This window comes from Lagopus muta, chromosome 2, assembly GCF_023343835.1.
Source record: "Lagopus muta isolate bLagMut1 chromosome 2, bLagMut1 primary, whole genome shotgun sequence".
Taxonomy (NCBI): Eukaryota; Metazoa; Chordata; class Aves; order Galliformes; family Phasianidae; genus Lagopus; species Lagopus muta.
This window is the reverse complement of record NC_064434.1, coordinates 22,200,007-22,448,792: the sequence shown is the minus strand read 5'-3', so window position 1 is coordinate 22,448,792 and position 248,786 is coordinate 22,200,007. Positions and strand designations below refer to the sequence as shown.

Below are 248,786 nucleotides of genomic sequence, written 5' to 3'. Positions count from 1 at the left end.
CATTGTATTGTTAGCTATGGAGCCACTGCTTATTTTTCTCTTACAGTTAAGCTTAATATAGAGATAATCTGTGATGAACGGAGTGTTGTAAGAGGACCACGGTGCACTGGTCCAGTTGTTGCTTTTTGGTGGATCAACTGTGATAAAAAGGTTTGTTAGTATTTCCACATTTTGGCTGCAAAGGTCCAAGAAAAAACTGCAGTCACCTCTGTGACAGGGAACTTCCACAACCTTCAACAGTGTTTTGAGGGGTGGCTGTGCCGAGAGCTCTCTGACTCCATGAGCAGTCAGATCCTCTCTGTTAAGAGGAATTTTCCATTATTTCAACAGCTTTTTATCTGGACCAACTACAACTGAGTCAATGAAAAAAAGAGACATTTCTGAAGTGAGCCTTCACTGTTGCCACAGCACAGATACACATATAAAACTAAAGCATCAAAAGAAAACAAGTTCAGATGCCTGGAGGCATCTCAGCTTGACTTTATCTGTCCTGAAAACCATTTCATTGTGCGCTCAGTCTTTGTCATCACACACTTGCACCTTACACTGTGGAGGTTCTCTGAGCTGCCCGGGTCCTGTGGGGTTAGGACTTTCTCTTCTCATGCTCTTTGTTTACAAAAGCCATTGCCATCTAATATTAGGAACTCAGCATCCCTGCCAGTTCCTAGGCTCAATTTAAAAATGTTTGTTTTGAATCTGGTCTTTCATTACTGCTCATCTAGATTTGTACACATGTAAGTCAGGCATAAAATGCTCTCATGAAGGCACACTGTGTTTTGGAAAGATACAAAGTTGGGCTGAAAGAGCTGAGGCTGTTCAGGCCTTTCAGTGTCTAAAGGGGGGCTATAAGAAAGAAGGGGATAGACTTTTTAGCAGAGTCTGTTGTGACAGGACAAGGGAAAATGATTTTCATCCGAAAGAGGGAAGATTTGGACTGGATATAAGGAAGAAGTTTTTTACAATAGGGGTGGTGAGGCACTAGAACAGCTTGCCCAGAGAGGTAGTGGAAGCTCCATCCTTGGAGATACTCAAGGTTAGGCTGGACAGGGCTGTGAGCAACCTAAAAGAGCTGTAGGTGTCTGTGTTCATTGCAGGGGAGTTGGACTAGATGATCTTTAAGGGTCCTTCCCAACTCAAATGATTGATTCTGTGATTCGAACATTTTTTTCCGGGCCACGCAAAGGAAATGGTCCATGTCTCTGGGGTGAGCTGTTCTACCAGTCTGAACTTCCTGAACTCTATGTGGCAGCCATTCCCTGTGGCTGCATCTTGCAAATATTTGTCCATCATGTGATCCGCGGTCCCTGAGCAAGTAATTTCTTATCACCCTTTGTAGCACTAACTTCAAATCTCTTCACATCAAGGAGGCAACAGGCAGCAAATGAAAGGCAATTATTTAAATGAAGACCTCAGCCGTGAAGTCAAACTTCTCCTTTTTCCGCCTCCCCGGAGGCGCTCGCTCCCGGAGGCGAGGACCCGCCAGCAGGGGGCGCCGCAGTGCAGTGCAGGCGGCGCGGGAGGGGCGCGGAGGCGCCGTGCGGTGCAGCCCTCAGGGAGCGGCCCGCGGAGCCGGGTCTCGCCGCGGCGTTCCCGCCTCGCCCTGAGGGCTTCCAATCAGACCGGCGTCTCCGTGAGGCAGCCGAAGTCGTGCGTAAAAATAAGCCGAAGGGTCGCGTTCTGCCTCAGTGTTTAAATTACCCAGCGCTGAACACACACGTACTTCAAGTAAAACGAATAAATCTTGCCATCGCTCGTGAGGCTGTAGAACGACGGATCCCTGCATAAACAAACAGCCCGCAATGCCCTCACAGGCTCTGCGGACTGAGACGCACCGCAAATGGCCTCCTTGAGCATCCCGGGTTGCAACGAGAACATGAAGAGAATGTTGACCCTTTCCTTGAGCACAATTAATCGGAGAGCTGCTGTTAGCAGCTCTGTTTTGCTCAGCTCTCCCCATATACATTATTTTCTGAGCTGCGATCTAGCGCTATTCCCTGGGGCCCTCCAAGAAAGGAAGTGGAGAATGTTCTTTTCAAAAGCATGAAGTGGGAAAATGTTTAGAACTATTTATAGCCGCACTTAGGCTGTGGAAATCCCAGACATTTACAAACTATTTATAGCTCTTCTTGGGTTTAAAGGGTGAAGCCAGAAATCTGATTGAAGAAGTCGCATATGCTTTTTACCCACTGGTTGTATCAAATGGTGGTTTGGACGCTGGGTCAGAACTGGGTGAGGCTTATGGAAACCAAGAGCAACTGAAGTTGAGATACATAATCGTAGAATCACAGAATGGGGTTGGAGAAGACCTTAAAGCCTACCCAGTTCCAATCCCCTGCCTTGGACAGGGCTGCCACTCACTAGGTCAGGCTGCTCAACGTGGCCTTGAACACCTCCAGGGGTAGGATGCTCACAGTGTCCTGCACTGTCCCCAAATCTTAATTCACAGCTGTGAATTAATTCAGTGCCACCCACCCTTAGCAGGGGACAGTCACACTTGGTAGTGTTTGCTGTGAAATTTTCTCTTTCAGGGAGTTGTCTTCTAAAGGGTTTTACTAAACATTTCAACAGCTATAGTGAAAAAATTGCCCTATGGCATTATTATTGCTACTTTACAAACTGGATCACTATTTTTCCTCTAAGCCAAAATGTCCTGCAGTGAAAGCTTAATGCTGAGATCTTTGCATGTGTCTTTAACCTTGTACTGTTTGCAATTTGCCACGTTTTTAGGATCAGCAAATTGCTGCTGCATTAATGGCATGACCATTCTGCCAAACAAGTAGGTGACAAACTCTTAATTTTAATTTTTATTTTTTTCCCCCTTGCTAGTGCTGTCTCTGATCTTTCCAGCCCCTGGGACAAGCATATTTGCTTTGGGTGTCTATACTGCCTTAGTCTGTGCCTACAATATCTGCAAATAAAAACATGTGTGGATACATGCAGGTACAAACTGCCTGCATGTTATTGTTTTATCTTACCCTCATTACCCTAACTTGGCAGCATTTCTGTAAGGACCCACAGTGGGGTGGACAAAGAGGTTTCCTGGGGCAAAAAATGACTTTTGAAGGAAGGCATCCTTTTTTTATCCAGCCCTCCTTCAGATATAACAGGCTTCGCAATTATGTTGTAATTACATGCAGAATAACCTCCCCAGATCAGAATTGGGCTTTCACCGTAGAAAGAAGAAAACTGTAATGCCTTGATTGGATGTACCATGCTGTTACTGCATGTCAGAGTTTGGCCAAAGTTGGTTTGGCACCGTTAAAGCCCAAATTGAGCATGATTCGAGTTTAGGATCTAACGTATCACAACTGGCATTTTGATTACTTCATAAATCATCTTATTAACACTGCCATCATTACCTTAGTGATTAAGCAACCTCCTGCAGCAAGAAAACACAGGACTAAGAGGCTGCAGACAAATCTATGATTTAATAGGCAGACCTACCAGATGGTTTCTTTTATTGGCAGTAATGCAGCCATTTACAGCCTTATTAGCAGCCATATGCATATTTCTTAAGCATTACCTAAGACAGTGCTGGGTGTTCTTAAAAGGGTTTTTCAGATTTATTTCTCCTGCTGCAATGTTCTCCTCTTTTCCAGTCCTCAAATTCATCAGGAACTGAGCTGATTTCTTTTCTCGATAAAATAGAAAAAAGTGTACGTCAGTGTAGTTAAAAACAGTAGTGAAAATAAGTCCAGACCACCAGTCTGTTTTTCAGGATCAGCCCACTGGCAGAGCCTGTGCTGAGCCAGCTCAGATGTTGGCCTGAACGTTTATTAAAAGGACCACAGGCAATGGCCAAAGAGGAAGCACTCTGAGCCTCTCTGGTGCAGCAGAAATTAAATGTGAAGAGAGAAAAATCACTTCACTTGTTTCTTTTGGAAGCTGACAATAATAATGGGATGGAGTACATTACTAAAGAGGCAGCTATCAGAACTTGCTTCAAAAGAGGACTTCTAATGTGGGTATTACTTGGCGCCCATATCGATATTCTGCAGTTTATTAAGTCCGCAAATATAGCTGTATTCAGTACCTCATTGTAGAAGTTATCTCAGCATCAAAACCACAGCAAAGCAGTGTTTTACGTCACTGACTACCAGTAATAGCAATGCAGAAGCAGAGGTGTTGAGTTTAAATGTCAGCCATGACCTGAAGCTCTTGGCATTTTCCCACACTCAATTTGTACCATCCAGTTTTCCTGGGAGACCCCTGTACTTGAGACTGTACATTCATACAACCATTTTTTCTCTGTGCTAAAAGTTTGAAGTCTGCATTTAGATGGTGGCTTAGGAATGCTTATGCTTTTTTTACTACAAAGTAAAGTGGCGAGCATCATTGTGAATCACTGGTTTTACAGAATCCAGCAGCTAAGATAACAGTTGGGGAAAAGATAAGGCGACTGATGTGAGCAAATTACATTTACTATGACAGCGCAGAGCACTGACCTGCAAAAGGCAGAGATTTCTTACCTCGATAAGTGAAGCTAATTCTGCCAAGAAGTCATCAAATTGAAATCAAGTGTGGCTTCGCTTGTTTCCCAAAGACATTTGAAACACTGCTTTTGATTAATTGCCTTGAATCCTAGTATTATTTCAGTCATAAGGGGCAGCATCAGTCAATAGCTATCATTAGCTACTAAGATAATGGCTTAGAAAGCCATCAGAAAGAACAACAAAGTACAACTACAAGTACTGAATGATTCCTAGCCATTACTGGGAAGGTTCATGCGTAAATAACTAAGAAACAATGTGGATGGAAATACTATTCTTTCCAGTGCTGGTTCATTCAGTCTGATTTCTTGATTTTGAGCACTGAATCAATGAGTGTGTAGCAGTAGAAACTCAGCTGTAAGGAACACAATTCCAGTGAACAACAGCAAAATGAAGAAGCCCCCTGTAGTGATTTCACAGCCAGATACTTGTTAGCTGTACTGCAGGGTTGCACTTTACCCAGCCCACTGCTGCTCTGCAGCTGGCAGCTCTATGCAGCGAGAGCAGTGTGCTGTGTTCAGCTCTCCCCAGGACAGCTGTAGCTGCAGCAGCAGTGTGGACTGTTTCCAATGGTTTGCAACTGTTCTGAAAATCCTCAGTAAGAAAGCTTTGCTGGGCACTGTATGCCACAAAGAATGGCTGATGGCATCCGTGCAAAGAGGGAGTAAGAAGACCTGACTGCTTTCTGGAGGTTATATACACATTTCATAGTCTCTGGTCCATGAAGAGTGCTGCCCTTATGGGAAGACATGGTTTCTTAACAGTGTAGGATGAGTTCCAGAAAAGAGAAAGCACCTCTTATTTGATGCAGAAATGATGGAACTGCAAATGTAACATTGCCCAGACTGTTTCGATGCTGACTTCCACCTCCAGGATTAGTGAGATGATGGTTAGGTAAAGCACTATTTGTAAGATTCAGCCTACATTATCTCAGGGTGACAGTTACAGAGGAAACCACCACAGACAGCTGTCACAGGATTCCTCAGACTGTGCTGTAGCCACCCGTGCAGCATACATCTTGTCTGCTGACCTGACTAGATGCGGTGGTTCATCGTCAGGAAGGATGTTGCATTTCTGCAACGTTGTAGATCATCAGAGTCATTACTTCCAACTAGTTTGCAAGGTGTGTGATATCTCATGTAACTGCTACCTGGCTTATCTTTACAAAAAGACCAGCACGCCCCTGGAATCAGTCCCATCAAATCTGAGACATCCACTGTGCCATTCAGCAGACTTGTTCAGCCTCCAACAATTCTTACCTCAAGAGCTTCCTGAGGCAGGTTGTTTCAATTTGAATGTGTCCTGCTCCTTTTAAATCCGTGCAGAGTTTTTTAGCATTCATTAAATTCCAGTATAATAGACCAATTATATGCTGAGTGAAGAACAACATCTTCCTCTCAGCATTCTCTTTTCCAGTTAAGAGAATCCCTATCTATGTAATCATTTCTCATACAGAGATCACTTTGTCGGTTTAATTTTGGTGCCCCTTTCAAAGACTTTTGAAAACATATTGCATCCTTTTTGATAGAGATAAAACTACATGCATGCTTGCTTGGAAGTGCAAAGGAAGATGCTACTATTCTAGCAGACAACTTTTGGATTACTGGTACTTTAAAGATCTAACTTAAGCATGAGAGAAAGCTTTCAGAGAAACACCGCTCTTCATTGGTGGTGTAATTTCCTGAAAAACTTCAAGATAATCTCTTGGAGAAGTCTCACTGGATATTCAGACAACCTTTATGAGGAATATTCCAGCTTCTGCTGACTTCTTGCTCATCTAGACTTTTATCTTAGATTCTCTCAATTGCATGTCCGGTATGAGTAACGTTCATAAGGACATAAAGAACTGGAGACATGGGCCCAAAGCCCTTGTTAACCTGGGCAGATTCAAGCTCATATCTCTCATCAGATTTTTCTGTCTTCCAGATTTGTCTGTGGCTCATCACTGCTGTTGTAGATATACAAAAGTTTTCTGGGACAAAAAAGAGGAAATCTGATTCTATAGCTCAGTGGCTCTGATATTATTTAGGGGAGCACTGTTTAGAGACTGTAGGTTTCAGTCTCTCATATGATGTTTTTTCTTATATATAGTAGACAAAATGCCACTGCTTGTATCAGAATATTAAAAAAAAACAAATTACAAACATAGGAGCAGGGAGAGGGGAAGAAGGAAGAGAAGGTGTTGAAGGAGAAAAGGCCAAATAATGTAGGGGAAAAGTGAATCTGAATTTGGATCATTCTGTAACTCCAGATTCTTTGACTTGTATCTTCATGCCCTCTAGTAGCTTTTATTTAGGTCATCCAAATATGTTCAACATCCCTGCTGCTATAAAGGACATTCTTCTCTTCGTCAAGTAGAATACTGAACGTAGCTGGGAATAAAATAACAGAGTTGATTCCCAGACTAGAGAACTCTGCTTTTAGTGTCAATTTTTGATTCAAGCCTGTGTTGCCTGGGCAATGTCAGGGAAAATATAAATTCCCTTCTGTAGGAGGAAATGCTCTGCTTTCAAACTTCTAAAACGCTTATCTTTGTGTACGGCCTGAAATACGATGAAGTATGCATCCAAAAAAGTGTATTCCCAAGTCAGCATTTCAAGTGGGTGTGAATTTCAAGTTATTCAGAAATATTCAGTCATTAGTGGAGGGAGGAGGAGCACCAGATTTCTTTAAGTGCATGTTATTAGTGGCAGAATGGTCAGTCAGGCTCTTCACAGAGGTCAAGTATCTGCAAGCTTTTAACACAGTTTCCAAGTGTCTTGATTTTCACTTGAATTGGCCTGTTTGGCTATAATCAGAGTAGGTCCATATTTATAGATTTCTTAAACTGAAACCTTTAACTGAAAACCCTGAGTTCCCTCAACATATAAACAATACAGTGCAGAATTCTGGATGTTGCTTTGGTTAGCCGTGTTGATGGAATTACACCTACTGCACAGAACATTTAGTCATGCCATCTTCCATGCTGCGTAGATACAGTTCACCTCGACCTTTGGCTCCTCTCTGAATCCCAAGGACTATTGAACTCCCGTACTGAGCTCTGGTTCTGGAGTGGGTGAGCTGGCATGAGCAGAAAATCTAGACAGTGCTCTTTCCTTTACCTCTCCCCACCCCTGTAACCAAGTCAACAACTAATAATTAGTGACGGAAAAAACAGCCTTACCTAAGTCTAAAAAAGCCTGAAAATTAATAATAAGGTTTAAGCATATTATATATTGTTATATGGTCGATGTCTACACAGCATTTCTGAAATAATGTTTCAGTATTTGCTGTTTGTTGAAAGTAGGCAAAGGGCTTTGCAAACTGTGTGTCCTGTGTCCTACCTCGAGACAGTAAGAATCTCCTCTATCATGATTCTTCTTCCATCTTCATGGCAAAGTAAAGTCTGATGGTCCCAGCCACTTGTCCACTCCCAGACAAACCAGTTAGGTTGAGAGCTTCATCTGGGAATGTGTAAAGGAGGCAGATGAACCAGAGGGATGGAATAGAATAATAACATCTGAATGCTTCACATAGAGTTCTTAGCCTGTTAGAAGCTCAGGGTACAGCTTTTTACCTGGCCAGCCATAATCTTGTGTTTGCAGTGTACTACCTGAAGTAAAGAGACAGTGCACTTTGAAGCAAGACACGGAGAGGATGAAGGACTGCAGAATGTATTCCTATGGTAACAAGAAAAAGGAAACAGAAGTATGAAAGTAGTTATTAATACACAGAAGATTCAGTGCTCAAGAATGGTAAATTCTAGTGAATCAAAAATGGGAATCAAAAAATAGATGTCAGAGCTGGGAGGAAGTGTGGGACTAACGGGGTGGAATTTGGAAAAGACAGCAAGGTTTTTTGATGAACTAGAATGAAACAAGCAGAGTCTGAAATAGGGAAGACAGCACAGAACAGAGAACAGCACAAATTATATGTGGAACAGGAGTTTGGTAGCTGAGAGCTGATACTGCAGGTGCTGTTTGAGGGAAAGATAACAGCGGGTAAGATGAAAACTAATTCTGGGCCTGGCCAGAGTTCTGACAGAGAAGAAAGGATAAAACCTTGTTTCCATTAAAATGCAGGAGCCTGGCTGAGGAAAACTTTTATGCTTTGGATAAGAGCATCAAGTCAAACAGAATGTACTTTATGAACTTGACTGACACAACGCTATGGAATCTGTAGGCACTATGTATGAAATAGTTCTTTTGGAACAACGTGGAAGTGGAAAAGATGAAGCCCAGTCACTCTATAATGCAAAAGCTCTGCCTAGAGGTGAGCTCTGTTGTTCCATTTTGATAAGGCTATTTCTTCTTCGTTCACTCTGTGCTCTATTCTGCATTATTTTGATTTTTGTGTTTAAATATCCTGCATTGTTACTTACATGTGAGGTCATCTTTGTAACAACTCTCAGTGAAAAGCTATCTGCTGCAACTTTGAAAGCATATATCTTTAATTATCCACGGTTTTGAGAAAGCACAGTCGTAAAAGACACCCATGTATGGCAGAAAGTATCTCCTTACTGACAAGTTTCCAAGTTTCAGCTCCAGTTGCTGGGGCTGATATTAAAAGATCATGTCACAGCGACAGTATTTTGAAACCAGCTCCCTCTGCACACTCCTCCCCAAAGACCTAGGTTTTTTTCTCTCTGATAAGCCATAGCTGTGTAACTCCATTAAATGTGCCATGAAAAAGAAACAAACTCCAACCTTGTCTGGACCAGCAGTACCAACATCTGCACCAACATCTGCAGCAACACCTGTAACTGCAGAATTCCTATAGATTGGAAAACAGCATGGAAAGCACTCTGGTCATTGATAAATCTCCTTGGGAAATGACCTCCAAGGGACAGCTCTGTCTCTGGTGGTAGATTAGGTGCTTTAGGAACAGAAGCTACAAGGCAAACAAGATGGGCTGGGATGGAAGAAGTCGTGTGAAGGTTCAGGTCTCGTAAGCTAGGAGGGCTCCCAGCCACTGAGGGTCCCTCTGAGAGACGTTGATTTGTTCAGCTCAAAGAAACCTGCAGTCCTACCTTACCTTATATCTGGCAGCTGCCCATCAATACCTCAGCTCTGCACAGGAGCCTGAGCTGCTCTGTGGTGCCTGGAGGTTTGTTCCATACCTGTGTCAGCAGAGGAGAAACATTGCTTTGCTAACTCAGAGCAAAAGCAGGCACCAGTGCTGAGAAGCCCAGCAGCAGCTGTTATCTATTAGCACTGACAGTTTGAAACCATCGTGCCCTGAGCTGCTGCTCCATGCTGCAGTGGGGGCGATGCTCTTCCACAGTCCTCCATTTGGTCGTGTCATGCAAAGAGCTGATTCTGAAAAACAGCAATAAAAGGAGATTGGGAATAACAATCTAATGCACTAGAACTGCAGTCATTTGGCTTTCTCTTATTAGATCTGTCATTAAAGAAGTCAGACCGCTGGCACAGACACAGTTTTCATGCTTTCCAATTTCCAGTCAGAGTGAATACATATATATATTTTTTTTCCTTGGGGCTGTGAGTTGCTCTTGAGGAAAAAAATGGTTTAATCAGTTTTCTAGATATTGGTTCTTGGATACATTTATCTTATGCTCTACAAATGACAGAAATACAGTTTCAGGAACTCTAAAGCTTCTAAGTTGATTAGACACTACACCAATAATAGTAGTAATAGTAATAACAATAAATGATTAAAAATCAGTAAAAAAAACATTAAAAAAAGTTTAAAAAAAAGGGAAAAAAAGAGGAATGCATATGCTAGGACTAAATGTACTGTTAACACTTTCCTACATAATGCATTTGTGCCTAAGCTATCTTTTATACAGATCAATTAATAGAACAGAAGCTTCTTCTGGTGGAACTGCAAACTGAAATTCAAGTGATGGAATAATTTTTGCTGGCTATTATTACTGAAGAAGTAACAACCCCAAAAAAGCTGCCCATGGATGGATCAGGAAATCTTCCAGAAGCATAAAAGTAGCTCAGCAAGGTGTATTTTAATGACCAACACCAGATGGTTCATAAGCCAGGATCGCTGTGAATGTACCGTTTTTACTCACTCGATGTATGCATCCTAAATGCAGTTGCAATCTAAAACTGATTACAAAAACAGAGAAAGGAGAAAAACTCAGCCAACGTAAATCTCAGGAAGGAATAATACTTATTTTGGCTTTTTCTGTTTATTTTTGGTTTGAACAGATTCCTCATCAAAATAAGCTAACTAAGATGATTCTTTAATCGTGGCAATGTGATTGGGTTGGAGACGTTGCATAGGCCGGGTGTGGGAGCCCTGAGAAGCACAGATAGCAGCTAAGCCATTCTCACAAGTGAGTGGCAAAGACGCTCATGCAGGGTAAAAAAAAAAGGCTGAGGTTGAGAAAACCTTTCCCTCACAGAAAAGCCTGACTGAAAACAAAAAAGCAGCTTGCTTCTAAGGCAAGCCTGATAGAGTTCAGTGCTGCAGTGTGCAGCAGGGCTGAGCTGTGGCAGAACATCAGTGAAGTACAGCGCTTTGGGAAGATCTTAAAGCCAATCAGCTCAGAACTATCTGTGAATCCATTCCATGCTGATGGGTTTTGTGCCTTTTTTTTTTTTTTTTTTTTTTTTTTTTCTGGCTTATTGTTGTACTTATTGAGCTTGGTATCAAGTGCAAGTTTATTTTGGTTGGCTGATTTCTTCTGGCAAACGAAACATTGGGCAAGTTTTCATCATTCTCCCTCTGGAGTTTGCTGACGTAAGGAACAGTCAGCACTGGCCTCTTCTGCTGAGGTCTGGAGTAGAAGTGCGTCTCCCTTTCGGAGCTGAGGTGTTCAAGAATCCACATTGAGGTAAATAGATCAGAAGCTGCTCGTGTGAAAGGCTCCGGGCTATAGAAAATGAACGCTTAAACTGAGACAGGGGAGGTTTAGGTTAGATATTAGGAGGAAGATTTTCACACAGAGGTGGTGATGCACTGGAACAGGTTGCCCAAGGAGGCTGTGGATGCCCCATCCCTGGAGGCATTCAAGGCCACGCTGGATGTGGCTCTGGGCAGCCTGGTCTGGTGGTTGGCAGCTGTGCCCATGGAAGGGGGGTTGAAACTAGATGATCATTGTGGTCCTTTTCAACCTAGGCCATTCTATGAGCCTATAATTCATTTTGCTGCTTGTACAACACGCTTGTCTTTGAAATTCTAATCACTCCTACATTTGTTATGTCCTATAACCAACCGACAGACAATATGGCTGCACAGCTCTTCTCTCACCAACCACGAGACCAAAATTAGGCATTTAATTTCCTGCTGGCTACATTTGCCTAAACAGACATTGCAAGAGCAGTCAACAGACACAGGGATATCTAGCAAATCATGTAATGTAAGTGGAAATTATCTCAACTGATAGATTGAAACATTTTAGTTAAAACAAAAGTATATTAGACTTTTTACAGTCAAGTCTGTTACACGTGTGACTAATAAAGATCAACATGTTGATCCAAGAATTTACAATTTAAATAGTTGAGATTCATCTTAAGAAGATTTATGAGAAAACCAATTTGGAATGTTACATTGTATAAATTAATAGTGACAGATTTCTATGTGTAGTACACTTAGGAAATGACTGCAAAATAAACTAGGAGGTCGTAATACTCAAAGTTAAGCAATATAATTCAAACAAATGGTTCTGTTACTTACTGGGAACCGTATGTTCACATGTCACAACTTATTTAAGTATTTCTATTTTGGTCTACAGGCCTTGGCAACAGATTTCTTAATAAAGGGGCTCATAAGGTCAAGGGTGAAGAGTGATACTGTGTTGCCAGTGCTCTGCAGTCTTTAGGTAAATAGTTTCAATTTTAAGCAGTCGGATTTGCAAAGGGACCTGATTATTAATTCTGGTATCAAACATATTTTTTTCAGAGGTAAGACGCTGTTAAGAATGTGTGTGTCAGAAAACCAAGCAAGTAAAAGACCCAAATTAATTATATTTCCCAGTTTGTATCTAAAACAAGCTCTGCATTACTTGGATATTTGAAAACAAGATCTCATCTTTTTGAATTGCAGCTGCTCGGTATTTCTGAAAATAAAGACAGTTTAATTCTCCCTAATATAATCTTAACTCGGAGTTTTCCCATTATTGTGGGAAACGTTTGTTATACGTTTATGATGTGTAAAATGGATAACGTATAACGTATTTACAGAGCATCTGTGCTAATCTGGGACTGAACAGCCTGCCACCCAGACACTGCTGAACCTCTGAAGAAAAAAACCTGGATAGCCCTCAAGTTTAAAGGAAAGGTGCATTGCAATTCCATTCCAGGTCCAAGAAGCTGCAGCAATGCAATGGAACGGCAATATTTATACATCGTACTTTGGTGGTTCCATAATATTCATTTGAAATCATTATCTTCACTGCACGTTTTCCATTGTTTGACAGTACTCTGGGGAGCATGGAGTTTGGAAGGTATGAGTTATGAGCTGCCATTAACTTACCGGATAGCACATTATTCTCTGCAATGATGATATGTTATTGTGATGGATCATGTAAATATTTAAAGAAAGTTGTGCCTTTATAGCTAAACATGCATCACAACATAATGTATATCCAAATCTTTACACCTATTGAAAACAAATATACAGATTGAAGAGAATTTTAACTGTTAGGACACTTGTATACATTTTTCAAACATCCCCGAAGTATTTAGTGATAAGTGATTTTCAATAGTGTATGCATGATGTGCTGCCTTAATTCATTTGACTCAGAATCAGTAGCTGTTCACAGTTTCAGCCTGGATGCGAGGCATTTAAAGGCACCTCACCATATTTATTGAGTTTCAATTATTTTTTGAAAATATAATTTAGAACTTTACAATGGGAGGTGTGAGTCTGCCCAAGGAGGTTGTGGATGCCCCATCCCTGGAGGAATTCAAGGCTGGATGTGGCTCTGGGCAGCCACTGTGGCGGTTGGTGACCCTGCACATAGCAGGGGGGTGAAACTAGATGATCACTGTGGTCCTTGTCAACCCAGGCCATTCTGTGATTCATAAAAACACAGCAGCATGGGACTCCAGCTGTCCAAGTGGGAGCCTATGGAATCCATTCTCTGGCAGCACAGCTCCTGCTGACTACACCAAAGCTAGCTCCAGCACACGCTCAGTGCACATACAGCACAAACAGTTACCTGCACCAACGGGATCAAATCCACTTAGGGATTGGGAAGCATCTTTCCACTTCCTCCCAGTGAGTAACGACTCACTCAGCATTTAGGTCCAAAGGTTCTTCAACAAATAAATGGAAGCATGATGACTTTTATCAAAGAACTTTATTAAAAGGAAACAAAAATCATCATTTTCAGAAATAATAAAAATATAAAAACATTTTTATAAATACGAAATTAGCATTCTCTTAGAAATTTTATTCACAGCTTAGTTGTTGAGGCCAAAGTGGGCTTGTTTCCTTACAGCCATATGGAAGCTCTTGAGTTAGCTCACAGCTGAAAAATGTAGTTTTCCATAGGACATACTGTATGCTGAGTGATTGAATCTAGAAGAAATAAAAAGGCAGGATTGTTTGAGATCAAGTGCACAAGAAACAGATTGTAAAGCAGTAATGTATTTCAGAGCAATTTCTGATCTAAAACAGACAGAGAAAGACGGTAAAAGTAAATGCAGTCAGATGATAATAGTGCAAACACAATTTGCTTACGTTTAACAAAGGTGCAGCATTATTTACCTATCGGCTTTTTGTTGAGGTCACCTTTGAGTGAATTTACTGGCAGTTGGTGCTCGCAGCACAAGACCACAAACGTACTGGATTGTAACACTGAGGTGTCAGAGATAGGACAAAACTTCAGATTTGGCTTGATTTATTTGATTAAGATGACAATTTGTAGGGACAGGCTGTCATTGCTTTTATTATTCTATGATTATGTTACTGAGAAAGGGGCTAAATTTCAAGGACCTGTACCTGGTAAGGTATTATATAGAAACACTTATGTTTTACAAGTTCTGCAGATTCATCGTGTCAAATCCGTCTGCGTGGGCAGAATACAGCAATTATACAAAGCACATGTCAGAATGCAACAGAAATCTGAGAAATCTGTGAAAGGCACAAAGAATTCAGTCCTTTATCTGATGTGTGAGACTCCCTGCATGCACAGGGATACACTGTTTTTCAGCTCCCCCGATGGGCTCAGCTTGGCCCATCCAGCTCCATGCAGCTCATCGGCATATGTGCCTTTTAAAGTAATTCTGCCACGGAGCTTTCCCATTTCTAGTTTGTTCTAAATGAAGCAGTCACATACAAGATAAATTTGAAAATCTTTGGATTAAATTGTTTCTTGGTAGAATTACAATGGTGTTTAGCAGGATCATCATAAAGTAGTGTTAGTTTTAACAGAAAGTCCTCACCACGGAGACAGTCTTCCTGGAGCCTACTGGTAACAGTGCTTTCACTTCCTTCTCTCCAAAACCTCTGTTTAGTAAACTCTTTACAGCCAATTTTTGAATACATATTCCTGAATGTTTTATATGTGTTGAAGTATAGCGTATATGAAGGATAGTGCAGCCTGGTCTAGCATTAAATGGGGAGGTTGGTGGCCCTGCCTGTGGAGGGGGGTTGGAGATTCATGATCCTTGAGGTCCCTTCCAGCCTGGGCCATTCTGTGATTCTGTGATTCCATCTTACCTAAAATCCATTTTTCTGATAAACATTTTATTTCCTGGTACTTCTTTCCTGGGTATTTTCCTATGCAGATTTTTGCCTGACGTAGGGCCTTACATATTTTTCCTCCTGACAGCTCTATAAGCTCCATCAGCTTTTTGCAGGGTGGCTGGCTGGTGGGAGATACAAACATCACAGGCTGGTTTGAGAATAGACTCAGCTGGTAGTTTCCTGCTGATAGGTGACGCTGCAGCCTGCAGATCTGTATTTGAGGAAACAAAGAAATCAATAAAACCCGTGTTACTCAGAATAAAAACAATCCTTGTCTTAAATTCAAGAAATAAGAATTATGGTATACGAATATGAACTTTTCTGCCGTATCAGAAACTTTTGCTTAAACTATGCAATGAGCTAAAATGACCATATATGGTACACTTGATTGATATAATTCCAAAACCAGAGCTGAGACTCCTTACTTACAGCTCAGATGAATACCTGTAAGAGTTCTTAAAGGGCTTGGCAAAAATTACCTTTCACTAGAATCTTACATTTACAATGCTGGGCACCACACAGGCATATTAAAGTATATTCTAAATAATTATTGTCTTCCACCACACATACAAACCATGGGAGCCTTTATAACACTGTGCTGCTTTACTAACATATACAATTCAGAGATTACTCTATAATCTCTTTTTCCTTTCTGTGTTCCTGTATTAACTGTATTTTATCTCAGATAAATGAAGTGACGCAAACAAAACAGAACTCAAAGCAAATCACCAGTTTCATGTAAACGCTTCTGTCTCTGCAATAGCAAAAAAGAAAGTCTTCTGTGAATGCAGTACAGCCACTGACACCATCCAATGAAAACCTCTATCTATTTGGAGTAAATTTTCTCACTTTTACCTATCAGATAGAACAATGGCTCAGCAGTTAAACGATTTCCTTTAGTGACATTGTGCAGGAAAGAAAAGCTGTGCACAGAACGAGTGTACAACCCATGGTAATCAATACAAAATCTTCATGCTAAAATAAATGAAAAATCAAGTTTGAAATACTGAAAGTGAGATTGCCATTGCCCTGCCAAATGAATGAATCTGACATTTATGAGTGTGCATCTCATGTCAATATTCTGAAAATCTACAATGATCCACAAGTAAGATGAGAACAAAAGTAAAGGTTTCAGGTCGTGTGATGCTTGGAATATTTTCATACAGATGATCAATGTGAGCATCTTACATAGCAATAAGGACACTGTGTATATATTTGGCTTACATGAGATGGCTGAATATGAAACTGCAGTCAGTGAAGAGGTGTAACTGGTAGCTGAAAGAATTACTTGTTGAGAGGATTCCTTTCTCCAGCCCTGGCACGAATGTGCTGTGAAACCACAGGCACTTGAGATTTTAATGCAGCAGTACATGTGCTTCACGGATGTGCAGCCAAATAAGAGTCTTCACGTGGTTAGCAAAGGCTTTAAAGCTGAATAGTTCCATGGAGTCTTCACTGAGCCTTAGAACAAGGTCAAGATGCATTGCTTTAGCACTTACGACCAACTATGCAGGTGAAGCATTAGAGAAGCATGAAGCCCACGCCAGCATACGAGTTTTCAGCTCACATTTCCATGCCACTGTCCTCTGTGCTGTTCTTGGACAGGTCAGTACAAGTCTTAATTCTGAGCTCTCCTCCATCAGTACAGAATCCAGATTTTCTGTTATTGTTAATTCCTTGGCTGCTCTCTTCAGAATAAAACTAAGCTGATTCTTTGCTTTCTGAATTCAGCAAGTTACAAAGACAGCAACTGCTATTGACAAACCAGGCCAAAAAAGCCCAACCCTTGAGAACAATAAAAAAAATAGCCTTTATTTTCTTCTCTTTTGTGAATTCAGATTTACGAGTGACATGGCACATAATTTTGTCTCATGGAAGTCAGAACAGCCTCTAAATAATTTTGTTGAGCTCAGCATCAAAGCAGAGTTCCATTGTTTGGAAGACCCACGCTCAGTTCAGAGTTAACTCTTGGCCAGATAAATGATACGTGGGGCAGAGAGCTCTTCATCACTCGAATAGCGAGCAGGTCTGATTGCAATTCCTGTACATATGTTGGCATGTAATACTTCACACATGTGCAGAAGATCTGATTTTGAACTTTGCATGTACCACTTATCTCCTTCTGAGCAGAAAACATCTACCTGCCGGGCATCTTGAAGTCATGAAATACAAAAGTCAGGCACTATACACTTGTAGCATATGCTATCAAGTTTGTGAGTCTGGGGCCACAATCTGTGTCTTGAAATGAGACTTCTCAGAGATGTAAAACACTTTGCAATCTCTGAGCAGTGCCCACAGGGCAGTATGTCATGACTTTGATATTACTGGGACTGCAATTACTCAATTGTGTCAATAAGGAAAAACCCATGCAGTCCTGAAATTAGCAAACTGCTTGTGGCAAGCATGGTCGTAGAATTAAAGAATGAACTATCATCTAGTGAAAAACAGCAGGCCCTGCACATCAATCTCAGAAGAGCCTCATGATGGGTACAGTGCCATCTTAGCTGGTAAGACACACAGAAGATCTCTGAAGTTGTTTATTTGGACAAACCAGCAGCAAGGGATAGAAGAAAGACAACTGCCAAGAGTCTTCAGTGTTTGTTTACGCAACGCAAATCAGATTTAATTCATGGAGACAGATGTTACACTATTTTTGTCAGTCTGGAACACTACGGTTTTAAAGCTGAAAATGGTTAGTTATGATAAGCTGTTATCTTGAAAATGCAACAGGTCTTGTTTTAGACAGAAGTCAAAATATAACTTGCAGTCCTGCTATTTCCCATACTTAATGGAGTATGATTTAAAAGGGCTAATTGTATTCCCACTTCCACAAACGTTTTCCCTGAAAGCATTTATTTGCTGCCACCACAGTGAAAGCTAACACGTATGGTAGGTCTTCACACAGGGAGGACTTCTGGATTAAATTAATAATAGATTTAAATACACAGCAAATCATCAAATCAGGAAATCCAAATTTTGCACTCCCGGTAACACTTGTCTCACCACACGCTCACAATGCGGTTACTGGACGCTAAGGAACCCTGGACGGTGAGATGCTGACACGATATAAAGATGACTTTCTTGAACTCCCACTACAGTTCCAGCTGTGTGTTACCAATCCACTTTGTAAGAGGATGAGCTAGGAACACATACAACTCTGAAATAGCTAAAGGAAGCTTTGGCATAGAACTTGACATTTATTTTTCCTCTGTCTGAATCTCCACTTTGGATGTGCTCAAGCACACTGTCTCCTCACACACATTTTCCGTCGGGGGAAATGCAGCAGCATCATGTTCAGTGCTTTTGGGCTATACTGAAAGTTTTGCTTTGCATTCTGCCCCACGAACCTGAAAGAAACACGGCAGAGGCAGAGCTGGCCATACCAGGCTGGGCTGTGGGGTTAAATGGCCCAATCAGCGCTGAATTGACTCAGCTGCCTCTGCAACATCAAAGGGTTCACAGCACTCCAGGAGTGTTCCCTGTTCTTTGAAACCATACAGATTCTGGGTAAGTTGTGGGAAAAAAAATAAATAATTCTTCAGCTGAGACCGAGTCTGGGAAAACTTTAGGCTCTCCAAAGTGATTATTTCCATAAATCGTGGGTGTATTGGTTGGTAGTTACAGTTGTGTCAGTCAGGGAGCTCTGCTGCCTGCTATATCTCACAGTGACATCAATTTTCCCTTCCAAGTAGATTTATTAGCAGAGGGTTAAAAAAAAACTAAAATATCTCTTGAAAGCATCTATTTACTCTTTTTGCAATGATCCCAAGTGTTAACTTCATTCTGTCTCACAACACAACGATGCCTGTTATATTGTACGCACTTCTCAAAAATGTACCATTAATGCATGCTTGTTGAACTTACAGTTTGAAAGGAAAAATCAATCTTGACAGAAACAAAATTCACCGAGAAAATATGATAAATAAATAGAACTCCTTGCTCTAAAAAAGAAATGCATTTCATCAGCTATCCTCCTTCCTGTGGCTGGTTTTCAATCCCCACAGACTAAAAGAGCGCGCATTAATATATGCATCACCTTTGTAACGTTGCCTAGAATTTGCTACATGGGATGCAGAACCACCAACCCCCATAAAAGTCCAAGGATGTGAGCTTTGTGTGAGGCTCAGGAAATGGCCTCACAGCCACGCAGGCATTACCTGTTTGTTAAATGAGGACCTGAATCACAGCAGCAAGAGGAGAAGAGCAGAGGAGAGCAAGAGGGGGGAAATATCTGATTGCATGCTTGCTTTTACTGTGTGAAATGCTGAAACAAATGGAGTTACATCTGATTTGTGTTTTTGCAAGACAACAATCTGTTTCTCATCCATCCAATCTCTTATTTTTCTTTTAATTTTATGTGAAAAATTTCAGCCTAAGAACAAGAATGGATGGCACAGAGTTCATCAAGTGAATCGTGTCATAACTTCAAGGTTTTAAGAAAATATTCAATTGGATGAGAGTTAAAAGAAAAACCAAACCAACATGTTCACACGTTGATTTAGGATACATATAAGAAAGGTAAAAATAATAATTGATTTTCAGCAATTATTTTTACTTCATGAGCCATGTATGTCACTCTCCTAAGCTACATCTCTGAATGGATTCCTGAATGACTGCAAGAGAAAATGCAAGAAAATGAATTTTCCTGGATGTACTTGGACATTTTTCAGCAATTAAACTGCTAATGTCCTATGAACAGCACACAATTTGTGGTGTACTTTCAGAGCACAGCACGTGGATAAATTTCCAGTCTAAAATGCCATCAGAATAACAATACTTCACAAAAGCTAAATGGAGTGTATCCTTCTGAATTATTGCAATTAGTAGAAATTGCATCTGTAGGTTAGAATCCAAAATGTGAAGTTCCAGCTTCAAAAATATGTAGAATTGTACTTGTGCATGCATTACACAATAAACCTAAGTGCTGTGGTAAATCCTTATTCTTAATTTCTGCTATTCAACAGAGATGAATAAATCTGCAATAAATAAATAAATACATACATACTGGCTAATGTGACTTACAAAAATAATAAATAGGTTTTATCAAATGCAAGCAGCAGAGGACAAAGTTGCAGACATGAAGACTGTAGATTTTATAACTTGCAGCCGAGGAGCAAGTATGATTTCATTGGAAGCTGATAAATGACACAGTCCCACAAATGGAATGATCTGACCACCGGCCACACAACTCCACAACTACTAAATGCCCTAAAAACATAAAACTGATAAAACCCCCAGCCTTTACAGCTTGATAATCTACAGGTTTAATAAAAGAGGTACTGAAATTGGTATGCCTGCTTCATACAGTTGGTAGATATTGCCAGGGAAATCTCGAGCTCAAATATCTTAGTATTCATATTATTTTGGTACAGGGAAATACGCAGCTGGGTAACGTTCATGATTCCAGTTACTGTTGTTCTGTGCCAAGCTCCTGGGAAGGACACACTCGCAGCTACCAGTCTGCTAGGAAAATTTACTCTTGCATGGTTACGTGCATTTTCAGACAGTCTGTCATTTTGTAAAACGTTCAAAGAAAAACATATGTGGAAGTCCCATGTACATGTAAAGATCAAGGGCTCACACACATCCACCAAAGCGAAGCATCAGCCTGCTTCTGATAAAGGGCAGCACGTCGCTGTGCGCACATTTCTGAAAGTCCGCTTATCCTGCAGGGAGGAATGTGCAGAATCTGCAGGACCTCACCAGGAGCGAGGAAGTTTGTGTTAACAATGCACGAGCTCTCCTGCAGGACGAAGAAGAAATGCTCTGTTTCATCTTTCCAAATATCAGGACTGTAAGAATAGAAGTCACTGTCCAAACAGCAACTGTGTTTTTCTAGGAAGAACGGGTGGCATACAGTGTCTACTTCAGAGCTGAGCATTTTAGTTTGATTTCTTTGTGGTTTATTTTAGCAGTCTGCTGCTTTTTCTTTCTTTTTTTTTTTTTTTCCCAACACAATGACAGATTTAAAATTAAAATAATATTCATTACAATCTGTAATTAAAATGTGCATTGAAATGCTGTATGAGATAAATAAGTTGGTGCTCTCCAGTATAAAAGCATGTTCAGAGCTGGAAACAACTTCATTCAGCAAGCTGCTCCACACAGAAATTGCCCTTGTAGGCTCTGAAGAATTGTGGATTTTATATCTATACTTATTGAACACTGCATGGATGCCAGACCCTGGCTGGACCAAGCCACACCATCACCTCACTACCTCAACAGCACCAATAACCTCATTCCACAAATGGGCACAAAACACATTTATTGTTGATACAGATGCTTTTCAAGCTCAACTTGCAACATTCATGCAAATCATTTACAAACACTGCATGCTTATTTTTCAACCTTTATTGAAATACCCCTTTTCCCACTGGATATCTTTTCGGTATCTTTTGGCTAAAACAGAAGATCTCTTTCTGACAAATAAGAGAACGCAGTCCTTCACACAGACAGAAGCACCCCAACACACACACGCAGCCTGACAGCGGTGCACAGCAAGCTGTTGGTGCATTCTTGCTCAGTAGAGACCCGTGCACTGTGCCCGGAGCCAGGAACAGAGGGAGAAAGTTATGAAAGATAGGGTGGAAAAATTGCTCCAGGAAAAAACCGAAACTTTCTATGTCAGCTCTTAAAAAATAAAAAGGAAAGTAAAAGAAAGATAAATGACATACTGCAAAGACCCACATTATCTGGAAACTTCTTCAAAACAGTTTCTTCCCCTCCTCTGCACAGTCCTTCGTTTAAGTGTTTCCTGGCCAAGACGAGGGTGGAGGGAAGAAAGCTCGAAACCAGACAACTTAGCTAATAGTGTTTCTTTCCACTATGTGTTGGCAGACAACCTTGCTTCTCTCGAATCCCATAGACTGATAAGAAAAGTTAATTTCACCAATTTGTTTTCTGAGAGACAGAGTCTCAGCGGGAATGCTGCATAAAAACGTTTGGCAAATAACTCTACTGTTTGGCGGACATTCAAAATTATACTGGAAGATGTTTTGAACCATTTTTTCCGGCAGAGAAAATTTTTGCAGGAAAAAAGATAACAAATTCACTTATTTTTAGTTTAATTTCCTTGTTTTCCAAAGCTAGGACTATTTTTAAATACCAGGTAATATCAACACTATCAGCTATAGATTAGTAAAAACAAATTAGGTTGAAACAATAAGTTTTTCCCCTTCTGAGGATGGCTTCAAATGAAAGAGCTGTATTTCCAACACAAATCACTTAAAAACAGCTTTGTATGATTGTAATATTTGCCCATTTTGCTGCATCTGTAACTTTTCTGAACTAAATACATTTGCACTCGGTTTCAACACAAAGAAACTCTGTGAAATTTAAGAATACTTTCATTACCAATTCGCTTGAGAAAGTGGGATTTTACTGGATCGTAAAACAGTCACAGCTTTTTTCAAAATTCTGCAAATAATTGCCAATTATAATTGGGTTCTTTTTTCCTCACTCAAACACTGTGCCACGTGTCCCTCAGAAAAGGAGTTTGCCGGCGGTGACCCCATGCCATGCACCATTGGCATACCACTAAGTGACATATACTACAGTGACAAGCCCCAGGAATCACATCAAAATTAAAGACAGAAATTCTCAGCCTCTGTGCACCATACAGTCCAGTGCTTATCTTCTCTTACAGGCAGAAAAGTTTTCCTAACAATGCAACCTAAATTGCCTTTGCTGCATTTTGAGCCCGTTACTTCTTGTCCTAATGCCAACGGACATGGAGAACAATTTATTCTCTTCCTATTTGCAACAACCTTTTAAATACTTGAAGACTGCTATCGTGTCTCCCTTCAGTCTTCTCTTCCCTAGACTAAACAAACACAGTTCTTTCAGTCTTTGCTCACAGGTCATATTTTCTAGACCTGTGATCACTTTGTTATGCTCCCCTGGATGCTCTCCACACCCTTCTTGAAGTGCCGTGCCCAAAGTTGAACACCAGGCTCCAGTGCAGGCTCCACACTGCTGAGTGCAGTGCAGGCTATACGTGTGTTTTGCATAGCGCATCCCTGCTAACACAGCCTAGTAAGCCTGCTCCTTTGATTGGGGTATGACATAGGTGACATCTGTTTCAGATCCTCTCACTTATTTGCTCATTTGGCAGCAATATTCCATTTTCAATCTCATTCTATTTTTCCTCCTGCTTTGCACATGTCCTTGCTGAACTCCATCATGCCTATTTCTGATCATTTCTTATATCTCTTTAGGTTATTTTAATCCCAATCTTATCCTTATGAACATGATTAATGCCCATGACCTCAATGATACTATTGTCTGTGCGGAATTAGGAATCAGTAGAAGTCTGTGCATGCCTGGGAACTTCAGTTGCTGTTTAAGAGGGTGGATAGTGATAGAGCAGGGAGGAATGGTCTTAAACTGAGACAGGGGAGATTTAGGGTAGATATTAGGAGGAAGATTTTCACACAGAGGGTGGTGATGCACTGGAACAGGTTGCCCAAGGAGGCTGTGGATGCCCCATCCCTGGAGGCATTCAAGGCCAGGCTGGATGTGGCTCTGGGCAACCTGGTCTGGTGGTTGGTGACCCTACACATAGCAGGGGGTTGAAACTAAATAATCATTGTGGTCCTTTTCAATCCAGGCCATTCTATGAGTCTATGATTCAATATGCAAACAATATAACAAAAAGGGATTTTCTGCACTACTTACTTGCTCTGGAAAGTCAACATGAATGACTACCTGAAGATCACCTTAACATTCAAATTGGCAAGTGGTAAAAGTTCTACTAGACTGCAATTGGAATTGTAGGGTAAATAGCAACAGTTTCATAGCAACTTGAAATTTTTCCCTCAAATACATATTTTAATTTGCAATACTGACATGAACAAAGCTCTCTCTGATAAATTGGGGATCACAACTTACAGAATCTACAGTTTTACCACTCTAGGTCATCATTAATCAGATTTTCCTGCCTGGTAATTTAGAAAAATCCTAGAAAACAAACGAAGGATAGGACAGTGGTTAATTTAATACCATAACTGACAAGTGTGCTGGTGTGGTGGTCTCATCTCTTGCATGACAAAGACCTGACTGGAGCATGCACATCACCTGTGTGGAGATCTGCAGTGAGTCATGTTGAATCTACCATTTTTCATCTGGCACTATTGGCATGACTCCAATAACTCACTGCAAATTCATACATCTCCAAGTGGAAAAGAAGTAAATTAAAAACTTCTCTTAACTCAGACAGCTGTCAAGTGAACAAATGCAGTTGGGCCAATAAACAAACGGAGAAGATCTCAGCCTCTAAATAGTTTGTTTTAGACAAGTATTGGCAACTTTAAAAAGCAGGCACTACCTGGATGGGCCTGTTTTTCCTCACAATTGACAAAGATCTATTTTTGCTGGATTTATTCTCACGAGATCTTCATCAGGAAAGATACCAACATTCCTCATGGTTCAACTCAAGCTGGAAGAGCACTTTTGAAACACAGCCCTTGGTCATTCCTATTGACTCTACCTCTGGTTCCTGTTGGGGAGCAGCTATTGAGCACAGATTGAATTCCTTTCTATTGAAACAGAATACGTGCACAAACATGTGCTTGGTTCAGGGGTCCAGACTGGACCTAGTCCAGACCCTTCAATATGGTGTGCAGGGTGCTCTCAGCACCACTCTGCACATCCGCTCTGCAGAACCATGCAGTATCTATCCCATATATATTATATGTATTTTTTATATATTAGCACCTATCGCATGAGACCAATACTTATCCTATTAATATACCATTAATTTCAGTGAAGAAACTCAAGGAATTCAGTATAATGAAATAAACAGCAAGTTTAATCACATGGGAGAGAAAAAATCTGCAATTACACAGGTTGAAATAATACATTTGAAGCTAATTGTACTTCAGTGTTCAGAACAGGTGTACTGAAACAGAAATTCCCTAAGACAGCATGTTTTCACTGCAATCAACTTGTTACTCCTTGTAGTCAAATGCTAGGTATAATTAAAATATTAGTCATGGAAGACTACTATTTGCATAAAATACACTAAAAATGATAAGCTCACTTTAACTACCTTAGACTTTTCAGATACTGAAACATTTTAGACAATCTAACTTTCTTTTTGATCAACACAGGATACTGCGCAGCATCATCTCCAAAGATTACATTTGTTTTGCTGACTTAGGGATGTGAGGCATCCTCCCTTTCGCCTTCGACAGTAAATGACACATCCAGTGCCGTCAGTAGATTTGCTGTACCTGGCAAAGTTCAGATGAATAACGCTGTGATAAACAAAAGGATTTATATTCCAATAATAACACAATCAGTGATCTTGCTGAAAGGAAAAGCCTGGCAAATGTGAAGGGTTATGCAGATGCTCCCAAAAGGCTTGTTCCCCAAACAGTTGTTTAAACCCACAATAAAATTACTCTGAACTTGAAACAAACAACAACAACAACAACCCCTCTTGTATTATCTTTCAGGTGTGAATACGTGAGCCCTTTTGCTCTCCTCAACAGACAACGGCTGAAGCAGAGTACGTTCTTCTTTCTACTCCTCAGTTTCAGCTGAATGCCACTGCAACGCTCGGCAGTAACTCAGCGTGTGCCAAACATGAATATTTTTAAGCGTCATTTGTGTTTTAAAGGCTACAGTAAGTGATGGGAACACAATCGTCTTGGGAATCTACAAATAACTTTAAAAAAGCTCATAAATCTGGCTTTCATGGTTTGCTTTTCAACAGCTTTATGAAATATATCAAAGCTTGAACAGTCAGTTCATCTTTGTTCAAATTTCTTAGGACTGACTTTTCTCAATCTTTTTCTTCATACGGTTCAATGAGACAAATAATACAGACTTGGCTTTAAAAAGACAGGCATCAGCAAATTACATATTAAATTTTTTTCTTGCTTTTTATTTATTTTTTCTTGAATTTTTTAATGCCAACAGAGAAGAACGGTACCACCTAAGTAGGGCAGCCTGAAGTATTCTCTCATTAACAGAAATATAAAATGGTTGTGTTCAGCACTCAATCTATAACAATAATAATAATCCATTACATAGCAGACATAATGAAAAAGCTGCATTTTTTTTCTTAAATTGTTTGACAAAGATGCTTGCTGATGAGCATAGCATTAACACTTAAATGTTGTGTTTAATTCTCTGTGTATAGAGTGAAACTCGTGCACTACAACAATTAGTAGTAGGGAATGGTTGGTTTTTAAAATAAAAAGCTTATACTATAACTAAAGCTATAACTGAAAGCTTAATTGAAATTACATCCATATTCAACAGAGAAAAACCCTTAAAACTGTCTGAGAACTACTGAAATAAACCCAAAGTAATGTCAAAGACATCACTTGGCATCACACAAATGGATGCAACTGCAATGGAATCCTGGCAGTTACAAAAAAAAAAAAAATTGGGCAACTCTCAGAAGCCCCTGAGAACCACAGTCAGCTCCATTACTGGGCTACAGCTTCCCTGATGAGTAGCAGTAATTGCTCCTCCATGGCAGCAATAATTGCTTGTGTGTAATACAGTCTCTTCTTCACCTAATTAAATCACAAGTTGGAAGATCCCACAGGAAGTGTGGAAAGCAAAGACAATTTACCCTCCAGCACTGAGTAAAAATGGAGCTACCAGTGCACACAACCCATTAAAAAGTGCTTAAATATTTATCTAGGTGCATTTCAGAAGGCAATTACTCAAGAAAAGAACTTCTTTGTACCAATTTCTTCATAGTTACTGAAGAAAGGACACTCTTAACATGTTCTGTTTGAAGATTCTTTTCATGAAAACGTGTTACATTTTAGCATGGCAATAAACATATGATTAACAAAGAAAGGACTTGTAAATATGTTTTGGCAGCAAGCTGTGATGGTCTTTTCTGCAGCTGAGGGATAATGACCTGTGCTGTGAACACAGAGTAATTTTTATGCTATGGAAGTTACTAGGGTATAGGCACGCTACCAAGCACTAAGATTATTTTCTTTGTACACAGAGATCTGCTTCTGTTTACTGCAGATGTAATTATTATTAATTCTTTCAGAGATGTTTTTATAACTTCCTTACTCAATTTCTTGTTGTTTTATATTTGAGGTTGCCAGCAATGACATGGTTAAAAACAGAGAATGAGCCAGACTTATTATAGTCTTGGACTTACAGTGACTTTTAAAGTAGCTGGGCAAAGTATCTAAGGTCAGACTGCTGACCCTGTTCTTTCTGAGTTCCTTTCCTATATTCTTACTGTTCTTTGTCTCAGAACAAGGCAGGACAGACAGACTACTACTTTTTAGCTTATCTAGATTTTATCTGAGGTGTTAAAGGCAAAAAGCCTTTTCAAGAGGTTTTCACTGCACAACCAAGCAGTTGTAATTCAAAGACAAAAGAATACCAAACAAGTACTGTATATAAACTGAGCAGCTGCATCCCAGTCCACAACTCCCAGTGAAAACAGAATAAGGTGGGCATAACGCATATGTAGCTTAGTCCTGTCACAAACTGCTATGATGGTAGAAGGTTCATAAACACCCTGTAAACTCTCTGAATCATGTGTCTACTTTTATTCTAAAATTGTGTTTTAGGAGTTGACATGATAGTTTTAATGCTACCCATGGATTTTTTCATGAAAACAATATTATTGATGATGGTGGCAATGGTGATGAGGAGACGGTTGGACTAGATGATCTTGTAGGTCGTTTCCAACCTTGTGATTCTGTGATTCTATGAAAGCACTAATGCACTCATCCTAATCTTTTGGACCAGTACAGAGGGATCTACAAAGATATAATTGCTCAAGTCACTGATAGAGGAAAGAAGAATTCACACTGGAGTATTCTTGGTGTTTAGAAGGAATTCAATAAAATCTTTCTCATTCAAAGAAGACCAGTGACATACAGCATTCTGAAGGAGGGAGAAAGACACATTTTCTGCATAAAACATACACAAATTCCTAAGCACCTTTTAAAGATTTTGCAGCTAAACAAAACTACATGGTATCAGCATGATCTTATCTAATGGAAGAGGAGCTTATCAGGAGTAGTCAACATAGATTTACCAATGAGAAATCATACTTGACCAACCTGGCAACCTTCTATGGTGTCATGACTGGCTGGGTAGGTGAGGGGAAAGCAGCAGAGCAGAAGCTGTTGACTTTGGCAAAGCTTTTGACACTGTCTCCCATAACAACCTTGCAGTTAAGCTTAGGAAGTGTGAGATAGATGAGTGGACAACAAGGTTGACTGAGAACCGTCTGACTGGCAAAGCTCAGAGGGTTGCAATCAGCTGCACAGAGTCTGGTTAAAGGCCTGTGACTAGTGGTGCTCCCCAGCAGTCAGTACTGCATCTGTTCTTGTTTAACATCTTCAGTCTGATCTGGATGAATGGATAGAGTGCACACTGCCCTCCCTTCCCCCTTTCTCTGCTCTGGTGAGGCCACACCTGGAGTACTGTGTCCAGTTCTGGGCTCCTCAGTTCAAGAAAGAAAAAGATCTCCTAGAAAGAGCCCAGCAGAGAGCTACAAAGATGACTGGGGCCCTGGAACATCTCCGTTATGAGGAAAGTCTGAGGGACCTGGGACTCTTCAGCCTGTAGAAGAGAAGACTGAGAGATGACCTTGTGAATGCTTATAAAAATCTAAGGGGTGGGTGTCAAGTGGGCCAGGTTCTTATTAGTGGTGCCCAGTAACAGGACAGGGGGCAAAGGGCACAAACTGGAAGTTCCATAAAAACAAGGGGAAAAACTTCTTTACTTTGAGGGTTACAGAGCCCTGGAGAATTCCGCCCAGGGGGGGTTGTGTGTGAAAACTCCTTCTCTGAAGATATTCAAAATCTACCTGGACACTTTCCTGTGCAACCTACTGTAGGGGGTTGGACTAAATGGTCTCCAGAGGTCCCTTCCAAGCCCTGTGATTCTGTGATACTGGACTTATTATAAACAAACATGGCAATTAAAATTAAAAATCCCATACTAAATTTCAAACAGTAGTTTTATCAATTATTATCTTACCGCTAATGATTACTTGTACAACTTGCTGCAAAGCTGAAATCATGTACGAGATGACAAGGAGAAAAAACAGAGTATTCTGATTTTGCATTTTTTCATTTTCATTTACATTTTACATCTCTACGTTTTTTCATAAACGAAATACATCGGGTTTCTTATGCACATTAAAGCTGAATGTATTCCCTCAGACACTCTATTTGTGTCAGTGTTATGCTCACAAAGCGTGCACATCAGAGTGACAGCTAAAAAGTCACAGAGCTTTGCACATAATCTAAAACTAAATCTGTATGTAATTTCCTTCCTTTTGTTAATTGAAGATTAAAACTAAATCAAGGGGAAGCCTTCTATGAGACTACTTCCAACAACAGATGACTCAACTAGCACCTGAGAATTTGTTGTACTTGTGTGTACTGAGGTTTTGAACTTCCTGTTTCAATAAAATACCAAACAAGTTGTGTTTCCTTTACAAATAAGCTATTACATCAAGCCCTGTTCCTATAATTTCAGTTTTTGTCTGCATTCCAACATTTTCTTTGGCAAATGTAGAAACATTCTAATTAAAGAGAAGAGAAAAACAAGCAACATTCATCATGGTAAGAATGAATGTTCAAGAGAACATCCTTACTGGTTACTTCTTTCATTCAATTTAATTTGGCTTCTGAAATACACTTAATTACAGCATGCAGTTGTGTGAGATGAAACCCAGTTAACAGGTTTTTTACTAATAGTGTGTTATCAAGGCTATCCAAGGTAATAGCCAATTCCCCTAATGCCATACAAACGTAACACCATCTATGTGAAGTGACTGAAAAACATTTTTAGAACACTAGAAAAAACTTGAAATATGCCTTTCTGTATGGCCAATCTCTCCTATCATCACAGCCTGATAGATCATTTAGCACATACTTTGAATTTTTTTTTTTCCAAAGAGAAAAAATCCTGTGTTTACCTCAGCATGATCTGTAGGATCAGAGCTATAAAAATCCTTTACAATGCTCTCTTTCCTCAATTACCAGTTTTTGCTAATGTTTAGATTACAGATCAAAGGTCTCTTTCTTGATTTGCAATTGCCACGAGAAAGACAACTTCCACAGGAAAAGTTAAAGAGCATACCTGCAAACACGACAAATTGTCTGGCTAAGTACAATATAGCCTACATAATGCAACATGCGTGTTTTCTATTCTAAATTGATTTAACCTTGGAACTGGAAGTGCTGACTCACCAAAACAGAAGTTCAAATTTTAAAAATGACATTATACCAGGAGATATATAATTAGACTCATTCCATTTTGGACAAATAAATTCACTGTTCCTAAAATGTGTTCATGTGCATCTTCATGAAGAGCACTGCCTCTTTTAGTAATAAAGCAGGTAAATTGCCAGGCAGATGCAGTAGGAGCAACAGTCACCCTGTGGAGTTGTGTGACAGACAAATCTGGAGTGCTGTAGAAAGAGCATGCCCTGTAAATGGTTGAACCCAGGAGAAGGTGATAAAGACTTCTGATAAGAGAATTAGCCCACACTACATCTCAAATATCTTCAAAGACAGCACGAGGCTAGAAATAGTCCAGTTAATCCTGAAAAAAAATCCTAAATTTGACAAATGATTTCATCAACCTCCAGAAAAGACAGAATGCTTCTCCTGCTTTGTCTGAATACAAGCCAATTAATCTTTTCCAGGTATCTCCTACGTGAGTAAGCAGCAACTTGTCCAATCCACATATCAAATAGAACAGCAGAACTACAGTGCTTTCAGAAAGCACATATTTTGTTTTATAAGCTTATGCTGAGTCACACTGAAAACTCAGTGGAATGGGACAAACAGCACTTTAGTTTATGCTGTTCTTTTATTTTTTCTTCTAAACCACAGCTGACCCAGCCATATAATTTCAAATTACAAAGTTTAGCACAAAACTTTTTTTCATCAACATACAGATGGTTGTTTACCTCCTTCATGTTGGACTAAACCCAAAATTCAAGACTACTCCTCAATAAAACATGAAGTGCTTGACCTTGCTTTGTGTTGAAACTGCAGCTCTTTTGGGCACTTGAAAATGATCTCCCATCACATAGGAATGTCTGAGGTTAGGCAAAACTATTTGGAAGACATCTAAAGTTTTTCAGATTTAACATGCTTGCAAGGTACCTCTTAAATTGACTCTTAAATGTTTATTTCCTTTGACTACAGGAAGCTGGTATTAACTAAAAATTTTACATGTTTCCCCTGGATTCTCCAAAACATTTTACTTTAAAAGGTACTAATTAACAGATACTCTTAAAACAGCCAACAAAATTCAGCCTCTTTCAGACTACCCATAAAAATCCCCTCCCTCAGGCAGGCACACTCCCCTTAAATGTCTCTTTTTACAGTAGCTTTAAAAATACTCATGCCGTGTAGCAATGCCTGGAATAAGGTCAGCCTGGAATCAGTTCCACAGGTAGAAGTCCCTTGTGTCAACTATTGCCAGTCTTCCACTCGAAATGAAGTTAATAATGCTTCAGGGGCCACAGATAAATTTGGTAGAACGGAACATGGAAAAAGTGTGACCTTCCAGACAGCTCAGAAAAAAAAAGATGGAAATAATCTTCCTTAGATCAAAAGGTTCTTGGGTCAGATGCTATCTTTTGTTTTGGATTTGTACAATGCATTGGGATCCAGAGTCCTGTTTTATGTACAGTAAAAAACAAAGAAGAAATTCTACCTTTCTAATTGTGAGGCCCTTTTTTTTTTTAAATTTATTACAGCCTCTGGGAACTTCTTCAGGCAATTATTTAGTAATAGTATTTGAAAAAATGAATTTTGATGATCTTTTAAATAGTTCTGATAAATAGGAAATAACTTCAATACACAAGACATAAATCATTGTAAGAAAAACACAACAGTAGAACTTCTTGTCTTTGGAAAAGCCTCCAAGGCCTATAACAGAATTTCATCAACATGTAATAAATCACTAAACAGTAAGAACAGAAGTATGTCTATATATACATACATGTACCCATAACCCTAGTAAATCAAAAACAATGCAAAATAAATCTTCTGAGGATAGAATTTATTTTCGCGACTATCTTATGATTAAATTTTATAGCAGATATAATTTTTTTTTCATGTGGTTGAAGCAAAGGTAAGAAAGTTAGGAATCAAAAGAATCTATTATGACTTTTATATCTTTGAAACTAAGACTAACAGGACTCGCATATATGGCCATTCATATATATTGGATTCATAAAGTATTTTCTTCATATTAGCTGGGAATTATTTTAATGTCAGTTTTTGGAGGACAGAACACATCATTTAAGATCACACTTTAGATATGTTTGTAAGAGTCTGAACAGGAGATGAAGAAGACTTTCTTTGCCATTTATTGCTGAATTTCGTTCAGAAAAAATAGCTTTTCAGGTCTGTAGGCCATGATCCCACACTGTAGAGACTGTCATGTGCTTCATTACCATAGACTTCTGAACATGAGTGGAATTGTAATCTCAGAATCACAGAATCACAGAATGGCCAGGTTGGAAGGGACCTCAAGGATCATGAATCTCCAACCCCCCTGCCACATGCAGGGCCACCAACCTCCACGTTTAATGCTAAACCAGGCTGCTCAGGGCCCCATCCAACCTGGCCTTGAACACCTCCAATGATGGGGCATCCACAACCTCTCTGGGCAGCCTGTTCCAGTACCTCACCACTCTCTGGGTAAAGAATTTCCCCCTGATGTCCGACCTAAATCTCCCCTCCCTCAACTTAAAACCATTTCCCCTCGTCCTGCACATATCTACCCTTTCAAAGAGCTGATTCCCCTCCTGTCTGTAGGCTCCCTTTAGGTACTGAAAGGCTGCAATGAGGTCACTCCATAGCCTTCTTTTCTCCAGGCTGATCAAGCCCAGCTCCCTCAGCCTGTCCTCACAGGGGAGGTGCTCCAGTCCCCTGATCATCCTAGTGGCCCTCCTCTGGACCCTCTCCAACAGCTCCCTGTCTTTTTTGTACTGCGGGCTCCACACTTGGACGCAGTGCTCCAGATGGGGCCTCCCAAGAGCAGAGTAGAGGGGGACAATCACCTCCCTGTCCCTGCTGGCCACCCCTCTTTTGATGGAGCCCAGGATACCATTTGCCCTCTGAGCCGCAAGAGCACACTGTTGGCTCATGTTAAGTTTTTCATCTATCAGGACCCCCAGGTCCTTCTCCACAGGGCTGCTCTCAAGGACTGCTACTTCCAGCCTGTATGAATGCCTGGGATTCCTCCAGCCCAAGTGCAGAACTTTGCACTTTGCCGTGTTGAACCTCATCAGGTTCACCCGGGCCCACCTTTCTAGCCTCTCGAGGTCCCTCTGTATAGCATCCCTTCCTTCAACCGTAATACATCTTTTTACTTAGGACTAAATGAAGAAACAGAGCAAGGAGTTTGTTAAAAATAAGGGAACTTTAACTAAACTACTAGGATTCTTTTTTGCTGGCACCACGGCATGACATGGTGCTTTAAGTGAGTCAGATTTATAACTACTTTTACTGCCTGGATATAGTGTACTACCATTATGATAAACAAAAACCACCAAGAGCATCTCAGCAGCTGTCTCCACTAAAACTGCTAGATGAGAGATTTTCCTTTTCAAACACAAAGACAGCTATAAATAGTCCCCTCCATGTTCCACCATACTGCGGCCTCTGCAGCACTTCTACTTAGAGCTATGATTAAATATGTTACTGTCAGTATTACAAGAGTGATTAAATGCCTCTGTGTCAGATTTCAGTGATAAGAGCACATAATTCAACACATTTTTCCTCTCATAAAACGACATTACTTGCTATACACATTTAACTGCTCTATGTAGAAGTAGTGCTTTCTAATTTCACCGTTTAAGTAAATGGAAAGTATTTTGGACTGATCATTTTGATCATTACACATAAACAATGCATATAAGCCTGATTTGTTGTTATGCAATGAAACATACATAAACAATTTCATCTACCATAACAAGTGTGGGGATCAAGTGAGACAAAGCAGGATTTCTGCAGCTTTATCTCTATAGCCCCCGTGGGGCTCCAGTGGTTTAAACAACAGAAGATTATTCATATGAAGGAGCCAAGAAGTTTTCTAGCATACATTCTCCCCCAGAAAGTTACTCTTTCACCTTGCTCTTATGAGAAAGATGGAACACTACTTCTTCTGTAACTGCCACCCTTACATCTAATATAGCTTCTATTCATGAAATGCTGAGCATAAATAAATACGCTCTTCACTGAAGGATAATATATTTAGACAGCAGAGATTGAAAACAACCATATCCTAGGCTTTAGGATAATATGCATTACTATCAGTTTACTGTAGAAAAAATATAAAAGCTAAAAGCTGATTATTATTAGTATCAAGCATTACTGCAAAGTGTACGTGACCATCCGCCAGCAAGCCTATAATGAATCATGCAGGCAAACACAATCACACTGTAACATCACCAGAAGAGAACAAATAGACAAAGGCACATAACCTTAACCAGGCTTTCGCTACCATGGAAAAAAGACCAAAATAAAACTTTTGTTTTTAAGCAATAAAACACTACTTCTCCAATCTCGATTTTCTAGAGGCGCAAGGTCATTGATCAGAAAATAACACAGAAGTAGAATATGATCAATTACAGCACAGCAGAAATCTATTCAAACTGTATCAATTGAGCAAGATAAACCTCAATTTCTTTCTGGCAGGGAACATTGGCTACAGAGAACACTGGGTTGAACTCTCCTCTTTGTAATACATCAATTCCAGCTTCCTCAGCTCAGATTTTGCTCGCTTTTCTGATGCACTGTTATCACACCTATTTCTCAAACAAGTTTATGGAAACACATCCTTGTATTTCTTCTCCTTTAAGGATCACATCATCTCACTCAGAACAAGCAAGCAAAGAAAACCTGCAGTTTTCATTTATGAAATGTATACTATGTTTATATGCAGAGAAAATCTGTATTGGAATCAGCCATCCTGTCAACACTTAGGGCCTTTGTTCAGCAAAACTTTCACATTAATCATTTTTCATTTCCACATTAGCTCAAATCAGTCAAACACAGAGAGGAAACTGGTGGCATGTACTAACACTGCAAGTAAAATAACCAGTAAGAGTTCCTGTGACCGAAGTGCAGCAGAACATCAGGATTCTATTACTGAGATCTGCAAGTTCATGGTGCCACAAGCAAGGACTGGAATATGGCCAAAAGAAATTACAGGCACTGATTTTTATCACAGAAGTTTAGGTATGTAGCCAAAACAGAGCTAGCTCTTTGTAGCACCTAGCTGATGTGTCACTAGCAAGTTGCTGCAGGACACCATCATGTGCTCACATACAGGTAGAGCAGCCAGGAAAGCCACACTGGTAGGTGGGCAGCATTCCCAAAGTGGGTTCCTGAGCAATCGTCAGATGCATAACAGGTTTCTGAACCTGCTTTATCCAATCTGTTTTTTATGAATAGGCAACATGTCTTAAAAAACATTGCTTGGATAAAATTGGCCTTTTGACTCAGAATGCCTTTGTAAACTAACATTTAAAGAACATGGTCCACAAAAAACTGATATGTCTTCCTCCTTCCAGTTCGAGCCAACTTCCCTAGTATGGAAGCAGGATGTACTTCAAGTTCTCATGTCTTCATTGGTAATAAAGGATAAAATTAGTGCCAGGCTCAACAATCTGTCTTTATTAAATAAAAATAGTAATTTGCATTCTCATCCTGAGCATATGAAAGTTCTTTTCTTTCTTGTCTATAGCAGTGAAACAAATGTATGTAGGGATTATTCTGAGTTATTCTGGATACGGTGCAGGCAGAATAACACGATATTAGACAGAGAAGCAGCATATGACTTGTGGAAGGCAATGGCCTGATAAAATGTTCCTTGAATTAGTATTTAAAGTGAGACCATGGCAGATGTAGTAACTCAACTTAATGAAAATACGAAAAATGAAGGTAAATGGTTTTCAGGATTCCTGATGATTGTGAATTGAACTGCTTGGAAAAAACTGCCTGTGCACCAGCTTGCACATTACAACATTTCTACTGACAGCCACTACAGTGAGTTTGACCAAGTGCTATTCACCTAAGCTTTCTTGTTAAACCTGTAACTACAGTAAATGTAAGTGTAGTTCATTTTGTACTCACGTAGGCAGGGCAACCAATTTTGGTTTAATCTGAAGTTTCAGAGATACTCAGTTGTCTTTGGAGTTAGCTGACAGAGGACTTACTTCTCACTAGGTACAACAAATGCCAATAAAGAGGGGCTGAATATGCACTATACGTATGAATAGACACACAGAAAAACACTCAAAACTAGAGATATATAAAATATTGTTGGCTTTTCCATCATCAATTTTAAATTTACATCTGTTTCAGTGAGAATTTCAGTGAGATTTACATTTCATGTATTGCTCTGCTTCTGTTCTCTGGTCTGGATCTCTGTTACACAATAAAGCCTGGAGTACTGAGTCCAGATCTGGAACCCTCAGTACAGGAGAGGCATGGCCCTTGCAAACTCATCCAGTTGAGGGTCACAAAAGTGATCCAAGGAATGAAACACCTCTCCTATGAGTACAGGCTGAGAGAGATGGGGCTGTTCAGCCTGGACAAGTCTGAAGTCTGGGGAGAGAAATATCTGAGACTGGGTCAAGGGAGACCTGATAGCAGCCTCTCAATATCTGAGGGAGGGCTGTAAGAAAGAAGAGGACAGACTCTTTAACAGGGTCTGTTATGACAGGACAAGGGAAAATGGTTTCAAACTAAAAGAGGGAAGATTTAGACTGGATATAATAAAGGCTTTTGCAATAAGGGTGGCAAGGCACTGGAACAGGTTGCCCAGAGAGGTGGTGGAAGCCCCGTCCCTGGAGACAGTCTAGCTCGGGTTGGACAGGGCTCTGAGCAACCTCATCTAACTGTGTCCCTGTTCATTACAGGGGGGTTGGACTACAGGACCTTTAATGGTCCTTTCCAACTCAAACAATTCTATAATTCTAAGATAAGAAAGCATTCTTCCTTTATTTCTGATCCTGAATATCTTCATTTCTGTTCATCTTTCATTCATTTCAGTAGTTTCAATCCTCCAGCTGTAATATGGCTCAATACTTATTATACCATCTACTGTCTAATTTCCTGGAAACAGATGTCTCATTCTGACATGGAAAATCCAGCAAAGATATGAGATTTATTGAATGAACTATTAATGAATTCATTAATATTGAGAAAATAATGAGTGAATCAAGTGCCATTTACTATAAAGTCTGGTTCTCATTTGGACCAGCCATGAAAACGAATATCTCAGCTAGTGGTAGAGGTGACACTCCCTGGACATAATGATGGTTGTTTAACTAGTCCAGTGAGTGCATGGGGAGAAATCTGTGTCTTTAAAAAAAACTTTTCACACAAATGGCTGAGGATTCACACATTCTGGCTTACTTTTAAAATGCAATTCTGTTTCAAATGAACAGAGTTCCTGGCCACGGTTCATGTCATTAACAGCTTTGAGAGCCTTGGGCCATCCTCTGTCTGCAGACACAAGGGTATCTGCAAATTACTGTAATGGAGACCAGACCCACACTGCCTACTTCAGCAGCTCCTGACCACGGTGCACACTACACACCTCAGGAAAAGCTTCTGACTGATACTAGAAAAGCCTTCTAAATTGGAGGCCCACAGTTTGCCCTCGAAGCAGCACCTTTTTCGCAGTCTTCAGGCTCTCTGTTTATTGAAACCTCTGTCTCACAAGCATGTGCTATTTCTGTTTATTGGATGTACAACAAACTGAAATTGTGCATCAGCAAGCTCAGGTAAGATGTGGGTGACTGCAGTTTTTCTCCACTGTACTGCAGGAGTGATGAGGTAAATATCTGAATACGAGGCAGCCGGCTTCAAACAGAACAAGATAGAGGTTTTAAAAGCCAGAAAAGAATCTATTTTAAATTAGTTAAAAGCTATCAGCAGTCTGATCCTAACTTTCTAGATTGTGATGTTGACAAGCTCTATGGAGTACATTTTTTACACCATTTACTGTAAGCATTTAAAAAAGCACTTTTTGTAAAACGAGAAAACAAAAGTAGCAACAAAGCAATACATATCTGAGAATAATCTGGTTGTAAATTTCTATTAGCCAAGAGCTTCTGTTTGGGCAAAACCAATCTTTGAAACAGTCTCACTCTCATGATTTTGGTAATAGGATTAACTGTATTCTTTTAAATTTCAGCACTACAATTAATAATATAAAATGCAATTGTTCCACTATTGCAATGAAATTTAAAACTACTGTGATTTCCAGTATTAAACCCACTGCTGGCAATAGTGCAGTAACTGTGCTTATCAGTTTGCAGGCATTAATATTAACTTGTGGCTGATGATTTTAATTTCACGACTCTGAGAAAATGCAAGAATTATTTCAAATATATTAATTACACTTTCGTCATCTGGAGAGGGACATTTTTTTTTCTATAAGCACTTTTCACATAGAGTTCCAACATAAATATTTTTCTTTCTTTCAGGCAAGTGATGGGGTTTAGTGAGAAAAATTAGAGATGAAAAAGCTTATTAGGTCACCTAATTCTTATTGCTGCCAGCACAGGATTTTCCTTTACATATTTCAATGTTTTGCCCATCTATATTAAATTACTCACACAATGGGGATTCCACTGCTTCTCACGAGAGGCTTTTCTGCAGACTAATAGATCTTTGCCTTTGAAAATATTTATTTGTACTCCCTATGAAATTAAAATAAAGCGTAAGCCATAACTCCTAAGTTTTTCCCTGCCTACTGCAGTCCTGCCTGGAATAATGCACAGCTGGCTGAAAACTCTGTCCTTTGCTAGCCGTCCTTCATCCTTACAAGGGGGTTCCAGAACAGGCACTGTTTAAACATTGCAGCTGACATGATGCTCTTAACCTGGAAAAATGTGAAGGAATGATCTCTTCAGGGTGAACAATGTAGTTAGAATCATAGAATCACAGAAAAATTAAGGTTGGACAGACCACTAAGATTATCTATTTCAACTGTCAACCCATCACCGCCATGACCACTCGCCATGTCCCTCAGTGCTGTATTTCTTGAACCTCCCCAGGGGTGGTGACTGCACCACCTCCCTGGGCAGCCTGTTCCAATTCAGATTGAACTTCTTGTTGGTCTGGTTTTTAATCACTTCATAGTCCAAGCGAATTTACTATGAAAGAAATGAGAATCAATGGAAGAAAGTTGGGATATCATAGTCTGAAAATTGTAAGAAAATGGGGACACATCTCAAAACTGAAGCAACCATCACTTCAATAAATGAAAGTGGAAATTTTAGCAAAATACAAGAAATCGGGTAATGTAAAACTCATTTCTCATCATTGTTTGTAGAAAAATGTTTTGCAAAAGCCTCTTGTCTTCCCCACACAGTCTGCAGCAATGAGGTTCTTATAATAAGCATGAGGCCAGCTCTTGTAACGTCTAGTGAACTGTATGTCATTAATTCCAACTAAGCTCAGGTGCTTACATCTGAACTTGTTATTCAAAAGTCCCCTTATAATCAGAAAAGAGAAATCCCTTTGACTGCAAGGAAGCCTTGGGTGATCTGATGTTTATATTTAATCAGAGAATCCCACCTTGACATCTTCCTCAAGAACATAATCTTCACTGATAGAAAAAGAAAATGTGCTAAGGTGACTGATAGAAGAGACATTCTAATTGTCATCTAGTAATTATTTTAAATGTAATTTAAGCACTTCTATTCTTAGAAATGAAAATTGAGTAGGAAACAGGTAAAGGAATGCAGAAATTATTAGAACAACATCAGCTGATTATTAATTTGATGTATCAGATTTAAAGCTATTTATATTTAAGAAAAATGCTATTCACTGGCTATCGCTATTGATAACATCTCCCACACTACATCTGAAGTAGTAAAAAGCATTAATGTTACCCTAAAGATGAAGGCATGCTGGTTATTTGAAGTAGAATGCGATCACGGATATGACTGAAGACACTGACTTAAGAATCAAGTGAGAAGATAAAGCTACAAGCAAAACTTTCCATGTTCATGTCTTACCTGAAGTTAGAAACTGAATGTTGAACGAATTGACAATATTTGCAAATATATGTTGGAGTTTGGGTGTAGTTAGCCTGAGTAGGGACTCACATTCAGACAATACAGACATCACCAGTGACTGCCACTGGATTTCATTTACATGTATCTCTAATGGGACAAAATTAAGATTTCTCAGAGTTCTGAATTTTCTCTGTGCAGTGAAAATACTCATTAATAATTTGGATTAAGATAAAGTGAAGTAAAAGGACTTCCTAATTAGTTTATATTGCGATAAAATAGAATACTCAAAAGAGATTTGATCTTCTGTACACATTCCACTGGAGATGGAGGATTATCTTTCCAGCACATGATTTATTTGCAGAGATAAAGTGCAGACTGTTACCCAGCCAGTGAGGTAGGTCTGTTAATACCAGCAGGAGGAGTTTCACTAGGTGGCCATAAGGAGGAAGCTGCCTAATCTCAAAGGGGACTTACTCTTGGTATCAGTGTGCAGTAGTCTTTTTTCTGTCCCATCACAAGTTCTGGTGCCTCAGTAACCAGGGCAAAAATAAAAAATAAATCAACAGCATGCTCTGAGTTCCTTCCTCTCCTTGTACAAGAGAGAGATGGATGATGAAAAGAACTCCCAGTTTGTGCTGTAGAATCAGCAAGAGGCACTGCTTATGAGAACTATTACTGGACTACATTTATTAGCATTGAAAAAAGCAAAGATTTATCTTTACGGAGTGCAAAAAAGTTTTCAGTTCCTCTATCCTCTTCATGTTACATATCCACAATACAGTTCAACAAATATGAATATATGAAAATATGCTGCAAATATTTTTCTTGCACTCTCCATAAAAAGGTTAGCATATGTACTGTATTTTTTTCTTGAGGGAAACAGATGTCAGGAACTAGGTACCTTACTGTTGCCATAAATGTCCTCTCTGTCTGTGAAAACTTTGTTTATTCCTCTTATACGGTTTCTCACTTCCTTTTCGTTCTCTCTTTGACATCAGTTTATCTTTGAATTCAGAATCTGAACTTGGATGTGCTCTCTGGAAGCATGACCTGCTGTTATTATCAATGGAGAGTGCTGCTAGCAGAGGTGGGAACCTTCCGCTAACCTGAAGGATTCTTTGCAGGGGAAAGGTTTAAATCACAAGGACTGGGGGTATTTGGAAGGCCAGATTACCATCAGCTGCATGGACACTTTTAGAGTGCCTTTCTTTAAACAAACTGCATATACATTTTTCTTTGAGACGTCGGTGAGGCAGATTTCTCATTTTCCAAAAGCCTTCTGGATTCTTTCAGAGCTTTTTCATATCAGCATTATCCAACACTCACATAGCACAACAGAAGTGAAAGCCTTGCATAAAGATTCTAGCTTTAAATGGTCCAAATACAAAAACTGTAAGTCTGCCTTCAAAGCAGCATGTAGACAACATCTGAGCAAAGAGGGTGAGAACATCTCTGTTCATCTTTTCCAGGTATAATTTCATAATGCACAGCAAATACACGTGGTGCTGCAGAAGCGCTTACTGGTTTTAAAGGGCTCACTAGGAGCACTTTCTACACATTGGCATGCAAGTTGTTTCATTCGTTTTCAAACGGGTGGCAACCTGTTTAAACAAGTGCTGTATTACACTTCCCCCAGCATGGGGGAGAGACGAGGTACAGCACTTACAGCTGTCAGAGATACTCAGCAGCCCAACTGTGAGATCCTTAACGCTAACGGAATTCCACGCTCATTTTGTACTCGTGCTGTTCGACTTCAAGATGTAATTACACTTGTTACCAGCCACAATTTGCTGTCATCACGTAACTCTGAAGAGAACTAACAAAGCCTTTAGGGCACTGTAGCCAAACAATATAAAAATGTTAAGGAGGAAGGACGTATAGCAACTATTTGTCATAATCATGGGACTCACTTCCTACTCCTCTATGTGAGTGATTCATCTTTTAAAGATTAAAATAACAGTCATTATTAAAAAATGCTCACAGTATGAAAAACTGCCATCTGTGCTATGAATAGGAACTTCTGTAGCGCTGTGAAAATCTTCTTTGATATCTGCACAGATTGTTTGTGCACAGATCACAGTTGCGCAGATACCTGCATGTTCTACGTCAGATGTTTCTTGAAATTTTGCATTTGGATTGATTAAGAAAATCAGGATGAAACTAATTAAAAAGTAAAAATTAGTAAGTATTTTGCAGCTTTGTAACGTGAAAGCAGGAATTAAAAAAACAAAAACAAAAACAAAACATATTTCCATGTTATTCTTGATGCTCAAGAGGTGATATCACAAAGTTCCAATCTAACACCAGACGTATTATAGGTATGGTGGCATCTGCAGCATCCTAAGCACAGATGTACACACAGGTCTAAATTTAAGGACAATTTCAATTTCTTTTAATGTTGATGTGATCTTAGTCAAAAAGTTCTGAGCGGATGTTACATAACAAAAGCATAATATCAAAATAAAGATTCAAGTGGAAAACATTAAACGTCAGATTATCTGAGGAAAGACATTGCAGGTGTAACCAAGGCAGCCCAAGGAAGTTGCTTGAGTGCCTGCAGAGTAAGCAGTGAAACTGATCTATTGTGCTGAAGAGATGCTGCATTTGGAGATTCCAAAAATGAAAACAAATTTGAGGCAAGAAGTCCACTTGTGTGAAGCTCTGACAGTTGTCTAATAACTATTGTGGAAATAATAATAATATTTAGTGTAATTTACTAAAAGAAGCACAACTAATATAATAAGCTTCATTAACAGCTGCATTTCAAATGTTGTTGAGGAGCCAGACAGAATATGTTATAAAATTCAATGCATTGATGACGAAGGTCAGCATAAGAATTTCAGAGACACTACTGAAAGCATAGCAACAAAAAATGGAGAGAATAAAATACCAAGTAAGAAAGGGATATCAAGATAACTTGCACGTTGTAGATTTAAAGAAAGGATGTTGGCAGCATCGGCTGCAAAAGAGAACACGTGGCTTGCAAACAAGCATTTCCAAGGGAAAAAACAAAGTCTCTACTTTTGGCCACTTTATGCTTCAACTAGTGATGTGTCATCTAGGAAAAATACTGTGTACTGAAATGATGGATTGGATGTTACAAGGCAAGATGAGAACAAGGAGACTGAGTCACTGAGACAGGGTGACAACTGAACTTTTCAGTGGTAAGACTACTGACCTTCTGTCCCTTCAGTAAAAGTACAATGTGAGAATTAGTGCACAAATGACCTCCCTTCATAAGGACAGGCACTCAGAAGAGACGTGAAGAAACACTGGAGACAGAACATAGAGATGACTGTGAGTTCACAAGATGTTACGAGGGATGTTGGGTATGAATAGAAATAAACAGCAGCTGCAGAAGTGAGTGGAATCCTGAGAGTTTGCTAAAGATGTAATGAGAGAGCAGTGCAGAAGTTCTGATGGAATAGAAAGGAAAATAGGAGAGAGGAGGAAAGATTGGTAAGATATGGCCATTAATTTTAGAAGCATTAAAGAACTGAATTATGGGTCTTGATGAAAGCAATTTGTTTTGGCTTCATGGAAAACATAATAATCTGGCACTTCTCTCTTTCAAAGAGTTTGAGATCTCAAAACAGATAAGATTTTAAGCAGACTAAAATTCTACTAGGGTTCAAGATCCTGTTCCCTGTTTTTTAAGTTATGAGTTCAAAAGTCTTATCCTTGTTGACATTTGTTCCTGAGAAATATGTTAAAATACTCCCAGCGAAAGAAAATATTTTGAAGCCAGCAAATGGAACTACCATAAACTAACATGAAAGTACCAGGAACCAAAGGTGAGGATTTAATATTAAGTGTCAAAATGTGAGGAATGTAAAAAACAGGAATATATAAAATACTTTATTGATTTATTCCAAGCTGTAGAAAATGTTTCACCTCAGACCTGATTTTGCAGGTCCACTTTTACACACTTTAGCTTTTGGCTTCATATGTAGATAAAGCATCCCTGTGAGTATGTGACACCAAAAACTACTTGTTGTTGTTGTTACTATTTTTCCCTTGTTAAAACATGAAAATTGCTGATATGAGAACTTGCTTATCTACTAAATCAACACTTCTGGTGTTTTAGGTGGCAAAGTCTACAGATATAGACTAAAGTAAACATTTTCTGATGTTTCCTCAGAAAAATCTAATACTTCCTTAGCTATCGGAGGTCTCACAAGATCTCTGCATTTGCCTGTCAAACAGAAGCTGTGCAGCTGTAAGTAAATGATAATTGGAAAGACAATGTTAGTGGTATCCAGGCATCTCTCTCCAAGCAGCTTGGTCGTGCGCTGCATGGAATAAAACCAGGATTGGCTGAGTAAGGGAATTTGCTGTTTCCCAGGAAAGGAAATTGCCTAAAGCACATCTGGCCAAACGTTCTACATGTTTAGTTTTGACAAAATATACATTTCAGCTCTTCTTATAAGGTGAGTTCTGTAGAGCGAGTATCGTCTTTCTAAAAAGGGAAAGCTCTAATTTGTACTTTAAATATACTGAGCACTTATTTGCTATTTTATGTCAAATATTATATACACTCAGCTATAACACAAGCAGGAAATCCCAGCCTAAGCATCAGTATTTCATTTTGTAGGATGAATGTATGATGAATGCAAATGCTTTGCTCCATACCCTCAGTACAGTTAAAGATGAGAACAATGAACATAATACTGAGAAGCAGCAACTGGCCCAAATTGTAGGTTTCCACTGAACCTCATACTGGCATATATAAGATTCCATGCCAAATTGTCTATGTTCCTTCCTACTTCAGTGTGGCTAAGAATGAACTGCGACACCTCGTAACTGGAAGGAGTCAGATCTCTGTCATTCAGCTTTTCTGGAACAAGCCCTGCCCTGCAGAATACTTGTTATGCCTCTGAGGCTCAGTAGAAAGGCTGCATTCAGGCATCTTCCTTCCTCCTCTCCAGTTTTCAAGGACGCAAATGTATTTAACTGGCCTTACTTTTCACACCAGATTTCCAAATTTAGCTGTTACTACTTTCTTTCCCCCTGAACTCTGCCTGGCTTCCATTCCCCGGAGAGGCAGAGAAGACCACTTCCTCCTTCACAGCTGGGAAAGCTGCTCCCGAGGGGATGGAAAGGGTGAAGGATCACAAACAAATGCTCCAAAAGATGCCCCAAATGCAGCACTCTCCCGTAGTGACGGGTTAAAGGGATGTATATTTATCCCGTTGGCAAGGTGAATGCTCACTAACGTTCCTGGGTGGTGGGAAAGAATTCTTCATTAGAGTAATATGAGTCCATCAGACCCAGATGGGGAAATAGCAAAACTCTCCCTTTCCCTTCAGTTACTGCCACCGTAGCCAGGAGTTACCAAGGAAAGGTCAGGGAAATGTGAGCAGGGTGACCCCCAGGGTGCTACTGAAGAAGGGGGTGAGAAGCATGGAGAACTGGTGGTTCCTGCTCTGCTGGTATGGGTCTGCCACCCAGCATTTGTTGCCTCCTGCACAAGGATACCTGCACTTTCTGTACCTTTTCCCTGAGCTGCAGATAGCTGCCACAGCGATTGGCCACCAATTCATTCATTCAAAACAACAACAGCAACAAAAAACAACTGTAAAAAGGTGAACTGATTCCTCCTCCCAGTATTCATACAACCACAGTTCTCCCTAGTGGAGGTCTGAGATACAGCAGTGTGGCCAGGCAGCCTCCAAGCTCTGCTTTGTTCCCCACTGTGATGCTGGTCAGGGGCCTCCCAGAGACATTGGTTTTCCTAAAGCAAAGTAGGCCCCACATCAAACCTTCAGAGTCTCTCCAGTCTCTCCTCAAAAATCCAGCAAACCTGAGCTGCAGGATCAGGCTGGTGATGTGACTGACAGTGTGACATATGGGTGATATTGAGATCCCAGAACTGCTGCTGTAATCAAGCCTCTCTGACAATTTCTCAGTATCCCTTAAATCTCATCTTTGATATGTGTACAGTCCCTTGAGTAGAAACATAATAATTAAATCATCTAACAGACTATTCTGGTCATCCTCATCCTTTCCTTTTCTATTTCATGAAGGGACTAAAGAGCCCACAAAAATATAAGCAGAACAATTAGGACCATCTTCCAGTTCTCCTCATCAAGAAGATGCTTTCAGGGCTGCAGCATGCTGATTTTCAGCACTGCTCTTGTGGGAGTCCCATATTCCGTAGTCTAGCGTTGAGAAGAACAGAAGAGGGAACAGACAATTTAAGAACAGTTATACACAAGCCAACAGGAAACTCTCTTTAACTTCAGACGAAAAAAGCATTCAAATCAAATAATGAATTTGAATGTCTGGTTAGATATTCAGAAATCCTACACAGAATCTAGTGTATAAGTCTAATCCATGTGGCATAATAGCAGGTTTCTCAATTACATTGCAATAAACTGCTATGCACGTGACAAAAAACATTCTTTCAAAACTTTCAATTACTTCAAAGAAAACAAAATATATCTGCACTGTGCAGAAAGGTACCAAAACTTCTGAGCAATGCAGGTAGCTGTCGCATTAATATGCTTTGCTATCACCACAGAACCTTGAACGGATGGGAAATATATCATTTTCACACCAAACTCTACAAATACTGGACTGTATCTCAAACCCCGAACATTTTCTTCCATGTCCTCTGCCTGAAAGGATGAAGGTTGGCAGATGAACACTGCACAGGTCACCATCCTACCAGAACTCCAACCTTTCTGGGAGTCTCCAGAATGGAATTCCAGAGACTGCCCTTTTCAGAAGTACCAAAGCATTATGTAAAGAAATCCCAACTGCTTTCGATAAGGTAAGCAAATGCAGTTAGCTGTTACAACCATTTTCGTCAACCCCTGAACACAGTTCTCATGATATAAAGAGTAAAATTACATTAATGTGCTATGTTAGACACAGCAAGCTGGCTAAGATGGTCTGCCCCAAGAGATGGTGGTGAGGCACACTGGGATCTTCCATCTACCACTGAAACTTTGGCATCTGATCCACGCTGGTTGGACGAGCATGGCATTCCCCTTATTTTAACTGTGAGAAACCTACAGCTCGTGGTCCCCAGCCAAGCAGAGCAGCGGGGTGGTTTCTCTCCAGGAATCAGCGCCCTGTAGTGCTGGTTTCTAGAAGCCAGCAAGAGGGAAAGGAAACTCCTCTGACATTTCAGTGCACACAGCTCTTTCCCAGGGGCTGGTGAGGTAGCGTTCTGCTTTTGTGGGGACATTTCTCATTGCAGAGATCATGAGAGTGTGGAGAAGAGCAAAGCTCCTTTTTACAACTCTTTTGTACAGCCAAGCTTCCACCTCCTCTCTGAGATGTCCCCTCACCTTTTCCAGGTGTTTCCCACTTGGGAGGGCAGGAGCCTCCCCTCACTGCAGGTAGTGCCTTGGTGCTGGTGGCTGTGTGAGGCTGGATTTGCAGCTCACGTCGATGTTATCGCTATGAGACACAGCCACTTCATATCGATAAAAACCAATTAAAAAGAAGGATGAGCTTAAAAACATCTAGCTCCTGAAAGCCACGCACATAAATGATACTCGGGTCAGAGATCCTCTGACATATGGAGTCTGCGTTGGGCTGAAAACTTGTAATTCACCCCCTCTTGTTTCCTGTGCAAGGACGTGCTCCCGCTTGCTGCCGGACGCTCTGGACAGTGCCGAGTTACACCATGCCTTAAGCACAAGCTAAATCACACCTTCGCTCGGGGAGTTCATAAAAACAACCCCTCAAGTTCCTTCCAGAAGCACAAACGGGCGCGCGAACCGTTTCCCATCACCGCGACCGCACTGAGGAGCGCTGCCCGCTCGGAGCAGCTCCCGGTGAGCGGCAGCGGGGCCGCCCGCGCCCAGGAAGTCCCTCGGATCCGCCGGGGTCCCGCTCCCCCCGGGGCTCTCCCCGCCGTCCCGCGTCCGCGCGTCCTCCCGGAGGCGAGGGACCCCCCCGCGGAGGGAGGGAGGGAGGGGCGGCCCCTCCGCATGTCTGCCTTCCCCTACCAACTTATCATATAAGGAACGGGGGGAGCCGAGCACCGGCGGCAGCTCGGGACGCGGCGGAGCGGGAAGAGGCGTTCAGGGGGTGGGGAGGCGGCGGAGCTCGGGCCGGCTCTCCGTGGGCACCGGGCGGGCCGCCCGCAGCGCATGGCCGCGGGGCGCTGAGCTCCGAGCTCCGGGCCGGGACCTCCGCGGGCAGGAAGATGCGGCTGAGCGTCTACTTCACGTGGGGCTGCAGCATCGTCCTCGCCGCGGGATACAACGCCTTCGGGAAGGGCGCGGAGCCGGCGGGCAAGAAACAGTACCAGGTCCAGCACGGGCCGTGCAGCTACACCTTCCTGCTGCCCGAGGCCGACAGCTGCCGGCCGCCCTACGTGCCCAACGCCGTGCAGCGCGACGCGCCGCTTGACTACGACGACTCCGTGCAGAGGCTGCAGCTGCTGGAGAACATCATGGAGAACAACACCCAGTGGCTCCTGAAGGTGGGATAACGTTTCTGTCCTACGAATCGGGCTTGCGGTATCTCCCTAGCTATGTCGTGATGGGCTTCTTCCCTTCTAACATCCCTAATTTCACACAGCATGTGCTCTGTGCTAGGTTTCTACGAGTTGTCTCGAGTCTGAGAAGTTAACTTTCCAGCTCAGCAAGGAACAGATCGCTGCAGAGTCTGCCATTATGCTGGAGTTCTGCAGGGTTTGCTGTTACATTTGTGCCTTTTGGGCAACCAGTCATGGCACGGGTGGGCAGCAAGCATGTCTGAAGGCTCTGAAATGAGAGCAGCAGCTCGGAGTGTATAATTAACCAGCACGAGCTGTTCTATCTCTGTTTAAACAATATAGAACGTGCCGTTGTCTGGGGCATGATAAAAAAAATAAACTGAAACGTGATCTCAGAATTTGTAGGCAGAAAAGAGAGTAGGTAAAGCCACAGGGATAAGTGTAGCTCCACGTGAGGAATCCAGCCTGGCTTGCCTTGAGGTTAGCCTGCTGAAGTGATGGGATTGCAAGAAAGTTCACTGGCGGATATCCTTCACATCCTGTAACATTTCCACTCAGACATGCAAATATTCAAGGAAAAACACACTCGCCCCAAGGTGTTTCAGATGCCACATAGCTTCCTTTAGTGCCACTCCATTGGAACTACAAGATTTGTTGCCCAAATGGCAACATTTGTAAAATTATACCTGAAACAGCTGGAAAACATTATACTGCATCCATTCTTAATGTGACTGGAGAGTAAACCTCACCACCATGCCACATTTCTACAGGAACTTGATTCTAGACGTGACAGCTCAATGTATCTCACTGCCACCTGGAAGAGAGTGACAGTACAGTTTAATTGCACCATAAATGTGCAATTCCATGCTTATACCCATCTGCCGAGCAGTAAACACGCCAAGGACTTAACTGAGAATTTGACACAGTAATTGCAGGACGATGCCCTACGAGTTTATTAAAGAAATGTAGTAAATGGAGAGAATTCAGAACTCTCTGTAGTAAGCAGTCCCTTTTTCATTCTAAAATCACATCATTATAACATAGTTTTGCATTGGGGTTGCCTTAACTCATTAGTTACAGCATTACAGAACTAGCATGGCAGAATCAAAGAAACCTGCTAGTGAGTGTGTGTGTTTCAGAAGCAGAAGCCTCTTCAAAGCAGAAAGTGCATTGTGTTCATCTACCTGAAAATGAGCACAAAAGCTTAAATCCAAAACGCACACACTCAAAGTGTGCCTCTAAGTCTGTCTTCATGGGCTCAGGATGCGTAAACCCATAAATTTGGGAAAGCTAGCAATGTCAGTAGCCTTATTTTTCCTTTAATGTCACAGGCAAACTTACTTCCCTCCACATATGGACTTATCTTCCTACTTATTAATTTACAACACTCGCTATTGTAATGCTAGACCGACATTACCAGATGTGCAGTGCAGATGAAAACCACACAAAGTAACACAGCCTCGTCTACCCAGCTGGTAAGCAGCTTCCCAGCATAAACAGCAAAATCACACACGGTGCTCCTCTGCTAAATGCCACTTAAGTAGGAAAACAGTATCATAAGTGACATCAGGTAAACAGAAAGCAGCCAGCAAATTCCAGCATCCTTATTTAGTAAAAACTGCGCTTTTCCTGTCACCCTCTGGGAAGTCAGCTACAAGAGGAATAGGATAAGTGCCTCCAACCAATTCTTTAGGGGATCAAAAGAGAGATTCTGTTTTACAAGGCAAAGAAGCATTTCTTTTAGTGGAGCACAGATTTCCAAGTAAGATGCTGTACAACAGACTGATTTTTTTTTTTCCTAGCTGTTCCACAGCTAAACATCCTGTAAAATCAGCACTGTTTGCCTTTTTCACTATTTTAACACCTGCTCTCTATGTCATCTGTTTTGTTCACAAAGAGACTCCAACAAAAGTTGCCTTTCCTCAGATTTGCTTTGCTGGTGACACCTGGTCTGCCAAGTGAAGATGAAAAAGCAAACAATAACCTTTAAAGTTGCTTACTGGGTTCACTTGATGTCTTAGTGCTTTTGTTTTTAAGATCGCCAATACACATTCCCAGGTTCATATTTCAAGTTACCAAAATGTAACACCAGATTTTTCAAGGCTTGTAAAAAAATATATGCTTACCTAGCTTTTCTAATGTGTTAAAAATGTAATATAAGATTAATTTTAAAATAACCTGATATTAATGCCTTAGCAATTGCATGAAAGCTGCTCTAGGCTGTACTTCAAAAATAAAAGTTAGTTTTGCTCACTGAAGAGGCAGCACCACCTGTTTTCTTTTGAAGTCAAGAAAAATACACGCCACATTTTTAGTGCGGATCAACTTTTCAAAGCTGTTCCTGAAGTTCTGCACATCCCAAAACATTTTTACACTCCTCCCTCCCCCGTCCTGCCTTTAATCCATCAACTAAAGGAAACATTATGTTTCTGAATGAACAGTAGGCTGTATGAATGGAACAGCATGGGAAGTGTGCGCTTTATCTGGTTAATGGACAAACACAATGGGAAGAAAATTTGTTATGTAGGGCCAGGTTCTTTCCTGCTCTAGTCCTGCATACAGAGCAGAAGACTTTGTTCTGCCTTTGCTACCAGTTAAATTGGCTGCTGCTTCATGAAAACCCTTCCTTTTTTTTCTGTCCATACTGCTTTAATGCCTTATGCCACCACTGTACATACCACACATATAAGTGGAATGTCTTTTCAAAAGTAGATTATGCTTAAGGGTTCAGATGACATACCAGGACAAACCACTATTCCCCCTAATCCAGTGTTTAGCACTAATCCAGTAAGCGATGCTGTAGAGCAAAGGGCAAAACCCTAGATCAACTGTGCAATAACATACCTGAAATGAACTTTCTTCTATGACCTTTCCTACTTGGGGATCAATTTATGTACTACAAGTGTAAGATTTTCAATTTGAGGGGGTAGGAGTTTGAAATACAGACATAGATGAGGTGCAAGGCTGAAAGTTTTAAGTGTAGTCACTTACACTGGGCATCATCCTTGAGAACTTCTTTATATAACATTGGGTTTTCAAACATTCCCAGAAGACGGGCGATTCCCATAAGGTCCGCAATTAAACAAATCTCTATCCAAAATAATGGCAGTTTAATCATTTGGAACATGACAGTTCTACTGAAGGGACTGTGATTTTTCAGGTATTAGGGCACAGAAATAACCTAAGGCTTACTCGAATTTACTTCTCAGTACATAAACTAGATCAGGAGGATGTTGGACTCTGTCCAAAGCAATAGCATAAAAGAAGTGGGTCATATCTTTTCTTTCCTTTTAGAAACAGTTGAAAACAATTTATGATGAAACTGATAATAGCACATGGGATGTAGGTAATTTATTTTTTAGTATATCAGCAAGTCAAAAGACTAGAAGACTCAGATCTGTGCCAGGAGTCAACATTAAACATAAAACTAGAAGTTTACCGTGAACCATCCTAGAAGGGGAATACTTTGCTGACAGAGATTCAGTCTCTTTGCGTATTCTGAACTTATCTTTGCTTTTTCTTACCCTGGAAGCTAGAAACTCTGTCATTTTGAAACATATTTCTTCTCTAGGGAAAACATATTCTGACATTTTAAGATGTATGGGAATAGATATGTATAATATTTTATGAATAAGTACCAATGAATGGTTATAATTATTGCAATACTTATACAGAAGTGCATATCTCAAATATAAAAAAGATATTCTGACATGCATCATCCAGAAACATCTGCATGCAATAGATAAGGACAAATACATGTAAAGCACTGGATTTTGAAATACGCAAGAGATGTTTCTGACTGAATCAAGGGCTGCATTCCTTTCTTAAGTGATGCATCTGTTTTTACTTACATGTGAAAAGTGCTTGTTTCTGTATATCAACTATGTATTTGCTAAGCAAAAGAATACTGGCATGACCGAAAAAGAAAATACCGTTTTAGTTTGAGAATAGTACAAGTTATCGGATGAAGTTTCCGAGCTACTTCAGATGATCTGACTGCAGTCTACTGCTGCTGCATCTCCTGTAGGTAAATCCTTGTGAAAGGATTTGAAATTATTCTTGCACGTGTTTAAAAACTGATGTAAAGACTGTTTCTGTGTCATTCCATGAGTACCAAATTGGTGAAACAGGTATGAGACTGTACAGAACCAATGAAAAGGAGCAGAGATTTTCTTGTATAGTTCTACAAGAAAAAATGGAACTTGAGAGCTCATCATGTTCAAGATGTGATTAGAAGAAAATATGGTAGACAGATGCTTGTTTTACTGAACCAGTCTCTTATTAGCATTCAAAGTAGATTCTCAAGTGCTCTGTTTGTTATCAGTATGATCACAAATTAATCACCTTTGGCCGGTCCAAATAGCAAATTGGAAGACTTCATCAGTTGTTGACAATAAGTGTGGTTTTGTTTTCTGCTCCTTCAAGTGCACATACAGGAAATAAGCCTGGAGATGCCTGAGTTGACAGGCTTAACCAATAAATACACTGCAAAACTCAACAGCACAATCTCTAGAATGTTTTAGAACCTCCTGCTGAGAGATTGAATTCCACAGTGGTATTTATTTTACAGACAGTTAACGTATTAGTGCTCCTTCTTTGTTGTTCATCATTAATTAATTCAGTAATACGCACCCCCTCTAAGTCTACTGAGAGAAACAACTGATAACTTTTTTCTTGATTTCTTCCTCACCAGAAGAAGTAAACTGTGACAAAGGGATTGCCTAGAACTGAATTTTGCCTAAAAGACACAGCTGACTATTTCCATTTCTAACTTTTAAAATGGGAATATCAGTTCCTCCTGTGACTGCATTTTATTCTCATTTTCACACTACAGCGCTTGTGTTTTTGAAAATTATACATTATACATTATTCAATTCATAAAACTTTTGACTGTAAACCAAGGTAACTCAGTAAATCTCTAATTATTTCCTATCTTTTTATATAATTTAATGTAAGAAACTCCTGTTGCACCTATTGTTAATGGGTGAAAGGCAGGAGCAGGACAGAGTAAGTTTGTCTTTCTGCACCAATATGTCCATTACAGGGACAGACACGCAAAACACTGCCAGCTGATTTAGAAGATATGCTCTCCGAGCTTAGATGAGGGTCTCCAGCAGAGAGGTGCCACTCTCTGATCCTTCTGTGGATTTTAGCAAACCCAGAATTTTGTCAGATGACTCAGACTATCTTAATTAGCTCCCTAGAGTAAGTTCAGTCTGTCTTTTGAGCCTGGAAGAAAAGCAAGAGGAATGGAAAAGCGGAAAGAAATTCCCCTTAAAGAGGCAGATTTATCAGTACAGCTGAAGAAGTTGCAAAAGCTAGCGTGCTGCACAGCTCTTATCCTGGCATGCAGCTTTGGAATAAATTTTATAAACCTCAGAATCCAGGAACATAAGTGGATGGTAGAAGCATGGAACATGCTATAGAGATGATGCAAAATATACCAGTAAACATTACACATCCCATTTGTTAAAAGAGCTCAGGAGCGACAATTGAATCAGGACTGATGGCCTTTCCTTCAAGTTTGGTGCTCCCATTCCCACATCCTGACAGAATGAAACAGAAGATGCAAGTTGCACTTCAGAGAAAAAGGGTTCTGGAGCCAGTTAGTAATAAGAGGCTTATGGATGGGAGTCTTACAAATACCAGGAAAAACTGCAGATTTTCTTAAGCACTCAGGGAAAATGGGACAAAGACTGCTCTTGAATGAAAAAAATACATGGTGCATGTACTAGTATGTGAAACAAGGATATCACACTGAGAAAATACATTGGAAGTTGAAACGCACCCAAGTAATTCTCTCACTGGTAATAACAGCTAAACCACTGAGAAAACAATTTGTCAGTGCACTATAAATATCAGTGTAACCTTCAGGAAAAAGGGAATTTCTGTGGGACCGAGCAAGAAGCTTTAGGATAAGCACGCACATTTTTACCTGCCATTTTAGTATTTGAATTTCTCAAAGTAACAAAACATAAATTACAGGTGAAAAAATAATAGGAGGATCAGATAATTCTGCAGGATTAAGTATCTGGAAAAAAACAGAGGGATAGCACTGTAATTTAATACTCAGAAATGCCTCAGAGATATGGCGCATTCCACAGTGGAACAAATTATACCAAATAACCTCACACATACCAAAAACGTGAAAGAGCACTTTACTACTGGAAATTCTGTGATCATTTCATTTCCTTTAGCAGATATATCTCTAGGAAATGGGGCAGAGGAAAAAGACTCGTGTGTTTTTTTTTCTCTACAATTCAACTACTGTTTTGTGAATCTAAAGTCTATTCGAAACTTAGGGGAAATGTTAAAGAATTCTTCAAGTTACAAAATCCAGATCCATACTTTGTGGGGAAAAAAAAATCCCACACCTGCAAACACTCAGAGTGTTGGTTTTCAAGTTGCCTAGAAAAATACAGTTCTATCCTTAAGTACCTTTTTAAAAAAAATGCTCACTAAGTTTTCCAGGCCAAATAATTACTGAAAACCATGTTAGTTTTCATCTGTTAGCACAACAGGTTAGCCCTAAAGTTAAGATGTTGGTTACAAGCTCAGGAAATGCATCCTGCTATTTGCGTGATGAAGAGGCTGGCTGTCCTCATTTCAACTTCCAGCGCGTTATGGCTTAGCCTGGAAAGAGAGAAGGGAGCTACAGGAACTTTTCATATTGTTTTTATACTGCCCATACCAATCTTAATTACTTTCTCTAATAATCTTCCAAAGGCCTATTGGGGTCATAAGAAGGTCTTGCTGGTAAAAAATGAGAAACTGACGGCATACACAACCTTCTCTCCATTAACTCCTGTTACTAAAAACATGGAAATCTAGCATCCTTCACAGAATAACGTTATTCACAGAAGCTGTAAGGAGAGAACCATTTCCATCTCTTAATGAGTGAATACTCCACAGTTCTTGGGTGCCATCAACTTTCTCTACAGTTCAGTTGTCTTCAGAGATTCCTGTTAACCCCAGTCATCTAGCATTTTAACTTCACACAAAAACAGTGCTTTTCTCAGTTTTGTATTTGCATTCAGGACTTGAGCAACAACACCTATCTAGGGTACCATCTGGGGAATAACATTTCAACTTTCTGTCATCAATTCTGGTCAGATTAAAATCAGCTTTTTGTGGTAATATTTTGTAGTAATGTGGCTGAGAGCTTAACAGAGTGTTCTGTTGAACAGCTTGCTGCATGATCTAAGTATTACAGGAGGAAATTAAAAAGCTTTGCTGGATACATCACAACTACCTCAATGTTAGCAAGTTAAATTCTTGAGAAGGCATTCTATTTTACACTTTGCAGTGCTTTTTATTAATGTAACTGTTTGAGATACTGGAACACTTATCCTACCAGGACTGGTTGAGAGAGCTGGGGCCGTTCAGCCTGGAGAAGGCTGTGAGGTGACCTGATAGAGGCCTTTCAGTATCTACAGGGGAGCTACAAGAAAGACAGGGACAGACTCTTTAGCAGGGTGTGTGGCAAGAGAACAAGGGGAAATGGCTTCAAGCACAGAGAGGGCAGATTTCGGTTGGATATAAGGAAAAAGGCTTTTACAGTGAGGGTGGTGAGGCACTAGAACAGGTTGCCCAGAGCTGTGGTTGATGCCCCATCCCTAGGGACTCCAAGGAAAGGCTGGATCAGTCCCTGAGCAACCCGATCTAGCTGTGGTGTCCCTGCTCATTGCAGTGGACAACATGACCTTTAATGGTCCCTTCCAACTCTAAGGATTCTATGATTCTACAGTTCTACTGGTAGCATTTCAAAAGTGTCCTGAAAGCATATGTGATGACTGGAATAATTTAGTATAGTTAAAACTAGTGTGTGAGAGAATGCTTTTGTGGGACAGCATAATCAATGATACAACTGGTGTCATTCAAGCTACTTCAGAGGCAATATTTTTTATGCTTTTTGAATAAATTGCCAAAACCACATGATACACGCCTAGGCAAATATTTGATCTTTAATTATCACTCCACCTAATAGGACTTTTTGATAGAGAGAAAAACTGAACTTCTTATCTTTGGATAAATTAAAACTGTCCTTGCTTAAAAATAGTAGGAAATTCTTTAAATCTCTAGTGAAAAAATAATAACCTGACTGAACAGTTTAATAAAATTAATCCAAACAACAGTCTTCAGACCTGTTCATTTTCACAATGCAAGCATTAAGGAATAATTCATCTCATGGATCAGCTTCACTGCTATGCTTTCAGGCCTGCACCTGCCATGTGTGGTCCTGGAAAGAAAAAATCCCCCTTGTTCCATTCTGTCAGGGTGTTGGAATGCGGAGACACCCAGCTGAGTGGAAAGGGTGTTTCCTGGGCAGTAACCACAGCCCTTACCCCCAGCAGCTCCCCAGCCCCCACAGGTGCTACCTGACGTCAGTGTACCAGATGGAAGCCTTTCATCCCATGACCTGATGTGTAGTCTTATCCTGAGGCATTTGAGTGAGCTGAGAGGTTCAATTTTGTTAGCTGTCACCTAAAAAGCATCTTTTTTTTTGTCTTCCTCTGAAGAACTTGTATGGATCATACTGAGATACTTTGTGTACTTCCCTCAGGTCCTTCGAACTACAACAATGTTGTGTTGTGTGTTTTTCTTTGAAACAGTTTTCCTCCCCATTTCCCATTCACAAGATGTAAACACTTGCATGATCATAGTTCAAATCAGCAGTTTCAATGTGAAATACAAGGCAGCTCTCTTAAGAGGATGTGCCACTCATTCATGAGCAGTAGCCTACTTTTACACTTCACCAGCCACCAACTGACCAACAGTTGCGCAGAAGTCAGTATGTCACAAACACTCCAGATTATATGTGAAATACATGTAACAATGGTAGAGGTGCTACCATACCTTCCTGTTGCATTAACAGAGAGCCTATCCATTTCAAACAATTAATATTCAATAAAATTCCCCGCTGAACACTTACGGAAAAAAAATTCCATAGTTTTGCTTTTTTTCAGAAAAAAGAAACCCAAACTGGTTATAAAGAGGGTAATCCAGCTATTCAAGGGCAACACCAACCTACATTTTTTTAAATACAACTTTAAATAAATTGATCCAGTAGGAAAAAGACAGCTTAAGTGAGTGAGTTAAAACAAACACAATCTTAGATTTTTTTTATCGTTTTAAGGAAATGATATTTTTTTTTTTTTAATTTAAAAAACGTCTAAGTCTCCTAGGAGGAGGTTCAAACTTTGACCTCATATTAACTGTTCCTTAACAGTTCTTTACTTATGTGTTCTTTACTTATGTCAAACTTCCATCCTGATGCCACATTTTCTGTCTCGTATAATGATTACCTGTGAAGTAACAGTAATAAAAACAACAGCAACGCAACACAAAATCAACAAGAAAGTCAACCAACTTCATGTGACTGTTACTGGAGCCTTAATGGGAATGTTTTGTGAAAAGTACCCTGACGTGATGAAATGGAGTCCAAGTAATGAGAGGGTAAACCTCAACACTAATAACCTAACCCTTAGGAGAGCTATAAACTGAAACAAGTATAAACAGTCTGACCCCTGCTGAAGACTTACCAAATACAAACAAGGACTCTGACAGCAGAGAATAGGACAAACAGTTAAACTACAGTTTACCAGCAACAGGAGAATGTTTAAATATAGTTTAGTAATATCCTTATATTTTTTTCCTGACACTTTCACGTTTATTTGATTTACTTGCAGAGGAAACTTATCCGTGTCTTGACATCTTCGTTAGGGTAAACTTGATTATTTTAAGAAGGCTCTGATGACAGCATACAAAATCCCAGGCATGTAGAAAAGTTCCCACTGATTTATTAGTGAAACTGAGATTTCATCTTATGTATCTAAATATTTGTCTTAAAAGGCAAAATATTCTTATTTTTTAAACAACTTAAAGTTACTAATGGAATAAAACAGCAAATCAAACACAGTCTCTAAGGCTTTCTTTCACATAGACTAACTAGTAAGGATACCAGCAGGAATGCAACAGTGATGATTTTAATGACGAGGAAATGCACATTTCCATTTTCTTGGCCCTCTGAAACCACTGTGGGAGTAATGCTTCCCAAGAGGCTAATCCAGTCAAGTTCTTCATTTTCCCCAGTGGGTTTCCCTCCAACTTCACCATGTTGTTTGGAGTCAATTAGACAATTCCACTTTCCAGCTCTCTTTTGTAACTCACTGTCTTTATGAATTCCTAGTTGCCTTTCACAAATCCTTGACACAAAACATTTTGCACTTATGCAGATCTGAATCCTTTTTTCTTTTTTTTTCTTCCCTTTTGTCTCTTTAAAGCAATTCATCTTCCTGACTGTCCAGTCTCAATTCCCTTTTCATTATGACTCTTGTCATTGAGGATTTTAAAATCTGGATTGTTCTGTCCTCACTGTTAAATTTATTTTCAACTCCTACACCTACACGTGTACTCCTCTGGTTAAGAGGCTGCATGTAGCATTAATGGTCTTGTACTTTTTCCACTGTTATATCTGGTTAGTCGTCCTCAGAGCAGTCTTGATCCAAGAAAATCTCCTGAAAGTACCATTAAAAGTCTCTCTCTTCAGTGGGCTATTGTAGACAGAGAGCTTCCTCTCATGTAATACCCATCCATCCTAAAGTGCATACTCCGGTTCTCACCATTTTTGGTGAGAGCTGCTCCCCTTTAGTTATAATCAATAGCAATAGAGCTGTTTGTTTAGCTAGGATCTGGCTCCTGTTTCTGGTCTTCATTGAAAGGCTCCAAGAGGCTGCTGTCTGGCTCTAGGCTTTCAAGAGCACTGACTGGAACTCTGCTCAAGAGGTGACTTTTCATCACTAATTGAGCACTCTGCAGGGCACCAGGGACAAAGAAGAAGTTTTCTTCTTGGTTCTGTTCCAATAAATGAAACTGCTTACTTTCAGATAGATAAACCCAGCTATTGAGGCAAAAATAAATTTCTTTTTATTGGGATTACATCATTTAAATTTTTTGTGTGTGTGTGTCACCCACTACATTTTGCTTCTGCAATATACTGCCTATAAGCACTGATCTTTTTTCCAAATATTTGTGTTTGACCACTCTTTACACAGTAGCTTCCTGTTTTATCTTTCAAGCATGGAATTCCTCAGAAGCTTTTGCTTTTAAGACTCTTAACTGTGCTAACAGAACAACAATGGCAAATAAATACCAAAATGTTCAGATTTTGAACTAAGCAGAGCTGAGCACCTGAGCTTCCCCTCAGGCAGAACTGTGCTACTATAGTCAGTCAAGTCCGTTTTGGTTCTGGAGTCCTGCTTCCCTGACCCAGTAACTCAGCAACATCAGGGAAGTTCTCTGACAGCTCTGGTCTGGCAAACAAGGAATTTGCAGGCTTGGGATGAAATTTTAGTAACTTTTCAGATACAGTACCATTCCCTGACCACGTAGCATATTAGCAATAGAAGCAATGGAAAGGGAGACTTTTTTGTTTCTTTGTCCTGTCTCAGAGATGCATAATGGCTTACAAAAGGAACCATGTGAGATAAAGGCTTTCTCTTTTTGGAAATGTACAGGAAAATCAGTCTGTGAATTCTTTGTAGGGAAACTGAGTTCTTCAAAACTGAAGTTAGCAGCTGATCTTGAAGTCTGGAACATTCAAAAACTGGCGTGTCTTCAGCTCAAATGAATGATTTTCTCTTACTAGCATTATCAAAGCTTCTTCAGAAAACCTTCTAAAACCTCCTTAAACTTTATTTGGCATTCAAAATACCACAAAGTCTAAAAGCTTCTCAAAGTGCTTTCAGTTTCCTCTATCTCTGCAATTAAAAAAAAAATCTAATGATTTTTCATGCTGAAAGGTGTTCTGTTTGGAAAAGGAGACACCCAGTTTTATAGCTTACAAAAGGGACTCATTGTATTCCATAGCTTCCTAACTAGTTTGATCCTTGAACTCCGAATCATTCTTCCTCCTGGTTGGAAGTGGAATGCAAGATGACTGCTTCCCTAGAAAGCAACACTGAGAATGAGCTGTGAATGCCTAGCTCTCTTTCACTTCCCCAGTAGCACAGTTTGAAGAAGAGGAATTTGTTTCATGTTTCCTCAGAAAACTGCTGTATCACACCATGAGCTCTTCTGTAAAATAAGCTGTTTTGTTGAAAGAGGAATTCTTAATAAGCTTCACTTGATATTGTAAATTGAGAGAAAAAGTAGTTTTTTATTAAGGAAACTCTGTACCAGATACAAAGCTTCTAAAACACTTGAAGCTACATAGCTGTTGCCTTTCATAAAACAAATATATCCTAAGGACTCTCTTCAGCATACCGTACAGAAAGTATTTTCTGCTGCCTGTGGCTTGATGGAATGGAAAAAAATACAAAAATAAGAAAGCATTACTTTAGGTCTGGGATAGCACCTGTGTTTACTCAAATGTGTATTTTCTAATCTAGAATCACATCTTTACACCAGTCTGGAAAGTCTTATTTCACTGACAGCACCATGCAAGTACAACATGCAGCTGAAAACTTGCATGGTTTTCTCTCAAAAGTTTGACTATTCCATTTGTGAAATTATAGTTCAGTGCTATAACTCAGTACTTAAAAATTTAGTATGGGTTGGCAGTATTTCTTAAGTGGTTAGTAAATAAGGAATCTTGTTCCTGAATTGTTGTGGCTTATTACACATAATAAGGAATATTTATACTCATTTCAGTGAATGGCAGAAGCATCACTGGCTTCATGCCTTCCTGGCTTCAGTGCTACTGAACTTCGGCAAAATGCCATTCATGACTCAGACTATTTATTTATTTCTTCTTTATTTTTAGACTAATGGGAACTTTATGAATTCCTTCCCTGATTTCTAAAAGAAATATCATTTAGCCGTGATCTTGAAAAACAGTGATTCAGAATCTTAGATTACTGCCTTAATCTGTTACTCTTAACGAGAGTGGTTAATCACCAAACAGTTGAGGTTAGGTCTGAAGACACTGTTGTTAAATTTCACTTCAAAATTATTTCTTTATCTGTACAGAAAGATTATTTAAAGATTTGTCAAGATGAATACATATTAGCAGCATTTTTTGAATTTGCAATGTTTGAGATTCTATTTACGTCTCGTACAAAATGCTTATCTAGGTGCCATAGAACATGTATGCTTCACTGGTAGTACAAAGCACATAATGTCATCCTCCAAGCGACAAACCTGAAAACAAATGTACAGCTGGGAGAGCAGCAGTGAGACATCACTTGTGCAAAGCAAGGCCAGGGTGTGGAGTCCTGAGAGCTCAACTTCAAAAAAGTTGGGCTCAGTGATCCTTATGCATCCCTTTCAACTCAGGATATTCTATGATTCTAAGTTTACAGTCGGGATAGCTTGAGATCTCAATGCCTGTTCCCTTTCCCTAGTTACTATTTTTCTTTTTCCAGGTCACGATTTTAATTGTGACTGTTGTAGTTAGTTCAAAATATGTAGTAGAAAGTATGATGATGCTGTAATACCCTTCACTGTTAGGTACAAAATACTTTCAGTCAAGAATTCGTAGTGAAAGTAATTCTTTATCGATATTTGTGCAGACAATAGAGGCACTTCATGCATTCAGTTTCATGCTATATTAATGTAATATTTATTTCTTATTCTAGTAATTATTCCCAATGAAAGTTTGAATTTTTTCCCTTTGATAGAAAATATAAATGCTTAATAAACATCTTACCCTATATAAGATATACTCTTGCATCTGATTAAGTTAATAAACTTAGTCCAGAAATGGCATTAACAGAATCATCTCTGCATATAATGTACTTTCTTTTCTAAGAGTTAGCATTTAAATCTTTCGTATTTTATTTACACAGTTTTAGTTTTATTTTTTTTTCTAATAAATCACAGCTCACTTTCAGCTAGTATTCATTTATGATGTTACTTTCACCTTCTGTCTGCTGACAGGAAAATGAGATAAGAGAAAAATCTTAGCTGGAGGTCTGGAGAGGCTGACATGCTCAATGGAGCATGTAAAAAGCTAATACCAAAGAGACATCTCAAGCATTCCCATATACATTCCCAAAAGATTTTTGTTTTCCCTCCTCTGAGAAACAGCAAATAGTCCTTAGGGACTTCCTGCTCTAGAGAAGGAAAAGAAATGTCCATTTTCCAGACACGGTCACTTTTTTCTTCTGTAGTGTACCGTTTTTCTCAAAAGTGAGAGGCTACGGAAATTGAGAACTGACTTAGAAAACTTAGAAAAATGCGTCATTTTATTTAATAAAAGCTAATTTAAAATGGCTGAAGGTCTGATCGATGGGGATTGATGCAATGCCTTTTAAAATATTTTTTCTTAAGTCTATCAAGATGAGTGTTAAAAGGCATAGTGGTTCCTCTTATTTCCCTCTCTTCCTAACTTTAAGCAGTAGCAGCACTGATGGATTTTGAAAACAAGTATGAAAGTTAGTTTAAAGAGATTAAAATTGTCTGCAAAACTGGAATTTTTATAATACATTGCAGTCACGTGCAAAAGATAAATATAAGCATAGATGAAGAACCTGGCAATATTGTGCTGCATTAATTACATATATGCACATTAAGCAGAATGTGTGGCTTCATATTGCCTCTGTGAGCTGCTATAATGAAACTGCTGTTTTACATAATTAATGATACTACTTTATTTTTAGAAAAGTACTTTACATTTTACTGTTACCTATTTTCAATACAGTCCAGAATGTCTTTCCCCAGAAAACCTTTCCAAATGCAGACTTCAACTATACTACAGATAAACAATTCATCTACTTGATATTTTATTTAATTGAAAGCAAAGTCTGTTAAAACATCTTCAAGAAAATTGCATTTTAGGTCTTTATATATGTAAATATGTGACGTGAATCAGAAATTTAAGGATACATGGATGAGCTTCTACAAAATGTCAGTTGCATATTTACAAAGTTAGAAAAAAAACAAAGGTTTCAAATTATGGGCTAGATTCTGTTTCAGATCCCTCATGAAGAAGTCAGACACAACCAGAATCCAAACTACTCTGAAACAAGGACAGGCAGCCAAGACCAAGCACAGCTGGGTTACGGATACTCATGGCATTTGGAATATGAGAAGTAGGAAAGTCTCGTCCATATTTTGAAAAAGTATTCAAAAAAGAATTGATGAGATTTATCAATGTTTTCCTTATTTTGCCTTGGCATTAGAACCGAACAAAACTTACGGTTGCTTTAAGTTTATTTTCCATCTTGCTCAGTTTTGTATATAAATGCAATATCATAGGGTACAAAATCTCCACATGATGTCTACAGGTAATCAAAGAGCTAATTTAGTGAAGATTTAAGTTGGTCTAAATTCACACGATCAGTTGTGAAAGAACGGGACATTTTTAGTAGGGATGCAACACAAATAACGAAAGCTTTTGACACCTGAATATATGTCAAACATCGTAGCCTCAATGCAAACTTAAAAAATGGTCTCCTATAATTGCTCACTGTCCCCTTATCCTCCCATTTTTTCCTTAGGTTAGTGTATGCAGGCTTAGTCAAATAGTCCAGTGACGTAAATGAGAGCCACTTCAAGGAAAAGCAAGGAATATGTGTTTGGAGTATGGAGGCTTTGGCCAGCAATCACCTCTTAGACAGAATGAACTCCATCAAATGCAGCTGAGCTTCATACATCACACATAGCGGTCGCTGGGTTTATGTGACTAAAGGTATTTTTCAGGCAAGATTTTGCTGATTTAAATACAAAGCTATTGAGGTATGACTTCAGATAAATTTTGACCTCTTTGATATTTCTAATAGCAGGTATGGTATTAGAAAGAATACATTACAAAAAAATCAAGATGATCTTCAGATTTCAGTAGACAGGTTGCGAGAAAACCTAAAAACATGCTGTATGGGAACTGCTGAGTCACAGCTTGAACCTCTGGTTGATCACCTGAGGTGACTCAGCAGTTCCCATACACATACTTTTGAAACTTTCTCAAATTTACAGATGATGTCTCTCAAATTAGTAAATTACTTGATTTAGTAAACCACATTTTATACAAGGAAAAAAGATCTTGATAGATTCTAATGAACATTATGCAAATGATCGTGCTGCTCCAGCCATCTACCTACTCCTCCCAGTGGACACAGCGCGGGGTAGAAAGCCATGATTAATACTATCAGTCTTTCTGAGAATAAATTCGATAGTTGACAGAACTGGATTATAAACATTAAAAAGAAATCACCAAACGTTATATGGAAAGACCGTTTGTGCCAGTAACAGACAAATTCCATAATGTAAAGGAAGCAGCCAGTACTATTTCTTCCATAAATATGGAGTAATGTTTAGAAAAGGAATATATACGTATAGAAAAGGAATATAGCTGTAATTTCTGCCAAGAACATAAAAATTCTATTTGTATAGACTAATCATTTGGCAGCAAAGAGCAAAACCAAGACCTCATTTATAAATTTAAATGAAAAAAAAGATTAAGTGTCTACAAAATGTACAAATAATTTACTGATTCTTTGGAAAATTATTCCGTAATGTAGACACAAACTACACAATAGCAATCAGGAAGGCTTTTCATTTAAATGAGAATTGGCAAACTCATCTCCTTTACAAACAAATATTACCTCTCCTAATAGTTCAAACACAAATTTTTGCTAACACATGCTCCACATTTTGTCTTTTCTTTCCTGACAATTTAAAGCTTATAAAAAAAATAAGACAGACAATCTTGACTATTAAAATAATTTTTTGGAATGTGCTCCAATACATCTTTTGGCAGGTTAGTGAAGTATTTTAAGCAAATTTTAAGATTTCATATGATCTGAAGTCCTGAAGCATAACAACCCCAAACTGATATCCTTAGAGAATTTTGTCTCTCTAAAAATATGTAGTCATATTTCAAACTTTAAATACATTTTTTTTATTTCCCAGCTGCTTTTCCACTTAAAGCATATTTTTAAAGACATGCTTTTTCTCCCGCTGTGCTTTCATTTTTTATATTTACTTTTTTCAAGAATACGTGCCAAAGCCTTAACAAAGCATTTAAAACGTTTCATTAAACCAAATCCACTGAAGAACTGCTGAAAAGCTAAGAATTATCACTGAAATATATATTTGTTACATAATTTTCACAAGTTTCACTTGCATGAGCAAAAAGAATTCCCTACACCAAATTAACAAGCGTCACCACACCACCAACAAATATGGATGATTTACATGGGCTCCATCCCTTGGTCACTTCACCATGTGACAACACCACATTCTCTGCAATGACTACACTTTGAATCTCAACAAACAAGCAGTTCTTTCTTTCAGATTAGGTACTGATTAATATTCCTCTCCCTCTCTCCTCTTTCTTTTTTTTTTTTTTTCTTTTTTTTTTTTTGGCAGTATTTATGGATTTTCTGAAGCAAGATACATCATTAAGAGTCATCTGTTAGGTTTTGACATTTACTACAAAGTAACCATCGTGCAATGAAGGTTAACATATATTAACTTTAAAGCCTTATACTTCACTGAATTAAGAAGAGATTAACAATTATCTTTTCATAAAGAGTCACGCAGCAAAGGAGAACTCTGGCAAATAATTCCTAGTGCACCTTCCAAATTGAAGGAAAATACTGTAGAAGACAGACATATGGTGCAAACCAAACTGCCATGCTCCTGAACTGCTGGATAGGAGCTGAAACATTTCATTCTTATCCCCTTCCTTCTTGTCAATGACCCGAGCCATTCTCTCTCATTCAGGAATTCTGACCACACTACTGCTCATAAAGGAAGCAGACTCCTTGACAGGAGCTGATAAAGAGCGCTCTACAAAGACATGTGTCACAAAGAACTGCTGTCTTTCAAAATATCTGCAATTCCTCAGTGTTAGTGGTGAAATTCAGCCACAGCTGCCTTAGCTAGAGCATATATTGCAATATTCTTCCACTCACTTGCAAGAAAATACAACGGCCTCCCATTCTGAGAGTATGCAACAAGAATATGTACTGCTCTTGCTCAGATCAGTGGGACATGATCCCCCTGGTAATTATTGTATTCGTATTGGAAGATGAAAGTAAGCACCTGCCACCAAAACAAATAAATAAAAACAGCCCCTAACAAAACCAAAAAGAAGTGTAAGTGTAAACATTTTCTATTTCAGCATTTCAACATTATATGAAGAAGAGGAATGGATTATAAATCAATAGAGATGGGTGCATACACCCATTCAGGGTCAAGAGAAGAGAATTCCATGATGTGTATATTCAGAGATGCATAAAATTAAGAAAGGAGGGAATACAAAGGAAAGAACAGAAGGGATTTATGAAGTTATGCCTTGTAGTACTTTTAGGGGAAAAAAACAATTAATTAATCCATATAACTTTGATGTTTCAAGTTGCTTTAAATTAGAATAAATGAGCCAGATAATGAACCTGGCCACCAGTTTTAAAATAAATCTCTTTTGATGTTCATATTTCATACTTTCAAGTAAGCACTGATACCATATTCCCTAAGTTGTCTATTTAATATTTTTCAGTTTGAAAACAGATTTGAAGACAAACTGCTAAGCTTTAGCTGTGAGAATGATACTTCAATGGTTTAGAATGCATCACATTCAAGATATAATATTTGGAAAAAGCAGATGGCAGTGTTTAGATACGTGGCAAATACAAAGATGTAGATCTGTGTACCTAAACAAGACAGCTTTGTAAAGATGCAAGCACACTGACAAAGGCTTTAAAATCTTGCAACCAGAACTGCCAGATGCCTAAAACTGTAATCACAGGTTTTGTGTACTGTAATCAGAACAACCTTACAGCTCTGAGCTTTAGCTAGGGAATTGCCTAAGCCTACCTTAACTTGTTTACCTTACCTTTAAGCCCAGAATTAACTCATTTTCTCGTAGGTTTTGGAAGAACTCAGTGATAACATTTCCAAAGAAGTCTTGCAATTCTGTAACCCTATTTGAAGATATGACCTTGCTCAGATTCTCATTTTGATCTCTGCCTGTAGTGAACAGGAAACCAACCTTCAAGAACAAGGTTTAATATTCACAATTACCTATTGAAATAATTTATTCCTTTTACTGAAGTGGAAAAGAATCAAAGTTCTTGATAACTCTGTTGAACTATTTATTGTTTCCTTTATTTCTACTGTGGGCTTTTTTTTTTTCCTAAATGAAAAACTATATTTTCAATACTTTTTAATATTGGAAATGCATGTTGTATTGAAGCAAATCAAATGCATTCTGATTTTGGAGATTTTCCTTCATTTTCTTTTAACAGAAGTGCATTTAGAGTAAAAGTCTTTTCCAAGATGCCCATAATGATGTTCAACTTTGCAGTTTCCGTTTCTGAAGTTAATCATGACTCAGACTGTTTAATCCCCATGTCTGCAGCCCCTTCAGAGAAGACACATTAATTGTTCTCAGTCTTTATGAAGCACCATCCAACTTTGGTGAAGAATTATATATTTTTATCTAAAAGCCTTCATATTCTTGCACATCTCCTTGGACGACGTTGCACTAAATATTGTTTTGCTTTACTATTGAAATTATCACTATAATCAACTGTAGTAAGGTTTAAAATTCTACCATGTTTGATCAAACTAGATGCATCCCTGGCAGGGAAGCTTTTGAAAATGAGGAATATCTAAGAGTAACAGGAGAATAGGGAAGAATGTGAATTGCCATAATATGATGAAAACTGAAGATCCCCTCATCAAATCATCATGCTCCAAATCAACTGACTGTATGCTGACTTCTAGCCTTCAAAAATCTTGTCATAAAAAGAACACCTAGTGTTTCCTAAAAGCTATTTTTAAAATGCTAGCTACTTAATTCTTGAAGTATAGCTGGGTGGTAAATACAGCAGCATTTTAACAGATATGGGTCAAAGCTTGTGCCAAGTCAGAAATTTCTGTTGTGCGTTCCAGATCACCAGAATTCAAAGAATGGAGTGAACAAACAAAGTGTGTTTTAAACATCTGGTCACATTAGACAAAAACAAAATAATGTTGATTTTAAACAAAGCATACATGCTAGCTATTTATTATTTACTAGCATCTTCTTTGTAGTTCAGCACGTTCTCTTGTTGTGTTGGAGCAATCTTACTTATGTGTCTTCCCTGAGGAGCAAAAGCTGCAAACTCTCAGTCTTTAGGTACTTATTTTTGTCAGTACAACAGCATCCAAAGTAAAATTTTTAGTTGTATTAAAATGCAAAGGAAAGAACTCAGTATTCACTAACTATACTATCAAAAGGGATGCCATTCAGAGGGACCTCGACAGGCTGGAGGGCTGGGCTCGGGTGAACCTGATGAGGTTCAACACGGCAAAGTGCAAGGTTTTGCATTTGGGCCGGAAGAACCCCAGGCACCTGTACAGGCTGGGAGGAGTGGTCCTTGAGAGCAGCTCGGCAGAGAAGGACCTGGGGGTCCTGATGGACGAGAGACTGAATATGAGCCAGCAGTGCGCTCTGGCAGCTCGAAAGGCAAATGGGATCCTGGGCTCCATCAGGAGAGGGGTGGCCAGCAGGGACAGGGAGGTGATTGTCCCTCTCTACTCGGCTCTTGTGAGGCCCCACCTGGAGTACTGTGTCCAGGTGTGGAGCCCTCAGTACAAGAAAGACATTGAGATTTTGGAAAGGGTCCAGAGGAGGGCGACTAAGATGATCAGGGGGCTGGAGCACCTCCCCTATGAGGACAGGCTGAGGGAGTTGGGCTTGTTCAGCCTGGAGAAGAGAAGGCTGCGGGGTGACCTCATTGCAGCCTATCAATACCTGAAGGGAACCTACACCCAGGAGGGGAGTAAACTCTTCAAAAGGGCTGACAACAGCAGGACTAGGGGAAATGGTTTTAAGTTGAAGGAGGGAAGATTTAGGTTAGATGTTAGGGGGAAGTTCTTTACTAGGAGAGTGGTTAGGCCCTGGAACGGGCTGCCCAGGGAGGTTGTGGATGCCCCGTCCTTGGACGTGTTTAAGGCCAGGTTGGACGGGGTCCTGGGCAACCTGATCTGAATGTGTATGTTTGGTGGCCCTGCTAGGCAGGGGGGTTGGAACTACATGATCCTTGGGGTCCCTTCCAACCCGGGTGATTCTGTGATTCTGTGATTCTGTGATTCTGTGAAAAGGTTTGCTTAAAGATCTAGTATTTGTATAGCTCCAAGAAATAGTCAACAAGAGCAGTATTTATTTCATAAATAATGGATACAGGAAAGCTATCAAGCTGGCTCATTTTAAGGAGAGCACAGAGAAAGGAGTTCAAAATGGAGTCCATTTCTCTCAGTTCCCCCAAACTCAAACCAATCTTCCCTATCACCTTCCCTCCTCAAAGAGCTCATGCAACGTAATGCACAGACAACAAAATCCATACCAGGACACTAGAAAGCCAAATTCATTATTCAGTCTTGTATTAAGCAATTATGGTTCACAGCAGTGTATGCAAGGATCACTTTGCAACTTGTCTACTAGTTGTATTATATTGACTTTCCCCCAGAAGCACTAAAGAATAGGTAAAAAAAAAAAAAAAGACCCTTCAGCAAACAGGATTTTTAAAATTACTGTTTTGAAATACTTCTGCTTGCTTAAAGTACTGTTAAGTTCAACTATTTTTTTAAGCTTTTTTGCATATCCCATATCTTGTCAGAAATTATTATTTTTTAATTTCTCTTGCACAGATTTACAATTCCCACATTTTGAAAGGATATTTCGTGATTTCTGCAGCAGCCACGGAAACATCCATTTTGGTGGATTTGTCTGTTAAAAATTACTCATTTTTACCAGCAAGGTTTCATTTCTTTTGTTTTTTCTTTTGAAAGACTTGACTTCAAATATAGGCATATGCATGTAGATTCAGATTTCCCAACGCTTTAAAAAAAAAACATTCACTAGATTCTGAAAATACATCACTGAAGCACTAGATATGAAACAGTTTTAACCTATAATTTGGAAAAGCTAACTAGAAGGACAGTGAAAAAGAATCTATTTCTTAGTGCTGTAACCTAACTCCTTACAAAGAGAAGTAATTTAGGCTCATAATTCTGAACGGGGTAGCAGTAGAAATATGGCATCACTGATATTTCAGGTAGAAGCCTAATTCTAGAAATTTCCTGTCAACAGTAATGATTTTTAACAGAGTTTAAAGATAAGCAACTGACTCATGAATGTATTATGAAGTATTTGCAGAGTTATCAAGAATATGATTTTAAAGCAGCATGGAAAAAAATCATACTGCTTTGGATAATCCAGGATGTATGGAAAGAAAAATTTCATGAAATGCTAACTGAAGTTTCTCCTTGCTTTCTTTGAAAGCAGCATATTCCTCTATAAAGTGACTACCAAAAAAGCCTCATTAGTTTAGTCATTGAAATAACTTTGGAATCAAGTATTTTAAACAGTTTTTGCATTCCAAAATAATAAGTATTTAAAGTATTTATGGGTTTTCCTACTGTTTCATGTCTTTATTTGAAAGTTTCTCTGATAAAAATACGCTCATCAGTGTTAAATGACATTCGACCCCTTCTCTGACATCAAGTCGTGTGATGAAAAATGCTCTTGAAAATATTTGAGTCTGGATACAGGAAGATGACTAAACTGCTAAGCTTTTGTCTTCTAAAAAATTCCCATCGCTGCCAAAGCTGGTGAAGCCACTCTGGTGGTTACAATGGTGGGAGCACTACCATAGAAGAAGTTCCCAGTGTCTGCAAGCATTCTCACCGCTGAGTTCTATCTACCTCCAGCAAATCTGTGTTCCTGCCTTTAGAAAATAGATGGCCACACATTCCTTGTCATCTTTGCCCTTCCTCTGACAGAGCTTAATGTTGGGAAGCTTTGCAGAAGTGGAAAACAGACAAGGACAAAAAAACAAATTTGTTTAGCAAGGCAGACAGCAGGCTTACTGTACTACCCACCCCCCTTCCAACATTTAAAGAATGCAACTATCTTCTTTTTTTCCTTTCCCATGTAGCTTGAGAATTACATCCAAGACAGTATGAAGAAAGAAATGGTAGAGATCCAGCAAACTGCAGTGCAGAACCAGACTGCAGTAATGATTGAAATAGGCACAAACTTACTAAATCAAACAGCTGAGCAGACCCGCAAATTAACAGATGTTGAAGCACAAGTAAGTAAAGAATTTCAACCTAAAAATGCTTCTGCTTCCCAAACGCCTGTAACCACACTTAACGCAGGTTAGTGTTACATCATGCAGTTCATCAATTAAAAGTCAATCATTATGTAAAAATGAAAGTATCCTGTGTGGATACCTGTTTGTCTGTACATGTGGAAATGCTGTGTTGTGTTTGAGCATTACCACTGCAGTTAAATTGTCTGGACTAACAGGTAATTGTTACTGGGTATTTTTGGTTATTGCCAAACTCTGGGCTTGCGACTGTGCCTAAGGAGTCTCAGCACCATTCTAACATTCTTTTCTGATACTTTGAAAATCACAATCACTCTCCAATAAAAGGTCCTTGTTTTCCCAGTGCAAGCCCCTGTACATCAGCTACTTCTTTTCCTGTATGCTAACAGCAATTAGGAAGAATATACTCATCTCTGAGAGAGATACATGTGGAGTTGGTGATGTTGTTGTCCAGGTAGCTGGAAAAAGCCCACGGCTCAGGAATCACAAAACCATAGAATGGGCTGGGTTGAAAAGGACCACAGTGATCATCAAGTTTCAACCCCCCTGCTATTTGCAGGGCTGCCAACCAGCAGACCAGGCTGCCCAGAGCCACATCCAGCCTGGCCTTGAATGCCACCAGGGATGGGGCATCCACAACCTCCTTGGGAAACCTATTCCAGGAAACTTTTGTGCAGTTGCAGAGTCAGCACTGACACGAGCAGGGAGCTGGAGGGAAATCTGTAAGAAATGCATCTTCCTTAAATTTGCTGGTGATAAAACTGATTTTTTGTGTATTTGTTCTATAACAGCAACCCATTCATGTAGCCATACTTCTTTTTTTCTTTTTTCCAAAAATGCTCTAACCTTAAACCTCATGGCATCTCTTTTCATTAAACTTGGAAAATATTTCATCTGCTCATTCACATGCCAGGAGTTGGACACAACAATCCTTGTGGGTCCCATTCAACATGGGATTTTCTATGATTATCAACACCTCTACTCATCTGAAGAAAACATAAATATTTGGTAACATGAAAGACTTCTATTATGGGAGGATTTGAAGATTGTCTAAGAAGACAATTGTTACATCCATCTTCAAAGAAAATGTTTTTTAAAATACTACAGTAGGTTCAAGCATACACTTTGGTAACAGTATGCTTTTATACTACTCTTGTATAGCTCTTCAGTTTTCACCTCTCCCCGCCAGATCTTAGCAAACAGGGTTCCCTCCCATTTTGCCTTTGTTCTATTTACTAAACTGTTTTGTTTGAATTTTCGTTTGTGTTTTAAAAAAATTCTTATCAATGAAAATGTAATTTTTTAAAGAGTGTTTTCACAGATGCTATGAATGAAGGAACAGATCATTTCCAGATCGTTCCCAGCACAATGCACTATACTGCTCTTGTTTAACAGAGTGATGAACCAACCAACCAGAGACGAATTAAGAACAAAAAATAATTAGGTAGCAGCTACTGGAAAACTATATTCAAGTAAACTTGCCTACAGTATGTTAATCTTGAAACAATTTCAAACAACAAAAAAATTGAAAGATTTATCTTTAACTGAGAAGTATTAACTACAATAAGACATTGCGTGAAATAGAATGCAAGTTTTTAATATGTTCTACTTTTTAAGATAAGGACAAATCTAATCAATGTAGGATGGTATGTATTTGTAATTTTGCTAACATGGTAGGAAAATTAAGTGTGTGTAATCCCCAGGCAAGTGACCCTAATGTGTGCACATACTATATTACGTTACTAATGCATAAAACCTAAAATCCTTACCAGGCATTTTACTATCTGTAGAGTTCATCCCGTGAATACAAATATACTATTAAACCTAACATGAGCATTTGTGAATTCTTTGATAAATGGACAGTTCATAGTTCACAGATGTGGATTCAACTTTCTAACTGTACTAGGCAGCCCAGTATTTTGCACACATTGAGAGAATGTATTTATTCACAGTAATGACTTGATGGAAATTATTCAGTTATTTTCTGCTTAGAGGAAGAAAATCATCACTGACTTTCCTTTTCTGCTTGGAATTACTGGTGGCTGGGTGAAGGTCTTAATTAACAACATAAGGAAATTAACCGAACAATTGCTCTCTCAAGGACACTTTTTTGGCAATAATTTTCAGTTACAGTTAATTGTGAAATCATGTCCTGAATGACACTTTAACATGAAGGACATGACTAATCAATTCTTCCTGCCAATGAAAGCCAAATTCTACTAAATTAAAAAAGCCGTTCTAAAACAATGAGAAAGTATTTCTAGAAAACATGCCTCAAAGTAGTGCAGTCTGGTACAAAACAGAAGCACTTTCCATGTTTCCTAATTTCTTCATTTGGAGACAAATAAACATAGGCAGTAAATAATCCATATACAAAAGGTGATATTAAAATGCAAGGAATTTGTTGACAAATGTAGCCACGTGCTAAACACTTTAAAATATAATTTGGGATTGAGGAAAATAGCTAAGGGTGAACTAATGGTTTTAGAGAACTGGGCCAAGATTTCCACTAGTGAGAGATACGCAAAGTGCTTTCTTTCTACAATAGGTGAAGAAAACAACTCTTATTATTTTTTTATTAACAACCATAATAGTTCCAGTAATGAAACAAGAGCATTATAACAGAAGGGAAGGTATAACAGTAAAACTAATGTAAACAGTAACTCTAAATCATTGGTCAGAAATGCAGCATATTACTGAAACACTATTGATAACTGGTAGTGGAACAACAGAATTATGGAAACCCATGTATTCTTCTTCATTCTAATTCTGAGAGCATTTGTGCCTAAATTTAATTTTCAGAAAATGACTTTTGCAGTATAAGTTTACACACGACTTCACAATATAAAGAAATTACAATTGGTTTAAAAGATGTATCTTGATTTTCAAATACTTTTATGTATTTTATTTAGGTACTAAACCAGACAACCAGACTTGAACTTCAGCTCTTGGAACATTCTCTTTCAACAAATAAATTAGAAAGACAGATTTCTGTTCAGACCAACGAGATAACTAAATTACAAGAAAAAAACAGGTAAGCAGCCTATCGATTTGATAAAATGCTATTCTTCATGTACTTTTAGAAGTGCTTGTGTGCTCTTACTGGTTTTTGAACTATATTTATTGTGTTGATTTTTTTTTTAAACTTCAATGTACAAATTTTAATTTTTTACTAAAATTGTGACATTTTTCAAATTTTGTTTTTAGAAATTGCAAAATGCTGATTAAATTTGTCAATTCTCATTTCTCATTTAAATACTTATTTTTATACCACTCTTCTATGCAAATGCATCAGCTTTCTGTTATGGGAGGAACATTAACTTTAGTAAATTTACTTGTTTCAGTTACAATTCTACTTTCATACAAAGTACTTGAAGAGAAAATTTGTGATTATGTTCCAGAGGGGAAAAAAAATGCATGTTTCATTAAATGACAATTGTATCACAGTTCAAGAATTGTCCTTAGAATTGAAAGCCTAATTTTGTGACAACTGAAGCTGATCTAAGAATCAGAAATGCTTTTACTAAGACAAGAGTACTGGTGGTTATCCTCACCTAGACAAGCAGATGAATTTTCAATCATGTTAACTCCCTGAGTCAGTTTACTTCTTGGCCTCAAACACCTCTGCTGTGCAAAGAGGAATGAAGAGAAAAACAGATTGTAGAAGCCCTAATTATAACCTATTTCATTAGTTTATTACCAGAGAAATACTTTTTAAAGGTTTGCCCCATGATACATGTTTTCCATGTTGTCCTGAGTGTCCATTAGACAACCTAATTAGACACTATATTGTCCATTGGGCAAATTTCACACGGCTGGCTGTGCATCTTTTAATGTTAGCTCTGTCTGCACCAGAACCGATGCAATAACTTTCCACCTAATCACCCATTCAGGCCACCTCCCACGCTGGAGACGAATAAAGAATATTTGCATTCTTCCAGGTCTTAACACTATAATACATATTATATATGTTGCATATTATAAAGGACATACATTGTCTAACAGACAGTTTAAATATATTTTTATAATTACATATTTTAATGTATTTTTATATAAATATAACAATGACTGTAATACGTGATATTTGAAAAGTTTAAAGGTTCATTTTTAACTTATTTTTGACTTTTAATAAGATAAAAACATGCAGTCCTTCACTATTATGAATACCATTCTCACAGAGATTAGACAAGACACTTTGTACTCGCAACCAACAGTTACTTTGGATCTACAATCATGTTATACTGATTCTTCATGTACTACTACAACTACTGTCCTTTTTTCAGGACTAAACAATATCTTTCATTTCCTAATGTTGAATTAAGACCCAGCTGACGCACTTCAAAAACTTATGATACAACTGTACTAGATAATATTGCTTATTTATGAACTAATCATGGTTTAGTTTGTGGTAGCAATGGTAATGAGGAGATGGTTGGACTAGATAATCTTACAGGTCGTTTCCAACCTCGTGATTCTACGATTCTATGATTCTAATTAGTTCTATAATAAATTGAAGTATACCTGCAATAGGCTTAATGCTCTTCACATCAGCTCAGAATTGTTTCCTGAGGTCCTAACTGTAATCTTTTATTTAGCTTTCTAGAAAAAAGAGTTCTTGAGATGGAAGACAAGCACACACTTCAGCTGAAGTCAATAAAAGATGAAAAAGATCAGCTTCAAGTCCTAGTAGCCAGACAGAATTCCATTATAGAAGAACTAGAAAAGCAGTTAGTTACAGCTACAGTAAACAACTCTGTTCTGCAAAAACAGCAACATGATTTGATGGAGACTGTTCATAACTTACTTACTATGATATCTACACCAAACTGTAAGTCAACACATATATCATACGAGTGACCTTCCCTAGCTTGTGTACAATAGAAACTCAGTTTAATTACCACTTTTTCATACTTCTGTTTCCCAAAAACTGTATTTTTTTTGCCTTAAATTCTGCATCTGAGTTAACTGACTTGTTTTTCTGGGGAAAAAACAACAACAACAAACATTTACAGGGTTTGTTTTCATAATCTTGCTCATCTTCTGTGATTTATATCCTTACACCTACTCAGCTCTCCAGTAGTTCAGCAAACTACAGCAACGCCATATATCATTCATCTCACCTAGCATTCATTCATCTGGCAGTGCACTTTCTCTTGACCACATACCTAGGTTAGAACGCATGATACAGGCTTGAAAGCCTTTATTCCTGGCTCACGAATACTGGTTTTGCCACCTCTCACTGTTCAATGTACATAGAATTGATCAAAGAAAGGACAATTTATAATGGCTATTAAAGGCAAAATAATGGCACTGGTGGTAGCACCTACATATGCCCCAGACTACAGAAAGAACCAGACCTGAGTAGTAAACCTCCAGGCTTAAAGCAAATCTTCTCTACTTATCTAAAAATCACTCGGCGTAACAATTTTTACAGGCAATAATCTCACTCCTTATATGCTTGGCAGTCCTGAAGGAAAGCATAGATTCCACATTTATGCAGTTTCACATCCTCCATTAAAACCACAAAAGGTTTGTGAAAGTTATGGATAAACGTTAAACATATGAACAAATTTCTTATCTTGAAATGTCTTTATCTTGAAATGTGTCTTCATGTCCAATATGGAACTCTGACAAATTTAGAAGTTAGAGATGTGCTATATAAAAGAGCCTTGCCTTTAAAGCTATCTGAGCCAGAAATCCACAAGCCACCTCTAAAAAAAGGAATTTAAAATTAAATACTAGGAAATTTCTTAAATAGTTATTACAACTTAAAAAGCAGTATTAATGGACTGCATTGCATTACTCTAGCTGGATCAGAAAAGGAAAAGGGTGTTTGAAAGTACTCATTTTAAAAAATAAAGTCCTTTAAGTCCTCACTTTAAAAAGTCCTCAGTATTATGATGTTGCAGGTTTTCTAAACAAAGTGAAATCCCAAGGTTTTTTGGTTTTTTTTTTCCTTTTTTTTTTTTTCTTTATGTGTGTGTTAATACTGGCACAATTCCCTTAAATACAATTAGCAAAGCTGTACATGTTATCTGCTGATGTTATCTGCTGTGCTACTGCACAAATAAGTAAACAAGTCAAAGTCATGTTGGCTAGGCCACCATTAAAGCCAGAGTGGAAAAAATAATGAATGTTTGCCAAAAAGACAAAATTAGCAGGGAAAGCTTCTAAGACAGTTTACAAACAATGGAGTGTGGAAAAGCAATTAAAACACTGAACGTGTTATTTTTGTATTTAAGGCAAAACATGAAAACAGGTAAATAATGAATAAGTGAGCCAAAGAGAGCAGAATATTAAACAACTATAATACATGCACATACTTATATAGCAACTAGAGCTTTGTACTAACTGGCTGTGTTTGTTAGATTAAAATGGAAAATACACAAAACCAACCTCCGAAGGGTCAAATATGAAATATCAGTCAGCAGGCTAAATGTCAGGAAATTCCAACCTTTATAGTTAATAAAGAACTGAACAAAAAGATGTTCTGTAAAACAAGAAGGCTTAGTGATATTAAAATCTTTTACACATTGTGTATCTTTTACACAAATGAATTCCAGAAGGGATGTTTCAGGACTCGGTTGGCCTGAAGTGCCAAGCTTTAGTTCGGTACTTACAAAGTTGTTTCTGCTCAGCATCAACACTTTTCTACCCGTCAAGCAACCATGCTTGTTTTGGAATAAAATGTCTTAGAAATATAATGTAAAGCATAATTAGTAACTTAATCTGTCATTTCTTTCAGAACCAGGGATATGCTTGGAACTGCAAAGCTATAAACTGACTACATAACTGACTGTTAGTAAATTTTAATTATCTCTATTGCATTTTTAGCAGCTAAGAACAACTTCATAGCTAAAGAGGAGCAAATCAGCTTCAAAGACTGTGCTGAAGCTTTCAAATCTGGACTCACAACAAGTGGAATCTACACCTTAACATTTCCTAACACTGCACAGGAAAAGAAGGTAGGATGCCTATAAATACATAGTATGTGTTGAAAAGTTATTTGATCTAGTAAACATGCTAGTTTAAGGGTTCGTTAGTAGCTACTTTAGCATTTTTTCATGTAGGCAGTCATTGATGTGGATGCGAGTATCTGAAAGGAAGATGAAAGCACTTAAGGTTATCAAATCTCCAACTCCAATACAATTGCCCTACACGCTGAATGGCACAGATAAACGACAGCCTAAAACACATGAAAGCCCTCAAATAAAATAGTCCTTTTCTTGGAAGATATTCCTGTCCCATGATCAGGACAAACCAATGTATATCACCTATTAGTATTTTACAGACATGACGACCACTGACTATACTTTAACAGCTAGTTTATTGTTGGATGTTAGAAGAACGCAGCATTCCATGAGATATCACACTGAACTAGAACTTCCTCTGCAGCTTCTCAAGCTGAAGATCACAACAACCTCAAAAAAAGAAAGTCAAAACTAGCATTTAAGGCAGCCAGGTGGGCCAACATTCTCCCGTTTCCTGTAAGTTCTTCACATGATCAGTGCCCTTCACGTAGTAAAAAGAGTTAATATCAGACTTCAGAAAAAAGGGACATGGAAGAGTTTTCAGGGGCGTGTAGTCATGTAAGCAATCTATTAGTACTGAACCCATGTGTGAGATTCAGTTTAGATCAGCACAAATAATAAAAGGTGATTAAGAAATCCCCTTGAAACTACTGCCTTAAATAAAAGATACGATAAGTGGTAGTTCATAAATAGGTGTAGTTCAATATCTTTGAATCACAGAATCACAGAATTGTAGGGGTAGGAAGGGACCTCCAGAGATCATCGAGTCCAACTCCCCTGCCAAAGCAGGTTCCCTACAGTAGGTCGCACAGGTAGGCATCCAGGCAGGTCTTGAACATCTCCAGAGAAGGAGACTCCACCACCTCCCTGGGCAGCCTGAAAAGCTGAAAGCCCAGAAAAAGGAAAAACAACACAAAGTGTAAAAAAAGAGAAGAAACATTTGGAAAAGCAAATGGTAAAACTGTAGTAGTAAATAACTGGTTAAAAAGATTTCATCTAGCCCAAGCCAGACGTTGTGATCTTTACCCTTAGAAGTTCTCAACTAAAGGAAATAAGCCATTTGTTTGGGTAAGATCCACAAAACACAAAAACTACAATTTCTGCAGATAACATCTAGTGAAATAATGGTATCTGCAAGTTTGTGTCTCTAGAAAATAGACTGCTTTTCCTTTGGAATAACCTCATCTATATTTGACGCATCTGTTTCACAAGAAAATTAGTTACGTAAGATGAAATAAAGTGTAGTATTATGCATGAAGCAAAAGGGTATTTAGATATCATAGATGTCTACAATGACAACTCTAAGTGCAAGTTACTGCATCTCTATAGGAAAAGATTGCAGTGGTCTTTCCTTGACATCTCAGTACAAGGTACATCGTTCCTTGAATCTCCTAATACGACTTGCCTCAAGAGTTCACCTTTGGTTCTAATTTTATTCTCAAGTACAAAGAGCATCAGTATTTTCTAAAAGCAGACACAAGTGCATGCCATATTGCAGAATGGTAATTTCTGTGTCAGAAACACTGTGTTTGCAAAGTCAAACTTTTAGTCAGTTTATATGATCTGAGAACTTAAAGCAACTCAGATTTCTACCAAACTGAAACCTAAAATACTGTATTCTTGAAACAGTTTCCTAGACTGTAAAGCATTGAATGCTTTACCTTTGAACATGAAGGCCAGAAACAGCAAAAAAAAAAAAAAAAAAAAAAAAACACAAAAAAAACCCCTGCAACATTTTCACAGCAGTGATTCACTAGGCTAAATAAACAGGTTCAACACAGTAATTTAATTAAATTTAACTAAGTGTTAAAAGAATTTTAATCTTATTCTGCATACTTCCAATAAAATAAAAATGACAAAAAAACTTGACTTTTTTGAAAAAAAAAAACCTAAGAAGTTCTAATCTGATAGAGACTTTTTGTTTGTTTTACTATAAAAAGAAATGCATAAGAGGAGTTGTCAAAGGGAAGAGAAGGTTTAGGGATAATCAACATGCTATACCATTTTCAACTGTTTATAGCCACTCTAACCAGGAAACAAAATGACCTTTTTCATTTGCCAAAAGTGCTGCACTGCTGTTTATGTTTTCATCCTTTCCTCTTGTAACACCTTCTGACCTCTCAACAAGCTTATAAACAACTTTTGTGTAAGCTGTGTAACTGATCTCACTCTACTAATTTGTCTCCCATCATAACATAAAACTAAAGTATTGCATATGAGCTGAGAGGAAGACAATTATTTCATTCCATTAATATTTTCAAACTTTCCTGTTCTGCATCAGGACAAAAGCTAAGTCCTTTTAAAAACACAGAGGAAAAACAGCAAGAGACTGCTGACATAAGGAAAAACAGCAGAAGCAAACCCATGAAAAGTCAATAGCTTTATGTTTACAGCAGTAACTTGAACCACTCAACCTCCTGATTATAGTTAGAACAGTTGAGCCTGGATGACTCCTTATGTTAGGCTTAACCACCACCACAACCATTACCAAATAGTGTACCAAATCTTTAAAACAGTGTCAGAGTTGTTCTCCCTTCCCACCACCACTGAGCAGGGCTTTCATTGCAGAACTCATACATTTCAAATAAGCCATTTTCTTTAAACAAAACTTCATTGCAGAAAATGATATAGGCAAGCCTGGATTTATCAGCAAAAATATTTTCGCATAATTTTTTCTAATAAGTGATCACATAGATCACTAGATTAGTTATCTCCAGAAGGAGCCCACATTCCATGGAAGTTAGAAATAAAACACACATACGACATGAGCACTAAAACGGGTGTGTGTGCAGCTTCTTTAATATGACAGTAGGTGGTGGTTTGATAAGGGTTTTTTTTTCTGAGTTTTGGAAGTCTGGTCACCTCACTTTTCAGCTTGGTAACTTGGTATTAGGATAAATTACACAATAAACCAGACATGCAGCTATTTTTTTCCACTACAATGAAAATAAGGCTGCAATTTTTATCTAGTCATATCTCTAAGAAATAAAGCAGGATACAAAATCATTGAGCATCATGACTAAAAAGCAATTTAAGAGCATCACAACTCCAAAACACTCTGAAAACAGCCAGAAGTGATGCAAAGTGATGCGAAGTGAAACATCCACAGCTGCTGTGGTATGAAAACTGTATTGGTTATTCATCCTGATAACCCAGCTGGTCTCACCATTCAGAGACTGCATCTGAAAACACTTATATCTTTGGAATAAGGACTACTTTTAGTTATATGCGTCTTACAGTATTTAAAAAAAATATAGCACTGATCCTCATCCGAAGGTGAAAAACAGTTGTCTTTAGCTCTCTCAGAATCACAGACTGGCTGGGGTCAAAAGAGACCTCAAAGATCCTCTAGTTATAACCTGTGTATTGCAGGTAGGGTTGCTAACCACTAAATCAGGCACTAGATCAGGTTGTACAGGGCTGCATCCAACCTGGCTCGAATATGTCCAGGGATGGGGCAACCATAGCCTCTCAGGGCAGCCTGTTCCAGCACCTCACCACTCTTTCAGTGAAAAAATTTCCCAACATCTAGTTTAAATCACACCTCTTTTATTCAAAATTGTTCCCCCTTTGTCCTATCACTGTCTACCTGTGTAGAAATTTGATTTATCTCCTGCTTACAAGCTCTCTTTAAGTACTGGAAGGCTGATATCAGGTCTCCCCTGAGCCTTGTCAAGGCTGAACAAGCCTAACTCCCCCAGCTTCTCTTCATAGGAAGGTTACTACGGTCCTCTGATCATTTCTGTGATCTGCTTTTGGACATGTTCCAAAAGCTCCAATCCTTCTTGAGTTGGGGGCCCCCACCTTCATGCAGTACTCCAGATGGGGCCTCACAATGGCAGAGCAGAGGGGGACAATCATCTGTCTCACCCTGCTGACCACCTCTCTTTTGATGCAGCCCAGTATGCAGTTTGCCTTCTGGGCTTCAAGCCCACACTACTGATTCATGTTAAATTTTTCATCTCCCACACTCCTAAGGTCCTAAGACCTTCTGGCAGAGCTGCTCTAAAATAGTTTTTCCCCTAGTCTGTACAATTATCTAGGAGTGCCCCAACTCAAGTGCAACACCTTGCAGTTGGTCTTGTTAAACCTCATTAGATTATCGTGTGCCCAATTTTCAGTGTGTCCAGATCCTTCTGGATGACATCCCTCCCTTCTGTTGTGCCAACTGTACCGCTCAGCTTGGTGTCATCAGCAAGCTTGCTGAGAGTACTCTCACTCCCACTTTCTGTGGAACTGATAAAGTTATGGAAGAGCACTGGTCCCAAGATGGACACCTGGGGATAGCACCCATCACTGGCCTTCACGTGGACACAGAGCCATTAACAACAACTCTCTGGCTGAGAGCATTCAACCAATTTTGTATTCACCTTAAAATCCATCTTTCTCCAATTTAGTGATAAGGATGTGGTGTGGGCTCATGTCAAAGGCCTTGCAGAAGTCCAGATAGGTTACATCATTACCTTTTTTCTACTTATGCTGTCAATTCATCACAGAAGGCCAACTTTCACAGTGCTTCAACTGCTAGAACTGCAAGTACTGAAGCAGTACACAGGATAAATCATGTTTGTCCCCTGCCAATTGGTTGTAATTTGAGATGCTAATCTCTTTATTCATTTTGGCAACTGTTTGAAGACTCCTGCTGCCTGTCTAATCTTGATATCTATTTTTACTAGTTCTATGAAATGTTACATTTCTTCCTTTAGAATATAAAACCTAGGGTAGAAGGAAAGGAGCAGAAGAGCTGTATTTTAAAAATGACAGTTAGAGAAAGCCTCCAATGTGTATCATTTTACTGAAAAATGATTTTTTTTTAGTACAAATAAATACTTCCTCTCCCTAAATCTCTCACATAGAGAGATCATTAAGAATCTATTCCACCTACTGGCTAAAACAGCATTTTATTGTTTTTATTTTAAACTAAGCAAATCTTTTCCTTAATCTTTATTGTACCAAATAGGCTATCTCCATCCTTAAAAATACTTATGAATATATAAAATTATAGAATACCAGCCAAGCCTGTAAGCAAAATGTTTCATATTATTATACTTACAGATGGTAAAAATAATATCAACTTTTTAGCTATTGCAAGGGGGCAAGTGTACAACTGTAAAGTACAACAGCAGGAAACCATGCACTGAAATCTCAAACAACAGTAATCATCTTTCACCAATTTACCTTTCACAACAGCTATTATGACTCTAAACAGCATCAATGTCAACTGTTAAATTCCCTTTTCCTATGCCATATTTTCCACCCAATAAAGAAAAGAATTTCCATTTTGAACATCTAACTGGCATCTTTTGGAAGCACTTACTGACAAATTTTTTTGTGTGTGGAAGAAATATACGATAATGTTTACATACAATTTATGCCATCATTGTTGATAAGAAGAGTCCACTCTTCTCAAATTTTCTATATTGTATTGCAGTTCCTACTAAAATTGCTTTCAACTTTTAGAAAAAAATGTTCACTACCACCGCTACCACAGTGTTTATCCCAAAGAGTACGTAGTGCTATAGAAGTCAATCATCTTGCCATCCACATACAAAATATTCACTTTAGAGCCAGTACCCGATTTAAGACATCCAGTTTGAGAATATTGCAATCTTTTTAGAACTAAAATATTTTGTTATTTTAAGTCATTATATCTTTAAAGTAATAATTGCAGATTAATTGAAATTTAGATAACATGCTCAAAGAAATTTTTCAAAGGCAATTTTTATTTTTACTATGTTCAATTTCTATGTTATTACCAAACCATTACCAGTCATTAAATACAGACATTAGTAAAAAAGTTCATATATAAGAAATTACATGCAGCAGTACAAATTAAATTTGCTGCTTTCAGTCAAATTTAATTAACATGACATACTTTAACTGCTAATTCTTGATCCAGCTCACTTTCTTCCCTTTTTTACCTTCATGAGAATTTGCACAATTCTCTGATGTTGAACAAAGGCTACATATAACCTTAAAAAACAGTACCTGCTTTGGATTTCCTATATGTTACAACTTGATGAAACAAGTTGTTAATATTAACAAGTTAATATTAGTGGCTCTGAGGCTTACTTTCCCTTCAAAAACATTTCTGGCACACCTATCAGTTCAAAGAACTAAAATCATAGAATGGTTTGAGTTGGAAGGGACCTTTTAAGATCATTTAGTTCCAATCTCCTGCTATATGCAGGGACACCTCCCACTAAACCAGGTTGCTCAAAGCCCCATCCAGTGTGCCCTTGAATGCTTACAGGAAGGGGGTATGCACAGTCTGTTCCAGAGTCTCACTGCTAGCGCTAATAAGAACACCTCTAGTGGAGGAGGATGAGAGAGACATATATAGCTTCAGTGCAACTCAGTCATGATTTTAGGGCATGTAGAGCTACACTGTGACAATGATTTTGTTTAGAAGGAATACCACCAAAAGGTTATTTTGGATATCACAAATGATTTGTATAAAAATTATGAAAACCAACACTTTCAGGTTAATACACATTACACACTTTAAAACTTGCCAGCATGAAGAACTGCATAAAGCATATACTCTCTGTTATCATTTTCACTTGAGTGCAGGAACTAACACTGTTACGTAATTAATTTGGTAGGCCTACTGTGACATGGAAAGCAATGGAGGAGGTTGGACAGTTCTTCAGAGACGTGAAGATGGCAGTGTGGATTTTCATCGGACATGGAAAGAGTACAAGATAGTAAGCAATGTTTTTGGAGGCATTAATATTGGATATTATAATCTGAAATTTGCTGATAAAGTAATACAAATAGCATCCTTAGAACATAAGCAGGTTTTGAAAGCTGTCTTTATCCTTACATGTTCATTTTTAAAGTGTCAGAGTAGTAAGTCTGCTTTGACAAACAATTTATACAAGTGTGATGTTTGTTTTTAAAGAGAAACTTCATTTTCCTTTCATCAACTCTTCTCTGATACGTCTATATTTTTAAGTTACTTATGTTGTTTCATCTGGCAACTTGCCCCAAGTCTATTAAGTAACTCTGATACATTATTTCAGATAAAGATCTTTAACCTTCACAGATCCAGTAAAATTATGAGTTAGCCCACTGAAGTTAAAAACTGATCAAGGGCTCTCTTCAAACTCAAAGGAAGAAAGTAACCCTGTTTCATGTGTTGAATTACAGGGGTTTGGTGATCCTGCTGGGGAGTACTGGCTAGGAAATGAGTTTGTTTCTCAACTAACTAATCAGAAGCGCTATGTTCTTAAAATAATCCTGAAAGACTGGGAAGGAAATGAAGCGTATACTTTGTATGACCAATTCTATCTAGCAAGTGAAGAACAAAAATACAGGTAAGCAGAAAAATTTGAACTGAATTTAAAAAAATGAACTGATGATTATTTTAAACTGTGTACATGCGTTACATGCTTGTTCTATTTTAACCTGTTCCATACAACATTAAAAAGAATATTTTATTTCAAGGGAAACAATGTATGCGTACTAGCACACACTGGGCATGAAGATCCATCCAAGTATATTCTTAACAGAGAATAATAGCAGCTATCTACAGTGATTAATGCATTTATGTATGCACATGATAACACTTAAAGCTCAGCAGTAGATAGGGTAGGGGGGATGGGCTGGTTTTCCCTGACAGGTTTTTTCTTTTTCTAAAACACAGCATAGGATAGTTTTTCAAAGAGAACTTTTAGATAAATTTAACTTCTAGATTTGCTTTTCCTCTCATCTGAATAGAATTTTGCTTCATGCAGCTAGTTAACTCCTATATTTAAAGAACTATATCCTAAATACTATTCCTGAATTACATTGTCTTTAAATGGTATGGCTTAGACTATTAGTTAGATATCTCTTTGACAGAATAAAATTAAACAATTCCTGAGTTTTTAAAGAGAATCTGAAGCCAAGTCTACTCTGTAGAATTAATGTCTATCATTGTTATTTGCATAAAAAATAAATCAAAAAGGGAAACAATTTGCCAGATTAATGTTGCAAATGGCTTTAAGAATGCAAGAGAATATAAAATCATGATTCCAAGGGATAAATAGATTTCTGGAAGGTGGTTGAGTAAAACAGACAAAAACTTGAAGGAGATTTTCTACTTCAGTCATTTGATAATAGCAGCTTTCTGAGCACAGTAATGTTACCTTATTGTTCCACAATCCACTGTCCTGATTCTCTAAAAATAATGCTCCTACACATGAAAATAAAGTTAATGCTGAATGCCCAGTCTCATTCCCTATAAAACTGTCATTTTAAAAAGCAATTTTTTTTGCACATTTTTTTTATGCTCCTATTTCGCTTCAAAATGTAAAGCTTCACATTTTTTTCCTGTTTGGTTAGAAATGAAACATTATCAAAGAATTAAACATTTTAAAATAGTATCAGTCACAATTGAAATGTATGGGGGCAGTTCATATTTCATTCTGCAGGCTCTCTGTCAAAGCAGTACATACAGTATGATTAGATGCAGGAGAAATACAGTGTACAGAATAACTGATAATTTCCTACTGCGTGGCCCAGGAAATGTTTCTTCATAAGAATCTTGCAGATTCACAAAGCTGGATAGAGAAAAATAGCTATGTTAGCTGCATTTTTCCGAGATCTCTTAACATCTAGTTGATGTAAACAAAGTCAGTCTGACACCCAAAAGAACTGAAGCTGTTACTTCAACTCAAGTCTTCTATGCAAAGCAATCTAAAACTATCGGAATTTCCATCACTCTGAATGTAAGGTCTTAATGCCTTAGCAGTACACAGCTGTCTCATCTCCAAAGCAAATGTTTTTTTCATCTGGGAACAGTTAGAATCAACAGCAGAGACTTTTTTTTTTTTTAAGTAATGCGTTAAAATACTTACGAAGACAACTTTTGTGAAATAGGTCATTGCCCTTGTCCAGTTACATTACTAAAAAACAATCACTGAAAACTAAGATGATTGTAAGTAAACAGATTCTTTGTTTTAAAATGCAACCAAACATGGAACGTATCATCGATGCAGTGGTTTAAAGAACAGATTAACATGAACTAAAAAAAAAAAGGAAGAAAGCGTTCAAAGGCAACTTTCATTACATTAAAACATTAAAACATCTGAATGCTGGAAGATCATGAGTTGGTTCATAAAATTAAAATTTCATAGAACCATAGAAGAATTGAATTCTGAACAAACTTGTTTTGAGGCCAACTACTTGATATCAGACTAGGTTGCTCAAGGCTTTATTGATATGGGCCTTCATAACCTTATAGACTGTTCCATTGCTCACCTGTCCTCAGGGTGAAAACATCTAGTCCGAATCCCTCATTTCAATTTACATCAATTGACTATAATCTCCTGTTTTTCTAAGCCATATTTTTAAAACCACTGAGATGAATAAATCTTTGCCCGCATTAGGCTTCAAATGATATTTGCAATTCAGGTCTGGGTTCATGCTTTCTGCTCAGAACATTTAGCAATACTTTTGAAACTGGCTTACAGGGATCAGTGTTTGAATATAAAGCTTTAAACTTGCCTTTAGGAAAAACAGGATATTTAACTTCGACATTTTAGAGGAAAATTGTAATGAGCAAATCTTTGGAAATTCATTTGTTCCTAATACTTTCACAAAAAGAATATAAAACGGGTTAAAACAATCTGTTAAACTACCAAAAACAATATCTATCATAAGCAGAGAATGACATACAAAATCAAGACCTATTTGGGGAGAAGCTGGTTCTCATACATATAGTAGAATAACTGTGAGAAGGGTAAGCTTTTTGATGCAGAAATGCAATCAGCAAAGAATTAATATGGGGGCAGAGGGTTCAAGTCCACTCAGTTCAACACACCCACAACTGCATAACATGGTCAGAGCTGTGTAACTGCCTCCCATGTTCAGCACCCCAATCTCTGTACACCTGTGAGAGATCGGGGTGCATAAGCAGATACAAGTAGTAGATACAAGCAGATACAGACAAGATACAATTAGATATGAGCAGATACAAGCTGAACTTGCCAGGTAAGTGAAACAAACTGTTAAATACTTGTGAAGATCCAACCTAGTGAAACCTATGGAAGTTGCGAAAATAAAGGATAATTTGGGAAGTGGAAAATGAAACATTTAGAAGATCCTAAAGCATCAGTACAAGTTTGTATGTGAAAGTCAAGGAGATGTTCCTATCTCTCGTAGCTGCAAAGTTGTAATGCTAGATTGCCATATTGTGTTAAAAGCAAAATAGAAACAAAAGTTTTTGTTAAGCTCTCAAACTTGATTAAAAAATGCAAACAATGCACTTAAAATATTAAGAAACATTAAGAAATTATATACAAAATAATTTATAATCTATCTGCTCTTGTTTACTTCTAATATGACGTGAACAAAATGTTCATTTCTACAAATGGAGGCTGTTCATCAAGGTATTATGATGACCATTTCTATTCTTGAAAAAATGCTATGATACCATTCACAACAGTGAATGCTCAACTTTAATGTAATATTTGCCTTTCTCTTCCTCACTTCTACAGGATCCACCTTAAAGGACTTACTGGGACAGCAGGGAAAATAAGTAGTATAAGCCAACCAGGAAATGATTTTAGCACAAAGGATGCAGACAATGACAAATGTATTTGCAAATGTTCACAAATGCTAACAGGAGGTAGGAATGTTTTTTTGTTTCTCAGTCTTCCTATTTTCATTGGCACTGGTATTGTCTATGAGATAAATAGTGATAATTTCAACTTAGTAAATTCTGATTATTGAAGAAGTCCAGAACTGATGGAAACACTAGTGTGGTGACTCCAAATGAAATATTCTGACAAATATTTGACAGAGGTTAAAGTAAAATGCAAAGTTAAAATCTGGGGAGAAAAAAGTAAGCAGCCTCTCAAGCTAGAGTACAAGAAAGACTGATTGTGAAACTAACAAGACCAGCTCTATAATTTGTCAATCTGGCCTTCCACATTCTGTAGTGCAAACAACTGCTTTTGTAAGTTTGACTTCTCTTCCTGTTATCTCTTAAGAAATGCTTTGTTTCCCTATAGCACAAAAAGACTTTCAGTTGATCCAAAAAGATAATTGGACTGCTGCCCTGTAAAACAGAACACGCACATTATCGCCTTCATAACAGAAGTATAAAAATATTATCTTATTAATAAAAATAAATTTTCCCTATGACCAACTAACAGGTCAGGACCATAAAGATGCAAAATAAGTTTGGGCTGCTTTTTCCTCCTTACCAAGTTTCAACACAGTTGTTTTGAACTGATCTGCACATAGAACTAAAACAACTGAATTAATCCTCTAAAAACAATTAAGAAAGGAATTAACATCTGTGAAGGACAAGAATTTACAAAAGGGCAGATGAAAAGCAAAGAAAATGCAATATCATTACAGTTTGAGTAAAGTTCTACCCTTCAATTGTCAATTAATAGCTGACATCAGTAAAGTAGATTGAATACCTTCCCTTTTCAACTTTAAACTCCTAGGAATTACATTAAGCTTTAAGAATATGTAATTAATACCTTTCCATACTGGGCTGGGGGTAAATCTTTTATATTAACACTTCAAAATCGTGAGAACGAAATGCTGGATTTGGATTTGTTTCTCATGTTGGGACAATAAAGTGTTAAAAGCTTCATGTATGCTATTTTAAAAATTATCTGTGCTGACATTTTCATTTGCTGGTATTTATCTTTGTGTTCTGGTCTTGCAGGGTGGTGGTTTGATGCATGTGGTCCTTCTAACCTCAATGGAATGTATTATCCGTTACGACAGAACAACAACAAGTTCAATGGTATTAAGTGGTACTACTGGAAAGGCTCGGGATACTCTCTCAAAGCCACGACTATGATGATTCGACCAGCAGATTTCTAAATGCTTTTGCATTCTTATGTGAATTTTGTATTGTATAGTCTTCAAAGACTTTACTTGCCAAGCATATAAACACATCTGCAACTCTCATTTTCAAGCCCAGAAAACATGCACTAGCATTCTGAAGAGATCAGCTCATTCCAATCCTTGAATTGCAATAGTCTTGATCAGTTAAAGCGCATATTATTCAACTAGACACAAAGCCTAAGGCACCAACCCGATATAACAGTGATTTGGCCAAATGACTGAATAAAAAGAATATCCAAGAAACTGTCAGACAACTGAAGGACTGTGTTTTACTGATCATTTATATTATGTATGTGTTAGTGAATAACTGGAACTGTGAAAAATATCTAAAATAGTTTTAGAAATACACATTTTGCCTCGTCACTGAACTTCAAACATTACTCTAATATAAAACTTACCTAGATCTAGAACTATTTATCTCTCTGAGTATGTTTGCTGTTTATGTACATAAAAATATATCGTTCTGTAATTAGCTTAATATAGTACTTAATACATTCTCTCCCCCATAGCCTCTTAACTTCTTACACTTGTTCAGGGATTTTTTCCAATAGTTTGTATTACTTTATTTAACAGAGGACTTTGCATTTATTCTTGGAAAATGCCATGTACAAAATCACTATTTTTTTCCAGTTTTATTGATCACTATCTTTAATTTAGAAAAATCCCTGCAAGTTATAATATAGTATGAGTTTCTTTACATTGTTCTGATGGTTGCACTTTTATATTTTCTTGTCAAGTATCCATAAAATAACTGACTAGTATTTTATAAAGGGAGACAATAACAGTAACACCAGATGCCTGATTACCTATCACAATCAGTTATCACATGGTACTATGGTCCATCTAAACATTTTGTAAAAACAATCTAAAAACTATGTGGATGTTCTTTGATGCAATTCGATTTATGCTTGTGTCTTAAGAAACAAATTAGTACATTTGAAAAAAACAGGAAAAAAATCTGAAGGTTACCTAAGAACATAATGTTGGTTGGTTTTTTTTTCCCCCTCCTCAAAATTCTCCATGAAGAAGTAGGCCCTCTGTGTATGACACAATGTGAATAAATTCATCTACTGGGTAACATTTGCTTTTTTTATTTTATTGATTACATTTCATACTGGAAGTCATTAAAACTGCTATCAGAGTACTCTACCACTTGCAACACCACCTTTCTTCTTCACCAAAAATGTATATCTCCACTACTAAGGAGTATCAGAGATAAAAAATACTCCCAATATTACCTCATGAACTGATTCTAAATAAATTTAATAAATGTAAATGAACAATCGTCATCTGAAGAGTTGTGCACAATAATCTCAATGCATCTAAGATCACGGTTCAAGTAATTTATTATTTCTCCTGGAAACTTTTAAGGATATACAGATGTCAGTCTAAAAAACACTTCACAAAATTAATTTCTTAGAAATTCATGGAAGTAAAGACCAATCTAGTAGGGGAGCTACAGCATATGACATACAAAAAGAGACGGCATTTTTCTACCTGGACCAGAGAAGGGGAAGGGGAGACCTTACTGCTGTCTACAGCTATCTGATACAGAGAAGACAGAGCCAGATCCCTTCTTGGAGGAGTACTGTAGTGGAACAGTGAACATAAATTGGAATTTGGGAAATTCTACTTAGCAGGACTTCTATTTATTTGTTTAATACCATGAGGGTGGACCAGAAAAGTCCATGAGTATCTTCATCTAATTAGATCTGCTTAGAACAGGGCATTGAACTACCTAATCTAGGATATTTTATGATTCCATAAAATTGGGATGGAAAGAACATGCTTCCTCCCTCACTGCATTTCATCAGACGACTAAAGAAAATACTCCCAATATTTGTGACAATAAACATACACACTCAGCCCAATAATCTAAAAAAAATCTTCTAACAAAATGTAGTGGAGTCTGGCACAGTACGCATGCTTAACCTGGCCAAGAAAAAAGATGCCAACTTCTGATTATTAAATGTCATTGTTTTAGTAAGAAAACAAAGGTACAAAACTATACACTGCATAGTTAGTTTCAATTTGCTGGGGAAAAACATGAAGCAAAAGGTTCCTTCTGACGACAGTTCATCAAAGATGCTGAGATAGATCTTTAGCAGATCAATTGTTTAACAAGACATTTAATTAATTTTTAAAATATAATTATAGAATGGCCAGGATTGAAAAGATCAAGGTCATCTAGTTTTAACCTGCCTGCCATGGGCAAAGTTGCCAACCATTAGACTAGAGCAGTTATTCATTAACATGAATGTAAAATTTTAGAGTAAGTAAGTTTTACAGTGATATCGTCACGTTATCTAAATGAGATTGCATTGCTTAGAAATATCAAAGTAAAGAAAGAAAAGGATATTTTAGAAAGAATACTATAGGAAGATGACTGCAACAATTTCTTTGGATTCGGTGCAAACAATCAGAATACAACAGTAATATAACCCCTTCTTTACTTCCTGCTTGTAATCAAATAAACAGTACATAGAAGTAGAATACCCTTTCATTTTCCATATTGCTTCTTAAGAAGAAATAATAAGAAAGGACGTGTAAACTCCATCCAAGCTCATATTATGATCTTATCTTTAAATATAAGGTATCTATTACAGTTGGACTCCAGAATGACTCAAGAAAGGAATGATTGGGAAGGTGATGGAAGTATGACTTTCAACACCAACTTTGTTCCTCAACAGAAGCACCCTGCAAAAAAGCAATGCATACCTCCTTCAATTTTATCTCCTCACCATCTCTCCACCCTTCTGAAGTTCTGCATTGGGAATAAAAACTGTAAACAGAATCTAGAAACTGACACCAGCTGGAATCACTTCCAAAGAATGCCGTGCAAGTTGTTACTGATAACATACTTAGGAGACAAGGCGGTCTGAGAAGAAACAGAAAACTCAAAGAAGCTTCGCCTGAAATAGTGTTGGGTTTTTTTTTTGTACAAATGCAGAAAAAAAGGAAAAGAACATGCTAATATATTCTTCACATTAAACACTGCCATTCATGTATTTGCTATATAAAAACTGAATTCTTCAGGAAAATACACAAAATTGTAATTGATGATTAATTTCTTTGGGCTTATTTCAGGAAAACTATTACAGATTCCCTACACTTTGAGAACTTAGAGCTTAAAATCATGAAATAAAGACTTCACCTTGAACACATAAGTTTACAAAAATATACAGATTTAGAAAGAACATTTAAAATAACTCCTTAGCAGTCAATACAACTATGGTAGTAATAAAATTCAACCTCAATTAAATGTTCTTTCTTCAAAGCCTGTTAGAAAACTTTGAGAAACAAGTAGCAGATAAGAAAATATTTATCTAGCTGCAACAGTGTAATAGAAAATGTGAACACTTTTTAACAAACTTACAGCAATCAACTACTAACCTGCTAGAATATTTTATATCCAAAATTAAATTAGTGTCTAATCCACTACAACATGTGCAGATACACTTAGATCTGCACAGATACACCACACTTCAACAAAAACACTTTTGCGTTAGTTTGTAACACAGTATTGTGAGAATTAAAGACAGGAAAAAAAGTTTTAGAAGCCTACAGTAATTTTACATCCTCAAAGTCATTTCCGGACTGAAAACATTGACACCATGACCTGAGACATCTCATAAGGCAATAACATTTCTCTCCAGTATCTCATTCAAGTGAAGATAGTAATCAAATAAGCCACAAATTAAAGTGCATTTGTACTTAAGAAAGAAGCAAATTGATTCAATTTTTAATTAGTGAATCAATCCTTTGTATTTTCTATGCATACCAAAGGTTTTGCAGAATTCTCTAGAAGTTAGTGGTTGTACACACTTCAAAAAGTACAAGACAATGTAGAAAATAACTCCTTACGGCATTTTTTTAACAGTTTGGGTTTTTTTTCTATATGCCATTCTCACTCACAAAACCTGTGTACAGGGCAAATCATTTCTCAGAGAAACAAAAGAATGTTAACAAGCTTAAAGGGCAATTAAACTTACAGGAGCAGCTGGGAAGTTGGAAGAAAGTTCATATGGTTCCTCCGAGATCCAGTGCCCAAATTCCAAAGAACTCAGAACCTAAAATAAATCAAATAATAAGTAGAAAATCTATAATTTCTAAAAAAGCAAACCATTTGAGTTTATTAAAGAAATTAAAACTAATAATGCAGTTACAATACATAGCTTGACATTTTTTTTATTAAAATAAAATGATTCTCTGTAAAATCAAGCAATCTCAAAGTATGAATAAATCAAATGATGAAAATACCTGTCATATTTCTATGTATAGCCACATTACACTTCAATACCTTGTAAGGATATTTATTAGAAGAGTCAACTTTTTGCATTATTATATATCACATTAGAATAAAGGTTTGAAACAGGAAGTCAAAAGGGGAGAATGTCAACATTTCCCATACGATATGAGTTATGTTCTCTTGATTCAATTGATTATTGAACATCATGGGGCCTCCCTGTTGCTTCATTTCTCCAGCCTGTCATGGTTGTTCTGAATGGGCACACTCTTAGAGTATATGAAACACTCTTCCTTGCTTTGTATTATCTGCAAGTTTGCTGAGGCTTCCCTCCATCCATCATCTAGATCATAACTGAAGATGTCCAATATCAACTCCTACTACTGACCAGGATTACGCAACATTCTTTTCAGCCTGAAAAGAAGAGAAGCTGACTTTCTCTTTGCTAACTTCCTTCGCCAGCTGTACATTATAGACTGCAAATAAAAAGGTTCCTACCATCACAGAGTACTGACTGACTGGAAAATACACAATCGTTTGCATTTGACTGAGCTCTGAAATACTGGGTGAATGTGAATGTGACCCTTAAAGATTTGTGATCCTAACTCTTTGGACAAGTTTCAGACTTCTGTTCTTAATCAGGGCCATCACAAGATGGATAACTTAAAAAATACTTAATACTTAATGAATACTTAATCTATGCAGGGACATTTTTTTATCTACCTTGGGACTCCTTCTTGCTTGTATAGAAAGTTTCTCTACTGAGATGATGAGCAAGTGAATATAGTAGTTGAACTGTGATCTCATTCTAGGTATCTTTTACCAGCTGCTTAAAATGGTTGTTTTCAATCACTGAAATAAACTTTTTTTTTTTTTTTTTTTTGTAAAAGCTTTTTTTTTACGTTGATTTTTTTTTCAGTGATTTTTAAAAATATATATATAATTTTGGGTTGCAGATTACAATTTCAAAAATCTTGCAAGGAGTATTCAGTGACTACCCTTCCATTGTTAAGAGGACTATCCTTACAGGAAAAGATAGAGGTTCCTACCATGGTTTTGCCTTGATGTCATATCAATGGTGTTTTCCTACTGATTTCTGGATAACCTAAATTCTAGAGGGCACGCTGGTGGAAAAGTTTATTTTCCTCAGTGGCTTTTTCAGAGAGAATTGATGCCACAGAGCTTCCCATATGTGTAAAAGACCTGTAAATTCTTTGAGAAATTGTTCCCAATCACACTATTCAACAACCTTACCCTTTTACAGATACTCTTATTTCCCAATACCGTTTCTGTAGTTACCATTTGGCAAGCCTTAATTACAGGTCAAAAAAAATTACAATCCACCAATGACAATCTATACATTCAACTTTAAAAATGTAACTGCTTAATACCTACTGCTCCTACAGCGACAAGTAGCATTATGTTAACAAGAAATATATAAATACCGAAAAAATAGGGTACATGGATTTTCATGAGAAGGTAAATCCATGTGCTTGGGATCATTTCCCACTTGCATAATAATTCTCCAGTCATTTCAAACAGATTAAGTCTATTTCTTACTGTTAGCACAGCCACGCATCATCAAATTGTTGCCATTATTCATCTTAGAACAAATCTGATTTCATCAATAGGTGGAATTTCTCCCATGCCTGATTCACAAATAACTGTAACTTCCCCTCTCCCCCTCCCCCTTTTTTCTTAAATTAATTCTGTTGGAATAAAATGCCATGCAAATCCACATATTATTCATTTCCAATGAAAATATAACATTTTATTTAAAAAAAATATGTGCTATGAGATGTTCCACTTGGACAAAAGTTGGCATGATACATGTTATACTTTACAGTATTACAGCTCACAAAATGAGACTTTAAGCTAAGCAGACTGATTGTTAGGTAGTAATGCAAATTTTGTTTCCCAACATATAATTAGGCTTGTGACTTTCTTGTAAAGAGCTATTTTACCCAAATTGTGGTACTACTAGAGGCAAGTTGCAAACTGAATTTAGAAAGTGATCTTAATGCTTTCAGAAACAAATTGTGTAGTTTGCAGTCTAAAGTAGTTTATGCTTGACAACTTTCAGGACATCTCATGATGGAAAAGCAGCAATGACAGAAGAACAGCAAGGTCCTACACTGCAGCAAGAGAGGACTTGCTCAAATGCAACAGCTGTATGAACATAGGAAAGAACAAAGGAAAGAATCTGCTTACTTTCAGAAGGCCTCAAGTTTGCAAGGATCCCCAGGAAGATACCTATACCTCCAAAGCCAACTCTAAAGTGAGGTCTGGGAAGGTGTGGATCCTAGTTTCACCCCTTCCGGTCAGTCAGGTGTGTTATATACACCTGAACTCCCCTGGGTTGGCCCTGCCTTCCCACCAGGTGGGAATCAACACTGGTTCAGGACATGACTTAGCATTTCCACTACACAGGGGAACCCGCAACCTCTTAAAAAACTGCTACAAAAGCTAGTCTTTGTGTGATATGGAAAAGTGTTTTACTTGTGTGGGGAGTAGAGGTGTTCAATTTTGCAGACAACCGTGGAATAAAGTGTGCATCTTCATTTATTCTCACTGTTAAACTTCACTATTACAAAAATCAAAATGATATTATGTTTACTTTCAGAAAACTCACAACCAAATATTTGAAAATGCAACAGCTGCAAAAGGTGAAAATAATTTCTATCGCCATTATAGCATCCCAAACCTAAAAATGAGTTGAGTAGATCAGCAAGTCAAGGATTTATAAAGTAATTTGAAATATAATAATGCATTATTCTATTTAGCCAAGAAAAGTACATTTATTTTAAAACATTCAGTTAAGACTGTAACATTATAAGATATAAAATTTAAGTTGCACTTATGTATACTTTTTCACAACTAATACTCATAATTTACAATGAGAATATTGAAATCTGTTAGCTTTATACTTAGAGCTGTATATACTTATTGCAAATAGACTGGTTAATCTAAGCCATTTCGTTTCATGATCAACTTGAACTGAACTAAGAGAACTGGAAATTTTAACACAATTCTTTGAGACGTGCTGCATGAAAACAATTTCTTCATAAGTAATCTCAAGTTGCAACAGATGTACCAAGCTCTATAATGTGTACATCATGTCTGTATAGTACTGAAATGATGTTTATACTATGAGTAACTGACAGAAAACAAAAATAGAGTAAACAACCCCAAAAGATTAATTATGATTAAGAAATCCCATTTCATTTTCCAGGCCAATTTTGCAGTAATAACCTCCATCAATCCTTGTAGTATTTACAGAATTTTGTTTAGAGATCAATTTTGTTTATCTCAACAGAAGAGGGATTAATGCTCGTCTTTCGTGGCTCTGGAATTGAGTACAAAGGCATCATATCTACTTTCCTAGATAAAAAAGTAAATCAGATACAGATACAGATTCATGAACAGACTCTGCAGTAAATAATTAGGTCAGCACTAACAGTAACATTCAGTTTTCAGGAACACAAAAGCAATAATTCTCCATTTTAAGTCACTGAAAGTTTGCTTCTGACTTAGAATTATAGAATCATAGATTTCTTAGAGTTGGAAGGGACCTCTGAGGGTCAACTCCTCTGCAATGAACAGGGACACCACAGCTAGGTCAGGTTGCACAGGGCGTTATCAAGCCTTGCGTTGAATGTCTCTAGGGAAGGAGCATCAACCACAACTCTAGGCAATCTGTTCCAGTACCTCAGCACCCTCATTGTAAAAGATTTTTTCATTATATCCAACCTGAGTCTACCCTCCCTTACCTTGAAGCCATTTCCCCTTGTTCTGTCACCACAGGCCCTGCTAAAGAGTTTGTCCCCTTCTTTCCTGTAGTTCCCCTTTAGATATTGAAAGGCTGCTACCAGGATCCTATCCAATCTGGCTTGGAATGCCTCCAGAAATGGGGCAGCTACAACCCTTCTAGGCAACCTGTGAGTAAAAAATTTCCTCCTAACATCTAACCTATACCTACTTCCTTCTAGTTTAAAACCATTAAGCTAGTCTCCCTTGTCCTATACCCATCAAACCATGTAAAAAGTCAGTCCTCCTTCTGCTTGTAAGCTCCCTTCAAGTAGTAAGCTCCCTGGAAGGCAACATAGTCAGAAATAAAAGTGCTCATATGTCATATGACATTTATTTAACCAGATTGTCTAACTGAACCCCTTTGCACAGATACGATGAAGCAGACAAAGATGCTACTGGTCTTTTTCAGACATAAAGGCACATTACTAGCTAACTAGAGTGAACAAACATGCAATATCCTTTATTCTAAGGGAAGTCAATCACCAAGAACTTCTGAAAACTACAAAGGATATCACAACAGCTTCTTTAAATAACTACATACATATTATGATTTTAAAGTATTCATTGAAAAAAAAGGAACAAAGAAATTAGTTATTCTACAATCCCTTACTGTAGATGAATATCTATTTCCAACAGTTATATTTTGAAGCTCTGAAAATATGAGGAAAAGTGAAAGTCTGTCATCTGTGATGTCAAATTAATTATCTTGCAGTTGATCTCTGAGGTGGTTTGATCCTGGATCAAAGCTCCCATCTAGATGCTGTTCAACTCTCTCCAACCCAAAAACAGGATGGGAGAGAGAGATAGAAGGGCAAAAGCAAGAAAAAGAAAAGAAAAGAAAAAAAAAAAAGACAAAAAACCCCCAAGTACAACCCCCATATGCAAATATGCAAATAATTAAAAATAAAATAAAATATAAACAAAAAATATGCAAATATGATGTAATCATTCCCACCAGATAATTGACACCCAGTCAGTCTTCAAGCAATGGATGCTTTAGGAAAGCTTCCTCTTTATTTTATAGCTGAGTATGACATAATATGACTATAATATAAGACTATCCCTTTGATCAGGTTGGATCAGCTATCCTGGCTGTGTCCTCTCCCAATCTACTTGTTGGTGGTAATGACAGAAAAAGAGAAGGTCTTGATGCTGTGCAAGTACTGTTAAGGAACAGCTAAAACAGTGATGTGTAATCAACATTATTTTGATCATCAGCCTAAAACATGGCAACATATGGGCTGCTATGAAAAAAGTGTATGTAACTGTATCTCAGCCAAAGCAGCACGGAAATTCACAGTTACCTTCTATTTACAGAAACAGTTACCAGTAACATGTAAAGACATGGCAGCCCAGAAAAAAATTTGAGGTTATGCGGTGATTCTTTGATGTGGATATCTGGGAATCATTTTTGTAAACTATACAGCCTCCAAATTACTCATACACAAGCTTTCCTTATTATTAAATGGTTTTCATCACGCAGGAAAATACCTAAAAATTCCTCGTCATGTTTACCAATGTTGAACACAATACACATTTAAGAACAAAACAGAATCATATTAAATCAGCATATAAAAATTTCCAACCGAATAATGTGACTTGGCTAACATTGAGTCAAAATGCTTTGTTTAGCCTTTAATCAGTCCAAAAATAATGCATGTACCATTGGATGGAGAGATTTCAAGCATTTCTAAAATAAACACTGAGGTACAATACAGGAATATTTTGGTCAGATTAAATACTGAAAGACAACATCCATAGTAACACAGAGCTTAAAAAAAAAACAAATTTTCCCAAATTCAGCTAACTCCAAGCCTGAGTATCTGAACATTGCAACATTGTGCACAGCATGGACAAAAATATGGTTGACATTCCAGCTATACAAAATAAGCATAATTTATTTTGCAGTAAAATTCAAATGTATTTCTTACCCATTCATAAGAAACAATCCAACACCCACGAGCAATTCCCAGCATAACATTCAAGGTACGACGAGGACTCCCTGTAACTACATGACTTGTTGTTTCACATACATCGTCTGAGAACATGAAGTCTCCCAGTTTATTCACCACCTGAATTACTACACTTTGTTTCCTAAAAAGAGCACAAAAACAAAAAGATACAATGTTGAGTGGATAGGTAGGATTGTGGAAGCAAACATTCACACACAAATTATCTCAGACTTTCTTACATTTGTACCTTGTCTTTTTTCACTAATCCCTTCTTATCCTTCCCTCGCTCAGACTTGACCCATTTGCTAGACAAAAATTTGTTAGCCCTTCCACAGAGTCCAAACAGACCCTTTTCTGCCAGCACACAATCATATCTACTTGCATATCAAAGCTCTTTTATACCCCATATCTATCTTGCTTGTTTAAATAGAAGCTTTTTTGAGTCAGAAATTATCTAACATACTGTTTGTGTATAATGCCTAGTACAACAGAGGCTCATTCTTGATTGTTTCTGTTGTACTTTAAAGAAAAAAAAAAAAAAAAAGTATTCCTAAGAAATGTAAACAGTTGGATGCAGCACTCTTCAAAGGATGTCATTTGGAAGTACCATATTTTCATTATTCAAATAAAATTGTAAGTTAACTTTAGAGAGAAGTCTTGCTTAATATCTTTATGTCTGAGTCAGTGTTTCAATTGTAAAAATCACTTATCTTTAAATAAATTTACCTCCACATGGACTGCCATATAGAGAATGGCCACCTAAAACTGGAATGCTAGGTTGAGTTCTCAAACATGTAGGTTACACTGAGGCACATAATACCTCATCATGAAAACAATGAGCTCTTGGTATCCCCAGAAAAAAGCCGTTGCATAGGAACAATTTAATCAGAACAATTTAACTAAAGATTGTTGTTATAAATAATACCAGAAAGCCCAGTGCCAGTGCCCTCTCTTTTCCCCCCTTTGACTTACTGAAATTGTCTATAACTTACTACATAAAATAAAACAATTTAGCTCAACCTTGAACAAAGTCACAAGTAAAACACTGAGGTTAAAAACAGGTATAATGAGAACAGTCAGAACATCTTCTGAAGCCTCTGCGGTTACTTGATTCTCACTACATTTTACTCTATCAAAAGGAGCTCAGTTATAGATCCCCAAATATCCTAGCTACTTAGAGGAACTCTAATAAAACCTCTTCAGTGGTTTTATTTTTCTAATAAAACATCTTCAGTGTAGCAATCTCTTCAAAATAAGTAAATAAATGAATAATTTAAGTAAGTAAAGGAACAGTAAAAACAAAGAGTGTCAAAAATTAACTTCACAGAAGTCAAATGGTGATAGCATACGTGGACACAGTTAAAAACTGAACCACTGACTTAACTGCCTAACTTCTGCCACTGATAAGTGTGAATTTTGGTCTTGACTATATGTTTAATATTCACTATTACAAGACTTTTAACTAGACAGTGCCTACAAGTGAAGTTTTTGCAACACTGCTACTCACAGAGGCGAACTCTGCCTAAGCTAAACGCTCAGCAGAGGCAACTCCATATAATATCTGAAGCTATAGTTCTTTCTTGTCCATATGAAATTTCTTAGGTGAGAGGAGAGAATCCTCTTCTACATTATTCAAATGTAAGGTATCTTAATCAACTGCACTGAAAACTCAGCAGCTTGTATTTCAGTCAGCTGAAAAAATTACAGCAAAATTTCACTAAATTTGTGACTCAGAAAAATAGGTAGCTACTGGCTGCGTATCAATGAGCAGCACTGAAAATATTCTCAAAACCCGATACCATGAAACCACTGAACTCATGCATCTTAAAATTTCTAATGAACTACTTCTGCAATTGTAGCTACTGGATATTAGAACTGGATTGGAGCCAGTTCAAGTCCTATTGAGGACTATTTTATGCTTTTTAGTTCTTTCAGAAGCAGTTCCTTTACCTTCACCTTCACTATAGCATGATTAATCCCTTTAACTGCGGACAGTCAGAAGCAAAATATTGATGAAAAAGTTCTGAAGAAAAGCAAATTTTTAATCAACAGACATTTTTATTTTATGAAATAGTACACTGTTTCTAGGAAAAGTCAGCATGTATCAACATAAAAGAAGTAACTTATTAACGACCTCTTTCAACAGAACAACATTTTTTCCCTAGCTGTCAAGATCTGCGGTCTCATTTAAGGTACATCACAGCCTGTTTTCCACTATCCCTATCAGGACTGTAGCTATTATCTTTCCCTCCCTCACAATGATCCTCTATGACATGATTAGCAAAATGCATTTGTAGTCTTGGCATTAATAGAAACAACTCATATTAAATACAAGAAAAATACTATTACTGTTTTACATTTCTGACATTTATAGTAGTATACTGGTGAATTGCTACCATTTACAAAGTATTTCTAAGAGGACAGCCACTAAGTACTGTTTCAGATTGCTTACTATGTAACTGTCATGACTTAATTACTTCAGCACTGAAAGAGATTTGTGGGTAGTAGAAATAAGACCTTAAGTTTTGAAAAATAATTCAAAAAACTGTAGGAAAATACAGTATAAAATACATAATTTTGTTTTTCTTGGAAGTCTATATGATGTAAAAATTTTAAGAGAATGATAAGAGCCTGCCAGAAAAATATTAACTCTTCCACAAACACACAGCTGCAGTTGCTCCTAATGTTTTGAAACAAAATGGCTGAAAAGCCTAGAACTGGTATTTCTTCAGCAGCAAAAAAGAAGATATGAATGACAATATTTTAAATTGGTGTTTCAGATCATTAAGACTTCTTGTTCTTTTGTCTTTTTAATAGAAGCAGTTATAACATATGGGGAAAAAGCCAGGTTCAGAACTCCATCCTTAGACTATTTACTACAAAAAACTCTTACAGTTCTTTGAGAAAAAAAATCAAAATTTGATTGACTTTGGTTTTATTGCTCTGAAGCCCTGCTGAGTTCACCTACAGGCCAATGGAAACATTATTCCAGTCTGCACCATAACAGCACAGATACGCACACATTCTTACAAAGTGTAGTTAGTAATGATATGCACAGGTACTTCTAGCCAGCATGACAGAATGAAGTACTTCACTGTATGGCCCAAAGACAAATTCCTTTTTGTATAGAGATGAAAAGATTATAAAAACTTAAGTTAAACTTAATGAGAAAGTAAAAATACTTTTTAATACTTAATACTTTTTAATACTTACTCAGAAGACATGCTTGTCATGACTAGTGTCCTTGTTGGCTAAAAAAATGAAGCAAACAAGAAAACATCAAAAGCCTGAAAACATTTCTACTTTGAAAAAACTTAATTGATTAACTGTACTATTAAAAGGATTGAACTACTTGATAATTACAGTATCATTCTGGGAAGAGGCAGTACTAACTGACATATATACTAGAAATATTAAACATTAAGGATGTGGAAGGAAAGAAACCCCTTCATAATGTCTGGTATCAGAGCATCCAGTAGGAGAAAGCAAAAATGGAGTTTTTCATCAGTTAAAACAAAGTGACAGATTTCAAGAGTAATACAGCTAGCACAGCACAGCACAAAAAAAAAAAAAAAAATTAGTATTTTCTGCTTTCTTCATTTCTTGATCAGATTGAGATGAAAAGGCAGCTTAACTACAACAAAGAAACCCTGTAATTTAAAATGATTTCCATTTCTTACGAAAGAAAGACAAAATCTGTCTGAGATGCTGAAGAAACAAGAGTTTGCTTATTTTAAAGAATATACATTATTTCACTCTTAAATCATGCCTAACAAATAAAAGTTGACTGAGTAATAATTAACAAGGTACATGCAAAGATTACAAAAAAGCATACAATAGCAAAACTGAGGCACCTTAGAAAGCATAGTCCCAGCAGAATTCCCTAGCTTATGTGCAAAGAGTGTCTCACACAGATTTTAAATTATTGTTTCATGAGTTAGTAGTATAGAAAACAGAAGAAGAGGTATCCTTCCATCATCAGTAATTAAAAGGCCTCCACCATGCACAAAAGTAGGACAGAATATTAATTCACCAATATCAGAGAAACATATAACTTAGCACAACGATCAGACAAACATAAAATGATCAACATGACATAATCCTGTAAGAAAAGCCTAAGAATTACCTGTAACTACATAAATATGTACAAGAATGTATATGTTTGAATTTTAGTTTTGTAGAAAAAGTAGATCAATTGACTTCTACAATAATCTCAAAACAACTCTTCCTAATCTTAAAAATCAAGACATGATTTTCAAGTTTCTTGTCTAGGTACCACTCCATAACAAATATTCATTTCCATTTCTAACCTCACTCCAATATACTAAAATCTGGCTTCCTGTAATGTACTGAGATTACATTTGATAGCACAGTTCAAAAATGACTTGAGAAAGATTCAGCAATGAATCATAGAACAGAAGGAGGAAGATATTATGATGCAACACCATCCGTCCTCTCTTATCAGTACAGAGTTGTTGTCCACTTAAGTGTTCAAGCAATTTGTCTTTACAGATGGATTCTTTGGAATTACATTTGAAGACTAATATCATAGAATCATAGAATGGCCTGGGTTGAAAAGGACCGTAAAGATCAGTTTCAACCCCCCTGCTATGTGCAGGGTCACCAACCACCAGACGAGGCGGACCAGAGCCTGGCTTTGAATGCCTCCAAGGATGGGGCATCCACAGCCTCCTTGGGCAACCTATTCCAGTGCATCACCACTCTCTGGGTGGAAAACTTCCTGTTATTCTTCTACTTCTGCACTATTGCTTCGTTCCAAAAAACATAATTCAGAAACATTACATGGTCAAGATGACTTAAAAAGATGATAAATACAATGTATAGATGCTAATATCATCCTGTAGGTGAAGTGGATAAATAACATAAATCCCATATAATATTGAGAAACTATAAATTATTGAGAAACAAATTATGCAGCCTATTCAATATTTTTTCAAACTCATGATAAAAAAACTGCTCAGACAGTATTATGTAAATGTAAAGAAATAAATGTAAAGGCTCAACAGTAAGCTCTACAGTACTTCCAAACTGAAATGTTCATTTGATACATTGATTATGAAAAGGCAAAAATAACCAATTATAGAACAGAATAAAACTTCAAATGATGAAAGGATGAAAATTTTAAATTGAAATACTTATTTGGGATAAATTTTACTCAGTATTTTTGGAATGCTGATTATTAACATACTGCTAGCCTGAAAAGCTTGAAATCACAGAATCACAGAATGGCCAGGGTTGGAAGGGACCTGAAGGATCATGAATCTCCAACCCCGTGCCACAGGTAAGGTCACCAACCTCCCCATTTAATACTACACCAGGCTGTCCAGGACTCCACTCAGTCTGGCCTTGAACGCCTCCAGGGATGGAGCACTACAAGTGGAGCTATGCTATACAGTAGTGAGGATGTACCTCATAGTGTCAAAACACATTTTGTTAGATCTACACAACTTCAAGGGATCCTGGAATCTATAATTCTAAGGGATCCTATAAAGGCACAGAGCATGGCTTTGAAGCAACATATTCTCTTTCCACTCTTTCTGGGTTGAAACCCAATCAATACTGAACACGTATGCTTCAGCATGACCATAATGTTCTCCTTTGACTTGATGTCTGGAATTAAATCCACGCAAAATAATTGCACTAGTTTCTTGGGGTCCTTGTGTAGTATTAGCTCTACAGCAAGATCCTAATGTGCCTGTTCAGAACGTGCAGAAAAATTTCTCACATGTTTAAAAAATAAACACAGTGAAAACATTATTAATCAGACTACTGATTTTGCCAAAGCTGTGTTAACAGACTTACTATATAAACCAAGGCCAGAGCAATTTGAGATCCTACAGCTGTTTCTTCAGCTTCAGAGAACAAATGTTCATTAGAAGTTCCTTAGTACCTATCTTCAGGGAAGTGAAAATACTGTACCCACACAACTTGGAAAACCTGCAGCCTGACATGACCCTGAAAACTCTGCTTTTTAACTGCAGCCTTTATGCTACATCACACAACAAACAAGATGGTATACTGAATGTTCTGGGTGATGTTTCGTCAGTGTCGTCAGCGCCATTCAAAGATTCAAGAATGCAGAAACATGCATACAGGAGGTAGAAATTGGGATAAGTTTAATTTCTTCCAAACTACTTTTTCATCTTCATTCAAAACTGCATATTTTTGCAAGTAAGGGGGGGTCATTTTCTACATTTTGTTTTATTGCTTCAATTAGACAAGCGGTTCTCTTTAATACACTTGTATGCAGTTACCAAACAGAAAACTTAGCAAAATTGTTTTAATTTTCAGTAATACATTTTTCAAGTTAATTGCTTTCTTCGCTCTCTTGCTATGCAATTTTTCTTCAATGCTACTTGCGCCTGTTTTTATTTTACATTTTTCTTTTATTGCAAAATATGTTTTGAGTTAGCATTTTCTTTTCTGATTAGCAAAAAGACATCTGGTGAGCACTGCTATGTATTCTAATGCACATTTGAAGCAGGATTATTATTAATACAACTCTGAAAAAATGGTATTAAATGAATAAGACCTTTTAAAATTTATCATTTTTTCTCTCAATCAAGAGGAGTTGCACATCTGTTTTCTAAATGAGAGCACATTTATTTCTGGATTGTGTTTTAGATCTGTAATGAAGGCTGTATTAAGACTCCTATAGAACATTTACATGCCTCAGCTTTCCTTTATATGTTTCTTAAGACTACAGTTGCATTAAATATTTCTTTTTAGAATCTGTCAACAAGATTTCTCCACATCCTATGAAATACATAACATGCATTTCAATACCTCAAAGAAAGCAGTGTTTGTTATTTTTTTCAATTCTTGAAACACAGCGTGATACATCCTGTATCTGAACCGCCCCACATCACAAAAGAGGCATCCAACCTCAAAATGTATTCCTTTCTTTTTCTAACTTTAAGCAGGTGCTTCTTGGAGCTGAAGGAAAATAAGAGAAAAGCCTTGTTTTGTACAACCTGCTTTTCAAAAACTGTCATGAGATGTTTGGGTCAAGAACATAGACCTCTGGTTTCTTCCAAGGATGGACATCAAGGAATAAATACAACTTCTGAATCGTGTATTCCTTAGACTGAATGCTCTCTTACACCTTTGACAAGTTCTGAAAGAAATGGGCTTTGAAATACTCTAATAAGATCAAATGTATACCGTGATGGGTGAAAAAAAAAAGACTTTCAACTTCAGAACTCAACAAGACGCGTAGTTTGGCCAGTATGCTAGGGACAAAGGACTTCTTTTGGAATGTGAGGGAAAGGGAAGAAGTGCATTCATATGCAAATATAATGCAAGGGAGAGTATGAGAGCATTATGACAAGCATTTTGTAGTCTTCCTAGCCTTTTACTTTTTGGCTATTGTAGCTCCATCAGATGGTTCTGAAATAGATTCAGAACTCCTATGCATTCTGTTGATCTTAACAGCTGTATTCTAGGAGTCACATTCTTCCCTCTGACAAGTACAGGAGCCAAAAAAGAGCCAGATGCAGCATGTGAATTACCAAGGATTGGGTTAATTTCACTTATTCTTTTTTTGTTTTACTAGGGAAGTTTGAAGGAGAGGATACAAAACTTTAAAGCTGTTTTTAGAAACAATCTATAAATTATGTTAATTTATTCTATTCATATAATAGTGGCTCACAGCTGAGAATAATTGGTAATTATAGTGAATTATTTCTATTTGGCAGTTTTAAACATTGAATATTCAAAGTTATAATTTACTTTCTGGTTTGCCTTACTCCAGTTATCATCAGTTCTTGATAACGACATTTTTCCAGTTTTCTCTGTCTGCAAATTGAGTTACAGTTGTAATTTCCTGACTAAAAAGCAAGACCTCTGCTTTGGTGCTAATGAGATGTGAAAAATGTACCAGCATTAACCAAATCAGAACTACTATGAGGAAGGTTAAAAAAACACAAAACAAAAACAAACACCACACAAAAAACAACACACACAATGTAAACTATAACAAGAAAAAATTAAAATGAAATTATATATCTGAGAATTACGTTTCCCTCAATGCCAAAGAACCCTAGAAATACTGTTGGCAAGATTAAGGCTGATCAACAGCTTCAGACTGATTTCACCCTAATGCTGACATACTTTACAACTAACTGATATTTTCTGTTTTCTACATGCATCTGTAATAGCTAACATGTTTTAAACAAAACAAAAAAAAAATCCACATCGTATTCATTTCTTCAACAAAGGATGGATTTCACAGCATTTTGCAGTTTCATAGGGTTATCTGGTAAAGCCAGAGATTTAGGCTTTCCAGGGACAGACAAAGGGGGAAGGCAGAGTAACAAAGATTCTCCTTCCCACACCTTTGTCTGCAACCAGAAATCTCAAAGTCAATTAGCACGAACCTTTCATGCAGCTCCTTGCCCTTAAATTTAACAAAAATACTTTGTGCCCGTCTGAACAATTTCAACAAAAATTTAAGTACAGGAGTAAATCTGTTTTGTCTGTTCAGACATTAAAGCCATTTAAGCTTTCATTACCAAATCTGATGAAGTGAATAATTTCTTCAGATATCTGAATATGTCAGACTAAAAGAACTACAAAAATCTTAAACTGGGATACTTTGGGCCCTCACTGCAAGATTAAAAACCAAGTTACAAAGACAATCTGCAACAATAGAGTAGCTTCAGAGAAAATAACGGCCTGATTTTAATCCCTCATCATTAATCTATTCCATTTTGGTCAATGGACACACATCATGGATGGATCAGAAGAGGTATCTGCACAGGCTACTTCACTGAAAAAAACCCAGTGGTTTGATGTACAATTTACTACATGCACACACTGGACAGAAGTAACCTAGGCACAAAGAGAGACAGTTCCATTGTAGTGACTCTAGAGATGGAAATATTTTAAGAATTAAACAATCATCTTGCTTAATCCAACTGTTAGATAATGAGTTTGCACTCGTTGGAATCATTGATGTGGTGAGGTTGATTTATGTTCTGAAGATTGCCAAGCATACAGCGAGGAGACTGGGATTTTTGGTGAATGTACTCATGAACAGCAGTCTGAAGTCCCCAAAAAATCAAGGCTGGATTAATTTTAGCTTTGTGTTGTGATCTAAGAATGCAAAATTCAGTAAATACTCTGCTGACAAGACTGTAACCCACTTGTTTCAGATAGTCAAGCCATCCTAAGCCATCCATCTTCAATCTATCTTCCACCATCAGATTCAAGAATGCCATAGACTTCTAAGGAAAAGTATGGAGATGGCATAGATGTACATCACAGAAATTGTGATTCTAGGATTTTCTGCTCTTTTCTGCTCTCTTTCTTGCTCATATCCACTTTTTTTTTTTTTTTTTTTTTTTTTTTGGTATGGAAGACTGCAGAACAATTTCCCAGTTACCAAATTGCAATGTTAACAATGACAATGTTAACAATGACCTATATCACTGTCTTGGTACATTTCCAGTTTTCTAAACAGCAAATTTTTAAGTGAACAGTAGCTGTAAGTGTACCTGTGGAAGCAGGAAACACTCTGAACTTGAGTTGAGAGGAAGTTGTATATCTTGAATCTTATCAAATGAGTATCTGCAAATTCCATTTGTATGAAACAATAACTAACATTTCTCATTTATATTCTGCTCTTGAATGTCAATATTACTATAAATTCTGAATGTTTGAAACAAACTAATGAACACAGTGACATTTTGGTTATAGCAACATCATAAGTTGTGTCTCGTCAGTAAAAATAAACTTTCCTTTTGGATTTCAATGTTCCATTCAGTGGCCTATTTCAGGCAGTCCAATAAAGATAATGTGACTTATAACATTAAATCCTCTTATTTTTGTGTTGTCTCACAATGCAGATTGCTCAAAATCTTATTTCCTATTTTCAATATTATGCTGCACCAAGCAGACAACTAGATTTAAACAATAATCAACTATTCAGTTGTCATCAGCTAATGTTAGTCAGGCACTTTCAGGATTACTTCATATATGACATATATGGCAGTTTGTGAACATCAAACATTCTGGGATCAAAACAGTTACACCTAAAATTACAGCGACAGATATTTGGTCCATACCATCAATGTTTCCTGAGTACCATGGAAGAACTCTTTTTTTTTTTTTTTTTGCAGATAGATTCTATGAAGTCCATACTGCCTTCTCTGACAAAATGCGATTTTAATTATCAGATACTTAATTTAAATATTATTTAATTATTTGTTTATTAATTATTTTTATTAAATTTAATATTAATGTTAATATTGTTAATTTTTTATTAAATTAATTATTATAATTTAATTATCAAGATACTTAACAATTATCCCTCAATTATGCATTTCATTTCATGAAAACTTCGAAAACTGTACCACAGTATGTAAAGGACTACTTCTATCCCTGCAACCCAGTATCATACACTGACATTTCTGGATCAGGGAAGCCACCTGCTGACATTCACAGGCATTAAATCAGAGTATATGTCTTGATTGAACGAGCGTGTCAGTCTTGGAACTGTGCTCAATGACTGATCTAAAAACAAGGAAGTTTTAGAGGAACTACATACAGACCATTTTTTAAAACGTGTTTTTTAATCTGCCTTTAGAGACTTCAATGTTAACAACACACAGAAACTCTTGTTACTGTTCGTTATCTTTTTTTTCCCTTCTTTTTAAACAAAACACTTGTTCCATTAAAGATTCCTAAAAGTATTTATTATCTTCCCCTAACATGTCTGGGATTGTCATTAAAACTGCTTTGTCTTCAGAGCTTTTCTTAGTTTACAATTTATGTAATTTCAGTAGCTATGATTAGAAGTCTTCAGTGTTAAAGAGCGAAATAAGCAAGTCTATATAAATAGTATAAATAGAAAAGGAAATTTGAATGCAATCTAAATTGTGACAAAGAAGCAGCTAAACAAAGATATTCTTGATTTTGACTTCTGTCAAAAGACAAAACAGAAGAATTTCATAATTTTTGCTTCAGAAAGGAAATATTTTCTAACTTAACTTCACTGTCACTTCATCAAACACTAGGCAAAGTGTTATAATGTTTAAGCTGCAACCATTGCAAAAATGTGATTATATTTATTAAAAATTCACATCATGTTTGGTTTGTTTTTAGGAAGCTTCCTGAAAGAAGTTTGACTGGTACCAGAGAAGCTTTGTAATTTAGTTATTTATAAAAATGTAGGTACCTAGCATAGTTCACTCCAAGACATTATCCTGTTAAAATTTCTTCAGTAAGAATTTCCTAGGGATTTCCTATACTGGCTTTATAAATTTTGTATGTACGTATGCATATAAATTATGAGTAAGAGATCTTGAACATTAATAACTGTGTAATACAGATTAACAGACAACTGCTGGAAGGAGAGAAAATAGCAAGTGCTGTTTTTCAGTGCAGTCAAGTGGTGTATTAAATGTAACACACTTTGTAAAGTTCTTCTCATGTTTCAACCAGGAAAAAAGGAACACTGTCTCAATATTAATTTGCACAAACTGCAACTGGAAACCTTTAAAATTACAATAGCACACTTATAAAAAGAAATAAAGCATTTGTTCCTGTATCACAGACATTCAAATCAAATCACCCCAGTGAAATGGATGGATATGAAAGAAGCTATCTGAAAACACTGAAATGAATTTTCTTCAGTTACTGCTTAGTGTTTGTTACCAACAAACACCTCACAAAGCAGGCTTTGCAACAAGCAAAGCAAGGAGAAACATTAAAACATCCCACTTTCTGTAAAGCCAAAGTTTTAACTCTTCTTTGAAAAAGGGTAACAACTAAAAAGTAACTTCTTATTGCTTTTTCTTCTTTTTCATTGTGTGATAGTTATGTTGGGATTAAGAAAACAAAAAACTAGTACTACAATGCGATGCTCTCGTAGTGTAAACACTCAGAAGAGGGAATGAGTGCCAATAAATGTAACAAATCTCCAAGCGTCCTTCTCACAGACAGCCTTATGGCCACTGACTGTTTATGGATACATATTTAGCAGCTTTCATAAGATTTCTGTTACAGGAAATGAAACTTTTCTGGACAGGTGTTTCAGCTTAATGAGGAAACATTCTTGAAATGTTTATCGTAGGACACAGATGAAGAGTGAAGTTGATTTATATGTTCTATATAATTCTTATTAGTTTTACAACTGATATGACTGAATGTATTTAGAAGAAGAAGGTGAACACTTTCACAGAATCACAGAATCAATTGTTTGAGTTGGAAGGGACCATTAAAGGCCATCTAGTAGAACTCCCCTGCAATGAACAGGGACATATCCACAGCTCAGTTTAAAAAATAACAAGCAATAAGACACAGGCAGGAAGTCAAATTGTAATTTTGAACAGGAGCAGATGACTGGGCCATGAAAAATAATATTCTATCTTCAAGATGCTTGAAAGGCTGAACAGTCTGGTAATGGCATCTGCTCACAACTTCAGAGTAAAAGGATTAAAAAAAAATTGATCAAACTCTTCAAAACTCCACCTACAGAACAATGAAACATCTGTCTAATTTGTTTCATGTCATTACATCCTTCAGTGCCTCAGGACTACCCATTTTTTAAACAATTCAGCGTTCATTTTAATTGTACGCCTTGCTACTATAGTACTGATGAAAAAAAACTCTATTTATTTTCCTGCTTATCAGTTTTACATTTAATTCTAACATAACTTTCAGAAGACAAAGTGAACTTAAGATCCAGTGCTGGCCCAGTCATCTCACTTTGTTTATTCCTATCCAGACTGAGCGATAAGAATATAAGAGCTTATAAGAGTATAAGAGCTTATAAGAATATAAGAAGAAATATGGAATATTCTTCAGAGACAGCCATAGTGAATGATCTACTATACATATATGAAAAAAAAATGCAGTGACATGACTGCCACCACACGTTTTCAGAAAGCTGAGTTCAGTGGCTATACAAATTGTTTTTGAGCATCTTTCACATAATATTTCAAAGAAAGTAAGGTTTAGAAATGTTTTTTTTGTTTTGTTTTGTTTTTTTTTTTTTAACATACATACATCATGCATATTCTGTTTGTAGGTAAAAAGGCACTCAGTGATTCTTCAAAAAGAACTTAACAATATGTTAAACTGACCTTTTGGAGTCTTCTGTTTTTTCTTACCATCCCTTTGTGCTTATTTTTTTGTTCATTAAAAACTTTGCAAGAACCATAAGTAACATCATACTCTGACACGCAATTTTCATCACCTAGAAAGCAAGCATAATACAAATTTAGAAACATGAAATGAAACTGCCACACTCTATAGAGCTCAGAACAATTTTTAAAAAATCTAACTTAAAAATTTGCATCAGTTCACAGAATCATAGAATTGTAGGGGTTGGAAGGGACCTCCAGAGATCATTGAGTCCAAGCCCCCTGCCAAAGCAGGTTCCCTACAGCAGGTCGCACAGGTAGGCATCCAGGCAGGTCTTGAACATCTCCAGAGAAGGAGACTCCACCACCTCCCTGGGCAGCCTGTTCCAGTGCTCCGTCACCTCACTGTAAAGAAGTCTGTGCGGAACTTCCTATGCTGCAGTTTCCAGCCGTTTCCCCTTGTCCTGTCTCCACTCACCACTGAAAACAGTCTGTCCTCGCCATTCTGCCACCCACACCTTAGATATTTATAGACCTGGATCAGGTCCCCTCTCAGTCTCCTTTTCTCAAGGCTGAACAGACCCAGTTCACTCAGCCTTTCTTCATAGGAGAGATGCTCCAGGCCCTTCACCATCTTTGTGGCCCTCCGCTGGACTCTTTCCAAGAGATCCCTGTCTTTTTTGTACTGAGGAGCCCAGTTATTTTTCCATTGTTTCAGTTATGAAAAGAAAAATGACACATGAGCACTTGACTTTATCCTTCAGTTTGTCATCTTCTAAATAAACTAATTATAAAACTAATTGTAATTTCTGATATTTTGAGTACTAACCACAAATAGAGAATGAGCAACTCAGCTTTTTGTTTAAAATTTGTTATTTCTATGAATACACAAAGAAATATTTCGGAAGCACTGGTGCTATATTTTTCTATTTCTTACTGAAACATGAGAGCTTTTAGAACACACTGTTTTTATCCAAAATATCCTGAGGGTCCAAAATGTGTTTTTAAACAACAGTTTGTAAACAAATTAAGCAAGCTGTTAGCAGGCAAGGATTGACAGCACATGCAAGCATATAGATCCTGTTATTTAGAAAAAGGCACCATCCATGAGAAGGTACTCTAATATACGACGAAAAGCAGTATTTCTCATTCCTTATTTTTTAAATTAACTAAATTTAATTTGTCGACTTTGTTTGAAAATGATAAAATTCTGGATTCATTTGAGAAATTCACTTGCTTGCAGAAGACAAAAAAGCTTTGATCTATCTTTTGATGAAGTTTTAATTTTTGAAGATTGAGGTAGGTTGTTCTTCCTAAATTTAATTCAACTGAATCCATGTTAGGACATTCATTAATTTTTCATTTAAAAGAAACACATGACATCATTTAAAGAAAGTTTAATAAATAGTGATTGAAGTGACCCAAATTCAATTCCTTGCAAATAATCTTGCCATTACTTCAATATTTCCCATATTTAAAAGTCTAACTGCCTATTCTATTCAATGGAAATAAATAGAAGGTGTTACTTTTGAAGTGACCTAGGTATTTGTTATTGGATTAAGGTCCATCATCTTCAATCATACAGCAAGATTGATAGCAAGAGGACAAAAGATCTTGCCACACAATAAAAACAAGATAAGAAAAATAAATGTCACTGTTTGGAAAATGTGAGTTTAGAAAGCTACTACTAAACATTTATTTTTAATCTTAAGTAAAAGATACTGGGCCACAAAATATGTCAGGAGACTACTGACTCCGTTGCTTCACCCCAAGCAGGAGGACTGCATAGTGAAAACTGGTTAAAAACAAGGTACCAGTCTGTTAAATTCCAATAGAATTCCCAGTCATTTAATTCACTGTAAAATGACAATACACCAGCATCTTTTTTTTTTTTTTTTTTTTTTTTTACAGCAGGAAAAGTCCATCATCTTTTTAATTATCAACTCAAGGACCCTGCATACTACATAAGTAAGGGTTATTCGTGGCCATCCAGTTCCTACTTCCCCTGCCTGTGTTTCTGCTCACTATTATTATTCTTATTATTTTTAAGAAACAGTTGCTCAGTCAAAAGTAAGATTTTCACCTTCAGTAGCTTTTCCTAGGGCATTTCTGATAAGGTTGAGAGAATTGTTTGAAGCAACTGTACTCACTATTATCCATAAATTTAATCAGCAAACTCATGGCACTGTGTGATTAGGTCTTCTAAATCCTAAAACATTGCTCAGTGGCTGGTATTAACATCTTCATAACTGAGATGTCTCTTGATTATTACAACAAATTACAACAACAGAATGGCTTTAATTTACAATTTAAGTTTCTCATCATTCATGATCATTTGAAATAGAATGTTATCTTCAAAAATCCCTTTGATATTTTGAGTTAAAAAGCAAGTAATGGTTAGATACTATGTGCTAGTTTTTGTTCAGTAAAATCATAAACTTTTATTATAAGCTTTATCTGTAGTGTTCTCCTTTATGAATACCTTAAAGTGTCACTGCAATTAAGTTACGTCACATCTACTATTCTATACTTTTATGGCAAGTGTCATCACACTTCATAAATTCAACATCAAAATAACCTTTAACTCTATTTTGAAATACTTGTCCTTCTTGTTTTAATACATTACAATTAAGTTTTTGTGAAGATAAAAAACAAGGAACCAAGCATAACTTTTCTTCATTCCTCACTGTTTTTAAAGGACAAGTAAAATGATATTAATTAATTAAATTTAATTTTAAAGATATGCACAGTATTTTAGATGAATTAAGCACCTATCTCAACATTCTAGACCTAGAACTTCAGGTAAAACACACCCATCTAAATCAAACTTGATCATTTTTGTACTAAATAACATAATGATATTTCCAATTCCTTATTTCAGTCTTAAACAACACCTACTAAACGATAACTGATCTTACTTCATGTCCTTTGGCCAACTAAGATAATCTTTTCACTATATATATCTAAATTCACTCAGTTAAGCCTTAAATATACTGTCAAGACTGGAAATAATGCTAGATCCAGTTCAACTTTAAGTGATTTTAGGATGATTAAAAAAAAAATAATAATCTTGTACTCTTTACCTAATATTATTTATTGTTACAGCTTTGACATTAAGTCATGGGAATTCATTGAATTTAAGTATTAGCATTCTAAATGGTGCAGTTCATGTGCCAACTTATCATCAACCCTACTCAAAGGTCTGTAAGCAGACGGAACTGATTTCAAGGTAAATTGATGTATAACATGGGTGTCCAACTGCCTGCCAGGGCCACATTTAAAAAAAATAAATTCGTATTAAAGCATAAAAAAGGGCAACAAAAACATAAAATTAGTGGGATGCTTGACCTTGTTTTAGTGAAACTAATAAACATGTTAACTTACTAACTTATGAAATTGTTATACACAATAAGACAAGCTGAAGCTTATTAACTAAGAAAGAAAACTTACATGTCTGCTTAATGACAAAAATTGGTATCTTCACAGGCACACACAAAGGCAGTTGTGTGCAATCACGGTGTTTTACCCACCAAGTGGCATGCGTGTCGTACGTAAGGCATGCTGGTTTTGACTCAGTTGAGTGCAGTGGTGAGTGTGACAGGCTGAGTTAACAGTGTATTGTGCCCTCCCCTTATAGCATTCTGTTGCTGCCTATGCAGTCTGTACTCAAGCTATGCACATTATATTCATGAAAAGTATTGCTAAAATCACATGATAATGGTGACAATTTACAGTCTTGTGGGGCCGCATTTCTAGCTGTCATGTGACCTGCAGGCTGGGCGTGATTTAAAACATGAATGACAAGGAAATCTGCCAATGACACAGATTGTCAACCTTTACAACAGCAACATTGTATACCCATAAGCTTAAACTCAAAGCCACCATTTTGGTCATCCTGCAACTGCTAGAAATCTAGGCATGCAAACCCAGCAGTTAAATTTCTACTTTAAAATCAAAGAGTAAAAGTAGTCTATAAAGAGAATGCTTATCAAATGTTACATCTTGTCATTAAAGACAACGGGTAGGAGTGCCACTAACTTAAAAACTGAGCAAGAAAAATGCTAGATATTTAAACGTATACAGACATTGAGTCAATCTTACAATGAGCATTTTATCACTCCTAACCATACATACATAAGGGGTAAGTAATAATATACTATTTACCCATTTTCAAACCATGTAAAACATATAAACAAAGCAATCTACTATTTATTTACTAATTAACATGGATGTGAAATAAGGAAAATAAATATTAGAAAATAAACATCAGAACGTATTAAAACCATATTTAATCAATATTCATGATTACATTTTACAGTGTCACAGTTAGAAGTTTAAAACACAATTTTAATTTTCTTCCATGAAATTTCCATTAACAGTGAAAATACAATTCAGTTTTTATTACTGATCTCTTCTATTTTCATATGAGCTTCTAACCAGAAAGGATTGAAAGGAAAAGTGTCTGGTAACTTTTGTTTGCTGAATACCCTTCCTTAATCCTCTCCTCCAAAATCTGTGAGCTTAAACAAGTTGTCCAATAAAAGTGTAACAGGCTAGAATACTGGTCTCAATTTCATCACTAGAATTCAGGATTTAGAATTAACTCTAATTGGGTTCATACATTTGTGGGTACACTTATATAATGTAAACCTGCATCTATTTTATTGTTTGTTAAATATCATATAGCAATGTACACAGATGTAAAGAACCCAAAAGAGCAAGTCAGCTCAATTCCCACTGATAAATACACAGTTACCCTGTAATATTTCCAGTGAATGGATTTCCTAAGCGTGAAACCAAAATTGTTCTGCCCTTAAAATAATAAATTTTATATAATGCATTGATGCTTCGTGAAAGTTTTTTGTTTTTGCAATAGATACATCCAACAGCAAAGTATAGGCCCTAACTGAACTTCTAACACTCTTACAAAATGGCTGTGTAGGTTGTAATGAATGCACAGGCTGTTTTTCGCAAGAAAGATGTTGAGCAGTGGAATAGAGTGGAGACTACGACATCCTGGCCAGGGTAAGAAATAAATTCCAGAAGGCTTTAGCAATACCCAGTATGATCAAACATGAATAATGTTGAGCTTTTGTGAAGGAATACACAAGGGGAGGACTGCTAAATAAATGTAAAATTAAACACGGCTTTCATAAGTAGTAAGAGAAGCAAAAGTGGAGAGCAGAGAAAGGAAGCCTGGTACAGAACAAAACAGGTATAACAGCTTCAAGGAATATTATCCTCCTGTATCCATAGAAATGTACGGAATGATCCTAAAAACAATAGATTGGAAATAGACTTCATATGGAAAAGTGGATGTATTGCTTAGACTGCAAACCTGGAGTACCTAGCCAATAGGGCAACACGAAAGTAACTACCCGTGATGGGAGGAAAAAAAAAAGTGTATAATGAGAAGTGTGTCGCTGATCAAGCGCCTGTTTTCTCCTTTGCCACAGGGGTGTACATGCCCACTATTGCAATAACGAATAAAAACGTTGTTGCTTCCCCGAGATCTTCGCCTGACGGAAAATTATCGGAACTGAGCGTTTTCACAGTATCATTCTAGAATTTTCCTGAGTCACCAAGACTTAACATTCTAGTATATATTTGCATTGGATGAATTTATGCTAAACTAAATTAAGAATGCTCAAGTATAAATAATATTCTTAAAATTGTTATTAAAAGCAAAGATCAGCTCCATATAAACAAAGCCATAACTGAAAGAGATGCTTACTTCACACATTGTTCAGCTGCCCCAGGTGAAGGAGATAGACTCAATCTTCTAGGGACCATTCCAACTCAGAGTATTATATGATTCTGTGTGCCTTCTGTCACGGAGTTGACCAGATCAATCTATGTCCGTGACAGGGGCGACAGGCCTCTGCCCTCCCCCCCCACCCCAGTCCCACAAAAAAAGGGAAGGAAGGGAGGAAAAGAGCAGCAGCAACAATCTATGGAGGAAAACTTATTTTACTATAATATCGGAATACAAGATAATAGATACAATTTAATTGAAATTGAGATGAATAAATCAGACAAGATGAGAGAGAGAGAGTTCCCGGGACCGATTCAAACCTGAAAAGCTTGGAACGGCTAGGAAAGCACCCTCCAGCACCCACTGCAAGGCAGCAAGAGAGCGCCCCCCCCACCCGGAAGGGCCAGATCCCGTGACTGCTGTAATGTACAGGGATAGGTAGCTGGGATTGGGCAGTGACACTTTAATGCCCCGTACACTACGTGATGTTTTGATGTGGAATACTGAAACCCCAAAATAAAAAACAAAAAACAGAAAAACATAGAACCATGACACCTTCAGATGTCAAAATCACTCTTCATTATAGCAAAAGTTAGAAATTGTTGGGTTTATTTCCCATTAGAGATTTTGTGCCTTTAACAGTAATTTTAAATGGTGAAATACGAATAATTTTAACAGGGAATGCTATGCTTATACTTGTAGACAGTTTACACAAGTATCATAACATTAAAAGGATGAAGAACTTGCTACCTTAAACAAGACTTGAACAGAATGACAGAATTAATTGAGTTGGAAGGGACCTTTAAAGGTTATGTAGTCCAACTCCCCTGCAATGAACAGGGACATCTACAGCTAGATCAAACTGCTTAGAGCTTGGTCCAGTCTGTCTTCAAATGTCTCCAGGGTAGAATACGTTAAAGAGTGTGTCACCTTACTTCTTATAAATTCCTTTATATATTGAAAGGCAGTGAACAAGCTTCCCAAAAGCCTTCCCCTCTCCGGGCTAAACAGACCCAGCTCTTTCAGCATGAATAGCAGCATAAAGCTTACAGAACGCCAAGCATTGTGTAAATGGAAGAAGGCAGCTCACAGTTTGGTCGCATTTCATAAGCCAATTTCCCTCTCTCCTGATGACTTTATGCTTGCAGTATATGAGAACACAAGTGTGTGTTCTTTTGGCTCCTACACACTCATTTAAGTAAAAGTCTGGACTGCAGCATATTTTTCTTTTAGTGTAATTCTCAAGCATTTTTCCACTGAGAATGACATTTTGCATTTAGTTGTACAAGTACTTCTAATGCAGTATGGTACTGTTTTGTTTTCTGTCTCTATGTATAGACTTACCAGGAGTGTGAGTATGGCAATTCATGCTGATTCTGTAGGATGGGCATACTGAGGCAGATAGTTCTCAAAATTTAATCTAGGCCTGCAATTTCAGCTTTTTCACCATCAGACATACAATTTAATGGCACGCTTTCTGTATGTTCAGCTAGTTTAAGCTACTTTATTAAAGCATAATTTGCTTTAAAAGACTTTTTTCTACCTCTCTCATAAATAGTATGTAGCTTTCAGAAACACCTATCAGTTGAGCCCATGCCTCTAAAAGATTCTTTGCAAGAAACTTCAGGAGGATTCTGGGGCTAATTTAGACCTTGTAGCTGGACTTCATTCAAATCAGATGAGAAAAAGAAGTCCTCATAAGAAGCATCAACAGTACACACATCCTTGCTATCCATAGTAACCCAGTGCAAGAACACCTTTTTAGACCCTGATGCACTCAGTTCAAAGCTAGACAGTGTTTGTAGTTGATTTATTTTTCTGTGTTCTGTAAGACTATCAATTCTGCCAAAAGGGAGCCTTCTATCAAATGAATGTGTATTTAATTCTTCACTGCTCAAAAGTGAATTAGAGAGACTGTCATTCAAAGCACTATTAACAGTAATTAACTCAGCAGTTTTTTGGGAAGGAGCAGTACGAACCAAGTCCTTGATCTGTAGAAGATAAGTTTTGTTTGCAACTGAAGCAGTCATTGTACTTCCATCCTTATGGTTTTGTTCTGAAAACTTTTCTAGATCTTTTATTTCTAAACACAAATTATCATGCAAAGTATTCTGCAAAATCTGCTTTTTACCTAAGGTTCTTCTGCTAGATTGCTTCTGGATTAAGCTCTTCTGGTCACAACCACATGAGGGAAAATTCACTGAAGCACTCATAGAAACGTGAGTATGAGTCTGAGTATCGCAGATGTTTTCTACGTCTTTTTTCTGTCTCTTTGACGTAATAGTTCCAAAAAAGTCATCACAGCTTGAGTTTAAGCAGTCTTTCTTTTTTTCTCCTGTAAAATATGAAAAGTAGCAAAATAAATGGTTGAGAAAACAGAAACAGAACAAAATTTCTAAGTGAAACACATATGAAATTATTGAAAAGAAAAAGCAAAGATATAGCCACTTAACTGACTGTTCAGTGACCAAGTCATTAAACAGAAACAAAGTATACTGATGAGAAGCTGCAATAGGTTTTACTATCATGTATTCCTATGTGTTATTTACAAACTCTATCTTAAAACAAAGCAGAGAAAATCTCTAATGTGTGAGAAAAGCAGCATGATTTTATATTGATAGAGTTAGCTGGAATCTATATAATCATTTTTGCTCATCTTGTAGTTTTCCCAGAGTTATGAAGAAATTAAATACACAATAATATCACAATCTACGTACTGTAGTAAAAGAAAACAATGTGGAAAAAGATAACATTTCAGTTATTCTAAAGAAATTATTTTGGGAGATAATAAAAAGAAACCATTCATAACTCTTCACAGTAAAATTCCTCTGAAATAGGCTTGCATCTTTGATTATTGAAAATACAGTTTTAAGAATCCAGATGTTCCATACAACTTTCTATACTCTATTTTTACAACAAATGTATGTTGAGTGCAAAGTTTCAGCAGTACTCCCTTTGTTAGTACTGCTGTAAGTTTCAGGGAAAACAGCAATCTTATTTCTTCACTAAATAATGAATTAAACATATGGTATATTTTGGTACATTCTGAATTAAGCTGCAATTGAAATGTCAACCAACGCACTCTCATAAGCCTTACAAACAAAGGGTCACCATGACTGACTATCAGAGATGGAAACTACACTGACTATCATCAGGGATATAGAGGATAGCTCCAAAAGTAAAGGCTCCTATTTATTTCCATGGGAACTACAACAGATACAAAGAGCATAAGGACACTATTTCATAGAACAAATTCTTAGCTACAACACATTATTTTTCAGCATAGTCACCACCATTAACTGTGCATTATTGCCAGCGACAAACGAGAGCCTGCGTACTCCACTCATAGTAATCTGCACTAGCAGGAGTGACCCAGTATTTCACAGCTGCTATGACAGCATCATTATTGAAACATACCACCTTGCTGTGCTCACATCCACTGTTTGGTCTCCATAACTGTTCAGCAAGCACTGATAAATGTCACTAGGTGCCACTTCCTCCACTTGGAGGAATTCAGTGACACACGTATGCTGCATACACACTTCATGTCAGACATCATTTTGTCAGACTGCCCCTCTGCTGCCATCTGTCACATGGCAACAAAATGTAATGGAGTACTAGTGAGAAGGTTCAACCTCTCACATCGTGGTCCAACATAATAAAATAGAGCGCATTACTTTCAAAGCAGCCCTTGTAATATAAAAATCTATAGTGCAGCTGTAATGCTAGAGGGGCATATTCAAGGTAAAGTGCTCAAATCGATGTTTAACCTTATCAGCACACAACCAATTTACTGAGATAAAAGAGTTCAGTGATATAGTTATGCTACTTCCAGTATCAAGTTACTACTTCTTTCTGAAATTGCATGAAGGCATATCTAGCTGTGTCAGGATACCACTGTGTATGATTTTGCCTCTGTTCTCATATAAGACAGCATGACAGATTTTCTGTATGATGTCAGTACAACATTAAAAAAAAAAAATACACTTTTCTGGTGGAGGAGAATGAAGAAGGCAGTCCAATCAAATGGTCTTCATTATGAATTCCAAAAGCTGACTTCTTACTTTTCTACTAAAATCCATCTTTATCTTTTTGTTCTGACAGTAGACATGCAATATGAAGTACACCACACATTGTGGACATTATTTCTTAATGCTGTTAAGAAACCCACAGATGTAGCTTAACAACTTTCACAATCATTCTCTGTCTTATGTCCTGTTACTACCTCAAAACACAGGCGCTAAAATCTAAAGCACTGAGTACAAGAACCTTAATATATGTCACTTTCTGAATACTTAAGCTGGAGAATGCATTAGGTTTTCAGATTTTTCATTTGAAAATTTATAAGACAGATCAGTTTTGTGAGTATTATTTTTTATTCAGTTCACTTTGTTTTCACATCACATCACTAAGCTCTTTGTTCCATACACAGAATCATGGAGTTGCTCAGGTTGGAAAAGATCTTACAGATCATCAAGTCCAACCACAACCTAATCATACTACCCTAACTCTAAATCACCCTCCGCTAAATCACGTCCCTGAGCACCACATCCAAACGGTTTTTAAACACATCCAGTGATGTGTTTTTAGCTCCCTGGGGAGCTTAATGCAGTGCTGCAAAATTCCTATATCAGTAAACTGACAGAATGCCAGAACAAGAAGGCACTAACAAGGAATAGAATTACTTGTCACACAAGAAAGTGACACAGGCAATGCAGCAGTAAGGCACAACATTTACACAGCGTGACTGCTCTTGCTCCAGTTCCTGGAATTCTTACTCCTGCATATTCTGCCAATTAGCAGAAAACTAAAATAATTCAACTTTAAATATAAGTAACAGAACAAACATAAACAGTCCTATTTTGAATGGTGATAGATTAGTATACTAAAATAAGATATACAGATCACGTATCATGTTTAAATTCTCTAACATGTAAGTAAAGTTGAGATAGTTACCTTGCAATAATGGGTCTTCTGAGTTAGTTACAGAGGTAGACAATGGGCAGTCTCCTTGTGAGCAACATAGAGGTGCTTGAAACTTTTGGGAAGCTAGGAATTTGCAAATGATAAATCAGTCAGCTCTACGTGCAGACATACAAGTTTCTACAGCATCTATTCATATCTCAAAAACAGTTCAATCTTAAGAGATGTGGGTGCTTCGACAACTAATTATAGACTGCTTAACAGTATCTCAGACTTGTTTACTCACAAAAAATTTATTATGTTTTTCAAATGAATCAAATTTCTTCTAGAAAACTCAGCACCATATTTTTCTGAAACGAAAGAATACTATTGATGAAATATTATGGGTGCTTCTAAGTCAGTTGAGATGTTTTAACCAAAGAATCTGGTAACTTCCACAGCTAGTAGAGATATCCCCATACAGCAGAAATGCTTTTCAAAACCCTTGGAAGTATTACCTTAAAAATGCAAGAAAAAACAAATACAAGCCATGCTAAAATAAATAAGATTTAATTTTTCATCAATGTATAACTGCTTCTATAATTTCCTTTCAAAATTTTATTTGGAGGCATAAAATGACAGTTTGTTTGACAGATTTCTTGAAACTTCAAATGCTACAGATTTTTCCCTACGGTGAGACAACACAAGCACTGATAAATTATTTGAAAACTGGAGTCTAGATTTAAGTCACCAAGATCTGCATTTTCAAGTCAACTGGTTTTTATTCACTTAGGTCTTTTTTTGCTACTTAAATCCCATTCTTCAGCATGTGAACAGGTGCCTTAGCATTTTGGAACTCCTTTTCAAACTGTTGGTGTGGAAGTAATAACATTACAATCTTTGTTAGCTATGGGATTCGCATTAGAATTTAATAGGAAATAAGATTTAGAATCTTGCTATAAAGTTCAACCAAGTTATAATAGCAAATTACAAATCTAAAAGTCTATTTTAGTCATTATTATTCCTTAACTGTATTATGATTAAGAAATTCCATTTTGTTAAAATTGTCTTCCTTGTCATCTTATGTCACTTTCAATACAGAAATGCAAAACTTGAGAAGGGAGTGCTGTGCAGTGACCCTCCAGCTACAGTGGTCAGAGGCACAGAATATACACAAGAGATGAGTTTTAAGAACTTACAGATTCTAGGATCAGTTCAAATCCAAATGACTTAGAAAGAAAAAATATACTTAAATTTTAGGTTCAATCATCATATTTAAGAGGCATTCAGGTCAAATCATAAAACAAAGCATCAGGTACAAAATAGGCATAGTGACAGCTCTAATTCCAGACTGTAAAAGAATGAAGCAGCACCCTTTCTGCATGCATCATTTAGATCAGTATCCCTTTGCATTTTAGTGGGATTCAAAGCTTTGAACAGTCAGCATTCATTTCACATGAGTTATGGGCTACTGTCTCGCAAAATGCTACCGACGTAATGATTAATGCTAACTGATTACAGTGGCTTTACCTTACACAATTCTATTCAGATATTTCCATTCTGAGTCTAGGTAATTAAATATTTCAAGAAAAGTACAGTAAGAGTAATTCTGAGAGACAGCAGAAAAAGTATGGCAAAAAGTGCAGCAATAAAAATGGTGGCCATTTGTGTATGCACATGAATAAATAAAGTTTAAACTTCTTACCAGTAGGAGACAGATTTTCTCTTTTCTCCTTCATCTCATTTACTCTTCTTTCCATTTCACTGCATTGATTTCTTATTTTAGAAACAGGGCTATACACAAGTGAACCATCATCTTCAAACAGTAAAACCGGTATATCAGTTTCTATGCAAAAAATATTGTACATTATTAATTACTTATAATAATTTCTAATAACAATTTGTACTACAACAGCTTCAGATTGAGTACTGCTTTGTTTAAAAAAAAAAACTCCAACAAAACACAAATTTGCAAACAATTCTGTAAAATGTAAATCAACTTTATCCATTACAGTGATGTGCACAAAAGCATAAAAAGAAAGAAACAAACAAATCCTCAAAAATTCATTCACTTTAAGGGCTTCCAAGAAATAACTAAGATATTTGAATACTAGTCCAAAGAAATTCTTACCTGCATTAATTCCTATCCTTTGTTGAGCTAATTCCTTAGCCATCTGGTCCAGTCTTCTCTGCAGTTTTCTATCATTTTCTGGAGTTTTCTCAACAAAGTCCTTTGGCTGCATACATTTGTGCTAGAAGACATGTAAAACTATCAAGTATATGGTTAAAACCTCTCCTAACTAGACTTCCTTTCTCCCTACCATTTTAACACAGTATTTAAGATCAGTGTTTAACACTGGTTTATAATCACTTCTTTAACAGTTCTACATAATTGCAAAGTTAACATTTTCCAAAACAAATTGTAATATAAAATGACAAAGGATTAATAGATATTTTTAATCAGATTTTAGTAAAAGGGAGATGAAGCTATCAACTTTTTTTTTCTTTTTTTTCTTGTTTGTAGCAAAGTTACTGCTCAAAAGTTGTGCCTTTTCCTCCTCAAAATGAGGATTTTAGTATTTGTCACAACTCAATGAAACACAAGGTACACTGCAGTTAGTTGATCTGGATTAGCAGATCATTTTGTCGTCGTTTAAATCTTCACCTCTTTATACACCAATATAAACACTCAATTATTATCTTTCAAAACCTACTCAGAGTTTACAGGAAGCTCTGAAAATCAACTGTTCAAATGCTCGAGGTCAGGCTATTAGAATTTTACTCACTTTTAGTGGTAAGCCCTCATTATTGTATACTGCAGGAAACAAAGATTCATCAACACGTACTCCAGTCTCTCGACATCTGTGTAATAAAATAGAGCTGTCATATTTAGTTTTTAAGAATGAGAACTTTTGCTGGAAAAAAAAACCAACTACTTGAGTTCAGCATTCATTAAACCCTTTCCAAGTATTCTTAGCATAACTACTGCAATGCTAAAAACCCAAACCCCAACAACTTTCCAACTACAAATCAAATAAAGGACATGACAATTTGTTGTCCTTACAGTGTTCTCTAAATTGCTGTATCGGTGCCCTAAAGCTTAAAGATAATACCCTTATACTATTCCCTCACACATTCAAAAATCACTGAATGAAGTCAATCTGGACCAAGTCACTCACCAAGTGAGTGTAAGATTTAGTCTCTTTTTTATTTTCTGGGGATTCTAGGTTTTCATTCTGCAGTAGCTAATGAGATACTTAATTGTTATTTGTCATCCTGACGGCAGTAAAGACTCAGCTACAAACTACAGTATGTCAGGAAAAATAAGAAAAGAAAGGATAATGCTCCTAGTAAACAAGATCATGAGTTTCATCTGATCCTGGCTTTCAATTCTTACCAATTAGTTTCATTTTCTGTCTTCTCTTTGTATATACAATGTTAAAATCAGCCCCTTGCAGTGAAGATATCTCTATGTTTTTTTTTATTAAAAAAAATAAAAATAAGCAAACTGATATTCCACCCCTAGATTTCTTTTTAAATAATTTTAAGTCTGAATTGAGATCAGCGGGACTCGTGCTATCTTAGAATATCATACATATCTATCATATACCTGCACACTATGCATGATGTTGAGACAAGAACTTGATTATCAGCATGGTAATGGAAGATATATTTTAGTCAGAACTGGTAAGGTTTCATTCTTGAACCATGCTTTCTGTAATAAAACTGGTTACAGAAAGGAGCCAAAACCTTTGCAGACTACTAGAATTCCTTTAGAAGACTGTGATTCTAGTGACACCTAGTGTCAAATCGCCTTAATGATCATGTTTGTAAATGCTAACACAGAGTTTAGAGTTGTCTGGAGTACCAATTAAAAATGATAATCAGCCTGCTAAACTTCTGTGGCTATTATTAAAATCTAGTTTGTGATTTTAAACCTATTTGGCTTTATTTTTTAAAGAAATGTATTCTGGATTTATGAATTTTTTGAAATTTCAGGGATCATCAAGTTTTCTTCCAGATAACATTACTTCCTGTTAAACAATGGAACCACATTTATTCAGTTTATGCTCAAGCATGCTCATGGAGCAGAAGCTTTATCTCAGGCAGATCATTGGCAAGAGCACTCATAAGAGGCAACGTTCACACAGGCCCTGACATTAATAATTTGTGCTGTTTTTTTTTTTTTTTTGATGTTTTGTTTTTTTAAAAGAAAAGCAAATACTACAGTTTTTCAAGTCAAAGGGCATGTTCCTATGAAAGGCTTATGTACTACTCAGGGGAACATAGCAGTGGAATACATGCAGAACGGTTCATAAGTAGTGGTTCAACAGCTGTCAAGTGGGAAAATACTTGGCATAAAGCAGAATAATCAGGAAATGCTGGAGTAATTGTTGATGAGTTGCTTCCTTGTCTGGTGTTTTTAGGGCTCAAATATCAAAGAGTAGAGCCTGGATTAAATACCACATAGTATCAATATCACAATACCCAAGAGCATATAAGAAAACAGTCGAACTTTCCCATTTTGCTTTGCTACATATTCATGTATAAGGATACATAAGTATAAGGATGGTCTGAGGCAACATTGTATTTGTTTGTTTGTTTTTTTGATAAAACTGCTTAATTGCTTCAGGATTTTTTAAAATCCACATAAACCTTTGCAGTCTATATTGATTCTACAAGGAGTTACAGCCTAACTACATCTTGCTAAAAACCATCTACTATTTTCTCAGTATTTGTCTCCAGTCAAATTCATGTGAATTCCCCAATTCTTCTACTAGAGAAGGAATAATAGACATTCATTCCCTGTTCAGCATCTTTACATTAACCTTTGTTTTCATATGAAAGAGGGATCTCTGACTCGCCATTCTTGCCTCTTTTCCAGGATAATTCTTGTTTCTTCAAATCACATCTTGTGAGAAAATAATCTTATACTTCCAGTCATTCTCGATGTCATTTTCTGCCATCATTCTGAACACATCCACGGCCTTCTCACTTCAGCTACCAGAAGCATCACACTCACCAGCTCTTTTTTTCATTGAAGTTTTCAATCATCTTGATGTCTACTAGGAAGGCAACACTTGTGGGCTGCAAGCAATCCAAGAGACTCCTGGAGTGCACTGAAGATAACTTCCTGGACCAGGTATAAGACAAACTGACCAGAGGGGAAGCATTACTGGAAATGGTGCTCACCAGTGCAAAGAACATCATTAAAGGGTTAAGACTGGAGGCATTCTGGGCCATAGTGACATGCCCTGGTTGAGTCTGTGATCTTGAAAGTTACAGGCCTGGCAAAGAGCAGAGTCAGAACCCTGAACCTTAGAAAAGTGAACTTCCAGCTGTTTAAAGAATTATTGGATGGAATCCCCTGAAAAGCTGTCTTTATGGACAAAAGAATGAAACAGAGCTGGCAGCTCTTTAAGGACACCATTCTGAGATCAAACGAGCTCACCATTTCCATGTTTCAGAAACCAGTCTAAGGAAGCAGGAAACCAGCATGGCTGAGCAAGGGCTCGCTGGTCAAACTGAGGGATAAGAAGGAGATGCACAGGCAGCAAAAGCAGGGATGTATGGCAGGAGAAAGATTACAGAGAAGTTTATTCACTCATCATTATTATCATTGCCCCCACCTCAATAAAGCACATCTCTATATTTTCTACATCAGATGATTTCTCCAGTTACAAGAAGACATACACCAAAACCTTGCTCTGATGCTAGGAATACTTTTAAGAATGTCAGCAAGATACTAGCTTTTTGTTTCCTATTGAACAGCTTACATTTTCCTTCTAGACACTGTCACAACTTTTCATTTGGTACTGGCATCCTGACAGAGTTAGTTTCTTGAGGCATAAAAGCTTGATCTCAAAGCTGCAGAGAGCTGTGCTGTTTTATCTTATTCAGACTGCTATTTCTCTAAGCACATGATACTTACTTTGTAAGAAAAGGCCCTTTTGCTTCACTTATATTCTAATTTCCATCATCACAGCAATTTAAGAATTGGAGTGTTTGAATATAACATATGTATATTCTTAAAAACCAGTAGTATGTTTTTAAACTTTATCAGAAATTTAAGTTAAGCTTCAACAACTTCTTAAACACAGAGGAGATGCCACGGACTACAGACAAAACGGCAGTGATGTTCAAATTTTTGGCTGTTTTGTTTTTTTTTAAATATAACTTTTTCCTTATGGTAGTCAAGAATCTTCAAGCAGTGCCATGCTGAACCTGACAAATGTCTTAAGAGACAGACTACATAGAGATCTTTTTCTTTCTTGCTACCAGATATTCTGTCTAGAGACTGAGAAACAGCACAAATACTTCCTTCATTTTTGTCCCTGATGAAATGTACTTTTTCATATGGAAATGGAATAACTCAATTCAGCGTAAATGTCTTGGCATGCATTGACAACGCATGCCATCTGAGCGCAAAGGAGTGGAACACTAAACAAATATACCATGCAGCTAATTCAACACAATCATTTTCAATAGATAACACACCATCTGTCTGTAGAAGTAACACATTTTACAATAGAAAAAATGTCATAAGAAAGTTATCATTTACTCATAGACTTAACAATGTTTCAGGTACATAAGAAAAAACAGGTTGTTTTTGTGGAATTTTGTGGAATAGGTCACATTCATTATGCTCAATAGTACTCACTTCTCCACCCAGAGTACAGAAACAATCTTTACACCGGCGTTCTGTGCTTTTCTCCATGTAGTTGAATGTCCATCTTTGAAGACTACATGAGTCACACGCTTGTTGAAAGTTTTTGAAACCTGCAGAAGTAAACAGAGAGCTCATCTTTGAGTCTGAAAAATCAGAAAATATTAATGAAACTAGATGGAGTGGTCTGTTTCTCTTGCCTGAAACACTAGCATAAGAACTTATTCTAAACAGTATGTCAAGGATAGCTTTGATCTTTTCTGTATTTGCAAAAAGCCCGAAGCAATCAAAGCCCAAGTCTGATTGTCAATGCAAAACAAGCTGGAGGGCTACAGTAGCCTTTTATTTTCATAATTTCTTTTCTCTGTGCTACCATTTCCATTTCCCTACTCTTTCTGTATCACTAATCTTACAGCATTATTGTTTAAGTGGCCAGAAACTGTTATGAAACCATCAGTACAGAAGTTAGTTGTCACTATCCAAAGAAATGCCAGTTGCATCTTTCATTTAGTAAATAATTCACAAACTTAGAATACAGGTAACATCATCTTTTAAACTAATTCTCAATAATAGCAATCACTTCTAGTTTTGAGGGAAGGCTGTTGCTACCAAAAAACAACTGTGAGAGAACACTTTAAAAACAAGGGTGAGAAATACAGAAAACTCAGGTAAGCGTAGCTAACATCACAACTGACATTTTCACCGTGATGCAAAACTGATTAAATCTTCAGTTACAAACTTGTAATAGCAACTAAATGATAGTGCTTTCAGTCCCAGATGTTCCATTTTTTTTTTTTTTTACAAACAACATTTCTAAATATAAAACTGTTCAATCAGTTGTTGTGAATATACCAAAATCATCAAGTTAATAATTCACATTTTACAGCAATATCTCCTCAACAGTCAGACATAAGGAGTTGTGTAGCTCTCTGATGTTTAGCTCAATTGCATCACTATATTTGGCTTTAATAAAACTATTCAGCTTTTCCAAACATTTCTGATAGCAAGTTGATTCACTGCTTTTCAAAAGACAACACCCATGAGATGTAAGTATCTAGGAAAAACAAGTCTTTTTCAGAAAAATTTATGACTCCCAGATACAAATGTATTGTCATTTCTAGCTACCAGGCTCATGCTTTAGCCCACATGCTAAGGAGACTTGACGTTTGATAAGGCTTTGCCACCAAATTATGGAGCATCACTACCTTAGGCCTCCCTCTCACAATGAAGCCATCAGTCAAGGTACAGTTACACGCAGAAGTCCTCTCTTTCATCTCATCTCTGACCCTGGAGGTCATTCATTGATCACTTGGCCTCAATTTGGTACATCTGAACCAACCATCAGTGGGAAACACACAAAAATTCACAATTTTCTTTCCTGACAGAATAAGCCAAGCCAGTACACTACCATATGCTCAGCCCAACAAAAGGTAAGGTAGTGTCCAGCCAGGAGTTAAATATTGAAGGGACAGGATCATTCCTTTTTGGTCCTGGTGAATAGTCTCAATAGTCTCACCTAGCTCCACAGTCTCCTATATACCTTTTATCTTATCAAGCTACTTTAAAATCAACAAAATACAACTGTGAAGCCTTATCACATTTTTCATGTGTAAAATGTAATGCCATCAGAACATAATTTAATAGACTTCACAGCACAGCCAAAAAAAAAAAACAAACAAACAAAAAAAACCAACACCAAAAGAATTTATTAGTGAAGTTATTTATTGTGAGTTGTATTTGCTTTTACAATAAAAAGAGTTGTTCTGCTGTTCTGTCATGCTACCTCAGCTAAATTCATACAAAAAGTGAGGCTTTGGGGACATTAGCCAAACTTCCTAAATTACATCTACATTTGTAGATGACATGAGATACATGAAATACATCTACATGTGCCCACTTATAAGGCACTGGGAGTTCACGTAAGTGTTATTTAGAGCATAGTGTGGGCTTCAAAAAAAATCTCCACTAAACAGTAATAATGTGCAGGAAGGCAAGATGCCTGTTTGGCTGGTTTTTAGTTTAAATTTTGCATCTACAACCCAAATATATTTTAAGTGGAAAAGTCACCAAGACATACGCAAAGACTCTTAGATGTATTTTTACAAGCACTTCCTACAAATGAACTACATTTCTTGGAGACTGAAAAGAAGAATGTCACAGTACATAGGTTAGAAAACACTGCAGTAACAACGGACCAGCAGCCTACAAGTTATAGAAAAGAAAGCAACATGTAAATGACTTAGGTTTTTGACCTTTAGATTTGGTTCGTCCCCAGTATGGAGCAAGACCAATACTTCATAGCATATTAACAGACATGAAAGTTTATGTATCCCTAAGAAGGCTTTACATGTATTTTTTATCTGCCACTAGTAAGAATCTTAAAGCATAATCATATATTCTTAAGTTTATGATTATTTTTCCTTCTCACCCTTTAAAAACTCCTACTACAAAGTAATACACAAGCAGAACAAGCTAAGTTTGTAATTAAGATTTTTCCTATTCTATTAATTTCAAAATAGTTTCCTTACTTTTGCTCCCATATCAAGAAGTTGCTGCTCAAAGGCTTTCGAGTAATTTTCTGTTCTGCTAGATGACCAAACTTCTACAAATGCACATATACCTGGAATCAGAAGAGGAAAAACAATAGATATTTAAGTGCACTGTGGTAAAACTAGTTAAATTGTCCCTCAGAAAATAATTTACTTTAATACTCCCTTCATACACACTCAATAGCAAGAATAGCTTTGAACAATATATCAGGTATTACCAATAGAAATTTTTTTGAGTATTTCTGCCCATTAAATTACTTGCAATGAACTAGTAAGATTGGCACTTATATAATCAAGATGTTATAATCACAATATAATTGTATAATCAATAGATATCAAGATGTTATAATCTCAATATAATCAAGAGAATTAGGCAAAGTAAACAACAATCACAAAAGAGAATAAGTAGAAGAGCTTACCCTTCGGCTGAGCTCACCACAAAACACCAAGAGGTGATCTCCAGAAGAGATCCTTCCCCTCTGGTAGCCAGCTCTTAAATAGGTCTAGGAGGGCTGGAGCCAGGCTCCACCCCTTCCGGCAGCACAGGTGAATTGCCTTCACCTGTGCTCCTCTGGCTGACTCATGGCTCGCCTCAGGTGATCAATCAGAGGTTCAGGCCGTGACTCAGCAGTTCCCATACAGCACTCATTAAACAATTCCTCACTTTTTAGAACACACTACAAACTCAGTAGGCAAAGCAGTATCTTTCCATGGCTGGTTTTAATCATTGCTAATCTTCAAGTAATCTTCAAGTCATAACACAAGCTGCAGAAGATGTAGAAATAAATATGGAATTACCCTTTCAGCAAATCTCAATAAAAATATGTAGAAATAACCATTCCCAACTGACTTAAAATTCCACCTTAACACATCAAATCACCTTGAAATTAAGTATCTATCACAAAAGCTAATGAATTTTCACGTCACCTGCTTTACAGAAGTTTAGATATATTGCACGTGAGCAGCTTACTTCATCAATCAGATTAAGAATCTCTCTAAGGAATAATAGTCTTGGCTCAGTAAGTCTTAAAAAAACAAAACAAAACAAACCAACAACAACAACAAAAAAAAACCACAATCCCAGATGTATTGACACAGAAGGATAAGCAAATGAAACTTTTAATAATCCCTTTGTTAGTGTGACTTCAGATGACCTATAGCTGCATTGGCCATACCAATTTCCCCTTTTGAATAGCAGATCAGGAAAATTCCAGAAAACTGGAAGAATGCCAGCTCACCAAAACCAACTTAAAGCAAACTGCAGGCCAGGTGACACTCAGAGCTCAGGAATAAAATTTAAAGCTTTGATTTAAATTTAAAAGGTTCATCCTCAGCAAAAACTGTTTAACTATCTCCTCTGATGGGGAGCGTGTATGAGGCAAAGGTTTAAATTCCTCCGTGAAGGAAAAAAAAAAAAAAAAAAAAAAAAAAAAAAAGCACCCACTGGCATTCACTGATGCTTGCTGAACATTTATAGAGACCAAACAGTGGATGTGGGCACTATGAGTGGCACGTTTCAGTAGCGGTGACAGTGGGTCACCTCCAGTGTGTGGCATGCAGATTCTTGTTCATCACTGACAAAATGTATAGCTAATGGTGGTAACTATGTTGCAGTACAATATTTTGATATTTTGTACTTAAGAACATGCTCTTTTGAATAGCGTTATTGTATCTGTTGTAGCTGTAGGTGGCATTTCTTCAGGAGTTACATACATTACCTAATGAATTGGAAGTTCATACATTGTGTCCATGTTCTTAAATGTAAAAGACAATCACATTCTAACTGCAGTACTTTCATAAAGATTAATATTTTTTTAACTGCTACAAATTAGAATCATAGAATCACTCAGGTTGGCAAAGACCTTAAAGATCATCGGGTACAACCACCACCTAACCATACTACTCTAACTCTAACAACCCTCTGCTAAATCATGTCCCTGAGCACCACATCCAAATGGTTTTTAAACGCATCCAGGGATGGTGACTCAACCACCTCCCTGGGGAGCCTATCCTAGTGCTTAAGTTTTAAATCTATAAAAGAAATAGGAAACCTAGGACACTTCCTTAGCCAAATCAGATGGAAATAAATGACTATCAGTACTCTAACTTCAGATGCTGATGGGACCATAAGCCTAACCAATTCCCTCATTTCAGCCAAGTTCATTTTAGCACTTGACCAGGACAGCTTTTTGCTGGCTGTTCTTTTGTGAAAAATATTGTGCCCACATCCAAAACAACCAAGGTTTTCTTCTCCTTCTTCTTCATCAAATGCTTTAAAACCTTCACAGCTGCAGTCTGCACCTACCAGTGAATGCCATGCTGGGAACTCAGAGAGTTCTCTTGAAAGCAGCACGAACTGGCCGTAGGACCAAAGGGATGCTTTACAGTAACTGCCCCATTTAGGAAACAACGAAGAAAACACTTTGTAGCTTTTGCATTGCAGATATAAGGGAAAGCCAGAAAGTCCAGAACTTTTTTGAGCTAGAAGGGCTTTGAAAGAGGTAGGTTAACAGGCCTGAAAGGTGGCATCTGTAGTGGGAAAGCGACAACCAACAGGGTCACCCAATGAGGGAGAAATTTCGCAAGACGCAAGGCTCGCCGAGCCAGAGCCCAAGGCGTCACGAGGACGGGGCGGCAGCAGCAGGGCAGGAAGAGACGGCCGCCGGCACCGAGAGCCGCCCGCCCGGGCACACGGACCTCGGAGCGGCCGCGAGGCAGCACGGCACTACCCGCCCCGTCCCTTTTCTTCCTGCGACTGCGGGGCGAGCCACGCCAGAGGAGGCCGCGCAGGAACGAGAAGACCGCCGCCATCCGGGCCCTCACCGCAGCCCCAGGGCCGACAGCCCCGAAGGGAAGGCCGCGTGGAGGCGCCCGCTGCAGCCCCGGAGGCTGCCCCCGCAGAGCCCGGCCGCTACCTTTCAGCACGGACTCCATCAGCGGCTCCGGTACCCGCCACCGTTCAAACTTCCTCCGCGCGGCTCCGCGGCGCCTGCGCGGTGCTGCCGGGCTCTGCCGCGCCTGCGCGGTGCCGCCGGGTCACCGCCTACGGCTGGAGCGAGGGTTGTGGCGGGAGGGGCGATGAGAAGGTGGCTGCGGGCGGAAGCGTGAGGAGAGGTGTTACAAACAGAGGGAGGTGACACACTGGCTGCCCAAGGAGGTTGTGGATGCCTCATTCCTGGAGGCATTCGAGGCTAGACTGGATGTGCTCTGTGGCAATAGAGATGCAAAATAAAGGTGCTACACTAGTACTTCCTTCAGAACCGTTCCTAAACTATGGGTAGATAAGGAAACATCTGTCTGTTTTTAATGGACTTTGAAAGCATGTAACGAAGCTGGGATGTTAGGAAAAACAAAGCAACAATGGAGCAGTTATACTAAATTTAATGAAGAGGAGCAGTATTCTCAAGTACTTATTTGATAATTCTGAATATTCCCTCTCCTTGATTGATTAAAATTGGAAGGGATCTTTAAGAAGGGATACTGTAAGGCTGTAACACAAGGACAAGACTCATTCCTCTGAAACACGGTTCATATGGTGGGCTACTTCTTAAGACTCACATTGAATCATATGAAAAATATCAAGACCAATTAAGACAGTTTGTACGTATTAAGTATAGTTTAGATTTGCTTATTATCAGTAGGTGTACTTTGGTTGACTGGTTTGTTTTGTGGGCTGATTTTCAACTACGACAAACAACATTTTGATCCTTTTTTATTTTTGTCCATTCTTAAGTTTCCAAGTGTCAACCATGAATCTCAGATAAACTGAAAAGGCTGGGGTGTGTAGCAATACCCCATAGTAGCAAATCTTGGTGAGACATCTGCATATACAGCACCTGGGTGTTTTTAAACCAGAATGTACTTGAAGAGGTCTTCGCTACAATGCTTCTTGGCTATTATAGGTGCAGAGATATGAATGAATGGTTAGAGGGGCTGCAAAATGTGCACCCTGCCTTCATGGACAAAGCTCTAGAAAGCAGTTACGCTTGTCCATTTAAACCATTATGATCTCTTCTGTCAGTGTGGGCTTCTCAGTTTATCAGTAAAGCTAACTGTTCTTGTGAGTTCTTTTTGCTGTTTGAATGTGGCTTTCTTAAATAGCATACAAAACTGTAGTGTGTCAGTTGCTGTGTACTGTTATGTTAGTACTGAACTTCTAGAACTTTACGTAATCTATACTAGAATCTTATGTATGTTGTCTCATGGCCACTTAATTGTACTCCGATAGACTAATATTTCCAGCTAATGAGCTCTGTCATTGCAGCTGCTTGTTTATTAGTTTGTAATTTCATTGCACTCCAATATGCGAGCTCATCCAATTGTTTCTATATTCCAGTCTGCATCTCTTTTAATAAAGCCTCTGTTTAAACCATCTGAAAATTTCATTAACACACACTTTAGTTCCAAGCTCATAATGAAAGTAACAATGTTAGTAGACCGAATCATAGCTGGATCTAAAACTTTAGTGGAATTAAGACTGGATCATTCAGGATCTCCTTTAGAATATTGTCTTTGGCTCTCCCTCTGGTATGAACTATTTTACCCCACACACTTTTCCAGCTTAACTTCTTGAACAACTCCATTTCTTTTTCATGTGAGGTAATAATGTACCACATATCAAACTCTACATAATACTACATATTTCAGCAGTGCAGATTCAATCTCTATTACCTTTGTCCAGAAAAAAAATTCCTTAGCAAAACCAGATATTATGGTTGTGTGATCACAGGAATCCTAAGTTTGACAATTTTTGTTTCTCTCTTCCATTGGGGGCCATTTATTGCCCCCCAAATACTTTTTCCTTTCTCTTGTCTTAGTTGAGATAAAAGTTTGGAAAATCATTCTTGACGAGTTTGCAGCAGAAAGATATCTTTTAGTACAGGAGTAGCCACCTCTGACTGGTTAGAACTGAATTTTGATGGTGCACAGTGGAATTACAGGCCAGGAAACTAACCGGAATGGTGCTAATATCGCTCAAAATTGGGGCTATACAGGTGAAAGAATACTCTGACATTTTTCAAACTGAACTGTTATCTGACACTCATGCTGGCAATAGTTTGTGCAGAACAGTTGTAGATAAGATAGAGGAGTCATGCCTCAATAGTCTCAGAAGAATTCTAGTCTCATTGCTTCTCCACAAGCAGAGTGCTTCCTGAGATTGCCAACACTGGCTTTATAATTCTATTCCACAGAATAATGAGAGCTTTTCTGTTTTATGTAGTAGTTCAGTCTAAACGGAAGGGGAATTTCTTGTCTCATATTTTCTCTGTTTATTTTAGTATATGTTTTGTAGAGTGCTAGTACGTAGTGGTAAAGCATTCAAACAAACAAACAAACAAAAATTTTAATAGCCAAAGTAACTTTGTGAACAATATTAGAAAAAGAATGTTGCATGAGCTTGTCAGATAGATGAGCATTTATCATTGGCAAAAACCTTTACTGGTAGTTCTTATTTGTCTTTGACTGTATGTGGACAAAATTATGAGGGACATTTATTTCTTGTCATAAAGGAAGGCTAATATTATGGATTATGTAGTCTCACAAAATTGTTAAATATTCTCATCATTGAGATGTCTGTTCATTTTCTAATGCTGATGTTCATGATCAAGAAAATGACGTGTTTAGTGTGAGAACTTTTTCAAGGAAAGAGAAAACAGTTATTATTTTTTCTTTCAGCTGAGGCAGAGACACTAATTTTATTTTCTCTTTCTATCCTGTAATTTAAGAAATCGCCCCTTTTAGATCCATAACAAACCTGCTGACACAGCACTAGCTTTAGTTTGAGTCTGCAAAATGCTGATAATAGGATAGAGACATACCCTTGTAAATTTTAACTCACCCAGTGAGACAATGTCTTTGACATACTGTGATCCTAAAGGCCTATCACAGAAGAAAAACACAGCACCATGCTGAAAAATAACAGTCCATCATATAACTGAGAGCATGACTTGACAACATGCTAATAAGCAGATGTCTCTGTTGTTCATGCTGTTGTGGAAAGCTTATGTATCTGCCCTCCAGACAGCTTTTACTGCCTGTGGTTCAGGCTATGATAGCAGCTGTAAAGGGGTGGAAAAGCTAGTTTATCTGACCTCAGTATAAAATTCTCTGTTGAAGGTTTATGATATTCTCAAGCAATGAAGTACTGGACTACTGACCAAAGACCCCATGCTTTTCATCCAGTTTTTGTGGAGATGCAGATGTACACTATGGAAGATAGCATTAAGGAAGTGTATCCAAAATACTTAATGATTCTATTCTTATTTGGTAAATCAGTACCAAAGATACTATTTAAAAATACTGTCCTTTTGGGTATGTTCAGGCTCATCTTGGTGATACATGTGAGAGCAATTAAAAAAATTTCCGCCTCCTGCTGTGAGCTCCACAGTTTATGTGAGTCTCAGGAAAAGTGATGGTAGGGTAAGGTTGGAGTTCAGGCTGTGAATTGAAGCAGGAAAGAAGCTGACTCAGCTCCTGAAGAAGTACATAAAGAGTATAGTAGGAGGTGTACATTTCTTATATCTTCCTGACATGAATGATCGAAGCTCATTTGAAGGCATCTAAAGTGTTTTACTTCTGGAGTGTAGAGCTTCAGGCATGTCTTGTGGATGAAGTAGACATAAAAAGACATAGACAGTTACTGTTTCTTCAGAAACAGACTAGGAACACTATTATTTGTGTAAGTATAGTTTGCCCACATCCTGTCAGCAGATCTTGTTTCCCAAGTTAAATAAGGTTTAAGTTCAAGTTCAGAAAAGTGTGACTGGCATACTTAAAAGTATGGAATAGATTCCATATGATTAAATGGGCCTGGAAATGGACTGGAAAACAGCCAAGCGAGAGAAGATACAATTTGTGCCTACAGAATGATGAGTTGCCTGGAGAGTACAACTGAAAAGAGTGGCTCTCTCTTCCCAGTAAAGAAGCAGTGGCATCAAAAGAAAGTAGTGGAAGGCAGATGCAGAACAAACAGCAGAAAGTGCTATTTTTTTTTTCTTTTTTTTTTTTTCCTGCAGAAGAGGAACTTTGAATGAAGATCTTGCAGACAGATGCTTTGAGTTCCAAAAGTGGACACAGAATTCAAATGGAAGCTGGAAGGAAGGCATATGGGGCCTACTAAATATATCACAAGTAGGATTAGTTTAGAAATCCTGAAGCCATAGATAGGTTGAGAGTCTACCTGAGAAAGGACACGGAGTGAGTAAACTCTGACACAGAACACATACTCCTATGTTTCTTAAGTTCAAATTTGTGAGAGTCTTAATGTTGTAGGAAAGGAATCCATTAAATCTTAGAATGACCCCAGTTGGGGAGGATAAGACTGTCATTTGAGAGACCTGAATGGGCCAGTGGGACCCTTGTTAAATTCAACAGGAATATATCCAAAGTCCTAAACCTGGGCAGGAACAATCTCTGGCAATAATGCAATCTGGTTTGCGGTCTCACTGTACAAGAAAAACATAAACTGAAGCAGGTTCAGTGAAAAGCCATCAAGATGGCTGGAAAACTTGTCCTGTGAGGAAAAGCTGAGGGAGCTGGGCACCAGGTTGCCCTGGAGTGTTATGGAATAACAGTTCTCAGAGGTTTCCAGGAACCGAAGAAAAATGTTTTCCTGTCAGTGTTATTTCTGACTAAACAAACTCACAAATCCCTTCCAAGAAAACTTATTCTTTAAATCTATGAATTTTCAGCTAGATCACCTCCCTGAAGGAGATCATCACATGACTTCTCAGCAACAGTGCCCATGTGAGCTGAGGTACAGGGTGACATGATTGAGAAGGGACTGAAAGACATCAGACAAAGACCAGTTTAAGACAGTGTGGAACTGCACCCCCATAACATTCCATGACATCTTTCACCTTATGCTGTAGACCAGGATGATGTTTTAAAGATGGAATGAAAACTATTTTCTACCCTTCACTCCTAACAACCTGGTCTTTTAGAGAAGAACTGAACAGAGACTGCTGTTTTCCGGAACATTATGAAGCACTTAGTTTTTAGTGTAGTATTTATGATCAGTATAAATAGAGTCAACTGGAGTTCCCATTACCTATTGCCTCTTTGTGCATTTAATAAAATGGTTAGTCTGAAAACATTTATTTTTTTTTCTTTTTCGTTCTGCTTGTTCATTTCACCCTCCTATTCAACTACATCTGAACACTGTTTAGAATAAGAGCTGCAAAATGTTTTTGCATGCCTCTAGCTATGTTCAGTTATTTTTACTTGTTATCAAAGTAAGTAGATGGAAGAAGCACAACAGAACTAAGTGTAACTCACAGTACAGTTACATATGCAAGCAGATTATAGGCTAGCAGCTACTGTTCCAGAACATATGACAAATATTAGATGAACTACCATTTACCGTCTCGATTGTTTCCATTGCTCATCACATGTCTTTAGTCATCAAAGGTCAAAGTAATCCTTATGTAATTCTAGTGAAGCCAGAAATGAATATAACCCATCTAATATTAAATGAAAGAAATTCAGAAATGGATTATAAGGAAGAAGGAAATGGTAGATGGGAGACTTGGGAGTGATAAAGATTAATTTATTTGCTTTTCAGCTTTTTGAAGTTGGATTCAAATTCCTCTCGCAGTTAAGGCACAGAGAGAATATATTTAGATCATCATAATACAACAAAACCTATCACAAAAATAAGCAAATTTGTCAGTCTATTCAGAACATATGAAGCAAGATAGAAGAGTGCTCACCCGTTAAGAGTGATCAGATGCAATGCTTGCAGAATGCTTACACGAATTTATTTATTATGACAGTGTTTTTACTCTGTTGAGCTGTAAGTACATACATAATTTCTCAGGGATTTGCAATAGGAACAGTATTATTTACACAGTAATCCATGGATGTGAAAATTTAAAACAATATATATATCTACTGGAAAACTTTAGAAATCCATGGATTGGAAAGTATTGAAAGCCACTGATAGCCAGACTGTTGTTTGGCTTTTATAAGGTAACCAAGGGTTTACAGCAAAGAGTATTTTGGATGAAGTCCAAGACTGACATTTTTTTGACTATCTAGCAACTTCATTTCCTGTATTCTTTTACATAATGTGGTTCTGATATATTGTATAACACAAAGCTAAACACTGAGAAGATTATTTTGTTCTTGCTCTGTCATGTTAATTCATATATGTTACATTACCATATGTAAAGAAATGTCAGCTGGAATAGTTAGTTTTTCTTTTGTGCAGCCCAGCACGAAATGCTAAATAACATTTCTGAATTTTGTTTTGTTTTGTTTTGTTTTCATCCAGATAAAGTTTTCACCTTGGTTTTGGTAAGTTAAAAATTGAGGTCTGAAACACAGATATTGAAGACATCTTGTCTCACATTAAAAGCTTAGGCATGAAGAGCAGATTCCAGACTTGTGATTGAACTTTTAAAAATAATTTTGGGCACCTATGTTTTGGTAATTGTACTGAACATTTTGCAGTTAAGATACAGGCCTTTAGAGAAGTCAGTATGGAAGTATAGTGTTAATTTACAGCACAACAGCTTGTCTAGTGATTGCCAAAAAGTAAATGCTCTTACCTAGAAGCAAATGAATGATTGATTATCCTTTCTCACTGACTTGAGAGATAAAGTTGTTTACAAGAGGCAAAGTATGTACAAACGATGTTGCCATGGAATGACAAATTCATTGTTTGTTCATGCTCTTTGTTATCTTCTTTTATCTTTCTAAGTTGCAGATGGTGTTAGAAAACATTGTCCATTTACTTCTGAAACAAGATATTTTGAGACATTGGGATTGAGCGACTAAAGCTGTTAATTGGTTTGGAAAAATCAGTGCTGAACATGACATTTTGAAGAAAGGCAGAATGTTGGAGCAGATAAATAGTTTATTCTCATTCTCATGTAGGACCTGCAGACAGCAGAAAAATTGTATGAGACAAAAAGCAACTGCATACATTGGTATACTTACTATACTTGCATAAAAAGTAGTATATAAAGCCTCAAATGGGGTTGTAAAAGGATTCATGCTCTAGAAAGATACTCAAAGGTGTAGAATTCATCTTCTTTGCCTTCCTGTTGGAACAAAAAGTTCTTATTGACAATGTATTGGGTTATATAAAGGATTTGAATGTCTCTTGAGGCTGAGGAAAAGATAAAGTGTTTTTACAGAGAGGAATTCTAGAAGCAGCAAAGCTCAGGAGAAACAATGGGATGAGTGAGATCTATGTCTTTTTGGTGAGGGTAACAATAAAGAAAGCCCCAGCAAGGGAAGGACTTTAGATCCAACATGTCTTTTCAGAAGCACAGGGAAAATAATAGTAGGACGATGTATTATTTCCAGAAGTTCAAAAACTCTACTCTTCATTGTAGTTCTAAGTATGATAAATATCAGGGGCATTTTTGAACTTCATGACAACAGCAAGGGTAGCATTTGGTTCCTCTTGTTTCAAATGCAAAGACCTGAAATATTTGGGTGTACAATTTCGGGGAAGTACATCCATGGTAAAATATCTTTGAAGGTGAAAAAGGCTTAAGAAATTACATCTTCCATTCACCCATGTGAATTCCACTGTTGTTTGGAGCCATTGCTTACTGGCAGTAAGTTGTTAGACATTAATGATACACTGTTGTCTGTATTCAGGTTAAAGGCACTGTCTTCTCCAAGACTTATTTTTGAGTGTTATCTTAATGATCTAGAGCAAGGTGGAAGGGTCAGAAGGAGATCTTGCAAATGAGAAGAATCTTAACTGTGCTTCACTGACAAAGACAGCATATTACCATCTACAGTCTCATTTTTTGATAGCAGTGTTAAACAAGGCCTCTGGTCTTTGCATTATTTAGTGATGATCAGTGTTTTTCCAGATTGTAAGGAAAAAAGAAGTAAAAAAATCAGGGCTTTATTCATATCTGGCTTCAGAGAGAAAAAGAAAAATCATGTCCTTATCCCAGACCTGTCTGTGATCATTACATCAGAAGCATTTCATCTGTACTATGAAGCCAGAGTATGACATATATTAAAGTGAAAGTTATGCTTGATTGTTGAAGATAAGAAACATACATAATCTGGAAGGAAAAAAGAAGCAATAATAAAGAAAAAAAATTTGGTACTAAAACAAGCATATTGAGTTTTAGAAAATTAAGTTATATCCACCACATCACAAGGAAGAGGCACACCATAAGTTGGTCTTTACATGAATCAAAGCTGAACAATGCTTCTGGTTACAGAGAGAAAACCAGAAGAATCATCAGTCTGAAATGCTTCAGGGAAAGCAGTTTCTTCATTTTTAAAAACTATTCTTATATAACTTTGCAGTCTTAACTGAGCTTCAGAAGTCTCCTAGAAACTAAGAAGGAAACACAGCTAGCAATTTTTGCAATAGTTTAGGAGTGTTGCAGTTCTACTCTGAAAGTGGGCTATCTGACCAACAGAGATAAAAACCTTATTTGCTAAATTCAGGGGTAACCAAAGTGATTCATAGATAATGACCGAAGATTTCACTGCTTCACTGCTAAATGTGAACAGGTACCAGCAAGGTGCTGCTGAAGGGAGTTAATGTAAACACTTCTACTTTTTAATGTGAGAAGCATGTAATAATGTATTTTCAATGTGTTATGAGATACATCTGCTTTATCAGTCTGATTTAATCATTCCCACTTCCTTAGGAATGTTACAAGAATTAATTAGCTAATGTTCGTTCATTACTTTTTCTCTGGGTGCCCTTATGTCCTGTTATGCTTAGCAGGAATATTTCATATCAAGTTTCATTGTTTCAAGAGGCTGTAATTTACTGTGATAAAATGGTGCAGCTCTTCTGTTTTGACCAGGAGGTCAGTCTGAATGTGAAGTAAACAGGATGGAGTAGTACATATTCTTCAAGGAGAGAGAGCTTTCCTCTCCCATGAACAGTTTTCACAATACAGAAAGAGGACGCAGAGAGAGCAAGAGGGGTTCACAAAAATGGGAGAGTAGCAGAGAAGAAATGTGGCTGAGATCGAGGTAAGATTGTTAGTAAGGGACAAGACTTTGGCAGTGACTGTTCTCTGCCATGCTTGTTCAGAAACATTAGAAAAAAATCTTCACGGGGAAAAAAAAAGATCTCACAATTATAGAGGGAATGATCAGCTGTGTAATATACTTACTAAATGGGCCAACTGCACTTACGAAGCAAAAGCACTAATTAGTGAATGTGTGACTTCTCTTTTAAGCACACAAGGAAAGAAGAAAGCCCTTTCCTCAGTAGCAGAAATGCGAAGTGTAAAATTTCATGTGTTGCCATTGCATGGCACCATCCATAATGTCCTTGCTGCTTTCTGCCTGTCAGCACCTTCGCTTCTCTACATCACCTGAGAGACATGTCTCTGCTCACTGTAGTGGCTACGTAGTGTCTAAACCAAATCTTTATTTAAACAAATACTGTAGCAGTAAGCTGAGCTAACTAAGAATTTTGAATACCACTGAAAAAATAATTAAAAATTAGTGTTACTTCCCAATAGATTAGGTCTGTCTGTCCTCCTTTGGCATAATGCTGAATGCACTTTCCTTATACACACTGTCATAACACCTCCTTTACCACTCTTTGACCTTGCTGTTGTCCTGCCTTTTCCTTCTTGAAAATAAACAAAAAAGCCCAGGAACTTCTTTTTGAACAAGGAACAGCAGCTGCAGCAACTTCAGTTCCTTTGCAGATTCCTACCCCTTGGTCCTCAGCCAGCAGCTCAATGAAGCACTGGAAGAAGAAGGTGTGGGAAAGATGTCAGCTCTATGGCATTCCTTCTCCAGGCTCAAGAATAAACAGCAGCTTGCAGCAGTCCATGTCATCTGAACAGAAAGTGAGGCACCTGTGGTATGTTTACCCATAGCTCAGGTAGAGAACTGAAGCCCTACAGACAGCTTAACACTAGGCTTTTACTTGTTCCCTGATGGTTCTTCCGGACTGACAGCTCTCCTTCCCCAAAATAAATAAAATCCAGCTGCTACAGTGTAAACTTGCTGCCCCCAGTGGACTAATTTTTACTTTTTTTTCATGTATCTGTGGTGTTTCTGAATTCTTGAGACATCTACACTGTATTCTCTTAAATTAAATAGATTAAATTAGATTAAATAGGCATACTTCCATGCTGGATTTCTCTTCTCTGTAGCTAAAGCACTGGCAGGGCTCATACTCCTTGACTTTCCCCAGTCCTGTGACCTTTTTTTTAGCTTTATAACACAATGTGGTCAGAGTGGATGGAAAAAGCAACAAGATCAGTGACAGTGAAGATAAACAACTAATTTGTGTAGTACAGACAAACGCATTGACAAAGCAATAGGAAAGCCTATCTGCAGCTTGCTAAGATTTGTGGGCTTGCACAAGAGTATCCTGTTGCTTGGGATTTCAGAAAGATTCTTGGAGGACTTGTGTGGATGCAGAAAGCACACAGAGATATGGGACACCACGGTTGGGCTGAAAAACAACCCAGTGGAGTGTTGGCTGACATTATAGATTTTCCCAAGAAGCAAAGAGTCGGGAACATTTGGGGTTTTATTTAGATAGTCTGTGTTCCTACAGAGACTGTTTGTTGTGATGTATGACTTTGCTACGTGTGGTACAGCTGTTGTCCTGGAGACTTGCCAGTGACTTTGTTTTGATATTCTGACACACTGTTCTACTTCCAGTGGGGTTGCTGACTGATGTCCATATGGAATTATTTCCTCTCTTCATTTTTCCCCTCTTTTTAACTAATTCAGCCTTACCAGGCTTTGATTTAAGAAGTACGGTGAGTGTTGGCACAGTGGTCTTAATAAAGTTCTGTAAAATGTATTGAGTGTATTTACTAAAGATGGAATTACCCTGTCTTTCGTATTTTTGTTTATTATTGCTGAGTTTGTTTATTTGTATTTTTATTTGTCTGGCTGGACAGTATAATTTCCAGGATGCAGATTATGAAAGTTCAGCAGAGTTCTAAGTTCCTGATAGAAAATGACATCCACGGTTTTAAATGAAATCTCTCTAATTCAGTGGTTCCTAGAGAAACAAACCTGAAGAAGAACATTCCTACTGATAGCATTGGTTCATGAAAATACATTTTGGTGATTTTAACTTCAAATGTTCTTTTCCAATGCTATAAAGCTTCAGCTCAATTTATATTAAACCATGACCTCATTAGGAGTCATGAAAATCTGCTCCTAGCAAGTCTTTCAAAGAATTGAATTTGTAGCATCTGTCTGTTTCCTGGGGTACCAACTTTCATGAAATGAGATATGTAACTGGTTAAGGCAAGCTTCTAGCTTGAATGGCTTGGAGCATTGTGTCTCAAGCTTAATTCAACCAATAATACTTACAGGCTCTACTTTAATAAGAAAACATACAGTGATGGGCTTTGTGCTTTTCCTTGTTTTCCCATCGCAACTTCATCATTAAGTCCATAGGTTTATGAATATTTCTCCACATTGGTTTTCTTGCATTCTGTTGTCTCTGAGAAAAAGTCAATGCATAGCTGATTTTATTCATTCCAGTCCAATGATCGAGCCTGTTTAATTTGAAACTTGGATTATTTTATTTTATTTTATTTTATTTTATTTTATTTTATTTTATTTTAGCAGCCAAGGGCAAAGAAATATGCCTGCAAAGAGATAGTTTTTATTCTGTGTGTTACAGCCTTTTTGAATTTCTTAAATTAATGTCCAGTATATAATGTAGGTCTCCAGGTGCCTTCTGATATGCAGCCTTAGGAAGTCTTTCAGAATGAAGATAATTTTCACTTGGGAAACTGTAAAAATGATGCAATGACCTTCTTTGTTCTCCTGCCAGATTCTTTTATAGGCAGAGCTATATAGTTCTGTCTTAGTTTCAGCTGAGATGGAATTGTTTTCTTCAGAGTGTATGGAATGATGCTATGCTTTGGTTCTAGAGGAAAAAACAATGTTGATTACACACCAGTGTTTATAGTTGCTGCTATGCAGGACTGTACAGAGCCAGGCCAGGAAACTGGGAGGGGATGGAATTAGGACAGCTGACTTAAACTGCCCAAAGGGATATAACATATGATATGGAATACCATTACGCAGAGGAGTTTTGAAGGGGGGTAGGAGTTCGTTACTCTCTCTTCTGCTGCTCAGAAGGCTAGCTAGGCATCGGTAAAGGGATGGTGAGGAATTGCATGTGCATCACTTGTTATATACATTTATATGTATAAATTTGTCATAATTATTATCCCTTTCCTTTTCTTTATCTGAGTAAATAGTTTTATCTCAACCCATAAACTCTACTTTGTTGTTTGTTTTTCGTTTTTTCAATTCTCTCCCTCACCCCACTTGGCAGTTGAGGAATGAGTGAATGACTGTGTGGTGCTAAGCCATCTGTTGGGTTAAACTACAACAGTCATTTTGGTGCCCAGTGTGGGGCTTGTAACAGGGATTGGAGTGACCACACGAGTTGTTATGAGGATCACGGCACCTGCAGGGCCCATCAGAAGGGCTAGAGTAATTGCAGTGTCTGTCAAAAAGGTCAGAGCAACTGCAGGACTCATCACAGGAGTTGGAGCAGCCACAGGGGCTGCTGTGAGGGTTGGAGCAGCTGCAGGGCTTGTTCATTGCAGGAGCTGGAGTAACCACAGGGCTTGTCACGGAAGATGGAGCAAACTGTAGAATTCAGAGGTAAAATTATTATTTTTAATTTTGTATGGATAATCTGCAGTACTAGATTGCAGTTGAGCTGATTACAGCAAAGATCCTGACTCCGCATTTCTCTGCAGTCTGCACCTATGCAGCATTCAGTAAGAGAGTGCTGCTAACATCAACTCTAAAAATCCTGATTGTGTTGACCCACAACAAGAAAAATCTTCACAAGCCATAATGGAGATTTATCCCACATTAGCAATCTGTATCTTACTCCTCTGCTACTTTCCTCTTTTCTGAGGAATCTGACAGAGGCAGAATGTGCCAGCAGCTCTCACTCACATCACTAAGAACAGTAAAAGGAATTCCTGAGGTCATACCTACAGATTCATGAGGCTCTGACTAGCCATCAAATCCTGCTTGCCACACAAGCAATAGAACCAAATTCTGATAGACTGAGTTCTTCCTTGCTTGAATATCTTCTTGTATTCATATAGAAAGAGATATTAATACAAAGGGGGTTCGTGCCTTAAAATATACAAATATACAGTCTTTAACATCTTCTCTTTACTTATAATCCCCAAAACGAATATTGTCAAAAGATCCAGTTAAATAAAAGGGCAGCAGCTTTGGTGTAGAAACAACTAGATGGTGCTCATCTGCTTTGAAATTTGTAAGAGCTGCAAGACAGGTAAACTACATAAGAAAGAAAAAAATGTGCATTCTGAACCATCCTGTTCATAATATTTGCTACAGATGCCTAGAAACATTTGTGAGTTACAATTAAGGTTATAATTTAGCAAAGATAGAACAATTGCTTTGCAAAACTTTATAGCCATCTCATATCGTAAATTGGATGCTTAGCATGGTAATTATCCCCACATATATGTATCGTAACTTAAGTAGCATGCCTTTTAAAAATTCATTGAAGACATTTTGTAAGAATTTACTCTAAGAGGTTTTAGAAAATTAACCAATGTGAGTTTTTAAAAATGCAGTGCCAGATACAAACTGGAAAAAAAAAAACAAACTTGCAACAGGAACAATATCTGAATGGAGACCAAAGCTAAAAAAAGTCTTTAAGCATAACAGAGAATTCAGTACTACACCGTTAGCTTTACAATCACAATTGCAATGTAAAATTCTGTAAGTACAAGTAACTCCTAAAATCCAAGACTATTTTAAGATGAGTGAATAGATTTTTCTCTTTTCTGATCATTTACTATGTGCTCAAGATCGTACATTACATGAAACATGATTATGTGTTGTCACCTCTTGCAGTGCTCGGGGTTGTGCTCACTTTCTCAGATTTTGCTAGGTGTGATATTGCACAACAACATTAATGGGCATGCTGAGCCTAAGCAGTTGTATTTAAACACACTGATGCAATGGAGTAGACAGTGACAGTGTTTCATGATACTGGTGATGTATTGGTGATGCTCAAAAAACCTTTTCTTACTTAGAAAATGGAAAATTCTTTTGGAAGTTTAGAAAGGAAATCTTAAAGAGGAATTTAGAATTTGTTTCTCAACTGTTTTGTCAGAAAGCTGAAACGTTTTGAACAAATATATAAAAGTTACTGTGTCTGTATGGGTATTTCATGGCAATGTGTTTGACCTGTGAGATATATTGCCTTTTATTCCTCTCACTCACATGTATGTGAAAATGTTGTGCTTTAACCCAGCAGATAGCTAAGCACCTTATCAGAGGAATGGGGCAGAGAATCAGAAAAAACATATAACTAGAACTCATGGGTTGAGATAAAACTGAGACAAAGAAAAGGAAAAAGATAATAATTATGACAAATATATACGTATGTATAAAAGTATATAACAAGTGATGCACATGCAATTGCTCAGCACCCCTTGAATGATGCCTAGCTAGCCTCCTGAGCAGCAGAAGAGAGAGTAATGAACTCCTACCCCCTTCAAAACTCCTCTGCATAATGTTATTTTAAATAGTATGGAATATCCCTTTGGGTTTCCTAGTTCCATCTCCTCCCAGTTTCTTGGCCCTTCACGGAGAATAGCCCTGGCTCTGTACAGTCCTGCATAGCAGCAACTATAAACACTGGTGTGTTATCAACATTGTTTTTTCTTCCTTGAACCAACACATAGCATCATTCCATACACTCTGAAGAAAACAATTCCATCCCAGCTGAAACTAAGACAGAAAATAATTTGGTCTGTGTAAACTTTATAGCACTGAAAGCTGCCTTATCTTTGTCGTGTTTTACCACACGTTTACATATCAAAAATAAAATTTAAAGTTGCTGAAAATACTTTGAAGTGTCTAACAGTTTACCTGTTAGTCTTGTAATATGAAGCAGCATTGACACTTTTACTTCTGACACTGTACATTATTGCATTATTTCGTCACTGCACATTAGTGCAGAGGTCTGTAAAATTTGGTATTGATCATATGGAAAAATAAATACAGCTCCAGTACACAATAGGAAAATGAGAAATTGCTACGGTATTGCTACCTGTGCTTGAGAAGTGTGTTATTTTCCGAAGGATAAGTGTAGTTCTGTATAATTTTACTCAAAGCAGAAGACACAAATACAGAATTTTTCAGATGCTGCTAAGGTCACAGGAGTTCCTTTCCAGCATCTTCTTACAAGTTGAGAATCTGAGAGATTATGATAAGAGCTTTGAAATTAACATGTAAATAACAGCAATTGCTTCCCTGTCTATGTGACTGCGTTATCTATCAATCCTTTATTAAGTAATTTACTGCATAACTAGGAGACTGTTTAGGACAAATGTTTTGGACAAATGGGCTTTGTCCAGAAATTCTCCTCTCCCTTTTCCATCCTTGCAGGATACAGCAGGGCATTATCCAACAGTTCCCCTCATTGCAGATATTGGCTATAATCTCTACCCATCCCTTCCCGTCCAGTCATTCTCTATCTTTTCTCCAGTTTCTTTGCCTTACAGCAGCTCCCTTCAGCACACTAGCTCATCCTGGCATGTGTCCCATTGCTTTGCACGTGTCCTTTCCCGTTCCATATACGCAATCACAGCCCCAAACCCTTGCCAGCTAGTTTTGCTCTCATCCCATCTCATCCTTTCTTTGCACTTGCTTGCGTCCCCTGGCTCTTTTCTCTCTCTGTCTTGCCATGTCTTTGCCAACCCAATTAGGCTCAGCTTCTTTCCTGTTTTGAATGTCTGCAGTTTTTCAGCAGGCACAGAGGACAGCACTCTCTATGTACAGATAATTTTGCTGTTGAATTACTTGCAGTCCACTGGCATCCAAACTAGTAGCTGCATAGGAAGCATTACTCTGCACCATCTGAAACAGGGTCACCAAACAAAGCAAGCATCAACTCCAGGCCAAAGCTGTTGAGTTCAGAAGTTTCTACAGAGCATGTGTAAAATGGCAACACTGAGTTTTTCAGCCTGGATACTTTTAGATATAGTTGCATGAAGTTAGATAAGGCATGTCTTGGAAGCCTTAAGTGAAACCACTTGAGTACTAAATTTTTAAAGAAAAAATAGCCTTCATAGTACCTTTCATTTGAGTTATAATATAAATTACTGTATAGTTATCCTCATGGTGGGGTGGGGGTGGGGGGTGTGTAATCAGCCTGAAAGGTTTACCTGAAGTTTCGCCATGGAATAACAAAGAATTTCAATTGAAACTAATGTGCTTTTTTTTTTTCTTCTTTTTTTTTCTTTTTTCCCAAGATTATACGCAGCTAAATGCAGAACACTGTAATGGGAGATGTTCAGCTTCCTAAATAACAAGTTGTCACACCAGTCTTATCTATAAAAATGCCAGAAATTGTCAGATACGGGTAAATAATATGGCACACATGTAGCATATGTGTATATGATCTTAAGCTTCTATCTTCTCTGATGTTACTTGTTGTCCTAGACTTTAAACTGCAGAAGACGTATGGACAGTATCTGTTGAAAAGTCTGACATCAGCCTCGGGGATCAGCGATAATATTAATATTGGAGAAGAATGATGAAACTGTAAATCATTTTGGACATCCAGTGAAATGCATTCCTGACTCATTATTTTGAAGTTTAGGATTAGAAGTTGTTAGTAACTATTTACTGTGTACTTCAATCCATTTCGTTTTCCTTTTTCTCTCTATTTAAGGCCAAATGGTAATTGATTTAAGATTTTGCTCCTTAAGCCTTAATAACTATTCCAGCAGCCAGGGCTCCAATTTTATACTGACAGAGGAGATTGTCCATAAAACGTATCTTTCCCTAGGCTTTCTTTATAGCTAATTGAACGGCTCCTGTTTCAGAGCTGGACCCTAATTAAATTGCTCATTTTTTTTGCTTGGAGAACTTTCTTCTCTCTTTTGATTTTCAAAAGAATCCACAGAGGTTTTTCTCACAAAGCTTTAAAATTCATCTGCTACAAAAGTCACTCTTCCCCTATTTGATGTTGACTGAATTCTGTACAATGTTATAGTGATTGTCTTGAGTATATCAGAGATTATTTAAAATGGAAAGTTGAAGCTGGCAATGAGTTTGTCACCTCAAGTTGATTGACTTAATTATTGATCTACTACAGTGATGAGTTTACTGAATGTTTACAGCATTGTTATTCCCTTAGAGCATGCATAATGAGCAAAATAAGCTTTTATATCCTTATAATTCCATGGTAATCAGTACTATTAGTCACTAAACAAAGTATCCCTAAATCTTTGCAGGCTTGATGTTCTAATATGACTGTGCTATCACACTTTCTAAGGACAAGGGCACAGCCTTTGAAACATACAATATTGAATCAATTGCTGAACTTAAATACTTATCAATATTTTTATTTCTCTGTTTTCACATAGATCATTCCAAAAGTAACGTCTGCTATTTATTTCTATGGAAACTATAACAGATACAAAGTGCACAGGAGCACTATTTGACAGAGCAAATTCTCAGATACTAAACACTATTTTTCAAGATAGTCACCCCCATTAGCTGTTCAGTTCTGTGAGTGATGACCAAGAGCCTGCATGCTGTACTTCTAACTATCTACACCAGCGGAGGTGACCCACTGTCGCTGTCACTACTGCTAGAATGCACCACCTGTTGCCTCACTGTGCTCACATCCAGTGTTTGGTCTCCATAAGTGTTCAGTAAGTGTTGATGAATGTCAGTGGAGGAATTCAGTTCCACCCCTTTTCAGACACCAACTTGCCAGAGTGCCCTTCTGCTGCCATTTGTCACACGGCAACAAAATTTAACATAATGTTGGTGGGAAGGTTCAACCCCTACTATCACACCACCAACGTCTGCCTCTGATGTGGAAGACCAACATAATAAAATAGGAAGCGTTACTTTTGGAGCATCACTCATATAAAAAATGTTGCACTAAGGAAGCTGGCATCTCAGCCTTTTAATTTTTGAATCCAAGGACATTCCTATCCAGCATATTAGCTATAACAAGGCAAAAATGTCCATGCAAAGCCCAAGAAATAACATATCTTTACTGAAGAACTGTTCAGTCATAAGCAGAAAGCTTTGTTTTACATAAAAAGAATAGAAGCAATATTTGCAGCTGATTTTCTCAGTAGGTTCTTTGTACTGTATGAAACATCTTATGCACAGTCAGAAATTTGTTGTTATTTATTTATGACTTTTATTTGCCATCTGTCTGTTCAGTCTTATTTGACTTCTTCATATATTTGTTTTTGCTAAAACAAATTATTATGGGATTATTTTTAAATTTCTTTTGATCCTGGCTTGCCAAGGTCTTTTCTCGTTTGATCATGAAGAAAAGTGTGAGACAATTTATTTGCGAAATCCTTTTAAATAAAGATAAAACATACATATCCAAAATACTTCTCCCAATATGGAAAGCACAGAGGGAGTGCATCACCTCTTTCAAAGTTAACTTTGTACATATTCAAGGCACATAAATAGGAAAAAAATATCCCTAGTAAGCAAAAAATTATCTTTGAACTCTTGTCTAAAAGACCTTGAGAGTGATATAAAATATTTTAGAGTAGTAATGTGATGTGGTTAGGTTGCATATACAGTGTTGTGTAAACAAGTTTTATTCAACATTTGACTTATTTGCACTGTAGCAGAAAATTATTTTTTCTGCTATCAGTTCTGATTTACAAAAGATTTGATTTTGTACTTGTATCAAAGCAAATTAAAAATATATATTATTTGCCTTAAGTATCTTAGAAAAGGGCCCAAATGTTTCCTAGAAAAATTAAATGATTAATCAGTAAATAAAAGTAAGGAAAAGGACTACTTTTGTAAAGTCAGTGTTAATATTTAAATACATAAAATTATTATTTTTTTACTCATTCGATTGGGATTCCAACCGATGGTCAAAGAGAGAGAAATGAAGATAGAAAAAGTCTCTGATTTTATGATCTCCCGAAGTTCAAAATTAAGAGTTAAGAAAACCCTTCCTTCCGTGTACAATACCTTTGCCGTATTTTTTGACAGGTATATAGCTGCTTCCCCAAGTTTTACCTTTTTGTTTGAAACTGTCTCCTGTGCCACGCAGATTCGTGACCAAACTGAAGTTTGATCTTCTCAGGCCTAGGGTTTTCTGTTTGTTGTGCTCATTTTTCTCAGGAATTTCAGTGCTATGATATCCAGTTCACTGCAGCCAAGGCTGCCCTTGACCTTCATACCAGTTCCTACTTCAGTGTCAGTAAAAGGTCCGTTAGGGCATTTACCTAGTCAGTTTGTTGATCCCCTGTACCAGAAAATTGCCAACAGTCCAGAAACCTGCTGGGTTGCTTTCACCCAGATGTATCAAAGTGATTCAAAACCCCTCAAGTGCCAGGTGGTTTCATCCTGACAGGCAGCTGGACTCCACCACACTATTTGCTCACTCTCTCTCAAAAGAAAAGAGAATATAATGTGAAAAAGGGCTCAAGGAATGATATAAGCATGGGGAGATCACTCACCAATTAACTGCCACGAGTGAAAGAGAGTTTGGATAGGGAGGTTAATATAATTTATTGTTTATTACTAACAGACCAGAGAAGAGAGAACCAAGAGCAAACTAAAGCCACCTTCCACCCACCCACCTCTTCTACTTCATCCCCTGAGGCTGTATAGGAGAATGGGAGGCTGCAGTCAGTCCATAATGATTCATCTTTGATGCTCCTTCATGGTCGCTCTTTGCACCTGCTCCATGTGGGGCCCTTCCCATGGATGCCATCCTTCTCCAGGTGACTTGTTAATGGCTCTCTTCAGGGCACAGCTCTGTGTATTTGAACCACTCTTTTACACGGAGCTCAACTGTTCCTCTTTGCGTTTTCAGTCAGACTTTCCTGAAAAGTGTGGGTGAATGAAAAAAATCTGTGTGGAAAGCCATCGTAATGCTTGAATCACATGAGCCATCCCACCACATTTCTGTATCCCAGTGAGATCACTTCTCTGCAGATATACAAGAACTTCTAATTCTGCTTGATCACGTTCTGCACTGCATCCATCTGTGCGCAGGCATTTGATACAAGCTACCACTCACTCTGCATTTAATGGTGAAGTGCAAGAACCTCTGCCACTGTGTTTTCATGTGGATACATCCTCACTTTCCCCCAGCCTTCATGTTCTCTTCAGGTTACATTAACCCTAGTTATGTATGTAACTATGGACCAGAAGGGGAAAATGTTTTTTAGATGAAAGCAATAAAGAGAAAATTAAAATAGCACATTCTTTCTCCCATGCGGTAAAGCAAGCATATCAACCTTGATGCAGTGACACTTACATAAGCAGACATATGCCTGCAAAGAGATTAATTCTATTGTACAGAATATTTAAAGATACTTAAAACATTGGAAATCCACAGTAGGAAATGGAATTTCTGTTTCAGAGATGAAACTGTAAACTGTGCTATCACTGTTCTTCTTGCCACACACAAAGTTGCATTTATCCTTGGAACATTCCAAAGTTGTGAATGAGATGATAGATGATGAGCAATTTATCCCTTTCAAAGCACTAAATTCTGAAAACATATACAGTTCAGGATTAAACTCCTAGATTGTGAAAAGTACTTGAAACAACTCTTGATTTTGTCAAGACACTACAAATGCTATTTCAGTTCAGTTTGTGATTTGTCTTCTGGCACGTTATTATCTGGCAGTCTTTGAAAGCTATTATTGCATTTATATTTGCCCAGGAGAACTAGAGTTACTTTACTCTTAGAGTAGAATCCAGGAAAGGGTATGCACATAGTTTAAGCACCCAAGCACTCAAATCACACATCGTATATCAAAGCAGACTCCAAATGATCAGGCAGGTTTTTTGTTTGATTGTTTTTTTGCTTCTGAAAACATGATTTGTTTTCATTCTGTTAACACTTGTAGGTACCCTGTTGAGTCGTCTGTGTATTTGATGTTACTCCATGTAACCTTCTTTCTTATTTACATCAACAGAAAAAAGGCTTCTTTGTTTGACAGACCTTAGTTTGAAATGCTAGACCAGTTCTCACTTATCTTCCTCCATCCAGATCAACGAATCAGACAGAGGACTCATCTATCACAATTCTGAAGCCAGATTCCTGTTTGGTATGAAACCATTAAGTTGCAGAAAAAAACATGACCTAAGGACCTCAACTTTCCCTTCCATAAAGTCAGAAAAGCCTTCTCCAAGCACCTGTCCCAGTTGCTCTCATAGGAATAGCAGAGCATGGAAAAGATAGGCTCTGACAGATTTTTGGCTGCCATTATATTTGGCAGAAGCTAGAATGAATCACTCAATCTCTGATCAAGAGAAATTAGGTTAGTTTAGGAAAATGAGAGCAGAAAACAGAAAAGCATATCTATCTTCAGCTGAACAAAGTACAAATTCAGATGATCCTTTCCCTTTTTTCTCAGCATTGGAAAAAAATTATCTTTTTAAAAAATTTCATTTCTAAATTTTTCCAGTATAAAGAGGAATTATCTTCCACGGCACACGGCAATGAGCACCATGGGAGAAAATGCATTGTGAACAGGGATAAGTGCTCTAATGAATCTCCGTTTTCTGTTTCATCTCTTCAAGTATATTTTCTTTGCTTCCTGTGTTTTCTCTCTGTTTATGTACAGTGACGTCGTCTATTTGCTTGCATAACAGAACTTTCCCTCTCATGTTTTGTGCTTAGACCTCTCAATGCTTTCACCTCCTCCGCCAGATACTGTTTTCTGCATCAAGAGAGAGAATCACAACCACCGTGGGGGAAAAACAGCAGTTAAGGCTCTTCAATGAACAAAACTGCAGGCTTAGTCCCAAATGCGGGTAAGTATTTCTGAGTATGAAAGAAAAGCAGATGAAAGGCTATTGAGGTTTTTCTGGCTATTGTATTGTTAAAGCAGAAATCTGAAAGGAAAAAAGAGAGGAAGTACCAAAGAGCTACCATAACTAAAGGATTTTATATATTCTTAAAGTTTGATGTAAATAAACAGGACTGCATCAAAGAAACTCCTTACTTCCCTATCAGTATCTCTTCAAACAAACAGTTTGCCAGTTCCAAAGTTTGGCAAACCTCATAGGAAAAAGGAGGGGTAACAGTATATATTTATATGAAGTGAATAATAAATGAATCCCTTGCTTTCTTGTGCTCTTTAGAATGTCATTCATTAGTGCATATGGCACAAACAGTGGGAGTAGGTCAATACAGTTAAAGATAATTAAGAATTGATCAGCATCTGAGAAGCCAAATGAAAAGACACATTTTCCCCCCAGTGTCTGGTATTGTTGAATTAATTGATAAAACCAAGAACTCTTGCTCAAATCCACATTCTGTTGCTCCTTGCAATTTTTTTTTCCCTGTAATTCATTCTTGACAAGTATCTGTGATATCACATAACCCCTTATTTCCCTTAGTCTTTGTGACTAAATGATTTCACTAGGAAGAGTTCTCATTTTATCCATAGTGGAATTATTACCAGAGCTCTCTCAGAAAGGGGTGGGAGCCTTGTTTCCTTTTCTTTCACTGAAAAAAAGGAAAAAAAAAGAGATTGAAAAGGGAGAGTGGGTTCTTCGTCCTTGTTTCTCATACAAACCTGTGTGCCTGAATGCTGGTTGTTTGTATAGTCCTTAGGAAGTAACTGCATTTAGGTTCCTTAGTGAGATGGAGGGACTCCTCTACACTGCTGTGATTCAATATGATGTGGCTGGACAGAGGATAAGAATGAAAATATTAATGTTTGTTTTATTCTCATTTGTAGGACACAATTGGAAATATATGTTTGGAATGGAATATAGTTTAGCCATTTTTTAGTCCTTGGAAAAAACAACCCTGAGCTATTTCTTAACGCCACCAATGTTTCCACTGTTTTGTTTTAGCACTATTTAAGTACTTTAATAAACTTATGGTGTCTTTCCAAAACAATCTACTTCCTTCTCAATTAAAAATTGTCTTTGTATTGAGAAACAGTCATTGTTTGCAGTCTTATGTTTAAATTCATGTAATTTTTTGTTCTCAAACTAGAACTGTCACAATCTGTTGCTTTTTTTCTAAACAAATTATATGAATATCTGCCCACATCAGGCATAAATCACTATGTCGTTTTTTACACTATATAATAAATATTGCTATAGTTAATAGTTCTATACTTGCAGTTCAGTTTTTTCCATTGACTTTAAGGTCTAAACACATACTTTCTTGAGTCTGGCATATCACAGAGATGATGATTTGATTTTAAGACTGAATTCCATATGATACATGTTCCTGCTACTCCATTTTATCTATATATTTTTTGTGGGATTTCTTTTAACATTCTAATCTACTGATTAGTTTCAAAATGCCCTTTTTTGAAAAGCAGGGAAAGAACATCTTCCTAAAGAAATGTTTCAATCGTTCTGCTTCTACCAGAAATGCTAACTTCAGTCAATATGGCCTGAAGACCAGGGCAGGCAATATTCTGTAATGTACCAGTGACAGGATGAAGATCCAATATTCTGTGATCCATCAGTGTTGAAGTGGGAGCTGTATACCACTGGTAGGGCATATTATTGGAAAGGAAATAGGATGTGTAAAGTCCTTGCTATCAATCACGGCATTTCTGAAATATCAGACCTTGCACTTGTATAATGTGTGAAAAAGCAATTTATATGTAATTATTACATTTCAAAAATGTGTTAGTGATCATTTCACTCTTCTTTAGATGTCTGCACAGTTATACTGCTGATATTAGAGGATTTATTTTACTGCTGGAGAAAGATTAAAGTGGCACTAACAGTATTTTTAAATAGAAAAAATATTTATATCAACTCTTTTGGTAAAGTCTAGAAATAGTGAGAATGTCTGATGGATAATAGAGTGATTATATTGCAGTTTGTGTGCTGTGCATAAATTTAAGGTCAAATTTGCTAGATCACTTAGTTGTTCAAAACAGATCACTGCATTTCAAACTGCATTTCTAAAGCAAATCTTTAAGAAATGGATCCAATCATTAACTGAAGATTTTTTGGCAGTAATAGGAAAATTCAATGTTTACACACTCTTATCACTGAAATTTTGTGTCACAACTTTCTCATTAATTTGTGTGGATTCAACTTCAAGACACTGGTTCCTGCTTTGCTTTCCTCTGAGATGAAATAGCCTATAGCACCTGGTGTTTTCTCCCTGCAAATGCACTTATATTCTGTAATCAGATCATAGCTTTGTTTTTTCTTTTTGAGAAAACCGGATAGATATATTTTGTCTCTCACTGAAAGGCTTTCAACCCTCAAATTATCCTGTGCTATTTTCTATACTGCTGAATTTTCATCTTTCTCTAGGTATAACTTGCAGACCTTGATGCAGTCTCCTTGGATTACTCTCAACAGTACTGCGTATGGCACTGTGATAGCAATGTAACAGAGTTTATCTTTAGCTGCTAATCTACTAGGATTCTTGTATGCTTTTTAGTCATTGCTTTCCAGGATATAGACTGGCATGTTTGTAGGCTTAACTGTGTTCTTGGTTTAACTGTATTTCACAGAATCATAGAGTCCTAGGGGTTGGAAGTGAGCTCTGGAGCTCATCTAGCCCAATCCTGAAGCTGAAGCAGGTTCCCTACAGCAGGTCACACAGGAAAGCTTTTAGATGTGTTTTGAATATCTCCAGAGGACACTCCACAACCTCTCTGGGCAGCTCATCCCAAGGGAAGAGGGGGGGTGTGGGGTGAGCAAATGACTCTGTGGTGCTTAGTTTCCTACCAAATTAAATCACAATGCTGAGATAATGAGACCTGCTGATGACAAAATTTGGGAAGTATTATCAATGCAAAGAAAAACTTGGATGATCTGAAGGACTCAGGGCTCAGAACTGGATTATATTTAGTAATGAAAAGTGCCAAATCTTTTATTTAGTGACTAATGACAGTAATTTTTTTCCAAAAGTTGGGGCTTCCTCAGGGGTTGGAAATCACAAGAAAGGAGAATGATCTGGATCAGCTAGGGTGTTACAATAGGACAAATCTGTGAAAAGGACAGGCAAAGCAAGGATGTATCCAGTATACTGTTTACAGTAGAGAAGGGTAAGTATTAGTGCCATTGTGCAGTGCATTGGTGAGGTCTGGAATCCTTTTAAACATCTCTATCTGTGCTCAAATTTTTCTGAGCTTTGTAAAATTAGCCTTTAGTTTATCTTGTGTTTGCCTGTGGCTAAGAAACCTGTTTGTAACTATTACCAGGTGGTACCTCACTGAAGGATAGGTATTACTCTCCAAGGCCCGTGCATGCTTTTATATGCAGTTGTGCTACATGATATCCAGCACATTATTTGTATTTATATACAATCATGCACAATTATGACTAGTAGTTACTAACCACATATATATACGTAAATAGTTAAAACGGTGTAATAAAAGATACTTGTCAGTTGCTTGACTTTTGTCCCTGGTGTCACTGTGACTTAAGTGAGAATAGAGTGAGGATAAAATCTAATGCTCTTAAAAATCCACATGGCTTTCACACAAAGTCCACTTTATATATTAAAAGTAACAGTTTTTCTGGAGCTTATCAACATCTAAAACGTCTAAAATCTTCCCAAACTGATCAAGTAGTTCTAGACAGGACAAGGCAGGAAAACTATGAGAAGAATAATGTCTTGATATAGGATCTGTGGGCTCTGTGAAGCTTGTCACCACCTTGAGAAAGCACACTGTCTATAGTCTGAGCCTAGGTTCTAACAGTGCAACCAAATGACTCAGTACACATTCTAGCACTGTGAGTAATTTTTTTTCAAGTGATTTTTGGAAAGAGCAGCAGCTTGGGAAGCCCTCCTCAATCTACAAACTTCTACTGTAGCTATTGGAAATAAAAAAAACACTGACAAGTTTGGCTTTAGGCGTTGCTCAGAGCTTCCTTGTGCCGACAAATTTACACCAGTAAGTGCTGACATGCTGAATCCCTGCTTAATCTGCATCATGCAGGTTTCTGAGCTGCATGTTGTCAAGTTACACTTGTGGGCTTCGTAAGTCCAGGGGCTATAGATATTCACTGTCACAATCTCTGTCACATATTTGGATTTTCTTCAGACCCAAGCCTGTAAACATCAGTATCTCAACTTACCATGAACACATCACTATTTTCTTAAAATCTTGTAACTTTTAATCCAACATCCAAATTGCCTTTCAGATTATCTAGGCATAGATATGAAATAACAGGTATCAGAAACAGATTTTTCTTTCAAATTAAATTCTGTTTGTGCTATATGTTGCTGAAACGATGATGCTTATACAAAACAAAACAAAAGACAAAGCAAACAGTTAATCTGTATTATTTTTTTTTACAAAAACTTTCTTTGGATAGCAGCTTTTTGCCTGAAGCTTTTGCAGAACTAGGCTTTCTGTTTAAAAAGGGGGAGATTACAACCACAGTGTCAGACTTCCTAATTTTACTGAATTTCAAGGGAAGGTCACTATGCAATTTTGAAGTGTCATTAGATACCCAATAAAGACTGATAAGAAGCTGATGAAATGTGGCAGTGCAGCATGACTTTATAGGACAAAATTCCACATGAAGTAATCATAACCCAATTCACATTTTTTCAGAGGGAGGAAGAAAACCTTCCTGCTGTACCTTTACAACTGAGTTGGCAGGTAGTTTTTTCCCATGCTCACAGCTGTGTATTTTTGCTTTTTTTTAGGCATGAGGGTTGGAACTACATGATCCTTGAGGTCCCTTCCAACCCAGGTGATTCTGTGATTCTGTGATTCTGTGATCAGACTAGAATAAGTTTTTAGTGCAGCTGAGCATGGGAGAATAGATTGAGAAGCGCACATACAGAAAAAGCAAAATAAAGCTCTAGTGAGAGCTGTGTTGTCATGTTTCTCATATCTATGCAAAAGCTTCATATCTCCATTTGAAATTTTTAACTTTATGCTTTCAAAAATAATGTTCAGTGTTCAGTACTTCTAATGTTTTTCACTGAGTTCCCGGCTTTCCACTCCTACTGTGAGTCAAAGAGAAACAGATATGCTATATATATGCTCTCCTCTGCTGCCTGACATATCTTATATTCCTTGTAAATCCAGGAAGTACAAGGAAATGAAAGCAATAGTTAATGCAGTTTTTGTGTAAATGGTCACAACAGAGATTTTATACATGACAGTGTAAATGCCTTTTGGGAAAAGGTGGAAAAGCTGAGACTGGACCAGAATCTCAGTGCATCCTCAGTATATGCAGTTTTGTTCTGTGACATACAAGAAGGGACAACTGTGTATGGTTTACCATGCTGAATGTGAGAATAAAATGATAAACATACCACAGATTTTGTGTGGAAATGCATACCTATATTGAGATTATTCTGATTTGGATAGTTTCAGTGTTTTGTTCTATAAAATTCCTGAAACCCGCTATTTCGTTGGTGGTGTCTCTGTAGTTAGACTGAAAATAGTATGTATACACACAAAGAAAAGAAAACCTTTGGTACATAAGGTAGAACAGCAGTTGCCACAAGAGTATGGTGAGAATGAAGAAAAACTCAACAAAATTGAACATTAATTTCTATTGAGTGGTAATTAAAATAACGTTTTTTCTTCCATACTTTCTGCTTTTTGAGAATTTTGTTTTCATGGAGTTATTCAGGCACACAGTAGGCAAAGATCCACGGGGATGAAAACGCTCATTTTGTCAGGTTTAAGCAAACAGTATTCCTGTTGAAACTTCTGAAGGACTTTTTCAGACTAACAGAATGACTATCTTACCTCATGGATCTATATTTTTATTTTCTTAAATATTTGTGCTGTCATACAAATCACAGGTATAGTTGCATTTAACATGTTCATCTGCAGGCAGTAATATATTAAGTTATTGCTATATAATTACTTTTACAGTGTTTTGTTTTTTTTTTTCCCTCATCACATTAAAGGTCCATCAGAGCTAAAATTTCTTGAATATATTGTTGATGCACTGTGATATGTTGAACATATCCACAATTTTTCAGGATTTTCAAGAATTAATGTTGAAAAATTGCTGGGGTTGCATATAGAACCAAATACGCAAGCTTGCTGGATAACATTTCCTGGGGCAATCCCAATCACAAGTATAGGTTGGGCAGAGAATGGACTGAGTCCAGCCATGAGCAAAAGACCTGGGGATGTTGGTTGATGAAAACCTCAAAGTGAACTGGCAAGGCATGTTTTCAGCCCAGAAACCCAACTGTATCCTGGGCTACATCAAAAGAAGTGTGGCCAGAAGCATGTGGGGGGAGTTTCTCCCCTGTACTCCACTCTCATGAGACTCCACCTGCAGTACTGCATTCATCTCTGAGGCTTCCAGCGTAAGAAGGATGTGAACTTATTTGAGCAGGTCCAGAGGAGGGCCACGAAGATGATGAGAGTGCTGGAGCACCTCTTCTATGAAGTAAGGTTGAGAGAACTGCGCTTATTCAGCCTGGAGAAGAGTAGTCCTAGGAGACTACAAAGTGCATCTGTCTTTTGCAGTCTGAGCTGAGTGAAAAAGCACAATATAGCTATGCGTTATGAAATCAAAATCAAGTCTCAAAGTTCAGGTTATGAGATTAAAAATTCAGTAATGTTTTCTTCTCTTTCTCTCTCTTCTTTTAATTGCTGTGCAATTACAAGCACATTGTTTTTCTGGTCCATGTTTAGAGTCTCCTAATGCTACCAAAATAAATAAAAGAGGAAAACTGTAATTTTTGATCTCTTCTCTTTTGTGCTGCCTTCAAATATAAAAAGAATGTCTGATATTTAGAGTACTCCATCTAGAAAGATAACCAAAATTGCAAATCTATTTTGTTACTTCTATAGAACAATAATGTGCAAACATGGTAAGCATGGTGCACATCCTGCTCCTGTTATGTACCACTGTCTTGTATGCATTAATGTTATACAATAAATTACCTTGCAAATCTCCGTAATTATTTAACTATTTTCTTCAGTGCAAATTTAAACCAGTAATTATTCTACTGTAACAATTCTGTACCTCATCCTTTGCACTTTGTTTTTTTTTCCAATTTCTACCCAATTGTCTTTTATGGAGGTGTGGCATAGATTTTTGAAAGGAAGAATGTTTAGCATACATTTCAATATGGGGGTTTATGCAGTGAGTTCATGAATTTTTAAACACTATAAACAGTGAGTGTATTAAATGAGCTCTTTATGTCCCAAATCATTCTACATGAACATGAAATAATTGTTATAGAAAATTTTAAATGCTTGTGGAGTAGCTCTATGATAAGCAAAAGTTGTTTTATTTTTTTAAACAACAAAAAAAACACCTTTCATCATTTTATTTCTTCTGCTTTGCTGTATTTGCCTCTTATTTTTCTCTTATCACATAGTTTTGCCTGACTTAAGATCCCTTAGAAAGACCTTAAAAAGATCCCTGGATGCTTTTGGTGATTCATCTCTAGTACCAGTGTAGTGGAAGGCATGCTTCCTAATGAAAAGCCTCAGTGGGACATTATAAAGTACTCCTCCTAAGAGTGCCTTTCTTGATATTCCTGGAAAAAATATTAATATTATATGTTAGCTTCCTCTGTGCACATCATTCATTATCTGTTTCAAGCAGTGTACCGACCAGAAAAAGAAAGTCTCTAAGCAGTTTAGAATCTATGCAGGAAATGGGAGAATGGCTGCTTGAAATGGGCAAGCATACAGTGAGTGACTTGAAGAGGAAGAACTGAAGTCTTTGCAGATACTTAGCAAAAAATCTTCACAAATTTGGCATTAGACAAGGAGAAAATTTTCTTAGGCAGTGGAATCTGCTTTCATTTTGAAACTGAATGAAAGCTGTGAAATCAGGAATGGACTTGAGCTTGAAAAGGGAACATGACCTGTACTTGAGGTGTTACAAAAATATAAGAATGAAGAAAGGTAGTTAGTTACCAGTATGACAGTGGTGGGGTTCAAGCCATAATCAAACTAGCTTTTATTTTTGCATGGCACTACTCTGGTGTACTTTCAGTTGTATTCTCAAAGCCCATTTGTCTGAAGTGTTTGCAAATACTACAGAAGCCACTTGAAGCAAAGATGTTGCTTCTAGAAAGAGATTGCAGGTAATATTTCTGGGAGAAAAATAAAACAAATCTATTCAGTGAGAATGCAGTTTAAATACATTTATATTTATTTGAAATAATTTCTCTGGGACTGATGGTTTAGCCAACTGGAGAATAACATAGGAAATCTTGGATCAGTCTATGCTAACTTTTTGATGTAGCTGCCATTATGTTAAGCATAAAAGAGGATATAAAACACATATTTAATTTTCTGCAAATGGATCTGAAAAAAACCCACAGTGCCAGTTACTGTCACAGAAGATCTGTGGCTCACTACTGGAAAATGTTTTAAAACAGAAAAATGTCATTTTAGTTTACTGTATAACTTTGACATTACAAATGGAAATAACATGGAGCATATTCTGGATTTAGTATTATGAGACATTTTAACCATGGAAGTTTGAGGAGGCCATATCAGGAGATGTGTCCCTGAATAGGTTCAAAAACTGTCGCCAGTTTCTGCACTGACATGATGCAAGGCCGTAGATGTCTTCAAGGCTCATCTGGAGGCGTACTGTCAAGGCCATTAGCTGTCTTTTGGAGTGCTCAAGGTTGTGCTAAAGCAGCGGTCTGTTACTTGTGCGTGCTTTCTTTATTTTCCCATATTTCCTCCACAATCACTTTTGACAAATCAGGACTTTGTCTAATGTTTAGAATTGTTAACAGTTCTTCAATAAATGCTCCTACTCCAGCCAGTGAGACAAAGCACCATAATTTCTGGTCATCGGCTCAACACTGTTCTGTCAATAGATGCTTTCTTTTTCTCAGCATCAAATATTTCTTTGAGCTTCACAGATTATGAGGCAAATGTGCATGATGTATATGTACATGTATGTGTATTTTGAACAACAGTCAATGAGAGATGTTCTCTGAAAACAAAACAATTTTTATTTCTGAGAATTTGTGTACTCATAAAATAGACTCCTGATTATCCTTGAATCCTTTGCTGCTCACCTAATATATTGTCTTCTTTTCCATGATCTTCGTAGCCTTTGCATGTTTTTGATTTATTTCCTGCTGCTCATCTCTGTTTCCAACATTTGCAATTCCCCTGCTCCATAGTCCCTGGGGAGGAAGGAATCATAGTTGTATTTATTTATGAAAGATCAGAGGCAGGCATGCGGAAGATCAGAGACAGAGACTGTCTTCTATGAAAGTGTGGATGGAAGAGGTGGAGTACATCGGATAAGTGGAGACAGATGTGGCAAGAATACATACATACATACATATATATATGCCAGTTTAGAATCACAGAATCCTAGAATATCATGATTTGGAAGGGACCCACAAGGATCACTGAGTCCACCTCCTGGCTTCATGCAGGATATCCCTCCTTTGGATGCTCGCTTTATGTCTTGTAGTGTGATGCTCAAAACTGCTACAATTCTTGAGGTGAGGCTACACCAGTACAGAACAGAGTGGAAGTGAAAATAGAAAGCTTTTGTGTATTGGAACTGAGTGTCGATGGAAGAGTTACACTGGATGAATGTACAGAATGAATGCAAACAAGATAAACAAGGACTTAATATAATATGCAAATTCATGTAAGTGTCCACACATAGAGTATACTGAGGTTAATCGCTGTAGTGTAGGTAGACAATACACAAGTGCTAACGTGTTTTCCCCAAACTGTATACTGCTATGCTCTGATGGTGTCTGAAGTGATTAATTCATGTTTATGAAGCTCTTTTGGATAGGAAAAGCTGTGTGATACAACTGTGATACTGGCCATCAGACATCTCTGCTCATAATTTCATGGGGACTCAGGAAGTCAGGTATGGGAGAAAAGTATCCTGTCGTCCTTGAATAATCATAGAATCATAGAATCATAGAATCACTAAGGTTGGAAAAGACCTAAAAGATCACCCAGTCCAACCGTCCACCTATTCCCAATAGCTCCTACTAAACCATGTCCCTCAACACAACATCCAGTCTTTCCTTGAACACCCCCAGGGTCGGTGATTCCACCACCTCCCTGGGCAGTCCATTCCAGTGCCTGACCACCCTTTCTGAAAAGTAATACTTCCTCATGTCCAGCCTGAATCTCCCCTGCCGTAGCTTGAAACCATTCCCCCTGGTCCTATCCCTAATGACACGAGAGAAGAGGCCGACCCCCAGCTCACTACAACCTCCCTTCAGGAAGTTATAGAGAGCAATGAGGTCTCCCCTGAGCCTCCTCTTCTCCAGGCTGAACATTCCCAGCTCCTTCAGCCTCTCCTCATATGGCCTGTGTTCCAGACCCCTCACCAGCTTTGTTGCCCTCCTTTGAACACGTTCCAGGGCCTCAATATCTTTCTTGCAGTGAGGGGCCCAAAACTGGACACAGTAAATAAATCCATCCATCTAAAAACAATTCTCTTTTACCTGGTAGTATCATAGACAAGATTCTGCAGCAAAGTGAATTACTGGGCTATTTACTGCTATGAGTATTGAGATGGCAAAACAAAGCACAGGTGGTGTATTCATGACTTATCCATTGTACCCGCCAATGCTTGTTAACACAATCCTTCACATTAGAGAGTGGTCATAGAGCACATGATTGGATTCCAGTTTGTGTAGAGCTGGAATGTTTTCTTCTTGAAGAAATTTGTAAATTTCTTACAATTGAGATTACAATCTCTTATGGAAGCTACGATCAGTCAGCCAACACCAGTCCAGCATTATCTTATTAACTCTGAAATATAAGATAACCTGTCTCCACTTCTAATTAAGACAATTCATATTTTAGAACTGAACAAAAATACGTGGATTTTACTGACTCAGAGATGGCTTTCTCTGGGCATTTGTACAGGTGAGGCTATACTAGCCCAAATGTTCAGAGAAGGCAATAATAGAAGCAATGTGAACTTACCTGAACCAGAATTTCATTTCTAAGTAACGCAATTTCTCTATATTTTGAGCCAGCACTGTGGTTCTACAGATCTAAAAGGCATGCCAGGCAGAGTACTTAGTACCTGCCAGAAAGCAGTCTTCCCCTGGGGAGCAAGAACTCCAAATTATCAGTACAGCACTGGAATGAGCTTTCTGTTACCTGGTGCAGTAGGATAACTTTATAACAAAATGAGCTACTTGCTGATAAACTGAAAAATGACTAGACAATATCAGCAGCATAAAATTCATAGTGTTAATTGATTACCAAAGATAGCTGTTACTGATATGACTTTGTGACATCTCTAAGATTTCAAAACTATGTACTAAAATGGTAGCTTATAGTTACACTTTCTTGAGGTTAGCAGCTTTTCATATGTATGTATTATATGATTTAAAATGTACTCAATAGAAATAACATTATTTTCTTTTCCAGTATGGGTAAATGAACTTTCTGTGCCTTCTCTTGTATCCAAACCCGTATGCAGTGAAGAGTATCAAAGGTCTGGATGAAAACTGAGCACAGACAGTTCTGGCTATAGTGATGGGAATACATACTGTGAAAAAAGAGAGTTTCAGTTCATGCTCCAGGCCACTTTTGGAACTAGAAATTTCTATGACACAAATCACCTACCCACTAGAGAGCAGGTCTTGCATGGCCCACCTAACTGTTTTCTGTTTTCAGCATCTTAGTTTTGAGGGCAGATGGCATATATTCCACCTCACAATAACATTAAGCCAGATGGTTAATCCCACATCTTTTGGGATGAGCTCAGGCTGCTCAATTTCCTAACTATTTATTAGGTGAGTTCTCTAACAGCTTGTCATTACAGAAATGGTACAAAACCTACCATCATAGCAAGTGAAATCAGTCGTATTGCTGATTACAACTGGTTTTTAAGTCTTCCCATAAGATGGGTAGGAGTTGAGCTTGTGCATGTTGAACTTGGTTAGGAATAGCATGTTAAAAAGAGAAGGAGGTGCTTATCTTTCTGGAGCAGGCAATCTGCATACATTTTACTGACTCAGAAGGAACATCTAGGAAATCAGGCAGGGATAGACAGGCACCCAGTGAAGAAAGACTGATCTGCTTTTTAGGATTTAGAGTACTAAGCATTTATCTTTCAGCTTAAAACTCTCATGTGTGCAAATTTGAAAGTGATTACCTATGCAGTGAATAATTTGAGTATTTATAAAATGTGACAGGAAATAAGAACAGTCCAAGGGTAACTATTGCTGTTATTGAAGTACAGGAGTATAAATCCTTTTAAGCCATTCTACTGAGTAACTTTACTGAATACAGATACGTCACTGCGATTTCTCCATACTGAAAATCTAGTAAGTTGCTTTGCAAGCAACTAAGAATCACGATGGCTGAAATGACAACATGCATTCCTTCTAGGGATGTGACAGAATTTGAAAAACAGGCTGGTAGTACAACCATCTTAAATATCATAACAAAGCCTTGACTTGTTTTTGAAGAGGTTTATTTGGGAAACCAACTTCAAACCCCCACTCTTTTAGATTCTATGATCCTAGATTCTTATTAATCTAGAAGGGAGTACTCCAGTGCACTGGTCTCCAAATCAGGGTATGCTCACACCTCAGGGGATTTGCAAGACAATACCTGGGGTGCAGGAAGAAAATATGTTTGTACTGTCAAGAAATGAAATACAATACAATTTAAAATAGTGATTATCTCCTTCTTTTTAGTTTGTTTTATTTTTATGTGTGTTTTATGCATGTTAGTACATGTAAATAGCTTTTAATAAACATACAGATATTGGGTATGCATGCTCAAAATTCTTTTCCTGATAGAGGTACATAATCAAAAAAGTTTGGAGACCACTGCTTTCGTGCTTTTTTATGTGTAATAGTTTTTCTTTCTCCGTGGACTAATAAATAATAAATTACAGAAGTAAGAAAAGCATCACCCATAGGAAAAAACATTCTGAGAAAGATGGGCTCTTAAGGCATTGATACATAGAAAGAAAGCAGTAGCTAAGAGAATAAACTCCAGTTTCAAGTGCTTCTGTTGCCTACATTTCCTTCTGTATTTCTATCATGTCCATATTAGGTATCAAAAGCCTTTCCCGGTAAGTGTCATCCATGCTGTTCCCACAAAAGACTTTGATAAATGGGTTCTCCCTAACAGTAAAAGTTTCACCAAAAATTTTCCCCAAGCTCTTGGCTGAAATTCTCTGATTATTTTAGTTTTTAAGTATTTATTTACTTAGAAGTCATTACAACACATTGAATTACGTAAAAATGATGGGAACTGTACTGGTGAATATAAATATCTGTGAGGCAGAGGAATACACTTATCTTTCCCATATACATGTGAGCTTACTCTTACACTCTCAAAGCTTTGTGGAAGAATATAATTGGATGATTTCTAAAATTGACGACAGTTTCTGTGCAAACCATAGCTTAAAGTCTTATGTACATGCACATACATAGGGAGCCTTTGTGTTATCTATTCATTTTTTAACCCAAACATCCAACAAATAAAATTTTTCTGCATTGGGTGGCTGATTGTGCATTTTATATAATGCTAATAAATTCAGAAAATACAGAAATGGCACTAAATGTCAGCAACTCTGCTTGTCTACAGTAGGATGAATAAATCTATCATTTTTACAAGAACAGTGTACAAGCAACGATCTTTGCCCCTGTTTAGAAATAATATTTATTTATTTACTATTGATGTTACTTGTATACCAGATTTATGACACACTCTTGCAAAGTCAGCTTTGTGCTCTTGTATGAGCAGGAAAGGATGTAATGGACTGTATGTCACTTAGAGAGGAAGCAAATTTACACGAAATAAAAACAGCAAGTCTAGGCATAAACGAGCAGTGGGGGCAATGAGACCAGAGCAAGACAAGTTCAATATAAAAAGAGCTATGGATATCCAGTCCCTAGCACTAACTTTGGACTCTACAGATCTTCTGTTTTTCTTCAAGACTTAGTATATGTGGACATAAGTTTTCTGACTACTTTTGAAAGGGTCTGATTTCCAACATTGTTGTGGCAATACAGCCATAGTGGCACAGAGATTGTAAAGGATACCAGCTCTCAACAAGAAAAATCTATCCTGAAACATCTGGAGGTATGTCTGTAATAGGCTATACACCAAACATAATAGGTCAAACAGCAAGCCATGAAGCAGATCCTTCTGAGCTATTATCAGCCTTCTGAGAACCCATCTTCTGTTCACTCTTTTCTTAGTGAAACAATGGTTGAAGCCCTCTTAGAAAGTTCAGGTCATATTTGTAGTAAATGCAGAAGAGCTGATGATCATTCCATGCTTAAAATAACAGTCTGCATCTCACTGCTTCATAGTCAAGCAATGGCAATTCCAGCCAATTCTGAAAGCAGTCAGATTTCTGATAAGATTAATCTTGCTGAGGTAGTCTAATAAAGAGATATTGAGATCTTTAGCAAAATGCTTTGTAGAGTTCAAATTCATTATATTTTCTCTGCTTTATTCTGTAGGGCACATTAGCTTTCTAAATTGGTTATTTTAGGAGTGCTCTCTGTGATAGAGCTAGGATAATATAAATCGTCTTCAGTGAATTCAGTTGCTTTATGTGCTCAATTTAGAAAAAAAGCCCATTAGAAAAAAAACCCTCATATTTGATTGCTAGCATCACAGACAGAGACAGGAGCTGTGCATAGTACATGCCACTACATGCTAGAATCAGTTCCTTTAAACATACTGTTTTTGGAGTTACTTATAGACGCAGCAGTTACATATGATTTCATGTTGCTATAAGACAATAGCAAGCCTTTTCTCTTGCCGTCATCTTTACCTTTGGAAGAAGAAATCACTATTTATTTTACTATATAAATTGTATGAGTTATACTGGTGGAGATGGAAGTTATGAGGACCAACATGGATTTTGTCTTTTCGTTTTTTCTGTGCTCCTGTATTTCATGGGATGTTAACCTTTCTATGTTTCCAGGGTTTGAAAAAAAACTAACAAGAGCCTATAAATGTAGGCTTTATATTATTGGAAAGGATTTTGTTTTTTTGTTTCAAAAAGGCTTATTTAATTACTTGAAAACAAGCCATAGATAATTTTCCTGTTTTTTATCATTAACTTTTATTGCTAGTAAGCTAAAGTGATTTTTTGCTATTGAGTAATGGCTGTCATTTCCAGGATAAAGACAATCTGGTTTAGGTCACTGTTTTTGCTTTGGTTAAACATCGCACACCCCAGAGATGCTGTCTGTTCTGTCATCTCCTCTCTCACTGCTTTTGAGGGGCTTCAGAAGTCAGGAGCACAAGTGTTTTGATTGATAATTTTTACAATTATTTTTTAACAGCAAAAATTCTGTAAAAAAAGATGCCCCCCAGTCAAACACCAGTGGTGGATGGAAATAATTTCTGAACTTCTCTGAATATTTTATGTTGTAGTCTGACTTTTTTATAAGGAAATATAAAAAATCAGAAAATAAAGTTTCATTGCTTTCAGTGACATTTTGTAAAAATACCCATGTCAAACTATTAGACTTGCATGAATGGTCATGAGCTTTGTGTCGATATCATAAGCAAGTGGTAGGGATAGGAGGTCTGTCTTGTGTAATCATGGACTTATTTCTGCCTGCAGATCCCTACCTGAAATGACTGAGCATGTACATCAAGGGTCTACTAAAGTCTACTACTGGATGTGGTCCAGACTGGATCTATTTTTCTTTTTCCCATAAACTAGGAGAGAAGAAAAGAACCTGAGGCATAGTGTTTGTGCTCCTCTGTATGCTCAGTTGGGCTTAAATCTTCAGCAGTGCCTCATTCTGCATCTGAATAATTATAATAGTGAAAGTGGTAAGCTCCAGAAAAAATGGAATGTTTATTTTACTTTAGAGCTTTTCTATTAGCCTCTCGTATGTGAAAATATTTCCTATTTTAGCAGCCACTTTTAACTACAACTTCTAAACTTTTGGAGTGAAATTTCTCAGAGAGTTCTCTTAGGCTCTCTTAGTTCTCACATTACCTTTAATTTTAAACTTCCTGCACCTTTTCTTTTTCATCTATTTTTTCCCCTAGTAAAAATAGAGCTGTTAATAATGCTTCACACCACTGTCACTTACTGAAGACAGGTAGTAGCTTTTCATTATAAGCCATCTTCCATGTCTTATCCTAATAAATCCTTAGAATTTGTTCTTTCTGCTTCAAAATTTGCATGTAAGGTCTGTGCCCAGAGGTTGTTTTTTTTTTTTTTTTGGTCTGAATTTGATTACATTTAAGCCAGTCTTCTAATTTAGTTTTTAATAAAAGGTGAAAGGAAAAGGTGACATAATGATGGATGCCTGTACTACAGTGTGTCAGGGCTTTTCAGTTGCCCGTCTTTCTGCCAGCAATTGGACATGCTGTGATCCTAAGTGCCAAGGATTTAAAGCAAAATGACATTTCTATTTCCTACTGCTGGCAAAACTGAAGTTTGGATGCTCAGAAAAAACAATGATGACCACTGGATCCTTTAACACCTCACTTATGCTGGTAACTTATTTATGTTAAAATTTAAGAGGTTTGAAAAATGAAGTGAAATGAAACCCCATAAACATAGAAAAATAAAATAAAATAAACCAATCAAATCCTGATTCCTACAGTAGGCTATAGAAAGAAGGTACGGTATTTTTTTTTGTACCAGGAGTTACTGATGTATTATGGTCCAGGAAAGAGAAGCATTCAGAGTTTTTAAAGTATCCCTTAAATGTCATTTGTTGGAGCTCACACTGTAAAGAGAAAGGGTCATATGTGAGGTCTGTCTTAAAGTAATGCCTCCTATTTTGTTGTTGACCCACAACATCAGAGGTGGATGTTGGTAGCATAGTATTTTGTTGCCATGTGACAAACGGCAGCAGAGGGACAGCCTGACAAAAAGGAGTCTGACACGGACATGCATATGAAACAAAGGTGTGCATGGAATTCCTCCACGTGGAAAAAATGTCAGGCACTGACATTCATTGTTTATGGAGAGCAAGCAGTGGATGTGAGCACAGCAAGGCGGTAGGTGCTGCGTTTCAAAAGTGGCGGCAGTGACAGTGGATCACCACCACAGGCGCAGATCTTTATGAGTGCAGCATGCAGTAACATGTTTATCACTGACCAAAATGCATAGCTAATGGTGTGACTATGTAGTTTTGTAGCTGAGAATTTGCTCTATCAAACAGTGTTACTGTGCTCCTTGTATCCATAGTAGTTTCCATGGAAAAAACCCAGGAGGAATTACTTTCAGAGTGAACCTACATAGATAATCTAACCATAGAATCATAGAGTGGTTTGGGTTGGAAGGGACCTTTAAGTTTATGCTCCAAACTCCCTGCTATAGGAAGGAACACCACCCTCTAGACCAGGTTGCTTCATCCAGACTGGCCTTGAGTGCCTCCAGAAAGGGGGCATCCACCACATTTCTGGGCAACCTGTTCCAGTGCTTCACAACCCTTATTATAAAAAATTTTGTTCTTATATTCAACCTAAATCTCCCCTTGTTTTCAACTTTTGAGATTTTATAGGGTTTTCTTAAAGGGCAACTATTCTATTCATGATTTCTACAGTCAGACCAAAATGCTGTTTATATGAGAATTTATTGCTGCCCTTTTAGGTAAGGGCAAGGTCAAGCAGGTGGTATAGTAGCTGGTACTGAGGGCGTGCTGCCTGCAGGCTTCTCTGATACCACAAGCTAGCTGAGTTTATCCCATGGCTGGTGGAGATGTGCAGCATGATAGCAGCACACAGCATGGGTCTACACCACTCAGGTTAACTCCTACTTGGAACACTAACAGTGATCAATGTATTGTGATCTTCTGGACAGGATTAATACTGAGGTACAGTTGTAAGTTCAGCCACTGAGAATCCCAGAGGTCAGTTAGTAAGAATATGTGCTGTATTTTGCACCTAGAAAATATAAATAAGCATGATTAAAAAAAACAAACAAAAACCTTAAAATTACCTCCATTGCTGCCTTGTGGTTAGGTTTTTTTTTCATGTTATCATCTTTGAAAGCTTCAGGGATTCAAAACGTCAAAAGATTTTATGCAATACATAGGAAAAATATTCCTTATGGTCCTACTACATGTATATAGCTTTCTGGCCAAAATTAATTTGTCTCTTCTTTTTATCTTCTATGATATAACTTCTGATTTGAGTGAGTGATTTGAATGAACAGGATTAATCTTTTCAGAAGTCAGTGAACTGCAGTGATTTATGGACTATTTTCTGTATGTTTTCCTGCTTTATATTCACTTAGAGCGTGATTTCAGTCTTCTACAGATGTCTCCATGATGGCAAAATCTGAGCCATACCAAAATGAAACGAGAAATGAACTAAATTGAAAAAGGAGTCAGAATTAGAAGAGGTTACTCAACACCTATCTAGAGTTGAACTTAACACCTCAGGGCATGTTTTCCTAGCACAGTGAGGCAGCTCTCATCTGGAAGTGGACTGTCCTCAGTGTTTCAGCTACTCCAGATCACTCCTCAGGTATGGTATAGCTTTTTCCTGTTGAGCTACTTCTTTTTATAGCATTTGGCAAAGCCGAGTCAATTGCAACTCTGCCTAGATAAATAAAACAAAAATTATGAGTATCTCCAGCAGATTGGAGTCATCTGTGCTGTCATAGAGTGAGAATTATACTGGAGCTATTGTTAATAATGGAAGTGTTCCAAGCTCCCAGAAAAAGCAACAGTGATTTAAAAAAGCAATGATAATTTTGCCACTTTTTATGTGATGTTCACAAGTGAAAGATATCCGTGTGACTTAGAGAAAAGTCCCCAGTGACCCTACACTTTCTTGCCTCTCACATGTCCCCTTCTGATGACACCTACACTTCCTCTGGAATTTATGTCTAGAATTTCTGCAAGTGAATCACAGTATCAGATGTAATTGAAAGATTTTAGGTATTTGTCCATAATGCATTACTGGAGAACTGGCTTTCCTTTGATGGCCCCATTAAAAAAGTGAATTAACTGCATTTTTGCTCTAGGAGTTCCTCAAAGAGTTTGTGATAGATGGCCAAATAAAGAACTCATTAAATGGTCTAGTTAGTAGCTATTTGAATGTCTAGTAAAGAGAATGCCCCAGGATGGCATTAAAATTATGCATCAAACTTGTGGCTCTTGGGCTATTCCTTTCCAAGTACATGCTTTGTCTGAGTGCGGTGGTTTTAAAAGCTGTATTTAGGGCCACATCGTCAGCTGGGAAGAATTGGCATTAACTAGTGGATAACAACATCTGGAGCAAGGAAGCAAACCTGAACTGAAAAGAGGCATATGGTTTGGACACAAAGGTAGTTTTACAAAGATATTACTGGAAACTGATGTTCAGTCTCTATGAACCCCTCTAAAACAGGCTTTGGGCATGCATAGGTGAAACGCACATCTTGCTAAATGAAGTAGTGATGACAATTAGTTCACAAAATACAAATACAACGCATATTCAGAGATAGTTATATTTGCACCTATTTTTAAAATCAGATTTAAATTGTGATATTCATAACAGATAACAATTAAGAATTCAATCTATGCTTAATATCAAAAAGTGTTACGGATCTTATGCTCACAGAGATAGTTGTGCTGTATTGCTGTCTGTAAATGTTCATGTGATAGAAATAATTTTGTTTGAAAAATTTCATTGAGCTTCTGTGGATAAAATCATATACATTAGCTTTTAACTGTTATTACTGAAATTGTTTATAGTCTTTAAATGTATTTAAATAAGACTTTTGAAGAGAAGTATTAGTATTAATTCTATTCCACTGAAGGAACAATATATCTGGCTCTCATGTTGTGGCATGGGTTGGTGACTACAGTGCAGCTATGCACAAAAGTGACTCTTCTTCAGGACTGTAATCTCTATTATCTTTTCCTGTATATACGCTTCAAAATCTATTTTACAAGTTTAAATGGCAAGACTTTGGTAGCAGTGGTGTTACAGGGTTGGCCTCTGTGAGCAAAGCTCAACAGCTGCCCCATGTCAGATCAAAGTTGACTCCCAGAAGGACCCATCACTACCAGAGCTGTGCCATGAGTGATGCTGAGTGTGCCCTGGGGGAACAGATTTGAGAAAGGATGAAAACTACTGTGCAACACCATCTGGGAAGAGGAGTAAGAAATGGGAGAAAAATTTCCTATGGCCAATCAAGACCTTTCTCATGTTTCTCTAAACTAAACAGGAACTGTCTTTACTGCTTGAGTTATCTTGGGGCATCTAGTGCATTTAGTGCTTGTGGTGGCAATGGTGATGAGGAGACATTTGGACTAGATGATCTTATAGGTCGTTTTCAAACTTGTGATTCTATGATTCTATGATTCTATGATTCTATGATGTAAGAGTGAGACAACTCCTCTGTGTTTGTTATTCTCCAGCAAAATGGTATTTAATCAATTTGCAGTCCTCTGCTCTGACTTCAGCTGAGTCCCGATCCCATCATGGTGGTTCTGAGATTTTTAGCACAAGGGTGATGGAAACGTGCATTTAGACTCGAAAATGCAACTGTCTCGTCTGGAAATTTATTGAGAGAAAAGCACACACTGTGTCTGTATCATTCCTCAAGCTGACAAATCAGTCCAGAAAATTATTTTGGTATCAAAATCTTGCTGGATATTTAACACTTTTCCACAATTACAATTTATTTATCAGTTTATGGCATTAATGTGGCTCCCATTCTACTCTCAGAACTCTCAGGACCTAGGATGTCCAGGATGATACATGTTTTCATACTATTTGATCAGTTCCTTTCAATCATGCCGATCAAAAAATCCCACATTAAGACAGGGTGATAGCCTATATGTACTTACAGGAAAAAGCACACATAGATATATCATATTTTTAGGTGTATTTATTGCTGCAAAGAAAGAGTGAAGTGCACGCTCCCTTTATATCTCAGCTAAGCTCTCAAAATAGCAGCTATGTTGACTTATGTAATACATAGATCTTCTATTGGGCAGGTGGTTTTGCTGAATGTAATCCAGAAATGAAACACAGAAATGGTGCAAATTCAACTCAAACAAATTTCTTTTAAAATTTGAGTAAATAGTCATAGAATTTGTTCAAAATATTTACCTGGTTCTTGCTATTATTCCTTCCATTGAAGTCTACAAATATTTAAAGGCAATAAATAGTGAGAAAATGCTATTCCTAATATAGCAAAATTTTGTTTTGTACATTAACCTGGGATTTCCTTTTTTTTTCTTTTTCCTTTGATACACCTACAACAACTGAATTAAATTTCAATTGTACTTAAGCAGAAAATCTGTAGCTTTGTTGTAATATCCCATTTGTACCCATTATTAGGTGAACATCTGTCCAGAAAGATGCTGTTTTTGAGACAATAATTGCATATTTAATTGATATTGTATTAAATTTCAGTATGACTGAACTAATATATGGAAAGTGTGGCCAAAATGTGACCAAATACTGCTTCAGTATGAAATTAATAGTGTTTCTTAACATTTGTTTGAGGCCTGAGTGATCAAGAGCAAGGCTCAGCCAGGAACTGCAGTGGAGCATCCTGTCAGTAAAAACATGCAAATTTCATCCCAAAGAAGACTATTTTCAGATGAGGAACTCCCATTTGACTGAAAGGGATTTTCTCTGCATTATAGTGTGCATAGTACAAAGCACCAAGCATTGGTAGAGTAAAATATCAGGATAACTGGAAACACCTTGCTTTCTGTCAATGGAGCATAATTTTGAACAACCCCTTGTCTACCGGCTCTGTGGGCTAAACCAGCATTCTGCCTTCCCCTGAGAAGCCATGCAGTGACACATTGTCCACTGCATTGCCACTGGAGCTGATACATGGTGAAGAACATAGGTATGATTTGCAAGCACAAAGTCCTCTTGAGTCCTAATCCTGCAAAGGTCATCTTGTCTTTAATACCTTCTTTCAAGACACCTTGTCTCGGCTGCCACCAGAATGATGGTATGGCCTCTCTTGGGCGAGCCATGTTAAACCAGCTGGAAGCTTACAGAAATAATACATTTGCCAAGGTCAGAGACTGTATTTCTTCAGTTGAACGTCAGTGAAATTCTTCCAATTTATCACTTCAAAAGAGATGCACTGATGCTGATACTCTAAGATTTAATTTGTTACTGGTGCATAATTTAAACAGTGCTTTTGCCTCAGGTCCAGAGCCAAGGTTAATTTGTGTTTGTAAATCTTAATGTTAGAAACGAAGTGCGTCTGTCCATCTGTGAAATGTCCATAATGTCTTTTTTCTACTCAAGTCTAGCAGCAGAAATGTTAGCTCTCTGGATGGTGACTTATTCCAAATGAAACAAAATATCTTTGTGATAATACTGAACATCACAGCTGTAGGTTACCTAAATAGGCATTATATCCATTACTGTTCAGTTACATTGTCCAATACAGCTATTATGTTCCTTCAGAAATGTGAAAACACGTATATTATGAGTAGCAAGAAAACCAGCAGGTTGATAATTGCTCAATGCTCACTAATGTGAATTACTAGCTGCCTCATCTATAATTGTAATTAACACCTCCTGCCTCAGCTACGCAATTAGCTGATGTTGCTACAAATTTTTGCTGTATATTTAATCTTTATCTCGTTCCTCTGGCCCACTCTTGTATTAAATTTATAAGTAAATCCATAAAATATACATGGAGCTGCCTTGGCAGTTACTCATTAGTCACAGGAGTTCTAACAAGAGGCGTATGTGCTTAGGCTGGCTGAATCTCTAGGGAGTTCACAGTAGTCACACTCCATTCTGGTTTACTAAATGTGCCTGCTGTGTATCCTTTCACATTTGCTGTATCTGTTCTTGCTTAATTTGAATGCATGTGGTGAGCTTTCTGTGCCTACTATCACTTTATGAACTTCCCTTCTAGATACTGTATTTTGGAAAGCCCCAGACATTGCTGGTAAGAAATTCTGGGGCAAATCCTTTTTCTGCTAGAAAGGATTTGTGGGGGCATGTCCAAAAAGGGCATGCCATGCTTAATTTGGATTAAGTGCCTCCTGGCACCTTGCTCACCTGTCTGGCTCCAGGGTGCCAGACTCAGGAGCTGCATGACCAGCACAGGGGCCAGCAAGTCATGCTCCTCCTGCCCCAGGGCTGTGAGGCTGCTGTTTAACAGCCTAGGCAAGAACATGGCTGCTTGGTCTCCTGGGCTGCCCATGTCTTCTGCCCATCTCACTCAGGCTTCCTGGGCAGATGGATAGGCAGGAGGCAGGCTCTTTGCATGACCACCTCCCTCAGCAGTCTAGAAGAATATTTTGGAAAAAAATAATTATCGTATATTTGGGCTAATTAACACATGGGGAGCAGGAAAGTGGATTTTCAGCATGCTGCTGACTCTGTTCTGTTCTTCATAAGGACTGTCTTAGTGTAAAAAAACAGAGCATCTCTTCTTTGCAGGTTATGGAGTCCCATTTTGGTGCTTGCCCACAAATGCAGCCTTGCTCACTGTGCAGCAATTTCTTGATGTGAAGAAGCCTGACAACATTTCTGCTGCTTTATGTGATGGTACTTACAGTTATGCATATCACTGGGGGGACATATGTCAGATGTGCCAGAACTGCAAAGTTCTTTCAGACCCCAAATTGTGTTTCTGTTAAGTAAACAGAAGTACGAAAGGCACACTGCCTTCGGCATCACAAAAGACCTTCCTGGCACCCTTCCTGCATATTTTGGTGTTGATTTGGACAAAGGAGATGAAAGAAAATGGATGGAGTTCAATCCAGCTCTTTTCAGCTCAAAGATAAGAGTTTTTAACACTAGGTGGTACTGTAGACAAAGACCAATATTTGCAAACTTTGACAGTTAAAGATCAGCAGCTGTAACCCTAGCATCTAATTCTGTGGCGTGATTATCAGCTTCCACAGCTTATATAATGCCTGAGATGAATAACTTCTATTAGATCAGTTGCTTGAATGCAGAGCTATGTGACATCTAGCTCCCTGCAAAAGCTGGCTTTGTTATCCATTTGGATTTTGTCAGGTAATCCTTCAAAAATCTGTGAAACTATTTTATGTAGTTTAGAGGTAAATCTAATTGCAGATACCACTTGCTAATATGAAAAGGCATATAACATTTTGAGCCTCCTGTGTTTGATTCTGAAAATATATTTTTCGTGAGCACGACTGGGAATGTTTTGCAGCTTCAGCCGCCCCCTCAACACTTTTCATTGCAGAATATACTTTACGGCTTTAGATAAAACATGGGGATCCATTTATCAAGGGCATTTCTGAATATATTCTCCTTTCTTTCAACACAAACTCCACCCTCCGATGGATGCACACATTACTTCCTTGAGATTTCACTGCCGTTCATCAGCTTCTGCTTTTTTTCTTTTGTTTCTCTGCACCTACCTCTTCCTCATTCACTGCTTGATCGAGGTTCTCTACTTCCTCTTGCAGTGTGCAGTTTGTTTAGGAATGCAGTCTTACATTTGTCATCTGAGTCTATAGAAGCCATTTGACATGATTTTTGTGAACAGGTAAAGTAGAAGCAAAACTTCTTTGGATGGTGAGATGTGTTTAATGCCAGAAGCAAGGAAAAAAAATCTATAACTTGTTTTTACACTTCATTTCCTTTCTTTCTTCGTCTGTCTTTCTTTCTTTGCTCCTTTCTTTCTTTCTTCCTTTTTATTTATTTTTTCCTATTTTTCTTCTTTCTCTTAGTACCTTAGCTTTTAACAATCAAGAATTTTTACTGCTGTTATTACTGCAGAAGATAAAATCAATGTGTACTATTTACATCTTCACGGGCATAACAATGAACTGCCTGCTGATCCCTTATGATTCAAACCACCTATAAAATATGTTTTATTAAAAATACTTTACATTTATATAGAAGAAGACAGTCAGGTGGTTACAGCAGTACAAGATGGCTGCTTTGTTTTTCGTCTGAAAAATATACAAGCAACAGTAAAGTGAAACCCTTTAATGTATAAAACCTATCATCAACAGTGGATTTAATGGTGAAAAGATTGATTTTTTTAACAGATAAACATATTGACAAGCAATTGAAAAACAGATAGTACACCTTTGGGCACAGTATAAATAAATACTGACAAGAGAACTGCTTCATTCAAATGCAGTTCAAATAATAAGACACAAATAGAAATTGTTATTCTGTGTTTTTCTCCAACCGGTAAGCTTTTCAAATTAACTTTTTTCAGTTATACATTCACAAGCATGTGTACTTATTTAAAGACTATCTTGTACTGAGGAAATATATGCAGCTAGATTGTTTTAAAATTGTCTTTCTATTCCTCAAATATTTTCTACTGTATAAATATATAGGATATATAGGATTAATGGAACTGGACCCATTAAAAATACTACTTCAGTACACAACTATGTGAGAAATCCTCAATGGAATTTCTATTTCACTTAGAAATAATTTGTTCCTGTTTATTTATAAAAGGTGAAAGAAAAGTGGAGCAGTAAAGCAAAAGCACCAGCACTTCTGCATGAGGACTACTGATCCCAAAAGAACTACACAGAGTCAAGTTAACATTCATCAGTTTAATAGAGAGGTACTCGGGTTAAGGGGAGCAGCTAGCTGGTCAGTCTCTGCCAAGTTCTTGGTGCCAGTGGCAGCTGACAGATAAAATATCTGCCCTGGGATTGCCCCCAGCAGATATTGGTGGCGGCTGTACTGTGGTCATATATATATAACAGAGGGAGAAAATAAAGCATCACTTATCATAATAAGCAATGTCAAGGGGAAATGGCTTTAAACTGGAATAGGGCAGATTTAGACTAGATATTAGGAAGAAATTTTTTGCTGTGAGGGTGGTGAGACACTTAAAAGGATGTGGATATTCTCTTTTTGAAAACATTCAAGGCCTGGCTGGATGGGGCTTTGAGCAACCTGGTCTAGAGGGAGGTGCCTATGCCAGGGGGCTGGAACTAGGTATCTAAAGATCCCTCCCAGCCCAAAACATTCTATGATTCACAGAAAGCAAGGAGACTGGTTTACATGTACAGAACAGTTTCTCGCAAACACATTACTTCTAGCGATATACAGAAAGCTAAAGGCAGTTTAGTCATGTTCCCAAGATAGCATGAGCCCTTTCTCACAGGCTAGTCACCTGTTTGGGCCATGATAAGTATTTTTGCACACGGGAGCTCGCTGAAGTCAGTTTTCAGACAATTAAACTGAAGTTTTGAGTTCTCTCCTGTCATAGTTTCTGACCAGACAAGACTGCAAGGTGAGCTTGTGTGGTGAGTCCCAAACATATGTAGCAGGCCCAGCCATCAGCAGTATTAGGCATGATTTACTGTGATGAGATTCACCCATTAGGGTTCATCTGACTTACTGTTCTCAGTTGAGACCTAAGCTCACAAACACTTAGCGCTAAACTGTGACTTTACAACTTTGCTGGGTTGCTATGCATGTGTGAAGAGAAGCTCTAGTGGCAGCTGATGGGAGCATTATCTGAAATCAAATGCAATGTCCCTGAAGGAAAGAACAGAGCAGTGACAGCTGCCACAACCCCTCACAGTGAGCACCACGCTCTGCAGGCTGATGAGGTAGAGCAGGTAGAACCAGAGCTAGGCTTGATGTGTCCCAGCACTGCTGCTACTTTTGAGTGCTCCAGTTTCTATTTGCTGAGAGCAACAGCTCTGCTCATTTTTGTCAGGTGCTGAAACTTGGACAAAACCAAATCACATGTAACCATGTAGGATCTTGTTAACAAAATTTGCTATGATCCTAATATAGTTATTGAGATAATCCTATTGTACCTTGATTCATTTTATTGCATAAACGATTAATGTCTACTTTTATATGTTTACATGTATTTCATTCACTTTTTCTTTTCCTTTTAAAGTCAGATTAAAAGTCTCCTAAAATATACTTTGCAATAAAAAGTGGTATTCAGATCGAGTCAAGAAAGATCACATTAAAATCATTTGACTTAAGCAGCAGGTTTTAAATAAAAATGAGGAAGGTGGTCTAATTTGAATTTGGATTACATGAGAAAACACCTCCCCCAGATTAATCCAACTGTAGCATTAAGATGCTCTTTTGTAAAAAGAATAAACATTGTGAACTACTAACTGTGAATGGACTCTGTGGGCTTCATGCCCCTGAGCAGGTTTTCAACCAGGACTCAGGAGGGGAGGGCAGCCCTGGCTCTAGCAAGGCCTGACTGTGCTAATGGTGCCTTAGTGCAGAGCACTTCTGTTAGTCAGAAGACTAACAGAGCCATCAAATGCCCAAAGTATTTCGCAAAGACCTAGCACATGCACAGCACAGATTACTGAGCAATCACCTTGAAGGTCAATACCTTTTGAGTTACCAGTCATAGAACCATAGTACACTGTTTTCAGCCAAAACAGTATTACTAGCATGCTGATGTTTTGGTGATTGCTCTGTCATGGAAGCACACCTGGGGAAAAGAACTAAGCCAAATGACTTAGGTGGAAGAGTCATTGCCCTTACGGTGCAGCAGCACAGGGTGGGGTGGAACCAGGATGAGTGACCTGAATTAGGCCAAGGGTTATTCCTTACCATTTGACATCACATGGAAGACAAGAAAGGTGTGGGGGAGTTGGCTGAGTGCTGGTTACCAGTTGAGGGGGTTGGCTGGGCAATGTTTGGCAGGTGGTGAGTATTGGTACTGTATGAATATAGTTATCAGTGCATTTTTTTGTTTGTTTGCATTTTCATTTTCCCTGTTATTAAATAGTTTTTATCTTAACTCACAAATTCTATTTTGTTCCTAGTGCTCTGCTTCATCCCACTTGGGTGAACTTAACAAACAACTGTGGTGCTGAGTTGCCTGCTAGATTAATCACAGAATCACAGAATGGCTTGTGTTGAAAGGGGCCTCAAAGGTCATCTAGTTCCAGCTCCCCTGTGATCTGATAACCTGGTCTTGAACATCAAGGATGTGGCATCTACACCTTCTCTTGGCTACATGTTTTGTTGCCTCACAACCTTCTTTATGAAGAATTTCCTTTTCACGTCTTTTAGTTTAATAATATTCCCCCTTGTCCTATCAATATCAGACTGTGTAAAAAGTCAGTCTCACTTCTGTTTATAAGCTCTCTGAAAAGCAGCAGCCAGGTCTCTCCAGAGCTTTCTCTTCTCCAGGTTGAACAAACCCAGCTCCCCCAGCCCTTCTTTGTAGGAGAGTGTTGCAGCTTTCTAATTATCAGCCCTTGGATTGTGATCTTTCCTTTTCTCCTGCCCAACAGACATGAGGCAGAGGCTGTGCTATCAGAAGTAGAAGTGGAGGAGAGAGTTCCTGAGGGATATTCTGGGGAAAACTTTGGTACATCCACCAGGTAGACTTTAAGAGGCAGAATCACTTCTAATTTCTCCATGTGTGGTTATGAATGTCTCCTTCTCACTTCTGACTTCCTTTAGAAAGGACTCAAGGTGGAAGTCATGGAGGGTGAGGGATTTAGCTGGGGCCATTAGTGAATGTCTTATCAGGCTCTTTTGATATTGCACTGCTATGGGTTTTTTTTATTGTCTTCCGCCAGATGGTACACAAATTTCACAGAAGCAGAGAGTTGTATGGGTTGGAATGGACCTCTGAATATAGTCTAGTCCTATCCTGATGCTAAAGCAGGTTCCAAAGTGTAGTTTACACAGGAAAGTATCCAGGAAGGTTTTGAATATCTCCACAGAAGGAAACTCCACAGCCTCTCCAGGCAGTCTTTTTCAGTGCTCTGTCACCCTTACAGAAAAAACATTCTTCCTCATTTTCATATGGAACTTCCTGTGTTCCATTTTGTGCCTTTTGCCCCTTGCTTTTTTACACTGTACACCATAAAAAAGAGCCTGGCCTTACCCTCTTGACTTCTGCACATTAGATATTTAAAGGCATTGATAAGATTTCCTCTCTTCTCTAAGCTGAACAGTCCCAGGTCTCAGCGTTCCCTCATAAGGAAGATACTCCAGGTGCTTAATCATTTTTTATAGACCTTCACTGAAGTGGACACAGTACTCCAGATGTGGCCTCACCAGGGAAAAGAAGGGGGGGATGAGTTCCCTTGACCTGATGGTCATGCTCTGTACAGGAAGGATGTGGAGCTCTTGGAATGTGTCCAGAGGAGGACCACTAAGATGGTTCAAGGGCTGGAGTCTCTCCTATGAAGAAAGGTTGAGGGAACTGGGCTTGTTTAGCTTGGAAAAGAGAAGACTCCGGGGTGACCTCATTGTGGCCTTTCAGTACTTGAAGGAAGCATTTAAACAGGAGGGGGAATAACTGTTTACGAGGGTGGGTAGTGATAGGACAAAGGAGAATGGGTTTAAACTGAGACAGGGGATGTTTAGGTTAGACAGGAGGAAATCTTTCACTCAGAGGGTGGTGAAGCACTGGAACAGACTCCCAAAGGAGGTTGTGGATGCTCCATCCCTGGAGGCATACAAGGCCAAGCTGGATGTGGCTCTGGGCAGCCTGTTCTGGCGGTTGGTGACCCTGTTGGTGACCTGGGGCGTTGAAACTAGATGATCACTGTGGTCCTTTTCAACCTAGACCATTCTATGAGTCTATGATTCTTGGCTTTAAGGGCCCACCACTGGCTCATGGCCAGACTGTTGCCTACCAGGATGCCCAGGTCCTTCTCTGCATAGATTCTTTCCAGCAGGTCAGCTTCTAACTTGTACTGATGTTGCAGTTATTCCTCCCCACTTGTAGAACTCTGTACTTGCTATGCCCTTGTTGAATAGCATCACATTCCTCTCCACCCAAATCCAGGTGAGCCTGTCCAGGTCTTGGTGAACAGCAAGACAGACTTCTGGTATCAGCTACTCTTCCCAGCTTCATATCGTTAGTGAACTTGCTGAGGGTGTAATCTGTCTATTCATCCAGGTCACTGATGAACATGTTGAACAAGACTGGACCAAGTATAGACCCCTGGGGAACACTGATAGCCACAGGCCTCAAACCAGACTCTGTGCTGCTAATCACAACCTTCTGAGCTTTGCCAGTCAGACATTTCTCAGTCCACTTCATTGTCTGCTCATCAATCTCATGCTTCCTAATCTTACCTATGAGGATGTTAAGGGAGGCTGTGTTAAAAGCTTTGCTAAAATCAAAGTAGACAACATCCACTACTCTCCTGCTTTCCCCTCGTCTACTCTGCCACTTACAACATCATAGAAGGCTATCCTGTTGGTCAAGCATGATTTTTCCCTCAGTGAATCCATGTTGATGACTCCTTCCACCTTCTTTTCCACTTGCTTGGAGATGACATCCAGAATAAGCTGCTCCATCACCTTCCCAAGGACAAAGGTGAGGCTGATTGGCCTATAGTCTTCCAGCTCCTTTTCCTTGCTCTTTCCTGAAGACTGGAATGACATTGGCTTTCCTCCAGTCTTCAGACACCTCTCAAAGATGATGAGAGCAGTTTGGCAATCACTTCAACCAGCTTCCTTGGCACTTGTGGATGCATCCCATTGAGGCTTGTGGATCTGTGTGCATCAAGTTTGTGTAGATGACCTCTGGCCAGATCTTCCTTGACCAAGGGGAGGTCTTCCTTTCCTCAGACACTCCTGCCATCAGGGTCTGGGATTTCTGAGGGACAGTCTTAGCAGTAAAAACTGAAACAAAGAAGGCATTTAGTGACTTTCATATAATGACTGCTCTTGGGAAACGGAATAACATCTGCTCTTCTGTTAAGGTCTATGAAAAATACTGTAGTGATGCATTTTTTATCAAAGTGAAACCAAAGATTTTAGTAATAGTATACTGTTTCCAGATGAAATAGCCAAAAAGCATCTGTTTTACTTTTCAAACACACTTGGATGGCTAAACCACATTTCTTTTGTCATTTTTGAATATCAACTTAATATCATTCTCTCCAATCTAGTTTTTCTTTAACAATGAAAAATTGTGATACGTGCTCTACAAATGACACACATAAATGATACTCTTATTTCTAAGAACGTCCCACCCTCCCCCTCAGTTCACTGTTTCTTTGACAGTTACAAAACTTTTGCAGAAGTTGGCAGGCATGTAAATACATCAGTATGTCCTACCATTTTTATGGACATTTGTGTAGGAGGCATTGTGGCACTGAACTCTGCAAAGTGAAAACTCTTACCTTCAAAGGCATTTAGCTGACTCCATTGATTTCAAGCCCTGAAATATCTTAGAGATGCTGAATTTTGGAAACTAACTCACATTGACTTTCAATTAGATGTTCAGAGTTAAATCTTGCAAAATGCTGAGTATTCCTAAAATCCAGTGAGTAGCCATATTCTCCCTGAAAACAATTGGTTTGAGTCTGTGCAACACCTTAGGAAAATTGCTCAGCACTTTGCTGGGTCAAGCTTTTTAAAGTGTTTCTGTCAGATTGCTATAATCAGTTTGAAAATTCACGGCCACTTTTGGAAATGCCTGCAGATGATGAGTTTGCTGCTTCAGATATTCAAAGTCATTCAGTACCAGGAACTTTTTTTAATAGACAACCAGACATAATCACTTCATTATGTGGCTCTCCTAAGAGCTCAGGAAAAGCTTTGTTTTTCTCAAAACATTTATTCACATTTAAAAAGTGATTGTTCTGTCTTACTTACAGAACCACTGTAGAAATAGTGCTTTGAGTGTTACAAATGATTTACTCCACATACCGTAATACAGTATTATGTCAGTCCAGCCAGCAACAGCAGATTTTGCCCATGGTTCTCATGTGATCACTATCCTTATTAAACATTTTCAATCTGGATGCAAAAAAGCCATGATTGAAATGTCAAAGTTATTTCATTTTGAAATGAACATTTTCTCTTCTGTCAGCCAAAAGATCTCTCTTAAAAATGAAAAAGAAAGGAGTCATGGAAGGGCCTTACTGAAGGGGACCCCAGAACTGGGGGTTAATTTTGGAGGTTGATGACCCTGTTTGTGGCAGGGGGGCTGGAACTTGATGATCCTTAGGGTCCCTTCCAATCCAAGTCATTCTATGATTCAGTGAGAGTTATGTCAGACAGGAAAAATAATTTGGAAAACTTCAATTAAAAAACAAGGTTCACTGACAATTTCGATATTATGCATCATCTGCACAGTTTTCAAGACAGCAACTTTCAGCTAATTCTGTTTTAGACGCTTTAGCGCTAGGCTGGATTAAAGAATTGTGCAAGGGAACATTTAAATTAAGGGTGTAAAGTTTGTTTAAACGATGACTAAGTTGGGACAGGTTGGATGGGCCTTGGGAAACCTGATCAAGAGATATCTCGTCCATGGGAAGGGGGTTGGACTGGACAACCCTTAAAGTAAAATTAATCTTTTTATTATTAGATATGTAAAATAGATTTTAAATTAAATATATATATTCACAAATTTAAACGCTTGCATTTCCAGTAAATTGAAAAAATGTAGTTTGTTACAGACTTCCAAGCTGCTATATCGTCCTTGCTGATTTACTTTTATTAATTAAAAAATTACATTTAAAGATGCTTTTATCCCAAAATAATGCCTGCTCAGATGAAAAAGGTACAATTAAAATGGAAGCTGTTATTTAAATGCAAATATACAAATAAACCTAACCTTGTAGCATTCTGTTGGATTTTCAAACTTCTTGAAGGAATACAGAGCATATTTCCAGCTTTTGTTTCCAATTCCAGCCTAAAGCTCTTGTTTACTCTTGGTTTTTGTAACCCAGAAAAAGTCTTTAATATGAATATAATTAATGCCAGTTCTGCTTTCTGGTTTCCTCTGATAGCGATTTTTAAATTACTGGTGATAGTAATTTTTTTAAAGTATTTCATGAATTACTTTGCAAGTGTTCTTTAATTCCTTATGAATTAATTCATGACAGATTTTTATATGGTAATCAGTCTGAATATCTAAAAGAAACATTAAAGAAATCCTAACCAGCAGACTTAGCTTTTGGCCATGAATAGCTGGTATAAGTTCAGATAAGTTTTGGTGCTCTAAAGGTTATTCTAAATGTCATAGTAAAAGAAAGTTTGATTTGGCAATGAATAATAATTGCATAGTAATACTGTGGTATTATTTCTAGAGGAGTCAAGGATATTTCAGATAATCTTACTAATATCACTTTAAAATTGCATTACTTTGAGAGGCTTGGCCTTAATATTAGGTGCATTTTAATAACAGTCTAATTTAGCTTTTCCATCACTGCTGGGAATAAAACAAGTCTCTTTCTTCTGAATTAGCGTTAATAAGTCTTCAATAGATTCAGCTGTGGGATAATTAATAACTCACTTGTTCTTGCCAGAGCAGTTCAAGTGGGCTTCATACAGCATGTTGAGCTATTATCCTCTGCTGGGGTCATGCATCATGTCAACCATTTAACAGCAGTGGCCACACAACAAATTTGGAAATGATAGAATAGCCTAAACTTTTAGACCTTGGTTGTGAATGTTTCAGCCCTCTGCAGAGTATCACTGTACAATGTACGTACAGTGATAAGAATACCTGAAAATTGGCTCTTAATTTATCTTAGTTCATCTTCCTTTTTTTTCTTCCCCAACCTACAGTAATAACGTGCAGTATGTATTCTTACTGTTTGCTTCTTTGTATTTATAACCACTTTAGGAGCATTTAGCATATCTTTGTGCTAGTTCCTTCCCATCAGATGAAGTGGATTAGACACAAAGCCACAGTTAAACAACAAATAATGGAACAGTGGAGTAGTTAAGTTTTGACATTCAGTTGCTGGCAGTATTTGATGCTGCTGGTTATCACTGGTATGTCACCACTGACAGTGTCTAGTTAAGGAATGAGGCCCCTGTTGTGTATATGCAAAATAAAAGCATGGCCTCTGCTCAGGTAAACACGTAGGCTGTGTAAACAAATATATTAAGGGAGTTCTTTGTAAGGCTGTTAGTGTTGTGCCCAGTAGTTTCAATAGTAACACCCATAATTGTCTCCATCAATGGGATATTTCTTTATCTTTTAAAGTCTTCCTGCAAGAAACTCACAGATGCATGAAATATCTTCTCATTGGAGAGTTTATAAAAGTGCTATTCTTGCTTTTGACAGGCCTCGCATTCCCTTTTACGAGGTCTACTTTTGTCTTCTGGGCTTTTCCTTTCAGAGGCTGCTCCTAATTGCTATGTTTCCTCAGACCCTCTTACTTCACCCTCACTGTTTCCCCTTGAACCCCTGTGTAGTTCTTATACCTCTCGTCTTTCAGGTTTCTCTCACTTTTTGCCTGTTTGTGATCCCATTCTTCATACCACTATCTAAGAATTCTTTCAGGATGGGATAATTTCATACATGCCCAGTTTCTTTCTGCATACTGTGTTAAAAAGATATGCAGCATGAGTGGTTTTTATAAGGAGTGGGTATATACGGATGAATGAAATATTCTCAAATTCTAGATCTCCCTCTTTCATAATATTTCACTGCAGATATTTCACTTTTCTACATTTTTAAGAAGAGATTTCTTGTCTGTCTTCTTTCCTTTCTTCTACTTATTTGAAAGACAATGAACAGAAAGGAATGAGCTTGTAAGACTAGTTGAAATTTGTGAATCACCTGGACCAGCGTATTGCACATCTCAATACACTGTTCCTGAATAATTTTTCCTCAAACAATTTACGCCCATACTTACGATGGACCTTGCTGATTTTTCTCTATCGTGTGCAGTTGGACACATCCTGCTGGGGGAACAGCAGGCCACGCTCAGCATGGTGCATTCTTACTCACCAGCTGTTACCAAATACAGCCTCCATTTACACATATTTAAGGCAGTGACTAATAGTATTTAAATAGTTGTTCAGATTACTCACTGTCTTAACCATGGTTAAAAGTACAAAAGAAAGCATGCATTTACTGATGTTCTTTGTAACAAAGCTCACAGAATAGTTTGCCAGCTGAAAAGCAATTTAACTGGAAGGCTGCTGTCAGCTGCATCAAATACACACTCTTGTTTTAGACTGCTGAGATCAATAATGTACATCTGATAGGAGAATGGAATTAGTGTCCTCAGCTGAGCCTGCACTGCTCACTTTGTTTCACCAAACCTCACCCCTGACTCATCAGCAGAGCTTGACTTCCCTGGCTGGATTGCCAGTGGTAGCAATTGTCTGGGATATGTGATGTAGTCAGTATCTGTGGGGGGTTAGGCTGACACACTACATGGCTTTAAACAAAGATTTGAACAAAAGACATTGATGGAAAGAGAGTATTATATTAAAATACTTATCTACAAATCTTTCAAATCCTCATTTACAAATAAGCATGTGATCACAAATGGCACATTTAAGAGCAGAATATCCTTGTAACCACTTCTGAGAGGTACATTCAAGACTGACACTTGTCTCATGTATCACTCGTACATTTACTCTGCACCTGGAGATACTGCACATTTGTTGGCATATTTTATTTTTGTAGCATCATTGCAATTACATTCTTGTGTAATACATGGTGAAGCAGAATAAGTAACATCCTTCATCCTCGTTATGAGTCTTCACTGTCTCTTCAAATGTGTTATCAGTGGAAAGCAAATCTCTCTTAACTGCCCCTCTACTCTTTTCCTCCAAAAAAGTTCCACCTGCAGTACTGTACTGACAAAACATTTAGAATAGACAGATTGAAGCAAGTTACTTGAATTGCATGATAATATAACGCTTTAAGTCATTATATGTTCAGTAGGTGTAAAAGTTACTGAAAGCACAGGGTGCAGGTGGTTACTAGGGTTTCCTCTATAGCCAGTGCAAAGAAAAGACTGATTGTAATGTGTCATTTGAACTAGGTGTAGGTATGAAAGATAATTCATAAAAATTATATCCCTAAGAGTTTACTATTCCCTACTGACTAGAAATGACCCTAATAAAACTAGTTCAGACATAAACACTACTATTATTCATGTTAATACTAATGCTAATAAATAATTTTTCCCAAGTGGAATTATGTTGTCTAAACCTAGCTGTTTGGACTGGTTTTGGCTGAGATCATTTTATTCATTGTATTTCATAGGGTGCTATGTTTTGGCTCCCAGATTTATCTGATGAACCACAACTAAATAATGATTTCGGTCACACACTAAAAAATATTAAGTGCAATACTGCTGAAATCAGTTTGACTATGGTGGTAGAAGCTGCTATTAAGTCATAAACAGGTCTCACAGAAAACATAATTCTCATGATAAGTACAAATTTGTTTCTATGGTTTAACAGGAGTTTAAGAATTCCTATTTGTTAGTACAGAGCAATGGTCCATGAAATTATATTAAGTAAAAAACCTCCAAACACAATAGTGTTATTACTGTTCTCATAAAAAATTAATTGATCAAGAATGTTTAAAAATGTATTTTTATTTCATTGCTGTCATTCTATATTGTTATTTATACTATAATATCAAGTTTTCAAATTGAGAAAAGTATTACATGTTTAATTACTCCTATATTTCCAAATTAAATTTGGAGCACAAGCATGTTAGAGATTTTCTATGTATTATCTTCAAACTTTGTGAAACAAAATATTGCTCTCCCAGCATAAAATTACTAGCATTACAGTGCATTTAGATGACCTGGGTTTTACACTTTTTTAAATCTTGAGATGTCTAATTAGCCTGAGCTCAAGATTCTACCTTTTCAGTATGTATCATTTGTATAAAGGAATTCTGATATAAGATAAATACAAATTTTTCTTTTCATTTTTTTGATCTATCCCTTTGGAAGTGATGGCAAGAAGGAATGCTTAAATGAAGTATGTAGAGAAAAAGAGAAATAAGTATAATCAAGTCAATTATTTAAAATTTTGGTAGTTCTGAAAGAAGTATCTAGACACGAAATGCTGACTTGAGAACTATGTCTTTGTATGAAGAATAGAAATGGAGATAGCTCAGTATTTATAAGCAGCTGAATTACTTCCTATATCTGAATTTGTGTGTGGAGATACATCAGAAACAAAGTGGTATGATTTATTGTAGTCCCTTCTTGTAATACCATTTTTGCTGTTAGACAAGAGGAAAGTTGCAGAGTCAAAGATACTTTTTACATTCATTTAGCCATAGCTATTTGCATTTTGTTCCTAGTTCATTTAGGACATTTTCATTATGTGTTGTTCCTTGAAAATCAGAAATTAACTGGCATAATTTGTAAATCAGAATAGTTTTGTACATACGCATACATGCACATAAAAATCATTTAATCATATATTTGGGAAGTAACTTAGTCTAGTGTGGCCTTGAACCCTCCAAAATCAGAGAGTACAATTCATAGAATCACAGAATTACAGGGGTTGGAACGGATTTCAAGAGATTGTCAAGTCCAAGCCCTCTGCTAGAGCAGGTACCCTACGACAGGTCACACAGGTGGGCATCCAGATGGGTCTTGAATATTTCCATAGAAGGAGGCTCCACAACCTCTCTAGGCATCTGTCTGCGCAACTTCCTCCTCTGCTTGTTGATACCCATGTCTACTCCATACTAGGTGAGTGGATATCCCCTGCAGCAGATGAATAGGCCCTAACTAGTAGGAACTCATACACTGCCAGTCTTATACTAAGTATGTGCCGTACCATTTGATTTTAGAAAGAGTTTCTTGCATATTTGCAAATCCAGTCATTTGTACTTTCCTGAAGGATTTCTCTGAATTTACATTTATATTCTGGAAAGATTCAGGATTTGTTTATGGTGGCCTAACACATCCAGGGAAAGTCAAAGGAATGCATTTGACAAATTCAGTGACATAAAAGCCTTTCTTCTCTACGTGGTCTTCAAATACTGACCAAGAAGCAAGTGTCACTGCACTTTCTGGTGGATGTTTTAATATCTCATAGCTGGATATACAGTGATTAGTCCAAGTGCTCTTTATAGATTCTAGCTTACCATTTCAGATTGTCTTCATGCATTTTACAAGCTGATGCCTGCCACTCTATGCTAATAAGCTAATTTTAAAAATTAATTTTATGATATAATGAGACATTTTTCAGAACTTAGGGGAGATTTGACTATGGTAATTTCTTACCAGCTGATCCTGGAAATTTAAATTCTTATTCTAAACTACTTGCTCAGTATGTTCTTATTAGTTTCCTAGCATTAAGCTAGATCACATCCCTCTTCAAGAACACATGAAGACAGGGTGGGATTCATCTGAACAAATGTATATAATTATAGTACTTCCTGAATTAGTCACCTGAAACTCTCTTTATGGTCATTGTAGAGAAATAGATCTCCCCAGTGTGTGATGTGTGTTATCCTACAGTACACATCAGAAATAGATCAGATAAACGACTCCCTGAATATATCAGTTGCTCAGTATCAAATACTAGGGAATGACAAGTTGAGAAGCTCATATGAAAATGTGGATATTTAAACTTATGAAAAATAAATTCCATTCTAAAAATCAGCCTAATTTCTTTTAGTCTGTTTTCACAAAAGACATTTTAATACAATTTAAATAAAAATTCATCTTGTTTTGTGCCCGTGAGTGCAATAAGATAATATTTTCATCATAATTCCTTCCCTAATTCTAAATTATCCTTTTTTTTTAGGATTATTGCTTTAGTCAGATTGAATCCCCTACCTGTAGAATTTGCATTGCTCATGTTTTGTATGTTATCAACATACAAGTTTGTTAGTCCTTATTCTTGAAGTGATAATTTAGGGCAGATGAGTTTAAATATTTTGAGACCAAGTTATCCAGTGGTTTTTCAGAATAAGTGATAGGAACAAAACCAAGAACAATAATAATGAGAATATTGCTAATGATAACAGACTGAAAATAGTAATATAAAATAATGATTAGTGCTGTAAAATATTGACTAGGTTAATACTTAAAAAAATATTTTATTCTGTGTCTAAAGACATAAGTCTGAAATCCGTTCTCAATTACGTGTGCTGAAAAGCACAAAATAAAGTTTGGTGAGGTCACTTTCAAGATCTTTTGTGTATACATATATTTGACAGCTCATGAGATCCTAAACTTTCTTCTGTTAATAGTAATCATAGATGCAGGAACATGCAAGTAATTTATTTCAAGAGCGAACTGATTCCATTTGAGTTCCGATACTTGTTGCTGTGGATGCTGAAGTGCAGACATTATTTGACAAAGGTAAAATAGCTTCCACTATGTTTCTCAAACTGAATTGGGGAACACATTCCCTTTGAATGCCATCTTGGTTGGTGTGCCTTACAATTTATTGCTTATAAAAGCAGGTGTCACTCTTTGGTATTAGCTTTGTTTTATCTATATTTCTATTTTTTTAATATTTTTTTTTCTAGTTCCTATTAGAGAAGACACAATTTTCCTTGATGATTTACCTTTAATGCACATTCAAAATTTGCTTTATGTTGTTACTTTTTTTTTTAAATAGGGATGCTAAAGTTTTATAGGCAATTAATAACAACAATGACAAAATACGATGAGAGAGAAAGAGAAGGAAAAAGAAAAATTACCTAAAGACTTCTTTAATTCTGCAGTAATCCAGGCTATACTAATATGCTTTTGCAGTATGTTCATGCAGTAAGATTTAGTCCCCATTGAGTTTTATATGCACCATGCATTCCGTCCTGCTTTGTTAGCTCCTTGAACCTGTAGCTCTTTACACAGTTCATCTGACAGTTCATCTTCTGAGCATGTGTAGAACTACACTGTGCTAAGCATTTACCTTTGAGCTGGTTGAACAGATTGCAAAGTCCTGAAAGGATCTGGCTTGCCAGGCATTTGTAAAAGCTTTATACCATGTACTATCAGCACATGTGTAGCAGTGCCTGCTTCATATGGTAGCTTCACAATTGGAGAGTTTTTCCATTAACCTGATTCTAAATTGTTTTTTGCTTTGGAGAGAATACCAGCTCCACATCTTCTATCCTGGGTATATAAAATGTTGTTGGACAAAACACACGCTCCTCCTCAAAACAACAACAACAGCAAAAAACAAAAAACAAAAAACAACCAAACAGCAGCAATAAGAAATGAACAACTCTAAGAACTACCTAAAAATCAAAAGCAAAAATCCTTCTAAGTGAAAAGAAAGAGCCCACATTTCCTATCTCATATCCTAAATTACAGTCTCTTTCCCTCTTCCCATTCTCTGCTGAACAGTGCTTTCCTTCCTTTCTCTTTCTTTTGGATGTGGCTGTACCCACAGGCAGTAAATACCACTGATAAGACATTGGGACAGTCAGATGAGGACAACATCGAATCCAGGGCTTCCTGTGTAGTTGAGCACCTCAGGTTTTGGATGGTTGTCTGACGTGAAATGTAGACCCATCAACTGATGCAAATGAACTGGACTTTCTCTAAGTATCTTGATGGATTCAAACAAAATATCCTCGAAGGATCTCACAGCTCTCTACCTATTTGAGAGAATCTTAATTCAGCAAGAATGACACTTAACCTCCAGTTGCTTACTGATGAGATTATTTTGTTTTTGGTTGCTGTTTTTTGTTAATCTTGTAACAAGTCCTTTATAATCACATAATTTACATCTCTTCAGAAATGAATTTGTAAAACAGAATAAAAATGCATATCTGCAGAGTGTTTGCCCAACAAACATTCTTCATTTTGCACAAGTGAGAGTCTTGCAGTCAACAAGAGAACAAGATTCCTCTTACTGCTTTTGTCCATTTGTTATATCCTGTGTTAGGATATGACAGCTGCGAGAGTGAAAGGGCAACTCAATTTTCAATTTCTATTTAGTCTTCTTTTAAAAAAAAATAAATCCTAACTGCAGGGATAAAGAACTAGTTGGTACAAATTCCTGCTTTCAATCTAGGTTGTTTTCTCATGATTGTTAGGAAGTTGTTTGCGTCAATACACCAATTTATATTTGATAAAAATATATCATTGTGTACTGAGCGGGAAGAACCTTTACTTAGTGCCACCTTTGGCCAACATTTGTGCATTTGTGCTGTTACATGCTGTCTGTCTTTTCTGATTTGTTTTTTTTTTTTGGTTCTGTATATCTAAATGGAACAGATCACCTCAATGACATTAAGGAAATAGGACACCACGATTTGTATTACTTTCAGATAATTTCTGAGATATGATTTATAGCCATTTGGAAGTCCTACTTCTTTCTCATTGCATTTACTTATTTCATATGACATATTCATCTCTACTTTATACCAGATCTTCACATCAAAACTATAATTAATACTCTGTGTTATTAAACCATATTTTGCTGCCTTTTTTGCAATAGTTTACAGAAAGAAGCTATGTTAAAGTATTCATGTCCAAATTGTCTCCATTCTCCAAAACTGTTGAGAAAATTCTTCCCTTCTCTATTACTTGATGTAGAATGGCACCATCACAAGGCTCTGCATAACAACCATTATAGTTGATTCTTTTAATATGTTGTCTTCTACTTCAATTTTTCACCATTACAATTTTGCTTTGTTAATGGCTCCCAGTTCTCTCTTTCTCTTTCCTGATGCTTCAGCTGCAGCCTATGCTTTGTCACAGTGTTTGGCATAAATTCAAAACCAAACACCTTAATTTTAAAGTGAATTTGAAGAAGATGGAAGCAAAACTAATCATCTCATGGCACAAGCTTTCAATGCTACCTTCTCCAAACCAGTAATTTGATAGTGCTATGTTCTTTGTGCACTTAAAGATCTCAGGATTATTTTTGGATCAATGTCTTTATTTTAAAAATAAATAATATATATAGGCAGATGAGAGATTTATCATGATGAGATGAGAGGTTTATCATGAAGGTTTATCACAGAGTCCTGATGGAAAAAAAAACTATCTATATTCCATTGCCAAGGTGGTGATGTTTTAGTCAGTGACAATGTTAATCTCAGATTAAATGAAGAATGTGCTTATGGTGATGTTAGGAGTGTACTTAGTCCAAGTGCTTCTTCACGTCAATTCATTAATTACCAAGCAACAGTACTGCTTTTATCTAGATCCTTCTGCATTTTTATTCCTAATTTAATATGAAATTTAAAAGTTGTTGAAAACTTAAACTAGAGACAGTTTTATTGGCCTTGACATTTCAGTTATTCTTATTATCTTCAGAATAGGGTATTACATTTTTTCCACATGGATTTTGTCAGCTTTTAATGTTTGTCATAATGATTTTTGTTGTAAGTTCATTAATTTTTTTATGAACTAGTCTTTCACCTCTGTTTTCCACTTATGACAGAGTCGATGACATTAAAATTAGATTTGAAATTATGCACCATTGTGCTAAAATTTGATATTGGTGATATAACACTTATGCAAATTGCAAAAGACTCAGCGAGGAATAGTGATTCTCCACTAGTTACCACACTACAAATTTTACTTAAAAACAAGCAAACAAAAATCTAACAGTTGCTGAAGATGTATTTTGCTTGATCCTGGCTAGTGCTTTCCATCATCCTGTTTTTTATAAAAAAGCTCTCATGCTGCAAAATTTCTGTGTGCATCTGCCTAAATTCTTGTGAGGAATCATGTTGATCACTATAGTATTATTCAAACTGATGAAGCCAAAATGCATTCAGTGTTTGCCTTGGAAAAAGCCCAGAATATTTATGAAGTTTACATTTCTCTCACCTTTCTCTTCTTGTCTTCCATCTTTTCTCTTCCTTTCATGTACTTTAAGCTTAGATTCTTACCACTTTCATCTATTCCCTATTGGTCAAACAACCTTTGTGTTTGATAGGTGAGTTTTTTATTAGTCAGATTTTGAAAAACAGTTAGTAACCTGCTTTCTGTTATGATAGATCAAGCCCTAAAAAAAACCCCTGTATTTAAATTATTAGTCCTTGAATATTCAGTAAGTGAAAAATGATATTGTTTTGCTGAAGAGAGTTCTGGGAATCTAAGCAAGGCTGTTGAAGCTATGATGGAAACTATCTAGTTAATAAGTCAGTAGCCCTTGAAGAAAGTTAAGTGTGGAAAGTGATAGAAGCAGCCTGGCAGCTCTTCCTGAGCAGAGTTTGCTGTTTGCTTGCCTGTTGTTGTAATTGCTTCCATTTCATTCATTTCCTTCTTTTATTGTCAAAGCTTAAATGAATTCAAATTATGAGGAGTATTGTGATATTATTGACATTATTTTTTATTAGCTTGAAAGACATTTTAAAGTGTTGTGTCCAGTATACAGGACACATAAAGTGCCTGCTTAAAGCTACAATTTCAGGTACAAATTCATTAAGATACAATTATGTAAGACAAAAATGGTATTTTTCAGTATACAGATTAAGGACTTGATCAAGTAAAGGATCAAAGTACATCAGAGATCTGATGTCTGTGACTTCCTGAAGGGAATCTGCATCCCTGACTTAAGCATTTCTGTCCAATTAATTGGGTAAAAAGGAATGTTATGCAATTTTTGGCCTTCCTCTGGATGTGCTCCAACAGGTGTTGGACCTTGTAAGACCTTGCATTTGGATTTGTTGAAACTCATGAGTTTCACCTGGGCCCACTGCTCAAGCCTGTCTAGATCCCTCTGGATGGCATCCATTCCTCTGGTGTGTCAACCACACCCCACAGCTTGGTGTCATCAGCAAACTTGCTGAGGGTGCACTTGACTTGACTGTCAACGTCACTGATGAGGATGTTAAAGAGTACTGGCCAAGCACTGATCCCTGTGGAACACCAGTTATCACTGATCTCCATCCAGAGATCAGTGAGCCATTCCTCATCACTCTCTGGATTGATCCTGCAGTCAGTTCTTCATCCATTGAACAGTCCACCCATCAGATTCATATATTTCCAATCTGAAGACAATGATGTTGTGGGGTACCATGTCAAAAGCCTTTCTGAAGTCCAGATAGAGGACATTAGTGGCTCTTCCATTGTTCATTGATGCAGTGACACATCATAAATGGCCACTAAGTTGGTCAAGGAGGATTTGCCATTAGTGAAGCCATGCTGGTTCTGTATCACCTCCATGCCTTCCATGAGCCTTAGGGTAGCTTACAGAAGGACCTGCTCCATGATCTTTACCATGACAGAGGTGAGACTGACAGGTTTTTAGTTCATGGGATAATCCTTTTTACCCTTCTTAAAAATGGATGTGATGTTGCCTTTTTTCAAGTCACAGGGAACTTCACCTGATTGCCATGACTTTTCAAATATCATTGAGAGTGGCTTGGCAGCTACATCAGTTACCTCAGGGCTCTAGGATGCATCTCATTGGGATTCATAGACTTGTGAATGTTCAGGTTCCTCAGGTGTTCATGAACCCAATTTTTGCTTGCAGTGAGAGAAATTTTGCTTCTCTAATCCCCTCCTACCAAACAAAACATTGGTGGGCTGTGTGATAAACAGAGAGAAGAGCTCTTGCTTCCTGAGAAAAGCTTCCTTAATAATCTGCCAAATCTGCTCTGCAGCCTTGCCCAAGAGGATATCTGTCCATCCACATTTCCAATCATTCAGCAGCTGACCTAGGGCTCTGAGTAGAGAACATTGAATATCATGCAGAGAGCATGGAAACACAAACAAACTCCTAGGAGTGGGAAAAGGGAAAAGAGCAAGTCAGGGAGGCAGAAACTTGCAGAGCAGTTTGTCACTGAGAGCAGCTATTACATGCTACAGAGCTTGAAGCAAAGGGCTCATCTCCTTCAGTAAAAAACATGCTTAGCAATGCCCACTCAAAAGCTAGCTGTAAATGTGTGGGGCTATGCAAGGGAAACAGGGTGTCCTGAGGCTTGCTAGTCTATACCTAACAAAAACCAACAGGATTCTTCTGGACATTTATAGAAAAGGAAAATATGACATGAAGAAGTTTAATGGTACAATACTTCTCATGCTTGCTAATGAAATTTGTAATGAGTGACATATACAAGAGGTAGACTAATGCAAACTGTTAAACAAGCCCACTGGCAGAACTCTGCATATTTCTAAATGTACTGCATGTGGCCCACTGAAAATAGCAGGAGAGTTGGGGAAAAAAAAAAAGAAGGATTTCTCTGTGTCTGGTACGATCAAGTGATTAGGTTCATGGATAACTCCATTAGTTTCAACAATACTAACATCATACATGAAAGCCATACAGTGCATACTTAAATGTGCTACATCTGCATTCATGGCCAGTCTGGGATCAAACACTCAATCTGCACTGACCACATCTTGCTTGGGTCCTATGCATTATTACTAGAAAGTGACTTTCTGGAATAAGTTCCTGTGTCCTACAGACAATGTCCTCATGCTAGCTCCCACTGTGTGCTTGCATCCAAGAGCCTAAAAGTAATTCAGAATATAGAAGATGTGATTAAATTATAACCTGTAAGTCAACAGAAGTGTCACATCAGCCTGACCTAATGGAAATAATTTTCCTTTGTGATCAGGTTCCAGAAAATGCATTTTCTATGCATATTTGACTGCAGGCAACTTGAGTTTAAGAAGCACCTTCCATGTACTTTGTCAGCTGTTGCTTAGTTAGAATGTGATATATGTTTTTCTATTTTATACTTCAGTCTTTTGAAAAGAAAATTAAGCAAGCTGTGCTTATCTGGCTGTTATGGTTTCAGGCTACCTTTTGCAAGTTACCATTTACCAAAGCGTACCTCAAGGTACCTTTCAAAACGGTACTAAAATTTTGCTTGGAGTTCTGTACATTGCATACTGATTAATTTTACTGTGGAGCTGTGACTGCTTAGTACTTTACTGTGATGACATACATAATCAGGGCTCTTATTGGAAGATACCGAGATGCCATTAATGCCCCTTTCAACACAGAATGAGGTGACCTTGCTCATTTTTTTCCCCACATATGAGGGCTGCTCTGAAACAAATGCCTCCTTTTTATTATGTTGGTGTCACATTAGAGAGTAATGTTTTGAGTGATGCCCACAGTATGGCACTATAAGTCTGGTCATGTTCAACATATGAATTTATCACGGTTATGGATTCACAAATAACACCCTGCTCAATTTGTCTAGTGGTGTTTCATGAGCTTATCTGTCGTAGCTTCCATGGAAATAAACGGGAAGTGACCTGTGTAGAAACAGCTGCATATTTTCTGTATCATAACTTCTCCAGAGAAGTGTGCAGAACAAAATAAAAACCAAAGCTAATGCAGGTCAGCATGATATATGGTATAGAAAGCAGCTAAAATACTTAATGATGATTTCAGCTTAATTTTTAAAATAGATTTTTCTCAGTCATGTATGTCCTTTTAAATTTACTTTATTAATGTACTCAGATAATTCTGAATTGTAAGTTTTTAACTGTAATTTTAAGTTTTTACCGTCAAAGTCCCTTTCATTCTGGGTGCTATGGGGCCCTACACTAATTCTGACAGAGGGCAAAATAATGCAGTCTCCTATAAAATCCTAAAGGTCGTTGAGTCATACCTTTTCTGTACCCACATATCTTCAGTTTACAAAGTAACGAATGTACATATTTTGATACCTTATGCCCTATCTACTGCCTCCTTGTTGGTTGCCTTCATTGAGCTTTAATTTCTGCTGTCCTTATTGAGTGATGCTGTAGGATTTGGGACTTTTTGCATTCTTCTTTTGCTCAGGGTTGTGTCTACCTCCTGAGACAATGCCTCACAGCACTTTGGAATGTTACTGTAGAATATTCAGTTTTCTAATTTCCTTTGTTTTGTCTGAACTGCATACTGAACCTGGCCTTCAATGCCTATGCATGTAAGGCCTCCTGATTTTAAGTGTTTCCATATTAACTGTGTTAAACCTTTTTCATAGTCTTTTCATGCTTGTTCGATCTTGTTACCACTGGAAAGTCCTTGCAAGTTTGCAAGTTTCTTTAACTTTCTGCAGTTGTTCATCCAACTTGCTACTACTCGCATATGTAAATTCAAGCACATTCAGAAGTGTGTGGACAATTTTGTTGGTCTGAAGGACCAAAATTCAAAATTAAATCTGTTTGTTTCCTGAATATTCCTTGTTGTCATGCTGATTATTTATCACTGAAGTCCACTGTTTTTACTATTTCATGCTTGCTTACCTCTTTTTATTTTGACATTGCCTGTTTACAAAGATGCTTTGACAGCTAATTACTAGATTTTAAATGCCTCTTACCAGATTTTTGTATCTGTATCAATATTGTATCAATATTACCAGATATTGTATCTGTTGTTCAGGCATTTATTAGAATTTATGTATATTAAGAGAATGAAAGACAACAATATCATACAGCTCTGGCAATCTGTATCAAAAAGGGGAAACACTGAGAGTGGAATGATATTAAATTTATGACTAAAGTTTTCTTTTTCTTTTTCTTTTTCTTTTTTTAAGCTTTGGAGAGGGTACTAGAAACAGCAAGGAGGAAAACAGTAACAACTGAAACCCAGAAATGCTGCCTTGCTGTTATATGGCAGGGCAATTTGGTTAATGGTCATCAGTCTTAGTGATCACTTCAGTTACAGTGAACAAAATGCTTTCCAAAAGCCATCATCAGCATGTTCAGCGCTTGACCTTCCATTAAAAACAGCTTTTACTTGTAGAGGGGAGCTTGGAAATGATACAATGATTTTCTTCATTGTCTGTACCAAATAAGGTCAAGATTCAGCACCTTTCACAATGTTATTTTAACCATGAAAAAGCTAATTATGGTCATTTACGTCCTCTCTGGAGCTAAAATGCTTAGCAGAAAATTTCTTTTTGTCATGATCAACAGTTCAAAGTTTAGTCTTGTGTTATAAAGCTTCCACCTTCCTTCTAGAGCGATTATTTTACTATGTTACTGCTCTTCTAATCTCAATGCTTTTGGTCTTGGCAAAATAAATGATCTGGCTGGTCCTTAATAATTCATGTATTGTTTCCCAGTGCCTTTGAAATCTTTACTAGCCAGGTTGCTCATTGAGAATCTTCATTTTGCCTTCTTGACATTTTTTAACTGCCCTCTTATAAAATTAAACCACCATAATTATATAGTAAACATTCTAGCAAGCTGAAACAAACATACCATCCTGCAAACAGGCAATAAAGGGTGTTAATAAATCACAACAAATCAGCCACATATTCTTCACACTAGATTTTGGTGTTTTTGGTAACTGATATACAACATACCCTCCCCTTCCTTCCAGCAACTGCTTATGTATAGCATATTACTAACTTGCACTTCAATATTTTAAGTATGTGTTTCCATTAGGAAGTGTATTACATTGACAGACATGGTATGTTGAGAGTAATGAACTCGTTTATATGAAAGAAGAATCAATTGTAACCTTGAATCAAATCCAGACAAAATATTTTGTGTAGTCAAGAAGTCCAATGGCATCTTGGCTTGTATAAGAAATAGTGCTACCAGCATGAGCAGGTAGGTGACTGTCTCTATACTCACTGGTGAGGCCACATCTCAAGTGTTGTGTTCAGTTCTGGGCCTCTCATTACAAGAAGGACATGGAGGCCCTTTTAGTCTACAATGGTGTTAATTTTGCTTGAGAGGGGAGTATGTTCAATTTTCTGTTATTTGACATTGCTAAACAAAAATGTATCTCGGTTGAAATAGAATGTTAAGCGACAGTACTTTTCCTATGATAAGCCATGAGATGGATATAAGACAGAAGTGTATATTCTATAGTTCTTCTATTGACTTGCAGGGCATCAAAAATGGATCCTTGAAATTTGGACTTTATTTTGTATGATACTTTAAAATCTCTAAGCTTATGGGCCTCAACTACTTGCTGCTGAGGCGGAGCAGAACACTAAGTAGTAGTAACATTGGAAATACTGTGGATAGATGTTACCACTTATGAGATCTTTTCTTTTCCTTCACACAGGCAGAAAATTATTTCAGTTTGAGTAACTGGTTATAATAATTGTCCTATAGTATGGAAAAAACAAAAACAAAAACAAACAAACAAACAAAAAACCTTAACTAAAAGCCAGCATTTTTTAATTAGAATCTGTGAATGTTTTCACATTTTTCTAAATTAACCAGATGGTGACATCTTTTTCCTTTGCATAGAGTCAGATATTATGTTAAAATTGCCATGTTTTCATTATTTATGAAAATTATGGTTTTGTAGCTGCTGATCTACGATCAGACTCTATACTGATGTGAAGAACCACTGAAAGCTGAATGTGAGATGATCTACGAGCAGAGAGAAGCTGGATGTCAGAGGAATATATGTGATAAAGAATCATAATGATAGAAGTGAAAGAAAAGATGAGCGTCTTGACGTTAGAAGTGTCAAAATTATGTAATGACAAAGTTTTTCCTCTGTGGTCGTAGAATAGGAAGGTTTTGGCCAAACTCTGTTGACAGGGACTTCTGAGGATGATCAAAATGTCTAAAACGTCATATTTCTCCTTTATGATAATATTTTTTATCAGTGGCAGAGAGCAGAAAAGCCCCAGAGATGTAGAAAAATACAAGTCTGAACTGCTGACTCTCTGCAGCTGCTTGGGGCTGACATTTGGTTAATAAAAGCTGTCTAGGTCGAGGGAAACACAAAACATAAATAGCATGAGAGTCAGAAGAAAATAATAATTGTAAAATCAGTCTATTTTTACTAAAACATCTGCAAGTTGTTCTTCTTAAGGGGATTATTGCACTTTTAACTTGGAAATAACTTAAGTATACTAATTCACAGCATCATTACAAGATATTTACAGACAGGATGCAGTTTCATGTTTACAACAAGTTACATACTTATGAATTTTAATTCTGTGCTGGTTATCATTCATTCTTTTGTTATCCAGCTGTGAGATCAGCACATAACATATAGGGTAGCTGATGTGCTTTTACAGTGTAACTTAGACAAGATGAAAAATTTGTGGTAAATAAGAAATTAGTGACATTCTGAAGACTTGAAGAAGAGACAAAATGATCAATTTCTTCATACAACTGAAGAGCATCTGTGGAGTGAGGCGGGAGGGAAGTGTAAGTGTTCCACTTAAAATAGCAGCTGGTTTCACATCACTAACTGACAAAACTGAAATTGTGATTCACTGGCTAGAAAACTGGCATTCTAAACCTGCTATTAACCTTCTGTGGGGGGCAACTGAGAAAAAAAAAATGCAGGCAAAAACAACTCAAGCACTAGCAGCACCACCGTCTTCAAAAGAAATCAAAAAGCCATACGTGAGCTCAAGCCACTGTTCACCAGACCATAAAGGCATTCCCTCTTGCTCCTTCTAATTATTGTGATGCAGCATTTATTCATGGGCATAGACTGCAGTTTTATCCTTTTGGGAATATGAGACTGCAACAGTTGATTATAGTGGTACAATTACTTTTCTCCTATATAAGAGTGACATGTCAGACCAAAAATTGTCAACGCTGTCTTTTATCTATTTCTAATAAAATGCTAGCAAAATCCCTGTCATTCAGATTGTAGAATATATGTCAGGTCTATTTCTGCCTGGGAGTCACTGTATTTATCTGAGGTATCCAGATATAATCTTATTTTATAAAACAATGTCATGCAAAGGGACACAAACAATATTAACTGAAATAAAGGGGCTCTTGTAGTCTTGAAGGAAGAATATTGCAGTAGTCAGAAAACAGGAGTGATCATGCAAAAGTCATATTATCCATTTATTACCACAGCAATATCTCTGAGACATCTGCTCCAGTATTCTTTCCGGTTACTTCAGAACACCAAGGCCTTTGTTGAAACTGAAGAGCAACTGTTGTCTTTCACAAGTTTAATAAAATTTTATGTTTTTTTAAAGATACCAAGCTGAATGACAGGGTTGTGTTACTCATCTTGCTGAATGATTCCTTTTTGTCCAGAAAATCTCATGCAAGATACTTTCTTGGAATAACCTTTAGGGGCAGAAGATGTGGATTGAGACCATACATCTATGTTCAGGTGTCTACTAACATGCAAGGAAATCATTTGTGTTGTTTTGAGGGGTAATGGAGACCTCATGAGTACAGACAGGGCCTGGCACCAGGGACCATCCCATCACCCCATCAGAATCTGCTGGGGCACTGGGGCAGCCCTGGGTGTTGGTAGCCCCCAAGGGCCAGAACAGCATCCTGTAGGTAGGCCCAGCTAGGCAGGGCCCATATCTAGGCAGGGCAGGGCTGTGGGGAGCAGGAGATCAGCTCTGCTGCAGCTCTGGGGCTGACATGGAGCTGAAATGGAGAGGAGTGAGACCTTTCTTTTTACTAACAGTTTCCAGAATCCCAGTAATCCTGAAGTGAAAAGATTTCATACTATTACAATTTTTGACACTATGATGGCTATTACCAACTTGATAAATATGTATGATTAATCGCATTTCTTGTTTTCCTTCCATTTACTTTGCTGTTTTCTCCATTAAATGAACAAGAATAATGCATTATTCTGCTTCCATCTAAGCAAAGCATTAGTAGAAAGATAATTATTGATCCAGTCTTACCAGCTGACAACAAAACAATTGTTGTATAGTTGTCAACAATAACTGAGAAAGCTTTGAACAAACTTCTGTGGTTGAGTCCAAATTGTGTATTTGGCATCACTGAAGTTACTTTTCCTGTACTTTGAAGTTAAAATTACAGAAATGGGAATTGGAAGCTCAGCCCTTGAAATGTACTCATCACTGCAATTTGTAGTAAAGTGTGAAATATGATTCATTATTTTTCCATCTCTTTTTCTTAGAGAAGCTCATAGGCTTTTCTCCTTTTCTTTTTTCTCTTCCTTTTTCTTCCTTTTCCTTTTTACCATACTCTGTACTCATGGAACTCATTCCATTCTCTGCCTAGCAGTAGATTAAAAACAGTACAAATTTTTAAATTGTGTGCATTTAAATTTAGATCATATCCCATGACCAACAAGCACCCTATCTGTAGAAAAAAATCTTATCAAGTTTTAGATGAGGTAGATCTGGATGACAGTGTTTAGGTAAGGATGAAGATCCTTCTTTCATTCAGCTCTGCCTAAATACAACCGATTGAAATATCGGTTTCTAGGGACATGAAAGCAATAATTTTGATATTGCTTAAGATCTCATACCTGTTACATTTCAGTGAACATGTAGTTTTCAAACTAATGGAGAAGCCTTCAGAGATCTGTCCAAGAAATGAATAAATGTTTCCTTTGACTAGGATTCTATATGAGAATAATTACAGAAAATAAGTACATGAGAAAACCATTTGCCCTATCCACTTCGCTCAAATTTCAGGGTGATAGGTGTTTGCCTATGAGAAATATTTAGAAATGAACTAATGACCAATGTTATGAAAGATATCTAACACAATAACAGTACAGGAAGTCCAACTCTATTATGTTTTCACAGAATTGCAGGGATTGGAAGAGACATCTGGAGATCATCAGATTTCCTATGTAGGTTACACAGGAAAGCATCCAGGCAAACTTTGAATGTTTCCAGAGAAAGAGACTGCACAGCCTTTCTGGGCAGCCTATTCCAGTGCTCTGTCACCCTCAATGTAAATAAGTTTTTTCTCATGTTCATACAGGACCTTAGTTCCATTTTGCGCCCATTGCCCCTTGTTCTATTGCTAGGCACTTTTGAAAAGAGCCTAGCTCCATCCACTTATCAACTGCCATAGAAGGTTTTCTTCAGGAATAAAAAGAAATAGCTTTTTTAGGGAGATATCTTCATATATTTTTACAAAAATAGTTAGCAAAACAAACGCTGCTTCTTCTTGTCCCTTTCTTTCTGATGATTCTTTGCTGTCTAGAACAACTTATTTCACAGTAGAATCAGGAGTATCACTAAGTTTGACCTCCTTTTCTTTTCTCCTTCATTTTGCTTAGTTTTCTCTCTATTACAGAAGTCTTTGATGGAGTCACTAATCTGCAGGGTTAAAGAAATTCTTTACCTTTGGAGACAGTTATAATAAATCCACTGCTGAATTTTCCAAATTGTATGAAACATAATTGTGACATCTGAAAGAAGAGGTAAAAGACAGAGTTTAAAAATCGCTCTTTTAGAGATTTGAATAACTTTAGCTTTATTTGCCTACTGAATACTAAGGCACTAAAGCTGATGTAACTTATTTTTCAGTTTTCATAGCTATAATGGTTATGAAATTATGACAATCGTACTTGAAACTGTTTTAAGGAGTTGCTGTTTTTCAACACCTGCAAAATTCAAATTAGGTCAAGTTTATACAAGTATGCTAGTGTCTGCATTGAAGATATAGATATATTCTATTGATTTAATGTGCCAGGTTGAGAAATTATATTCAAGATCTAAATTTTACATTCAAACACACTTACCACTTCAGAGAATTTAAATCCAGAGATTTGGCCTCGACTTGTTTAGCCACCTTATATCATACCTGAAAACATAGTCAGTGAGCATTATTAACTGTAATAAATGTGAAGTTCTGGTTTTTTTCTTTACATTCATAGGACACCAAATGCAGAGGTCCACTACTTCCACGCATCTAGCCTTACTACTGACAGTTTTGTTACAGAAGCATTCTGTTGTTTCATTTGAAAGACATCCTTTTTGCATTGCCCTGCATTCAGTGCAAATATCTCACTTTCAAGATCACATTAAACAGAATAATGATCAGCCGTTCCCAGAGGTATTGTTCACTTCAAGGCTAAATGCCTTTTTGTTCAGCATCTACTTTCTTTTTAAACCCAAGCAAGGAGCTAATGCCTGTTTCATATACAATGTTTCATATTTATTTCTCTCAGTATTCCAAAGTTACTTTCCTTCCATAAGTTTTATGTATATATTAATAATAAATGAAACCCTTTATGGAAAATAAAGGGTTCTATGTGATCATATCACACAGAAAAAGTAAGCTGGATAACTATGACTGATTCATTCTCTCTGTCTGTGGTTCAAATACATACTATAACAAAATGAATTTATAAAAAAGTGTGTGAGAATGGAATGTGTGCAAAACTTGTGGAAAAATTGTAGCCTTGATATACGCTTTGGTTGCTTTGCTCCTTTCTTTCTGTCTAGTACAGAACCACATTTTGAAATATGCTTAAGTATGGTTGTACCTTTACACAGAGAAACAATATGTGACTTCAGCAGACTTCCTTGCTCAATTTCTAATTTGTAATGTCATCCTACCCAATCACACTTGTCTCTTGTGATATACTGCCTCTCATGAGCACTGTGAGCTCTCTAAATGTCTCTATAATGATCAGCTCACTGAAACGCTGGTACTTGACAGAAGCAACCATAATGCAAATAATAAATAACAACACTGTCTGTACTTAGCTACAGCAAAGTAGCATGTGTTTCTAGATAGACAAGGATTTTAATAATACTGGCGTAGGACACGGATCTATTTCTTCCCTGCATCACATGGGTCTGTGTCAAAGTAAAAGCTGCAGCTCAGCTCCTGCAATCAGATCTATATTTGAATCTTTATGGAGTTCAGTGAAGCTCTGTGAACATACTGATCCATTCTTTCATATGCGTTGAATGAAATACTTTTATCTCCTGTAGTGTGTATACTTCACTGATGTTATCTGCACATTAACTACTCTCTTTTCTAGAAATGAATGACTATGCATCATTGGGAGCCATCTTCTAAATATATTTCAAAACTTTAACAATGTTTGCTTAACTCATATTCTTAATTCTATTTTATATAAATACTGTATCGTGAAATTCCTTTGTCAGGTAAATATCATAAAGGGATATAAGAGATTTCAAACAATGTCAGCGTTACTTAAAAGACTGGCCCCGCAGATTGTGAATGCTTAGCATCCTCATTAGAATAATTTTAATGACATTTTTGAGATGCAGTGATTGAGGTATCTGTGGCCTTAACTGTTTTGAATATGTGCTTCATTAGGCTTAAAGTCTAACCTGTTGGCATTTGGATGCCTCCATGACAGTCATGCTCCATATGTTTTCAATTGGTAGGGCTATGCATTAAGAAAAGACATTTTATAGCCACACTCCTGCCAGTTGTCTTCAACAAGTGCCTTGTGGAAAGTTATGGTATTTAATAGAAGCTGCCTTAGATCTAAAGCTGCAAAAATAAGGAATTAATTTTAATGGAAATTGCACCCTCTAAACAAAAATATGTATGACCATGTGCAGTATTGTGAAAATAAATACTAAAATAACATGGATTAGAAAAGCAATTCTCACACTTCAAAGGTTTGACTGCCAGCAGTGAACTAGAAAAGGAAATATTTTTGATACAGGACTTTTGATATGCAGTGGATCCCTACATCAGACATTCTAATTTACATTTTGGAATCACTTTCTGTTCTGATTACTTGCTCTTGCTGAGCAGTGGAAAAAAATGTTGGATTAAAAAGTACAATAATAGAACTATCTTGCCAAACTCATTGTATTCGGACAACTGTGAAGCTTCCACCCCTCACAGTAATTTGACTGAGAATATATACCCACTGTGTTGAGATTTATGTGCTGGGAATGGAGCACAGAATTATTCTAACAACTTGCCAAAATTCAGAACGCAAAATCCTTCCAAGTCTGAAGCAGTATTACTGTTGTTTAAATGCCATTTGTAGGCAATAAGCAAACTACTACTAATATATTCGGGTTCAGTACTTTCACTCTGCAGCAAGCATTTTAACACATAAAACAAAAGTAACTGGCCCTCTGGGAAATTCTGTAGTCCAATACAGCAGGGTAGTTATTTCTGGAAAGCTATTTTTATATTTGGAACACTACTAGTGTAGGATGCTGTAATATTTTGCTATTAGGTGAACACACTGAAAGATTTTAATTGACATGTGATTTCAGCTGTCTTCCCAGGGGAGCAGTGTTAACTTTATGTACTGATTCAGTTCGTGGTACCTGTAGAACTGCAGTTAAAAGAATGTTTGCAGCTTGGATCTTTGGAAAACGGGTAACAAAATATATTTTCCAACACACATACAAAAGGAAAAGCCCTACAGCACCTTTTAAACAGTGTGTCTTCTGTTAACTTCTTCATATATTTCGCTGATGGAATTGTTACAAAGGCCGTGTCTTCCACCATTTTGTTCACTGCCAATGGCCAGCATTGCCTTCACACAGGAAGCGGACCACTGTGAAACTAATTACTGCTCTTTGGAGAGACAAAAGGTATCTTTATCATCCTGGTGCAAGACTAGAGGCAGAAGTATGTGGGAGGAATGCAGTTAATTTATTACTTGTGAAAAATGGTGAGCAGTGAAACAAGTAATGCTGCAACTGATCAAAAAAACTATTGAAATCCCTAAACTTAGGTCAAGCTTGGTGTGACATGAAAGGCTGGCATTTTGCTTGTGTTGTTTGGACAAATTTTTGCAGTTTGAAATATGAAAAACAGTCAAGACACATGATATTCAATTTTCAACTCACATGAATAGGTTCTGGTGTTCAGATGCCTGGTGATGCCGACAACTTTCGGGATGAAAAAATATCCCACATAGATAAAATACTCTTTCCAATCAGGTAACTTTTCTCTGCAGTCATTACACAATGTGGACTATTATGATTCAGTGAAATGCTGAAGCTATTTTTTGTATCTCATGCCGGGCAGAAGTGCTATTTCTCTCTATTTGGACACCCTGCACAGCCTAAGCAGAATCGCCATTTGTTCACCATAGTGCTTATTGTACTCAGTTGTGATAGCTCTCCCTTGTCTCCATTTTCTCTTTTTTTTCCCCTCACTTCAAATGCAAATTTATCCACTTTGAAATGTTACCTGAAATTGCAGATTTTTTTTCCAAACATAAGAAAATCAATTTAAGCTGCTCTCTCTTGAACTCAGTCACGTCTTAGGTGGCTCCTACTGCTTAGATATTTGCAGTTCTTAAACTTCTCTCCCTTTAATCTGTGAATGTTTCTGCTGTGCCTCTTGATATGGCACTCTTTTGCTGACTCTTATCATTTCATTGACTCCCCGTGCTTATTCTGCCTTCTTATCACCTTAGATTTACCTTGCAAGTTTTTCAGATCTGTTTCTGTAAATACATGTACTGTGGAGGCTGTGCTATATGTATAAAGCTCCTCTGTAATTCCACAATAGCTAGAATAGATACTTGTTATTATAATACAGGAATTTTAATTTGATGATCAACACTAAGCATGTTAATTCTTCAAGGATAAGGATGCCAAGCTGAACATAGCTGGCAAAAGTTCTGGGCAAAAGATCTCAGCTGGACAGAGTTTCTTCCAAAGTCAGGTTTTAATTATTACTAATAATAGCCAGTGCTCTTTGGTGGAAATGTGGATTTCTTTTTGTGATTTGTTATCCATTTACTTATTATCATGACACCTGGCCAAGTTAGAGTGGTTAGGGTGTTAGAGGCAGTGTTCAAATCAAACTGTAAGCCTTTGTCCTTGGCCAGAGCACTAGAAGTGATGGAAAAACAGAGATGACACAGAAAAAGAAGTCACAACCACAGATCACAGAATCACAGAATGACCAGGGTTGGAAGGTACATCAAGGATCATGAATCTCCAACCCCCCTGCCACATGCAGGGCCACCAACCTCCACATTTAATACTAGACCAGGATGCTCAGGGCCCCATCCAATCTGGCCTTGAACACCTCCAGGGACGGGGCATCCACAGCCTCTCTGGGCAGCTGTTCCAGCACCTCACCACTCTCTCTGTACAGAACTTCCCCTTGACATTCAAGCTAAATCTCCCCTCCCTCAACTTAAAACAATTTCCCCTTGTCCTTCTGTTATCTACCCTTTCAAAGAGTTGATTTCCCTCCTTTTTGTAGGTTCTATTTAGCTACTGAAAGGCTGTAATGAAGTCACTCCACAGCCTTCTTTTCTCCGGGCTGAACAAGCCCAGCTCCTTCAGCCTGTCTTCATAGGGGAGGTGCTCCAATCCCCTGATCATTTTCGTAGCTCTCCTCTGGACTCTCCAACAGCTCCCTGTCTCTCTTGTACTGGGGTCTCAGACCTGGACACAGTACTCCAGATGGGGCTTCACAAGAGCAGAGTAGAGGGGGACAATCACCTCCCTGTCCCTGCTGGCCACCCCTCTTCTGATGGAGCCCAGGATATCATTGGCTTTTCTGCAAAGTCCTGGTGTCAGTCTGAGCTCTTTTCCTTCATGTGAATATCAAATCTGTTATATGCTGTAGCATGTCTTGGCATGGAAGAAGAAAGGAAACCATATCCAACTTCCTCATAGCTATAAAGCATGAAGGAGATAGGTCCTTTCCCACCAGTACCCTAAATCATGATCTTGTCCCTTTGGGTGTTACTGGTATGCATCATTATCACAGTGACCTCTGCTTCTGAGCCTTAGCATTGCCTGCCTGTATTCTTGTGCATACAGGGCAGGCACAAAGGGCATGATAGGGAAATTCTGAAGGTGAATTGGGCTGACAGTGCCTCCAAGAGACATCCTGCGCTGAGTGTGTATTTCCTTTCTTAGGGGAATCACAATGTGAAATTTGGGTCTACTAATAATTGATAAAGATTTGGGTTCATTTCATGGTATGCAAAATATACATTCTAGATTCTTTTAGGAGAAGATTATGGTCTCTAAGGGAGTTCTTAATGGATTTTTTCTATCCCATCAAGTTGGAGTCTCCGCTGCATTTGCCCCACATGTGCCCATCTGGGAGACATCTTGGGGAGTGCATGGTTCCAGTTACTAAAGGAAAGTATAAATGACTAGTTAAGTTGGGCAACTAACTTTATACCAGCAGCTACTATTGTGAAATGCATCTAGAATAACTGCATCTGGTTTTCATTTTTTCCTGTGTCACTTTTCTTCCAAAACAGATTTATTTCAGCAAGGAGAGAGTACCTCAGTCACCTGTGTTGAAACTTACTCCTTGTCTTCCTCTCCTCAGTGACCACTTAAGAAAGGTCAAACCTCCCAGTCTCTGTACCATGAAGCTGTGACTTTAGAGATGAATGGCAATGACAGAACTGCAAATCCATCTATTTCTTTGTCATTTTTTCCTCACTACCTTTCCTTTGAGAAAATTGAGAAGATCACTGAGGAGAATATCCCATTTACTCAGGAACTGACTTGGTGTTTTGAGCTGGAAGAGAAAAAGCATCATTTTGTCCTTTGTTGCCCTTGGGACAGCTTCAGTGCATCAAGGTTTCTCTTAATTTGGAATTTCCAAAGCCTTCCTAGGCTTTGGCTTCCTTCCCATTTGTCCTAGAATTTAGTGGCAACTTTAAACTTTAGGCTGTGAAATTTTCCAGATGAAACCAGGATGCTCTCTGAACAAAGTGCTACTAAAAGTGTCAACCAGCTTTATGCATGTTGAACTTGGACTACAATGCTCTGGGTATGTATTAATGCTCTGGCAACACCACAGTAACACACAGCATTCCCATTTTGCGTGTCAGCATTTACAAAGATTTGTGTTTAAAATTGAAGAGTTCATAGTCAAAAAAAGTCTTTTTTTTCCACTGCATGTTATATTTTTTGTTCCTAAAGTTTGTTTGTAATAGGAACATTTCTATATATCGAGCTAGGTTTAAAATCCCTAATGTCTTTTTCCAGTTTCATTATTGAATTTGAAGCCATACATGTAATTTCTAACAAGTTTAGGGACATTTAAGTACACAGAAGTTTGAGTTGTAAAGTATATTATAAAAAAAAAAAAAAAAGAATTAGCTGTATAAGGACAAGATTCTTGTATCTGTACTCCATTAGAATACAAACTTCCTCTCCTGACCAGGTATTATGGCTAGACTTTTTGTGAATGTCAGAAATCATCACAATTTCAGCTCATGTTCATTTACTTCTGCACATATTGATATTCCTGTCTTTATTAGCTGGTCAATAAAAATTTCAGACTCTCTTCTGTTTCGAGGAGTCAATGACATCATCCAGCTTTTCTCAGTGAAAAGTGAGATTTTTCTTCTCATCCTGAACTGAAATCTCTCTACTCAGTTCTTATCAATCCTGCTAGACTTGTTATTAGTCTTCAAGATAATGAAAATATTTTAAGTTAAATAAAAAAGCCTTCAAAAGGTGCAAAGAGTTCTGGATCTGCATTACACAGGTGAGATTTGTGCTGAACTCTGGGGAAGAACTCTGTACAGATGATGGTGAAAAAAAGAAGCCCTAAGCAGTAGAGCCTAATGAATAGGTTTCCTTTCCTTCTGACTTCTCTACTGTATACACCTCTTAAAACAAATTCTGGCATATGGAGCTCAAAAAAATGAATACTGAGTAGGTTGTAGATCGAAGTGCTGACTAAAATTCTTGGCACCTTAGGTCATGTCTATGGTCTAAGTTGTACCTTTCTATCTGTGGAAAAAAAGAAAGGCAACAATTTTCATAGAATCATAGAATGGTTTGGACTAGAAGAGATGTTTAACATCATCTGGTTCCTACCTCTCTGCTATAGGCAAGGACACTCCCTCTAGACCACGTTGCTCAGAGCCCATCCAGCCTGGCCTTGAATGCCTGCAGGGAGGGGACACTCATGACCACACTGGACAACCTGTTCCAGTGTCTCACCACACTCACAGTAAAGAATTTCTTGCTAATATCTATTTTAAGAGGCTTTGTATAATTCCTTCTCTGAAGTTCAAAGTTAGGTCAGATTATGTTAGTTTGGTTGCATTTACAAACTTATTGGTAAACATTATAAACTGCATCTGAATGACTGCAAGAATACTCAACAAATGATTTCGAAGAAGCTACATAATGTAGTTTTCAAACCAGATTTAATTAGATACAACTGCTATTTATAGGGAAAAAAATGCACATTTTTATCACTGGAACTCAATAGTTGTGACGTCTGGGAAAATGAAGACTTGGGATCACTTCCTTCATGCATTTTCTTCATGTTATTTCTGGTAGTTTCTGTCTTAAGTTTGAAGTAGCATTCCATAGAACTAGTCTGAAAACGTTTTTTTCCCCCACACATTCGCTCTAAATGTCATATCAAACTATTCCCTGCACAGACCTGCAATAGGTTTGCATGCTCTGATGTTAAAAATATAGGAGCTTAATCTAGCTCTATATAATATTGGTGGGGAGAATAAATAAATATGGATTGTTGTTGCGATATATTTTCAAGAACTTTCCTAGGAAGGAAAATTCTGGGCAAAGATTCACTTCTGTGGGAAAAAGAGATACAAACTTTTATAATATTTATAATATTTATTTTACAGTAGTAACCAGCTGGCTTGAACTTGCTTAGGATCCAGAAGGACCCTTTCAAAAGACTTAACTCCTGCCAATAAGGAGGTTAGACTGGGGGGAGGGGAGGAAAAAGAAAAAACAAATGAAAAATAAAGAGTGTGAAAAAAGAAGTAAAAAATCATATATTCTGGTAACTACTTGGCAGAATTTACTTTTAGTTTATGGTATAAAAAAGTCACCCTTTATTTTTGGCTTGCATATTGCTGCAGAGACAGGATTAGGATGAGAGCAGTAACCTTGCAGGAACAGCTCACGGAGGCAGTGCTGACCATGGCAGGTGCTGTGGAGGAAGGTACACTGTGTTGAGCACCTGCTGACCTGCTTACCCTGACAGATAATGCTGCAGGGAAGTTATAGTTGGTGTTTTGTTAACTGTTGTTTTATGAGGAGATATGAGCTTCTATGCACAGAATTGACCTAGCAGTTACCATTTACGTTTTGATTTATCAACTGCTTTCCCCCCACTTCTGCCAAAATCCAGCCCACCTCTAGCACTCTAACATGAAAGAGATAGGATTTACTTTTACTGAAGCTCTTTTGGTCTGATCTTGTGAAGTTGTTGGGGTTTTTTGTTTTTGTTTTTTAAAGAAACAACCAAGCTGTCTATTTAATGTGTCTTTCAATCAATACATGTGAGGGCAAGAGTCTCTAAGGCATCCTTTGTTTAAAAATAAGCTGTAGGGTCTGCATTTAAGCACTCAAGTGGGCTTCATCTGGATCTCTCAAAAGAGACTATTATCTGTCTTTCGAGGGTCAAAGTCAACCAAATTTCAGGCTTTCAACAGCTTTACAATTATATTGCATAGCCTTTGATATTCTACACTTTATTTTGCTAGGAATATATTATGATTGCAGTCCTCTATTTAATCCTCTTCGATTTCCTTCTGATGCTCTAGTTAAGGATTTCAGTCCATGTTAAAACCATGCCTTGGTTTCTTATAGAAATGTATTTAAAATAAGAACTTCCTCAGACTCTTTTAAAGCAAGGCAATAATGGTAGTAAATAGACAAAAGACAAAAGCAGATTACATCATTGATTCCTATAAAGAAGCAGAAGTTGTAAAATGACTAACAGATGTTTGGAAGAATGACACATGCCTTTCCAGTTCATGAGGAAGTGCATTCATCATAGTTGGAATGGAGCTAAACTGATTCAGGGGGACTGCCTTGGGTGTTAGCATGTTAGAAATACTGGCAACATGTCACAGATTTACTCATCCTTGAATCTATGAACTGAAAGAGTTAGGATACTCCAGATATGTAGATTTCTTTAGCTACATGCTGAATAGACAAGAACCTTCTTTAAAATCCATGGAATGTATGTCTTCCATGGATTATCTTCACAAATACTTTTGAACAACAAAAATGCTATAAATAACATCTAACAAATCTAAATATTTACTTAGGTCTGTATCATGCCTGTCCATTTAAACTTCATCTAGTTTCCCTACACTGAATAAAAGTGTAGTGAAAAATAAACAAATCCTGATGGGGTCACTGAAAATGAGCATGGTGGTGATAGGTGGACAATTGGACTAGTGGCCTTCCAACCTCAATGGTTCTATAATTCTATGAAAATGAATGTCATATATGAAAGATCTTTATGAACAAATCACAGTTCATTATTTTCTCTTTACTAACTATTTTAACAATTATTTTGTTACAAAGTCCAGTGCTTTGAGAATGTTATCAGCTGAGTGGGCAGTGGCTGAGTGACTAAGTGTAGCATAGCAATGGAAAACAACAGATATGTTGATTTCCATTCTGGAATCTCTGAGTCCACAAGAGTTTGAATTATGTTCAAATTTTGTGCTAAAGTATCTAAAAAGTGTGACCCTACTGTCAGAAAATGTAACTGCTGTACAAAGATATGCAACTCTCATACAGGTCTGGAGATCTGCAAGCTGGAGAAAAAAGAGAAGAAATCATGCTGGAGACTACAATCATGTTGGGCTAGCTTTTGTTGTTTTTACCTCAGTGTGTTCTTGTGAAAGAAACAGATGAGACATATTTATAAAAGTAACTAATAAAGAACTACAGTTTAAATTTGAAGGCAAGTTTATATTTTTAAGGAAAATGAGAGCCTACTGTGTCAGGGAATGGAATAATTTTTGCTGTTTATTTCAGGTACAAGAGGCCTTAAGGCGCACGTTGAGTAGGTGGGGTTTTGGTGTGCTCATTTCTCACTTCATGCAGGCTAGCTTTACTCTCTTAAATATTTATTACTTAATCCAAGAAGTAATAATAGTAATGCTGTAACATTTCTCTGGCTGTATTCCCTCAGCAGGGTAATTACTTGCAATGAGTGCTTGAGGGCACACTGGTCCCAGCTTGAATTTCTGTCTGGAGAAAAAATGATCCAGATGATTCTTACCTGTCTGAGTTCCAGTCCCAGAATGTGTTCCAGTTCCAGTTGTGGAAATATTTCATTGTCAGGAATACAGAAACAGAATTTCAAAACTCAAATTACAAGATTAAGAGTTTCCAAGCTAGCAAAAATAACTGAAGTGTCATTTCCAGTTTTTTTTATACTCATTCATTCATTCATTCACTTACCTAACAAGAGACAGATACAGCACTTCCAATAAAGCTAGAAGTTGTAATTTTCTTTCTGTGTTTATAGTCCCTTTGAAAATGTACACTCTAGGCTGTGAGTAATTCAGCTATCTGAAATACGTACATACAAAATGGCCTGTGGAAATACAAAGTTCGTACATCAAACAGGAGGGTACTACTTTATATCAAGCATATTTTCCAAAAGGTCAAAGTGAAAAACAGGAGAAGAAAGTGAAGGTATTCCAAACAGCTCCACAGTGTGACTGGTAAGTCCCTTTTTGGTTTCTTGCCTGGCATGGTGTATTAGAGCTCTTTTGTGTTCACGATACCTTCTTTGGAGCCCCTGGGCATGACTACAATTAATGGGTAAATATTAAGAAATGGAAACTCCTTGTATAAAACAGCATCTTCCAGAGCTAAAGGTAGAAAGTGCTACCAGTTGTCTCTCTCATTTCTATTAGCAGTGACCCAAAGGATGGGTATACTCAATTGGCTGTGCATTACCTGGGCAATGCACTAACTGTTTTTTGTGCTCCTAGGCTATCCAGTAATGTGGAGATAAGTTAACATTTTACTCCCATTGATAGTATACTAATAACACTTTCACAGCCTCTTGGCATCCTATGTAGATATGGTCAGGTTTCCTTTACTGACTGCTCCTGTGCCATTAATGATTTGCTTTAGCCTTGCTTAAAAGCTAAAAGGACCCTGATTCTCCACCAGTGCTTCGTAGTAAGCCCAGAATGTCTAACACAAATGCATCTGTTAAATAACATTTTTAGTCTTCCTAATTCTTCATTCATTCCTCATGGCAGTTTGTATGTGAGATAATTGGGATCTTGCATTGTAGGGGCAAAATCCCATCTGTCAGAGCCATCTATAATTGCTTACTGTGTGACAGTTTCAGAGAAGTAGCTCATCTGAATTATAAGCTTTTCTTCCACCACTTAAAGCAGTGGTAGCAAAATAAACAATAAATGTGCTCTATATCATTATCTTGAATGTCAGGTCAAAAATTTCAGCACTGAAAAATAAATTCAGTGATTATTTTTACCCTGTGAAAATGCTAACAGGGGTACAAATATTTATTGTTGTGTAATTTTAAAATGTATACAATTCCAGGGTATAGAAATACCTGAAGTGGTTTTCAGTGGGCATCATTAGCAGAAGGCAAATGTGCCGAGGCAAACAATATTGGCACTACACTGAAAGGCAGGAACACCACATAGCTGTAAGAACATAGGGATAGGACTGGGTGGATTAATTCAACATTTAAAGCATGAACTCTGGTTGTATTCAGCCCTGAATTCAAATGCGTCCTTGGTCATATTAATGTATTATAAAGGTTCCTGAATGTGCTTTGAAAAATGATTTTTCTCACAGCAGGTGGTTGGGATACCAAGTCTAGCGCTCTCTACTGGTTTGTTCTCAAATTAATCTCCTGTGTTCAGTGATGAAGATATCAGACCTTCTAAGGAGTCCCAAATCGCATTCAACAAGGGTCACTGAGATGTGGGACACCTGAGATCAGGCTCTTCATGGAGAGGTCTGAACCCGACTGGGACTGATGGAGTTCTGTTTCACATCTGCTGGGAAAACTGAGGATAGAAATGTCCCATGAGCATACTGTGCTAGATTTCTTTTTGGATCTGCACTTGATAAGATGCTGAGGTGATATACCTTCCGTGGACACTAATTATATGTGACGTTTCTTCACATTGTGGTACAAAACATCTGTGGGGTCTTATCCTGTAACAGGTATGATACACCACACAACTAATCTTGGCAAACACCTCAGTGCTGAGTACTTGTTACTTTTGAGGTCATAGGTAAGGTTTTGTGCTGCTCTGTGAGTGGGATTAATGTTTTCTGTGCAGCATGTTTCATTATCAGCTGGAGGCAGAAAAAATCCTGCTGGAGACTCAGAAGCTGTTGCTATTCAGAAACATTCCATTTGAGCAACAGGTTATCACTAATGCATTAACTTGAATTTTTCCTGCTTTTTAGGGTTGGGTATTCCTGGGGAATTACACACTTTTTGTTAAAATCATAGCCACTTTTGTACTAGGCATCTTCAGAACTTATGAGTGTATACTGTCAGAGACCAGCACTACCTAACTTACCAGTTTGTTTAATGACTCTTCTAACATCTCAGTATTCAACACTACCTTATCTCTGGTGTCCAAAAACAGTATTATTCTCTCATAGGAATCACGTATCCTCTTTGCAAGAGAATGATCTAAATAAATCATAATTCTTTGTGATTTTAACCTCCTTAGCTATTTCCTTTTCCACTTTAGGAGTTGTTATATCAAATTTTTCAAGATATGTTCTTCTGAATGCTTGTATTATTATTTGTTTTTGCTTTTGCTTTGAAAGGAATTTATTCTTTAAATTTCACCTAGGTTATCCTCATTTCTTCTTGTTTTCATTTATCTGCCGAATTTACTTTTTCCAGCTGCCTGCCACTTGTCTAAATTTTTGGAAATATTTTGTTGACATACTATAAACACAGTTTCTTTTATTCTTTCTTTTTCTTTTCTGTCTGAGAACTCTGAAACTTCTATATCTGCTCTGCAACTTTGATTTCTATGCCTTTTTTTTTTCTTGAAGTTTTAAAAGTCATCAAAATTTTCTAGATATGTCTCTTTCAAGTTAAGATAATGTAAATCTTTGCTAAAATCCTTCAGTTAGAACGGTGAACTTCCACCACACTTTCTTCCATTGCTTCATTCAGTTTCTTTCTGAAGCAGGAGCCTTGCTTGAGTGCAGTATCTCCTCGGGGCTGAGAGTGGCTTGATCTTACTGGATGTAAATGCTTTATGACATGCATGCATGGCATTGGATCAAGTGTGTGTATTTCAGCCTGCACTCTGCCAGCATGCTGAGACACTTTGTTGGCCATTGAAAGACTACAGATAAATTGTCTTTGTGCTGTTTGGTTTCTCAGAGAGCTTCTAAATTGCACATACAAAAAAGAAATTGGTATGGTATATGAAAAATCAGTTATTTTGAAGAAGCTACGGAGTGGGAAAAACTTCTGTGAGGAAAAAATACATTTTGCAATTTTTTTTTTTTTTTTTTTTGCCTGACTTTCATTTGAAGTGTTGGTGATCAGTTTGATTTAAAAGATTAATGGGACTTTCTTATGTCTGGTCATAGGGACAATTTTATTTTGATTTGGTGATCCATTGTTACCATTATTATTCTACTTTGTTCCAAAGACTTCTAGAAACCTTAGAAGAACACAAAGTTCATCTCTCAAATAACTTACAATACTTGGACACCTGCTGAAGCAAGGAAGCATAACAAACACTAGGGAGTGATGGCAGAAGGAAACTGGAGGGTAATGACAATAAAATCAAACAGTCATTTAAGCTAGCTGTTTGCACAATGTGGTGATCTTGAACCATCTGGAAGTTTGTTTTAATAAATAAATAACATCTGTTTCTTTTCACTGCTGTACAACCTAACCTTTAGTAGTCTCCTGATTTCTCCAAGGTGCATAGCAGAAGTGAATTTAGAGTGATGTGAAGGGGCAATAGACTTACAGAATAATTCCTGAAGGAACATCCATGAGGATGTTCAGACACAAGGGCAAATATGTGTGCACTCAAATAATTTCTGAAGGGACAAAGACATGTGCTAATCAAAATCATTTAATAAAGTTATTGAAAATCATAGAATCATAGAATCATAGAATCATAGAATCACCAAGGTTGGAAAAGTCCTAAAAGATCATCCAGTCCAACCGTTCACCTATTCCCAATAGCTCCCACTAAACCATGTCCCTCAACACAACATCCAGCAGCAAATCTTTCCTGATTGAAATGCAGCAATCTTCCCTGACTTTCAGGCATGAACAGAAAAAAAAAACATTGCTCTTATCATAAGGAGCTGGTCTTTCAACTGTGATGAAGAGGCATTTGGTTTATTCTACTGCTAAGATTTACAAACTCATAGTTTTAAAGCTTGTATTTTGGATACACGCGATAGCATGGAAATAGATTGGCTGGAATTTTAAATGTAAATGCAAATTTATCAACAGCAGGAGAAACCTACTGCAATAACTTTTCTCCTCTGCTTTGTGTAAGTCTGTTAGCTTCATTCACAGAATCACAGAATGTCAGGAATTGGAAGGGACTTCAAGAGATCACCTAGTCCAATCTCCCTGCTGGAGCAGGAACACCTAGGTTAGGTTACACAGTAACACATCCAGGTGGGTTTTGAATGTCTTCAGAGAAGAAGACTCCACTGCCTCCCTGGGCAGCCTGTTCCAACGTTCTGTTACCCTGACTGTGATGAAGTTTTTATCAAAATTATGTGGAACCTCCTATGTTCCAGCTTGCACACACTGCCCCTTGTCCTATCATTGGATGTCATTGAGAAGAGCCTGGTTCCATCCTCCTGACGCTCAACCTTTACATATTTGTAAGCATTAACGAGGTCAACCCTCAATCTCCTCCAAGCTAAAGAGACTCTGTTCCCTCAGCCTTTCTTTGTAAAAGAGATGCTACACCCCCTTAATCATCCTTGTGGCCTTGTGCTGGACACTCTCAAGCAGTTCCTTGTCCTTCTTGAACTGAGGGGGCCAGAACTGCACACAATATTCATTGTGGGCTTGGTGACTGTCCCACCAGATGACATAGCACTAAGCAGTCCTTCTGATGGAGCTGTCTCATGACTGGGCCCAAAGCACCAAGGTGTCCTTCTTCATGGCTTCATGAAAATGATGATTACCAGAACAGCTTGACAGTTCATTATTAATAGGTCATATAGCATCTGATCTACCATAGATTACTGCAGGATGAAATTGCATATGTAAGATTATTGCCAAAGCAAAAGAAATGTTAAAAGTTTATCTAACCCATCTTGTAATTTGAACAAATTTAACTTGTTTTTAAGGGAGATATTTGTAAGATAGTTGGATATTTGATGATAGATTAATAAATCTTAATATTCTATAATGGAAAATAAATTAATCTTGATATTCAATGTCAAATACTATATGCAAAATCCTAACTTATCTCTCTTGAGAATTAAATTCATGTACACCTCTGTGCCTTCAGTTATGAAGGTGACAATTACATCATTCTTTTTTGTTTAACCAGCATACTTGATGCACCTTAAATATGTATTTTCATGCTAACAGGATCTTCAACAAAAGCAGCCTGCACATTTCAAAAATAAAAAGCCACTCGGTTAAATGACCTGCAACCTAATAAGGTTCATACTGCTGGAGATTACAAAGTCTCTACTTCAGACAGCTTGCAAAGACAAAGATGAAGTTTGTTTTAGGAAAATATGCTTTGTGGAGAGTGCATTAGCATCACTCATAAAAGGAGTGAAATGTGAATATGTTTGACACTGTGTATGTGCATTCACAGTCTTATTAGTAAGAAATGCTTTTTCATGTTTTTGTCTCTGCTTAGCCTGTTTTCCCAAATGAAGATTTTTATTAAATAGAGTAAAATAAGACAAAATCAGACTCAGAGCAAGGCTCTTCAAAAGCACCCTCGATTCACAGCATCTCAGCTTAGAATACTGTAACACATACAAAGATGAAGAGAAAAAGAAAGAAAGAACATCTTGATACCACCTCCAAAGACTCTTTCAAATGAAATTACCTGTTAGGTAATGTGTGTGAAAAGTATAATTTAAAAAAGCTGATAGTGTAGTTACAAGTGTTTCTACAATACTCTGCTTTTTGGATGTCGTATTTGGCATTTCTTCTTAGATGAGGTCATAAGGGTCTTGTGCTGCACTGGCACTGCCAGCACGCACACCTGCTGCCCTGGAAAGGCATTAGCTGCAGTGAGAGGTGACTGTTTCCATACTGCCAGCTAAAGAGTTCTGCTCCAAATAGGGGGACAGCCATTAGAGTGTCAGTGTTCTGTTGTTGTGATGATTGAATTGCCTTTTCTCTATGTGACAGTTCTCAGGACTATTGAAACGATGGTGAATCTTTTCACTTGCTATTTCACCTCACTGTATGTATTCTCAATTGTGTATGTTTGCATTAATAGGGACTCTTCAATGTTTAGCTGTTCCTGAAGTGACGGAGACCAGCTCAAGACGCCTGGGACAGACGGGCTTAGGCTCTGGTGGCACAAGAAGCAAAGTTTATTGTTGTTACAGGGTTTTTATATCTTTTAGCTACAGGAGTATACAATACTTAAATCAGATAACATTCATGTAGCTGACAGCAATACATCATTACTTAATTAACTCTTTTGTATTATGATCAGTACAGTGATCAAAAGGCGCTCTCTTCACAGAGCATGTTCTGCTCTTGGTCACGGAACGAAGAAGCTGTAACTTATGCTTGCCAGTTTCACATGGCAGTCCTTCCCTTTCAGGAGGGGCCGCATGTTTCACATGGCAGTCCTTCCCTTTCAGGAGGGGCCGCGTGTTCCCTGTTTGGCCCTTTCAGGCCAGTCAGGTCTGTTTTGCTTAACAGTCTTCCTCACTGAAGTAACTGACTACCCTTTGCATTTTATCCATGTAGGTAATTTCACAGATTCAACTACTGTGCCAATGTTTGACCATTCACCCTACTATTGTATCACCAGATTCAACATTCTCTAAGTCCTGAGTCTTCACTGAAGTTCAATATCTTTATTGTGGAAGTATCTTCCTGATTTTATTTTCTTGCAATTTTGCAATGCTAAGAATCAAGAGAAGCTCTTCAGTGAATGAACAGTTCTGAACCTTCAGATCATTACTCTCCCTACAGAACCCCCTTATCCCCCAACCCAGATTCATATGTATGTTAATAAACTTTAACAAGGGATGTTGGTCTAGTTGCTGTACTTTTGTTCATGTTCATAAGGTCATTCTAAGTTCTTTGTGTATTGATACTGATCTCTGTGGTATCTTTCTAAACTTAGGGAATTTTTTATATCTTTATTGAGTTCTGTTATTTGAAATTAACTTATTGCAAGTATTAACAAATAGTGTCTTTAAATAGTTCAAAATATTCTGTAAAAATTGCCTAACAATTGCACACAAAGTTTCCTCACTGTCAAAATTGGCTACCTATAGTAATCAGATTCTTCTAAAAGAAGAGCAATGAATGGCTTTTGGAGCATTACGCAGATCATATTACCATAGACTTAGAATAATTTTTGTTGGAAGGAACCTGTGGAAATCATCTAGTGCAACCAAAAATTAAAGCAGGACCAACTGGACGAAGATGCGCTGGACTTTGTTCAGCCATGGTTGAAGTATCTCCACAGATGGGGATGTCACAACCTTTTTGGACTGCCTATTGCAGCACCTACCACTTGTACTAGGGCTGCTCCGAAAGTAGTAACTCCTATTTTATTGTGTTGGACCATTACATCAGAGGCAGATGTTGGTGGTATGTCAACAGATGTTGAGACCTTCTGTCAATATTCCCTTATATGGAAAGTACATTACAGATGACAGCAGAGGGGCAGTCTGACACAGTGATGTCTGACATGGAAGTGTTATGAAGCAAAGTTGTGGGGTTGAATTCCTTCATGTGGAAAAAATTACATCCATTAACATCTACCTATGCTTGCTGTTCCAACTTGTGTTTGTTGCTTCTTGTCCTACTGTGCACCTCTAGTTAGCATCTGGCTCCATCTTCTCTGTGTCCTTCAATCAAACAGTTGTGGAGAGCAGTGATCCTGAAAATTTCATGATGTACATTTGCATAGGTCTACTACATTATATTCCTACTTATAATTTTCAAGGTGCCCCTCAAAGACTTTGGAGATGCTGACAACTTGCATTTTTTGGATGTTTGTCTTAAGAAGTATAGTTTTACTGATCTTCATTTGCTGACACTAATGGCTTCAAAATCATGGGTGAAATCTTAGTGGTGTACAAATTATAAATTTGTTCAGGACTTTCCCACAGATTTGTTAACTTATCAGTCTATATGAACTTATGCAGACTTTGATCCATTGACACTGGCAGATACTTTTGTTTTTACTTGAATACATCTCTACTGAATTGGTCTGAGTGTTCTTGCTTTCTCAAAAAAAGTTCCTTCAAAACTCAAAGATAACTTCAAAAGTCAAAGATACTTGTCAGGATGCCTCCCTCTAGTTGGTATCTATCACTGTAGTACTTTAGTTTTTATGTAGGCTTCACTTACTTATTCAATGTTTCTGTTGGCACTGCTATTCCTGTAATTGTTGCACTCTTCTTAGTTTCTTAAGAGAAACTGTTTCTGCCGAATTCTCTCTAAATCTTTGTAGTTATATCATTATTTCAGATATAAAAGACATAAATTTTTCTGTAATTCTCATCACATTTGGGTCATGCTTCAATGATGAGTCTTTTCTGTAACTAATCTGACTTGCATGCTCAACAGTATTTGTGTTTTACTGTGATTTGACCTAGCTTATGCTCTGTATTTTTGGGAGAGCAGATAATAGGTTTTAGTCTCAATTCTCTTTGGTGCTATTTGGCAGGCTTGGGTTTACAGAAGAGATGTACAGAGGATTACAACTGCCCACCTTCCCAGTAGCATGCAGCAGAAAAGAATCTGCATTGTTGTACTGATTGTTCTGTCTCATGTACTTATCACCAGTAGTCCTGCTAGATCTGCATCTTGTCATTTGCAATGACCTTGAATCATTTCTCTATTTTTCTTCCAGTGCTGCAAAGGACTCTAGTAGCTTTACCAAGTTTAACAGACATGAAGACTGTTTCTTCTTATGCTTGTTTGTTGACCTGCTTTAGAGAATCATAGTAGTATGAAGCTGAAAAAATAAGGGGAAGAAATTTATAGCCCATTTAATTTTGTATTTTACAACTGTGCGGATGAATGCCCTACATATCCTTCCAGTTGACATCACAGAATGGCACAGACTTTTCCTTTATTTTCTCCCTATGCATTTCTGTTATTTTGCACTCTAGATGCTGATTTTTAAATTTGATGTGCATGTTCTTTTGGGGCTGGGAAGAATGTTTTCCATGTTTTATCACATCCATGTCCTTATTCTGTATTACAGCCAAAAGGAATGTGCCTTTTTCACTAACCTCCTTTTCTTGTTGGTATTTTCAAACCCTTCACATTGTGTATTCTCAGCTTTCTCAGTTTCCTATGTGGAATGTTTTGCCAAGTGTATTGTCCATCTGTAAGAGGTTATTCTTTTACACCATTGCCTCAAAGTTTACTGGGGACACAAATGAACAAGTCCAAGCAAGTCCTGGCCAAGGGTTGAGAAATCCTTTGTCTGAGGGACACAGATGGTCAAGGCCGGGGGCAATGTGAGAGAGATAAGCCGCAGATTAATGGTCGGAAAGCAGTCTTTTGTGTGGGCTTATCTCAAGGAAGATGGCCATCTCAGGAAGAGCTGCACATGACTCTTACCCAAGCGCCCAGGAATGCAACACTGACAGAAGAAGGACAAAAAGGGGACCTACAACCATGAGGTTAGGTTTTCTGGCAACAGATTCCTTATGAAGAAGGGGATTTTTCGGACATGAGAAGCCTCACATCCTGCCCCTTTCCCTCCTGGACTTTGTCGCTGTACCCTCTTGCTGCCTAAGGCTGGCCATGCTGTTGCTGCTCTCCCCTGAAAATTTTCTGACTTCAGACTCCTCATGATGTGATGCCTGCATGCTGACAGACTCTCCTGGGCTTGCTACCTGAGTCCTGCTGCTTTCTCCCAGACTTACCCTGTGGCTTCTTCCTGCTACTGGCTTGCTGCCGAGGCACTTTTGCCTCGGACCATGGAACGGTCTGCAATGGGACTCCTGCTGCATCCTGGTGGTGACTATCCCCGCTTCATGCAATTCTTGCTTATTCCCTATCTTTTCTATTGCTTTCCTTCCCTTCCCCATCACCCCAATTCATAACAGTCGCCGTCCTTCCCTTCCCTATCTCTCTGATTAGGATTTATAATAAACTGGTCGGACAACATTTGAACCGTTGCTTCTTAATCTCGTGCTGAGTATACATATATCAAAGAACCTCCTCTCCCTCCTATAAATTGGAGCGAGACACCATCTGAGGAGTCAAACAACCACTGCATTGCACATATGAGGTAAAGGGATCGCTTGGACAAATCTTGTAAGAAGTCCCCCAAGAAGAAGGAGATGAGAAATAATTGATGTTAGAAATAAGGAATGTATTGCAAATGTGGGAAACCATTAAAGGGTGACTTTGTGGGGAAATCAAGGCAAAATGCCTAAAAGTATCAAGTGACATATGCCCCTTTTCTGAGTAATAATATTTCCTTGGGAAGAGAAATTTGAGGTCAACTTGCAAGTGACTGGAACAGAAACTGCTGCTGACTTTGCTAAGCTGATAGTTGACAGAGTTCTTGTGTGAAAAGGCAGATGGAAAGTCACTTGGAAGATGCTATGGAATCATGGAAAAATAGTTCCTTCTTGGATGGGAGGGTAGGTGAAGGAGACAAATCTTGGGAAGACAGTTTTGTGGCTTATTGAATCAAGGAATAATTGGTATCAAGAGCTGCATTTTTTTGCACCAGGAAAGGAGGCTCTGAAGTCTTGGTCTAAGGAGATGGAATGTGTCAAACTGAAGAGGAAGAGGGATAGTCTTCAATGACAAGTGGATGGAAATGGTTTCGTGGCAATTTTCTGCCCTTTTCTCTTATTTGCTGGCAAGATGGAGCACCTGACTGGAGTCAATGGTAGAATGAAGAATAAAGGCCTGATTTAATTTTCTAGTACATTTTACTTATGGGTTTTCAAATGTTTCTGAAAATGAAATTTAATCTCTGTTCACCTCATTCTCACAGGAAATACAATTAACATATTATGAAGAAGGAAGAAAGTAAGTAATCTGATAATTCAGGCTGATAGTCAAATGACAGGGCAGAAAAAGGAGAAAATAAATAAACCTGGAATGATCATAGTACTTTTTTTGACACAAGCTGTCAGATCAGAGTAAAAAATATTCCACAGTGCCTAGGATGGATTTAAATTTAAGCTGAGCTACAAAGCAAGTTAGAAGTTCACTTCCCCCCAGAATCTGCAAATCACTTTCAGACACCAGGTCTTCCCATCTGGGTTTTAATGCTTGTTTTGCCATAGTCCTGTTTAATTATTTTTTCCTTTCCTTTTTTTTTTTTTCTTTTTTTTTTTTTTTTCTTTATATACAGCTTTGAACAAACCACTTCACCTATATGGGAAAATCTCTGTGAAATCAGAGTAATAATACTTATTTACAGTATTATGGTGATGTTCAACCAATGAATATTTGCAAATCACATCAGTATACTCAACATCTGTGGCTTGATTTCTAGGTGAATTGCAGCTGCTAATTGCAATAAATATGAAAATTTATGCCATAAAATTTCAGCCATTGATTTTTAGAACTCATATAACAAAATGCAAATCAGTCCCATTATTTATAAAATGTTTTTGCTACAAATAAATGCTTAAGCTTATATCAGCTCTTGTATTTGGAAAAAGTGGTATTACAGCAGAAATCTTTCAGAAATCAGTCAGTTTTGAAAGATAAGGGAAGTGATCAAAATGATTTGATTAAAGAGTTTAGAGATGACCTTTCTGTACAAAGCCCAAATCTGAATCTGTGGAGATAGTTTTGTGGTGTTTAATGTTAAAAAGGACTATTAAACTATCTGGTCTCCTGAATAACAGAGGTCATTAGGTATCAAACTACAACCTGTGTTAAGCCCAAAAGTTTGACTAAAACTTTTCTTTCAGCCTAGCATCTCGTCTTGACTTGAAAATATAAATATGGTGAGAATCTACCATTTTCCTTTGCAGTTTGTTCCAGTAGCTATTCAATCTTTCTGTTAAAAATGTGTGCTCAATTTCTAATTTGAATTGTCTGGTTTCTGTTTCCAGCCAATTGGTTCCCCTTATGCCTTCCCCTGATTAGAGATTAGAGTCACCTTTAATATTCAGAACTTTTTACTCATGAAAGCACGTCAGCACCTTCACCTACTCACTCTCAGATCTCTTTTCTGATAAGATAAACAAATCAAGCTCACTGACAGGCATTCTTTCCAGACCTTTGGTGGTATTTGTGTATCTCTTTGGCACACAGTCCTCTTTAAAAATGTACTTTTTAAAAATGCAGGCATTGGAGATGGACTGAGTAGTGGAAGAAAGTAATGTGGAAACTCTGCAGTGGAGAAAGAGGTTCCTCTGGGGAGCAATTTCAGACCGCCTACATCTAGGTTTCTGTTTTGTCTTATCTATTTGATAATTATCCCCCATTCGCTATCAGGAAGCTTAGAGAAGCAGGTCAGGTCTCCCCAGAACTGAAGGCAGTCTTTGTGATTACTTCCCTTTGCTCCCCCACTGCTTGCCTTGCTTTACATCTATTTACTACCACGTCTCCCTGGGAACTTAGCTCAGTCTCCAAAGCTCTTCACAAACACCAAGTTTAAGATACTCTCATACTTTAGAGATACTACATTGTGCTGCTAATTCATTGCTGTCGACTTGGAGGTGAAGAGGAAAAGGAATAAAAGAGAAGGCTCTTATCCTGTCTTTAGAGGTTAAGGATTTGCAGTAGTTCTTTTCTTACTTAATTCACAGAATTCTTTCATTGATGGGGAAGAGGGGGTGGGGAGAGGGGTTGTAGAAAAAATACTGAAAAGAAAGAAATTAATTAATCTGGCATTTCTGAGTGATGACACATAACAAGGATAGGCTTAAGCCTGCAGTGATTACTTGGATGAACATTCCCACTGGGCAAATGCTGCCTTCACTTACATTAAGGCAGTTCTTTGATTTAAGTGGAATTCTGGTGATATATATGAGATGTGTGAGATTTGGTCCATTGATTTTTAGTGAGGGTAACAACTACCTGAACAGATTTTAAATTAAGTTTTGAAGCTGCACATTTTTATTAAGCTGGTAAGTCCCTTTAATAAACCCTGCCAAGCTGTCTGCTGAGTTGAAGAGAAAGGAGATTTCTGAACACAAAGATGTGCAAGTTATACATGTTCCTAAACATACCTTTTCAAGCTTCTGACTGTTGAGTAAATTATTTTTGCCCTTTATACAGACCTAAAATTCTTGAGATAATGGCTAACCATATCTAGGACAATGGCTAAATATAACTAGCTATAGACTGTATCCTGTTCTTTTGTTTTATACATAATAAAAAGGTCAGAATGCATAAGAATAATTGCCTGCTAAATGCTAGATTAATCCCAGTCATTAATTTTCCCACACCAAAGAAACAGTGGTATAAATGATTCTTATATATTTTCGTGATTGATTGTTGAAATTTTTTTCTAAACCATCTGTGAAGTGTATGAATTAAATCCAGTGTGAAGACTGGAACAAAACCCACTGAGAGAGGAGCCTCTCAAAGTCAACCAGTAGGGAATAATGCATAAAGACATGTATTTATGTTGTATTATTTTTTAAATATGATGTATTTTATCTTCAGTGATAGGCCAATTACTTCCTACCATGTGGGAGCTACATCCACACAGGCTGTGCACAGCAGATACATTCTTAAACGAATGGACCAGGGTTCAGCTGTCTTTTAAAATACTGCTGGCACTGGCACTTGTGAAAGCATTCACTTTGGGCTTTGTTCTTGACTCCCAGAGCTGTTTAAATATTTTATGTTGGCAAATAATTTACTACAAAGTGTAAAAGGAATAGAAACATACTCCCTAAGCACCCAAACACCTCTTCTCCCAACCACGAATGAGATTTGGGTCCTATAGTATTTAGCTGCATTGACTTCACTACATTTACACCAATGCATGCATCTTTCCTGTAGCACAGTACATTGACACAGTTATTAAAATCATTTGGAAAATGAAAGTGTAAGGGGAAATCACAGCTCACCTACATGGCGCAGACACTGGATAGGGGTTATGTTGTTGGTTTGCTCAATGTTGTATGACACCTTATAATTAATGGAGCAGATTTTAGTGGCTTTCTGCTTTTTTAAGACATGATTTAGGAAGTAGTGTGAGCTAGCATTCAGGTCTGGGCTATGGGAGGACAGTTTGCAGATGACAGGTGCTGGCATGGCACATGGTTGGACCATTCTGATGACCAACTGATAAAGCTGGGCACGGGCAATTACACCTTCCACACACTGAAAATAAACTGGCTTGTAATTACAGATCTGGTGTGCCAGACAACAAATGTTCTTTTTGTGCTGAGTGATGAATGTAAGATCTATATTCATCCAGAAACTTGTGTTTATTTTTGTAATAACTGTAATGTTTACATATGTTCTCAGCTTTGAAGTCTCTGTTTTGTCCCAAGAGAGGTCTAATAGTATAACTTGCTGGAGAGCAATGAGTTTGTTTTTCCTCTTGCACTCCAAGTTTATCCTGCATGTAGTCAAAAATCACCAGAAGGACAAAGTGATTTGCTAAAATCCGTAGAATTAGAGAAAAAAATTGATGTCCTGAAAAGATGACAGTTCAGAGAAAGGCCAAACAGGATTGAAATGCCTAATGAGCCACTGAAATGCAGTGCCCTGGGTCTGCCATGTAGTGGGAACTAAGGGGAACCTTGCCACCAGCCTGATTCCCCAGAACTACACCACTTCATTTCAGCAGCTGTATGAGGATCATGTATCTTTATCACAATCGCTGCCATTTCAGGAAGTTATTCATGCTGTGAGAGACAACACAGAAGTGCCAGACCTGCACCTAATTTCCCTGTGCTATTAACATTTAGCTCTGTTGCTGAGCATACAGCACCGCAGAAAACTCCTCTCTGAATGAAGGATTCTGTTTTTTAACAGTTCAGTTCTGTTAGGAGTCGTGTGTTTAAAGTGTTTGGGCTTTACACTGCTCTTGACTATTTACAATCCTATAAGTGGGCTTTGTGCTTTCAGAATCAACTGTTCAGCTGTGGTGGGAGTCTCACGTTAAGTGTATTACATCTGCTATTTTCATTTTCTCTCTGCTGACCCAGATCTGCCATGGAGTAGGGAATTAGGAAATCAGCCAGTCAAGGACGGCTTGGTTCTGACCTAACCCCTGAGAATCAACCAGGTGGAGCCTGTGATGGATGTATCCCTGCCCTTTTGCACCAGCTTAGCTCATTTTGCTGTGCTGAATTCATGACAGGACAAGAAAGATGACGTGAAACCATAGCAAGGTCGATATGCCTTCTGCTGCAACTTCTGTTGGGGTGCCGCATGAAGAGGCTGAGCCTCCTAGACAGCACAGCTCCTGGGCCCTCGCCCTCTCTGCACCTTCACATCTGGTGTCCCTCAGTGTGGAAAGGACTGGGCACTGCATCACCACTCGTTGAGCTCCGGGGAGACCAGAGGCTGGGGGGAACCCTTAGGCGTGTCTCACACTTCTGTGTGGCAGCTGATGGGGCTGTAGCATGGGAAATGTGCCAGTGATCTCTTTAATTATTAAGATTAAGCAGAGGCACAGGAATGGTTTGCTTGGACCGTGGTGCTCTGGATGCAATTTTCTGTATTCCATTCCACTTCTCAGATTATAAACTCTTACAGCACAGAAGATTTCTGTGTAGAAGTATCAAAAAAGAGGCTCAGCTTTGATCACTCCTGCAAAATTTAATATTAAATAAAAAATGCTACTGTAGAGACCTTTTTTTTTCTTTTTTTTTTCTTTTTTTTCTTTTTTAAGTGCAAAACAATCTCTGTTCATCTACACATACCTACTGTCAATGGTACAGTAGTACTTATGGGTTTATCTTACCAGAGGGCTGCTCGTCAGTGAAGGACAGCCAGGAGCTGGGTGTCAGCAAGATGTGGGGCAGTGCCCCAAACTGCACGGCACCAATCTGCAGTGGCTGAGCAAGGAAAGGCCAGGGCTGTTGAGGCACTGTCTGATGGTCCCCAGATGTGTTTCTTGTAATGCAACAGGTCTGTGGTCACATTGGGGCACACAGGGTTCGGCTCAGGCATACCTGTAATGTAGCTCAGGGTAGGACTGAAGGCAACCACTGTAGCTTAAATACATGAGATAAGCAGGTGTAGAAGGCCCTGATGTGGCTCTGTTCAGCTATGCCACACGTCATTTGTTCCAGCAACCTGAACAAGGCTTATGCAGCTGCCCCATATCAGAGATAGGCTTGAGAAGAGTCAGCCAAAATCTTGGGTAGGGAGCAGACATTGCAGAGTCTGGGGGTGTGCACAGAGCACAGATACAATCATACTGCAGGATGGTAAGGTCACATTTTCTGTAGGACACTGCTGAGTGGGAAACACACAGCCTTCTTCAAGAGGATCAATACATACCTGGGATTCAGTGTCAATCAGGATTTCAGCAATTGTATGCCATACTTTGTTATTAAGTGTTTTGCAGGATAAAGTTGAGATGGTAACAAGATTATCATCGTTATTTTAAAAATGATTTTAAAATCTCCACAATCTCTAACTCAAAAATAGATAGTCTGCATGAAAATAATGCTTTGCAGAAAGACACAGTATATTTCTATCCCACTCTGGGGAGGTTTCTGAGCATTATTATCATATTGTCATTCTGTGCTACAATTAATCACCTCTTTTAGTGATGCTGCAATAAGCTTACAGGTTTAGATTTTCATCTTGTGTAAATCAATATGGGTTTATTGACTTCAGTGGAACTCTGCCAGGTGAATATCTGGCCCCAGACATCAAACTGAGCTTGTACAGAGATGTTTAATAAAGCAAGAGATCTGTGTTTTCACAGTAGATAAATGACTTTACAGGTGATGCTGAAGTCTCTAGTGGTACCTCTCTTCCACGAAGTTTTATTTTAATCACTCTCATAAAGTCTCATAGCGCAACAATAATGCTAAGTGCCTGACACAAAGCAAAGGAAATCTGCTTTTCAGATAACTACTAGAATGAAATTTCATTCTTTAGTCATTGTTTTAATTTACTCATTCCCCTAGGATTTTTATTCTGTTATTTCCTTCATTTTACTAACACTAAGGCTAATGCTCAAAACAAGTTTGTTAGTCCTTATCCAGATAGGCTTCTAGGTGCTGACAGTGAATAAAGTAAATAATATAAAGTGTTGATTATTTATTTTTATCTAGAACTGTGCTACACGAGGCATTTTAAGCACAACCATCCTGTTTGTCATGTCAGTTTGTCATGTCAGTAATCCTGCTCCATGTTCATCAAGTAAGAACAGATGCAATTCTACATTAAATATGAAGGAGCTGAGGAAGTATTCAAATACAAAGTTGTTTAAACAGTGATTTTTGGATAATGCAGCACACTAGTGCTTATGGGACTGTGTGTGAGGAAATCTCATTTAAGCCACTTGTGATGGTAATAAAATCACAAATTTAGCAGCACAAAGATAGCATTACTCAAATGCCTATGCATCTGAATAAAAACGCCTTCTCATCTCTTTGAAATATCAAATATGTTTAGCTCTCAGAAGTCAATAGCAACTGCACATGCTCAACAGTTCTGAAAATCAGATAAGCATCTGTTTATTTGCCCAGATATGTATACCCATGCCAAATCTGAGTCACTAAAACTTGACAAATTTGATCTCTGTCTTCAGTCAAAACTGCTTCTTGCTTGCACATTTCTGTATAAGTATGTGATTAAACAGCTTTGATTCCTTTTCACTTTGTTTCATTTAACATTTATACTAACTCCTTTTCATTTGATTGTCCATATCAACTCCAATTATATTAATTTTAGACGAGTTGGTAAATAATAAAGTGGAGGCAACTTTATTGACTTCCTAAGGATTTTTTTGTCTTGAGTTACGTGTAGTCTGAAGACAACTGTGGTGTAAGCACCATAGATGACATTAATGTATCTCAGAGCAGTTCCATTACTTGATATAATACACATAATGCGAGTTCTAATCTCTTGAGAAACTCCAGAATATTGAGGTCCATGCAGAAACAAGAAGATCTGACTTTGATGCTTTAAGAAGAAACCTGATTGGCAATACCAGAATTAGTTACATTTTTTAGATAAGAAAAAATTCTAGTTAAATGTTTGACAGTTTATTGTTGCTTGTTTTTATCAACTGTAAACAATTTGTAGGATTTGGCATGATTCTCAAAAGCAAGGTCCTGTCCAGGGTTCACATGATAGCCAGGTTTTGAACACACTGCCATCCTCTCTCTCATCCTGATCTGTTGCTTAGTCTCAAGGTCTCCAGCTGGGTGGACTAGCATTAGCAGTCAGAGACTGGTGGATGATCTCATAATAACTGAGCACTTTATACTAAACTGAAGAAAGAAATATCCTGGCTGGTTATCAGCAAAGTTAGCGAAACACTAGTATAGAATCCCTACAGATGCTAGCGTTTCTTTTTCACTGGAAGTTTTAAAAGAACTTGTGTAAGTATAGCAGACCCTTATGTAAGAAAGACAAATGATTAGGATGAAAACTGTGTTTTCTGACTTTAACCTTGCTCCTGTGTAAGCTATACTGACAAACAGTGCTGTGATTTTTGTGTCTGCACCTATCATCTGCAGCTATTGAACAGGACAGATGGCTCTGGGCTTCTCCTGAACACAGGCTGACCATGACAGCAACAGGCTTTTTAGCTCATTAACTCAACAGCAGTTAAAATTTTCTGAGAGAGATAGCTGACAGTGTCTCTTCTCCATGATGTCATTACCTACCCACTTATTGTTGATAACTGAAGCACTAGCAATTAATGTCACCAGGAATTAAGCTGTATGCCTCCTGACCCTCAAAGAATCAATAATTTTCAAATAGTTGCCATGGGGGCAAAGAGGTAGTATGTGTGGCTTTGGATTGCTGTAAGTCAGGAGCACTGTCTAGCTGATAATTTATCACTATCTTGGGATATGTTGTTTCATTCACTTTGTAAACCGTGCTGGTGAAATGGTAATATGAATTGGTTTCTGTTGATGTATCTCTTATAATTCTGGATGTAATAACTACAGTCCTATAAACAAACCAGCAAAATGTGATTGAGCTTGTCTGGGATGCCCACTGATTAGAAGATCATTACTTGTTGCTTTTTTTATTTCCTGCTTGAAAATGTAGGATCATTTCTCAGTGACTTATTTAAATGATGTAATTCTTTTGCATTCCCTAGAGAGGATAGCAGCATCACACCTTCCTGAATGGCTCCATAACAGCAAGTTCAAACCTATTGCAAATCCTGAATTTACCACTTCAATCCAAAAATAACTATTGTGTTCCATATAATAATTCCAGGAATTTACAAGAATGCATTTTCAGTCTATATTTTGTAATATTATATATTCACAACATATCTAGCAGTTAAGCCCAACCACTGTGTCTTCCTTATTATTATGTAATGACGAATTCCCAACCTTATGTGATACAATGGGCTTTATAGTCGCCTGCTGTTAAACATTTGGCATGCTAGACTATGCTTGAGAATGATTTAGGAGATTGCATGGGCCATACAGACTCATACTGTGCCACTTTGTTTCAGTCCCAGTGAGCAGGCTATTTCCCAAAGAGTAACATAACCACAGTCTCCCAGTGAACGTTTTGGTGGTAAACTGAGTTGACTGCATCTGTGTTCATGCCAGAAGAGCTCTCTGTTCCATCTTTTCCTGCTTTATAATATCACCATCAAAAGTCCAGTGTATTTTATTTTCATAGAATGATTTGGGTTGGAAGGGACCTTAAAGATCATCTAACTCTGTATCATCACTTCCAGAATTCTGTTCTCAGCTCCTGTAGAAACATATATCTCCAGGCTGTGCATCTTTCTCAAACTTGTTGCCTGATGCCGCTTGCTGTGGCCCCACCCTTATAATTCCTTACCAATCCAGCATCGTGCTGACTCAGCTGTTGACATGAAGGTTTTAGGAGTTAGGTGGATAAACACAGCAGAGAGTTTCTGAAATTGTGATGAAAGCTATTGAAGAGTAGCACAGAAAGAGCTCCCTGCCTGTGGTTGGTACTCCTAGGTCCACATTCACTTTTGCTTTTCCAAGACCAAAATAAGACTTTCTTAATGTAACTTTTACTTTATGCTTGCTTCTGTCGTCACCTTTCTCTTTTGGATGATGCCACAGTAGGTTGTCAGTGTGACACAACTCATTCCTGGAAGTGAACAAGGTGCCATGTTTCAGCAGCAATGTTGAGACCAGTTCCCTTTCTTAGACACATGCACCTGTAAATGTATACATGTATACACCTGTAAAGGGCTGCTCTGAAAGTAATGCTTTCTGCTTTACTATGTTGGCCCACGACATTAAAGGAGGAAGATGGTGGTATGTTAGTAGAGGCTGAACCTCCCCACCAACACTCCATAACATTTTGTTGCTGTGCAACAGATGGCAGCAGAGAGGCAGTCTGAAAAAATGGTGTCTAACAAGGAAGTGCATGTGAAGAAAAGGTGTGGAAAAAATGGCACTCATTGACATGCACTGTTGATTGCTGAATGTTGATGGAGATCAACATTCAGGATGTGAGCACAGTGAGACAGTAGGTGATGTGTTTCAGCAGTGGTGACAGCCACAGTGGTTAACCTCCACAGGTACAGATTTTTACCAGTGCAGCATGCAGGCTCTTGTTCATTGCTAGCTAAAATGTACAGCTAATGGTGGTGACTATATTAAAACATAGTGTTTTGTAGCTGAGAAGTTGCTCTATCAAATAGTGTTCTTATGCTCCTTGTATCTGTTGTACTTTCCCTGGAAATAAATAGGTGGCATTACATTCAGAGATCTATGTACATATGCCAAGGAACTTTTGATGGATATGTCAGAAGCTCAGAACTAGCCTGTAAAGGTTTAATAGCTATAGGCAGAGCACCACTGGGTCAGTACTGCACCCAGTCATTAATGATCTAGACAGAGGACTAGAGTGCATCCTTAGGAAATTCACAGGCACAAAACTGGGTGGAGTGGTTGATTCACCAGAGGGCTGTGCTGTCATCCAGAAGGACTTGCATAGGCTGGAAAAAATGGGCAATTAAGAACCTCACGTAGTTCAACAAGAAGTGCAAAGTCCTGCACCTGAGGAGGAGTAACCCCAGGCACCAGGACATGCATAGGGGCCACAATGCTGGAAAGCGGTTCTGAAAGAAAGGACCTCAGGGTCTTAGGAGAGATCAAGCTGAACAGAATCAGCAATGTGATGTTGCCACTAGGAAGGCTAGTAGTATTCTTGACTGCATTTGACAAGGTATTACCAAACATGTGAATAGGTGATCCTTCCCTTCTATTCAGTCTTGGTGATGCCTCACTTAGAGTACTGTGTCAGGTTCTGGATCCCTCAGTACAAGGTAAACGTGAAAAAAACTGGGAAGGGGTCAAAATAGTGCCACTAAGATGATTTAGGGACTGGAGCATCACTCTTATGAGGAAAGGCTGACATTCAGCCTGGAGAGGGCTCGAAGAACCTCAGCAATAAACAGTTGATACAATGAAGACAGAGGTAGCTTATTTTCAGTGATATTCTGGACAAGAGGCAATGGCACAAGCCGAAGCACTTCTGTGCTGTGTGGGTGATGGAGCACTGGAACGGATTGCCCAGAAGTCGTGGAATCACCTTCTTGGACATCTTCAAAACCCTGTGTGTGGTCCTGGGGAACCTGGACCAGAATGTCTCTGCTGAAGCAGGACCTGGGCCAGAAGGACACAGAAGTGCCTGCCAACCTCAACTAGTCTGGTATTCTTTGATTCTGTGTAGGAGGCTACTAATGGTACTACATGAATATTCTGAAGCTGTAGCACTTTTATGGATGCTAGTGCTTTTTCTAATCTATTATATTACTTTATCTGTCATTTTTAAATGTTACCTAGCACAAGAAGAAACCTCCATGTTTCCCAATGAGAAATTCCGTTTGGGATCTTGAATTCAAGATTTTTCCCCTGCATTGTGATACAGACTTGGCTCATTTGTTGCGGTTCAGTTTAATTAGATGAAAGTCTGGTCTTCTCTGTAGGCTGACAGCACGCTACAGTTTCATGAAGTCAGAATGGCACAGAGTGACTCAGAACCTTTTTTAGTTATAGCTGAAAGAATCCAGCCTGCTGTAGTCTCTAACTCTCTCTTTTATCACACATATTGAAAATCCAGAAGGCAGCTTTTATTTCTCCTTCAGAACCCAAAACAACTCTGGCATGATCCCTGGACTTTCTAATGTGTGCTTTTTTTCATACATTGCAATGGACTGCTTATTTTTAAAGCTAGAATAACCACTAGAGAGTGAAAAGTACAGGTTATGGCCATTTAACAACCGATTCAGCTGAAACCTCTCACCATTTGACTGAATATGTCTCCCTTTTTTTTAGTAACAGGATAGTTCTCTGCTATGGAGAGAGAACACTCACTAACTTCAGAAAATATTTATAGTGGTGAACTGCACTAAATATCTGAATGAAGCCTACATGCACCGGGAGTGGGATGTGCTTTGTTATTTGACATGAGTCAACCAGATACAGTGATTTGTTTGGGTAAACCTCAAATAAATTATTTAGAAACATGAAACGATGTTATTATTTGTCAGCCTTGCTGTTACTTTTTAAAGGAAAGCTTTTGTTGTTAGCAATTTTAACAGTCTTTGTGGAGGCCGTGGATTGAACCACTGGTTGTCCCTTTCAACTGAGATACATAATTGTGTTCCTCTTATGCAATTAGGTTACAAACTTGGTTATTAACTTAGTGAAACCAAGTCCAAGTGAAAATGTGCTTGTTCAGGAAAACTGCGTATTGCCAAAACAGAGTCCTGTACTAATTTCAAATTTCTCTTGTTGGACAAAAATAAACTGTGTCTTTAGAAGTTATAATTAGCATGGAAAATCTTCTCTATTAGCTCTAAACTAGAGACCAGATTGATGGTAAACCTAATGGGATAGATGTGAACAGTCATATTCATAGGAGCTTATTGATGTGAGTGTAAGATTACAAATCAAACCACCAGAACTTACAAGTTTCTTCATCCAATTGTGCTTCTTGCTTTGCTATGCAGATCATCAGAAAAAAGGTACCTTACGCTTCTTGAATTTCTGATATTCAGAACATATTTTTAGTGGAGACAGCTTACTTTGTGCAGTGATAATCTGCTGATGTGTCATCTTTCACATTATTAGTGAACCAGCATTAGATTCACTGGTCTCACAAAAAATATAAAATTTTTCAGGCAGCTAAAAGCTTCAAATCTTGCTCTATTCCTGGCTTCAATGACTTGCTGGCTGCCCTTTGCAAATTTTGTATTGATATAAATTGCCTCTTCCCTGTCAGCTATTTATGAGATCACCTTATCAGAGACTGACTCCAGCAAACTCTATGGATAGAAGTGAATTTAAGAGAACAAAGATCTCATTACAAACTCTCCCTCTACTTTCCCTCTGCTAGGAATAATTTTCAGTCATAAATAAGGAACTTAAAGATTTTATGTGGAGCTAAGTAGCTGGGTCTACTTATCTGCTGATCGTAGCTTTACTTTCATACAGTAAGATATACAAGAGTTTATGAACTGTACATAGCTCTGCCAGCTGAATTCAAAGACCAAGGGGTTGCAGAAAAATTTGAAGTCTCTGTTGGTGATGTGTTTCCCCTTTATACATATTCTTTTGGAGAAGAACAGATGACAGCCTGGTAACTAGTAACCATAGCTAAGATGCTAGAAGAACAGGTTGGTAACTACTGTAAGAGTACTGTAAAAGTCAAGTCACAACCATCTTTAAAAGAGGTTCTCAGGGGCTCAAAACTTTAGCAAGATGGCTGCAACACTGCTTATGTTTTTAAGGTAGAGGTAAATGGATGATGTGGATGACAATTTGCAGATACCTGAAAATTGAGTAGATCACTAAATCTCATAGAGTGTGAGCGCATATCCTCTGGTATATTAGAAGCTTTCTGTGGTGCGATAGCTCTAGCTGAATCTCTGTAAGTTAGTTTAACAAGGACCAGTAACTAGAAGATGCATCAAAGAAAAGAGATCTGAAAGTTCTGCCCAGTGAAACTTAGTATCTCTTTTCCATAAAACATGGCATTCTTCTGAGCAGAAGAGTTGAACTCTCTGAGATGTATCAACGTGACTAAACCACGGGTATGAGTGAAGAAGCACTGATAGAAGGGCTGTCGATCCACTGTAGAGCTATGCCGAATGAGATAGACAGAAATGTATACGCCTCTACAGAGAAATATGCATAATACAAGCTAAATGCATACTTTGCGCAAAGAAAAGCAAGCAAGCAAACAGTAGGAAATCTCTCAGATGAAAAAGCAATTAATAATATGTGTTTTTTTTTTTTTTAATTTTATTCAGTTTTTGAAAAAATTGGAATCTCTTAGGTAAAGGCTACTTAGTGTTTATATCAACCCACCCATCAAAACTGAGCAGATTTTATAGTTTTGCTGACTCCATTCTTCTTCTGAGTAAAGATGAAGTCTTTGAAGACTGAGAAAACATATTCAGCAGGAAAAATACTTTGATACTGTAGCTATGTCTACTTCAAAATGACAGGTTTTGTTGGGATGAAATTATTCAGGACAGTACCCTAAATAGTAGAGGAGATTTTTCATTCTCCTGAAATATAATTGGAAGGAGAATTATGTTTCAGAAATGCATAAAAAAAGCCACCTGTTACTCCTTGTGAGTAGGGCTGGAAAATACACAGGGTTATAACACCATGAGTAGTATTTCTGGGTTCGCAGGGGGACAAATGAAAGAGCAGAAAATTTGTGACAATAAACAGCATTATTGTGAGCTTTTCTGATGCTGAAAATGTAATATGTAATTTCAAAAATACTACACAATTTTTCATGTACTAGAAGAATGAAAATACTTACGAATACAGTCTTAAACTGAATGTCTTCATTGGCTTCCCACCTTTCCTAAATTACTTCTGAAAGAATGACACATCTTGATATAATGCTGTCATATGTTCACATGTTTAATGGCAAAAATGTTAGGATTACTTCTTTGTCAATTGGTTGTACTCATTTACATGAGTACAAAATCCAAATCAATATAAGGTGATTCAAAATTGTGATGAAATAAGCTGGTGGAAGGCCCATGTGGTATGTAAATGAACTCAGAGAATTACAGATACATAAATAGCTGTGGGTCTCCTGAGAGATTTGGTATCTCTTGCCTCTGAGCACTAATTTAAGTTATTCTCTGGCACTACTTGTTCTGCTGGAATGACAGTTGATCCCTTTAGATACCCCAAAGCTGAAAGGCTTCTCAAAGCATTTACAGCCATGAAAACTTCCACTTCTGAATTCACTGTTCTGGGCTAAAATCAATACTAGATTTTCTGCTAAAACCTCATCTTAATCATTTGAACAACTAAGTTCTGAAATTCCTGTGCTAGTAACTTCTTAGTGTCTACAGAACATCCCAGGATGCTACTCTTTCTAGGATCTTGAAGATTCTTCTTTCTGTGGTACTAGGTTGATTATTTCCTGGAGGGTTATTGATTATTTTTTCCTTGCTGTGCAAGAATTAGAACAAAAGAGTCCTAACACTACTTTTTCAAAACTCAAGGAAAAGAGAAATTGTTCAGTGCATTGAAGAAAATCTTTTCTGAAGGCAGAACCAGTGATAAGAACTGCTTAAATGAAAAGATTTCCATTATTTTGCAAGTAAGTGGATATTAAGTATGATTAGATGCTAGGAAAGGCTTCCTCTTGTATCCAAGATGGCTATACAATTATTGACTTCTAACTACTAATTTAGCTAAAAATAGTTAAAAAACATGTGACTGCCCTGCCACCTGGTACGAACTGAGCTTTGATTACTTCATCAAAATGTTATTAATATGATGTTTTCTCAAATCCACATTCTGAGACAAAATAACGTGAGAATTGTGAATTTAAAAATATGTAAATTTTAAAGATTTTGTCCTTAAGAACAGCATATCTTATATGTTTATTTGTATATGAATCACTCTCTTTTGGTACATTTTTGAGTCAGGCACCTTTTTCAGATAATTTAACCTAAATCAAAAACTCCAAATGTATAAATTTCCTAAGCATATTATGAGCTGGGAGCAGCCAGTAGTTACAATGACTTGTGCACAGAACAATTGAGTGAAGATTTACATAACCTTGTAGTAAAGCTTGTAAATTTAGAAAGCAGTGAATGACCTTTGAATATTGCAAAAATCAAAAAGTAATTAACAAAGGAATTTCCTGATAAACTGTGATATACCCTAGTTTGCAGCTATCAGCCATTTTCTTTTTTAATGTTAGCAGTTTGAGTGTATCTACTTTGTCTTCTATGTATGTCAGAATAAAATCAGTGAGACTCACAAATAGCAATTAAAATGCAATAACAATCCCACTCAAGCTTTTTGAGCAATACCAACAACTAAGATGATCATTATCACCACTATTAACTTTTCCCCATAGTAGGGTAGCTTTGCTTATTTACACCACAAATATTTCAGTGACTAACGCAAGCATCCTCTTTGCCATATCAGTAACCACAGGGGTCTCATCTGGTCCAGAGTGACTTGGTTATTCAGCTCAGTGAAGAAGTTTTAAGGTAGCACATTTTGCTTTGCTCATGGGATGAGTGAGGAATGAATTCCCAGTCAGGTGCGAGTTTTCAGAGGCAAACTTTGCCACTGTGGCTCAGGACATGACGAAGGTTACTCTTACTTTAGAGTCCAAATATAAATATGTGCCTGTTCTAGAATTATTATGCTGTGATAAGCATCCCACCAATGATATGCAAACTCCTCCAAAGAGGCATTAATCCTGTTTAAGCAGCCAAATGTCTCCTTCTGTGCATGTTCCCAACTTAGTACACTGCCAGGAGTTTTTGCTGCTGATACTGTCATTAATGATCTTATCTAAGCAAACTGCATTTAGAAAGTACAATGGAGGATGTTCTTCTCTGTACTAATTATAGTTTTACCAGCATCACACTGAAATCCAGTGTTTCGGAAAGATTGTTTCAAAAAAAGTGACTTCTGACCCCATACAAATTGTAATGTGAGCTTATGGCTTCTTCAGTGTTTCAGTCTAGAAGGGGAGAATCAAGTAACTGCAGTGGAATAAATGAGATCAAATACACCAAATATGAAACTACTGGTGAAAAAAAAGGAAGGATTTATATTCTATAATCAAAATTATTTGTAAATATCAAGCTGCATTGTCATGTGATGCCATTTTCTGTACTTTCCAACCTTAAAGCTAACAAATGAAATCTTATTCAGCAA

General features: G+C 37.6%; 2 protein-coding genes and 1 long non-coding RNA gene across 11 annotated transcripts; 2 read left to right on the top strand and 1 right to left on the bottom strand.

Annotated features, from left to right (window-relative positions):
* Nucleotides 1–13,821: 13,821 nt before the first annotated feature.
* Nucleotides 13,822–136,606, bottom strand: MCPH1 (microcephalin 1). 6 transcript variants are annotated; one of them, XM_048936968.1, is made up of 14 exons: nt 136,451–136,606; nt 133,515–133,606; nt 130,981–131,099; nt 127,106–127,181; nt 126,451–126,571; nt 126,025–126,135; nt 124,374–124,466; nt 121,549–121,752; nt 113,663–113,775; nt 103,767–103,804; nt 100,533–100,695; nt 94,538–94,615; nt 15,114–15,351; nt 13,822–13,970 (listed from the first exon to the last, which is right to left on the bottom strand). In XM_048936968.1, the coding sequence occupies exons 1-14, from the start codon at nt 136,467–136,469 to the stop codon at nt 13,915–13,917; spliced, it is 1,521 nt and encodes a 506-aa protein (XP_048792925.1). In that variant the 5' UTR covers nt 136,470–136,606; the 3' UTR covers nt 13,822–13,914. The 6 variants fall into 6 exon arrangements, with proteins under 6 accessions (XP_048792925.1, XP_048792924.1, XP_048792926.1 ...); XM_048936967.1 differs by having other exon boundaries at nt 126,025–126,165; nt 136,451–136,600; XM_048936969.1 differs by lacking the exon at nt 136,451–136,606 and adding an exon at nt 133,955–134,102 and having other exon boundaries at nt 126,025–126,165.
* Nucleotides 48,192–91,627, top strand: ANGPT2 (angiopoietin 2). 4 transcript variants are annotated; one of them, XM_048936976.1, is made up of 9 exons: nt 48,192–48,601; nt 71,485–71,640; nt 74,571–74,692; nt 76,254–76,486; nt 78,496–78,623; nt 85,295–85,396; nt 85,842–86,008; nt 89,174–89,304; nt 90,361–91,627. In XM_048936976.1, exons 1-9 carry the CDS (start codon nt 48,323–48,325, stop codon nt 90,519–90,521), a joined length of 1,479 nt encoding a protein of 492 aa, XP_048792933.1. In that variant the 5' UTR covers nt 48,192–48,322; the 3' UTR covers nt 90,522–91,627. The 4 variants fall into 4 exon arrangements, with proteins under 4 accessions (XP_048792933.1, XP_048792932.1, XP_048792935.1 ...); XM_048936975.1 differs by having other exon boundaries at nt 48,195–48,601; nt 78,493–78,623; nt 90,361–91,622; XM_048936978.1 differs by lacking the exon at nt 71,485–71,640 and having other exon boundaries at nt 48,195–48,601; nt 90,361–91,623.
* Nucleotides 136,607–156,278: 19,672 nt separating the features above from the next.
* On the top strand, nt 156,279–159,415 carry LOC125689603 (uncharacterized). Its single transcript, XR_007375347.1, has 3 exons — nt 156,279–158,080; nt 158,182–158,315; nt 159,248–159,415. It is a non-coding gene; the product is annotated as an uncharacterized LOC125689603 (long non-coding RNA).
* Nucleotides 159,416–248,786: the final 89,371 nt, after the last annotated feature.

Excerpts from the sequence above, each read along its gene's own strand:
- ANGPT2 (XM_048936975.1), top strand. The coding sequence starts at position 48,323 with ATGCGGCTGAGCGTCTACTTCACGTGGGGCTGCAGCATCGTCCTCGCC. Across the intron at positions 74,693-76,253 it reads AAATTACAAGAAAAAAACAG|CTTTCTAGAAAAAAGAGTTC; the intron begins GTAAGCAGCCTA and ends TCTTTTATTTAG. Across the intron at positions 76,487-78,492 it reads TATGATATCTACACCAAACT|CAGCTAAGAACAACTTCATA; the intron begins GTAAGTCAACAC and ends TTGCATTTTTAG.
- MCPH1 (XM_048936967.1), bottom strand. Across the intron at positions 126,572-127,105 it reads ATGAGGGCTTACCACTAAAA|CACAAATGTATGCAGCCAAA; the intron begins GTGAGTAAAATT and ends CATGTCTTCTAG. Across the intron at positions 126,166-126,450 it reads AAGGATAGGAATTAATGCAG|AAACTGATATACCGGTTTTA; the intron begins GTAAGAATTTCT and ends TTTTTTGCATAG.